At 46.3% G+C, this 216,655-nt stretch overlaps 3 protein-coding genes across 14 annotated transcripts; 1 reads left to right on the top strand and 2 right to left on the bottom strand.

Annotated features, from left to right (window-relative positions):
* Positions 1-22,961: 22,961 nt before the first annotated feature.
* On the bottom strand, positions 22,962-129,552 carry ppig (peptidylprolyl isomerase G (cyclophilin G)). Of its 5 annotated transcripts, XM_038789434.1 has the most exons (15): positions 129,332-129,552; positions 128,388-128,552; positions 108,424-108,505; positions 107,641-107,715; positions 93,229-93,349; positions 81,601-81,708; positions 80,650-80,694; positions 79,262-79,349; positions 77,223-77,252; positions 76,983-77,122; positions 75,298-75,499; positions 36,746-36,895; positions 33,529-33,616; positions 31,914-32,056; positions 22,962-26,618 (listed from the first exon to the last, which is right to left on the bottom strand). In XM_038789434.1, the coding sequence occupies exons 4-15, from the start codon at positions 107,683-107,685 to the stop codon at positions 24,695-24,697; spliced, it is 3,084 nt and encodes a 1,027-aa protein (XP_038645362.1). In that variant the 5' UTR covers positions 107,686-107,715; positions 108,424-108,505; positions 128,388-128,552; positions 129,332-129,552; the 3' UTR covers positions 22,962-24,694. The 5 variants fall into 5 exon arrangements, with proteins under 5 accessions (XP_038645362.1, XP_038645365.1, XP_038645363.1 ...); XM_038789437.1 differs by lacking the exon at positions 93,229-93,349; XM_038789435.1 differs by lacking the exon at positions 128,388-128,552 and having other exon boundaries at positions 129,332-129,452.
* Positions 128,684-195,378, top strand: fastkd1 (FAST kinase domains 1). Of its 8 annotated transcripts, none has more exons than XM_038789446.1 (16): positions 129,423-129,558; positions 145,063-145,519; positions 152,432-152,500; positions 159,924-160,061; positions 161,256-161,381; positions 162,010-162,408; positions 163,379-163,489; positions 163,620-163,751; positions 168,139-168,625; positions 176,910-177,024; positions 179,297-179,425; positions 180,973-181,104; positions 181,383-181,496; positions 181,904-182,048; positions 188,000-188,114; positions 194,963-195,369. In XM_038789446.1, exons 5-16 carry the CDS (start codon positions 161,263-161,265, stop codon positions 195,053-195,055), a joined length of 2,091 nt encoding a protein of 696 aa, XP_038645374.1. In that variant the 5' UTR covers positions 129,423-129,558; positions 145,063-145,519; positions 152,432-152,500; positions 159,924-160,061; positions 161,256-161,262; the 3' UTR covers positions 195,056-195,369. The 8 variants fall into 8 exon arrangements, with proteins under 8 accessions (XP_038645369.1, XP_038645370.1, XP_038645374.1 ...); XM_038789447.1 differs by having other exon boundaries at positions 145,063-145,529; XM_038789441.1 differs by lacking the exons at positions 129,423-129,558; positions 159,924-160,061 and adding an exon at positions 128,684-128,816 and having other exon boundaries at positions 194,963-195,378.
* Positions 195,379-195,890: 512 nt separating this feature from the next.
* On the bottom strand, positions 195,891-208,155 carry klhl41a (kelch-like family member 41a). Its single transcript, XM_038789448.1, has 6 exons — positions 206,502-208,155; positions 206,032-206,189; positions 204,711-204,818; positions 204,436-204,621; positions 197,597-197,743; positions 195,891-196,138 (listed from the first exon to the last, which is right to left on the bottom strand). The coding sequence occupies exons 1-6, from the start codon at positions 207,621-207,623 to the stop codon at positions 196,027-196,029; spliced, it is 1,833 nt and encodes a 610-aa protein (XP_038645376.1). The 5' UTR covers positions 207,624-208,155; the 3' UTR covers positions 195,891-196,026.
* Positions 208,156-216,655: the final 8,500 nt, after the last annotated feature.

Here is a 216,655-nt window from a genome sequence, read left to right as displayed (position 1 = left end):
TTGACATCTCTGTTCAAAGCTTGATGGGAATGTGAGTAATGAGGAGTGTTTTAAGAGACTTCAAGCTAATTTAATCAAATTGAGTGAGTGGGAAAATACATGCAGGGGCAGTATAATGTGGATCAATTAGAAGTTATCCACTTTGGATGGAGAAACAGAACGACAGAGTATTATTTAAATAGTGATAGACTGGGAAATATTGACATACAAAGGGATCTGGGTATACTAGTGCACCTGTCATTGAAAGCAAACATGCAGGTGCAGCAAACTGTTAGGAAGGGAAATGGTACTTAAAAAAATTAATTTACGGGATGTGGGCGTCGCTGGTTAGGCCAGAATTTATTGCTCATCCCGAGGTGCCCTTGAGAAGATGGCGGTGAGTTGCTTTCTTGAAACGCTGCAGTCCATGTGGTGTAGGTACACCCATTATGCTATAGGGAGGATGTTCCAGGATTTTGCCCCAGCAACAGTGAAGGAGCGCCGATATATTTCCAAGTCAGGGTGGTGAGTAACTTGGAGGGTGATGCGACCATCAATTCACGCGAAACAGAGAGTAGGTGTAAACTGTGGCTTTAGTCGGCTAGAACAGTGCCTGCCTGCGACTACTCTGCTACTGAGAGCCACCTACAGGGCAACTGCTCTTTATACCTCCCCTCAAGGGGCGGAGCCAGGGGCGGAGCCCACAAGGGCACCAACATGATACATTCCAGGTAATATCGTACAATGGTCCATAGGTGGAGCCCACATGGGCAACAGCGTGACACAGTGACATACGTGGTGAATGGTTAATGCAATACGTTCACCACAGAGGGGAACCTCCAGGTGGTGGGGTTGCCAGGTATCTGCTACTCTTGTCCTTCTTGATGGTAGTGGTCATTGGTTTGGAAGGTGTTGTCTGAGGAAACTTGGTGAGTTGCAGTGAATCTTGTAGATGGTGCACATGGCTGCCACTGTTTGCCATACGTGGAGGGTCTGTGGAAGGGGGAGCAATCAAGCGGGCTGCTTTGTCTTGGATGGTGTTGAGATTCTTTGGTGTTGTTGGAGCTGCACTCATCCAGGCAAGTGCAGAGTATTCCATTACACTCCTGACTTGTGCCTTGTAGATAGTGGACAGGAACTGCGGGGTCAAGAGGTAAGTTACTCGCTGCAGGATTCCTAGGGCGGAATTCTCCGCTCCCCACGCCAGGTGGGAGAATCACGGGAGGGCCGGGCGACTCACAACACGCCCCCATGGCACCCCCCGCAATTCTCCCACCCCCCGCTCGGAAGAATCGCCGCTTGCCGTTTTTCACGGCGACTGCCGATTCTCCGACCCGGATGGGTCGAGCTGCCTGCCGTTCCCAACCGGTTCACGACGGCGGCAACCATACCTGGTCGCTGCCGTCGTGAACATGGGCGCCAAATGCTGTTTTGAGGCTTGTGGGGGGCGGAGAGGGGAGTGAGCACCACGGCCATGCTCGGGAGGGGACTGCCCCGCGATCGGTGCCCACCGATCGTCGGGCCGGCGTCTCAAAGCGACGCACTGTTTCCCCTCCGCCGCCCCGCAAGATCAAGCCGCCAAGTCCTGCGGGGCAGTGGAGGGGAAGACGGCAACCGCGCATGCGCGGGTTTTGAGCCGTCAGCCGTCGTGACGTCAGCCACGCATGCGCGGGTTGGAGCCGGCAAACCTGCGCATGCGCGGCTGACGTCACTTAGGCGCCGCCGTCGCGTCACTCTCGGCGCGCCGCCTTGATGCAAGCGTCAAGGCCCGGCAGCCGAGAGTTACGGAGCGCCGCTCCTAGCCCCCCAGGTGGGGGTGAATAAGGTGAGAGGAGCAGCCTCCAAGGCCGTCGTGAAACTCGGCCGAGTTAACGACGGCCTTCCCGATTTATCGAGGGAGCGGAGAATTTTGCCCCGAGCCTTTTAACTGCCCTGGTAGCCACAGTATTAATGTGGTTAGTCCAGTTCAGTTTCTGATTAATGGTAACTTCCAGGATGTTGATTGTGGGGGATTCAGTGATGGTAATGACATTGAATGTCAAGGACGATGGTTAGATCCTCTCTTGCTGGAGATGGTCATTGTCTGGGACTTATGTGGCTCGAATGTAACTTGCCACTTGTCAGCCCAAGCCTGGATATTGTCCAGGTCTTGCTGCATTTGGACACGGACTGCTTCATTATCTGAGGAGTCGCAAATGGCGCTGAACATTGTGCAGTCATCCGCAAACATTCCCACTTCTGACCTTATGATGGAAGGGAGGTCATTGATGAAGCAGCTGAAGATGGTTGGGCCGAGGATACTACCCTGAGGAACTCCTGCAGTGATGTCCTGGAGCTGAGATATTGACCTCCAACCACCACAACCATCTTCCTTTGTGCCAGGTATGACTCCAACCAGCAGTTTTCCCCCTGATTCCCATTGACTCCAGATTAGCTAGGGCTCCTAGATGCCACACTCGGTCAAATGCTGCCTTGATGTCAGGGCAGTCACACTCACCTCACCTCTGGCATTCAGCTCTTTTGCCCATGTTTGAACCAAGGCTGTAATGAGGTCAGGAGTGGAGTGATCCTGGCGGAACCCAAACTGAGCGTCCGTGAGCAGGTTATTGCTGAGTAAGTGCCACTTGATAACAGCGTTGAGACTCCTTCCATCAGTTTGCTGATGATGGAGAGTAGACTGGTAGGGCGGTAATTGGCTGGGTTGCATTTGTCCTCTAGATGCCAGTGTTGACCTGTACTAGAACAGCTTGGCTCGGGTTGCAGCAAGTTCTGGAGCACAGGTCTTCAGTACTATTGCCGGAATATTATCAGGGCCCATAGCCTTTGCAGTACACAGTGACTGCAGCTGTTTCTTGATATCACGTAGAGTGAATTATATTGGCTGAATACTGACATCTGTGGTGCTGAGGACCTCCGGAGGAGACCGAGATAGATCATCCACTTGGCACTTCTGGCTGAAGATTGTTGCGAATGCCTCAGCCTTGTCTTTTGCACAGATGTGCTGGGCTCCTCTATCATTGAGGATGGGGATATTTGTGGAGCCACCTCCTCCAGTGAGTTGTTTAATTGTCCAACACCATTCATGTGACAGGACTGCAGAGCTTAGATCTGATGCGTTCATTGTGGAATCACTTAGCTCTATTGCTGCTTAAGCTGTTTAGCCCACAAGTAGTCCTGTGTTGTAGCTTCACCAGGTTGACACCTCGGTATGCCTGGTGCTGCTGCAGGCGTGCCCTCCTGTACTCTTCATTCAACCAGGGCTGATCCCCTGGCTGGGTGGTAATGGGAGAGTGGGGGATATGCCGGGCCACAAGATTGCAGATTGTGGATTGAATACAATTCTGCTGCTGCTGATGGCCCACAGCCCTTCATCGATCCCCAGTTTGGAGTTGCTAGATCTGTTCAAAGTCTACCATTTAGTACGGTGGTAGTGCCACACGACACAATGGAGGGTATCCTCAATGTGAAGATGGGAATTTGTCTCCAGAAGGACTGTGCGGTGGTCACTTTTACCGATTATGTCATGGACAGATGCATCTGCAGCAGGCAGATTGGTGAGGATGATATGTATGGTTTTCAGTCTAGCAACTGTGTCCTTTAGGATCCGGCCAGCTGGATCTGTGGTGGTACTACCGTGCCACACTTGGTGATGGACATTGTAATCCCCTTGCCACCCTCACTGATTCCTCCAAGTGGTGTTCAACATGGAGGAGTACTGACTCACCAGCTAACGGTGGCCAGTCCGTGGTAATCAGCAGGTGGTTTTCTTGCCCATGTTTAATTTGAAGCCATGAGACTTCATGGGGTCCAGAGATGATGTTGAGGAGTCGCAGGGCAACTCCCTCCCGACTGTACACCACTGTGCTGCCACCTCTGCTGGGGCTGTCCTGCCGGTGAGACAGGACATATCGAGGAATGGTGATAGTGGTGTATGGGATATTGTCTGAAAGGTATGATTTTGTTTTTAAAAAAATTATTTTTATTCAAATTTCTGCATAACCGTACGCAACAATTAACAGAACAAAATAAATGTTAACCATATATACAAAGAAAAGAACAATGCAACATCATAATTCCACTGCCCCCCTCACCTCCCCCCCCCCACCTCCCCCCCACCTCTCCCCCCCCCCCACCTCCCCCCCCCCACCTCCCCCCCCACACCTCTCCCCCACACCTCTCCCCCCCCCCACCTCCCCCCCACCTCCCCCCCACACCTCTCCCCCCCCACCTCCCCCCCCACACCTCTCCCCCCCCCCACCTCCCCCCCACACCTCTCCCCCCCCCCCCCCCACCCCACCCCCAGATGCTGCTGCTGCTGACCTTTACTGCTCTCCTAGAAAGTCAAGGAATGGCTGCCACCTCCGTGAGAACCCCGCCATGGACCCTCTCAAGGCAAACTTTATTTTCTTGAGACTGAGAAAGCCAGCCATGTCACTAATCCAGGTCTCTACACTCGGGGGCTTTCAGTCCCTCCACATTAACAAGATCCGTCTCCGGGCTACCAGGGAGGCAAAGGCCAATACGTCGGCCTCTTTCGCTTCCTGAACTCCCGGATCGTCTGACACACCAAAGATGGCTATCTCTGGACTCGGCACCACCCGCGTGTCTAAGATCTTGGACATTGCCAGAGCAAAACCCTGCCAGAATCCCTTAAGAGCTGGGAATACCCAAAACATATGGACATGGCCTGCAGGGCTTCCCGCACACCTGGCAGATTTATCCTCAACCCCAAAGAGCTTGCTCATCCTGGTTGCCGTCATGTGCGCCCGGTGGACTACCTTAAACTGGATTAAGCTAAGCCTGGCACACGTTGAAGAGGAATTGACCCTATTTAGGGCGTCCACCCACAGGCCCGCATTCAGCAACCCACCTAGCTCCTCCTCCCATTTGCCCTTAAGCTCCTCTACTGGAGCTTCCTCCACCTCCTGAAGTTCCCGGTAGATGTCCAACAATACAACTTACCCTCCCCTACCCAGGTGGCGGAGACCACCCTATCCTGTATCCTGAGTGGGGGTAGCAGCGGGAATGATACCACCTGCTTTTTCAGAAAGGCGCGTACCTGAAGGCATCTGAAAGCATTTCCAGGGAGCAAACTGAATTTCTCCTCTAGCGCTTTCAGGCTGGGAAAGGTCCCGTCTATGAACAGGTCCCCCATCCTTTTAATACCTGCCCTATGCCAGCTTTGAAACCCTCCGTCTGTCTTGCCCGGGACAAATCTGCGATTATTACGTATCAGGGGTCCAGACTGAGACTCCCCCCCCCCCTCCCCCCGCCGTGCCTTCTCCACTGACCCCAGATCTTTAATGCTGCCACCACCACCGGACTAGAGAAGTAGCAGGCTGGCGAGAACGACAGGGGTACCGTTACAAGTGCCCCTGGGCTGGTACCTTTACGTAAGGCCACCTCTAACCGCTCCCACGTCGACCCCTCCCCCAATACCCATTTCCTAATCATGGCTATGTTAGCCGCCCAATTGTAGCTGCAAAAGTTTGGCAGCGCCAGCCCCCCCCCCCCGACTGCGCTCCAGGTACAGTCTCTTTACTCGCGGGGTCTTATTTGCCCATACGAATCCCGAGATGATCTTGTTCACCTGCTTAAAGAAGGACTTAGGGATGAAGATGGGAAGGCACTGGAAGATGAACAGAGATCTGGAGAGGACAGTCATCTTAACGGTCTGCACCCTCCCCGCTAGAGATAGTGGGAGCATGTCCCACCTTTAGAAGTCCCCCTCCATCTGCTCTACCAGCCGAGATAGATTAAGATTGTGGAGGGCATTTCACTTTCGAGCCACCAGTATCCCTAGGTACTAAAAGCTTTTCTCGACCAATTTCAGCGGAAGCTCTCCCAGTCCCTTTTCCTGCCCCGTAGCTTGGATCACGAACATCTCACTTTTCTTCTCCTTTAGTTTGTACCCTGAGAAATTGCCAACGTCCCTTAGAATCTGCATGACCTCCCCCATCCCCTCTAGTGGGTCCGAAATATCCAGGAGCAGATCATCCGCATAAAGCGAGACCCGATGCTCCTCCCCCCCCCCCCGAACCAACCCCCGCCGGTTCTTTGAAGTCCGCAGTGCTATAGCCAGCGGCTCTATCGCAAGGGCGAATAATAATGGGGAGAGGGGACACCTCTGCCTCGTCCCCTGGTGGAGCCTAAAGTATTCCGACCTCACCTTGTTCGTGCACACACTTGCCATGGGTGCCTGGTCGAGTAGCTGGACCCAACCTATGAACACCTCACCGAATCCGAACCTTCTTAGTGCTTCCCACAGGTACTCCCATTCCACCCGGTCAAAGGCTTTCTCCGCATCCATTGCCGCCACCACTTCTGCCTCCTCTCCCTCTGAGGGCATCATGATGATGTTTAGGAGCCTCCGTGCATTGGAGTTCAATTGCCTGTCCTTGACGAAGACTGTCTGATCCTCCCCTATTACCCCAGGGACACAGTCCTCAATACTAGCAGCTAAGATCTTGGCCAGCAGTTTGGCGTCTACGTTCAGGAGCGATATCGGTCTATAAGATCCACACTGAAGCAGATCTTTCTCTCGTTTGAGGATTGTGACATTATTGGGGGGAGGGTCCCTCTCTTGTTGGCCTCATTAAAGGTCCTTAGTAGGAGTGGGCACAGCAGTTCCGAAAATTTCTTGTAGAATTCTACAGGGTAGCCGTCCGGCCCCGGGGCTTTGCCCGACTGCATGTTCCCTAAACCCTTTACCATCTCCTCCAGCTCTATTGGGGCCCCCAGTCCCTCCACCAAATCCTCTTCCACCTTTGGGAACCTCAGTTGGTCCATGAATTGCTTCATCCCCTTCCCCCCGACTGGGGCTCTGACTCATACAATTTACCGTAAAACGCCCAAAAGACTTTGTTCACCCCCTCTGGGTCTATGACTGTGTTGCCCTCCTTATCCCGTACTTCCCCAATTTCCCTGGCCGCCTCCTTCTTGCGAAGTTGGTGCGCCAGCATTCTACTCGCTTTCTCCCGTATTCGTAGACAGCCCCTTTGGCCTTCCTCAGCTGTGCTACCGTCTTCCCAGTGGTCAGCAGGTCGAATTCCGCCTGCAGCCTCCGGCGCTCTTTCAGTAGCCCCGTCTTGGGGATCTCCACGTAGCTCCTGTCTACTCTGAGTATCTCCCCGACTAGCCTTTCTCCCTCTGCCCCTCTGCTCTTTCTTTCTTCTCTCTATGGGACCTGATAGAGATCAACTCCTCTCTGATAACTGCCTTCAGGGCCTCCCACACCGTGGACGCCGCTACCTCCACAGTATCATTAGTTTCCAGGTAATTCTTGATGTGCCTCCTTGTCGTCTGCCAGCAGCCCCACATCTAGCCTCCAGAGAGGGGGCTGACCTCTCTCCTCCCCAAGGCGCAAATCCACCCAGTGTGGAGCATGATTGGAGCCTGTAATGGCCGAGTATTCTGTCCTCTCCACTCTAGGGGTCAACGCCCTGCTCATAACAAAGAAATCTATACGGGAGTAGACTTTGTGGACATGGGAAAAGAAAGAGAACTCTTTCGCCCTCGGTCGGGCGAATCTCCATGAGTCTGATGCACGATCAATTGCACAAAGACTCAGATTGGGTACAACTGTGGCTTTATTGCAGTCAGATGTGTGGCCTCCTGCTGCAGCTGGCGAAATGGCAGATCAATGGAGGACACGCATATTTATACAGCTCCTCCTGGGCGGAGCCAGCCGGCAGGTACAGGTCCTACCTTACATCCCCTAGTACAGGTGTACAGTGGTTCACCACATTCACCCCCTGTTAAAAATGAATCCGGCAGGGGTGGTGTGGAACTATATACAGCGTTGAGAATTATGTAGTGTCTTAGGAAAGAAGTGGGGGAGAAAAAAAAATGTCCATTTTGACGGTCCGGTGCCCGTTAGAGGTTCAGTCGATCCGGTGCCTTGACGATTCGCTGGGAGCGACGTAACGGTGGCGGCGATGTCGGTGCTGGTGTCACCGATGTCGGTGCTGGTGCTGGCCTGCTGTCAGATGACTCCGGGAGTGTGCCAAAATCTTCTTCGTCCTCTTGCGTGGACAGGGGAAGGAGGGATGGCCTGGTGGGGTTAATGTTGGGAGCGTCGGGGGAGTGGAGGATGCCGCCTGGGCGGGGAAGTGTGTTTGGTTGGAACCTGATGGTGCCAGGTCCCTGAGGGAGACAATATCTTGGCGGCCGTCGGGGAACTCCACGTAGGCATACTGGGGGTTGGTGTGGAGCAAGTGTACCCTGTCCACCAACGGGTCCGCCTTGTGGGGTCAGAAGTACCTACGGAGCAGGACCGGTCCTGGAGCTGTGAGCCAAGTCGGGAGCGACACGGATGTGGACTTCCTGGGGAAGGTAAAAAGACGTTCATGGGGTGTGTTATTCGTAGTGGTGCAGAGTAGTGACCGGATGGAGTGTAGTGCATCAGGGAGGACCTCCTGCCAGCGGGAGGCTGGAAGGTTTCTGAACCGTAGGGCCAGCTGGGCGGCCCTCCATACCGTCCCATTCTCCCTCTCTGCCTGCCCGTTTCCCCGGGGATTATAGCTGGTCGTCCTGCTGGAGGCGATACCCCTGCTGAGCAGAAACTGACGCAGCTCATCACTCATGAATGAGGATCCCTGTCACTGTGGATGTAGGTGGGGAAACCAAATAGAGCGAAGATTGTGTTGAGGGCCTCAATGACGGTGGCAGATGTCATATCGGGGCATGGGATGGCAAAGGGCAATCTGGAGTATTCATCAACCACACTGAGAATATACGTGTTTCGGTCGGTGGAGGGGAGGGGCCCTTTGAAATCCAGGCTGAGGCGTTAAAAGGGGCGGGAGGCTTTCACCAGGCGCGCGCGGTCTGGCCGGTAGAAGTGCGGCTTGCACTCCGCACAGACCTGGCAATCCCTGGTGACTGTCCGTACTTCCTAGATGGAGTAGGGCAGATTGCGAGCCTTGACGAGGTGGTACAGTCGTGTGACCCCCGGGTGACAAAGACTGTCGAAAATGGCCGGAGTTGGTCTACTTGTGCGCTGGCACACGTACCTCGGGAGAGGGCGTCTGGGGGCTCGTTGAGTTTGCCGGGGCGATACAAAATCTCGTAATTATAGGTGGAGAGCTCGATTCTCCACCGCAAGGTTTTATTGTTTTTGATCTTGCCCTGCTGTGTGTTATTGAACATGAAGGCTACCGACCATTGGTCAGTGAGGAGAGTGAGTCTCCTGCCGGCCAGGTAATGCCTCCAATGCCGCACAGCTTCAACGATGGCTTGGGCCTTTTTTTCGACGGATGAGTGCCGAATTTCTGAGGCATGAAGGGTGCGGGAAAAGAATGCCATGGGTCTGGCTGCCTGATTTAGAGTGACGGCAAGGGCGACATTTGAAGCGTCGCTTTCTACTTGGAAGGGCAGTGTCTCATCTACTGCGTGCATCCCGGCCTTGGCTATGTCTGCTCTGATATAGGCAAAGGCCTGTTGTACCTCGGCCGTGAGGGGAAATTGGGTGGACTGTATGAGTGGGCGGGACTTGTCGCATAGTTTGGGACCTACTGAGCGTAGTAGGAAAAGAACCCCAGGCAGCGTTTGAAGGCCTTGGGGCAGTGGGGGAGTGGAAGCTCCATGAGGGGGCGCATGCGGTCGGGATCGGGGCCCAGAAGTCTGTTCTGGACTACATAGCTGAGGATGCCTAAGCGGGTCGTGCTGAACACGCACTGCTCTTTATTATACGTTAGGTTGAGAAGAGTGGCGGTGCGGAGGAATTTAGCGAGATTGGCAACATGGTCCTGCTGATCGTGGCCGCAGATGGTGACATTATCTAAGTACAGAAATGTGGCCCGCAAACCATACTGGTCGACCATTCGGTCCATCTCCCTTTGGAAGACCGAGACCCCGTTAGTGACGCCAAAGGGAACCCTAAGAAAGTGATAGAGCCGACCATCCACCTCGTAGGCAGTGTATGGAGGGTCTGATTTCCGGATGGGGAGCTGGTGGTAGGCGGATTTGAGGTCAATTGTTGAGAAGACCCGGTACTGCGCAATCTGATTGACCATATCAGATATGCGTGGGAGGGGGTACGCGTCGAGCTGCGTGTACAGATTGGTGGTCTAGCTGTAGTCCATGACCATTCTGTGTTTCTCCCCAGTTTTTACTACCACTTGGGCTCTCCAGGGGCTGTTGCTGGCCTCGCTGATACCCTCCCGAAGCAGCCTCTGGACCTCGGACCTGATGAAGGCCTTGTCCTGGGCGCTGTACCGTCTGCTCCTGGTGGCAACGCGTTTGCAATCGGAAGTTAGATTGGCAAAGAGGGAGGGAGCGTGAACCTTGAGGGTCGCGAGGCCGCAAACGGTGAGTGGAAGTAGGGGCCCGTCGAATTTGAGGGTGAGGCTCTGGAGATTGCACTGAAAATCCAGGCCCTGCAATAGTGCAGCGCAGAGATTAGGAAGGGCGTAGAGATGGAAACCGCTGTATTCTATGCCCTGGACTGTGAGAGTGACCGTGCAGAATCCTCGGATTGGGACAAAATGGGATCCGGTGGCCAGGGAGATCCATTGATTGGCGGACCACGAGGGAGTAGCGCCTTACCGTATCCGGGTGTATGAAGCTTTCTGTGCTCCCGGAGTCGAGCAGGCAGGAGGTCGCGTGGCCGTTGATTTTCACCGTTGTCGAAGCGGTGACCAGGTTGTGTGGACGAGCCTGGTCCAGCATCATTGAGATGAGCTACGGGTGATCGTCAGAGGTTTTAGACAGAGAGCGTTGGCGGCCCAGGTCGTGGGATGTCGTTGCCGTTCCTGCCACGTGGGGAACACAAGATGGCGAGGTCCTGCAGGGAATAAAATGCCGGCGCCCATTGCGGGGGCGGGTCAAGATGGCGGCGCCCATGGGCCGCACGTTAGTGGAGCTGGACAAGATGGCGGCACCCATGGGCCGCACGTGGACTGAGGGGAAGAAAATGGCGGCGCTCACTGGCCACATGTGGCCCCGGGAAGAGAAGATGGCGGCACCCATTGTGCGTTTGGCAGGGGGGAGGGGGGCGATAGCAGTGACTGCACGGGCCTGGCACACTGCGGCGAAGTGGCCTTTTTTGTTACAAGATTTGCACGTGGCGGCGCGGGCCGGGCAGCGTTGGCGGGGGTGCTTCTCTTGGCCGCAGAAGTAGCAGCGGGGACCCCCAGGGTGCGCGGACTGGCATGTGGCGCAGACGTATTGGCTAGGCAGGGCCCCAGCTGGGGGGGTCATTTGCGGGTCCAGGAGGGATAGGAGGGGTGGGCTGCATGGCGAGAGTAGTAGGCCCGAACATTACGGGAGGCGACTGTCATGGAGAGCGCTAATGTTTTTGTCTCCGCTAGGTCGAGCGTGGTCCCTTCCAGAAGTCATTGTCGGATGAGGTCCGACTCAATCCCCGTTACGAACGCATCGCGCATGGTGGCCGTAACGGCCTGACAGTCACAGTCCTGGACGAGTGGGATTAGGGCCCACCAGAAGTCTTCGATGGACTCACCAGGGAGTTGAGAGCGAGTGGCGAGTACGTGCCTGGCGAAAAGCGTGTTCGCTTTCTGCGCGTTGTTCTCTTTTAGGAGTGCCATGGCTTCCGCGTAGTCGGGGCGTCCTGGATCAATGGGAACACGCTTGAGCTCGACCTGGAATACAGGACCTGTATCTTCTGAGCCTCCGTTGGCGTGGGGTTCGCTGCGTTGATGTAAGCCTCGAAGTAAGCTAGCCAGTGATTAAAGTCCTTTCTGGCTTCGGGCGAGTGCGGATCCAGCTGCAGGCGATCTGGTTTGATTCTGATATCCATCTTGTTGAAAATCTGACTGCAATAAATTGCTGCACGATCAGTTGCACAAAGACTAAGGTTGGGTACAACTGTGGCTTTATTGCAGTCAGATGCGTCGTCTCCTGCTGCAGCTCGCGAAATGGCAGATCAATGGAGGACACACATATTTATACAGCTCCTACTGGGCGGAGCCAGCTGGCAGGGGCTACCGGAGAACCTGTAGTTCAGGTCCTACCTTACATCCCCTACTACAGGTATACAGTGGTTCACCACAGGGTCTACGCCACCCATGTGTTCCATGAATCCCCTCAGTTCATTAGCTGCCGCTGGTCGCTTCCCCGACCTGGCGTTTGACCGGTCCAGTACAGGGTCTATAACTGTGTTAAAGTCACCCCCCATAATCAGATTGTGTGAGTCTAAGTCTGGAATTTTACCCAGCGTGCGTCTCATAAATTCCACATCGTCCCAGTTCGGGCATAAACGTTCACTAACACCACCTGAGACCCCTGCAGTTTCCCGCTGACCATTATGTATCTGCACCCCTGTCAGCTACAATATTCCCTGCCTCAAAAGCCACCCGTTTGCTGACCAGGATTGGTACTCCTCTGGTCTTTGAATCCAGCCCCGAATGGAACACCTGGCCCACCCACCCTTTTCTCAATCTTGTTTGGTCCGCAAATTTTAGGTGTCTCCTGTAGCATGGCTACGTCTGCCTTTCACCCCTTTAGGTGCGAAAACAAGCGAGCCCTCTTGACCGGCCCATTCAGGCCCCGCACATTCCACGTAATCAGCCTGGATGGGGGGGGGGGGGGGGGGGGGGCAAGATCCCCCCCCTGCTGATTAGCCATCTCCCTTTTTCGGCTGGCCACGAGCTTGCGTCCCCCGCTTACTTGAGCCCACCCATTGGAGGCCCCCCCCGACTCTCCCTCCGTTCCCCAAAGTTGGCACCTTTTCTGTCAGCCAAGCAGCATCCCATCCCCCCCCCCCCGACCCCCAGCAGCCCCGTAATCCCAAACCTCCAAGTCAAGCACCCGTTTGACACTGGTCTCCCCCATTACGCGTCCGTGAGTCAGCTGACCCATGCTGACCCAGCCGCTCCCGCCTCTGTCTCCGATTACTCAGGTGCCTCATTTTGCGGGCCACTCTCTCCCTATGGAAAGCCCAACTTATCTACTTCAGCAGCCTCCAAAGAACTTTTTCCGCCCCCTCCCCCCCCAGCAAAACAAACAGCAAACCCCGGATGCAAACCCGGCCCCATCAAAGACACGGCCCCAGCTGCCAGGAGAGCAGCCCTATGCGTAGGCTCCCATCCTCCCTCTGCGGCCGAGCTCTACAAAAGACGAAAACATGGCCGAAGAAACAGGGAACAAACAAAAATAAGAGGGAACCACATAATGTCGCTCCCTCTGGCTACTCGGCAATTACCATCCCCACCAGAGTAACGACCCAGCGTGGCTGTCCTTTAGGTCGAGTCCAACTTTTCTTACTTGATGAAATTCCACGCCTCGTCCGGTGTATCAAAGTAATGGTGGCGATCTTGGTACGTGACCCACAGCCTCGCTGGATGCAGCAGCCCGAACTTCACGCCTTTGGTGTGGAGGGCCGCCCTAACACAGTTGAATCCAGCACGCCTCTTGGCCAGTTTCGCTCCCAGGTCCTGGTAGATGTGGATTACGCTGTTCTCCCACCGGCTGCTCCGCTGCTTTTTAGCCCATCGCAGGACTCGTTCCTTATCTGAGAAGCAGTGGAACCGTACCACCATGGCCCTCGGCGGTTCATTCATTTTGGGCTTCCTTGCAAGGACTCCATGCGCCCCATCCAGTTCTAGAGGCCAAGGGAATGCTTCTGGCCCCATCAGGGACCCCAATAACGTGGTCACGAATGCGCCCGCGTCCGACCTCTCCGCGCCCTCAGGTAGGCCCAGAATGTGCAGGTTCTGCCTCCTGGACCTGTTTTCATGGTCTTCCAGTCTCTCCTGCCAACTCTTATGTAGGGCGTCGTGTACCTCCACCCTGACGGCCAGGCCCAGTATCTGGTCTTCGTTATCCGAGACCTTTTTCTCAATCTCCTTGATCGCCTTCTCCTGCATTTTCTGGGTCTCAACCATTTTTTCCATTGAGGCCTTCATTGGGGCCAGCATCTCCGTTTTCAGGTCAGCAAAGCAGCTTCTAAGGAACTCCTGCTGCTCCCGCGACCACTCGGCCCACGCTGCCTGATCCAAGCCGCCCGCCATATTCTGATTCCGCGCCCGTTCCTGCCGCTTCTCGCTGGTCGTTTGTTTGGCCGTCCTGCCCCTGGTCCCCTCCACAAACTGCTGTGGGGAGCCTTCTAGCGCCATTTGCCTGCTGGTTTGCATCGAAAAGGGGCCGCGCCAAAGCTCCTTGAAAGGGCCTGCTAGTCCATTAGCGGCAGGAGCTGCTGAAAACGCAACCTACCTGCGCATGGCCGCCACCGGAAGTCCGAAAGATATGGTTTTGTGAGTATGACTATGTCAGGCTGTTGCTTGACTTGTCTGTGAAACAGCTCTCCAACCTTTGGCACAAGTCCTCAGCTGTTAGTAAGGAGGACTTTGCAGGGTCGGCAGGGCTGTGTCTGCCGTTGTCGTTTCCGGTGCCTAATTCGATGCCGGGTGGTCCGTCCGGTTTCATTCCTTTTTTGTGTTTCCGTAGCGGCTGAATACAACTGAGTGGCTTGCTAGGGCATTTCAGGGGGCATTTAAGAGTCAACCACATTGCTGTGGGTCTGGAGTCACATGTAGGCCAGACTAGGTAAGGATGGCAGATTTCCTTCCCTAAAGGACATTAGTGACCAGCAGGGTTTGTATGACAATCGTCAATGGTTTCGTGGTCTTCATTAGACTTTTAATTCCAGATTTTTTTAATTGAGTTTAAATTCCACCACCTGCCAACAATACCACTTTGCCACCGCCTCCCCAAGGCAATGTTGGCCTTCACTGAAAGAGGACATGAGTACAGGAGCAAGGATGTCTGACTGCAATTTTGTACAGGGTCTTGGTGAGGCTACACCTTGAGTACTGTGTGCAGTTTTGGCCACTTTACCTAAGAAAGGATATACTTGCCATATAGGGAGTGCAGTGAAAGTTTACCAGACTGATTCCTGGGATGGCAGGATTGTCGCATGAGAAGAGATTGGGTTGACCAGGCCTGTATTCACTGAAATTTAGAAGAATAAGAGGCGATCTAATTGAAATGTATAAAATTCTGACAGGGCTGGACAGACATGAGTTTGGCTGGGATTATGGTGTTGAAGGCGGAGCTATAGTCAATAAATAGGAGTCTGATGTAGGAGTCCTTGTTGTCGAGATGCTCTCGGGATGAGTGTAGGGCCAGGGAGATGGCGTCTGCTGTGGACCGATTGCGGCGGTATGCGAATTGCAGTGGATCAAGGCATTCTGGGAGCATGGAGTTGATGTGCTTCATGGTCAACTTCTCGAAGCACTTCATTATGATTGATGTTAGGGCCACCAGACGGTAGTCATTGAGACACGTGAGGCTGTGATCCTGAAGAACAAGGATCCGACAGAGTATGGGTCGTTTTGACCCATCTCACCTTTGAATGCAAAAGCTAAATTACTCGCAAAGGTGCTGGCATGATGGTGGGAGACCTGCCTCCCAGAGGTGATCTCGGAAGACCAGGCAGGCTTCGTCAAGGGTGGGCAATTGTCAGCCACTGTACGTTGGCTATTAAGTATTGTCTTTTCACCCTCTCCAGTGTCCGAACCAGAGATGATTGTTTCCATGGTTGCTAAAAAAGCGTTTGATAGGGTGGAGTGTGAGATTCTTGGGACATTTTGGACAAAAGTTCATATCTTGGATTCACTTACTGTATAGGGCCCCCACTGCTAGTGTTCACACTATTGCCTTGGGCTTGCGTTATTTTCTGCTGATTAGGGGTACAAGGCAAGGATGTCCATTGGCTCCACTCCTGTTTGCTTTGGCAATTGAACCACTAGCCATAGAATTAAGATCTTCCAGGAAGTGGAAGGGGATAAATTGGGGAGGGAGGTAGCATAGTGTGTCCTTGCAAGCAGATGATCTGTTTCTTTACATTAGGGACCCAGTTTCCACTATGGATGAGATAATAATAATCTTTATTGTCACAAGTAGGCTTACATTAACACTGCAATGAAGTTATTGTGAAAAGCCCCTAGTTGCCACTTTCCGGCACCTATTCGGGTACACTGAGGAAGAATTCAGAATGTCCAATTCACCTAACAGCAATTTAGGAGTTTTAACTCCTCCTGTTATTAGTTGAATTTAGACAAGAGCAAATACTTTCCGGTTAACCCCCCTGGGGAGGTGAGCCGATCTAGCTTTGGTTATTTGGGAATCTGGGTGGTCAATCTCGCTCCATAAATTAAATACTAGTCTGGTCAATGGGTTCAAATCTGACTTGCAGAAGTGGGATAACCCCCTCTGTCCTTGGCGGGCAGGGTTTAGATAATTAAAGTGAATGCCCTCCTGAGGTTTTTATTTCTTTTTCAGCGTCTCCCCACTTTTCTCCCCAAAACCTTCTTTATCAGAGTTAATAAATTAGTGTCCTCTTTTATTTCGGCAGGCAAGATCTCAAGGATCTGTAGGGCATTCTTCGAGAGAGATAGACAGTTAGGTGGTTATAGACGGCACAGTAGCAGAGTGGTTAGCACTGCTGCCTCACAGCTCCAGGGTCCCAGGTTCAATTCCGGCCTCGGTTGACTGCCTGTGTGGAGTTTGCACTTTCACCCAGAGTCTGCGTGGGTTTCCTCCCACAGTCCAAAGATGTTAAGGTCAGGTAGATTGGCCATGCTAAATTGCCCCTTAATTTCTAAAAGGTTAGGTCGGGTTACGTGAATAGAGTGGAGGTGTAGGGATCTCTTTCCAAGGGCCGGTGCAGACTCGATGGGCTGAATTGCCTCCTTCTGCACTGTAGGGATTCTATGGTTTAGCTTTCCTCGATTTGCGTTTGTAGCCCAGGAAGGCCCCGAACTCTTCTTGGAGCTTTATGATTTCTTTCAGGCTGTTCTGCGTGTCTGAGATGCAGAGGAGCAGATCATCTGCACAGAATAAGACTCTGTGCTCTCTGGCTTTTCTTCGGAAAACTTCCCAGACTCTTGCACCTTGCAGGGTGATTGCCATGGGTTCGATTGCCAGGGCAAATTAGAGTGGGAACAATGGCCTTGTGCCTCTGTGCAGCTGGAAGTGCTCAGAGCTGCTGGCCCGAACGCTCGTCTTGGGGGTGCTGTACAGGAGTTTCACCTATGAGATGAACCCCGTCTGTAGCCCAACCAATCTAGTACCTCACTGAGGTACTTCCCTAGACTCTGCCGAAGGCCTTTTCTCCTCTGGTGTTCTCTCCCTGGATGGGGTCAGTATCGCATTCAGCAGTCGTCTGATGTTCGCGGTTAGTTGTCTACCCTTGACAAAGCCCGTCTGGTCCACTGTGCGCACCTCTGGTATGTAGTTCACCAGTCTCTTGGCTCGGACCTTTGAGCAGCGAAATGGGTCTGTATGGTCAGCATTCCGTTGGGTCTTTGTCTTTTGAGTATTAGCGATATAGTGGCCTGTGTTAGGTTTGGAGTGCTCCTCGCTAGCTAGTCTGCAAACATCTCCCCCAGGTGCGGGGCGAGAGCCGGAGCAAATTCTTTGTAACAGTCTCCCAGGAACCCGGTGCAGTCCCCGCCTGCATGGAGTTGATGCTCTCCATGATCTCTCCCAGTCCTATTGGTGCTTCCAGTTCCCCCCATCTGTCATCCCCTACAACTGGCATGTCTAGTCCGTAAAGGAACTGTTTCATCACCGAGTCCCCGTCGGGGGTTCACAGGTGTACAGATCCTGATAGAAGGCCTTGAACGTTTTGTTGACCTTTTTTGGTTCGGCTACTAGTCCACCTCTGCTGCCTTTCACTGGTGCTATTTCCCTTGTAGCTGCCTGCTTTCTCATCTGGTGAGCAACCGGTGCCTCCGTCATTCGAATCTCCATTTTGATCTCTTCCTTCATCGCGGTCAACTCCTTGGTTAGGAATGTCTTCCAGCCCTCTCCAGGTGCGGGGGGCCCTCTGGCCGGGTCGGTGGTCTCCCTCTCCCAGGGATCCCTCGCCTTGTGGCTCCGCTGACTTGCTCGCTGCTCCTGCCCTTTGTCACCGTTTCTGGCTTCTGTGCAGCATCTTGAGCTATTGCTTGCTGGCTCTTTTTCTGCTTGCTGCTCTTTCTCTCTGCCTTTTTTATTTTGGAGTTGAATAAGTCTAAATTTGGCCAAAAGTGTCCACAAGCTGAGTCCACAAAAGATCAGCCATGATCTCATTGAATGGCAGAACAGGCTCGAGGGGCCAGATGGCCTACTCCTGCTCCTAGTTTTTATGTTCTTATGTACTGTGGTCTGGAGGAGAGCCACTCGATGTGTGACTACTCAACACATCCCCGTCACCAGAAGTCCTCGTTTCCTTTTTGTTTTGAAAGAGTTACCCACCATCAGTTGTTAAGGGGGTTTTAATTTCATGTGGGGGGGGGGGGGGGGGGGGGATTACGACTGGATGTATTTTTGATCGTGCTCTTTTTACATTATATAATATAAAATAGATGCTTCAAGTTACAAGTTATTTAGTTACAATGAAAAATTTTCAATAAAAATATTTAAGAAACTGTATTGGCCTCCTGCACGTCATCTTCAATGGGTTCTGAAGCTGAACTGCTAGGTTTGGTGAGATTTGCAATTTTAACATCACCATTTGACTCACCAGTGGGTAATTCCACAGATGGTATTTCCCTTGTGGATTCCATGAGTGGTGTTCATTTTAGGGCGTTACCTTTGATTTTACTTGCACCGCAGGAAATCATTTTCCCCCAATCCTCTGGGACACATTTCCCTCAGGTGGCTGTCCAGCTCCTGCTGTACTCCTCTATGACACCTCATCTAAGCCTCCCTCACATTCGGTTTGTCTGCTTGGAAACTTCCTTGGGTCCCTATTTGAATGGGAGAAGATTGGTGATAACCACACCTCGGGTAAACTTCTTTCAACTTCTGCTGCTTAGGTTCCAGCATTTTGGCCTCCATCTGGCCCTGCCTAGTCTACTTTAAATTGTACAGGCTCTATTCTGGACTTTTTAATGCTGCAGACTCTAATACTGCCCCTTTTAATTCTGTTGGCTTTCCTTTAGCCTCCTGAATTCCTATGGACTATATCCCCTCGTATTACCGTTGACCCTTCCTCAGCCCTCTGCAACTGGGGAAAATGTTGTTGTTTTTCCTCATCCGAACTAGCCTCCAAAGACTGCCCTTAACTCTTTGGGGGTACTACATTCCAACCAGCTAAATCATTCCTAATAAAATGTCCACCCCATGCAAGGGCCAGTTTTGGATCACACCCATTATTAGATTGGATTGGATTTGTTTATTATATGTACCGAGGTGCAGTGAAAAGTATTGTTCTGCCTACAGTAAATACATAGACATCGGGTGAAGCATACAGGTGTGTAGTACTACTTAGTGAGAAGAGATCAGATCAGAGGGTCACTTAGGAGTCTGGTAACACTGGGGAAGAAGCTGTTTTTGAATCTGTTAGTGCGTGTTCTCAGACTTTTGTATCTCCTGCCCTACGGAAGGTGGGAGTAAGCCAGATTTGGGGGGGGGGGGTCTTTGATTATGCTGCCCACCTTCCGAAGGCAGCAGGAGGTATATACAGAGTCAATGGATGGGAGGTGGGTTCGTGTGATGGACTGGGCAGTGTTCACAACTCTAAACCCTTGCAGGTGAATTTTGCAGATATTACTAACCCTTGCAGGCAAATTTTCATTAAAGCAAGATCTACACACTCTCCGGTGAGTCCTTTAACTCACATACTTGTATTCACTCTGCTTTTGGGTGGAAACTTGACAATTCTTGCCACAAGCAGTTTGCAAACAACCAGTATCTCAGCAAATTCTGATCCTTTCTTCTGGTTCTTTAGAACTATGGGTTATTTTCCTTTAAATCCAAAATCCTGGTAGGTATCCTGGCCTTCAGTCACAATTGAACACAGGCTTATGACATTCAATGGCATTACCATCACTGAAACCCCCACAATCAACATTCTGGGTATTACCACTGATCATAAACTGAACTGGACTAGCCATATTAATACTGTGGCTACCAGGCAAGTCAAAAGGCTCGGAATCCTACGGCGAGTAACTCACCTCCTGATCCCCCAAAGCCTGTCCACCATCTACAAGGCACGGGTACAGCTCAAACAACACAAGAAACTTGACACCAACCAGAACAAAGGAGTATTGTCCTCCTTCCACAAACATTCAAACCCTCCACCACCGACAAACAGCGGCAGCCGTGTACCATCTAAGATGCAATGCATTAACTCACCAAGGTTCCATCGACAGCACCTTCCAAACCCATGACCACTACCATCTAGAAGGATTCCCACCCTAACAGCACAGTGGGTGTACCTACACCTTAAGGACTGCAGCAGTTCAAGAAGGCAGCTCACCACCACCTTCTGAAGGGCAACCAGGGATGGGCAATAAATGCTGGCCAACCAGCGACGCCTGTAAATGAATTAAAATGGACACTTTTGTGGTTGCAGCACTTGCTGTGGGTCTTTTGGCATGTCAACAGTTCTTTCTCAGGTGGCCAGGCTGACCGCATGGGGCAAGCTTCTATTGGTTTATCATCTTGGCTCCTTTTAAAAGTTGGGATTGATTTGTTTTGGCTTCATCTACTTATCATCTTACTTACCTTTATCTCTCCCTAGCCTGTAAGAATTTTAGATCCCAGTTTATTTTGAGTTAGGAAGTCTGTGTGTTAACTCAGTCATCTGTTATAAGGGCTGCATGTCTGGCTTTGGAAACTCTGTTTCTCTTCATGGATATTTACTGAAAGTGGAAGTGGGTTGTTAAACTCCTCGAGGAGAATCACATTTCTGAGGTTTTCACTAGTGGACTCTATTTTAAATGTCCATACCCACTAGTTGGATTTCAAACCCAATGTAAATTTGTTTGGGCCGTTTTCGGACAGTTCAGGATTTTAGATGGTATGTAGGATTGCACCTTTGGTCATCTAATAATTTGACAAACGTCATCAGCAATAGGGAATAGACCTCATGGACCTTTCCTGTTAATTTGCTTTGCGGTAGCAGCGAACAACCCTCCACTGGCCACTTCTGCTGTTTTGCAAGCTTTTCAATATGAAAAAAATTTCCACATCTCCTTCAAACATTGGAATCAATTAGGTGAATTTTAGGAGCTCAGCACTGGGCCTTTGCGAAGAATTTCCCCCACTAGCAGTACCTTGGATTGAGCTGCCTTAACTCCTCTTGTTTCTCCTTCTGGAAAGCTTTCTTTTATCCTTTCCTGGAATTCTCTCTCCTCACTTTGTTCTCGTCTTTCTGTCTCCTCTTTCCTTTTCTTTCTCTTTTCCTTTCTTCTCATTCTTCTTTTTTTCTTTCTCAAACTTCTGCTATTCCAGTTGTATCTTTGCTAATGCTAGTCTGTCTGTTTCAGATTCCATGCCTATCTCCAGTTCTTCAAATTCAATTTCAAAATGGTTGGCCACAAGTAATAATAATCACCTGTCACGAGTAGGTTTCAATGAAGTTACTGTGAAAAGCCCCTAGTCACCACATTCCGGCGCCTGTTCGTGGAGGCCGGTACGGAAATTGAACCCGGGCTGCTGGCATTGCTCTGCATTGTGCTGATCCAACTTAGGTTGTAGGATTTCAGATTTCCTAGCTTTTGTATGGATTTTAATTTCAAAATGCCTAACTATACTCGTTAAACTCTTCAAAACTGTCCCACATTGCTTAATTCCATTCTAGGAGGGCGGCATGTGGTGCTGCGCTGAGGACCCGGGTTCGAATCCCAGTCCTGGGTCATGGTCTGTATGGAGTTTGCACATTCTCCCTATGTCTGCGTGGGTTTCACCCTCACAACCCAAAGATGTGCGGGTTAGGTGGATTGGCCATGCTCAATTGCCCCTTAATTGGAAAAGAAAAATAATTGGCTACTCTAAATTTAAAAAACAAATTCCATTCTAGGAAGGGACTAGCTTCAAATGAGTAGCCTATCACCGCAAACCGCAAGAAAACCTGTATTGAAGTTTTTTAATTACTTCTCGGAATCCAGATGGTGCCGTACTTCCAATTTTCCATTTGTCTAGGAGTTTGATCATGGACGTGCAGCCCTCAAATTGCTGTTACAATTCTTAACATAATTCAGCCCTACCATCCACAGAAGAACCAAGTCAGCTGTCTGCATCTGTAAAACAGAAGGATCAGACGGGATCAAATGGCTCCCCTCCTTTCCTCTTGTTTGACCCCACTTGCTTGAAGTGGAGATACTTGTCAATTTAGTGTAAACTTAACAGTTTACTTACAAACATAAGCATCATATGCTGAATGACAGAATCTCTTACTTATTTTTTATTTATGTCTTAAAAATCACACCTGGATTCTCAATTAGCCACAGGTAGAAAGCTGCTAATAAATTGGTCAACATTATTGTGAATTAGTATTATTGAGTACAATTAAAATACTTATTTTCTCCAAAAACTGGGGCTTCTAACAATGTTGCTATATGGAACATTGCCTCTAGAAAGACCAGACTGATTACAATCTGTGCAAGTGTAATGTGGTTTTGAACTATGTAAACCTAAAAAGATCCCTGATCTAAGTTGGCACAACATTTAATCTCGCTGATTTCAGAATTGGCAATGGATAAGGAGAGTTGGGATCTCCCCTCCAACCAACATTTGTGGAAATCTACCACAGTATGAATTCCCAGCTTTGTTGCAAAATGGAACAAGAATATAATAAAGACAACACAAAAATGTAGCAAAATAGGGAAACAATTAGTACACAAAATTGAAATCTGCACTTAAACTGGATGCACAAAAGTAGAAAAGTGGCAGTATAACATGGAAGGTTGGAGGCTCGGCAACTTACTAAAAAGGAGCAGTAAGACACCATTTGCAGCAGGCTGTCTCACAACCTAGATTAGGCACTAACTGGAATGTAAACTCTAGTCCGTAATGACAGTACCTGTTATGCAATCGGTTTATTTTCTTCACCAGTTAAAACTTTGGCAATCCAGATCCTGAACTAACAATGAGCAATGCCATAGATGAACGAGTAACTGATAAATAGCATATATCAATAGTACTTGTGCTTCATAAATAATTCTTCAATTATAGGGTTAGGATGGAGTACAGCTGCTTTAAATAATCACTAAATATACTAATAAATGATTCTCATTTATAAAATACTGTTTGAAGATTTTAATAATTTTATTGAAAGGTAGAATTTGTTATACGTTTTACAAATAAAACGTTTGCAATATGATTTTATTGCATGATAGAACTTTGTAAAAAAAAACACAAGGGCCATACACTAATAACCATACATTGGTTGAAGAAACAGCTTCTTCCATAAATTTACTACAGAATTTAATTATGTAGAGAAACAAATCTGCTTCGAGTTCAGAAAAAAAAAGATTTTACTCTTATCTTTTCATACCAATTTAAATCAGAAATATTCAGGCCATCCTTCAAGACAGAATCTGAGAAAGACAATTTTCAACTATTGCAAGGAAAAAATATGAAATAAAATATTAAATGTCTGCCCCAAACATCAAGACTCCTGGAAAAAAATATGGAATCAAAGCCTGGTTGCACAATTGGTGTATACAACTAGAAACATTTGCTAAGTCTTAGACAAAATATTTAGTGAAGCTATGTTAAGAAATTCCATTTTGCCAAAAAATTCAGAATTACTAAGGGACGAAGATACTGCAGCATCTGTTTCTCCAGATTAAGAGCTTTACCAGGGTAAGAAACGTTTGCCCAAATATACAATTTTGGGATATGTCATAGTGCGACATTTCGTTTTATGAAGCATGTTTGTTCAGTGGTTGTAATGAACAGAGTATACAAACAATTATAGAGAGGAATAAGTTCCATAGGACTCTGGAATATGTTGTAGTATTTTGGTGGAGCCCCCCAGTTCTACTCTGACTATTCTGTATTAGGTCACGTAAACTCGTGTAATTATCAGTCTAGTCCAGTTTAAAGAATTGATAACAATTATAGTTCTTGAATTTATGCAAATTGAACCAAGTAAATGGAAAACATGAAACTAAACCTTCGAGTAAGACCCTAAATAAACTGAAAATTTCAAGGACTCTATTAGAATTCAAACTCGAAACCGTATCTGTCTTGTGCATCGTTATTTACGACATCATAGGTAAACTAAAATAAGCAACTTTAAAAGATCCTGCAACACCTTGACCTGATAAAGGAAAATCTAATTTATATGTACAATCAAGCAGAAAATAAAAAATATACAAATTAGTAAATTTCTGCGTTCATCCAGGTGAGGAAAAGTCTTTACTGTGTCATAAATCACTTCCAAGTTATGTGCAATGTAGACTGAATGAAGAATATCAGTTTCAACATTGTATTCCCCACCTCCCAACACCAACCACTCCAATGGTCTCTCTGAGGTACAATCCCAATTTAACACTATGTTGCATTGTGTCCTGTTCTATGCTGTGAATTCAACATACAGGGAGCTGGGTCAAATCTGCCTAATCTCATTTAACACAGGATCTCCCACTACTCACTTCTGTGTGGAAAAGTAGCAATTACCAAAGCTTTCAGTCCATTCGGATATACTATTCCCATCCAAACAGAAAAAATGTTAATTGAAAACACTAAATTAAAATTCCAATAAAAAGTTATTTATTGGTCTGTTTCAGAAATGTCAAAAATAAAGTTAAAAACCATAATGCTCCAAAAATTAAAACATTAAATGAAACCATCTTTTGCACCACTTTACAAATTTATTAAAAGTCCAGTCGTACAAATAATCCAGGCTGCAGATTGTCAAAAAAAAAACAAACTCAACTGAAATTCAGGTTTAAAAGACACGTCCCAAACATGTCTCTGAAAAAAAAAATCACAAACATTTATTGGCAATTGATTGCTTGTCCATAAAGCACATTTATTCACTTCTGTCTTCATCTGAACTAGGAGCTGAATCACAGTTTGAGTGCAGCTCTTTGTCATGGTTCTGATTTTTTATTTTGCTGTTTGACTTCTTAATTTTGTCATCACGTTCACACACTTTGCTTCTAGATGTAGACTTTTCTTCCGACATTTTGCTTTTACTACTCTCCCTTTTTCTCTTTAAACTAGGACTACTACTTTGTTCCTTCTTATTCCTGCCCTCATCCTCTTTCAGACTCTCAGAGCTGCTGCTATGATCCCTACCCTGGCTCCTAGAATGGCTTTTCAGTTTATCATTCTCCCTGTTGTGCACTGTTTTTCCATTTGAACTTTGATCTTCAGCAACTTTTAACTCTTTCTCCTTCTTTTGATTATCTCCAGAATTTTTAAATTTTTGTTCCTTCTTTGAATTATCATACCTATCTTTTTCAGGGGTTCTTTTGTCTCGACTCCTTGATCGTCCTCTTTTTTTCTGTTCTTTATCTCTGCTCCTATGACCTTCTTTGCTCCGACTTCTGTCCCTTTCCTTGCTTCTGGATTTTGCTCTTTTTTCTTGATCTTTGCTCTTGCCTTGTTCCTCATCAATACTACTGGATTTAACCCAGTTGTCTTTGCGTTTTTGATCCCTGCCTCCGCTTCTTGAATTTGCATGTTTTTCTCTTTCTTTACTTTTCTCTTTTACCCTATCTTTACTCCGAGATTTGTCTCGCCTTCCTCTTTCTTTGCTTCTACTCTGTTGCCGATCTTTGCTTCTAGATTTGGCCCTTTTCCTTCTATCTTTGTCCCTACTCTGTTCTCGATCTCGGCTTCTAGATTTTGATTTGGCCCTTTTTTCTCGCTCTCTGCTTTTACTTCGTTCTCGACTTTTAGATTTCGACTTAGCTCGTTTTGCTCTCTCCTTGCTTTTACTCGGTTTACGATCTTTACTTCTGGATTTCGATCTAGCTCGTTTTCTCCTCTCTCTATTTTTACTCCGTTCTCGATCCCTACTTCTTGATTTTGCCTCTTTACCCCTTCCTTTGCTGCTACTCTGATCCCGATCCCTACTTCTGGATTTGGCCTCTTTACCCCTCCCTTTGCTGTTACTCTCTTCTCGATCCCTACTTCTGGATTTTGACTTGGCTCGTTTCTCCCCCTCTTTACTGTTACTCTGCTCTGGTTCACGTGTGCTGGATTTAGACTTGACTTGTTTCTCCCATTCTTTTCCATTACTCTGCTCTCGATCTCTACTTCTGGATTTCGATGTGGCTTGTTTCTGCAACTCTTTACCATTAGTTTGCTCTCGATCCCTACTTTTAGATTTTGATTTGGCTCGTTTCTCCAACTCTTTACCATTACTCTGTTCTCGATCCCTACTTCTGGACTTGGACTTGGTCCGTTTTTCTGTCTCTTTACTATTGCTCTTTTCTCGATCACGAGTTCTAGATTTTGACTTTGTACGTTTTCCTCTCTCTTTGCTTCTACTCTGTTCTCGGCTTCTAGATTTTTCACGCTTTCCCTGCTCTTTGTTTGATTTTGCAGATTTATCCCTCTCTTTGTCTTTTGCATGCTCCCTATCCTTGCTTCTTGAGTTTGCCCTCTTTTCTTTGTTTGTTTTCTGCTCTCTGTCCTTGCTTCTGGTTTTGGTGTGTTTTTCCCTATCTTTGCTTCGGCTTCGATTTCTTTCTTTACTCCGTGATTTATTTCTCTTTTTAGATTTGTTTTTATCAGATTTGTCATCTTTGTTTGTTTTCTTCTGCTCTCTTTCTTTACTTCGAGATCGATGACCTCGTCCAGTCTCTCGTTCCATTTTCTTATCTCTCTCTCTGCTCCTTTTTGGACTATCCAATATGTCCGGCTTGTAGTCTGAAGTAATTCGCTCTCTTCCTCTGCCTGGACTTCTATTATTTTGGTTTTCTCGCTTTTCATTCACTTCACCCCTTTAAAAGTTGGGGAAAAAAAAAAAGAAGAAATTACAACCACCAAACTAAAATAATTAAAGCAAAATACGCTGGCAAATCGAACTAAAAATAGAGAATGCTAGAAATACTCATATCCAGACAGAAACAGAGTTAATGTTTCAGTAGAACTGCTGCGGTGAAGTGTTAAATGCTGCCAGACTTCAGTATTACCAACATTTTCCCTTATTATTTAAACAAAAAATACTTCTGAATCTGGAGTGGATACCTAATATTTACTGCATACGGAAGAACATTTGCTTAATTTTATTCAACAACAAAAACAGAAAATACTGGACAATCTTATTGGGTCTGACAGCATCTGTGAAGAGAAAAGGGAGTTAATGCTTCGGGTCTGGATGACTCTTGGTCAAAGTTTAATTTTATTACCTGAATTGGCAATTAAAAAATCTAAGAACGTGAAGATGGGTGAAACACTATCCAGAATAAAATAATGACTTTGGCAAAAAAGGCTAGTCTGCGTGGATGTTGCTATATACATATCACTACTAAATGCATTTTTGAAAGAAATAGAGAGCAGTAAATGTTCTGATTACTTACAGCTGGGTACTACCAACTGCGATTTGAAGATTTGACAAATACAAGCAATTCCTGAGAGATCAGGTGATGGAAAATAAATAAGACAGTACAGCTTGGACCAAGTTACATCATGTATTCAGTCAAGTTTTTTCTTTTTTTTTGTTATAAATTTAGAGTACCCAATTCATTTTTCCAGTTAAGGGGCAATTTAGCGTGGCCAATCCACCTATCCTGTACATCTTTTGGGTTGTGGGCAAAACCCACGCAAACACGGGGAGAATGTGCAAACTCCAAACAGACAGTGACCCAGAACCGGGATCGAACCTGGGACCTCAGCGCCGTGAGGCAGCAATGCTAACCACTGCGCCACCATGCTACCCTCTCTATTCAGTAAACTTGTATGAACAGTTATCAAAGGAAACCAATGCATGTCAAAAGGGGATAAAACAGAGTTGCAGATAAACTTCTATTCCCATCTTCTTGTCAAACGCTCCAGAACTCTTCGCCATACCACAAAATGGGATTTATTATTTATTTTAACAAATTCAGAAAATACTTCATCATTGTTCATCATGTTCAAAATGTTCATCATTAGGCACAGCAATTTACTAAGCAAGCTCATTTGGATCATTTCAAATAAAACATATAAAAATTAAGGGACTCAAAAATACAATGCAAGTTAAATCTAATAATTTGCAGTTCTGGTTTTGCTCAACAATTTCAAAATGCTTATAATTTGTATCCTTTTAAGTATTTCATAATGCAAGTACTGTAAAGCTACACTTGATTATCAAGAGTAGACTTGATTATGTTTACAGCAATAATGGAGTAAACTAAAGCCAATATCGTTTTAGAAGGGGAAGGTCGGAAGGGGCAGCACGGTAGCATGGTGGTTAGCATAAATGCTTCACAGCTCCAGGGTCCCAGGTTCGATTACCGGCTGGGTCACTGTCTGTGTGGAGTCTGCACGTCCTCCCCGTGTGTGCGTGGGTTTCCTCCGGTTTTCTCCCACAGTCCAAAGATGTGCGGGTTAGGTGGATTGGCCATGCTAAATTGCCCGTAGTGTCCTAAAAAAGTAAGGTTAAGGGGGGGTTGTTGGGTTACGGGTATAGGGTGGATACGTGGGTTTGAGTAGGGTGATCATTGCTCGGCACAACATCGAGGGCCGAAGGGCCTGTTCTGTGCTGTACTGTTCTATGTTCTATGTCACGCCTGACTGATTTCCTGGACTTTTGTGAAGAATTTTGTGACAATCTAAGCAGGCTGTGGGGAAACTCTGTAAAATTGTATATCTGGCAAAATTCCACAAATAACACTATTAATTATTATTTTACTTTTTAATAAATTTAGAATACCCAATTCTTTTTTTTTTCCAATTAAGGGGCAATTTAGAATGGCCAATCCACCTACCCTGCACATCTTTGGGATGTTGGTGTGAAACCACGCAGACATAGGGAGAATGTGCAAACTCCACACGGTGAGTGACCCAGGACTGGGATTCGAAACCGGGTCCTCAGCATCGTAGTCCCACTGCTAACCACGCGCCACCCTAACACTATTAATTATGACCAAATTTATAAGAACTAAGATTCAAAATAAATAAGAAACTATCTGAAAGGTAGAAAACAGTAGGGCTGGATTCTCCGATTCTGCGGCTATATCCGCAGGATCCGTCTGTCTTACGACCAAAAAGTCGGCGCCAGCCCCGCACCGATCCTCCACCCGGGGGGGGGGGGGGGGGGTCGAGCAGCCGCGCTGCATAAAGACCCCGGCTTTACCTGTGGATATGGCCACAGAATGGCCGGGGGCGCACATGCACACGGCAGTGTCGTACAACATGGCGCAGCCGCGCTCAGACCCGGCCTGCCATAAACTGCCCCCTGTAACCCACCTCGCCATCCCCGGACCTCTCCCCACCAGTACCTCCAGAAGACCCCCCTGCCAGCGGAAGAGCCCCCCCCCCCCCCCCCCCCGACTATGGCGGCGCTGGACACAATCTGCAGCCGTCACGCGAGGTCCCTGAAAGTTGTGAGGATGCGCGCCCCACGTCATCAGGGACACGGGCCATCGGGGCGGAGCTTCGGGGGAGGGCCTCCGGTGATGTCCTGAGGCACTCCTGACAGTGTATGACCTACTCCATGAGTATGCCGTTTTTGAGGGGGCGGAGCATCAGAAAAACAGTGCCACCCCAGATTCCAGTGTAAAAACACATTCTTAGGCCAATCGCCGAACGTGATTTCGCCGTCAATGATCGGAGATTCCAGCCCCAGGGGTCTTTGGGAAAATTGTAGAGTTCTTTTAATTTAAAAAACGTCTTATTTTTACTTCTGTCAATTTGCGTTGAATCAGCCTACTGTTCCATCCATGTGTTCTGTCAGATCTGCTCAATTTCACATTGCACTACCAGGGAGCCAGGTTGGCAGTGCCAGGGAGCCCTGTTGACACTGCCAGGGATTGGGTTCAGGTGTCCTTATAAATAGAGGGGGTGGGGGAGGGGGGTGGTTCCGAGGTCCTTCCCAAGGTTGGGGGGGGCGGGGGAGAAAGAAGATCAGGGCTGAAGCTTGTCAACAGGAAATTTCTCCAAGTGTGGCCTTGCTGGAGAAAAATTCCCCGCGGCCAGAAGAAATGGCAAAGTGCTGTTGGATAGCTGTTGGGATATTTTTCAACGCTGCAACCACTGAGAAACACGGTGGCACGGTGGTTAGCACTGCTGCCTCACAGCTCCAGGGTCCTGGGTTCATTTCCAGCGCCACCTGACTGTGTGGAGTTTGCACTTTCTCCCCGTGTCTGTGTGGGTTTCCTCCGGATGCTCTGGATTCCTATCTTAGTCCAAAGATCTGCAGGTTAGGGCCATGCTAAATTGCCCCACAAGTTTCCAAAAGGTTAGTAGAGGTTACTGGGTTACGGTGATAGTGTGGAGGCGCGAGTTTAAGTAGGGTGCTCTTTCCAAGGGCCGGTGTAGACCTGATGGGCCAAATGGTCTTCTTCTGCGCTGTAAATTCTATGATTCTAAATGCGCCCTACAGCGGACTTTAGCTTCAATGGCCCTTCAGGATCTCCTGAGTTCGTTCAGAGGCATCCTGGACCCTGGCATCAGGGAGGCAACACACCATCCTGGATTTTCTTTTACTTCCACAGAAGCGCCTATCTGTGCTCCTTACTATAGAGTCCCCTATAACTATCGCTCTGCTGCACTTTGCCCTCCCCTGCTGAACAACAGAGCCATTTGTGCTGCCATTGTTCTGGCTGCTGTGTTGTCCCCTGATTTAATTGCCCAAATTAAGGGGCAATTTGGAGTGGTCAATTCACCTACCCTGCACATCTTTGGGTTGTGGGGCGAGACCCATGCAGACACGGGACGAATATGCAAGTCCACAAGGATCGAACCCGGGTCCTCGGTGCGGTGAGGCAGCAGTGCTAACCACTCCGCCAAGCCAAATCGTTTTACGTTGATCTAAGTGTGTGGCATGAGTGTCCCCTCGCCCCATCAGTGAACAACACCGGAGCATCATTTGCGTTTATTAACATATTATCAGGCCCTCTCTAAACCTGAATCATCCTCCCCCACCCTTATCAGAAAATCCATCCACGTCAGCGTCAATCACGACTGGTCTCCCTAGGCATGCACCTGGTGAGTAATCATCCCAGGGGAGCGCAGGTGAGTCCAGTGCTCATGGATCATGCCCGGGAGCTGTCTTCTGGCACTGCCCAGGGCAGTGCAGGGTGGGTGTGAGGGGGGCGGGGGGGGGGGGGGGGGGGAGGGTGTTCTATGGTGAACTCCTTTGCACTGCCTACAAAAATGGCACCTTGATCTTCAAGTTACTAAGTTGATGTTGGATCGGGTGAATTCGAGGCTGTCAACAATACGTCGCGAGCAGAGAAACCTCCCACCACTTTTCTCACTTGCTCTCAGCCTATGCCGATTTCTGGGAAAATCTCACCCCAACAGTGTCATCACTCATTTATCAGATCTAGTTGTTTTTAAAAAAAAGAGGCTAAGCAGCGTTTATGTAACAGTTATTCCTGTGGCCAAAAATAATGGGGTTTTAGTACACAGAGCCATCAACTTTAAGTTGTTCAACAGTGACCCCACTGATTGGCCCTTGAATGCACAATGGAGTATACCACCTTCACTGAAATCCTCAGAATCACAACTGTATTTCAAGTAAATAAATTTTAAAGGGCAATGAATGTCTCAATTAATGTTAAATTTAAGTTTTGGTTTGCAGATAATTTGCGACAGTAAGAGTACTCCCACAAATCTCTTTAATTTGCATTGGCAATCGAGGCAGTTTCCATAAGCAGACCCACATCTTCTGTAATGTAAAACTTATAATGTTCCACATATCATAAATGGGACAGTGTGGCACCCACTTAGCACTGACCCATATGGGCTGCTTTCCATGTACATCTGTCAACACTGAATGCAGAAATACCATGAAACCAGACTGTGGTGTCCTGCTAAAACAATTAAGATAAACATATTTACAAGAAAAATAATTGCCCAAAAGCAAAGGAAGACAATATGTGCCCAACAGTTCAACAATAGTCCAAAACAAATGAATGAATCCAAAATCTCATCAGTTCAATGGGAAATGTTTTGTTAATAGGTGTCCATCAACTAGCTAATACATTACTATATTAACAATAATACTGTGAGCCTAAAAATCATGAGACATTTAAAATCCCCTATTCACAGACAGTACTGAACACTTTCAGTAGCTTTGCAACACTTACTTGTCTCCTTTGATCCACCGTTCTCCACTTGAAACCCTCATTCTTTGTGTTCGTTGCATCTCCTGTCTCCAGTGTGGTGGAGTTTCACTGCGTCTAAATCGATCTCTTGACCGAGACCTTGATCTCGAAGGTGTTCGATATCGCTACACAAAATAATACATGGCACCATTCACAATGTCAAAGTTCCAAAACATTTTACAACCAATGAATTAGCTTTTGAAATGTAGGGCGCCGTGAAACACCACGCTATCGAATGGCAATTCAGGTCGATCGGGGGCCTCATCAGGAAACTTGCGGTCGAGGCCGCACTTAAGTCCCATTTTCTGCATTGAGGAGCTCCAATCGCCAGAACCCCTCAGTAAAAGGTAGATCGGGACGCCATTTTTACCTTGGCAGTGCCAGGCTGGCACACAGGTGGCACAGCTAGTCTGGCTGTGCCAGGGTACCACCCTGCCCAGAAAGCAAACTACAAAAGATCGTGAATGTAGCCCAGTCCATCACGCAAACCAGCCTCCCATCCATTGACTCTACCTATAATTCCCGCTGCCTCAGAAAGGCAGCCAGCATAATTAGGGCACCACGCACCCCGGACATACTCTCTTCCACCTTCTTCCGTCAAGAAAAAGATATCAAAGTTTGAGGTCACGTACCAACCAACTCGAGAACAGCTTCTTCCCTACTGCCATCAGACTTTTGAATGGACACACCTCGTATTAAGTTGATCTTTTCTCTACACCTTGATATAACTGTAACATTATATTCTGCAGTCTCTCCTTCCTTCCCTATGTACAATATGCATTGTTTGTACAGCATGCAAGAAACAATACTTTTCACTGTATACTAATGCACGTGACAATAATAAATCAAATCAAATCAAAACACCTGGGAGATCCCCATGAGTGCCGTTCAGTCTGGTCCCTGTTTGTGGAGACCAGCACTGAAAGGTATTTACCCGAGGTCTCCAAGGCGAGGAAGGTAGATCCCATGAATTGGGTAATCTTGGGAATGCATAGGAGATTGAGAAAAGCTGCCTCACTCTAATATGCAGATTTGCCAGAAAGTGATGCCATCCAGTGGATGGTATTCACAGCTCGATGTCTCATGAGGTCGTGTTAGGTCTCGCGAGGTATGACGAGCTGGGTTGATCCCAGAAGAGCGATCAACGGGCAACTACCAGCTGCACCACTTTTCGTGTGCAATGTGGCAGATAGATCTCGCACGTAATCACTGTTGGAATGTGGGAAATCATGGCTGCCAATTTACACATAGCACGGTCGCACAATGAATTAAACAAATTTGTTCAGTAATGGTGACCGTTAAATATCAACCAAGACACTGAGGGAACTCCCCCTTTTATTCAAACATTACCATGGGAGCTTTCATATCCACTTCAACAGACAGACAAAGGCTCCGTCTAACAGTTGATTCCAAAGGTGTCCTCATTCTGTATTGGGATGAAGTTCCAGCCCAGTTCTGAAGTGTCTTCTGGAACTTGGCTAAGAGTTGAGAATGTTTTTACTCAGTCAAGCCTGATTCTTATAAGAAATTAAATTTCTAATTTCTTTCCATTAACAGCTTCAAGCGAAAAATTATTTTATGTAAAGCAGTTACTTACCCGAGGTCCTCTTCCTTTAATTTTTCGGCCCGACCTGGTTACTAAGAGTCGTCTTTGATATGTAGATATTTGAGAATTTGATACATTACTGTTCAAAATAAAGACAATTATTCCATAGCAATATTTACTCATGGCTGAAACTAAAAGCATGCATAATAGTTAATTCTCCAATTTAGTTTAACCTCACAGGTTCAAAATGGTCACTTTCAACATGATAGTTGGTGTAGAGCTCACAGAATTATTGAGATGGGGGTCAGTGATTTTGTGTAGTCTTTCAAACACAAAAATGAGAATTTTAAAATTGAGGGACTGGAAGTCAATGTACGTCACTGAGGATAATGATAATGAGCAAGTAGAACTTTGTGCCAGAGTGGATATTGCAGTAGTTTTGGATGAGTTCACAGAAGGTATAGATCTGAGGTCAGCAAGAAGAACACTGGAATTATTAACTGCTTGGAAATATAAAAATTCATACAGTGCTTTATCAGTGCAAATTTCAGGTGACATAATTTACGCCTTGGAGAGCAAATAATTAAATACTGTCACAGTATTGTCACTTTTTATCACAAGTAAACACAGAACTGAATAGTCCATGCCCTTCTATTCCGTCACGGTTGTTTCATTTCAGGGATCACTAACTAAGAAATGCTCTTTGAAATTCTGCTGAACGGACAAATAGGAGACTTCGGAATATTTCAGACTACACCGGGGGCGGGGGGGCGAGACAGGGATGTCCCCTCTCCCCACTGCTGTTTGCGTTGGCGATGGAGCCTCTGGCAATTACTCGGAGGGCCTGAAGGAGCTGGTTCAGGGGGGTTGGAGCACAGAGTCTCGTTGTATGCAGATGACTTGCTGCTGTATGTCTCAGACCCAATGGAAGGGATGGGGGAAATTATGGGAATCCTAGGGGAATTTGGTTGGTTTTCGGGGTACAAGCTTAAGATGGGGAAGAGCGAGTTGTGTGTGATTCAGGCGAGAGATCAGGAGAGGCGACTTGGGGAACTGCCGTATAGAGTGGTAGGGGACAGTTTTAGGTACTTTGGTATTCAGGTGGCAAAGGATTGGGACAGGCTACACAAATTGAACCTGGCCTGGTTGGTAGACCAGATGAAGGAGGATTTCCGGAGATGGGACGCGCTCCCGCTGTCTCTGACGGGTAGGGTGCAGTCGGTAAAAATGACGGTCCTCCCGAGGTTTCTTTTCATTTTCCAGTACCTCCCAATCTTCATCCCGTGGTCCGTTTTTAAGCGGATTAATAAGATTATTGTGGGCTGCGTGTGTGTGTGGGGGGGGAGCCTTGGGTGAAGAGGGCAATGCTCGAGCAGAATCGGGGAGATGGTGGGCACTGGTGCTGCCAAATTTCAGTAATTACTATTGGACAGGTAACATAGCCATGGTGAGGAGGTGGCTGGTGGGGTGGGGTGGGGCGGCGGCAGCTTGGGTGCGCATGGAGGTGGCTTCGTGTAAGGGCACAAGTTTTGGGGCACTGGTGATGGCACCCCTGCCGTTCCCGCCGGCGTAGTACTCCACCAGTCCAGTGGTGGTGGCGGCCCTGAGAGTCAGGGAGCAGTGGAAGAGGCATGTGGGAGCATTGGCGTGGTCCCAAATCTGCGACAATCATACGTTTGCCTCAGAGAGGATGGATGGGGGTATCTGTATTTGGCAGAGAGAGGGGTTAGAGAGGATGGGGGTCTTGTTCTTGGAAGGTAGCTTCGAGTTTGAGGGCACTGGAGGAGAAGTTTGCATTGGCTGGAGCAAATTAACTCTGATATTTACAGGTACGGGACTTTTTGCAGAGGCAGCTATCGACCTTCCCACTCCTGCCGCTAAGGGGGATTCAGGACAGGGTGGTCTCTAGAGGATGGATAGGGGAGGGGAGTGTCTCAGACATATATAGAGCCTATGGGTTTGGAGGAGATGCAAACCAAGGAGCTGAAGTGAAAGTGGGAGGAGCTGCTGGGGGAAAGAGATCGAGGAGGGCCTGTGGGCAGACACGTTAGGAAGGGTCAATGCTACCGCAAAATGTGCCAGGCTCAGCCTGATCCAATTTAAGGTTGTTCACCGGGCTCACATGACAGTGACCTGAATGAGTAGATTCTTTGGGGTGGGCCAAGCGAACCATGCCACATGTTCTGGGCATGTCCAAAGCTGAGGGGATTTTGGCAGGGGTTTGCCGACACCATATCCATGGTATTGAACATAAGGGTGGTAATGAGTCCGGAGGTGACGATTTTTGGGGTATCACAGGACCTGGGAATCCAGGAGGAGAGAGAGGCAGACGTTCTGGCCTTTGCTTCCCTGGTAGCCCGGGAGCGTATACTGCAGGCATGGAGGGACTCAAATCCCCCGAAATCGGAAACCTGGCTTTCAGACATGGCTGGCTTCCTCTGTCTGGAGCAAATTTAAGTTCGCCATGAGAGGGTCTCTGCTGGGGTTCGCCCGGGGGTGGCAACCATTCTTCGACTTCCTCGCAGAGAAGTAATCATCAGCAGAAAGAGGGGGGGGGGTTAGGCTAGCGTAGGTTAGGAGGGGTAAGTAATGGCAAGACCTGCGGGAGAGGGTGGTGGAATTTGCACTATGTATATACTTTTCTTGTTATTTATATTGTTGATTCTGTTGCTGTTAAAATGCCAAAGAAAATACCTCAATAAAACGTTCGTTAAAAAAAAAGAAATTCTGTTGAACAAAAAATTCTCCAGATATGAAACAAACACTTATTTGCTATATCTAGTTGCTCGAAAAACAATAAGAGTTAACCACAGAGTGTGGAACTGGAGTCACATGTCGGCCAGACCAGGTAAAGGTGGGAAGTCACTTCCCTGGAGGACATCCGAGATTCGGTTGGGTTTATATGAAGTTAAGCAGTTTTCACAGCCATTTTTATCTGGTGCCAGGTTGATTAAATTGAATTTCAGAACTTGCCAAGTGAAATTTCAATGTATGATTTCTGGTCCAGTGGTTTTTCCAATTGGTTACAGTACCAATTGTAAACTGTACTAAATCAGCCTTTTGTAGAATAAAAAGTACGGCATATATTTCACTTGCATTGCACTCTAGAAATTCTATGGTTCTATGGATTTGAAATCTGCTTGTTGAATGGGTGTCCATGACAGCAGATGTCAGGTAGTTTCTCACAGACCTAAATGTGGATGAGAATTAATTTTACGATCATAAAATCTACTGAAAATTGCTCCAAAGCCGATATAGTCATACTAACCTCTCTTTTTTCTTCTCCTTCTCTTTTTCATCTGTCTTGAGAGGGCTCTTTCGCATTAAAAATCTGTTCTCTGGTACAGGAGGAATTTCCTCAGCACGGACAGTGGCAACTGTCTGCAGTGTGGTACTTTCTGTACTTTCATCTGATGAACTTGCAAATCAAAGTTAAAAACACTAAGTACTAAAGACAATATATATGTATTACAAACATAAATAAACAGCGAATGTCCCACAGAGTTGGACACAGGGTAGAGAAGACTGAGGGTCAATCAGATTATGGTTTTAAATTGGGGAAATGATACGGGGGAGCTAAAAATGTTGGAGAGCAAGGAACATGATTGTGGAAGGGGGAGAAGAATGGGGAGACAAATTGGTGCGGAGGAAGGAAAATTTCAGATCAGTAGGGGTAGTGAGACTGAGACATGGAACAGCCTGCTATTCAGGATGAACTAATACATGTCAGTCAGTCAGTGGAGGCTGCAGTGTGTGCACATGCTCTGGGTGGAAAATGCACATGGTTTGGATGGAAAAGGTTGTGTGCGTGCGCACTCTGGATGGAAAAGGCAGTTGTGCATGTGTGCACTTTAATGCAAAACTGAAATTCAGGCACGGAATTACAGTGGGGCTGAAAACATGCTCGAGTGCGGGAAGGATGATGTCTTGAGCTGAAGACTTATTTCAGTGTGATTGGTGATGGGAGGGTGAAGATTTTCTCTTCATTCTGCATTTTCGATATCCAAGTTAAATACATGTATAAAAAGGTAAGTATTACAGAGTGGCAACTAATCACCATTATGTGTAAATGCCTAATACACACATTAATCCTCGACATGATTCCATAATCACCTGACCGTTATTTTAGCATTCAATATATTTTCATTTTTTTCAAATAACTGACTTAACTGGCACGATTTAAAAGAAACATTTTGGAGTGTCATTTTGGGCGCAATTGGTGAGTGTTTCCTAACGGCCGCATTGGCGAGATTTGGCCTGTATTTAACGCCACTCAGCTCAGGAAATGAGCCCCCACGTGCTTCTCGCCATTACTGGCTGTCTCACTGTCTGATTCACCAGATTCACGCCTCAGCATCTCACCACTGACAAGTGGGAGCTGCTTTTAAACGCTCCCTCATCACTAATCAACACGCAGGCATGGCAGTGCACAGGCCTGCTCCTCGCTTTGGGGATGCCGACCTGACCAGGCTTCGCATCACCGAAACAGGACATCCTTTCCTCCGAGGTGGGGTGGGAGACGAGCAGCAGGGTCAGCAATGCCATCTGGGAGGTAGTAGCCGTCAGTATGAGCAGCATGACCAGGAGGGCGGCCAGACAATGTCAGAAGACCAACGACCTCCACCGAGTTGCAAGGGTCAGTTACCACCTCTCGCCTGGCATCAGTTCTGCCTGCCACCCCTCAAATTCCCAACCACCCCCTGCCAAATCACTGGATGACAACTTGCACCATTTCCACATCCGAACCACTGGCACCAACCAGCACAACCCCCCCTTCATTTCCAGGTGAGCTGGCATATGCCATCTGCTATAGACTTCCCTAACCCATTAAGCGCGTGGCTCACAATGCCCTCTCTTTGTCCCTGCAGGAGAAGATAACAAGATAACCCATAATAAGTGGGGAAAGGGCTTTTTTTTGGGGGGGGGGGGGGGGAGAAAGAGAGAGAGAGAGAGAGAGAGAGAGAGAGAGAGAGAGAGAGAGAGAGAGAGAGAGAGAAAGTGAAGGAGGGAGTACCAGAAATTTGAGTCCTCACCCCGTATGACAAACGGGCCCCGGAATTCGCGGGTTATCCAAGTTGTCTCACTGACTACATGTCCGTTGTCTTGCAGGATCTCCATCTGATGATGCTGGGCCATCCGGAGTTGTTCTTCTCCCCGCCGGCACCCAAGAGACCAACTTGGAGGAGAGCTCCGAGAAGACTACCATCGACCTGTCACAGCTATCACCCCACCTTCCACCTGCGCAGAGCCACACAGCTCGGTGGGCAACATTAGTTGACATGCTTCTGGGGCATAATCTGGTCAGCACGACATGGTTGCTGTTGCACATCAGGTAGAGGCAGAAACATCCAAAGGAGTCAGCAATTGGAGGTCTGGTGGATCCCAGGACTCAGCTGAGTCCCAGTCAGATGCCTAGCCTCTGGACAAGGTTCTCCCAGAGCTAACGCAGATGCTAGATCACGGCCATGAGATTCAGAAGAGGATGTCAGCGACATTCCAGCAAGTGCATAGCTGATTGGAGGAATCCCAAAGGCTACAGGCACAAGAGATGATGCTGACAATGCAAAGCACCGAGGCCAATATTGCTAGGGTGGTGACTGGAGTGGAAAGCCTGGAGCACCATGTCAGCATCTTGAGTGGAGGTTCCCAAGGCATGGCTCAAGTCTATGACAACTATGGCCGAGGGCCTTGGCATCCTGCCCCAGTTGATGCGGGACATGTCTCAGATGCAGGTGATCATTGGCGAGGCACTCCACACATTGGCCTAGTCACCGAGGCCCATTGCTGAGGGTGTCGACACCAAAGTGCAGACAATGGGAGCCGCCAGGACTGGCAGAGCCAGATGACGTAGAGACCTCTGGAGCTCACTTCAGCTGCTCCTGTCCCATGGAGACACCCAGGGCCCTACAGGCACTGTCAAGGAGGAAGTGCTGGAGGCCAACCCAGGGCCTGCTACCAAGGAGACAACGGTGGTCTCCGCTTCTTCTGAATTTGCCCTGCCTGAGACTGGTGCATCTCAAGGGCAGAATAGGGTTGGCACAGTGATGCCAGTGACACCAGTAAGTTGGCCGAGGTCTTCTGGCTCCATGCCCATCAGAAGACATCCGCCAAGGGCATAAAATGCTACAGGGCACGAAAAGCAGCAGGCTGCCTTCACCTCTGATGTGCATCTCTGGGACACACCTAGACGTAGCAGAAGGCCATGAAAGATCAAAAAGAGAGGGGTTCGCTTGGGGGGGGGGGGGCAATATCTGTAGATAGGAGGAATGGAAATGTCAAATGTTCACGTTAAAACATGAAACACCCGATACATGTGAATCCATGTTAATCTTCACAGTGGGCCTGTCTGCACCCCCACCCATTTTGCTCTCCATTCCCTTGGTACAGTAGTCCAAGATCAAATGCTCCCATAGCAGACGCCGATGAGAGGAATGGTGTGAACACGCAGTCAGACTTTGGCATTACCTGAGCAGCACCAGAACTAACCTCACAACAAGTTATCATCACTCTCCTGCCTTACAGTCCTGCCGGGGAATGGAGGATGGCAGGGAGGGGGGATTGGGGACAAAGCCTCACACAATGAGAATGAGAATCAGGTATAGATGAGCATCCCCCTGGTCCTCTGGGCATGCCGGAGTCATGCCACCACTATCCTTCGGTTTCTCCTGTGAGTCCACTCTGGTTTCGTCCTCCATATCCTCCTGGTCCGTGTCCTCCTCCAACATGTCACTCCGCTGCTGTGCCAGGTTGTGGTGGGCACAGCAGACCACCACAAAGCAGGAGACAACCTGGAGTGTGTACAGCAGTGCATCACCAGAGCGGTCCAGGCATCGGAACTGCATTTTGCGCAGTTCGCTCCACCACTCAATGGCAACATTGACCTATTCATCAGTGTGTGCCCCAATCCCTCAAGAGCAAAATACATCATCCTGGCGTGGTCCTCGAAGACACTGGGGATCTCCGGGTGCTCCTCAATGTAGCAATCATGCACGTTGCGTGGGAAGCACACACACACACACACACACACACACACACACACACACACACACACACACACGTGCATAGTCCGGAGATGGTGATCGCACACGAGTTAAAGGTTCAGGGAGTGGAACCCTTCCGCTTAATGACGGGTACTCCCTGATGCCCTGGTGTGCGCAAGAGACGAGTGTGTCATCTATTGCCCCCTGGACCTGGGGCATCCTGGCAATGGCAGAGAATCCCACAGTCCATGCACCTTGGTGTGCCTTTTCCAGCTCAAAGTTGAAGTTGTCTGATGCCCAATCTGTGAAAGGCTGTACAAGTCCCTGTTCGCGCCCTGAAATGAACCGGCTGCATAGATATTCAGGCTGTGGTGACGCCCACAGAGCAGGTGTCCGCCTATCCACGGGGAGCCAAGTCTGTGAGAACATGGCACCGGTGCCGCACGGTCTCTATGTTGAAGTGGGGGTTTCCTGTGGCACATGCTGTCCGTAATCTTCTCGAAAGACTAAAGATGCCTGTACAACTTGGGCCATCGCTGGCGCCCCACTCTGGGTTCCTCTTCGGCCTGATGGGCGGCTGGGTCTTCAGGGTGTGCGGCGCCCCTTACACATGGGAGTGATACTTTCAGCCTGAGGCAACGCTGCTGCCACCTTCTCTGCCACCTGAGCTGCCACCAGCACCGTGAGACCAAGACAATCAGCCATATTGTTATATCTGTGAGGAATTGGTGAAGCAGAGAGACCAACAATCAGGTGGCTTCCACCCCAGGACCCTCAAATCCTCCCCTAAACTTATGTGTCCCGTCATCTCTCAGAGTGCCATCCATTGGGCCAGTTGTGCTGGAAAACCTCGCTCAGCACACTCTTCCTCCGTCCACATCATGAGCCTCTTGTCCTCTGCCAGGAACATTAAGGAGACCGTGTTCAGCTGTCCCCTGATCCACACACGTACCTTATGGTTGCGAGGATATCCCCAGTGCTGAAGCCCAGCTCTTTTAGTGCTCAATTGTTTGCTGCTGCCTCTATGGTCCTGATGCTTATAGAGTTCAAGCAAATTGCTCAGGCTTCAAAGTTTGATTGAAACGCGTTGCAATAATCATTGTCTGAGAGATGGCACATGTACCCACAAGAAACCACTTGAGAATATTTTGTTTATTAAATGGTCAACAGGAACAAAGATATGAAAATCAACAACATAACACTTCACATATCAGACTAAACATTAAACAACAAGGAAACGTCACTGTTCCAAATTGGTACCAGTAGAAATCTACATCAGCTCATTTTCACAAAGAAAATCAAACCCACAGTATCACCCCTCGCATGTTCCGCAACAGAAACGGAGGATAAGCCCGAGAATGTGTTATCATGTCCAGAACTTTGTCCTAGAACTGATCTGTCCAACAATGTGCTACTTGTTCCCTGTATCAGTGCCATATTAGAAATGATGTGGAGATGCCGGCGTTGGACTGGGGTGAGCACAGTAAGAAGTCTTACAACACCAGGTTAAAGTCCAACAGGTTTGTTTCAAACACGAGCTTTCGGAGCACGGCTCTGAAGAAGGAGCCGTGCTCCGAAAGCTCGTGTTTGAAACAAACCTGTTGGACTTTAACCTGGTGTTGTAAGACTTCTTACTATATTAGAAATGGACAGTCACCTGCTCATTTCCCCTCAGTAGCCAGTGCAGCAGCTTCACAATTTTAAAAAGGAGTACTAAATGATGCCCTCGTAGTTTCCCGTTGGGGATCCATTAATTCCCAGGAGGCCGCTGCATTTCGTTATCAGAATTATCATTGTGGGCAGCACAAGTGGATAGCACTGTACACACACGTACACACACACACCACCCACATCGACGCTACAACCAAGAAAGCACAACAGCCTTATACTTTCTCAGGAAATTCGACATGTCCACATTGACTCTTACCAACTTTTACAGATGCAACATAGAAAGCATCATACAGCCTGGTATGGCAACTGCTCGGCCCGACAATGTAAGAAACTACAGAGAGTTGTGAAAACAGCCCAGTCCATCATGCAAACCTGCCTCCCATCCGTTGACTCTGTCTACACCTCCCGCTGCCTAGGGAAAGCGGGCAGCATAATCAAAGACCCCTCCCACCGGCTCATTCACTTTTTCAACTTCTTCCATCGGGCAGGAGACACAAAAGTCTGAGAACACACACTAACAGATTCAAAAACAGCTTCCTCCCCGCTGTTACCAGACTCCTGAATGACCCTCTGATGGACTGATCTGATCTCTTCACACATCTTCTCTATTGAGTAATACTGCATTCCTGAATGCTTCACCTGATGCCTGTGTCTATGGATTTACATTGTGTATTTATGTAAGCCCTCTGTTTCTTTCTTGTGTATGGAATGATCTATGTCGACTGTATGCAGAACAATACTGTTCACTGTACTTTAGTACGTGACAATAAAACACCGTAGCACAGTGGTTGACACAGTTGAATCTCAGCTCCAGGGTCCCAGGTTTGAACACCTGGCTTGGGTCACTGTCTGTGCGGAGTTTGCATTTTCTTCCCGTGTCTGCGTGGGTTTCCTCCGGGTGCTCTGGTTTCCTCCCACAGTCCAAAGATGTGCAGGTTAGGTGGATTGCCCCTAGTGTCCCTTATTGCTCAATCTCGTTTGGCTGTATGCCACTTGTCCCTCTAAGAAGCTGAACGCGGACCGCGGGTGTGATTGCGGGGATAGGGTGTCGTGTGGGCTTAGGTAGGGTGCTCTTTCCAAGGATCGGTGCAGAATCGATGGGCCGAATGGCCTCCTTCTGCACGGTAAATTCTATGATTCTAAATCCAAATGATATGCCTGTCATATTTGGGTGCAATTCACCGAAAGAATTTCTGTGAGGGCAGCACAGTGGTGCAGTGGTTAGTATTGTAGCCTCACGGCGTCGAGGTCCCAGGTTCGATCCCGGTCCTGGCTTACTCCCCGTGTTTGCGTGGGTTTCGTCCCCACAACCCAAAAGGTTGCAGGTTAGGTGGATTGGCCACACTAAATTGCCACTTAATTGGAAAAAAATGAATTGGGTACTCTAAATTTATTTTAAAAACATAATTTTTTGTGGTCTCCGCCGGTAAACGGAGTGCAATTCCCACCGGATGGTTGGGCGCAATGCAGATTGCAATTCACTCACACTTAGAAAGTTCTTTGGAAGTTGGGGTCAACTGCACTGTAAATGAGGGGAGCGGGACCTGAAAACACCGCAGGTCCAGCTCCTCAGAGGTCAAGGCACCATTTTCAAAGGGTGCCCCGATCACATACCAATATTCTGGCACCACGCCTCCTTCTCGCTGGCAAAGACTGTCCTCTTCACCAGCATCAGGTTCCCAGCCCCCCATTAAGGTGAGCAACACCCTGCTATGGGTTTGACGAATGCCATTAGACTGCAGTAGTATTTTGTGGCAGTTTCCCATAGTGCCGATGGGTGGGAGAATAGCAGGAGCTGGGAGAATGCAGCTAAAACAGATCCTGCGTATTTAAATGATCAGTCAAATATGCTGGTGTGGTTCATGCCCAGCGAGAGCATGAACCAGATCATGCTAGCTGGGGCGGGCCGGGAGCATTGGAAACTGGTTGGTGCCCAGTGCTTATCCCATTTCGGGGCCCTCCTGGAATTCTCCTGACATTGCAGAATTTCGGCCAGGGGCAACAAAACTGGAGAATCGCCTCCATTATTAAATAAAAATTAGTTAAAGTTGAAGGTGAAACAGAATTCCACAATCATGATACATTCTAAAAGGGATTAGTAGATCCACAGGCTTCAAGACCATCAAACATAGGAGCAGAAGTAGGCCATTTGTCCATGGAGCCTGCTCCGCCATTCAATCGTGGCTGATATGTTTCTCATCACCATTCTCCCACCTTCTCCCCATAATCAGTGATTAGATCCTCCACAACCTGCGGCAAGAGTTTCACAGGTTCACCACCCTCTGGCTGAAGAAATTTGTCCTCATCTCAGTTTTAAAGGATCGTCCCTTCAGTCTGAGGCTGTGGCCTCAGGTTCTAGTTTTTCCTACTAGTGGAAACATCCTCTCCACGTGCAGTTTATTTAGGCCTGCAAGTTTCAATAAGATCCCTGCTCATCTTTCTAAACTCCAATGAGTACAGACAGAGTCCTCGACCTCTTCTCAAATGAAAAGCTCTTCATTCCAGGGATTATTCTCGTCAACCTCCTCTAGACCTTCTCCAAGGCCAGAACATCCTTCCTTCAAAATGGGGCCCACAACTGCTCACAATACTCCAAATGAGGTCTGACAGAGCCTCAAAACAGCCACGCAGGTACATCCGTGCTCTTGTATTCTAACCCTCTCGACATGAATGCTAACATTGCATTTGCCTTCCTAACAGCAGACTAATCCTGCACGTTAACCTTAAGAAAATCTTGAACTACGACTCCTATGTCTCTTTACGCTTCTCATTTCCTAAGCCTTTTAAAGTCTATGCCTCCTTTCTTAACCTCACTTTTCCACGTTGTATTCCATCTGCCACTTCATTGCCCACTCTCCTAGCATGTCCAAGTCCTTCTGCAGCCCTCTGCTTCGTCAATACTACCTGTCCCTCTGCATATGTTTGTATCATCTGAAAAATTACGAACTGTGCCCTCAGTGCTTTCTTCAACATTATTAATGTATATTGTGAAAAGTTGTGGTCCCAGCACCGACCCCTGGGGCACACTACTAGTCACCTGCTACCATCTTGAAGAGACCCCTTTATCCTCACTCACTGCCTGCTGCCAATCAGCCAATCCTCTATCCATGTCAGGAGTTTACCAGTAACACCATGGGCTTTGAACTTATTCAATAGTCTCCTGTGAGGTACCTTGTCAAAGGCCTTCTGGAAATCTAAATAAATCACGTCCGCTGGTTCTCCTTTGTCTAACTTCCTTGTTAACTTCTCAAAGAACTCTAACAGATTTGTCAGGCATGACCGCCCCTTGACAAAGCCGTGCTGACTCAGTCCTATTTTATCATGCACTTCCAAGTACTCTGCAATCTCATCTTTAATAATGGACTCTAAAATATTACCAATGACCAAAGTCAGGCTAACTGGCCTATAATTTCCAGTCTTTATCCTCCCTCCCTTCTTAAACAGTCCTTAAACATTTTCCAGTCCTCAGGGACCTTTCCTGTCCCAGTGATTCCTGAAAATTCACCACCAATGCCTCCACAATCTCTTCAGCTATCTCCTTTAGAACCTTGGGGTGTAGTCCATCTGGTTTCAGGTGACCTCTCCACCTTCAGACATTTCAATTTCCCCAGAACCTTCTCCTTAGTGATGGTCACTGCACTCACCTCTGCCCCTTGATTCTCATGAAGTTCTGGAATCCCACTGGTGTCATCCACCGTGAAGACTGATGCAAAGTAACTATTCAGTTCCTCTGCCATTTCTTTTTTCCCTATTACTACTTCGCCAGCCTCATTTTCTAGTGGACCAATGAATGTTCTTGCTTCTCTTACCTTGCTATCTTCTTTTATATTACTAGCGAGCTTACACTCATATTTCACCCCCCCTATTGCTTTTTCATTGTCCTCTGCTCCCTTTTAAAGGCTTTCCAATCCTCCGGCTTCCCACTAATCACTGTCACCTTGTATACTTTTGCTTTTTTGCTGTCCTTGTCCTCCCCTTAGCATGTTTCCTCCTCCTTGGGATGAATTTCTGCTGTGCCTCCTGAAAAAACCCCCAAAACTCCTGCCATTGCTGTTCCACGGTCTTCACTGCTAGATTCCTTTTCCAATCAACTCTGGCCAGCTCCTCCCTCATGTCTGTCGTTACCTTTATTCAATTGTAATACAGTTACATATGATTCTAGCTTCTCCCTCTCAAGCTGTGGGGTAAATTCTATCATATTGTGGTCACTGCCCCTAAGGGCTCCTTCACCGTAAGTTCCATAATCAGGTCAGTCTCTTTACACATCACCAAATCCAGAATTGCTTGTTCCCTAGTGAGCTCTACCACAAGCTGCTCCAAAAAAATCATCTCGTAGACATTTCATAAATTCTCTTTTTTGGGACACGCTACCAACCCAATGCAATCCCGACCCGCTTCCAATCTGCCTGCCCTTTCGATAGGACACATATCCTTGTATATTTAGATCCCAGCCCTGCTCCCCTTGCAGCCACATCTCTGTGATGCCCACGACATCATACTAGCCAATTTCAACGTGCTCAACAGCTCATTTACCTGGTTTTGTATACTGCGCACATTTACACAATACCCTCAGTCCTGCATTGACCACCTCCCTTTTCATACCTGTCCCTTTTTTTGCTCTGCCCGAAGTTAGAATCCTGCCACCTTCTATACTCTCTGTTCTATTATGTGTTCTGGAAACTTTACTAACACCTCCCGAGTCCTCGGTCCTTTTAACTAGTTTAAAGTCCTCGTCATTAACTTGCACTTCTACCTTCTTCTTTAACTTTGATGATCTAATTCTCCATACAACTAAACACCCATTAGGTGAATTGGACATTCTGAATTCTCCCTCAGTGTACCTGAACAGGTGCAGATGCGTGTTAATGTAAGCCTACTTATGACACTAATAAAGATTATGATTATGTAGGGATTCTATGGAGCTCCATTTCACACACACCTCATCGAACCCGGGTCCTTGGCGCCGTGGGGCAGCAGTGTTCATCACTGCGCCACCCTCTGAGCTGCCGATTCACAATCAGCAAATTAGATCTAAGCTCTGCAATCATGCCACATTCAGTCGCGAATAGTGGTAGACAATTAAACATCTAACAGGAGGAGGAGGAGGAAGAAGATCTACTAATATAGTCATCTTTGGTGATGGAGACACCCAGAACATCAGTACAAAGACTCCAGTGAGTCACGTTGCTTTGGGCTTCGAAATGGAAAGGATACAGAGGGCTTACCTAAAATATCACACGTTAGTTTGCCAGAGTTTGGGAGGGAAAGCAGCGAGAGGTTGAAAGTCTCATGGTTCACCACACAGGAATGCAGGTGGAGCACGTGTATGGATTGGAAAGACTAAATTACAAGGAATTAAAAGGGGGATGCAAGATTTGCCTAGCTTCAGCTAGAGGCGAGAAGTTTCCAGGAAAACGTGCACCATGAAAGATAATTCTGGAGTTAAATTTCCTGGCTGGGAAAAGAAACGGTCGCAAGTAAACCCTTGGGAGCCAAGCATCAGTTTGAATTGGTTCCAGGGGGACTGAATGCCCACTTAAAGGACAGTGGAAGGTGCATTTGATAGTAGTTTTTTTTCTCAGCCGTGTTAAAAGTTTTGTTCTGTAGTTTAAAGTACACGTTGCCTACAAAAATGGTGTTTAGTCCACTGTGCTTTTAATCCATTTGCTCCAGTAAACATCTTAAAATGTGAAATCCTGTTGTGTTGTCCATTCAGCCATGAACTAGAAGTTTGAATTTCTTTTTAAAAGTTATCGGTCTTGGACTTCTGGTGGCAGCATATAGATGGAGGTCACATGTTAAGTAGCTCCTGCTAGAGTCTCTTGTTTTTGGACTTTTATTCCTGGTGTCTGTAGTAGTTTTTGGATGAGTTGGTGTGTGAAGTCATAAGGAGGTCGAGGAATGTTTAAGCTCCAGAAGAAAAGTGGTGGAAAGAAGGGGGCGAGCAAACATGCAACGACAGATGAGTCTGAGTTCTGCAGGAAGAAAGATGGCGGGGGCTGGGTTGTCGGGTGTGGTCACTCCCCTCACGGTGGAAACTTTTACTGAGGTGATGTCAGTGGATTTTTAAAGGCTGTTTGCCAAGCATTTGGAGGTGCTTTGGAGGGAGATGACAGCTTTGCTTAAAGAGTGGGTAGAGGAGGCGATTGCCCCGGTAAAGGCGGAAGTGATGAAGACGTTGGTTGAGGTGCGGGAGCAAGGAGAGAAGTTGAAGGGGGTGGAGGAGGCACCGTTGCAACAGACTGACCAGTGCACCACAATGGGTGAGAAGCCGTGGAGGGTGGCGGAGGTCAAGAAAGGGTTCACAGCTGAGGTGGAGGACATGGAGAACAGGTCAAATAGCCAAAATCGTGCACCTGCCTGAGGGGGTTGTGAGCCCGAGACTGACCGAGTATTTTGCAAAGATGCTTGTGGAGTTGATTGGGGAGGGGTAAGAACCATCACGCTACGGGTTGGACAGGGCACATTGGTTGCTCAGGCCGAAGCCTAGAGTGAATGAGCCACCAAGGACAGTTATAATCTGCTTCCACAGCAAGGAGAAGGTTTTGAGCTGGAAGAAACAGAGACGAGATGTAAAGTGGGAAGGTGCTGGTATATGAATATACCAAGACCTGACGGCTGAGTTGGAAAAGGCGGGCGGCCTTTGGACGTGTGAAGATGGTACTGTATGGCAGTGGAGTGAGGTTTGGAGTGGTCTACCCAACGAAGCTGAGAGCAACTCACAACTCGAAGGACTTTTATTTTGAGACGATGGAGGCGGCGGAGGCATTTGTTACGGCTTAAAGACAGATGAGATGAGAGTTGAAATTTGGACTTGGTTTTGGGGTTGGGCATTGTGTTTTCTTATTAAGGGTTTTCTATTTGATTGGGGTTTTATGCCTCTTAAATGGGAGGGGTTATCTACATGTGTTCTGAGTTTTTTTTCCCTTATGGGTGCGGTTCTGTATCGTTTCTTGGTTTAAGGGGAGTCGATTTTGGGCACGTGGGGCTGGGTTACTGAGGAGGAGGAGGGGGAGATTGGGGTGGGGGGGGGGGGGGGGGGGGGGCTCTGGTAGGGATCACCGCACTAGCAAATGTAGATTGGGTAGCGAACTGAAGTGTGGGAGGAGAACGGTCAGTGGAGCTTGGTTGAGCTGGTTTCGATGGACCTGGGAGGTGTAAATGATGGGGGAGGGGATGAATACTGGGAGAGGGGTTTGCAAGAGGAAGTGAATGGGAGGGGGCTTCAGGGCTTGACAGTAATAATTTTTAAAAAATAATCTTTATTGTCACAAGGAAGCTTAGATTAACACTGTAACAAAGTTACTGTGAAAAGCCCCTAGTCGCCACATTCCGGCTTCTGTTCAGGTACACAGAGGGAGAATTCAGAATGTCCAAATTACCTAACAGCACGTTCTTCGGGACTTGTGGGAGGAAACCAGAGCACCAGGAGGAAACCCACGAAGACATGGGGAGAACGTGCAGACTCCACACAGACAGTGACCCAAGCTGGGATTCCAACCTGGGACCCTGGCTCTGTGAAGCAACAGTGCTAACCACTGTGCTACCAATTGGGATGATGCAGGTTGCGTGAAGAGAGCATTGCAGGCCATCCCGGATCTGGATGGATACCCATGAGCTGATAGTAAAATGGGGGTGGAAGGTTTAGAACATAGCGCTGGAGCCAGGGAGAGGGAGCGGGAGGTCACACGGTCGGTGGTCTGAGAGGATCTGAAGGCTGTGGGAAGGGGGGAGATGATCTCGTTCAAGGTCAAGGTAGATAGGGAGGAATGGCAATGGCTGATGGAAGAGATTTCGGAGGTGGTTGGGAGGTTCGTGGGGGACCTGGACCTCGTGGCAAAGAGGAAGGAGTTGCAGGCAAGGTTTGATCTATTGTCCACAGGGAAAGCGGTGCATCAGTTGAGACAGGCAAGAGGAGCTGTCAATGTGTATGGGGAGAAGGCTGGACGTATGGGGAGAAGGCTGGGCGTATGGGGAGAAGGCCAGCTCCGTGGGGAGGGAGATAGTTCAGGTGCAGAACAGGACAGGGGAGTTGGTGGTGGTTCCAGAACAAATTAATAAGGTGTTCGAGGAGTTCTGTAGGTACTTGTGTAAGGTCGGAGCCACCAGAGGATGAGCGGGAGATGAGGGAGTTTCTGGGTGGGTTAGAGTGCCCGAAGTTGGGGGATGTGAAGAGGGCAGGGATGGAGGAGCCGATGGGGGTGGAGGAGGTTACAGTGGTGATTGGGAAGATGAGGCGGGAAAGGCAGCAGGGCCTGATGGGTTCCTAGTCAAATCTTATAAAATATTTAAGGATAGGCTGGCGCCGTTGATGTTGGGAATGTTTGAGGACACAATGGACAGGGGTGTTTTCCCGCAAACGATGGGGCAGTCCTCCATCTCATTGGGGCAGGAGTGTGGGTTGTACAGGCCCATATCTCTGCTGAATGTAGAAGCCAAGATATTGGCAAAAGCGTCAAGGTTGGGTGGTGTCTTCCAAAGGTGATTGGGGAGGATCTGACGGGATTTGTAACGGCAAGACAGTTGCCCTCGAATGTGAGGGGACTGTTGAATGTAGTGCTTTCTCTGGCAAAGGGAAGGTAGGCGGAGGTTGTGGTGGCATTGGATGCGGAGAAGGCTTTTCCGGTATGTGGAGTCAGTTGATGGCGATATTGGAGAAATTTGAGATTGGCTGAAGTTTGTGACATAGGTGCAGCTGTTATTCAAGGAGCCGATGGCGAGTATGCGCACGAATAGTATGAATTCAGGGTGTTTTGCATTGCACTGGGGTACAAGGCAGGGATGACCCATGTCCCCCCTTCTGTTCTCATTGGTTAAAGAGCCCATGGCCATTGCGCTCAGGAGCTTGGGATTGTGGAAGGGAATAGTGAGGTGGTGGGGGGAGGGGATTGAAGCATAGGGTGTCCTTACATGGAGACGACTTGCTGTTGTAGATTTCGGAGTCAAGCTCTTTGATGAGGAGCATAATGGGGTTGTTTCAGAGATTTAGGACTTTTTCAGGGTACAAGTTGAATTTAGGAAAAAGGGCGGGATTCTCTGACACCCCCCCCCCCCCCCGCTGGGTGGGAGAATCGCCGGGGTCGGCGCGAATCCCGTCCCCGCCATCCTCCCGCCCCCCCAAAAACCGGCCCGGCGCGATTTGCGCCGCCCGCCGCGGAGAATGACGGGGTCCACTGCGACTCAATGGGCACCGGGGCTGCCCGAATTCTCCGGCCCGCGATGGGCTGAAGTCCCGCCCGTCTGTAGCCGGTACCGCTGGCGTAAATCAGAGTAGGTCCATTACTGGCGGGACCTGGCGGCGCAGGCGGGCTCCGGGGTTCCAGGGGGGGTTGCAGCGGGGATCTGCCCCGGGAGGTGCCCCCACGGTGGCCTGGCCTGCGGTCGGGGCCCACCGATCCGCAGGCAGGCCTGTGCCGTGGGACACTCTATTCCTCCTCATCGGCCGCTGTGGTCCTCCGTGATGGCCAATGCGGAGACAAACCCTCTTGCGCATGCGCGGGGATGACGGCAGCACATGCTGGCGCTCCCGCGCATGCGCTGACTCGTGCTGGCCGGTGGAGGCCCTTCGGCTCCGCACCTTTAGGGCAGCCCGATGCTGGAGTGGTTCAAGCCACTCCGTCCCGCCGGAACCCCCCGCCCCGCCGGGTACAGGAGAATCCCGCTCGAAGTGTTTTGTGGCCTCCCCTCTGGGAGTTGGAGCAGGGTTGGGAGTTGCCTTTCGCCTGGCAGTTTCTCACTTTAGGTAGGGGTCGACTTAGCTTTGACAAAGGGTCATCTGGCCTTGAAATGTTGAAATGTACAGATACTGCCAGACCTGCTGAGATTTTCCAGCATTTTCTCATTGGGTTGAGAGGGGGGGTCAACGTGGCAATTTATGGGAGGATTTTGGAGGATGGGGTATTCATGGAAGGGGTTAAGGCGAAGTGGGAGGCAGAGTTGAGCGTGGCACTGGAGAAGGAATTGCGGAGGGTAAATGCCACGACGTGTGCGTGAGGCTGGGGCTGAAACAGCTGAAGGTAGTGTACAGAGCGCACCATACAAAATCTAGGATGAGCCGGCTGTTCGAAGGGGTGGAGGATGTCTGGGAACGATGTGGAAGGGGCCCGGCAAACCATGTGCATATGTTTTGCCCCTGCCCGAAGCTGGAATGGTTGAGCACCATTTCGGGGGTGTTACATGTGGACATGGAGTCCGGTCCCCTAGAAGCCATATTCGAGGTGTCGGAACGCAGAGTTGCAGGTGGGTGCGGGGGCAGATGTTTTAGCCTTCGCCTCTCTGATTGCCCACAGGCGGGTCTTAGGGTGGCGGTCAGCTTCTCCACCCTGCGGACTGGCGTGGCAGGTGGACCTGTTGGGAGTTTTTGACCCTGGAAAAAGTTAAATTTGCTCTCAGGGGGTGGGTGATGGGTTCTATAATTGTTGGGGTTTGGTTATCTTGCATTTTGGGGAGTTGGTTACCATTGATTGCTGAGGGAGGGAGTTTGTGGAGTTGTAAATTGTAAAAATGTTGAAAATTTGTGGAATAAAAATATTTAAAAAAAAATGTTATTGGTCTCCATGAAGATTGTAACAATTTACAAGGCAATAATCTAATTGATGCTCTGAATTCCAGAGACGAGATGAGAGTGACTGCCCTCGACATCAAGGCAGGTGTGGTATCAAGGAGCCCTGGCAAAAATCAAGTCAATGGGAATCAGGAGGAAACTCTCTACTAGTTGGCTCTCATTCCCAGAACAAAAGATGGCTGTGGTTGTTGGAAGCCAATCATCCCAGTCCTGGGACATCACTGCAGAGTTCCTCAGGGTAGTGTCCTAGGCCCAACCATCTTCAGCTGTTTCATGAATGACCTTCCTTTCACCCCAAGTCAGAAGTGGGGTTTTTCGTTGATTACACAATATTCAGTGCCATTTGCAGCACCTCAAACACTAAAGCAGTCCAAGCCCATATTCTGCCAGTCCTGTTTAATGCTCAGGCTTAGGCTGTGAGACATTGGTGCCACACAAGTTCCAGGCAATGACCATCTCTAATGAGAGCGAATCCAACCATCTCCCCTTGAAATTTAATGGCATTCCCATCACTGAATCACCTCTTATCATCCTGGACCAGCCCAGTTCAATACTGTGGATACAAGAGAAGGCCAGAAGCTGAAAATTTTAAGATGAGTAACACATCTGACTTCCTAAAGCCTGCCCACAATCCACAAGGTACAAATCAGGACTATGGTGGACCATACTCCATTTGCCTGGATGAGTGCGCCACTACCAAGAAGCTCGACAGCATCTAGGACCAAACAGTATTGAACACCTCATCGGCCACCTTAAACATTCACTCCTTCTACTACCAATGCACAGTGGAAGCAGCTTGTATGATATGCAAGATGCACTGCATCAACTTACCAAAGTAGCTTCTGAAGCACCTTCCAAACCCACCATCTCTATCATTCAGATGAATGGGAACACCATAGTCTGCAAGTTCCCCTCCAAGTCACACACCATTCGGACTTAGAACGATCTTGCCATTCCTTCACTGTTAGATCCCTTCATAATAGCACTGCAAGTGTCCTCACACTTTTAGCGTTTTTGTACTTCAATATTTCAGTAAATAACTTTTCTGAACTGCAGTGAAAGAAGGTGGCGCACCACCACCTTCTCAAGGACCATTAAAGATGGACAACAAATACTAACCGAGCCAGCGATGCCCACATCCCAAGAAAAATAAAACAAATTAGTTCTTTGCCATTCAGATTGAGACCTTCTGACCAACTGCGTCTGGTACTTCCCTCCCTTTCCCTAGCCCAGCAGGCCAGGCTTCCTCTATAGATCCTCCTGCCCTAACATTGAATTTGCACCATTCTATAGTTTTTCCCCGATCATCCCTTTTGTTCTCTTCAGGCTCACCTTGTCCACAAGACATTCCTCCTACTCCCCTGAACAAATTGCTGACCTTCCTTCCTGGATTAGAGGTTAGCTGAAATTGTAAACTGTTCTCTCTCTTTAGGTGTTGCCCCTCTCTCCTTGAAATTGTCATCCCACAGACTCCTCAAAAAAAAACTCTTCAAGCCCACTGTCCCTCCAAACTACTATCCAATTTTCAAATCGGCGAATACGTTGTCGCCTCCCAAATGTTTCATGGAACTCAAGTCTGAATCCTTCCAATCGGTATTTCACCTGTCACTGTACAGAAAAGATTCTCCAAGTTAAAAATGGCACCTTCTGTGGGTGTAAACTATCCCTCCTTGTCCTGCTTTTTAAAAAAAATTTAGAGTACCCAATTATTTTTTTCCAATTAAGGGGCAATTTTAGCGTGGCCAATCCACATCTTTTGGGTTGTGGGGGTGAAACCCACGCAAACACGGGGAGAATGTGCAAACTCCACACAGACAGTGACCCAGAGCCGGGATCGAACCTGGGATCTCGGCGCCCGGTGGTAGCAATGCTAACCACTGCGCCACCGTGCTGCCCTCTCCTTGGCCTGCTTACATCTTTGACATGAGTGACCACATCATCCTGGTCTAACTCCTCTCCCATGTCGTCCATCTGGGTGAAACTGATTTGCCTGGTTCCATTCTTATCTACGTAATAGCAGCCAGAGAATCATCTGCAATTAACATAGAAATTCCTACTTCCTCACTATTCCCTCTGGTATCCCCCCCAAAGATGTATCCTTGGACCCCTTCTACTTCTCATCTACATTGGTGACATCATCCAAAAACATCAGCGTATGTGTGCTACCTGTCTCCACTCCTTCACTGCATATAAATGATCACACTGCTTATACAAAATCCAGTACTAGGTGCGTAGAAATTTACTCAAATTAAAGATCAAAACTACTGTCCTCTACAAACTCCATAGTCACAGACTCCATCCATCTCCCCGGCAACTGTCCAAGCCTGAACCAAATGTTTCAAAACCGTGGGATCATAATTTTTAAAAAAATCTTTTTATTCTCAGCATTTTCATCAAATAAACACACAATAACGATCCCCCAGAAACAATGACTCCCTCAATATACAATCCAACACATCCATTCGTGTATTCCAGGTAAAAGTTAACAAAATAGTGAAACCGTAAAACCTCCCCGCAATGTTCAATGGCAACAACTTCCAGAAAGTGCATAATAAACAATGCTATGAATTGTGGAACCCGTCCTTCATCCCCCTCAACTCAAATTTCACCTTCTCATGGGTCTGAAATTCAAGTAGATCTCCCCCGCCAAGCTGAGGCACAGGGTGGAGAAGCTGACGCCCACCCCAACAGGGCCCGCTTCCGGGCAATCAGCGTGGCGAAGGCTAAAACATCTGCCCCCGCACCCGCTTGCAGCTCGAGCTGATCAGACACCCCAAAAATGGCCTCAATGGGACCCGGTTCCAAGTCCGCATGTAGTATCCCTGAGATGATGCTAAAGACGTCCCTCCAATACCTCTCCAGTTTTGGATAGGACCAAAACATATGTACATGGTTTGTGGGGCTCCTCCCACCCCACTCTGAGACACCCTCCACTCCCTCAAAGTCCCATACTATATTCCATGTGAGTTCACTTCAGCCATTATCACAGTGGTCCACATCCCACCCCAGGCAGAAGTGAAGAAGGTGCTGGACAAGCCGTACACAGTTATAAACAACTACGAAACAGAACACCCGGAGGCCTTGTTCATCGTGGCCGAAGACTTCAACAAGTCCAACCTCAAGAGAGTACTGCCAAAATTCCACCAGCACAGCTCCTGTCCCACCAGGCGCAACAACACTCTTGACCACTGCTACTCAAAATCAAGGGCACCTACCGTTCCATCCCCCGACCGCACTTTGGGAAATCAGACCATAAGACGGTGCTCCTTTTCCCAGCATACAAGCAGAAACTCAAGCGGGAGAATCCAGCTAAGAAGGCTGTGCAGTGCTGGTCCGAGGAGACAGAAGAACTCTTACGTGACTGCTTAGAGACAGTGGACTGGTCCATATTTAAGAACTCAGCGACATACTTAAATGAGTATGCCATTACCGTCACAGACTTCATCAGCAAATGTGTGGACAACTGCGTGCAAAAGAAAGCAGTACGTACATTCCCCAACCGGAAACCATGGCTCAATCGCGAGATTGACTCCCTACTGTAGGACAGATCTGAGGCGTTCAAGGCAGACGACCCTGACCTATACAAGAAATCCAGGAACGACCTCCGCAAAGCCATCCGAGATGCCAAGAGAGAATATCAAACCAAGCTAGAGTCACAGACAGACTCTCGGCGGTTGTGGCAAGGACTAAACAACGTAACGGGCTACAAAGCAAAGCCGAGCAGTGTCTCTGGCAGCAGCGCACCCCTCCCCGATTAACTCAATGCATTCTATGCTCGGTTCGAGCAAGTAATCAACAATCCGCTGTCAAGTGCCCCAGCAGCCCATAATTCACCCATACCCACCATCACAGCTTCCAAAGTCAGATCAGCCTTCCTGAAAGTGAACCCGCGGAAGGCGACGGGCCCGGACGGGATCCCTGGTCGTGCACTCAGAGCCTGCGCAGACCTGCTGGCAGAGGTGTTCGCGGACATCTTTACCCTGTCCCTACTCCACTCCAAGGTCCCCACCTGCTTCAAGAAGACCACCACCATACCAGTACCAAAGAAGAAGCAGGCAACGTGCCTCAATGACTACCGTCCGGTGGTCCTGTCTTCAGTTGTAATGAAGTGCTTAGAGAGGTTGATCATGAAGCGCATCACCTCCATACTCCCAGAACGCCTTGATCCACTGCAATTCGCATACCATTGCAACCGGTCCACATCAGACGCCATTTCCCTGGCCCTACACTCATCCCTAGAGCATCTTGAAAACAAGGACTCCTACATCAGACTCCTATTTATTGACTACAGCTTCGCCTTCAACACCATAATCCCAGCCAAGCTCATATCAAAGCTCCAAAATCTAGGATTTAGCTCCCCATTCTGCAACTGGATCCTCAATTTTCTGACCAACAGACAACAATCAGTAAGAATGAACAACACCTCCTCCTCAATAGTCCTCAAAACCGGGGCCCCGCAAGGCTGCTTACTTAGCCCCCTACTCTACTCCCTGTACACACACGACTGCGTGGCAAAACTTGGTTCCAACTCTATCTACAAGTTTGCGAACGATACGACCATAGTGGGCCGGATCTCGAATAACGATGAGTCAGAATACAGGAGTGAGACAGAGAACCTAGTGGAGTGGTGTAGCGACAACAATCTCTCCCTCAATGCCAGCAATACTAAAGAGCTGGTCATTGACTTCAGGAAGCAAAGTACTGTACACACCCCTGTCAGCATCAATGGGGCCGAGGTGGAGATGGTTAGCAGTTTCAAATTCCTAGGGGTGTACATCTCCAAAAATCTGTCCTGGTCCAGATGTCTGAGAACACGCACGAACAGATTCAAAAACAGCTTCTTCCCCGCTGTTACCAGACTCCTAAATGACCCTCTTATGGACTAGCCTCATTAACACTACACTGTAAAATGTACTAGGTGCTGTGGTATGAAGAGGCAAGAGTTCAGCTCCTTTTCCACCAACACACCTTTACTCGTTCAACCTCACTCTGCACAGCACCCTACCGACCGTCACAAGCTCCAGAGGCCACCCGACGCCCCTTTACACATCAGTGGCGCCACCACACACACACACACACACACACACACACCTGGCTGGGACACCACAAAATACTCACTCTTCTCCACATTTAATTTATATCCTGCAAACGACCCAAATCTTTGGAGAATAATAATAATAATCACTTATTGTCACAAGTAGGCTTCAATTAAGTTACTGCGAAAAGCCCCTAGTCGCCACATTCCGGCGCCTGTTCAGGGAGGCTGGTACGGGAATTGAACCGTGCTGCTGACCTTGTTCTGCATTCTCCCCCCCACCCCCCCATATTATCACCTTCCACAGTCCTGAACTCCTTAAAGCGAAGGCCTAAGGCTCTATCGCTAATGCAAATAGCAGAGGGGACATGCCTGCCTGGTCCGCGGTGCAGAGCAATGTACCCCGACCTCATATTATTTGTGCGGACACTCGTCATTGGTTCCCTCTATAATAGCCGTACCCATTCCATAAATCTTGGCCCAATCCCAAATCTCTCCAGGACCGCCATCAAATAGCCTCACTCTACCCGATTGAACACCGTTTCCGCATCTAGCGCCACCAGCACCTCCGTCTCCTTTCACTCGGCTGGCGTCATGATCACATTTACTAATTTCCGGACATTTGAAAATAGCTGCCTTTCTTTCACAAACCCTGTTTGGTCTTCCCCGATCACCTTCTGGAGGCACCCCTCCAACTGAGCCGCCAGTACCTTCACCAGTATCTTGGCGCCTACATTCAGTAACAGCATGGGCCCATACGACCCACACTTTGCCGGGTCGTTTTCTTTCTTTAACAGCGGGGAGATCGAAGCCTGCCCCAGAGTTTGTGGTAGCATCCCCATCCCTATCACCGCCTCAAACATCCCCACCATCACCGACGCCAACTTGTCTTTGAATTTCTTATAATACTCTACTGGGAACCCGTCCGGCCCTGCCGCCTTTCCCGATTGCACCTTCCCAATTGCCTCCTTTACCTCTTGTTCCCCCACAAACCTCTCCAATCTGGCCCTAACTTCCTCCTCCAACCTGCCCAAGAACTCCCTCATCCCTTGTTCCACTCCTGGTGGCTTTTCAAAGAACTCCTCAAACACTTTATTAATCTGTTCCGGAGCCACCACCAATTTCCCCGTCCTATCCCGCACCTGGACTATCTCAGGCCGCCTCCCTTTGAAGTTGACCTGCCAGGGTATGTTCCGCCTTCTTCCCATATTCATAAACTGCTCCACTTTCCCGCCTCAGTTGGCGTATCGTGTTCCCCATAGATAACCGGTCAAAACTAGCTGGAGTTCCTTCCTCCTGTCCAAAAGTACCAGATCTGCATCTTCTGTGTACTTCGTGTCTACCTCCAACATCTCCTCTACCAGCCTCTGACGCTCCTCCCACTCTTCTTTATCCACCATGACCTTAAATTATATCACCTCTCCCCTCACTACCACCTTCAGGGCCTCCCATATCGCTGCCTGCGATACTTCCCCTGTACAGTTAAATCCTATGTACTCCTCAATCACTTTCCCGGTCTTCTCACAGAAGCTTCGGTCCCCCAAGAACCCCGCATCCATTCTCCACCCTGGCCTCTGAGCTACCCTTCTCTCCATGACCATGCCCACTGTGCGAAAGAAGGCCAATTATGTTCTCCACCGACATACAATAAATCACCCGCGTGATCTCATCTGAGATCGCTGTCGCTGAACACTAATCCCCTAATTCCAGTCAACAACACCTCTCAGCACGAAAAAGTCTATCCTTGAAAAGACTTTGTGGACTGGGAGAAGAACAAGTATTCCTGCTCCCTCGGTTGCAAGAACCTCCACTGGTCTACCCCTCCCATCTCCTTCATGAGCCCTGTCAGCGCCTTGCCTCCCCACCCCCGACTTGGCCTCCGTGCGCAGCTGCGACCTGTCCATCCTCGGTTCTTGCACCATATTCCAATCCACACCCACTACTTATTAGGTTGTGTGAGTTTCAAGTCTGGGATGGCCCCCAGCTCCTTCCTCACAAATCTTGCATCATCCCAGTTAGGGCCATACCTCCAACGTCTCTGTTACTATTACATATCTACCCGCCTGAACCGCGGTCACCTTCTCCATCTGGAACCTCACCCTCTTATCCACCAACACCATTACACCCCTGCGCCCTATTGTCGAACCTTGAATGAAATACTTGGCTCACCCAGCCATTCCTGAGCCTCACCTGGTCCTTCACCTTCAGGTGGGTCTCTTGTAACATAACAACATCGGTCTTTTAAGCTTGAAACACTCTTGGCCTCTTCACTGGCCCCCCCAAACCCATCATGTTCCGTGTTACTATTCTGACCGGGAGTCTCTCACATCCTCCAACCCTATCCACCACCATCATAACCCCAGACCCTGCCCACTGGACCGCCCCGTCCATTTATTGCCATCGAACCACTCCCTCCCTCCCAGAATCATCCATCCACTTCCTCTCGAAAACACCTCTCCCAGTACCGATCCCTCCCCCCACTTTTTACACCTCCCAGGCCCATCGGAACCTGTTCGACTATGTTCCAATGACCGCAGCCCGTCCCCCCAACACACTCATGTTCACTAGCAAACTTAAGTTTGCTAGTGTGGATGCCCCTGCCCAGGCCCCACTCCCCCCAATCCCCTACCCCATTCCCAGTCCCAAAAATCAAAGAAACTCCCTTCAAACATACTAACTTCAGAAAACCGCCACCGCACAAATCCCAAATCCTACATTACCCAAACAGCCAACTTCACATCCTTTAATCACAAATAACATGAAATAGAACAATATACAATCTTCCACCCCCAGCCTTGGTCTAAGACCAGAACCTCAGTCCCATTTCTGCCCCACTCCTTCTGCCTTCACAAAAACCTCCGCCGCCTCAAAGTAAAAGTCTTTTGAGTTGTAGGACATCCTCAACTTTGCTGGATACACCAGACAAAACCTCACGCCACTTCACTCGTCCGAAGGTCACCGGCCTCCTCGCCAGCTCCACGGTTAAGTCCTGGTGTAGGAGTATACTAGCTCCTGCTTCGTCCAACCCAGGACCTTCCCCTTCACATGGTACCTGTGAAAATAAACTAGGCTCCACCTAGTGACCCAGCCTCTGGCCTCTTTCTTGCTGCCGGGCTGACCCTTTCGCTCGCTAGCGAACCTTCACTTGCCTCCTTCTTCCTGGCAGCCTTCTTCTGAGTTTTAGACACCCCTCCTCATATCTTGCGGCAACTGTTTGTTTAAAAATTGCCCCAGAGACCGGCATTAAGTTCCCAAAAAAAAAAATGGGGGCAGTATGTGGCACAATGGTTAGCATTGCTGCCTACGGCGCTGAAGACTCAAGTTCGAATCCTGGCTCTGGGTCACTGTCCATGTGGAGTTTGTACATTCTCCCCGTGTCTGCGTGGGTTTCACCCCCACAACCCAAAGATGTGCAGGTTAGGTGGACTGGCCACGCTAAATTGCCCCTTAATTGGATAAAAATATAATTGGGTACTCTAAATTTATAAACAAAAATAAAAAACGAGCCTTGAGCAGGAGCTACCCAACATGTGACTTCCTCCTACATGCCGCCACTGGAAGTCTCCTCGGTATCATCTTTGATCCAAAGATGAACTTGCAATCAAAAATCTTAAATCTGTAGTTTCATGTCTTTGTATAATCAACTAATAGAATGATGACTTCCGGTTGCAGTGATGCGGAGCTAAGCCGCACGTTCGGCAGCTCCTGCTATCAAAGAACTTGCGGGCCTGTTTTCGGGCCCCAAACGTCACTGTTTTCGACGATTCCCGGTGGGGGAAGGTGTTTGGAGGAACATTCCCCAAAATTTATGGTGCCCGGAGTGGGGCAAAGAAAAAGGCTGCAGCAGCTCCCCAGAAAAAGCGGGGAAAGGAGGACAAAATGGCGGCCGGCGGAGCACCCGAGGATTGGTGGAAGTGGGCGCAAGAGCAGCAAGCTGCTCTTCTGCGCTGTTTTGCGGAGCTGAAGGCTGAGTTGCTGGACTCCCTGAATGCGACTACCAGCAAGCTGCTTGAGACCCAGACAGCCCAGGGGGTGGCCATTCAGGAGTTGCAGCAGCAGGTCGCTGATCGGGAGGAGGAGGCCGTGGTCCTCGTGGGGAAGGTGGAGATGCACGAGGCACTTCACAAAAAGTGGCAAGACCGCTTGGTGGACTTTCGTACGAGGCGGAAGAATTTGAGGATCCTGGGCCTGGCGGAGGGGCTGGAGGGGTCGGATCTTTCATCCTATGTGGCCACGATGCTGAATTCGTTGATGGGGGTGGGGTCCTTCCATCTGCCCCTGGAGCTTGAGGGAGCCCACAGAGTGCTGGCCAGGAGGCCCAAGGCGAATGAACCCCCGCGGGCGGTACTGTTCCATCGGTTCAGTGACCGGGAGTGTGTGCTGCGCTGGGCCAAGAAAGAGAGGAGCAGCAAGTGGGAGAACTCGGTAGTGCGAGGTGGCTAAGCGGCGGGCGGGGTTCAACCGGACGAAGGCGGTGCTGCATAACAAGCAGGTTAAATTTGGAATGCTGCAGCCTGCGCGTCTGTGGGTAACATATAAGGACCAGCATTACTACTTCGAGTCCCCGGAAGAGGCGTGGGCCTTTGTGCAGGCGGAGAAGCTGGACTCGAACTAGGGTTTGGGGGCTGCGGGGTCTTGTGTACTATGGTTGTTGCTATTTTTGCTGTTGCTGTTTTTGTAATTTAGATATGTGTTTTTTATGCTGGTTCTTGCTCTGTTTCCGGGTGGTTCTGTTGGGTATGGTTTTGTGTTATGTGGGGAATGTTGGGGGTTTGTTTTCTTTTTTTTCCTGTACAGGGCTGGGGGGAAGGGGTGGAGCTGGAATTTGGGAGCTGCGTCAGAAAGGTGGGGTGGGGCAGTATGAAAGCGCGGGCTTTCCTCTGGTTTCCCGCGCTGCGGGGCAGGAGGGGTGGAGCTGGCGGTGAGGGCTTGGCCTCTACTGGTTTTTTCCCGCGCTGAAGCGGTGCCAAGAAGGAGTGGCAGGAGGGGGGATGACCCCATGTCGGGAGGGGCCAGGTTTTGGCGGGAGTTGCCGGGGTCAGCAGAAGTCAGCTGACTTACGGAAGTACCATGGAGGGTGCGTCGCGGCTAGGAGGGGTCCTAGCCTCGGGGGGGGGGGGGGGGGGGGATACCGGGTTGCTGCTGGACTGGCCAGGAAGGAGCTGGTGTGGGCCGGGGGGGTATCGGGGGGTATGTGAGGCGCTATCGTCATGGGGAACGGGTCGGGCGGGGTGTGCTGGCCTGGGGCGAGCAGTCGATGAGCTATGGCTAGTCAGCGGGGGAGGGCGGGGGCGGGGTGCCCTCTGATCCGGCTGATCACCTGGAACGCGAAGGGGCTGAATGGGCCGGTTAAGCGGGCTAGGGTATTTTCTCATTTGAAGGGGCTGAAGGCGGACGTGTCTATGCTCCAGGAAACCCACTTGAAGGTGGCGGACCAGGTTCGTCTGAGGAAGGGGTGGGTGGGGCAGGTTTTCAACTCAGGATTAGATGCGAAGAACCGGGGAGGTGGCGATTCTGGTGGGGAAGAGGGTGGGTGTTCAAGGCGTCTGAGGTGGTGGCGGACAAGGAGGGCAGGATTGTTATGGTGAAGGGTAGGCTGTAGGGAGAGAAGGTGGTGCTGGTAAACGTGTATGCCCCGAATTGGGATGACGCTGGCTTTATGAGGCGTATGTTGGGCCGCATTCCGGACCTGGAGGCAGGGGGCCTGATCATGGGGGGAGACTTTAACATGGTGCTGGATCCCCCACTAGACCGGTCCAGTTCATGGACAGGTAAGAGACCGGCGGCGGCCAAGGTGCTGAGGGGGTTTATGGACCAGATGGGAGGGGTGGTTCCCTGGAGGTTCGGGAGGCCAAGAGCGCGGGAGTATTCCTTTTTCTCCCATGTGCATAGGGTTTACTCCCGAATAAGATTTTTTCGTCCTGAGCAGGGGATTGATACCGAGGGTGGAGGATGCCGAGTATTCGGCCATAGCAATTTCAGACCATGCTCCGCACTGGGTCGATCTGGAGATGGGGGAGGTGCGGGACCAGCGCCCGCTGTGGCGTCTGGACGTGGGGTTGCTGGCTGATGAGGTGTGTAGGAGGGTCCGGGGAAGTATTGTGGGGTACCTCGAGGCCAACGATACGGGGGAGGTCCGGGTGGGGATGGTTTGGGAGGCTCTGAAGGCAGTGATCCGGGGGGAGCTGATTTCCATCCGGGCCCATAGGGAAAGGAGGGAGAGGAGGGAGAGGGAGAGACTGGTGGGGGAGCTCCTAGATGTGGATAGGAGGTACGCGGAAGCCCTGGAGGAGGGATTGTTGGGGGAACGGCGTAGCTTGCAGGCCAAGTTCGACTTGCTGACCACCAGAAAGGCGGAGACACAATGGAGGAAGGCGCAAGGTGCGGTTTATGAGTATGGGGAGAAGGTGATCAGGATGCTGGCGCATCAGCTCCGCAGGCGGGATGTGGCTAGGGAAATTCGTGGAGTGATGGATAAGGGTGGGAATGTGGTGCAGAAGGGGGCAGAGGTGAACGGGGTCTTTAGGGACTTTTATGAGGAACTGTACCGGTCGGAGCCACCGGTGCAGGAGGAGCTGGTGGAGGGGCTGGGGGCGCCGATTGAGTTGGAGGAGCTAGTCAGGGGGATTGGTCAAATACAGTCAGGGAAGGCGCCAGATGGGTTCCCGGTGGAATTTTATAAAAAGTATGCGGACTTGGTGGGCTCCCTGTTGGTGCGGGCCTTCAATGAGGCATGGGAGGGGGGGGGGGGGCTTTGCCCCCGACGATGTCACGGGCGCTGATTTCTTTGATCCTGAAGCGGGATAAGGACCCCCTGCAGTGCGGATCATACAGCCCAATCTCGCTCCTCAATGTAGATGCTAAGTTGCTGGCGAAGATCCTGGCCACCAGGATAGAGGACTGTGTGCCAGGGGTGATACACGAGGATCAGACAGGATTTATCAAGGGAAGACAGCTTAACACGAATGTTGTTAAATGTTATTATGATGCCGGCGCTGGAGGAGGAGGTGGAGATAGTGGTGGCACTAGATGCAGAGAAAGCGTTTGATAGAGTTGAGTGGGGGTACCTGTGGGAGGTGCTGGAGAGGTTTGGATTTAGGGAGGGGTTCATCAAATGGGTGAGCTTGCTTTATGAGGCCCCGATGGCGAGTGTAGTTACTAATGGAAGGAGGTCGGAGTACTTCAGGCTCTACCGTGGGACCAGGCAGGGGTGCCCCCTGTCCCCCTTGCTTTTTGCACTGGCAATTGAACCTCTGGCTATGGCGTTGAGGGAGTCGGGGAGGTGGAGGGGTTTGGTGCGGGGTGGGGAGGAACATCGGGTATCGCTGTATGCGGACGACCTGCTGCTGTATGTGGCGGACCCAGTGGGGGGAATGCCGGGGGTGATGGAGCTGATGGCTGATTTTGGGGGCTTCTTGGGCTATAAGCTGAATCTGGGTAAGAGCGAGGTGTTTGTAGTGAACCCGGGTGATCAGGAGGAGGGAATTGGTAGGCTCCCGTTTAAGAGGGCAGTGAAGAGTTTTAGGTACCTGGGGGTGCAGGTAGCCAGAAGTTGGGGGACTCTCCACAAGCTTAATTTTACCAGGCTTGTGGAGCAGATGGAGGAGGAATTTAAAAGGTGGGACATGGTGCCGCTATCGCTGGCGGGTAGAGTGCAGTCTGTCAAAATGACGGTGCTCCCGAGGTTCTTGTTCCTTTTTCAGTGTTTGACCATCTTTCTCCCTAGGGCCTTTTTTAGGAGGGTGACTAGCAGCATCATGAGCTCTGTTTGGGCGCATGGGACCCCTAGGGTGAAGAGGGTCTTCTTGGAGCGGGGCAGAGATGAAATGAAATGAAATGAAGAGAAAATCGCTTATTGTCACGAGTAGGTGAAAAGCCCCTAGTCGCAACATTCCGGCGCCTGTCCGGGGAGGCTGGTACGGGAATCGAACCGTGCTGCTGGCCTGCTTGGTCTGCTTTAAAAGCCAGCAATTTAGCCCAGTGAGCTAAACCAGCCCCTATGGAGATTTAGGCGGTGGCAGCCTTTCCTCGACTTTCTGGCTCAACGATAGGGAACTAGGTCAGCAGCAGCAACCCGGGGGGGGGCGTTGACTATGTTTATTTATTTATTTAAATTTATTTTCCTGTTCTCTTGTTTACTGGGTTTGGGGGGGGGGTTCGATATATGCGTTGCTACGGTCTTGGGGGTGTTATGCTTATTATTATGTTGTTTTATTGTTGCTTGTTACTGTTTGTTGTTATATATTTTGTAAAAAATTTTCAATAAAAATTTTTTAAAAAACTAATAGAATGATTTTTCCTGTCTACCGTCAGCTGGTCATCATCATGTAAACCTCTTATCAAATCTTCTGCCAATCTCCTTTGCTTCAAGGCGAACACCCCAGCCGTTCCAAACTAAACTTGTAACTAATAACTCAAATTCCTGGAATCCTCTCAAGGAACTTCACATCTTTCCTAAAGTGCAGTAAACAGAACTGGACGCATTACTCTTCTTGGGACGTAATCAGAGCTATATTTAAGTTCAGCATAAATTCCTGCTTACGTACTCGTTGCCTCGAAGCCCAAGATCCCATACGCTTTCATATCCCATATCCCACTCTGTCATCACGTCCTGCCACCTTCAAAGATCAATGGGTGTGCACATCCAGGTGCCTTTGTTCTTGCACACGTTTTAGAATTGTATCATTAAGCCTTTCCTCATCCCTTCTGCCAAAATGGACCAACTCACACTTCTGTATTAAATTCCATCTGCCACTTGTATGCCTGCTCTGCTAATCTGTGGCCTGCCATTCCTCAGCAAATTTGAAAATTTACTCTGTATTCCAAGGTCCAAGTCATTTGCATTCAGCAAAAAAGAGTCATCCTTGTACTGACCCTTACGGAACATGACTGTCTACCATCTTTCAAACAACAACCATCTACCACAACTATGTGGCCTTATGTCCCACCCGGGACCAGGAGGATAATTAACTAACCACAACGTTGCTTTCTGTCCTTCAGACAACTTTTTTTTGGGAAATGATTTTCATTTAGTTTTTAAACATTTTATACAAAAGATACAAAAGACATAAACAAACACTTTTTACAAAATACCAACCTCAACCCCACTCTCCCCAATCCTTCCCAAAGCCAACAAAACTAACCCCACAAAATGCGAATAGCCCTCCCCAAACACCTATAGTGACCAATTCTCTAAAAGTACAATATAAACGGCTGCATCTTCGATAGAACCCCTCAATCGACCCTCTCACGGTGTATTTAACCTTTGAGGTGCAAAAGGTCCATCAAGTCCCCTACCAAGCCAAAGCAATTGGTGGTGTTGCCAACCTCCAATAGAATCCGCCTCCGTGCCACCAATAAAGTAACGGCCAGGACATCCACCCTTGCCACCGTCCGGAGTTCCAGCACATCAGGGACCCCACAAATTGGCATCACTGGGCAAGGTTAGAACCCCATATTCAGGATCGGCGACATGGTGTCACAAAAGGACCTCCAGAACACCACCAGCCTGGGACATGACCAGAACACGTGTGCGTGGACCCCCTCAAACAGTGCTCGCACCTGTAGTCCGCCCCTTTGAGAATACGGCTCATCCTTGCTTTAGTGAGGTGTGCACAAAATACCACCTTCAACTGAACAAGGCTCAGCCTTGCACAAGACAATGTTGCGTTCACCCTTCCCCAGCGCCTCACTCCAGATCTGTTCCTCCAGTAATCGGCCCCAACTCCTCCACCCATTTCGCCTTCACCTCCTCCACCAAACTCAACTCTTCCCGGCTATTCGCTGGTACATGTCGGATGTACAGCCCTCCTCTGATCCTGAGCCGTATAGAATCGCTCCAAAAAGGTAGATGGTTGTACCATCGGGAAAGCAAAAACAAAAACTCCTTAATCCAGCTCTGCACCTGAAGTTACCGAAATGTGTCCGCGTTCAATCGCCCAAATTTCTCTTCAACTCCTCAAAGATGGAAAACCAGTCCTCCAAAAATAGTTAGTGCCCTCTCCAACCCACTCTCCCTCCATGCACCAAATGTGGCACTAGCTTTGCCAGCTCGAATAGGTAGCACAAATGGGAACCAGCTGTGAAGCTGCCCCCAACTTGAAATGTTGGCGGAGTTGCCTCAAGATATTTAGCATGGTCGCCACCACTGGATTTGTTGAGTACTTCCCCAGCACCAACGAAGTGGCATGTTACTAATGCCCCCAGGCCTGTCTCCCTAACTGATTCCGAATCCAAAGCGCCCCCAGTTCCCTTACCACCCCAGCACCTTCTCCGCATTGGCCGCCCAATGATAGTACAACAAATTTGGCAATGCCTGGCCTGTCTCCCTCTGAAGCATCCCCCTTTGAATCTTCGGGATCTTGCCCGCCGAAATAAACCCAGTAATAAGTCGGTCCACCTCTCGAACAAACGACTTGGGCAGATACACCGGGAGGCACTGGAATAAAAATAGGAATCTCGGCACGGGCAGCATGGCGACACAGTGGTTAGCACTGCTGCCTCACAACTCCAGGGACCCAGGTTCAATTCCAGCCTTAGGTAACTGTCTGTGTGGAGTTTGCACTTTCTCCCCGTGTCTGAATGAGGTTCCTCCGGGTGCTCCGGTGTCCTCCCACAGTCCAAAGATGTGCAGGTTAGGTGGATTGGCCATGCTAAATTGCCCCTTAGTGTCCAAAAGGTTAGGTAGGGTTCTGGGGATAGGGTGGAGGCATAGGCTTAAGTAGGGTGCTCTTACCAAGGGCGGTGCAGACTCGATGGGCCAAATGGCCTCTTTCTGCACTGTAAATTGTATGATTCTAAGATATTCATCATAACTGACTTTACTCGGCCCACCAGCGATAACGGAAGACTATCCTACCTCTGCAGGTCCACCTTGACCTCCCCCACCAAGCTCGCGTAATTCAGCCTCTGAAGCCATCCCCAATCCCCGCCACCTGTATCCCCAAGTACCAAAAGCTAGTCCCTGACAATCAAAAGCTGCAATCCCCTCAATCCAGTTCCCCGCCCCAACGCCCCTATCACAAGGTATTCGCTCTTTTCTCTGCTCGGCTTGTAGCCCGAGAAAGTCGCAAAGTGCCGCAGAATTCCCATAATACTCCCAACAGACGCCTCCGGGTACCTAACTTAGCGTATTGTTATATGCCGACGATTTGTTACTATGTGTTCCACCTTGCCTCTAATGATCCCATTCCATTCCTTCGAGGCCTTCATTGCCATGGCCAACGGTTCAATTGCCATCGCAAGCAAAAAGGGAGATATTGGATACCTCTGCCTCGTATCTCGATGCAGTCAAAAAGCACCCCCCCCCCCCCCCCCCCCGTCACATTGTTAGTGCAGAGCCACGTACAGCAGCCGCACCCAGGACACAACCCAAATTTTTCCAATACCGTAAAGAGGTACCCCCACTCCAACCGGTTTAGTGCCTTCTCCGCATCCAGCGATACAATGACCTCCGGCATCGGACCAGCCACAGGAGTGAGCACCACATTAAGCAACCTCCGCCCTTTCATGATCTTTGTCTGATCTTCCCCTACTACCTCCAGGAGGCACGGCTCTACTCTTAATGCCAACACCTTGGCTAGCAATTTGGCATTTACGTTCAGCAGGGAAATTGGATGGCATGACCCACACTCCGTGAAGTCCTTGTCCTTCTTCAGGAGTAGCAAGATGGACGCTTGCCCCAATATCTCAGGTAGGGCGCCCCGCTCAAGGGAGTCTCTGAACGTGCCCAACAACAGAGGGCCGAACTGATCCACAAACGTTTTTTTATAAAACTTCACTGGGAACCCATCCGGCCCCTGTGCCTTTCCTGCCTGCATCTGTTTCAGCACAACCTGGTTCTCTTGCAAAGCTCGTGGGGCCTCCAACTCCTCTCACAGCTCCTCCCCCACCATGGGAAACTCCAGATCGCCCCAAAACTCTGCCATCCCCCATTCATCCCCCGACAGCTGACATATGCACCCTCGTAGAAGGCCCTGAACACCCCATTCACCTTCTCCAGGACGAACACCAGCCAACCCAGTCCCTAAGCTGAACAATCTCCCCGTCTGCCTCAGTTGACAAGCCAAGAGCCGACTCGCCTTCTCCCCATATTAGTATACTGCCCCTTTTGCACATCTCAATTGCTGCTGCGCACTGTCCGTGAACATCAAGTCAAATTGCATTTGCAGCCTTTTGCTGCACATCAAAGGTTCTGGGGTTGGGTCACTTGCATACCTGCGATCTACACTTAAGATCTCATTCGCCGGTTTTTGTTGCTCCTCCCTAGCCTCCGCATCCACATGTGCATTAAACGCTATGATCACTCCCCTGATCATCACTTTCAATGCCTCCCACAAAATTGAGGGTGAGGCCTCCCCATTATCATTGTTTGCAATGTATTCCTGCATGGCCCTCAAGAACCTCACCCAGGACCCCAAGTCCGATGACAACCCTATGTTCAGCCGCCACCCCCTGCGGTCCTCTTGGCCAACCTCCAGCGCAGGTCCATCCCAACGCGGGATGTGATCAGAGATCACCACTGCTGAAATTCAGCTTGCCTCACCCCCACCAGAAGAGTCCGACTCATAATAAAGTAATCGATCCGTGAGTGCACTTTGTGTACTGTGGAAAAAAACAAAATCTTTCTCTCCTTCGGGTGTATGAACCTCCACTGGTCCACCCCTCACACCTCCTCCATGAATGCAGACAACACTTTCGCAATTACAACCGGGGCCAGCATTCTCGCACCTAGATCAGTCCTTCTTCGGTCCAGCACACAGTTCATCTCTCATAATAAGTTGGGGCGTGCTCAGGTCCGGCACCATTGCCAACAGCCGGTTCATGAACGACACATCATCCCAATCGGGGCATACATGTTCACTGGAACTTCTCGTTTCCACTCCAACACCCCTACCACAATCACATATTGCCGTACCCGGTTCTGTCATCACCCTCTCCATGTGAAACCGAACCCACTTATCATTGAAGATTGCCACCACCGCACCTGGCTCACCCAGACTTTCCATAGCCTAACCTGGTCTCGTTCCCACATGAGTCTCCTGTAAAAACACGTCAACTCCCAGACTCTTTAGATGGGCAAGAACCCTTGCCCTTTTAACCTGGGTTCAATTCTGGCCTTGGGTGACTGTCTGTGTGGAGTTTGCACATTCTCCCAGTGTTTCCGTGGGTTTCCTCCGCGTGCTCCGGTTTCCTCCCACAGTCCAAATATGTGCTGGTTAGGTGCATTATCTATGTGAAATTGTCTCTTGGTGTCCAAAAAAAAGGTTAGGTGGGGTTACTGGGATGGGGTGGAGGTGTGGGCTTGAGTAGGGTGCTCTTTCCAAGGGCAGTGCAGACTTGATGGGCCAAATGGCCTCCGTCTGCACTGTAAATTCTATGATTAACCCCCTCCCATCCAATCACTTGACCCATCGAGCCTCGCCTAACTGACCCAACCAGTCGGAGCCCCTCCACCACATCACCCCTGTTAAGTAGCCTAACCCCTAGTGCTAGAAAGGTGTACCCTTCCATCTCAGGTCCAACCCCATAAACAACCAGAACAAAGACTTGGATCTCTGCCTTGGATCTGCCCTCGTTCTCTATTCCCATATCCAAGTCCCAAAATAACATTGTGTTGCTTCTTCCCTCCAATTACCAAATCAAAAATCCCCTCGTTCTACCATCGAACAAACGACAAGAACCACAAAGAGAACGACAAACATAACTCACGATATTAACAATTACCTCAGCTCAACTTGTCCCAAAGGAAAAAAGCCACCCACCAACACCCTCAAACCATTCCCAGTCCTTGTTCTGGTCGAAGGCCTCGGCATGCTCCGGCAAGTCGAAATAATGGTCCTTTGAACCCAACATGATTCTCAGTTTTGCTGTATACACCACTCGGAACCACACACCCTTGTCCTACAGCGCAGCCTTCACCCTAATAAAGGCTGCCCTCCGCTTCGCCAGTTTGGTATCAATGTCCTTGTATATGCGCACCACATTTCCCCCATTCGATATTCTAACACTTCTTGGCCCACCCAGGACCCGTTCCTTCCTCTGGTTGTTGTGAAACCGCGCAATCACCGTACGCGAAGACTAGTTAGGCCTTGGCTTCTATCACAAGGCCCGGTGCGCACCGTCCAACTCCAGAGGAGCGAACACCTCATCTCCGCCACCAGCTGCCAACATTTCCGAGAAATACTCGGTCTCGAGCCCTCCATTCCCTCCGGTGAGGTTCATCTGTCTTAACCTGTTCTGCACATTGTTCACTTTGGCCTTTCGGCCCTTGTTTCTGTCTGCCATAAGCAGTATTTCAGCTTCCAACGAGACCAGCCAATCCTCATGATTCGACATGGCCTCCTCCACGCCCTTCAATGCCTCTCCCTGTTCCCCCACGGTCGTGCCGGTTTTGCCAAGCGCCGATCCGCATAATTGGAAAAGACCTCCTCCACGCCCTTCAATGCCTCTCCCTGTTCCCTCACGGCCGTGCCGATTTTGCCAAGCGCCGATCCGCATGATTGGAAAAGACCTCCTCCACGCCCTTCAATGCCTCCTCCTGTTCCCTCACTAATTAGAATCAGCCAATGACTTGCCAGCCTTGTGCCTAATGAAGAAGCCCAGCCAGTGAAATATTTCCATTGTAATTGAATGCCATTTTTCTCTGTACAACTGCAGGTCAAATTTAGGATAGGGCCATCTGCACATTGATATATACACAACAATCAGCATGAAATCATGACTACTGAATCACAAAGGAGAAAATCTTGCACCAGGATTGCAAAGCTGAAACTTATCAACCATAAACATATCAACCGTGGGGCAGCACGGTAGCATGGTGGTTAGCATAAATGCTTCACAGCTCCAGGGTCCCAGGTTCGATTCCCGGCTGGGTCACTGTCTGTGCGGAGTCTGCACGTTCTCCCCGTGTGTGCGTGCGTTTCCTCCGGGTGCTCCGGTTTCCTCCCACAGTCCAAAGATGTGTGGGTTAGGTGGATTGGCCATGCTAAATTGCCCGTAGTGTCCTAAAAAGTAAGGTTAAGGGGGGGTTATTGGGTTACGGGTATAGGGTGGATACGTGGATTTGAGTAGGGTGATCATGGCTCGGCACAACATCGAGGGCCGAAGGGCCTGTTCTGTGCTGTACTGTTCTATGTTCTATATCAAGGAAGGCACTCTGCAAGCATCCATTTTGAAAAGAATGGTGATTGCTGCATCAGTGCTTCGTGGCAGCTTAATGCTGAGAAGCGTGTTGGTCAAGGTGGATTAAGGCGGTCAAGCAAGAAAGCCTGAAATTCTCACAAGACAACTCTTGACAAGCAGAGAGCTGAAGGTGTACCCTTAGCCAGTCCTGTTATTCAAGATCAGGCTACAAGGTGTATTCAGCGAATTCTTTTCTTCATTCTTTCATAGGATGTGGTCATCACTGGCATCGAAATTTGTTGCCTATCTCCAACTGCCCTTGAACTGAGTGTCTTGCTAGGCAATTTCAGAGGGCAGTTAAGAGTCAACAACATTTGTGTGGGCCTGTGCGTTACATATAGGCCAGATGGTAGACCTCCTTCCCTCAAGGACATTAGTGAATGAGATGGGTTTTTATGACAACGAGTCAGAATACAGGAGATAGAGAACCTGGTGGAGTGGTGTAACGACAACAATCCCTCCCTCAATGCCAGCAAAACTAAAGAGTTGGTCATTGACTTCAGGAAGTAAAGTACTGTACACACCCCTGTCAGCATCAACGGGGCCGAGGTGGAGATGGTTAGCAGTTTCAATTTCCTAGGGGTGCACATCACCAAAAATCTGTCCTGGTCCACTCACGTTGACGCTATCACCAAGACAGTACAACAGCGCCTATACTTCCTCAGGAAACTAAGGAAATTCGGCATGTCCACATTAACCCTTACCAACTTTTACAGATGCACCATAGAAAGTATCCTATCGGGCTGCATCACAGCCTGGTATGGCAACTGCTCGGCCCAGGACTGCAAGGAACTTCAGAGAGTCGTGAATACCGCCCAGTCCATCACACGAATCTGCCTCCCATCCATGGACTCCATCTACACCTCCCGCTGCCAGGGGAAAGCGGGCAGCATAATCAAGGATCCCTCCCACCCTGCTTACTCACTTTTCCAACTTCTTCCATCGGGCAGGAGATACAGAAGTCTGAGAACATGCACGAACAGACTCAAAAACAGCTTCTTCCCCACTGTTCCCAGACTCCTAAATGACCCTCTTATTGACTGACCTCATTAATACTACACCCTGTATGCTTCATCCGATGCCAATGCTTATGTAGTTACATTGTATGTCTTGTGTTGCCCTATTATGTATATTCTTGAATTTTGTTTAATTCCCTTTTCTTTCCATGTACTATATGATCTGTTGAGCTGCTGGCAGAAAAATATTTTTCACTATACCTCGGTACACGTGACAATAAACAAATCCAATCCAATCCAATCAATGATAACAATGGCGACCATGAAACTGAGATTAACTTTGTATTTTAGATTTTATTAATTAATTGAATTCAAATTCTACCACCTGCCATGGGATTTGAACTCATGTCTCCAGAGCATTAGCTGGGTCTCTGAATTACTAGTTCAGTGTCATTACTACTACACCACCATCATGAATGAAACTACCAGCTTTCCTGTACAGTTTGAACATAACAAAGAATGTTAATAAAGATTCAAGAACTGACACAGCATAATGCAGCCTCACCTAACTCGGCGTTGAGATACGATCCCCGGGGTCTATGTTATTGCAGGACCCCGGCATATTTATTTTCTGATTTATTCGGATTTAACACCGTTGCATTCTTGATATGTGAATCCTAAATCATGTTTTGCTTTTTGCAGCTTGAGCCAAATAATGTTAAGCTAAATTTAAACTCTGTGATCCCAAAGGCTCCTTGGTTTATAATTACACAGATCTTAAAGTCAAACAAACTCCACCTTCTCTGATATAGACATTTTACTCAGGCAAGCAGGAAATTACATCACATTCTATGTATCTTCACAGCACAATAGCCTGCTGAATTATGGAGTAACTATCAAGTACACTTCAGAGCAGTAATATATGTATTTCCAAGGAAGTATCAAGTGGCTTTGTAGTACGATCTGGGATTGTGTTTTCAACACGGATACAACAAGTTACAAATCTTAGGTAAACAGACACGAGGAAGCATTGAGCTGAGGATGCTCACTTGTCCAGGAATTTACTATGCGGTGAGACCGGGGATGAAGAATTAGTTGCTTTGGACAAATACCTCCGAGCAGCCAATTACAGAATATCAATGGGAACAGGCTGCCAATGTGTCTGCTAATTTGGGAAGTGTACAACATGAGACAACATCAGGTGGGAAAGGTGAGAAAATGACAACAGAAGTATCTGGTCAAGTAATAAATTAAAATTTTAGACTGGGGAAACCTTTTTGCTATCGCACTGGTTCCTAACAAAAAAATTAGCTTCAAATTACTAATTTAATTCATGAGCTTATACTCAAAATTTAGTGTTGGTGTAATGCTATGAGCCTCGGGCAATATAAAAGACAAATAACTCTCTTACATATAAAAGTTTTCACCAACCTTTTCTTTTCCAATTTCTTTCTTCGTTTCTTTTCTTTCTTTCGTTTTCTGGACTCTTTCTTACGCCGTTTCTTTTTTCTTTTCTTAGAATCTTCATCTGTTTTACTTTCTGATTCCGAGGAAGAGTTTGAGTCAGTAGAGCTGTCAGATTCGCTTGAAGAGGATGATAAAGACTTCTTTCTTTTCTTCTCTTCTTTTTTGGCTTGTCAAGTAAAACATATTGATTTGTTAAAATGTATGTCATTGTCGAAAAACCATCTGCACCTATGACTCATCTACAAATGAATAGAAAGTGAATTAAATGCACTTTCCAGTAAAATGTAATTTTTGAATTAAGAATGTAAATGAGCAATCCGAACAGAACTGTAAAATACAAACATACTGCAAGGCATGAGAAATAACAGTATTACAATAGCAGTTTAAATGCTTTCCTAAAGCTAAATGGCTGTTTAGGGGCTGTTTAGCACAGGGCTAAATCACTGGCTTTGAAAGCAGACCAACAGCACGGTTCGATTCCGTAACAGCCTCCCCGAACAGGCGCCGGAATATGGCGACTAGGGGCTTTTCACATTAACTTCATTTGAAGCCTACTCGTGACAATAAGCGATTTTCATTTCATTTCATTTTTTTTCCCCAAATGCTACGATCTCAATATAGTAAATGTATTAAAGAGGTTTTACTCAGTTTAGAGAGTATTCTTCCTTAATAGCAACAATAACAACATGAGGAAGATTGGGGAGTTTTGTATGAAAACATCATGTACGAAATGTTATGCGAGTTTACAGTAATTAACCTAAAACCATTATATGTTTTATGACAAGTATCTCATGCCTCCAGTGATCCTTTAATTCTATGTGCAAATACAATTTTACATTACTGCAACTTTTCGTTTTCTTTACACCCTATGACCGGAATTCTCCGGTCATTGCGATTCACTTTTCTTGCTGGCAGTGCATCTGCAGGTTTTCCGTCGTAGTGGGGCAGTTACAATGGCAAATCCCACTGACAAGCTACGGGAAGATAGAATCCCGCTGCCAGCAAGCAGCTCATGCCCGAGAAACATGCGGCTGGGGAACCTGAGAATCCACCTGTATGACTGTCACCGAGTACAAAAATGATATAGTGTTGGACAATTTCACACAATGACAATCAATTAACCAGATGCCTAATTGATTTCACAGCTCCCAAGTCTGTGATGATCACAAAAACTGTGCTATAATCACTTCCATTACTTTAGCCAGCAAAATCAACAGAGGCAATGGAAATAAAATAAGGCGGAAAAGATTTTGACAGAAGAGGAAGTCTTTAAATTTAACAAAATCAAACCTATGCCAACTTCTGATAGCACCCGATTTAATTCGGCCTTGTAAACTAACCAGAATTATGCTTGGTTAGTATTTGGACGGAGACCATCTGTGAAAATCACAGTAATTTTCCATCTGTTTGAAGGGAGCCACTTTTACTTTAAAAATTATTAAAAGTCTCCCTCTTATAATATTAATTCAAATAAAAAACCTATTACAAATATAGCCATTTAATGTATCAATAAGAACACAGAAGCCACATAGAATTTATAAATATGCTCTTCATCAAGGAGACAAGAGCTTCTTCCTTTTTCCACACACACACATGCATGTATGCGCACACACAAGCACGTGCACACGCTTACATACACACCCACCCACCTTTGGATTTTGGAATTAATTCTCCACAGTTCAAGATTCGCACTTCTGCATAAGGTTTACTATTTGCATCTGTTTTCTGATTTTCCACATCTCTTATTAATTCCTGTCCTGAAATAACTTGACCAAAGACCACGTGTACACTAAGTGAATGAAAAAAAAAAGATTTTAATTGTAATTTTTGTGGTGGTATAAGCAACATTTAGATAATGATATTATTACATATTTGGAAAGTATACTCACCTATCTAAATGAGGTGCAGGCTTCGTAGTTCTTTACGGTTAATATTCACAAAAATGAATATTCATGACATGAAATCAGAAAAACAAAATTAGACAACTTATACAATAAAGCTACAGTAAAAACATGTGGCTGGATTCTCTGATCCAGCAGTTATGTCCACAGTATCCGGCTGGTCTTACAACCAGAAAGTCGGCGCCTCCCCCGCACCGATCCTCCCTCTGCGGAACGGCCGGGTCTGTGGCTGGGCATGCAATCGCAGGCGGCCGCGCCGTGCAACATGGCGCCGGCTGTGCATGGACCTGGCTTTGCAAAAACTGCACCCCAGTAGCCAGCCTCGCCACCCCCAGAACACCCCTCACCAGCGCCCCCAGCTCCCGCCGAAGCCCCACTTGCCAGCAGAACGACCCCCCGACTGTGGCGGTGCTGGACTCAGTCTGCAGCCGCCACGCGAGGCCCTCAAACGGTGTGAGCACATGTGTCCCATGCCATCGGGGACTCGGCCTATCGGGGGGCAGGGGAAGAGGCCTCAAGTGACATCCTGAGGCCGTTCAGACGGCGTACTCCACGAGTACGCTGTTTTTGAGGGAGCGGAGCATCGCAAAAATGGCACTGCCCCCGATTCCGCCGTAAACGGGGATTCTCCGACCGATCGCCGAACGTGATTTTGGAGTCGCTGATCGGAGAATCCTGCACATGGGCTTCCAAACAAAGACAGCAGTAAAATATGTATTTGTAAACTACGATGAAAGCAAATATCAGAACTACAAGACAGTCAATTGCACAGATAGGTCTGAAGCAGCTAAAAAAAGTGCTTTGCTATGTAGACATTTTTGATGCCAATCTTTCATGTGTATGGAAAGTAGTGCAATAAGTGCAGTTAGATAACACTGCATGAAAGGTAATGGGTGGTGTTTTCCAATAATTTATCAAGCATAAAGCTCTGACTGAAAACTGGCATGAGTCCTTCCAGAGGCACTGCTGAGTTTTCAGATCGTTTCTTGAGCCAATCAGACAAAAAAAAATAAGGGGTGAAGTTTAAGCTGTCAGTCTGGCAGGGCCTGACAGAGATCTTTAAAGGGCACCCCAAACCCCCCAGGCACAATCACCGAGGGCTCTCCCCACCACTACATTCAACAACCACCTTGGCAGTATCGCTGGTCCCCCCCCCCCCCCCCCCCCCCCCCGGTCCACAGGTTCCGCCCCCTCACAGCCAGCTTTCCCCTCCCCCAATGGCCAGTTCCCTCAAAGGCCTTGGAGCTCCTCCACCCGAACTACACATAACAGGAACCCCAGCCCTCCAAACTTGGGTCTCCCAGCGTATTGCCCATGGCAGTGTGCAGGCGTGTCCCTCATACGTGCCTTGTAAACCTCGTAGATGTTTGAATATTAAGTGAGGGGGATCATGTGGCGGCAGGTGCTTGATAATTATATTAAAATTTAATTTGATATATTACGTTTGCACTTTCTCCCCATGTATGCGTGGGTTTCCTCCAGGTGCACCAGTTTCCTCACGCAGTCCAAATATTTGCAGGTCAGGTGCATTGACCATGATAAAATTACTCTTAGGTGTCCAGGGATGTGGTTAGGTGGGGTTACAGGGATAGGGCGGGGAGTAAGCTAACAGGGATAGGCCGCTCTTTCCAATGGTTGGTGCTGACTCAGTGGGCTCAATGGCCTCCTTCTGCACTGCAGAGATTTTATGATTACAATGTGGTTCTCACCCTATGTGGGCGGAAACCTCATTATGTCATTGGCAAGGGGGTGTGGAAAATCCACTCAGCAATCTCCCTCCAATGTGTTTATAAAACTGGGACTCATTTGTCTCAGAGGCAGAGAGCATATGAAGAGAGACAGACCAAGCAAGCACATGTGAAGGGGTAAAAGAGAAATCTCATTAATTAGGGATAGATTCTTGCCCTCCCACTAGTAGCAGAATGAGATCATGGCATAACATGCATACAAAACTAGCTGAAAGTGTAAACCTATTCTGTGGAGTCCAAATCAGATATTTTCTGCAGGATAACTTTTTTTAAACTTACATGAAGAACTGCGAGCCATTAGTATCTTTTCCTCTGTTAGCCATAGACAAGAGGAATTCCTTGTTGTGTTTGACTGCAAAACTTTCATCTATTTTAATGAGAAATGTGTGATCATTTTACAGAACTGGAATTAATAACAAAATAACATTTTTTCACAATTCCCATGACACGGTGTGGAGATAACATAAAGCACAATGTAATCATGAGAAAATCCTATAATATCACAGAAGTAATCACCTGTTTATCATATAGGAACATAGGAAATTACAAGAACATATAATGTCCGCTGTGACCATGCAGTCAATTCCAGTGAAAACGCGCACCCTACAAGACTTGGTGGTCAAGCATCAAATGGCATCCTACACAGAAAAACAAGATAGTTGTGCTATGGCAATTTGCTGGGATGACCACCATAGAAAAACACGTTCCTGCACCTTCAGACTGGAATTCAGAGAACCCTACAGCCCAGAAAGAGGCTTTGAAAAAACTATTTGATTATTCCCATTCTCCCTTTGAAGGTCAGTACTGAATCTGCCTCCACCACTGTTCAGGTAGTGCATTTCACATCTCAACTTCTACTGTGTAAAAAATTCTAATTTCCTTTTTGGTTCTTTTCAAAATTACCTCAAATCCACTCCTTTTGTTTACGAATGCACCTATCAATGGAAACAGTTTTGCCGTACTAACTCAAAGATCCTCATCAATTATACCACCTTTATTAAATCTCTTCTTAACCTTCCCTGCTCCAAGGAAAACAATCCTAGCTTGTCTGGTCTCTCTATGTAATTAGGTCACCTACCCCTGAACTAGTGACTTCAGAATGAATTTTTGTGCTCATTACAGTTCCCTGCCCTCAAAGCTAGGCCATTACATATGAATTCCTGTACAGAACTTAACATAAATCCATCCTTAGTCTTAATAAAACCACCAGTGAGCAGGAATTTGCAATGCTCCTCTCACAAACATGGTTTTCATTGTACTTATATTTATCAATTGGAAATGGTACCTAAATGTAGTGAAACAAGTATTTTTATATTTTGGGCATCATACAAAATTTACCAACATTAAAAATTAATCTGAAATGCAAATGAGAGCAGCCATAGGCTGGAATAAAACCTGTGCCATTGGCATCACTCCGCATCACGAACCAACTGTCCAGTCAACTGAGCTAACCGACCACCAAAAATAAATCTACTCAAGTTATTAGTTGCGTGAATACACAAGTTGAGAGATACAGCGAATTAGTACCATGCAGTGTCTAAATGGTGTTATTGTGTAGGGAAGTTGTGGCAAATCAGTCATAATCTTATTCAATGGCAGAGCAATCTAGAAAGGCAAAATGGCCAACCCCTGCTCCTATTTTTTATATTCTAACAGAAATAAATTACCTTCAAAAAACCCTCCATAGATAGATTCGCCTCCTCGACCATTTCCTAAAAGTACAGAAGTGTTCATGAAATTCAGCAACACCCTATCAGCATATAGTTATAAGAATGACCATTGCAGTATGAAAAAAACACTTTTGCTGAATAAACAATAAAGAATGACAGCAAATGTAAATATTGCTCAAGACTTTTCCACACTGGCATATTTCAGAAGCAATCCAAGCACATAATAAAACTCCTCGTTAAGAAAGATTTTGTTTTCTGATGTGGGAATGGAACAAAGCAGGAATGGATACTAGCATGGAAAGCAGCAATAGACTAAGATAGTGGCCATATTTTTGCATAGGTCCCAATTCTGACAATTGTTTGTGATTTTTTTAAATTACAGAGTTTCCACAGCTGTCATGCACAAAAGTGTCAGAGATGAAAGTGAAATAGTACTCGTCTTATTCCTAAAAAGGAGACAAGAGCACAAACAGATGATTTATTTCCATTTGATCACATTGATCTCCTCCATGCATTCAATGAAGAAACGACCTGCTCTATAATGAAGATATATACTATGCTAAACATTTATAAAACCACAAATCCTGTTGAGTCAAACAGTTAAGCTCATTTAAGTAGAAAATTCCAAATTTAGATCTCATGGCTCATTAATATCAATTTGCTCCCTCAGTTGCATCAGTTTTAGATTAGCAACTGAGAAGGAAAGAAAACTGTGGCGATTTAAAGGTTAATAGAATATCCAGAACAGAAACCATTTAGGCCTAAATGGCCTATGCAGAAGATTATGCTCCATACAAGCCTCCACCCACCCAAATATCATGATATAACCACATACAGCTATACTGAATCAGTTAGGTTGGAAAATCATACAAGCCACGTAGCACATAAGGGGAGGCTTGGGAAGGGAAGAACAGCAAATCTTAGGATGTACACTACAAATTTTCATACCTTCACTGAAGTCACCTCCTTGAATCATAAAATCCTTTACAACTCTGTGAAATAAGCAACCTTTATAATGCAAAGGTTTTTGAGTACTCTTTCCAACCCCCTTTTCACCTGTAATGAGATAAACATCGCCGATAACGTGTACAGATTACCAATAATAGCTACAATACACCAAACAGTGGTGCAAGACTGTATTTCTGTGAAAATTAAAACACATATCCTGTCAATATTGATCTATGGATGTTTTAAAAAATGTTGCATAAAAGCACAAAGTAAATTGACACTGACCCATCTGCTATAGCACAACAAGAGTTAAAAAAAATATAGAACATTATTTAAATAATTATTTTTGGAGTCTTGGGTTTATTTACACCCAATTAGGTACTTTGAAAATCTAGCCACGCATTGTTGTATTGCAGGAAATGGGAGTAATTTTCTCGCAACAAGGTCCTAGAAAAAGAAATGTGATAATGACTGGTTAATCCATGTTACCACCCATCTTCATCCTCCCTTTCCTCCCCAAAGTGCATGACTATTTCATCACCTCCCAAATTTATGATCACCTTTCTCGCAACTCGATATTTGAAGCCCTCCGATAAGGTTTCTACCCATGCCTCACTGGTGAAATATCCTTTATCATAAGGAACATTCGATATGACTATGACCATGGCAAACTATTGCTTCCAATTCTTGGTCAGCCAGTGTGTAGACTTTGACACAGTTCACCATAGGGCGGCACAGTAGCGCAGTGGTTAGCACTGCTGCCTAGGGTGCTGAGGATCCCGGTTCTATCCCGGCCCCGGGTCACTGTCTGTGTGGAGTTTGTACATTCTCCCCGTCTGTATGGGTTTTACACCCGCAACCCAAAGATGTACAGGTTAGGTGCATTGGCCATGCTAAATTGCACCTTAATGGGAAATAAATAATTGGGTACTCTAAATAAAAAAAAAAAGACAGTTCATCACAACATTCTCCTCCAAGTCAGAAGTGCCACAACACCAGGTGAAAGTCCAACAGGTTTATTTGAAATCACAAGCTTTTGGAGCGCTGCCCCTTCAAAGTTTCTCTTCCATGATCCAGTTGGATGTGGCATCCCTCACCTGGTTCCATTCTAATTTATCCAGTCATAGCCAACGAATCACTTGTATTCTCTTCCTGCTCCTGCATCACTACCTCTGGAGTTCCCCAAGGATCTACTCTTTGTTTATTCTTATTTCTCATCCATATGCTACCCCTCTCAGTGACATGCACTGACAAACTTTTAGGTTCCAGAAGTATGCCGATGGTACCCAGCTCTACTGCACCATCACCTCTCTCAACCTGTCAAGAGTGTCTGGTTTGCTAGGTTACCTATCTGAAATCTGGTATTGGATGATCAGAAACTCGAATTAGATATTGGAAAGGCTGAAGCTAATGTTTTCGATTCCCACCACAAACTCTATTCCTTAGCCACCAGGTCCATCCCTGACCACAAGTCGAAGGCTGAACAAAACCACTTAAACCATGACATTCTATTTGACCCCGAGCTCAGGAGATTTAGGAAGAACTCCCTGTACTTCTAAAAATAGTGCAACAGGTTATTCCGTATCCACCTGAAAGGTTGAATATCCCATCCAAAAGTCCAGAACTTATTCAATACCACACTGGAGTGTTAGACTAGCCTCTGTGCTTACTGCCTTCTGACTCAAGAGGCTTCAATGCTACCACTGAGCGATGGTCAAAAGAACTGTAGTTTTCAGGAGAAGTACAGTTTTTCTGCAATACATCTAAAGTGCAGGGAGAATAAAAACAGGGATGGATACCATACCACCACTGGTATGAGAGTGTAATTACAGTGTGACAAGTTTACAGAGGCCGTTTCCATTATAAATGTTGACCTAGGGCAGCACGGTGGCCTAGTGGTTAGCACAACCGCCTCACGGCGCTGAGGCCCCAGGTTCGATCCCGGCTCTGGGTCACTGTCCGTGTGGAGTTTGCACATTCTCCCCGTGTCTGCGTGGGTTTCGCCCCCACAACCCAAAAACGTGCAGAGTAGGTGGATTGGCCACGCTAAATTGCCCCTTAACTGGAAAAAATAATTGGGTAATCTAAATTTATAAAAATAAATAAATAAATGTTGACCTAGACTACAAATTGTTGGTAGAAATTTGAAAATCCGACTTCCGGTGGCGGCAATGCGGAGCTAAGCCGCACGTTCGGCAGCTCCCGCTGAAAACTGACTTTGGGGCTCTTTTCAGGGCCCTCAACGGAACTTTGTCGGCAAATCCCGACGTGGGAAGACGACAGGAGTCGACCCCTACGGTCCTATGGTCCGGACCAGGAATGGTGTAAGAAGAAAAATGGTGGAAGCACCCGTGGAAAAGCGGGGGAAGAAAAACAAAATGGCGGCCGGCGGAGGCCCGGAGGAGTGGAGGCAGTGGGCGCAGGAGCAGCAGGCGACTGGTGCGCTGCTTCCAGGAGCTGAAGGTGGAGCTGCTGGAGTCGTTGAAGGTTACCACCAGAGAATTGATGGAGGCTCAGACAGTCCAGGGGGCCGCAATCCGGGAGCTGCAAAGCAGGCCTCCGAAAGGGAGGATGATGCCGTGGCCGTCGCGGGGAAGGTGGAGATGCACGAGGCGCTCCATAAAAGGTGGCAGGAGCGATTAGAGGAGCTGGACAACCGGTCGAGGCGGAAGAATTTGCAGATCCTGGGCCTCACGGAGGGGCTGGAGGGGTCAGACCTGGCGGCCTATGTGGTTGTTATGTTGAACTCGCTGATGGGGGCTGGGTCCTTCCAGGGGCCCCTGGAGTTAGAGGGGGCCCACAGAATTCTGGCTAGGAGGCCCAAGCCGAACGAGCCGCCGCGGGCGGTGTTGGTGCGGTTTCATCGGTTCGTGGATCGTGAGTGTGTGCTCCGGTGGGCCAAGAAGGAGCGGAGCAGCAAGTGGGAGAACACGGAGGTGCGGACCTTCCAGGGCTGGAGCGCGGAGGTGGCGAAGCGGAGGGCCGGGTTTAACCGGACGAAGGCGGTGCTCCACAGACGGAGCGTGAAGTTTGGCATGTTGCAGCCGGAGCGTCTGTGGGTCACCTATAAGGATCGGCACCATTATTTTGAGTCCCCGGAGGAGGCATGGACCTTTTTGCAGGCCGAGAAACTGGACTCAAAATGGGTCTAAGATGGGGGATGTTGTATAATACTGTACTTGTATTTTCTCAGTTTAATGTAAGATGTGGGTTGGCCTTAGGGTGGGTGGGGTGATGTCGTTATTTTTTTTTGTATGGGTTTTTCTGTATGGGCCTGGTGGACGGGTTTGGGCAGCTGGTGGGGGGGACTGACAATGGGAGTTGCCCTAGAGGAGGCGGGGCTGGGAGATGATGGGGGCGGAGTCTGGGCTGAGAAGCGCGGGCCGTTGCTGGCTGTTTTCTTTTCCCGCGCAAGAGCGGGGGGGGGGGGGGGGGGGGGGGGGGGGGGGGGGAAGAGGACCCGCTGATGGGCACGATGGAGGAGGGGTAGTCCCACGTGGGGAGGCGTCGGAGGTAGGGCAGAAGTCGCCGGGGTCAGCAGAAGTTAGCTGGCTCACGGGAGTGCTATGGAGGGAGAGGCGCGGCTAGGAGGGGGTCCTAGCCGGGGGGGGGGGGGGGGGGGGGGGGGGGGGGGGTTGCCGCCGTGGGGAGCTGGCAGAGCGGGGGATGCTGGCCGGTGGTGGGCAAGGAATGGGTTATGGCTAGTCGGCAGGGGAGGGGGGCAGGGATCCCTCTGATAACCTGGAATGTGAGGGGGCTGAATGGGCCGGTCAAACGGGCCAGGGTGTTTGCGCACCTGAAGGGGCTGAAGGCGGATGTGGCCGTGCTCCAAGAGACACACCTGAAAGTGGCGGACCAGGTTCGGCTGAGGAAGGGATGGCTGGATGATAAGAGTCGGGGACAGTGGCGTGCAGAGGGGGGGGCCGACGGTGCATTGGCCCCGGGCATCCATTGGATGGGGGCATCCAATCAGAGAAGGAAATAATTTTTTTTTTAAATTTAGATTACCCAATTATTTTTTTCAATTAAGGGGCAATTTAGCGTGGCCAATCCACCTACTCTGCACATTTTTTGGGTTGTGGGGGCGAAACCCACGCAGACACGGGGAGAATGTGCAAACTCCACACAGGACAGTGACCCAGAGCCGGGATCGAACCTGGGACCTCAGTTCCGTGAGGCGGTTGTGCTAACCACTAGGCCACCGTGCTGCCCCAGAGAAGGAAATAAGATAGTAATTTTAAAATTTCAGTGGTGATAAATCAATTTTTGGAGGCTCACCACACTGCAGAGGCAGTTGTTAGCCCTTTATTCCTTTAACATGGTGTACCCTTTCTGTCTAGAGAAAATGGTGTTTCTCCCCATCCCCCCACACGCATGCGCATGATGTACATAGTGCAACCATCAAAAGCAACAAGCAGACGTGACTGTTCGTTCCTGCGTTTCCTCGAGTCATAACTCGTCTTTTCTTCAGCTTTTTGTGCATCTAGATTAGTTCTTTTACCTACTCAGGTCAGTGAATAGCTCTAGAACAGGTGCAACTATGTTTTTTATAGGTTTTTTGGTGATATTTAATGAAATATTTACGTGGGATGTAGTAAGAGTGAAGCCTGGATGATCAGAGGACTGCTATGGCATTTAATCTCAGAATAGGAGACATTTATTCCTTAACATGCTAATATTCGAATACAGATACCACTAATTTGCAAGGCTATGATATAAATTGCACAAAATTATCAGTGGAGAATCAGTGTGAAATCATTTGATACGAAGGAACAAAGAAATGAAATATGGTTTATCCGGCTGCAACTGACCGATTGTTTACCATTTTCTTCCCATTTTCTCATGCGTCTTACGGTTTTTGAGATAGAAAATGAAATGTTACGAGTATTTCGTGTACAACCGAGTGGAGCACAGAACAGGAAAAAAAAGAGGGCCAGAGTCGAAGAAGAGTCCCATCAAAGAGGGGCATTAGATGCATGGATAAAAAGAAGTAAAGAAGAAGTAGGAGAACCTGGAGAAGTAAAAGATGATGTGGGTGCAGAGAAGGATTTTTCTGATACGGATTCAGCTCGGTCAGAACATAATACTCTCTCTCCTCAGTCTCGTTGTCAGGATGATGATCCATGTGAAGAAAATAAAGAAGATTTTAGCATATTTTTGCAAAGAAGCGATTTTGGCTGTTTGAAGAAACCGATTCCAGATCATTTGAAGATGACAATATTACAACATGGCCCTGAAAGATATCAGAATAAAAGTGGTCCATTTGCTGAGAAGGATGGGAGATCATTTTCCAAACAGTGGTTTGATAAAGTTTCCACAAACGGAGAAATTGTGGAGAGAAAATGGTTGTTATACTCTCCATATCGGAAAGCATGCTACTGTTTTGTTTGTTTTTTGTTTTCAAAGGAGCATTTGTCGTCTGTGTCAAACTTTGGAAAGGAAGACGGTTTCTCCACTTGGAGAAAATTAAATCCAACAATACTTGACCATGAGAAAAGCCCTTCTCATAGAGCTCACATGAGGGAACACCTGAACCTCGTAGTTCGACTCCATCATTCAACTACGATAGATGCTGAACTTCAACAGCAAATGTCTGCTGAAAAGAAAAGATGGAAAGCTATAACTGAACGGATTGTCGAGGTTATATCCTTTCTGGCAAAACAGAATCTGGCTTATCGTGGACATCGAGGAGAAGGAATATCTGGGTTATCAGAGCCAGGGGAGACAGTCAGTGAAAATACAGGAAACTTTCTAGCAACAATCAGACTTTTGGCCAAATATTAGCAAAACACTTGCAGAGAGGGAAAGAGAAACCAAAAAGTGTCACCTACTTGTCCAACAGAATTCAAAACGAAATAATCAATCTTCTTGGTGAAACTGTCAAGAAAAATATAATTTCCGAAATTAAGGACGCAAAATATTTTAGCATAATGCTGGATTCAACTCCAGATATTGCCCATGAAGATCAGGTTTCTGAAATTCTGCGTTACGTTCATATTGATGAAAACAGAAAAGTAGAAATAAAGGAGACATTTCTGGGATTTTTTCAAGTCAACAAGAAAGATGCAGTCAGCCTGGTAAATAAAATTCAGGAAAAATTGGAAGACGACAAAATTTCCATGAATGACTGTCGTGGTCAAGCATATAACGCAGCAGTTATGGCTGGAGTGAGAGGAGGTGTTCAACAAAAAATTCTTGAAGTTAACCCAAAAGCTGTGTTTGTGAACTGCGAGAACCACAGCCTCAATTTGTCCTGTGTCCATGCAAGTGAGGTGCAACCTGTTGTTGTTACATTTTTTGGCATTCTAGAAAAACTCTTTACTTTATTTTCTTCATCTACTTCTCGTTGGGAAGTGTTAAAATCATTTGTCACTCGGACTGTGAAAAGACAGTGTGACACAAGATGGAGTTCCAGCCATGATGCTGTGCAAGTAATCCACGAAGAGTGTGACAACGTTATTGCAAGCCTTCAACACCTGCTGGAAGGAGAATTTTCAAGGGAAACTAAATCTGATGCAGGATCGCTACTGAACTCTATTCAACAGTTCCCGTTTATAGCTTTATTAAATTTTTGGTACTCAGTTTTATCATCAGTGGAGAAAGTCTCAAAATGTTTGCAGGATCCGAAAATGGGGTTCCATGAAGCTTCTTGTGATCTGAGAGGACTTATTCATATCTTGAATTTGAAGAATGCCGAAATTATCCACAATGCAATAGATTTAGCCAATGAATATTGTGAAAATTGGGGAATACCAATTGCACGAACAAGGAGAAGAAGAATAATGCCTGGAGAGTCAGCAAGAGATAGTGGACCGACGGCACAAGAAGAAATGAATAGAGTAATGGTAGAGATTGTGAACAGATTAAAAACTGAAATTGAAGACCGCAGTGTCCGTCTTCAAAGACTCAGTGACCGATTTTCTTTTCTTCTGAACTTGAATTCAGTAGTGATTGAAGATGGGGGGGCGAGAAATTAAAAAAGGAATGTTCAGACGTTGCAAATTATTATGACAATGATGTGGTTGCAATTCAGTTATATGACAAAATTATTGATATTGTGATGCTCCTTCGAGCTGGAGGGAATAGAGTTCCCCCTGATCCTTAAGATGCTCTGGAGTCTTTACTGCAGTATGGGAGGGATGTCTTTCCGACGCTGTGTGTTTCATACAGATTACTGCTTACAATCGCATTTTCAGTTGCAAGCTGTGAAAGGTCATTTTCAAAACTGAAATTAATAAAAACATATCTGAGGTCTTCTATGTCACAGGAGCGACTGACCAACCTGGCTTTAATAAGCATTGAAAAAGAATTTCTCACAGCTGATGTAAAAAGTGAAGTAGTTCAGGTGTTTGTGACAGGAGGTATCATTTGGGGAAAAGAACTTAATAAATTTGATTGATTTATATTAAAATCGAATAAAGCGTTTATTTCATGTTTCATCTGTGTTTATATATTCAAAATGTTTTCCTTTCTCATAATATTTCTCAGTATATTAGGCCTTATACTTGAGTCTTTGGGGCATACAATCAAGATTTGCCCCGGGCATCACCAGACCTCTGCACGCCACTGGTTGGGGAGTGGCGATCCTGGTGGGGAAGGTGACGTTTGAGGTGTTAAATGTGGTGGCTGACAGTGGCGGGAGGTATGCGATGGTGAGTGGTAAGCTGCAGGGGGAGCGGGTGGTGCTGGTGAATGTTTACGCCCCAAATTGGGACGATGCGGGGTTTATGCGGCGTATGTTGGGCCGCATTCCGGACCTGGAGGTGGGGGACCTGATCATTGGGGGGGGGGATTTCAACACGGTACTGGATCCCCCATTGGATCGATCCAAATCCCGGACGGGTAGGAAGCCGGCGGCGGCTAAGGTGCTGTGGGGATTTATGGACCAGATTGGGGGGGGGGGGGGGCAGGGAGTACTCGTTTTTCTCCCACGTGCATAAGGCCTATTCGAGGATTGATTTTTTTTGTCCTGAGCAGGGGGCTGGTTTAGAGGGTGGAGGATGTGGAATACTCCGCCATTGCCATTTCAGATCATGCCCCGCACTGGGTGGACCTCGGGCTGGGGGAAGAGAGGGACCAACGTCCGCTCTGGCGCTTGGAGGTGGGGCTGCTGGCAGACGAGGAGGTGGCCAAGAGGGTTCGGGGGTGTATCGAGAGGTATCTTGAGGCCAATGACAACGGGGAGGTCCGAGTGGGGACGGTCTGGGAGGCACTGAAGGCGGTGACTAGAGGGGAATTGATTTCCATCCGAACCCATAGGGAGAGGGGGGAGTAGAGGGAGAGGGAGAGACTGATAGGGGAAATGGTAAGGGTGGATAGGAGATATGCGGAGGCTCCGGAGGAGGGATTGCTGGGGGAGAGGCGTAGCCTTCAGGCCAGGTTCGACCTATTGACTACCAGAAAGGCGGAAGCTCAGTGGAGGAAAGCACAGGGGGCAGTGTATGAGTATGGGGAGAAGGCGAGCAGGATGCTGGCACACCAGCTCCGAAAGCGGGACGCGGCCAGGGAGATTGGGGGAGTGACAGATAGAGCTGGGAAGGTGGTGTGGAGGGGGGTAGATGTTAATGGGGTCTTCAGGGACTTCTATGGGGAACTGTATTGGTCGGAACCCCTGGTGGAGGGGGGGTGGAATGGGGCGCTTCTTGGACAAGCTGCGATTTCCGAGGGTGGAGGAGGAGCAGGTGGAAGGACTGGGGGCGCCGATCGAGCTAGAGGTGGTGGTTAAAGGGATAGGGAGCATGCAGTCGGGGAAGGCGCCGGGACCGGATGGGTTTCCGGCGGACTTTTATAAAAGGTATGTGGACCTGTTGGGCCCCCTGTTGGTCCGGACCTTTAAGGAGCCAGGGGGGGGGGGGGGGGGGCTTTGCCCCCAACTATGTCACGGGCGCTGATTTCCTTGATCCTGAAGCGGGACAAGGACCCTCTGCATTGCGGGTCATATAGGCCGATTTCGCTGCTAAATGTCGACGCCAAGCTGCTGGCAAAGATCCTAGCCACAGGAATAGAGGATTGCGTGCCGGGGGGTTATTCATGAGGACCAGACGGGGTTTGTGAAGGGAAGGCAGTTGAATATGAACGTACGAAGACTCCTCAACGTTATTATGATGCTGGCTGTGGAAGGGGAGGCGGAGATAGTGGTGGCATTAGATGCGGAGAAGCCCTTTGATAGGGTTGAGTGGGAGTATCTGTGGGAGGTGTTGGAGAGGTTTGGGTTTGGGGAGGGGTTTATCCATTGGGTGAGGCTGCTCTACGAGGCCCCGATGGCGAGTGTAGCCACAAATAGGAGGAGGTTGGAGTACTTTCGGCTGTACCGGGGGACGAGACAGGGGTGTCCCCTGTCCCCCTTGCTCTTCGCGTTGGCGATTGAGCCCCTGACCATGGCGTTGAGGGAGTCAGGGAACTGGAGGGGTCTGGTGCGGGGTGGGGAGGAGCATCGCGTGTCGTTTTTCTGCGGACGACCTGTTACTGTATGTGGCGGACCCGGTGGGGGTGATGCCGGAGGTGATGAGGATTCTCAGTGAATTCGGGGGTTTCTCTGGGTATAAGTTGAACCTGGGCAAGAGTGAGTTGTTCGTGGTGCATCCGGGGGATCAGGAGGAGGGGATTGGTAGGCTCCCACTGAAGCAGGCAGGGAAGAGCTTCAGGTACCTAGGTGTCTGGGAGTTGGGGGGCCCTGCACAAGCTCAACCTCACAAGGTTGGTGGAGCAGATGGAGGAGGAGTTCAAGAGGTGGGATAAGTTACCGCTGTCACTGGCGGGGAGGGTACAGTCCGTTAAGATGACGGTGCTCCCGAGGTTTTTGTTCCTGTTCCAGTACCTCCCCATCCTTATCCCGAAGGCCTTTTTTAGGAGGGTCAACAGGAGTATTACGGGATTTGTGTGGGCGCATGGGACTCCGAGGGTGAGAAGTGTGTTCCTGGAACGGGGCAGGGATAGGGGGGGGGCTGGCGTTGCCCAACCTCTGTGGGTACTATTGGGCTGCCAATGCAGCGATGGTGCGTAAGTGGGTAATGGAAGAGGAAGGGGCAGCATGGAAGAGGATGGAGGTGGCGTCATGTGTGGGCATGAGCCTGGAGGCGCTGGTAACGGTGCCGTTGCTGCTCCCTCCAACGAGGTATACCACGAGCTCGGTGGTGGCGGCTACCCTCAAAATTTGGGGGCAATGGAGACGACATAGGGGAGACGTGGGGGGCTGGATGGAGGCCCCGATACGGGGGAACCATTGGTTTGTCCCAGGGAGCATTGATGGCGGATTTCTGGGCTGGCACAGGGTAGGGGTTAGGAGGTTGAGGGTCCTGTTTATAAAGGGGAGGTTCGCGAGCTTGGGGGAGTTAGAGGGGAAGTTTGGGCTCCCCCGGGGAACATGTTTAGGTACATGCAGGTAAGGGCGTTTGCCCGGCGGCAGGTGGAGGGGTTCCCCTTGCTGCCCCCACGTGGGGTGCGGGACAGGGTGCTTTCGGGGGTGTGGGTTGGAGGAGGGAGGATTTCAGACATATACCGTGTGATGCAGGAGGTAGACGAGGCCTCGGTGGAGGAACTGAAGGGTAAATGGGAAGAGGAGCTGGGTGAGGAGATTGAGGAGGGGACGTGGGCGGATGCCCTGGAGAGAGTGAATTCCTCCTCTTCCTGTGCGAGGCTTAGCCTCATACAGTTCAAGGTGCTGCATAGGGCCCACATGACTGGAACGAGGATGAGTAGGTTTTTCGGGGGCGAAGACAGGTGTGCTAAGTGCTCGGGGGGCCCAGCGAACCACGCCCATATTTTCTGGGCGTGCCAAGCGCTGGGGCAGTTTTGGGAGGGGGTAGCAAGGACGGTGTCGAGGGTGGTGGGATCCAGGGTCAAGCCAGGCTGGGGACTCGCAATTTTTGGGGTTGTAGTGGAACTGGGAGTGCAGGAGGCGAAAGAGGCCGGTCTTCTGGCCTTTGCGTCCCTAGTAGCCCGGCGGAGGATCTTGCTCCAATGGAAGGATGCGAGGCCCCCAAGTATGGAGGCCTGGATCAATGATATGGCGGGGTTCATTAAATTGGAAAAGGTGAAATTTGCCCTGAGGGGATCAGTACAAGGGTTCTTTAGGCAGTGGCAGCCTTTCCTGGACTTCCTGGCGGAACGGTAGGGAAATAGGCCGGCAGCAGCAGCATCCCGGGGGGGGGGTGTTATCTCTTTCCCTTTTGTTGCTTGGGTGTTCTTTTGTTTTTTCTTTTATTTGTAGTTGCTTTTGAAGTTGGGTGGGTGTAGTTCTTGGGTTTTTACCACGGTTGTTTTGATGTTTTGATAATATTGTTGTGATGTTTATATTTTGTATAACTGTAAATAAAAATTATTAAAAAAAAAGAAATTTGAAAATCCTTCAAATTTAAAAAAGGCTCCATAGTGCAGTATTTTTTCAAACTTTTTGTTCCGGAGACCCATTTTTACCCATTTCATCCTTTGGGGCCCACAGCGGCCACCCTTTGCGACCCAAGCACCCTAACTTTACAACCCACTATTTTAGCTGACTTTAGTGCGACAGGTGAGCTTGCTTGAGCCTCATGATCTCACTTGCTTTGTCATTCAACACCCATTTCTGCATGGGTTGTTCAGAGGTCTTGGAGCTTACACCGGCACTCTTTTGTCCTGCCGTGGACTCACCTGAGAAGCTCTCTTGAGCAGATCCAGTTGTGAGATCTTGGCTTGTTTGTGTCTCTGGTTCTCTCTTCCTTATTCCAAAATGACCCATCTTCAGTTCTTCAACCAGTCCTGTTGCAGGCAGCTACAAAATGGAGGAATCTCTCCTCAGTAATTTCGCGCCCAGAGCGCGTGACATCAGTGTACCTGCTCTCTGCTGCCACTTCTGGTAGGAAGACTCCACCAATGTTTTTATAAAATCTGCTCCTGGGACAAGTGCTGACATCCGGCAGAACATCGTGGGCCAAAGGGCCTGTTCTGTGCTGTATTTTTCTATGTTCTATCCGGAGGCGGCGGTCTGCCCCATTGGGCTCCGGGCCTGCGTACTGCTACATTCAGCTGGGAGGGCAGGTGTGCGCAGGGCGGCCGTCATTCAGAAAGCCGGTTGCGCCGGCAATTTTAAAAGCTGGTCGCGACCATTGGGTACTTCTTCCCCCGATTGGGAACGCCAAGACTGATTGCTCTGCGACCCTCCCGACACCTGCCAGTGACCCACCTGCGAGGCGCAAACCTGAGTTTGAAAATGACTGGCATAGTGGGTTAGACAGGAGAGTAAATTAGGGCACTTATTAAACCATTTCAGGCTGGCTTCTTTAAGCAGGGGAAACTCATGTCGAGGATATAAAAACAGCGTGTTCATTAGTGCCTTGCACAGAGTGCCATTCTGCTCAGAGTGCTAGGAGATAAGGTAAGAATGGAAGTTTAGGGAGCAGAGCCTTAAAAAGAACTGGAGCTGAAAGGGATACCTCTGGGCAGTGGGCTGAGTTAGAAAACCAATCCAGGAGTGACATCAGAAAACGTTAATTCATTGGCTGGTTAAGTAACTGCAAATTTGCATAACCTATTCTAAATTGCTTTCAGATTAAAGGTAAAAAAAAAGACAAATATTTTACAGATTAGAAATATTAAAAAACACCTGGAAATTAACAAAACAAATGAAAAACGAATTAAATAAAATAGGGATGTAGGGCCAGGCGATGTGGTATACTGTGACACATTGGGGAGGGGGAGGGGAATTGTTACCTGGACAATGTGTTTCAGGAGACAGTCACACCCCTTAGATTATCTTGAATTCGGCCAGTGCGCAGGCTCAGGAGGGTGTGACTATGAGTGAGGTAGGTAGAGGAATCCAGGAGGTTGGGTTGCAAGAGCCTCAGTTCTTGCTCTTGCCCAACAGATTTGAGATTCTTGCTCTGCATGTGGATGAGAGCAGGGATTATGGGGATGAGCAAACTGACCACAGCACTATGGTACAGGGAGCCATGCAAGTGGGGAAAGAGAAAAGAAATGTAGTCGTAATGGGGATAGTATAGTTAGGGTCACAGACACTGTTCTCTGTGGCCAAGATTGAGGGTCCAGAGGTTGTGTTGCCTACCTGTTGTTCAGCTTTGGGATATGTCATCTGGGCTGCAGCAAAAGAATTTGGAGTGGGAGGGTAAAGATCCAGTTGTCGCAGTCCACGTAGGTACCAATGACACAGGTAGAACAAGGATAGAGGTTCTGCCAAAGGAATATGAGCAGCTAGGGGCTAAATTAAAAACCAGAACCAAAAAAGGTAATAATCTCCAGATTACTACCTGAGCCATGAGCTAATTGGCACGGGGTCAATAAGATTAAAGAGATAATAATAATATTTATTGTCACAAGTAGGTTTACATTAACACTGCAATTAACTTCCTGTGAAAAATGCATGGCTCTAAGATTGGTGTGGGAGAAATGGGTTTGAATTCATGGGACATTGGCACCAGTACTGGGGAAGGAAGGAGCTGTTTTGATGGGACGGTCTTCACCTGAATCATGCTGGGACCAGAGTCCTGGCAAATTGCATAACTAGGGTTGTAGATAGGGATTTAAACTAAATGGGGTGGGGTTTCAGTTGTACGGAGAAGTAGAAAATCAAAGTTAAAGGAGAAGGTAGGAGTGCAGGTTAATGATAAACTGGGGGGTGCTCAGGAGAGGTTAGTAAAGTTTCCAGAACAAGTAATAGATCAGAGAGTATGGAAAGCAGCAGGAATCCAATTTCAGGCACAGCAAAAGGGACAACTGCAAGACAGGGGGTGGAAACACAGGACCAAAGGTGTTGTAACTAAATGCGCACGGCATACAAAATAAGATAAATGAGCATGGAGCGCACACTGAAATTGGCGGGTATGATGTTGTGGGCAACACAGAGACGTGGCTGCAAGGGGATCAGGGATGGGACCTAAATATCCAAGGAGATATGTCCTATCAAAAAGGACAGGCAGAGGGGGGAGGGTTGCCTTATTAGTAAGAAATTAAACTAATATCAATAGCAAGAAGCGATATATGTGCAGAAGGCATATAATCTGTGTAGGTAGAGTTCAGGAATCACAAAGGACAAAAGACCCTGATGGGAGTTTTGTACAGGCCATCTACCAGAAGTCAGGAAATGGAGCAGAAAATAAATCAAGACATAAAAAATACATACAAAAAAGGCAACATTACAAGAATCCTGGGGGACTTCAATATGCAGATGCACTGGGAAAATAAGGTTGGTAGTGGATTCCAAGAAAAGGAATTAATGGAATGTCTCAGATGTTTTTTTGGAGAAGCTTGTGATGGAGCCCACTAAGGAACAGACAATTCTGGATTTGTTGATGTGTAATGACGCAGACCTGATTAGGGAACTTAAAGGTTAAGGAATCCTTAGGGAGCACTGACCATAATAAGATAGAATTTACCCTGCAGTTTGAGAGGGAGATGCTGGAATCAGATGTAATGGTATTACAATTGAGTAAAGGTAACTGCAGAGACATGAGGGAAGAGCTTGCCAGAGTTGGCTGGAAGGGGAGCCTAGCAGGAAAGAGGATGCAACAGCAATGGCAGGAGTTTTTTGCGAGAGGCACAATAGAAATTTATCCCAAGGAGGAGGAAACAGGCAAAAGGGACGATCCTTTAAAAACAGAGAAGAGGAGCAATTTCTTCAGCCAGAAGGTGGTGCATCTGTGGAACTCTGTGCTGTGGAAAGCTGTGGAAGCCAAATCACTGAGTGTCTTTAAGACAGAGACAGATAAGTTCTTGATTAATAAGGGGATCAGGAGTTACGGGGAAGAGGGCAGGAGAAACATATCAGCCATTATCGAATGGCGGAGCAGTCTTGATGGGCTGAATGGCCTAATTTTGCTCCTATTTCTTATGATCTCATAGTAATTTATAATGGACAAAATTTGACTGAAGAATGACATAAATGTGACAACTGGATGCAAGCTTTGAGACAGGAAATGGGTACAGACAATACATTCTGTAGAAGAATACTTCGGGCTGAATTCTCGACTTTGCAATGCCGACAACAAGAATCCCGATCTGGCAAGAATCATGCAAAATGGAAAAAACATGTTTTGTGCCCAACACTGATTCAGTTGCCATGCTCTGGTTCCTTGCTGGCAGTGTTATCGAAGTTTGCACCCGTACCAGCGGGCCCATGCAAAATGTTATTTGCATGGACTTAATATCATGAACAGCTTGGACACTTGATGCTCCATTCTTCTGCAATGCACCATCACTCTTCGAACACATGAAATAGAAGTAGGAGTAGGCCATCAGGCCCTTCAAGCCTGCCCCGCCATTTTCCCCATAGCCCTCTATTTATTCCTCAATCTTATCAAACATTTATCCACCTCTACTTTAAATACTTCTAATGATCCAGCCTCCACCAACCTCCGCGAGAAGAAATTTCAGTCATAAATGACCGGCTCTTTATCTCGTAGCTCTGTCCCCTTGTTCAAGACTCTCCCAAGGGTGAAAACGTCTCACCATCTACCCTGTCAAGCCCCCTCAGGATCTTATATGTTGGATAAGGTGACCCTTCACTCTTCCAAACTCCAAGGAATACAGACCCAGCCTATTTAGTCTCTCCTGGCAGCACGGTAGCATAGTGGTTAGCACTATGGTTTCACAGCTCCAGGGTCCCAGGTTCGATTCCCACTTGGGTCACTGTCTGTACGGAGTCTGCACGTTCTCCCCGTGTCTGCGTGGGTTTCCTCCGGGTGCTCCTGTTTCCCACAGTTCAAAGATGTGCAGGTTAGGTGGATTTGGCATGCTAAATTGCCCTTGGGTTAGATGGGGTTGCAGGAATAGGGTGGAGGTGTGGGTTTAGGTAGGGTGCTCTTTTCCAAGAGCCGGTGCAGACTCAATGGGCCGAATGGCCTCCTTCAGCACTGTAAATTCTATGATATCTATGATTGGGCAACCCTCTCATCCCAGGAAGTAACCTTGTGGGTCTCCTTTGGACTGCCTCCAATGTCTTTTCAGGTAAGGGGACCAAAACTGCGTAGTATTCCAGGTGAGGCCTCACCAATACCCTGTACAATTGCAACAAACCATCCCTATTTTTAAACTTCAACCTCTTTGCAGTAAAGGCCAAAATGTAGTTTGCTTTATTAACTACCTGTTGGAACTGCCTACTAGCTTTTTGTGATTCATGCACTAGAACACCTAGATCCCTCTGAACTTCATTCAACTGCACTTAAATAATAATCTGCTTTTTGATTCCTCCTACCGAAGTGCATGACCTCACACTTCCGTGCATTAAACTCCATTTGCCAGGCTTGCAACCAGTCACCCAATCTATCTATATCCCGTTGCAGAATCACAATATCCTCATCACAACATGCCCTTTCACCTATTTTCATATCATCGGCAAATTTGTAAACATATTACGTCCCTTCCTCCGGGTCAATACTGTAAATTGTGAACAAATGCGGTGCTCCACTAGTTACAACCCTCCAATCTGAAAAGGACACATTTATTCCAACTCTCTCATTTTCTATCTGACAGCCAGTTTTTAATCTATACTAACATACTTCCTCCAAATCCACAGGCTTTTACTTTATGTATCAGCTTCTTTTAGGGTACCTTGTCAAATGTCTTTTGGATATCTAAATACACTAATCCACAGGTTCCCCTCTATCTACTCTCCCTGTTATTCCCTCAAAGTTGAGCAAACTTGTCAAACATGATTTACCTTTCAAAACACCATGTTGACTACATTTGATTATATTCAGCTTTCCTAAATGATTAGCTATTTCCTCTTTGATTATCGACTCCAGCATTTTGCCAATAATAGATGTTAAACTGACTGGCCTATAATTCCCTGCCTTCTGCCTTTCTTCCTTTTTGAACAAGAGTCACATTGTTTGTTTTCCAATCTGCTGGTACCCAGACGGATTTAGCGAGTGACAAAAAATTTCAATCAATGGATTCACTATCTCTGCAGCCACTTCAATTAAAACCCTAGTGAGACGTTCAGTAGTTCATCCGGTCCTGGCGACATGTCTGTTTTTAGCCCTTGGGTTTCTCTTATACGCTATCCGTTGTGATTGGGATTTTTGTAAATTCAACCATGTTATTTGAAATCGACTCTTCTGATATCTTAGGGATATCTGCAATGTCTTCCACAGTGAAGACTGATGCTAAATATTTATTTTGCATATCTGCCATTTCTTTATTTGCTGTTATTATTTCACCAGCCTTGGTCAGTTGACGTCCCTCATTTACCATAGCTATCTGCCAGCTTCCTATTTATATATCCAAAGAAACTCTTTCTGCTTGTTTTTATACTGCATGCAAGTTCTCTCTCAAAACTCATTTTTTTCCCTTATGAGCTTTTTGGTTTTTGCTGCTAGATCCTAAAAACTTCCCAGTCCTGGTCACCCTGTAACCACATTTTTGTAATAGCTAATACATCATACTCATATGTTGAAATCTGTGCTATCAACTCATCTATCTTGTTGCAAATGCTTCGTGCATTCTGATAAAAACATTTAGCTTTGATTTTTTACAGTTGTTTACAACACTGGATTTGCTCGGTGTTGCATATTTTTGTTTACATTTCCTTCCCCGGCCTGTCACACTATGACAGCCAAGTTGCCTTTCACTATCTTGTGCCAGCCCTCTCTCATATACCCCTGATTTTTTTCAACTTCTGCTCTTGGAACCCTCTCATCCCTCCTAGTTGGGGCTCTTATACGAGTCCTTGGTGCAATGTAACGTTCATATGATCTATCCCTACCTGTTGTTTTCTGTTGACACTTACGACTGATGACTAACTTGCACTGCTACCATTAACTTTGACTTCCTAATTTTTCAAGCAACTGAACTGTCACCCCCACTCTTTAGTTCAGGCATCTTCAAAGTGGGGGTCATGACCCGCGGGGGGGTCGCGGTGCCAGCCATCGCAGTGTTCCTGATCGTGGGAATTCACGCGCAACAGCCGCAGCAGCTGGCTTTTAACAACGCTGGCTGCGAGTGGCTTAAAAAATGGCGGCCACGACCAAGTAAAAAAAAAATGCGGGCTCACTGCGCATGCATGTCTGCTCATCAGTGCACATGCGTCCCGGGGGTGTTGGGACCTAAACCCGGGGTCAAAGTGCGATCGGGGCATGGCAGCGGTTGATTGTGTGGTGATCACCGATAATGAACAAGGCTATGAGCTCTATCTGTTTTGCATCTCCAAACATTATTGTAATGATCTGGAGAGCGTATATATTTCTCATGGTTCAATCATGGACAGAATTGAACGTTTAGCGAGAGATATAATGAAAGCCATGAAAAATCATCACATCGTCGCCCTCTGTGTACTGAAGGATGACCTTTTAAACTACAGTAAAGTGACCAATCAATCTCAATGACAGTGAACTTATCCACTTGAAGAGTTACTCTAAATGATCAGTCAACAGGAGAGCTACCCGACTTCTGGTTGCGGCCATGCTTAGCTAGGTCGCACGTTCGGCAGCTCCCTCCAAGAACGGGCTTTTGGGCCCTTTTGAGGAGCCTCAGCGGCACTTGTACGACGGCTCCCAGTGCGGGCAGGTGATAGTAAGGTTCCCCCAGCACTGTCTGGAGTGGACCAGGAGTGGAGCGATCAAAAAAGCGGTTTTGGAGCAGCGAAGAGAACAGGGGAGGAAAAGCAAGATGGCGGCTGGTGGAGATCAAGCAGCGTGGGCGCATCGGTCACGGGAGCAGCAGGAGTTCCTCAAAAACTGCTTTGCGGAGCTGAGAGCAGAAATGCAGGCGCCAATGAAGGCGTCGATAGAAAAGCTGGTGGAGACCCAGAAGACCCAAGGGGCGGCGATTCGAGAGGTGCGGCAGAAGGCCTCAGAGAACGAGGATGAGATTTTGGGCCTGGCAGTGAAAGTGGAGGTGCAACACAAGAAGTGGCAGGAGAAGTTTGAGAACCTGGAAAACTGGTCGAGGAGGAAGAATCTTCGGATTCTGAGTCTCCCTGAAGGAGTGCCTCCACTTCTGACGCTGGGACATATGTAGTTACAATGCTCAACACGCTGATGGGCACGGGAGCTTACCCGAGGCCCCTGGAGCTGGATGGAGCTCATCGAGTCCTGGCAAGGAGACCCAAAGCCAATGGTGAGGTTCCACCGCTTTATGGACACGGAGTGTGTCCTGAGATGGGCGAAGAAAGAATTGAGCAGCAGGTGGGAGAATACGGAGATCCATATCTACCAGGACTGGAGTGTGGAGGTGGCCAAGAAGAGGGCTGGTTTTAATCGGGCCAAGGCGGTTCTCCATCGGAAGGGGGTGAAGTTTGGACTGCTGCAGCCAGCGCGATTGTGGGTTACGTTTCAGGACCGTCACCACTATTTTGAGACGCCAGATGAACCTTTATTCAGACTGAAAAGTTGGACTCGAACTGAGGGTTTGTTGTGTGTGTGTGTGTGTGTGTGTGTGTGTGTGTGTGTGGGGGGTTGTTTACTGTATTGTGGGGGTGTTCTTCTTCTGGTTTCGGGTTGGTAAGAGGGAACGTGGGAAGGGGTGAGTGGATATGATATGGGGGCTGTGCTAGTGTGTGGGCGCTGGTATTGTAGGGGCAGGTCCCCGCTGATGAAGGCCCGGGGTCGGGGTCGCAGAAAAAGCAGCTGCGCCATTGGGGGCGGGGCTGGCTCGGATGGAAAGCGCGGGCTTTTTCCCGCACTAAGGAAGGGAGGGGCGGTGCTGGAGGAGAGCGCATAGTGACCGGCAGGGGGAGGCGGGGGGATTCCCACACTGGGGGGTCGTTGGAATGGCGGGAGTGGCTGGGGTCAGCAAAAGTCAGTTGACTTACAGGAGTGTAATGGGGGAGCAGAATGGCTGGACGGTGGTCTGGCTGGGGGGGGGGGGGGGGGGGGGGGTGAACTGGGTTGCTGCTGTATTGGCCAAAGGGGAGCTGGAGGTAGAAGAGGGAGCCGGGGCGGGGGTCTGCCGCCTGGGGGACTGGAGGGTGCGGGAGGCGCGGACACGTGGCTGCCTAACATGGAACGTGAGGGGCCTGAATGGGCCAGTCAAGACGGCCTGGGTGTTCGCGCATTTAAAGGGACTGAAGGCAGACGTGGTCATGCTTCAGGAGACACACTTGAAGGTGGCAGATCAGGTCAGGCTGAGAAAGGGATGGGTAGGGCAGGTCTTTCACTCTGGGCTGGCTGCGAAGAATAGAGTGGTTGCGATACTAGTGGGGAAGCGGGTGTCGTTTGAGGCGATGAATATTGTGGTGGATAATGGAGGTCGATATGTGATGGTGAGTGGTAGGTTGCAGGGGACGCGGGTGATACTGGTTAACGTTTATGCCCCGAATTGGGATGATGCCGGATTTATGAAACGTATGTTGAGTCGGATCCCGGATCTGGAGGCAGGGTGCTTGATAATGGGGGGGGGACTTCAACACGGTGCTGGACCCAGCACTGGACCGTTCCAGGTCCATGACGGGTAAGAGGCTGGCTGCGGCCAAGGTGCTCAGGGGGTTTATGGACCAGATGGGGGGAGTGGATCCGTGGAGGTTTACCAGGCCGGTGGCCAAATAATTTTCTGTTTTCTCCCACATCCATAAAGCCTATTCCCGGATAGATTTCTTTATAATGAGTAGGGCACTAATCCTGAAAGTGGAGGGAACGGAATATTCGGCTATAGCTATCTTGGACCACGCCCCGCATTGGGTGGAGCTGGAGGAGGAGAGGGACCAGCGCCCGTTATGGCGCCTCGATGTGGGACTGTTGGCAGATGAGGTTGCGTGCAGGCGGATCCGGGGGTGTATTCAAAGATACATGGAGGCTAATGATAATGGGGAGGTGGAGGTGCAGGTGGGGGGAGGTGCAGGTGGGGGGAGGTGCAGGTGGGGGGAGGTGCAGGTGGGGGGAGGTGCAGGTGGGGGGAGGTGCAGGTGGGGGGAGGTGCAGGTGGGGGGAGGTGCAGGTGGGGGTAGTCTGGGAGGCTTTGAAGACGGTAGTTAGGGGAGAGCTAATTTCCATTAGGGCGCATAGGGAGGAGAGGAGGGAGAGGGAGATATTAAGGGTGGACAGGATCTATGCAGAGGCCCGCCCCCCCCCCCCCCGCCCCCCCCCCCCCCCCGCCCCCCCCGGCCCCCCCCCCCCCCCCCCCCCCCCCCCCCCGGCCCCCGGGGGGGGAGGGGACTTTTCCGGTTATAAGCTCAACGTGGGGAAGAGTGAGCTCTTTGTGGTGCATGCGGGGGACCAGGGAAGGGGGATAGACGAGCTACCGCTGAAGAGGGCGGAGAGGAGCTTTCGATACCTGGGGATCCAGGTAGCAAGGAACTGGGGGGCCCTGCATAAGCTCAATTTGGCATGGTTGGTGGAAAGATGGAGGAGGATTTCAAGAGATGGGATATGCTGCCGCTCTCCCTGGCGGGTAGGGTGCAGTCGGTCAAGATGATGGTCCTCCCGAAGTTCCTGTTTGTGTTCCGGTGCCTGCCAATCCTAATCCCAAAGACTTTTTAAAAAACGGGTAAGCAGGAGCATTATGGGATTCGTATGGGCGAATAAGACCCCGAGGGTGAAGAGGGTGTTGTTGGAGTGCCGAATCTATGTGGTTATTATTGGGGAGCTAATGTGGCAATGATCCGCAAGTGGGTAATGGAAGGAGAGGGGGCGGCGTAGAAGAGGCTAGAGGTGGCATCTTGTGTGGGTACGGGTCTGGGGGTGTGGGTGACGGCACCGTTGCCTCTCCCGCCGACAAGGTACACCACGAGTCCGGTGGTGGTGGCACCTCTGAAGATCTGGGGGCAGTGGAGGCGATATAGGGGCGAGGTGGGGGCCTTGGTCTGGTCCCCGATACGAGAGAACCACAGGTCCATTCCGGGTAGGATGTATGGGGGGTTTCTGAGCTGGCATCGGGCAAGGATTAAAAGAACGGGGGACCTATTCATTGATGGGACTTTTGCGAGCCATGAGGCGCTAGAGGAGAAATTTGGGTTACCTCCTGGGAATGATTTTAGGTACATGCAAGCGAGGGCGTTTGTGAGACGGCAGGTGAGGCAATTGCCGCTGCTCCCAGTACAAAGGATTCAGGGCAGGGTGATTTTGGGCGTATGGGTTGGAGAAGGCAAGGTCTCGGTGATCTATCAGGAACTGCAGGAAGTGGAGGAGGCCTTGGTGGAGGAGTTAAAGGGCAAGTGGGAGGAGGAGCTCGGGGAGGAGCTGGATGAGGATCTGTGGGCTGATGCCATGAGTAGGGTTAATTCCTCCTCCTCCTCTTGTGCCAGGCTCAGCCTAATACAGTTCAAAGTTGTTCATAGGGCGCATATGACGGGGGCGAGGATGAGTAGGTTTTTTGGGGTAGAGGACAGGTGTGTGAGGTGCTCGGGGAGCCCAGCAAATCACGCCCATATGTTCTGGACGTGCCCGGCGCTGGAGTGATTCTGGAGGGGCTTTATGAGGACTATGTCCAAAGTGGTGAACACCCGGGTCAAGCCGAGCTGGGGGATAGCGTTATTCGGGGTATCGGACGAGGCGAGAGCGCAGGAGCCGAAAGTGGCCGGTGTTCTGGCCTTTGCGTCCCTGGTAGCCCGGCGGAGGATCCTACTAATGTGGAGGGATGCGAAGCCCCCCAAGCGTGGAAGCTTGGATTAACGACATGGCCGGGTTCATCAAGCTGGAAAGGATAAAGTTTGCCTTACCAGGGTCTGTGCAGGGGTTCTCCAGGCAGTGGCAACCGTTCCTAGACTTTCTCGCGGAGCGTTAGGTGAAGGTCAACAGTAGCAGCAGCCCAGGGGGAGGGGAGTGGTTATTTTTTGTTTAGATTAGAATGGGGCGTTTTCCTTACTGGCGTATTTATTTGTTAAATGGGGGTTATTTTATTTTGTTGGAAATCCCATGTATAATTTTTGCTTGTTTTGTGCTTTATTCCTTTTTCTGTTTGGAGTGTTTGGTTGAAAATTTGAATAAATATATTAAAAAAAAATCAGTGGAGCTACCCAGAGATAACAAACTGAGGTACGAAACCCACGCTCCCCTCCCGTGAACCTGATTGGAGTGAGATTTGTAGCCATCTGGGATGGCCATTTACAACCAGGAACAGAGAAACTCGCAAAGCCTAAAATGGACAAGCCAAGACTCCGGTAGAGGCTCAGAGCCTGAAATGTATATTTGCAAGCAAGGAGTCCAGACGCTATCGAACCTCCGGCCAATTAGTATTTTGATTGGCCGATTAGCATTTGATGGCCCATTTTCAACAAAACAAAGTACTGGTACTCGAGCGACCGGTACATTCCCAAACATTTCGGCGCCACAATGGGGTCAGTGACAGCTTGGGATACGCCCAGCCATCCAGGCACCTGCCCATTTATTGGTTAGGAATCAAACAGAGTGATCAGGGATCACCCAATTAGTGGGGTCCAAACTGAAGGACCGCCCAAAAGAGCACGAAAACCCCCAAGCATAAGAAGAGAGTCAGCCATGTGTTCGTCCTCTCTTGGACCTGGCGCCCTGGCTATGACCATCTCCAAAGGCAGCACCACCAGAAGCAAGTCCAAGTTCAACGCCCGCTACCAGACAGATGAGCCCAGCTGAGCAGCAGTTACTTCTCCGGATGCGATAGATTCAGAATTGAACAGCGGCCACTGTTCCTCTGACCTAAGCCGGGTGCCTGAAGTTAAGTACAGGTTGTCTTAGTCGATAGCTGTAGTTAACTAGTAGTGTATGCTGCATGATCCATTGTGTGTGTAAATAAAGTACCCTTGACCTTTAACTAACAAACTGGTGTTTGGCTCTTTGATCGATAGTTGGTTGAACCTTGTGGTGGTATCATTTGATACTTGGTGACTCTGAGCATTCGAATATAGATATCAAAGAAAGAAAGGCAAACCCACTGATTGCCGTAGTTACAGCAGAGCCACAGAAAAGGCAACACATTGTGAGGACCAAGCAGGCTCACCACTCGCATTAAAGGCAAGAGAAAATGGTGGGTCGCGAAGGTCAACTGGCGTGGGTCGCCAAGTTCGGCCGGTTGGTTAAAAATGGGTCCCCGGAAAAAAAGTTTGAAAAACACTGCTTTAGTTTACTACTTCCCTAGTTATAGAGTCCGCAAGAACACTGGCCCAGCCTAGTTCAGATGTAGGTCGTCCCAATTGCATAGCTCCCACTTTCCCCAGTACTGAGGCCTACGAACAGATACCACTTCTCCCACACAGTCTTTGAGCCATGTATTCATCTCTCTAATTTTACATATCCTTTGCACGTGCTCAGGTATTATAACCGTGGGATGTTTTGATTAGTGCCCAACTCCTCAAACTGCCTACCCAGAACCTCCCTCCTTGTTCTATCTAGGTCATTGGTACCTACATGAACCATGTCCACTGGATCCTCCCCCTCCCAGTTCCTCTCCAGCCCAGAGCAGATGCCCCAAACCCTGGCATCAGGCAGGCAAAACAGCCTTTGAGACTCTTGAACCTGGCTAGAGAACACTGTCTACTCCCCTGATTATACTATCCTCACCTACAATTACATTTGTCTTTTCTCCCTCCAGGGTGCCATGGTCAGTGCGCTCATCCTCCCTACAATGACCTTCTTATGGACTGAACTGATCTCTCCACGCATCTTCTCTACTGTGTGGTACTACACTCCGTATGCTTCACCCGATGTCTATGACTATGTATTCACATTGTGTGTCCATTGTATGTTCTATGTTTTTCCATGTATGGCACGATCTGACTGGACTATACGCAGAGGTACTTTTCACTGTACCTTGATACACTTGACAATACATCTAAATTAACAGTCTCCTCTCTCATCCACACAAGGAGCAAGAATCTTGTACCTGTTGGACAGGGACAAGGCTGAGGCTCCTGCAGTGCTATCCCTTGGATCCCTCTACCTGCCTCACTTGCAGTAATATCCTCCTGTCTCTGACCAAGGCGGCACGATTACACATTAGTTAGCATTGTTGCTTCACAACTTCAAAGACCCGGGTGCAGTTGCCAGCATGGGTCACTGTCTGTGCGAATCTGCACATTCTCCCAGTGTCTGCGTGGGTTTCCTCCGAGGTGCTCCAGTTTCCTTCCACAAAGTCCCGAAAGACAGGCTTGTTAGGTGAATTGGACATTCTGAGTTCTCACTTAGTATACCCAAACAGGCGCCGGAGTGTGGCGACTAGGGGATTTTCACAGAAACTTCATTGCAATGTTAATGCAAGTCTACTTGTGACACTAATAAAGATTATTATTGTTGACAGAATTTAAGGCAGTTATTTAAGGAGTGTGACTGCCTCCTGAAATGCTACATTCAGGTAACTCTCCCCCTCCTGATGTGTCACAATGTCTAAAGCTCAGACGTCAGCTCACTAACTCTGAGCCAAAGTTCTTTGAGCAACCAACATTGCTACAGATGTGGTTGCTATAGGTGGAAGCCTCGCGGGCTCAAATTGGTGCAAATATTTACAAGTGGGGATTGGACGCCATGGCTGCTGAGGGGGAGTGGGATGCTCAAAAAAACTCTGAAAAAGCCTAAATAATTGTTGGGAATGCTGGGGGAGGGGGGTGGGTAGTAGCGGGGAATGGCTTTGTGCCAAGTCAATGGACTCGGGGAACTTGGGATCCGGGTGGGTTGGCACAGACTGCCATTGCTGCATTATGTGGATTTAAATCCAGGTCTCCTCTGAGCTATCTTTGTGGCTGCAATGAGTGTGTGGTGAATGGGGCGATTAAAAACAGTTCCAGCTATCAGGCTGTTTAGCGCTAATTACGGCCCAGCAGTGCCTGCTGGGAAATGCTTTCAATTCACTCCGGCAGAGTGCAGGCCCATTTGCTTGCCCTGAACGAATAGCGCACTCAACGGAAACGTGAATCGTACACTATTCAGTCCTGGCGGAAACACATCTCCCAAATGGAGAAATCAGCCCCTTGTTTGTAGATGTTCAAAAGAATTAGAATGACAGCAACTCCAATAAAATATAACAATTTTAAACTGTGGCTCTTCAAAAGCAAGAATAGGTCATTCAATGGTATTTAGGGACATTTTAATACACTCAAAACCAATCACAAAAAAATATTTTGAGAAAACACAGAAACGATATCTAACAAAACCAAAGGTCTTTCTTGGTTCTGCATCAAAGCACTATCAATACTATCCTATAACTAACCTGTACAGAGGCAGCGAAAGTTCTCACAAGTCTTTGGACACACATCTGAAAACAATTCAAAGACAACTCTGCCCACTGTGAAAAGAAATCAAGTATTAGGTCTTAAGATCTGAAAAGGATAAAACAAAAATTATATTGTTTCTCTCCAGCGTCATCTTACATTCATTTAGTTACTAATTTTATCAGCAACACGCAAAACTGCACCAAGTCATAAAGTGACAACTTTATTCAAGAACGGCCATGTGTCAGTAGTGGAAAATTAACAATGAGGCAGTAAGAAGTCTTCTGGAGCTGGAGTTAATGTAACTTGCTGAGAACAAAGAAAAAGGAGCTTTCCTCTGCATCAGACTTGTGCTACACATAACCTGAAATTGCTTGATGCTGTCACAAAACAGACCATTTGACTAAGCCAAGATGGAAGCACTGAACATTTTTATTGTCCTGTTTTAGGGAAAAGATATCGGAATTCACTTAAAAGCCAAGTATTTTAAGGAGGATGGTTTCTCCATCCTTGCACATTACAATTTTTAATCAATATTTATAACATTCTAAAAATGTCATTATATTTCTAGTAAATGTATGCATTCCTTTCAGCCACACAACCTGAACTAGCAACAAAGTTCAAATCTAACAGATTCTTAAAGAACAACGTCAGTAACGTGCTTGATTACAATACTGCAAAATAGAATCAAAAAGTTTAACCTGGACCCATGGTAATTTCAGTACATCAAAAGTCTGTGTGTTCACACAAGTAACATTATTACTGTAATATATTTCCCTTACCAAGCAGATTATTGACAGTTATGTCAAAAAAACATCTAGGACGCTGTGTTTTCACCCCCATGCTTTTCACAAGCTGTAGTTACTGCAGAAGAAACATATATCATAATTATTAAAATCTCCAGTAGAAAGGATTCGTTCACATAACAACCCTATCAACAAGGTCATTTTTTTAACCTTCATTCCTACATCTCACTTAATGAAGAGATCTGATTATTTTTATAAGTAAGGGAGTTGCAGGGAAGCAGAAAATAATTATCTCCTCGAGTTCTCTGCCCGAAGGCAGGTCCAACCCACAATGTCAGAACTTCCACCGTGGGTAGGGCAAGGAGGCGAATCCCAAATCCACTCCAGCCGGAATGGGGATTGAACCCAGTGCAGGCACTAATCTGACTCACATTGGCCATCTGGTCAACTAAGCCAACTGGCTCCCAAGCAGCCTGTGTTGCTGTGGCAACATACACTTCTGCATGTTGTAGCCTGGTGTTACAGATAGCGATGATTGCTCATAGAATCCCTACAGTGCTGATGGAGGCCATTCGGCCCATTGAGTCTGCACCGACCCTTCGAATGAGAATTCTTCCCATTTCCGAGTGTCCACCCACCCTATCCCTGTAATCCCATAACCTAACCTGCACGTCCCTGGGCATTAAGGGGCAATTTAGCATGGCCAACTCACCTAACCTGCACATACATAGATACATAGAAGATAGGAGCAGGAGGAGGCCTTTTGGCCCGTCGATCCTGCTCCGCCATTCATCACAATCATGGCTGCTCATCCAACTCAATAGCCTAATCCTGCTTTTTCACCATAGCCTTTGAATCCCATTCTTCCCAAGTGCTGTATCCAGCTGTCTCTTGAGTATATTCAACGTTTTAGCGTCAACTACTTCCTGTGGTAATGAATTCCACCACTCACCACTACATCTCACTTAATGAAGAGATCTGATTATTTTATAAGTAAGGGAGTTACATTTTCTTTTGCAGGGAAGCAGAAAATAATCTTCTCCTTGAGTTCTCTCCCTGAAGGCTCACCACTCTGTCCAAAATGGTTTACCCTGAATCCTCAAACTGTGAGCCCAGGTTCTGAACACACCCATCATTGGTAACATCTTCCCTGCATCTACCCTGTCTAGTCCTGTTAGAATTTTATAAGTCTCTATGAGATACCCCCTCATTCTTCTGAACGCCAGCGAGAACAATCCCAACCTAGTCAATCTCTCCTCATAAGACAGTCCTGCCATCCCTGGAATCAGTCTGGTAAACCTTTGCTGCACTCCCTCGACAGCAAGAACATCCTTCCTCAGAGAAGACCAAAACTGCACACAATACTCCAAGTGTGGGCTCACCAAGGCCCTGTACAATTACAGCAACACATCTCGCAATGAAGGCCAAAATACCATTAGCCTTCTTTACCACCGGCTGCACCTGCATGCTTACCTTCAGCAAATGGTGTAAAAGGACACCCAGGTCCCGCTGCACACTCCCCTCTCCCAATTTACACCCAACCATTCAGGTAGTAATCAGTCTTCCTGTTTTTGCTTCCAAAATGAATAACCTCACACTTATCTAAATTATACTACAACTGCCATTGATTTTCCCACTCGCCCAACCTGTCCAGATCATGCTGTAGGATCCCTGCATCCTCGTCAAAATTCACCCTCCCACCTAATTTGGTATCACCTGCTAACTTTGAGATGCTACATTTTGTTCCCTCATCCAAATCTTTAATATATATTGTGAATAGCTGGGGTCCCAGCACCGAGCCCTGTGGTATCCCACTAGTTACTGCCTGACAACTGACTAGTTACTGCCTGACAATTTGAAAAGGACCCAATAATTGCTACTCCTTGTTTCTTCTCTGCCAACCAATTTTCTATCTCCCTCAATACATTTCCCCCAATCCCATGCGCTTTAATTTTGCACACTAATCTCTTATGCGGGACTTTGTCAAACGCTTTCTGAAAGTCCAAATATACCACATCGACTGGCTCCCCCTTGTCGACTGTACTGGTTACCTCTTCAAAGAATTCCAAACAGATTTGTGAAGCATGATTTCCCCTTCATAAATCCATCCTGCCACTGCTTTCTTTTTTTTTAAATAAACAATTTTATTGAGGTAGTTTTTGGCTTTATAAACAGTTACAGACACCATCAGAAAGAAAGCAAAAAAGGCAAAACTGTGCAAACATCCACGTACTTTCAATACTTCCATCGTAACATATTGCACAAGCCCGCTCCCCTCCCACCGTTACTACCCGCCATATTTTCCCTCCTACTCTACTCTTGCCACTGCTTTCTAAATGTTCCGCTATAAAGTCCTTGATAATGGATTCAAGCATTTTCCCCACTACCGATGCAAGGCTTACTGGTCTATAATTCCCTGCTTTCTCTCTACCTCCCTTTTTGAATATCAGAGTGATGTGAACTACCCTCCAATCTGCAGGGACAGTAGAATCCCGGAAGATGACCACCAATGTATCCACTATTTCCAGAGCCACCTCCTTAAGCACTCTGGGATGCAGATTCTCAGGCCCTGGGGATTTATCCACCTTCAATCCCATCAATTTTCCCAGCATCATTTCTCTACTAATTTGATCTCCCTCAGTTCTTCCCTCTCACTAAACCTTTCATTCTCCAACATTTCTGGGATCGGATTTGAGTCCTCATTTGTGAAGACAGAACCAAAGTATGTATTCAATTGCTCAACCATTTTTTTGTCCCTTATTATGCATTCTCCTGTTTCCGTCTGTAGGGGGCCTACATTTCTCTTTACCAATCTCTTTCTCTTCACATATCTATAAAAACTCTAAGTGTCAGTCTTTATGCAAGCTTCCACTCGTACTGTACTTTCCCCTTCTTAATCAATCCCTTTGTCCTTCTTTGCTGAATTCTAAACTGCTGCCAATCCTCAGACCTATTATTTTTCTTGGCCAATCTGTACGCTTCTTCTGTGTGTCGGATACTATTTCTAATTTCTTTTGTAAGCCATGGATTGGTCCTTTTACCCCCTTTGCTTTTGTGCCAGACTTGAATGAACAAGAGTTCCCCCATCGTTCCTTGGGAGTTTGCCATTGTCTATCCACTTTAATCCCTTTAAGTAACTCTCCCCAATCTATCAAGGCCAACTCACGCCTCATATCTTTGTACCGTGCGAGGAAACCGGAGCACCTGGAGTAAACCCATGCAAACATGGGAAGAAAGTGCAAACTCCACACTTTGGGTGGAAACCGGAGCCCGGAGCACCTGGAGGAATCCCACGCAGACACGGGGAGAAAGTGCAAACTCCCCACAGACAGTGACCAATTTCTTTCCATCGCATCTGACCAAGAATCTCTCCTGCTCTTACTGTCTGCCATTGGCGTATGCTGGAATGATTTACCAGCTGATACACAACTAGTTTGGATGCATTATGGACACACCTTCCTTGCCATCCAGCCCTGGAGTGAGACTTGAACCCCAGCTTAGAGGCAGGAACACTATCCAGTATGTCACAAAACCTCATTCAGAAAATATTCCTGTAGCCAAAGACAAGTTTTACGAAACAGAGGAAATCCTATGTGCATTTCGAATAACAAACTCCCATGTAACAAATGCCCATTCTAGTTTCCGTGCATGATACAACATCATCTTGATATTAAAGGTGGCACAGTGGTTAGCACTGCTGCCTCACAGCTAAAGGGACCCAGGTTAAATTCCAGCCTTGGGTGACTGTGTGGAGTTTGCATTTTCTCCTCCAATTTGCGTGGGTTTCCTCCTGGTGTTCCACTTTCCTCCTACAGTCCAAAGATATGCAGGTTAGGTGGTTTGGCCATGCTGAATTGTCCCTTAAGTGTCCAAAAGGTTAGGTGGGGCACTAGGTTACGGGGCTAGGGTGGAGGTGCGGCCTAAGTAGGGTGTGCTTTCCAAGGGCCGGTGCAGACTCAATCGGCTGAATGGCCTCCTTCTGCACTCTAGCATTCTATGATAAAAACAGGAAATCAGCATGGTAACATCAAGGAGACAAATCATAATTTTTGGTCAATGAGCGAACAATTTTTTTCTCGCCTGCTTTTTCTGCTCACAGATGCTAATTAGCCTCCTGTTTCCAACTTTTGATTAAAACTTGTGGCATTTAGCATTAAATAAATTTAATCTTACATTTTAGTTACTGGCAGAGACGAGAGTATAATACTAATGAAAAAGCTGAAAACGGAACTAACTTTTAAAAAGTTCTTTTGTGCAAAAATGTTCAAAAGATAGATATGGTATAAACAAAGACTCAACTAAATTTTTTTGGATTGTGCTGCTCAGTTCATGGTTGCCAATGTCCCTTCAGGGCATGGTAATTGAAGAGAGGGAAAGAAAAAGAGAGGGGAGAGGGAGAGAACTGCTCAATGGTAAAGAGGTGTTAAAGAATGCCCTAGAGAGCCTCAAATATGGCTGGAGGTCATCCATGAAATTCACTTTTGCAATCCCAATATAGCTTCAAGGGGGTGACTAGTGAGCACAAGGCAACAGCAAAAAACATCCTTATATCTAGCAAAAGTTGGTAATCTTTTCAAAACAGATGGTGGCATATGAAATGCATCAAAACACCATGCTGTAAATATGTTGCATCATGTCATAAAATCATCGTATTCTTTACTGATACTGTTCATTTAAACACTCTTAAGAGCTCGTGCATTTTATTTGGACAGGAGTTTAACTATGTATCTCATGACCTGGTTCTGCTTTTTGCTTATTTACTCTCAGATTATTCGTTTGTGCGCCATATGGATTGGCTCTGTTCCTTGGACATCAGATAAAATGATCAAAATAAGTAATTGTATCATGTTAAACCGATTTATAAATTGTGTTGGCTTTTAACTCAACATGACAGAATTAAAGACGATAATATCTATGCTAAAATCGTAGACAAAAAAATTCCTTCTTAATTAACAAAATACATTGAAAAAATTAATTTTAACTCAGATGAAAACAGCACTGTGCATAAACGAGACAATATGAAGGTTATATCATCTTCATCTTGCAACAATGCTAAGTTTTAGTCAGAATATGAGCAAAAGCACTTCCAAGCATTGACACTAGCCTCGGAGTTAGGTTTGCAATATGTACAGAGCAAAGTGCACTTCGTATTTTTTTACTAAGCAAACTGCGCCCTTCATCTTTATAACCATTCAATAAGAACTGCTACAGCAGAACTTACATTTCTATACACAGTGCTCCTCCTAAACACCTGCCCCACACAACATAAATAGAACTTCTTAGAACATGGAATATGTGGAGAAATATGGTCACTAAATTATTCTAGCAAGTGAATTTGAACGAAACCTATGAAAACTGGAGTGTCGCCTGCATTAGGCATTAACTACATGTGGTTAATTGGGAATTCAGATGTGGAAATTTTTAACTCTGCTCAGTAAATAAAGAGTAACCATTGTTGGACATATCATTCCAATATGTACATTTTCTAAATTTGTTGGTAAAATGGTAAGATGAAAAGCAGAATGCACATGCATTTGTAATTATTGTGAGTTCTTATTAAATGACGGTAGATGTTTGTTCAGTAAACATATACATGAAGTATATTTACCCGTAATGCAAGGCATTGCCTAGAAAGAAACAGCTTTGATTTATGCAACACAACTTTCATCACCTCAGGACATCTCAAAAGTGCTTCACAGCTAATGAACTATTTCTGAAACCAGTCAGTCATTGTTGTAATGTAAAAAACTCAGCAGCCAATTTGCACACAGAACATTTCTACAAACATCATTGTGATAATGCCCAAATAATCTGTTTTTGTGATATTGATGAATGGATAAATAACGCTAAGGACATCAGGACAACTCCTGTTCTTTGAATTAGTGCTATGGGATCATTTATGTCCATTTTAGAGAGCAGACAGGGCCTCAAGTGAAAGATGCCATGTCTAACAGTACACCTTTGAAGTGTCAGCCTAAACGTTTGTGCTCCAGTCTATGGAATGGGACGTGAACTCACAACCTTTTGACTCAAGAGGTGAGTGCTACGAACTAAGCCACAATTGATACATCCTACTAAAATTAGTGCACAAAGCTAAAACCGTAGCTGCACTTCTATGGACAAAACAACTTTAGCCCACTCACCATGGGAAATTCCTATCTGACAACATAAATGTATACTTAGTTTTACACTAATATTTTCTTCAATAAGAATTTTTGTGAATGGGCACATGAAATTCAATAAAAATTGCAAAAGAAAAATACACTCATCAGGCAGACCTGTTAGCAAGGGCATCAGCCCTGCATAAAATCAGCTTGACATCATTATAGATCTGCAAATTAATTTCACATGATTCTCTGTTGTGGTCTTCCCAAATCAATTCAGGTGGTTAACAAATGCTTAAAATATCATGTGCATATAGCTGCTTTGAAACTATTCTATAATTAGTGAAAATATTATTGCACTCGTTGTTAACTATCAAATTGCAGTACAGTACATCATTCCAATGATTTGACAAATCATTTACTTCCACATTTACAAAAATACAAATGTAATGGACGGGAAAAGACCAAATATTCCACCCAACCGGTCCTATATAGTTGTGATGCTTTACGCACCTCAATACAGACATTGTGTAATCACCGAAAGTCATAGAGCAAAATACCAAATAGAAAAATCACGCCAATTTTGGGGGGGGGGGGGGGGGGGGGGGGGGGGGGGTATTTGTTAACCACAATCAAATCCTAGAGACTATGGACGCGATTTAACCACCCTGTTCGGCCTGGTGCAGATCTAATCGCAGTTGAGAGCGGGAAAGATCCAAACAGAGATTCACGTCAGGCACAAATCAATTTGCCCTGGAACTGGCCCACTCATGATCGCAAGTTGTAGATCTCGCCCAAATATGGCAAGCATATCATTGACCGAATTTGCACTAATTTCAATCTCATTAGTGGGATTGACGTTGAATGCAACAACTTCCTGGGAAGTAACTGGGGGAGCCGTCAGGGGGGTAGGGAATGAGGAGCTTTTCATTTGTGAGGCCTTCAAGCCATCTTTAAATATTGTGGATACCCTTGGGGCAACTAGAGCTGCTGCCTGTCTGTCCTACCAAACACTTCCAGGACAGAGCCTTGTTCTTGGTTCTTCGGTCACTTTAACTCCCTTTGACTGTGAGCAGCCTCTAGCTTCACAGCTGAAGATTACTGCTGATAAGGAATTGGCCTTGTTAGTTGTGAGAGCATTTCTCAGCTGCAGGTTATGTTTGCTGCTTGCACATGCTTAGCTGCAAATGCCTGGAGGCTGTTGCTCAGAGTTTGTTTGTTGCTGCCTTTTCTGCTTGCCTGTTGCCTCTTTCCATTGGACTTACTTGCTGCTTTCTGGATGGAGAGAAGGAAGACGGTAGTCCTTTTTACCTGGGGTGCGGCAAGGGGAGGATTTTGGCAGGCTTGCTGAGGATGCAGGAGGGCTTGCTCGAGCAGCCTGTGGATGGTTTTAAAGGTCCATTTTATGTGTATTTTTTATAAATTTAAAGTGCCCAATTCTTTTTTTTCCAATTAAGGGGCAATTTAGTGTAGCCAATCCACCTTCCCTGCACATCTTTGGGTTGTGGGGATGAGACCCACGCAGACGCGGGGAGAATGCAAACTCCACACGGGCCTGCCTGTTTGGTATGTTGACGGTGTATTCTGTTCTGGACCTGTGGGTCACCCGTTAATGCCCCGTGTGGCCTGGTCCTTGGACAGGGTGGTGATGGAAGATCAGATGCCGATACCACAGAAGGGGCGGTGCCCTGGCTCGACTGTGCAGCCCGGAGCTTGCACTGTGACAATTTCATGGACTACTGGTGACTTTTTATGTTCAGTACCCATCTGCTGGACCTGTGCAGATCGCTGGTGTTCCTTGGTTTCCTTTTGTACTGCATTTGGTCTATAACCTGTATCTGTCTTGGAAGGGAGGTGGGGACGGTTTTGATAGATACTATGTAACTGCGGTTTATCTTTTTGCCAGTTGAAGCTCCTCCTGCCTCTGTCACCAGGAAGTTGTTGGAATGAGGTGCTGGAGAGGGGGTGGCTATTTTCGCTTTCTCTCCTTCCTCCGCTATGTTCCATGTCAGTGCAACTTTCTGGTAGTTGGCTTACTAAGCGGCTTTCCACTGATCCAGGTCCACTGTGTGACCTTTTCCAATCATCTGAACTGCTCGTTCTCATGCACACATACTTGAACAGGCATGCACGCACAGTCATTCACGCAGATACTCATTATACATGCACACTCTTACCGATATCCACGCACTGATGTTCACACACCTTGCTGTACGCATTAGGTGCCTTTCCACCAATGTGGGTCTGCTGCTGGGGCCGGGTGGGGGGCGTGCAATGACTCGGCAACTGGTGGTACTGTATTCTTTTATTTTTTGTCTCGATTTAGTCTTTGGTGTGCAGCATGTATCCTCGTTATATTCCTGTCTGTTCTGTGGTTTTCTTCAGTGCCCGCTCCCGGTGCTGGAGAGGGGGTGAGGTGTTCTCTTTCCTTCTGCTGAACCTGTGTCGGTCTGACCTTATCTGGTGGCCTGTGCTGCTCGTTCTCATGTACGAGTACTTTAACAGGCAGATTATTCTAACTTGCATGCACGTGCGTCATTCACGCCTATACTCTTGCAGTCTCACCAATATGCACAAACTGATTTAATTTATTGTCACGTGTACAGAGGTACAGTGAAAAGTTTTGTTCCGCATACGATTCAGACAGACCGTTCTATACATGAAAAAACATAGGACATATATAAATGCACAAGATAAATACATAGACACAGGTATCAGATGAGCATACGCAGTGTAGTACTACTCAGTAGAAATTATGTGTGAAGGATTCAGTTCAGTCCATAAGAGGGTCATTCAGGAGTCTGGCAATAGCGGGGAAGAAGCTGCTATTGAAGCGTTCTCAGACTTTCCTGCAAAAGGCTGTGATGGCCAAATCACTGAGTGTCTTAAGACAGAGATGGATAGGTTCTTGATTAATAAGGGGATCATGGGAAGAAGGCATGAGAATGGGGATGAGAAAAATATCAGCCATGATTGAATGGTGGGGCAGACTCGATGGACTGAGTGGCCTAATTCTGTTCCTATGTCTTATGGTCTTTTGTATCTCCTACCCGATGGAAGAAGTTGGAAGAAAGAATAACCCAGGTGGGAGGCGTCTTTGATGGGCGGCATGGTAGTGCAGTGGTTAGCATTGTTGCTTCACAGTGCCGAGAATCCAGGTTCGATTCCCGGCTTGGTCATGGTCTGTGCAGTCGGCACATTCTCCCCTTGTCTGCATGGATTTCTTCCAAGTGCTCCGGTTTCCTCCCACAAGCCCCGAAAGTCGTGCTATTAGGTGATTTCGACATTCTGAATTTTCCCTCAGTGTACCCAAACATGCACCGTAGTGTGGAGATGAGGTGATTTTCATAGTAACTTCACTGCAGTGTAAATGTAAGCCTACTTGGGACACTAATAAATATTATTATGCTGCCTGCTTTCCCAACGGTAGGTGCAGACAGAGTCAATGGTTGGGAGGCGGGTTCGCATGATGAACTGGGCTGTGACATGATTCTCTGTAGTTTCTTACGGTCTTGGGCTGAGAAGTTGCCATACTAGACGGTGATGCAGCCAGATAGGATGCTTTCTATGGTGCATCTGGAAAAATTGGTAAGAGTCAATATGGACATGCCAAATTTCCTTAGTTTCCTGGAGGAAGTATGAGCGCTGTTGTGCTTTCTTGGTCATATTGTCAGCATCGATGTGGGTGGACTAGGACACATTTGTTGATGATGTGCACTATTATGGGCCAGGGTTTAGAAAACTCCAAAGTATATCATGGAGTTCACCTGACCCACAACTTTTAATAGATTGTGGTTATGGGAGCACAAAGGGCCCACTTTACTGGTGTGATGCAACAGAGATCAAAAGTATTTTTAAAACAAAACAATATTTATTCTATGAATTCAGTTAATACTTTATAAACACACAATAAACATCTTATCAACTACAATCACTGATACTTTCCCAAATACAATATTCTATAGGTAACCCTTAGCAACTTTCCTAACAACATCCAGAAGCCCAAAACATTTTTTAACAAAGACAGCAGGTTTAAATTTTCTACAGAAACAGGTATTACTTTGGAATCATCAATGAGCTGAAGACATTCTTTAGCTTGTAGAAAGATCAATACACACATCTCCTTGGTTCACATGCAGCTCTCCAACTGAAAGCAAAACTAAACAGAGCCAAAACCAGCTTTCAGCACAAAACAAAAGTACAAGCAGAGCAGAGCCCAGCTCCACCCACACATCATTGCAGCTAATTGATAAACACCCATTTCTTAAAAAGGCATATCCACCTGCCAGCACACCTGGAATTATCACCACCTCGGCACCATTGATGCAGACAGGTGCGTGTACAATACTTTGCTTCCTGAACCAGCTCTTTAGTTTTGTTAACGTTGAGGGAGATATTATTGTCACTACACCATGACACTAGGTTCTCCATCTCCCTCCTGTACTCTGACTCATCGTTGTTCGAGGTCCAATCCACTATGGTCATGTCATCAGCAAACTTGTAGATGGAGTTGGAGTCAAATTAATCAGGAGTATACTGTACTAGGGGGCTAAGTATGCAGCACTGCGGGGCCCCAGTACTGTGGACAATGGTGGAAGAGGTGTTATTTACCTGATTGTGGTCTATGGGTCAGGAAGTTGAGGATCCAGTTTCTGACAGAGGAGCCAAGTCCTAGGTTTTGGAGCCTTGATCTGAGCTTGGCTGGGATTATGGTGTTGATGGCAGAGCTGATGTTCACACACACGCTTTCCTGTAGCCGCATGGGCGCCTTACCACTGCTGTAAGTCTGCTGTTGGGGTTAGTGTTTTTGTTGTCTTCCTGCCTTGTTTTGTGTTGTCCTTCGGTGGTTGTTCTGTATTTGGTTTTGTTTATAATGTGCCGGATGTGTTCTGGACTGAACAGTGCCCCTCTTGGGAGGGGTAGAATGGTTTTCTCTCTCGCCTCTGCTGTGCTCAGTGTTGGAGCGGCCTTTTCTGGTGGGCTGGGCTGATGAGCCTTTCCGCTGATGGAGGTCGATGGGGGGTGGGGGTGAATGTGTTCAGGGTGCCAAGCGATTGGTGTCCTCATTGTATTGTCTTTTGTATTTTGACACAGTCGATAAACTAAAATATTTGCAGGTTGTGTTTGCTGCTTGTGGCAGCAGATGACTGGAGGCTGTTGTTGTTTCCTTCCTTTTCTGAAATTGGAAAGAAAGACAGTTTTTTCTAAGCTACCGCGGTCCTGGAACACCAGGCTCAGGGGGACATTCAAGTTCGGACGGCAATCCGATTTGAAGCAAGAAGACGCTGCAGGACCTGGTGCGCGACAATGATCCGAATGGGCCATCTGACGATGCCGTTGAAGAAATACTTTTGCAGATTGCTGATGCTTTTCTTGTTGGTGTGGCGAGTGCTGCATGTAACTGCCACCACATCACTGTGGGTTAAACACACGGGAGGTCAATTGCACCTCGAGCTCCAGTGGGATATGTGGATGCCAGGATAGGCCGTATGGGAGGGCTTGCACAGCTGTGACTCTTGGACGAAGAACAGCACTGATATGTGGAACAAGTAACACACTGATGGACAGATCATTTCTAGGACAGATTTCTGGGCATGATAACACATTCTGAGGCTTATCGTCTGCTTCTGTTGAGGAACACGCGAGGAGCAATACTGTGCATTTTTTTATTTTGTGTAAACGAGCTGATAATAATCTTTATTGTCACAAGTAGGCTGTTCGGGTACACTGGGGGAGAATTCAGAATGTCCAATTCACCTAACAAGCATGTCTTTCGGGACTTGTGGGATGAAACCCATGCAGGCACAGAGAGAACGTGCAGACTCCGAACAGACAGTGACCCAAGGGGGAATTGAACCCGGGTCCCTGGCGCTGTGAAGCAACAGTGCTAACCACTGTGCTACCGTGCTGCCCATATAGCTTTGTATTGGTACCGATATGGAACATCAAAATTTTCTTGTTTAATGGTTAGTGGGATATAGAACACAGAAAAATACAGCACAGAACAGGCCCTTCGGCCCACGATGTTTTGCCAAACTTTTGTCCTAGATTTAGAAGAAATTAATCTACACCCCATCGTTCTACCGTAATCCATGTACCTATCCAATAGCCGTTTGAAGGTCCCTAATGTTTCTGACTCAACTACTTCCACAGGCAGTGCATTCCATGCCCCCACTAGTCTCTGGGTAAAGAACCTATCTCTGACATCCCCTCTAAATCTTCCACCATTCACCTTAAATTTATGTTCCCTTGTAATGGTTTGTTCAACCCGGGGAAAAAAAGTCTCTGACTGTCTACTCTATCTATTCCCCTGATCATTTTATAAACCTCTATCAAGTTGCCCCTCATCCTTCTAATGAGAAAAGGCCTAGCACCCTCAACCTTTCCTCGTAAGACCCACTCTCCATTCCAGGCAACATCCTAGTAAATCTCCTTTGCACCTTTCCCAAAGCTTCCACATTCTTCCTAAAATGAGACGACCAGAACTGCATACAGTACTCCAAATGTGGCCTTACCAAAGGTTTTGTACAGCTGCATAATCACCTCACAGCTCTTAAATTCAATCCCTCTGCTAATGAATGCTAGCACACCATAGGCCTTCTGCACAGCTCTATCCACTTGAGTGGTAACTTTCAAAGACCTAAGAACACAGACCCCAAGATCTCTCTGCTCCTCCACATTACCAAGAACCCTACTGTTAACCCTGTATTCCACATTCATATTTGTCCTTCCAAAATGGACAACCTCACACTTTTCAGCATTAAACTCCATCTTAGCCACTTCTCAGCTCTGCATCCTATCTATGTCTCTTTGCAGCCGACAATAGCCCTCCTCACTATCCACAACTCCACCAATCTTCGTATAGTCTGCAAATTTACTGACCCACCCTTCAACTCCCTCATCCAAGTCATTACTGAAAATCACAAACAGCAGAGGACCCAGAACTGATCCCTGCGGTACGCCACTGGTAACTGGGCTCCAGGCTGAATATTTGCCATCCACCACCACTCTCTGACTTCTATCGGTTAGCCAGTTTGTTACCCAACTGGCCAAATTTCCCACTATCCCATGCCTCCTTACTTTCTGCAGAAGCCTACCATGGGGAACCTTATCAAATGCCTTACTAAAATCCACGTACACTACATACACTGCTTTACCTTCATCCACATGCTTGGTCGCCTTCTCAAAGAATTCAATAAGACTTGTGAGGCAAGACCTACCCCTCACAAATCCATGCTGACTATCCCTAATCAAGCAGTGTCTTTCCAGATGCTCAGAAATCCTATCCCTCAGTACCCTTTCCATAACTTTGTCTACCACCGAAGCAAGACTAACTGGCCTGTAATTCCCAGGGTTATCCCTATTCCCTTTTTTGAACAGGGGCACGACATTCGCCACTCTCCAATCCCCTGGTACCACCCCTGTTGACAGTGAGGACGAAAAGATCATTGCCAACGGCTCTGCAATTTCATCTCTTGCTTCCCATAGAATCCTTGGATATATCTCGTCAGGCCCAGGAGACTTGTCTATCCTCAAGTTTTTCAAAATGCCCAATACATCTTCCTTCCTAACAAGTATTTCCTCGAGCTTTCCATATGTGGAATGTTACATAGTTGATTTTCAAATCTTTGTTACTGTTGGCCGTTTAATAAACAAAATATTTTCAAGTGGGTTCTTGTGGGTAGTGCATCCTCAATTTTGGGGTGCAAGCCAACCTCTCGGTCGTTGACTGCTCACTCCTCTGACAACCCCGCGATTTCCAGGGCCTGTTCCTCATAGGGGGTAAGGACTCGGATCTTTGGTACTCTGCCCCCGTCTTGTCCCTTTCCCGCCAATTATGGGCTATTTTCTCCTGCGGTCGGATGTGGGAAGGGTGCAAGGTGATTGTGGGGGAGGTTTCGGAATTTGAGGGGTGGAAGGCAGAACTGATGCCAGGAGAGAGGTGATAAACTTACCCTTGCAGCTCGATGGAGGTGATTGGTCTTCTTCCTACATTGTACGGCAGTCTTCCTTCATGCTGCCCGCACTCACAGCTGCTGCCATTTGCCTCCCTGGCAGTATTAGTCACCCTGCTGTTGGCCCTCCTGCTGCCTCAGAGGAACAGGATGCCCCATTCACAGCATCGAGGAGTCTGTCCAGATCAGCAGCCCCAAAGTGAGGAGCAGTGCGCCATGATTGGCTGCTGACTGGGACTGAGTGATGAAGGAGCTTTTAAAAGCGGCTCCCCCTTGTAAGTGGTGAGCTGCTGCGGTGCAAACCGAACGAACCAGATGGCGAGATGCTCACGGGGGCTCATTTCCAGTGCTAAGTGCCATTAAATAGGGGCCACGATTTTGCCACCGAGAAACACCCTGCCAATTGCACCCAAAATATGTTTTTGTTAAATCACGCCCTATGTTTTTCTAAAAAATACACTCAATTCTTTGCAACAATCAAAGATTTTTTAAACTCAGAATTTAAACTTGTGGCCCTCTTATTCATCCTGCCTAGAGTTTCACTAGCCTTCACCAGGAGAAAATAAAAACCTGGATGCAGTAACCTAACCACATTTTTGGGCACAGAGAGAATCAGGGATTGGGCTGGAAAGTTCAGTTGAGATAGATCAGCCATGATCTTGTAGAACGGTGGGGCCGGCTTTGGGGCAGTACGATCTTCTGCTCCCATTACTTATGTTCTTAATCAAGGTGTAATTAAAGTTTTGTATGAGAACAAGTTGGTATTATTTGTTTTGTGGTGAATTGTCCTATGAATAAAATCTGGAGTGTTTTGTTTCAACAACAGCTTAAGAGAGCTAGTTATAAATGAAACTTTAGAAAATGGTGCATTCTAACAGCCAGATCCTTTTCTTTCACTACTTGATTCAATTCTGTTCCCTGTAGGGTAAATACGCAAATAAGGCATTAAACCCATGAGATATAAGGAAGTGTATTTTTAATGTACTTTACTGAGCACAAAGTATTTTCCTTACCCAATACATGCAGATAAATAATGTTGTGTAATTTGGGGAAAGACACACTTTGTTGAAACAAGGTTAGGTTATGATTTTTGTAGTGAAGACAAAGATATATAAATATTTAGCAATTTTCTTCTTTGCCAAATGTCTCTGCAACAGTACTTAAGGCAATGAAGCAAATTATTTTTATAAAACTTTTTTAATCGCAAGACTTCTACGGCGACCTCTACCTAATCAAGCTTTAACAGGTTATCTCTAATGTTTCCAGAAGTTGTTACTTATTTGTTACTGATAGGGCAGCACGGTAGCAGTGGGTAGCACTGTTGCTTCACAGTACCAGGGTCCCATTCTTCTTCGCACAAGTCCCGAAAGATGTGCTGTTAGATGAATTGGACATTCTGAATTCTCCCTCCGTGTACCTGAACAGGTGCCGGAATGTGGTGACTAGGGGAATTTCACAGTAACTTCATTGCAGTGTTAATGTAGGCCTACTTGTGACAATAAAGATTATTATTTAGTTTTGAGCTTAAAAATGATATAAAGCTTCTTATAATAGTAACATGGTGTAAACAATCTTTTGATCACAATAAACTAAAAAACGGCAACATTATTCCAAAGCAGCTGAGGATTTTGGTGACTCTTATACAAAAAAAAGTACTTAATTTCCAGACGTTTTATTTGATGGGGGGAAAACTGCAAACATCGGTTTTGCTGTTGACCATCAAAAATTACAGCAGTTATCAACCACAGGTTGTTGCAAGTTGCAACTTCCATCAAGACTAGCTACTTTGGTCGAAGGTGATGTTTAAAAACCAGCATGTACTCTCACTTCAGACTTCTTACACAGGTGCAGAATTCCATTAGAAACAAAATGCTACATACACTAATACAGAAAATTTTGTGTAGATAGGGATAATGATTTCTTTATGTTAATCTATTGTTATCTTTATCAACCTACTAGCAGGGTCTACAGCTTAGTGCAGGATCCAAGATAGTTGAAAGGATTTTTTAAAAAGTGGAACAATTTGATGGGTTAGCTTTTTTTTTTAAAAAAGCTCTTGACAAATTTTGCTAACTGTCCATCCTTGAAATTCAAGTTTAATGTTTCCATTTCTGTTTGTTCCTATCTGTTCAAGTTATGATTTGTTGCTGTTTTATGAGTATTGAAGTTGAGCCAATCATAAACTAATATGGCAGACATTACTTATATACAAGCAAAAGACAATACATAGACACATATGCAATGATGTCCAAAATGTCATCAAACATGTCAAATATAGATAAATTATAACACTGGTATGTTTTCTATGTAAGCATACAAAATATTATGAAATCACTAAGGAAAGGGGCATTTTATATCAATATTGTGACTGCAGCTCTGATTGGAACCTTCGAAAGTTACATGGGAAGAAATGTGCATGCGGGCTTGAAAGTGACAAATATTACATTTTTTAAAAAGGAGATGAAGTAAGAAATGGTAGGCTAGTTGTCGGTAAACTACTGAAGTCCATAATATTTGTTGGAATGGCTAAACACTTTGGAGAAAGAGTAATCAATTAGGGTTCCTAAAGGATAAATAGAGTTGACCAATTGGAACACTTTGAAGAAACAACTGAATATGCATGGCAACAGTAGCACCCAAGAGACTCATGACAAACAAAAATGGCCACTGGAATTAGGATAATGTAGCCATATGAATATAGAAGTGGTTGGAGGACAGAGAACAAAGTATGAGGAGGAAAGAAACCAAACGATAAGAGTAAAATGAAAGCGCTTGACTGGAAACAGTGAGTGGGATTCCAAAAGTTTGCGTTGGGTCTGCTCTTATGTTTACTATATATGTAAATTATCTGCATTTGGTAATATTAGGAGCAACACTTAAAACTTGCTGCTGACACCAAATTTGGGCATTTGGCAAATTATGACAAGAATTGTGAATGATTGTAGGAGGGCACGCCATGGACCACATTCACAAGATGGCCAGATGGAGGTCAATGTAGAAAGCACTTGAAAAAATAATAAGATTGAAAAATGAAATACACCAGAAAAGTGAAGATCTTAAATGGACTGACCAAGCCTTAATGTGGAAAAGTGCAGAAGACAGAGATACAATCATAATATATTTTTTAAACTGGTGGCTAATCCACCTACCCTGCACATCTTTGCGTTGTGGGGGTGAGACCCACTCGAACACAGGGAGAAAGTGCAAACTCCACATGGACAGTGACCCGGGGACGGGATCGAACCCGGGGCCTCAGAGCCGTGAGCCAGCAGTGCTAACCACTGTGCCACAGTACCGCCAGATAAAACCATAATAAAGGCAAATAGGAAACTATTTTTTGTATCAATGCTTTAAATACAAATACAAGGAGATAAAATAAACTGGCACAGGTTTTTAGAACATAGCTTGAACATTTTGTATGGTTTGGGCACCCTTTCTACGAATTATATAAAAGCAATGGAATGGTGCAATGCGGAAAATGTACTTAATGTTAGAAAATGAGGGGTTACAGTTAAGAAGAGAGGGTTGGGTTTGAATTATTTTCCAATAGAGCTGGAGACGGTTAAGGGGTCAACTGGTAGAGTTCTTCAAGATTATGGTGGTTTATGATAGCACAGATGGCAATAGACACAAACGGTTTCTGCTGGTCGGCAGTGAGGCCAAAAATTGAAGAACCATTTGAATTGAAGGTTAGAAAAAGCTTCTTTAAAAAGTGACTGGAATGTGGAATTTAATCCGTAAATACTTCAACGGTAATTAGATACCTACTCAAAAGAGGAATATGGCATTGCAGGTGAAGGAGAATGTTAAAAAAGTGAAATTGAACAAGATGGTTTGTCTGAAGAGTCATTGCAGGCTATTTCTGCGTTATAAAATTCTGCCTATTATTGGAGTAACGTCTCGGAAGTTTAGTCACTTTTGAAACCTATGCACTGGACAAGACCAGAATACATTAATCAATTCAAACCTTTACAGAGGTTTCTTTCCACTACAATTTTATATAGACAACCGTACATTGTTATAATTTGTACACCAGCAAGACCAAACTCCACCTCACCATCTCTCTCGACTCCTCCACTGTCTGATTTGTCACACTGCTAGTCTGACATTCAGTACTGAATGAGCAGAGGTTTGCTTCGTTCCCAAACCATCAAAGTCCATCCTTCTCCCTGGCCACTGAGGTTGAACCGGACTTCTTGCAACTGTGGCACTCTATTTGAACCAGAAATCAGCTTCCAATCACATATGCACTCCACCACCAAGAATGCCTACTTCCACATCTACAAAATTCTACCTGCTTCAGCAGGCCAGCACAGACATGATGGCCTCCTCCTCTGCAGTAACCAGCCTATGACCGACAGGATCTTCTGGTCCCACCAAAGTCAATAGCAGTCAAATGGAATGGCTCGCTGCAACTGCCATGGGGGAAATCCACTGTGGCAAAGCCGTAAAATTCTGGCCTATGATTCTATGACAGCTCCTGCTTAGTCTGGTCTTGAAACCCCATTTGTGCCTTTTTACCTCTCGACTTGACTATTCCAATGCTCTTCAGGCTGGCCTCCAATCTTCAACCTCTGTAAATACGAGGAAATTCAAAACTATGCTGCCTTGTGTACTTGCATCAATTCTGGTTCATCCATCACTTGTGTTCGTTGACGTAAATTGACTGCTTGTCCAGCACCAACTCAATTTTAAAATTCTCTTCCTTGCTTTCAAATTGCTTCATGGTTTCACTTTTCTCTATGTCTGCAACCTCCTCCAGCCTTACAGCTCTCGGAGATCTCTCTGCTCCCCAAATTTTGTCCTCTTGCATATGCTCAATTTTTATCATTCCACGACTGGCCTTGTAGTTCAGCTGCCTTGGTCCCTAGCTCCAAAATTCCTTCCTAAACCTTTCCTCCTAAATATGCACCTCTTTGACTAGTCACCTATCTGAATATCACCTTATATAAAAGCAAATTACTGCAGATGCTGGAATCTGAAACAAAACAGAAAATGCGGAATAATCTCAGCAGGTCTGACAGCATCTGTGGAGAGACATCAGAGCTAACGTTTTGAGTCTGGATGATGGATGCATGGTGGCTAGCACGGTTGCCTTCACACCAGGGACTGGGTTCAATTCCAACCTTGGGTGACTGTATGTGTGGAGTTTGCACGCTTTCCCAGTGTTTGTGTGGGTTTTGCCCCCACAACCCAAAGATGTGCAGGGTAGGTGGATTAGCCATGCTAAATTGCCCCTTAATTGGAAAAAATGAATTGGGTACAAAACATTGTATTTGAAGTTTCAATATCATTGGGGATTTTCACTAACTTCATTTCTGTCTAATGTAAGCCTACTTATGACAATAAATAATAAAGATTATTATTGAGGCCCCAACGAGGGCTTCGCCAACATGATAAAACTCAATATTTACTGACAGAAACTAATTCAATTTTCAACCTCATGCTTAAGTTTGAGCAATCTGATGATCAGATTCCTAAATGTAATTACAAGAGATGTTATGGATTTAGTGTCAAACCATGTATGCATATTAGGATGGCCGTCAACAAACTCTTCTCCACAATCAACCAGACCTAACCCAAACTCCATCAATTATCTAGAAGCATTTAGCTGTCGAGTCTGCGATGAACTCCTGGGGACCATCTATTGGGGCCAGCCTGCAACCAAATTGAAGTAGCTCTTGGATGGGACTGGAATATTTTGGTTAGGCTGCCAGATCAGTTCAAGTCGTTCATCATCCGAAGTTTGGAAATGGAAACGAAAGAAAACGCGCGCTGATGGAACAAGACATTCGAAACCTTGAGTTGTTTGCGCCACCCTCACCCAATAAATTAAAGACGTTTACCCATGAATTTTGAAACGTATTTAAGCAAATGCAGACGCTGTTAAGAAAATACCAGACAAGCCCTCGTATCTAAGCCAGTTTAAAAAAAAACTCACATTACGGAAACAACGTTCGCCCACAGCTCCCCAAGCCGAAGCAGGCCGCCGAAGGACGAGTGGGCCGTTGTCCGGGACACCGATTTGGTGGTTTACCCCACTCACAATCTCACTTTGGGCCTCGGTTGATATCAACGTTGTCCTCATTCAGAAGGCACCGAACTGCTACAACCACACATGATGCATTAGTCCCGCGCCCGCTGCTCGGATTGGCTTACACACATAGCCTCGCCCCCATTAACTGAGGTTTCATCTCGCTATTGGATGAAGGGGACGTCAATCATGCCCAGGTGCCCGCCCTCCTCTTTGCTATCAGGTTAGGTTGCGCGGCAGTTGCTCTCTGGTGCTGGCGCATGCGTCCTGTGGGGGTTCCAATATCTACTCGAGGCCCCGGATTGTGGCCTAGCCAATGGTGGCCCCAGTTTTCAGGTAAAGTCAGCACAGGGACGGAAGGGAGGACTGGATTGGATTTCAGGGTGGGAACCGAGATATTTGGGGTGGGTGGGTGACTGACCGATTGCCGTGTGGTGTTGGCCGCTGGAGTTATGGTTAAACTGGTCACCAACTCGCTGATCCTTCCCGGCCTCTAAAGATGGCGCTGTCGCTAACGTCAGTGTTTCTGGGGCGCTGGGAACTGGCGAGGTTGCGGTCGGGGCTCACAGAGTGGGATTCAGTGTCTGCCTGTTGGGGGCAGAACAGCTCCCTGCACCTCCAAGGACAGGCGCTTGGATCAACACGAGGGAGCCCGTGGCGAGGCCAGGCGCCAGTGAGTGTCTCCAGCGAAAACAAAACCTTCGGTGGTCCTGGTGCAGTTTATGCTCCGTGTCCGGACTGCCCCTGCCCTTTGCATCGTTTCCTCTCTGTACCCGAGCTCGGGGATGGGTGGAGTTTGTGTCCAGGCCCTGGATACCAGTGTTAGAGAACAGTGTGCTCGAGCCACTTACCCCTGCAGGAGAAGCGATGGAAGTTTGTTTCGAGCGGTCGAAGAGTCCTGGTGCCGCTTCACTTAAGGTGCGATGTTGTCGACAGAGAGGGTCGAAGTGAATGGGGAACAGAAGATTTATCAGGCGCGCCGAACACTCGACAGCCTGACCGTTGAAATACATTTTATATTTCTGTACCCCATCGAGGTCTCTAATTGTGAGAGATTCAGTAGAGCTTTTTTTAAAAGGTATATTCTTCAACAGAATTCACATAGTACAAATATATTGTCAGGAAGAAAGATCACTAGAGAATTATTTAATCATAGGACGGTTACAACACAAGGCGCATAGTGTAATGCTCTCTGCAAAAGCAATGTAGTTGGTCCCGCTCTCCTGACCTTTCCCCATAACCCTGTTATTTTTTTCTTCAGATAATTGTATACTTTACTATTGATAGCAGCAATCCAATCTCCCTCGGCCACAGTATATTCTAGATCTTAATCACTGATTGCATGAAAAATGTTTTTCCTTGTGTCATGTCTCATTCTTTCTCCAACGATTAAGTCAGTGCCCTCTGGTTCTCAACCCTTCTACCAATGGGAACAGATTCTCCCTATCTACACCTGGTCCCTCATGATTTTGAACACCTCTATCAAATCTCTCAGTATTCACTTCTTTAAGGGGAACAGCGCAGATTTTCCAAATTATCCTTGTTATTACTGAAGTTGCTCATTCCTGGAACCATAGATGGGTTTTTAAGAAGGGTACCTCATTGATCATGGTTGACTTTAATCTACATGTAGATTGAATGAATCAGTTTAGCAAAGATAGCTTGGAAAATGAGTTCATGGACTATGCAAGTTTTCTTACAACAGTATGTTCTAGAGTCAACCGGGGCTGGTAATGATCAAGGAGACGGATAGTCAATAACCTCATGGCAAAGGAATATTTAGGTGATAGCGATCATAACATAATTTAATTTCGTGTTCAGTTTGAAGGGAAGAAATGTGTGTCGAAGACAGAATTTTTAAACTTGAAACGCTATGAAAACTGAATTGGAAAACTAGGTTAAAGAGTTGGACAGTAGAGATATAGTGACAGACATTTGAGGAGCAGTTTATCCCAGAGATAAAGAAAGACTCTTTGAGAAGGATGCCTGTAGTTAAATAAAGAATTTAAGGATAGTATCAAATTGGTGAGGCAGTGGTATTGTCATTGGACTGGCAATCCAGAGACCCAGGATAATGATCTGGGAACCCGGGTTCTAATCCCACCATGGCACGTGGTGGAATTTAAAGTCTATAAAATACCTGGAATCAATCTTTTAATCTGGAATTAAAAGATGACCGTGAAACCTTTGTTGATTGTCGTAAAAACCCATCTGGTTCACTAATGTCCTTTCGGGAAGGAAATCTGCCATCCATACCTGGTCTGGCCTGCATGTGACTCCAGAACCACAGCAAGGTGGTTGACTCTTAAATGCCCTCTGAAATGGCCTAGCAAGCCACTCAGTTGATTTCAACCACTATGGAAACACAAAATAGGAACAAAATCAGACGGACCACTCGGCATTGAACCCGGCCCTGTCGAGGTCTGGGTGGGTTGGGGAATCTATCTCTCCTGAATAGGTTGCCCAGCATTTGGGCGATGTAGCCTATCGGGTCTCTACCCTTGATGCCTTCTGGCAGACCTACAATCCGCACATTCTGTTGTTGAGGCTTGTTCTCCTGGTCCTCGACCTTCCCCTTTAAGCTCCCTTGGGCCACCATCAACCTTTTGACTTCTGCTTCAAGAGCGACAATCCTGTCGTTCTGCTCCTTCGAGGCTGTGTCCAGGTCGTGGATTGTCCTCTCCTGCGCCTCCACTTTCTTCCCCAACCCGTCGATTGTTTTTTATAAGGCGACCATCACCTCCGTCACCACCACCTGGATTTTAATTCTGATTGCCTCTTGCATGGCGGCCAGCTCCTTCTTGAGGAACGTCTTCTGTACATCTCCAGGTGGCGAGGTGTTGCTATATTTATCTGGTTATAAATATGGCTGTCAATATGGTCGCCTTCCTTAATCCTAATTATGTTTGCTCTAGAGTCGCCAGGTATCTTTCGATATAGCCACAAGGTTCAAACCCGAATACTGATCAAAGAATCAATGCACCAGTTAGTTAGTTCAAAGTCAATACTATTTATTTACACACACAGTAATATCTACTCATGCACAAAATACCACAAACTAAACTATCTCTAACGCTAACGCCTATACTTAACTTCGGGTGCCCACTCAGTCAGAGGAACAATGGCTGTTGTTCGGATGAGACTGTTGGGTTCGAAGAGGTAACAGGAGAACAGCTAAGGTCGTCCGTCTGATGGCGAGCGTTGACCTTGGACTTGCTTGCTTCTGGTGCAGCTGGTGGACGGGCCTCCCCGCTTCAAGAGCCGAGTCCAAGAGAGCGATTCTCTCTCGGGGCCTTCTTCTTATACCCAAAGGGGCTTTGGGCGGGCCTTGAACTTGGCCCCAATTAATTGGGCCGTATCTTGATCACTTGTATTGATCTTGACCAATAAAGGGGTGGGTGCCCTGATGGCTGGGTGTATCCTAGGTGGCCGTTGGCCTTGCTTTGTTTGTGTCTTTCTGGCGCTGGGATGTCTGCAATAGTATCGGTTACTTGAGTGTCATTCCTTTGTTCCTGGAGATGGGCCATCAATATGTTAATTGACCTACAGTTTCAGTCTTGTCTGGGAGTTGCCTTCTCAATACGCATACAGGCTCTGTGCCTGCTTGCTTTCCTAATATTGTCCATATTTCCCTACAGTCATTGCGATCATCCATTTTGTATTCTGGAATTGGCCATCCCAGATGGCTACACTCCCTCCTTGTGATCCTCAACGTGAAGCGTGAAGGATCAAATTACTGCATCTTCTTTGTTCTCCTCCCAAGTCAGGCACCCATAAGTAAGGACAGGCTCTACACTACTCTGTCCTATGAATTGAAACTTTTACCTAAAGTACTTTGTGTACATACATCATTATAGAATTCTACGGGGCGCAATGGCATTCAGGCATGCATTACAAAATTAAAAAGCTGGAACCTCTAATTATCCTTAACAAAACTATTCTCAATCAATCAAAAGAATTTACAACATTTTAAACTGTACAATAGCAGCAACACGGGTCTCTCTGGCTTGGCAGTCAAGCACCGAGTTTTACATTTCTTTTATTAGAACGAAGAAACACACAAAAAAAAACCAGACACACTTTAATTCACTTAAAGTCACTTAAAGGGGTTTGTTGAAGTCCGAAAATAGGGGATCTGAATGTGTATACCGTTATGAACTTGTCACACCAGGTCGGTGTATCGGTTGCTATCTCTGGGTACAGTGTTTGGCAGGAGTGGGAAACATTCGCGGCCTGCGTGGTAGGGGCCCGGGGGGTAGCGTCCGCGCGCAACTGGAGGGATCCCGCTAAGCTCAACTGTAGGGTAGCACGGTAGCATTGTGGTTAGTACAATTGCTTCACAGCTCCAGGGTCCCAGGTTCGATTCCAGCTTGGGTCACTGTCTGTGCGGAGTCTGCAGATCCTCCCCGTGTCTGCGTGGGTTTCCTCCGGGTGCACTGGTTTCCTCCCACAGTCCAAAGATGTGCAGGTTAGGTGGATTGGTCATGATAAATTGCCCGTAGTGCCCAAAATTGTCCATAGTGTTGGGTGGGATTACTGGGTTATGGGGATAGGGTGGAGGTGTTGACCTTGGGTAGGGTCCTCTTTCCAAGAGCCAGTGCAGACTCGATGGGCCGAATGGCCTCCTTCTGCACTGTAAATTCTATGATGATGGTTGTCTTCATCTTCTTTCTTCTTCTTGAGGCTTCTGTGGTTCCGGAGTTCTATGGACACGAGCATAATTTCTGTTATTATCTTGTTTAAGATCTCGTATGTCTGACCTTTTATTGCCAATTACCCGTTATAATTGGTCACCATCTGTGACTCCCCCTTTTTTAAACCAAATATTTGGGACAATACATCCGAGAAGAACTGACACAGTGCGCGCCGTCTTGCAGCTTGTGCAATCTACCATCCCAATGTTCGAGGATGTAAATAGCATTTGGAAGCAAGCCATAAACAAACATAAAGAGTTTTGAACTAAAAGTGCCAAAATGGGGTACGTCGGGGCCGCAGTGGGTAAGAATGGGTGGAATACCCGGGTAGGACGGTGACCAGTGCCGTATGTGCTCTACCCGAGCGTAGCTAACCAGGGGGTCCTCGGGCAGGGCGGGGATCAATGCCGTTACTCCACTGCCTGAAGTGACCGGGCAAGAACGGGTAAGAGTGTGGTGGTGGTTGCAGTTATGCTATCTCCTGCCTTCGAAGCAGAAGAGCAGTTATGAACGGTTGTCTACGGACAAAATTGTTCCTTTAACTGCCAGTGGGCGTTAAAGGAGTGGTGGCGTGGGGCCATGAAAACATGAAGTGAACAAACAACATTCAACATTGACATTAACAAACAAGTAAAAACAACCAACTAACATAACAAAATCGTGCAGGTTCCATCAGAAAGGATACCGTATATCTCCATTGGTTCCTTTTTACCATCATCTGGACACCTCATTGCTCTAAAGCGATTCGTTTGGTGGGAGTCAGACTCTTAAGTCATCGTCTTCTCCCGGTTGCCATACTCTTGACTCGAGTAGTCGTGCTTAAGCTGCTTTGGGTGAATTGGGGTCGATCTCATCATTCCGGATGAGCCTGAACGAATTGTATCGAGGTTGGAGCTGCCTGGGGTTAATCCATAATCGTCGGGCGGTGGGTCAGGATCAGGGGCTTTAATATACGTTATTTCGAAGGGGTCGCTGGAATCATGTTCGGAGTCGCTGGGAGTGGGGCCTGGTGCAGGGGTGTAATCGTAGCGTGGTGTGCCAGGGCTGTCGCTATCGCTGCTGGTTGGAGGAAGGGAGAAACGGAGTTGTGCCTCGGGGTGGAGTCGAAATCGTGTCTGAGGATGGGCTGGACAGGTTGGGGGAGGGTAGGAAAAGACCGTTCGTGGGCGGGGCATGCTCATCTGCTGCGAGCGAGATGTGCTGTGAATGGTTGTTCTGCGAATAAATATTCTGTCCCTTTCATGAAGGTGTGGGGGGTGTATCCTGTGGACGTGGATACTGTGTTTCGTATGAACATTAATCCAAATGGGAGAACTGTGTCCCAGGTACTATTGTGCTGTTGCACCATTTTTCGGAGGGTCACTTTTAAAGTTCTGTTCATTCTTTCCACTATGCCGCTTGATTGGGGGTGGTATGCGATGTGGAATTTTTGTTTTATGACAAAAATTGTAAGGACGTTTTTCATCACTCGTCCTGTAAAATGGGAGCCTTGATTGGACTCTATACTGCGGGGAAGTCGCCATCTTGTAAAGATGTGCTGAGTGAGGATTTTAGCTGTCGTTTTGGCTGTGTTTGTTCTGGATGGAAAAGCTTCCACCCATTTTGTGATGGTGTCGATGACCACCAACACATACTTGAAACCATTCCTGCAGGGGGGCAGGGGTCCTATATAATCAGTTTTCAAATTCGTCCAGGGGCCATTAACGGGGTGGATGTGACTAAGCTGACCTTTTCTTGCATATCTGTCCGGATTGTTCTGGGGACAGATTAAGCAATTCTCAATGTAATGACTCACATCAGTTTTTAAATCAGGCCACCAACAGAGAGGTCTGAGGTGGGCTAGGGTGGCTTCTATGCCTTGATGTCCATGGTTGTCATGGAATTGGCAAATTATCTGATTCCTGTCCTGACTGGGGACTACATAAATTCCTTCTTTTAAAATAACACCGTCATGTGTTGTCAACGTGTTTTTATACTTATCATAAGGGGAAGGGAAGTTGCCGTTTAAAACTTCCCTGAGCTTCGCATCTTTTTGAGCCTTTGTTAGATTCTGAATGTTGGTCTGTGAGACCTGAACCGCGTGTACTGGGGCGCTCTCGGGGGGGGTCCAAAAGTGACCGTATGTGGAATATACCTTTGCTAGGGCGTCTGCCTTAACGTTACCGGGGGGGGGGGGGGGAAGAACGATGATGGCTATGGACTTTAATAATTCCACATTTTCTATCTTTGGCTGTCCTCAGAATATGCTGGAGTAATGGAGTTGAGGGTAGGGGTTTTCCATCTGCGGAAACGAATCCTCTATTTTCCTACAGGGGTAGGAATTCAGTTAAACTGTTACAGACATATAAACTATCAGAATATATGTCAGCTGCGGTCGGAAACGAGTCGGGGTGGTCTACAATGTACGTTATGGCTGCCAGTTCTGCTGCCTGCGAGCCTACATGTCCTGGCAATTTTAACGAAATCTCTTCTAACGCGCGTCCCTGCGCATCCTCTACATAAATAACGCAACCGGTAATCCTTTTGCTGTTTAAAACTGTGGAGGAGCCATCCACATAGATTCTAAGGGGTGCGCATGTGTCTGTGGGCTGGGGTCTCTGGGGTGTAGTCCCTGGTTTCGGGGGAGCTGACTTGGGTATAAAGGGTCCTGTATTGTGCCTAATGTATATTATTTCACACTCGTGTGGGGTGCCTGCATATTGTAAATTATCAGCGTGGAAAGTGTGGGTCTTTGTCCTCTTAACTGTTATGTCCCGTCCCTGTAAGAGAAGGTCCAGCGGGCTGCGCGGATTTGGCTGCCTGTGCTATCCTTAAGTCTATCATCAAGTAGGAGCTGTGTTGGGGTGTGTTCATTTAGAATGGTGATGGGGTTGAGTCCTGTAATGTATGCGAAGTATTGTACTACCCAAAAAAACTGCAAGCATGTGCCTTTCGCGGGCAGAAAATCCTTGCTCAACTGGATCTAGTACTCGTGAGGCATAAGCCACAGGGCCTAAACAATCATGGCGTTCTTGGAGGAGCACAGCTGAAAGGGTTCAGTCGCAACTTCAATTGCGTATGGGGAGAGTGGATCTGGGACCTGTAACGCGGGGCTGTGCTGAGGGCTCTTTTTAATGCATCCACGGCATCTGTGTGCTGTGGAAGCCATTCCCAAGGTGCCTGCTTCTTGAGAAGGCGGATAGGGGCGCTGCCTCTGTGGCGAAACCGTCGATGTGGTTTCTACAGTAGCCAACCAGTCCTAGAATTGACCGGAGGGCTGCGACGTTATGGGGCAGGGGTAATTTGACGATCGAGTCGATTCATTGCTGCTCGATCTCGCGTTTGCCGTGTGTGATTACTGTTCCTAAGTAAATCACCTTTTCCTGTAAAATCTGGGCCTTCTTGGGGCTCACTTTACAGCTAACGTGTTGTCGGAGTCCCAATAGTTTTTCGAGAAGCAAAATGTGCTCTTTCTTAGTGTCTGTCTGCAGAAGCAAGTCATTCACATATTGGACCAGACAATCGGGTCAGGAAAATTTCGCTAAACCATTTGCCAGCTGTCGGTGGAAAATAGAGGGGGAGCTGTGTAGAGCACGTCCACGTATATTGCTGTCCCTGGAATGTCAATGCAAATTTGTATTGGCACGCTTTATCCAATGGAATGGACCAAAAGCCGTTGCTAATGTCCAAAACCAAATTTTTTAAAAACTGTACTCCCTGTTTGAGCATTGTCTCGGGACTCATGGCTACGGTGGGGGCTGCTGCTGGGGTTACTTTGTTTAGTGCCCGATAATCGATGGTCAGTCGCCATGATCCATCGGTTTCCTGATGGGCCAGATTGGGGTATTGTTCGTGGAGGCTACTGATTGGAGTACGCCTTGATCAAGCAGACTCTGTATAACTTTTAAGATTTCTCCCTCTGCTTCTTGGGGAAAACCGTACTGTTTTTGGGGTCTGGGGTCGGGACCTGTAACAGTCACCAAGCCAGCGATCTTGCCACAGTCTTGCTTGTGATGTGCAAATGCTGCTTTGTGTTGCTGCAGGACTTCCCTAACTTGTTTGTCCTGACTAATGGCTCGAGGGTCGAACCAGAAGTCTCCTACTGCGCTGATCCTATTTTCATAGTCTCCAACTGTGAGCGTGGTGGGGGCCGGTGCTGCCTTTGCCATTTTCCATACACATTTATTTACCGGATCCAATGATAGATTGTGGGAGCTCATAAAGTCAATTCCTAAAATGTGTTCAGCTGTCTGGGGTAGGTCAACCAGAACTACGGGATGTTTAGTTTTAATGTTCCCTATCTGAATGGCTACAGGAGATGTGATGTGTCCCTGCTGTAAGTGCCCTGTAAAACCGCTGAGAGTAATGGTGTCCGTGGTGGGCCATGTGTCTCGCTGAAACAATGTGGAGGAATTTATCGTGGTACGGGACCCTCCTGTGTCCTAAAGAAATTCCACGGGGTGTCCCCGGACTGTGCCTGCCACTACCGGTCTACCGGATTTGTCCCAAAGGGTGTCGCAGACCCAAGTTGGGGAGTCCGAACACCGTCAATCGGTGCCGTTCATATCTGGGGTATCAGAAAGGGTGCTAACACTGTGAATTGGCTTTGCCCTGTTCCTATTTAGGGTGCCTGTCTGCTGGTTTCTCTGCTGCTTCTGGGGCGCAGTGCACTCTCGTGCGAAGTGTCCTAATTGGCCACAATTATAACACTCCTGGGATTTGGTCTGCTGTGGGCCGTTTCTTCCCTCATTTACCCATGCGAGAGAGGTTCTGATGCGTCCTAACTAGATGCATGTCTGCCTGCTCTTCCTCTGCTTTATACCATCCGCTGATTTACCTTGGATGGACTGCTCCCAAGCGCGGGACAATCTTTTCAAAACCCATTTCTCGTTGTGGGCCTCGTCTGAGGGGTCATAATTTGCGCAAGCTCTCTGTCCTGCCTCTGTCGCATGAGAGACAAGGATTCGAGTCCATTTGGCCATATTATCTGGGGACAAATGGGTGCGTATTAACTCTCCGAACACCGCAGTAAAATGTATCCACAAGCGTCTAGCAAACGCTGTGGGGTGCTCTGTCTTCTTTTGCCTACACTTGTTTAGGCATTCTACGGGGTCTCCTTTGTTATAGCCGATCGCGTCCTGGATCGCTGTGTGCATTTCTTGGAGTGTGCCTCCTACATTTTGTGGGTCGGGAAGGGCTGCCACGACTGAAGGGTTGAGGCTTAAAACTGTGAGCTTCACTTGCTCCTTTTCATCCAGGCCGTACATGGTCGCCTGCTGATTTACTCTTGCAAAGAACTGGTGGGGGTCTGATGTGGGTAGGAAGGGTGTAATCTTCTCACATGCATCCCTTAATTGAGTGACGGTTAATGGGGTCGTGTACAGGAAATCTGGGTCTCCGTCTGTTGTGGCCCTGCGCTGTGTGGTTACAGGGTTCATAGGGGTGTGCTCTGCCTGTGCAGTCGGGGGTTGGGGTGCTTTTGTTTCTGGGGTTTTTCCTGTGTCCATGTGCCATGTACATATCTGTGGGCAGTCTCATTTAACTCCTGCCAGTCGGGGCCATTTTCTTGTTCTAACTGGGGTCCAAACGTGCTCTGGAACCCATTTTTGACAGAAAGCAGAGATTGCAATTTGCTTCCGGCACTTGGCTTGATCTACTGAGCTCTGCCTTTGTTCCGTCATGGAAGTGTGGAGTGCTCATAAGGCTGCTTTTAAATTGTTACACTGTTTTTGTAATTGCTCAACTTGTTTTTCTGTTTCCTGTCTTACCAAAACCGCGTGTCTTGGTAGGCTTTGTCATTTTGGGACTGAAAACTGCTCAAATGGGCGAGCCAAGATTGGTGTGCCCGCTTGGCATCAGCCACCTCTTTGTCCCTCGCGGCTAACTGCTCTCTCAGTTCCCTGTTCTCTCTCTCTCATATTCGCTCACATCTCCTTCACTATTCCTGTCTCTCCAATCTCTCTACGCAGCTTCCTCCACTCCCTTCATCTAAGGGGTACCTAAAACTCCTCACTGCCCTTTTTAGCGGGAGCCTACCAATCCCCTCCTCCTGATCTCCCGGGTGTACAACAAACAGCTCACTCTTGCCCAGGTTCAATTTATATCCCGAGAAACTCCCAAACTCAGCAAGAATCTCCATCACCTCCGACATTCCCCCTACCGGGTCTGCTACATACAGCAACAAGTCATCTGCATAAAGTGACACTCGGTGCTCCTCCCCACCCCGCACCAGACCCCTCCACCTCCCCGACTCCCTTAGCGCCATGGCCAGAGGCTCAATTGCCAACGCAAAAAGCAAGGGGGACAGGGGGCACCCCTGCCTCGTCCCACGGTAGAGCCTGAAGTACTCGGACCTCCTCCCATTTGTCGCTACACTCGCCATCGGGGCCTCGTACAGCAACCTCACCCATTTAATAAACCCCTCCCCAAACCCGAACGTCTCTAACACCTCCCACAAGTACCCCCACTCAACCCTATCAAAGGCCTTCTCCGCATCTAATGCCACCACAATCTCCGCCTCTCCTTCTGCTGCCGGCATCATTATCATATTTAGCAGCCTTCGCACGTTAGTGTTCAGCTGCCTCCCCTTCACAAAACCCGTCTGATCTTCATGTATCACCCCCGGCACACAGTCCTCTATTCTAGTGGCCAAGATCTTCGCCAGCAACTTGGCGTCCACGTTCAACAGTGAAATTGGCCTATATCATCCACACTGCAAGGGGTCCTTATCTCGCTTCAGGATCAGGGAAATCAGCGCCCGTGACATCGTCGGGGGCAAAACTCCCCCCCTCCCATGCCTCGTTAAAGGTCCGAACCAGCAGGGGGCCCAACAGGTCCGCATATTTTTTATAAAATTCAACCGGGAACCCATCCGGTCCCGGCGCCTTCCCCGACAGCATGTGGCCAATCCCACTGACCAGCTCCTCCAACTCGATCGGCGCCCCCAGTCCCTCCACCTGCTCCTCCTGCACCCCTGGAAATCGCAGCCTGTTCAAAAAGCTCTCCATCCCCCCCCCTCCCACCACCACCACCACCGGCGGCTCCGACCGGTACAGTTCCCTGCATATGTCCCTAAAGACCCCATTGACCTCTACCCCCTTCCGCACCACATTCCCACCCCTATCCTTCACTCCACCAATCTCCCTAGCCGCGTCCTGCTTGCGCCAGCCTTCTCTCCATATTCGTAGACCGCTCCCTGCGCCTTCCTCTACTGTGTCTCCGCCTTTCTGGTGTTCAGTAAATCAAACTTAGCCTGCAGGCTACGCCGCTCACCCAACAGTCCCTCCTCCGGGGCATCCGCATACCTCCTATCTACACTCAGCAGCTCCCCCACCAGTCTCTCCCTCTCCCTCCTCTCCCTCTGGGCTCGGATGGAAATCAGCTCCCCTCTAATCACTGCCTTCAGAGCCTCCCACACCATCCCCACCCGGACCTCCCCAGTATCATTGGCCTCGAGGTACCTCTCAATACATCCTCGGACCCTCCTGCACACTACCTCATCAGCCAACAACCCCACATCCAGACGCCAAAGCGGGTGCTGGTTCCGCACCTCCCCGATCTCCAGACCCACCCAATGCGGAGCATGGTCCGAAATCACTATAGCCGAATATTCGGCATCCGCCACCCTCGGGACCAGCCCCCTACTCAGGACAAAAAAAATCAATACGGGAATAAACCCTGTGCACGTGGGAGAAAAAAGAGTACTCCCGAGCCCTCGGCCTCCTAAACCTCCAGGGATCCACCCCTCCCATCTGGTCCATAAACCCCTTCAAACCCTTGGCCGCCGCCGGCCCCCCCCCCATGATCAGGCCCCCTGCCTCCAGGCCAGGAATGTGGCCCAACATACGCCTCATGAAACCAGCATCATCCCAATTTGGGGCATATACATTTACCAACACCACCCTCTCCCCCTGCAGCTTACCGCTCACCATCACATATCTGCCGCCACTATCAGCCACCACCTCAGACGCCTCAAACGCCACCCTCTTCCCCACCTGGATAGCCACCCCCCAGTTCTTCGCGTCGAGCCCTGAATGGAAAACTTGCCCCACCCACCCCTTCCTCAGACGAACCTGGTCCGCCACCTTCAGGTGAGTCTCCTGAAGCATGGCCACGTCCGCCTTCAGCCCCTTCAGATGCGAAAACACCCGGGCCCGCTTAACCGGCCCATTCAACCCCTTCACGTTCCACGTGATCAGCCGGATCAGGGGGCACCCCGCCCCCCTCCCCCGCTGACTAGCCATAGCCCATCGACTGCTCGCCCCTGGCCAGCACCCCCCACTCGGCCCGTTTCCCATGGCGATAGAACCTCACCCCAACCCGCACCAGCTCCTCTCTGGCCAATTCAGCAGCAACCCGGTATCTCTCTCTTCCCCCCCCCCCCCCCCCCCCCCCCCCCCCGGGGCTAGGACCCCTCCTAGCTGCGACACTCCCTCCATAGTGCTCCCGTGAGCCAGCTGACTTCTGCTGACCCCGGCAGCTCCCGCCCTAACTCCGACCCCTCCCGATATGGGGTCACCCCCCCCCCCCCCCCCCCCCCCCCCCCCGGCAGCAGCTCCTTGGCACCGCTCCAGCACGGGAAAACGGAACTGATATCCACGCCCCTTGCCTCCAGCTCCACCCCCCCCTCCTCGTCCCGCAGCGCGGGAAACCAGAGGAAAGCCCGCGCTTTCACACTGCCCCACCCCACCCCCTCAACGCAGCTCCCAAATAGCAGTCCCAACCCCGTACAAAAGAAAAACAGACCCCACCACCCCCTTAAAACACAAAACAAAACCATAACCAACACCATCCGAAAGCAGAGAGAAAAAGAAAAAACAGAATAGCCAGCAATAGCATAAACAGTGATACCAAAAAAGCCTCCACAGTCCCCAATCCCTAGTTTGAGTCCAACTTTTCAGCCTGCATGAAGGCCCACGCTTCCTCCGGGGACTCAAAATGGTGATGTAGGTCCTTGTAGGTGACCCACAAGCGCGCAGGCGGCAGCATGCCAAATTTCACCTGCCTGCTGTGGAGCACCGCCTTTGTCTGGTTGAACCCGGCCCCCCGCTTAGCCACCTCCGCACTCCAGTCCTGGTAGATGCGCACTACCGAATTCTCCCACTTGTTGCTCCTCACCTTCTTGGCCCATCGCAGCACACACTCCCGGTCACTGAACCGATGGAACCGCACCAGCACCGCCCGCGGGGGTTCATTCGCCTTAGGCCTCCTGGCCAGTACTCTGTGGGCCCCCTCCAGCTCCAGGGGCAGATGGAAAGATCCTGCCCCCACCAGCGAGTTCAGCATCACGGCCACATAGGCCGGCAGGTCCGACCCCTCCAGCCCCTCCGCGAGGCCCAGGATCCGCAAGTTCTTCCTCCGTGACCGAAACTCCATCTCCTCAAACCGATCTTGCCACTTTTTGTGGAGCGCCTCGTGCATCTCCACCTTCCCCACGAGGGCCGAGACCTCATCCTCGCGCTCAGACGCCTTCTGCTGCAACTCAAGGGTCGCTGCACCCTGGGTTGTCTGGGTCTCCAGCAGCTTACTTATCGTAACCTTCAGAGAGTCCAGCAACTCCACTTTCAGCTTCGTAAAGTAGCGCAGAAGGGCCGCCTGCTGCTCCTCCGCCCACTGCCTCCACTCCTCGGGGGCTCCACCTGCCGCCATTTTGTCCACCTTCCCCCACTTTTCCAGGGGAGCTGCTGCCGTTTCTTTCCTCGCCCCACTCCGGGTCCGCATCATAAATCCCGGGGGGTATTACTCCAGACCCCTTTACACACCGGGAATCGTTGAATCAGCGCCGTTTGGGGCCCTTAAAAGAGCCCACAAGTCCTACGAAAGCGGGTACTGCCGAACGTGCGGCTTAGCTCCGCATTGCCGCCATCTGAAGTAATGGTGAAGCAGGCTTGAAGGGCTGGGTGGCTTGCTCCTCCAATTTGTTATGTTTCTAATCTTCTAAATAATTTCTGCACCCTTTCCAATGTCTTCACGCCTTTCCTTAAATGTGATGCCAAAAATTAGATGCAATTCTTTAATCAAAGGCTAGAGGTTTCCCATAACTTCCTTGCTCTTGTACTTTGTCTCCATTTATAAAGCTCAAGATTTTGCGTGCCTCAACAAGCATCTACCCAGCAATGTAGAACATTGCCCAGCAGGCATATCTGTACACAAAAAACAGGACAAATCCAACCTGGTCAATTGCCATTCATTCATTCAGTCTACTCTCGATCATCAGTAAAGTGATGGAAGGGGTAATCAATAGTGCTATCAAACAGCACTTGCTTAACAATAACTGCTCACTGATGTTCAGTGTGGGCTCCACCAGAGTAACTCAGCTTTTGACCTCCGTACAGCCTTGGTTCAATATGGGCAAAAGAGCTGAACTCCAGAGGTGAACGGGAAGTGACTGCCCTTCATATCATGGCAGCAATTGACCAAATGTGGCATCAAGGAGCCTGAGCAAAACTGGAGTTAATGGGAATCGGAGAAAACTCTCTGCTGGTTGTGTGTCCTACCTAGCACAAAGGAAGGTGGTTCTGGTTGTTGCCGGTGAATGATTTCCATTCCAGGATGTCAGTGCAGGGGTTCATCAGGGTAATGTCCTTTACTCAGCCATCTTCAGCTGCTACATCCAGTCTTGGGCTGAGTCGTCACCTGATGAAGGAGCAGCGCTCCAAAAGCTTAAGATTTCAAATGAACCTGTTGGACTTTAATCTGATGTTGTGAGATATCTTACTGTGCCCACCCCAGACCAGCACCAGCTTCTCCACACCAGTCTTGAACTGAAATTGAACTGGACCAGCCATAAAAACACTGTGGCATCAAGAGCAAGTCAGAGGCTAGGAATCCCATGGCGAGTAACTTGCCTCCTGACTCCCCATAGCCTGTCCACCATCTACAAGTCAGAGGTGTTATGCAATATTCTGCACTTGTCTGGATGTGTACAGCTCCAACAACACTTGAGGAACTTGACACAATCAGAACACCCCATCCACAAATAGTCACTCCTTCCAGCACTGACGCACTGTGGCAATAGTGTGTACCATCTAAAAGATGCACTGCAGGAGCTCACCAAGACTTCTGGGTAGCAGATGCTTGGGAACATCACTACCGTGAAATTTCCCTGAAAGTTTCACACCCCCTTACTTGGAACTATATCACTGTTCTTTCACTGTTGCTCAGTCAAAATGCTGCAATATCTCCCTAACAGTACTGTGGGTATACCTAAGTGCACATGGAATGCAGTGGTTCAAGAAGGCAGCTTGCCTCCATCTCCGGGGCGATTTGGGATGGGCAATAATGCTGACCCAGCCAACAATGCCCACATCCCATTAATGAATATTAAAAAAGAATTGTTGAAATAGAGGAATAAAATTTTAAAACAAAGGCAGCTGAACTGGGAGCAAACATAGTTCTGTGAGCACAGAGACAAATGAATTTCATGCTACTTAGATATGGATGATGTGGAGATGCCGGCATTGGGCTGGGGTGGGTACAGTAAGAAGTCTTATAACACCAGGTTAAAGTCCAACAGGTTTGTTTCGAATCACTAACTTTCGGAGTACTGCTCCTTTCTCAGGTGAATAGAGGTGGGTTCCAGAAACATATAGATATGAATGACAGAGCATTTATATAACTTCTTTCTCCCTTGGTGAATATTTGCAGACTGATTAGCAATCTGTTTTGAGCCATGCTCCTCCGTGGCCAACAAGTTCTGAGGTGAGACTTGAAGTCAGGGCCTGCTGGCTCAGAACGAGAATTGCTACCAACTCACTCGGGCGGCGTTACAGCTGGCTTTAAATTAAAAGGATTGTAACTTTTGAACAGCTTCAAATTTTGATATTGACTTTGGTGATACATTAAAAATAATTTATTCCAAATAAGTATTGATTTTATGTGACTTGACTCGATTTCTCTTATTTTTGCAGGGAATGAATCCGAAGTGCAATCCTCAGGAACTGTGACCTGCATTTTCAGTACACAAGAGAAACATTTTGGTTGTTACTTTCTTCACTTAAAGAAGTTCTGATAATATGCCTTAAGCTAGAAAAAAGACATGCTCCCTTTAAAAATTATTCGTTTGAAGCACTTGTGCCACCCACTGCCAATGGGTTGTGATTCCTTGCTCGATCAGTTGGGCAGCTGCTCAACTGAGGACAAAATATTTGATGTTGTGGGGAAGAACAAAGCCAAGCTTTCGGTGAAGCATGTGGGGCATGCAATAAATTTACTCTGGCAATTTCAAAAAGAGAGGCCACAGATGCTGAGGACCATAGATTTCATTAGAAAGCATCCACAATTCATGGTTCTTCGGGTGCTAGCTGAAAACAAGATTGACCTGATGGATGATGAAACGTTGGTGGATATGTTATACAATGCACTGAGGTAACTACAGGTACTGAAGCTCGTTAAGTTATTGAAGGAAGATGGTACAATCATTTACACATACTTCAGCCCCTTTTAGCAGATTAACCATCACCCACAAAGCTTGTTACATTGAATGTCAAAGAATATACCCCACAAGAGCAGGCCTTTTATCTCGGTGTTCATACTGATGGTTATTTTCCATTTGGGTCTCCTTTCCTTTATTCCTAGCTATCAGAATAATCCTTTGTTTTCTTCTCCCCATGCTTGCCTAGATTTCCCTTAAGTATGCTGTGTTTAATTGCTTGCTTGTTGATTCAATTTTACAAAATGCTGGCATTTTGCTGGGACGTGCTAGTTCCAAATAGCTGTGAACTTAGAACCCCTACCCCCTACAGTGCAGAAGAAGGCCATTGGGGACGGCACGGTGGCACAGTGGTTGTCACTGCTGCCTCACGGCTCCAGTGACCCGGGTTCAGTTCTGCCCTTAGGTGACTATGTGGAGTTTGCACTTTCTTCCCATATCTGTTTGGGTTTCCTCTGGGTGCTCCGGTTTCCTCCCACAGTCCAAAGATGTGCTGGTTAGGTGGATTGGCGATGCTAAATTGCACCTTAGTCCAAAAGTTAGGTCGGATTACTGGGTTACGGGGATAGTGTGGAGGCATGGGTTTAAGTAGGGTGCTCTCTCTAAGGTCTGTGGCAGACTTGATGGCCAAATGGTCTCCTTCTGCACTGTAAATTCTATGAATCTGCACTGAGCCTCTAAAAGAGCACCCCACCTCGGCCCAATCCCCCACCTTATCCCCATAACCCCACTTAACCTGCACATCTTTGGACTGGGAGGAAAATGGAGCACCCGGAGGAAACACACACAGGCACTGGGAGAACCTCCAGGCAGCCAGTAACCCAAGGTCAAAATCAAACCCGAGTCCCTGGCGCTGTGAGGCAACAGTGCTAATATCGTGAAATATAAATCCTCATTGGACTCTTACCACATTTAGTAGCTAGAAATTTAAGAAAGACTATTGGTTCTGTTGTCAAGGATTTTTCTTTTTTGGATAAGATCAACTATTAGATTGAAACTCTAATTATTTAAAGCAACTGAATGTCTTAATTTAGCATTCTACTCCTGACACTCGTTTGGGGGGAAAACAACATGATTTTTAGAAGCACAGCTTTCTACTGTCCCTCTGATCGTTTTGTAAAGCGGTGTGCTGAAGATGCACGCCTGCGTGGGAATGGTGGTGTTTTATGCCCAATAAAATGGTGTAAAACGGCCACCGATCCTCCTTTTGGCTGGGGGCTAGCATGTCGGCAGCATAAAGCACCTGGCTCCCGAAGAATTGCAAAATCCGTGGGTGTGCATGTGCTACATGGCGGCAGCTGCTCGCTGACCCGGCCTGCAAAATAGTGATCCCCCTACCCCTGCCCTGGTCGGCTTGCGCGCCCTGGACCAACCACCCACAGTGCCCACAGCCCGTGGATTGACCCACCCACGACAGTGGCGGTGCTGGACTGAGTCTGCAGCCGCGTGCCGAGTTCCCGACGGATGGGACCATGAGAGACCCACGCCGTCGGGAACTCGGCTGGTCGTCGACCAGAGAATCCAGCCCCACATGTTTGAGAACAATTAAATTGGGTTGTTTGATTTCATGGTTCACCTATAATAATTTTGAAGATAATCCATCACGAGCAATGTTGGACCACCGTCTCTGATCCACATAGAATTACATAGAACATACAGTGCAGAAGGAGGCCATTCGGCCCATCGAGTCTTGCACCGACCCACTTAAGCCCTCATTTCCATCCTATCCCAATAACCCCATCTAAACGTTTTAGATACTAAGGGCAATTTATCATGGCCAAACCACCTAACCTGAACGTCTTTGGACTGTGGGAGGAAACCGGAGCACCCGGAGGAAACCCACGCAGACACGGGGAGAACGTGCAGACTCCGCACAGACAGTGACCCAGCGGGGAATCGAACCTGGGACCCTGGCGCTGTGAAGCCACAATGCTATCCACTGTGCTACCGTGCTGCCCTAACATGATGAAGAGAATGCAGAGCTTCAAGGAACCGAACGTCCGGGAAAATGTTGGGAATGTTACTTTTTTAAGTAAAGTTGTAGCTTTCTCAGTCTTGTGTCCAATAGTCTTAAGTTTGCAATTCTAACTTGTACTTAACCCCCATTAGCATTAGTTCAGTACTCAGGAATAAATAGACTGAGGTTAATGGAACTGCCACATTGACTCAATAAAGACCATTATGAAGCTTTTGTAAGACTCCTTGGTGTTATTTTTAAGGGGCTGGTTTAGCACTGGGCTAAACAGCTGGCTTGTAATGCAGAACAAGGCTATCAGCGGGGTTCAATTCCCGTACCGGCTTCCCCGAGCAGGCGCCGGAATACATGGATACATAGAAGATAGGAGCAGGAGGAGGCCTTTTGGCCCTTCGAGCCTGCTCCGCCATTCATCATGATCAAGGCTGATCATCCAACTCAATAGCCTATCCTGCTTTCTCCCCATAGCCTTTGAATCCCATTCTCCCAAGTGCTATATCCAGCTGCCTCTTGAATATATTCAAAGTTTTAGCATCAACTACTTCCTGTGGTAATGAATTCTACAGGCACACCACCCTGTGTGAAGAAATGTCTCTTTATCTCTGGTAAATGGTTTACCCTGAATCCTCAAACTGTGAGCCCAGGTTCTGAACACACCCATCATTGGTAACATCTTCCCTGCATCTACCCTGTCTAGTCCTGTTAGAATTTTATACGTCTCTATGTGATACCCCCTCATTCTTCTGATCACCAGCGCGAACAATCCCAACCTTGTCAATCTCTCCTCATAATAAAGTCCCACCATCCCTGGAATCAGTCTGGTAAACCTTTGCTGCACTCCCTCGAGAGCAAGAACATCCTTCCTCAGAGAAGGAGACCAAAACTGCACACAAAACTCCAAGTGTGGACTCACCAAGGCCCTGTACAATTGCAGCAACATATCCCTGCTTCTATACTCAACCTCTTGCAATGAAGGCCAACATACCATGAGCCTTCTTTACCGCCGGCTGCACCTGCATGCTTACCTTCATCGCATGGTGCACAAGGACACCCAGGACCTGCTGCACACCACCTCTCCCAATTTACAGCCATTCAAGTAGTAATCCATCTTCCTGTTTTTGCTTCCAAAATGAATAAACTTACACTTATCCAAATTATGCAGCATCTGCCATTGATTTGCCCACTCGCCCAACCTGTCCAGACCTTGCTGTCAGAACCCTGCATCCTCGTCACAATTCAGCCTCCCACCTAATTTGGTAACCATCTGCAAACTTTGCGATGTTACATTTTGTTCCCTCACTAAATCATTAATATATGTTGTGAATAGCTGGGGTCCCAGCACCGATCCCTGTGGTATCCCACTAGTTACTGCCTCTGCCAACCAGTTTTCTATCCCCGTCAATACATTTCCCCAATCCCATGTGCTTTAATTTTGCACAATAATCTCTTATGCGGGACTTTGTCAAACGCCTTCTAAAAATCCAAATACACCACATCAACTGGCTCCCCCTTATCGACTGTACTAATTACCTCTTCAAAAAATTCCAGCAGATTTGTCCAGCATGATTTTCCCTTCATAAATCCATGCGAACTCGACCTGATCCTGCCACTGCTTTCTAAATGTTCCGCTGTCAAGTCCTTGATAATGGATTCAAGCATTTTCCCCACTACCCATGTTAGGCTTATTGGTCTATAATTCCCTGCTTTCTCTTTACCTCTCTTTTTGAATATCGGAGTGACATGAGCTACCCTCCAATCTGCAGGGACAGTTCCAGAGTCTATAGAATCCCGGAAGATGACCACCAATGCATCCACTATTTCCAGAGCCACCTCCTTAAGCACTCTAGGATGCAGATTCTCAGGCCTTGGGGATTTATCCGCCTTCAATCCCATCAGTTTTCCCAGCATTATTTCTCTACTATTGTTGATCACCCTCAGTTCTTCCCTCTCTAAACCTTTCATTCTCCAACATTTCTGAGATCTGATTTGAGTCCTCATTTGTGAAGATAGAACCAAAGTATGTATTCAATTGCTCAGCCATTTTTTTGTCCCTTATTATGCATTCCCCTGTTTCTGTCTAGGGGGCCTACATTTCTCTTTACCAATCTCTTACTCTTCACCTCTGTAGAAACTCTTAGTGTCAGTCTTCATGTTCCCTGCAAGCTTCCTTTCGTACTGTACTTTTCCCTTCTTAATGAATCCCTTTGTCCTTCTTTGATGAATTCTAAACTGCTCCCAATCCTCAGACCTATTATTTTTATTGGCCAATCTGTATGCTTATTCCTTGCGTCGGATACTATTTCTAATTTCCTTTTGTAAGCCATGGATTGGCCCTCTTACCCCCTTTACTTTTGTGCCAGACAGGAATAAACAAGTCACAATATCGCCACATTCGGATATCGGCTCTGAAAATGTGGAATCTGTATGGGTAGAGTTGAGAAATACCAAGGGACAAAAAAACATTAGTGGGTGTCATATATAGACCCTCCATGCGTTCCTTGAATGTTTGCCATTGTCTATCCATTGTCATCCCTTTAAGTAACTCTCCCCAATCCCCAATGTATCAAGGCTAACTCACACCTCATATCCTCATAGTTCCCTTTATTAAGATTCAGCACCCTAGTCTCCGAATCAACTACTTCACTCTCCATCTTAATAAAAAAAATTGTTCCCTTTATTAAGATTCAGCACTCTAGTCTCCAAATCAACTAATTCACTCTCCATCTTCATAAAAAATTCTATCATGTTATGGTCACTCATCCCCAAGGGGTCTCGTACAACCAGATTGGCAATGATTCCCTTCTCATTACACAGTACCCAGTGGCCTGCTCTCTAGTTGTTTCCTCCACATATTGGTCAAGAAAATCATCCTGTATTCACTCCACAAATTCCTCCTCTATGGCATTGTGGCTAATTTGATTTGCCCAATCTATGTGAAGATTAAAATCACCGATATTCCCTTGTTACAAGCATCTCTAATTTCTTGTTTAATGCCATTCCCAACCTCATCACTGCAGTTTGGGGTCTATATATGATACCCACTAATATTTTTTTGTCCCTTGGTATTTTCAACTCTACCCATACAGATTCCACATTTTCAGAGCCGATATCCGAATGTGGCGACTTGGGGCTTTTCACAGTAACTTCATTGAAACCTACTTGTGACAATAAGTGATGATTATTATTATATATTAAATTTTATTTTATTATTTTTGGTCCGTGGAACCATAATCGGAATCTGATAAGACTCGAGCTGAAGCAGTCTGCTTGTCAGGACATTATGTTCCCAGGTTTTATGTTTGGAGAGGAGAGGCCAGACTCTATGGTGTTGAGTGAATCTTAAGAACAGGTTTTGGTCAATGTTGGTCCAATTGGCTAACTGGCAACTGGTGGGTTGGCCAGGGACATTGTTCTGCTTAACAAAAGTCAGTGATTGGTGTCTGTGTCTGTCTGTCTCTCCGTCTCTCTCTGACTCTCTTGCCACCCCCCCCCCCCCCCCCCCCCCCCCGCTCCATTTCTCTCTCTCTCTTGCATGGTGAAGTGAACAAACTGCTTTATTGTTCCAAAACAACTTGAGATGATCCTGAATCTACAGAGAAACCAGACAACCTTGCCAGAGAAAACCATCTCAAGCCTCGAAGGAAGAAATACCAATGCCTGAACTTCACAAAGATATTAACCGGAAGTCATCCCAGTACATCAAATATCCTTTTATTGTATTAATATTATCTTTACCGTTCAACCATCCTTTCTCTGTCTATTGTCTGTGTGTGTTTATAGAGAGTGAGGGTAGTTACGAAGAGGGGATTTGGAAAGAGTTAGTAGATAGTCAACTATATCTTCTGTCCGTTTACATATAATACTGTGCATAATAAAAGGTTACTTGTCTTTTAAAGTTACAAACCTGGGACAGTATATTGGGTTCAACCAAGGACCTCGGGTATTTTATATAAAATTTAACTTCACCTGTGTTGCGACTCTGGGTCAAGTGGGACTGGAATTGACCACGCACTAGCCGAGGGTGTGATGGCACTTTTCTGCATATTCTGTTGTGTAAAAGGATGAAGGTTTTTCTGTCATTATTGATGGACATCCTTTTGAGCATTTTTGTGACAGATATATATCACTGCATCAGAATGTACATTACAACATTAAAGTAAATGTTGTAAGTCATATTACAGGCCGAATACCCCACATAGCTACCTGCAAACTTATGAAGAGTTACTTTTTGTTTTCTGATTGTAAAAACCAAAATAATAATAATCTTTACTAGTGTCACACGTAGGCTTACATTAACACTGCAATGAAGTTACTGTGAAAATCCCCTAGTCGCCACACTCCAGAGCCTGTTCGGGTACACAAAGGGAGAATTCACCTAACAGCACATCTTTCAGTGGTGGAAACCGGAGCGCCCAGAGGAAACCCACACAAACACGGGGAGAACGTGCAGACTCTGCACAGACAATGACTGAAGCGTCCATAACACAGCATTAGAAAAGTTTTGAGACTGAAGCAGTGACAATAGGACAGAATGTAGAATCCCAAAATTGACCTGTAGTGACAGGAAGTCGGTGAGCAGCACCATCAAGGAGTGTCGAACTAAAAACCTAAGTAAGATTCTGATTTAGAATCTAGCTCTCGATATCGTTGAGCCCTGTCGACCTTTTTTGAATTTATGAATGAAATTGGATGTTTAAGAACCATAAAAAATTTCCCATCTGCAGAATGTTAAATGGATAAGCATAGAAGTCCAATCATTGTAGACACTGTTTGCAATTTTAGATGCACACATTTGAACTTATTCATGTTAAATCAACATTGCTTCAAGCATAATGGTTCATATCGAAAAATATATTTCTGTTTTTACCAAAAGGTTGAATGTCGAATCTCATGATTCTATGGTGCAACAGCTTATGGTTGAAGCATGGGGACGGATTCAAAGGTAAATACAGCATATGTTCTTTTCTTTATATTTTTAGTAAAGTTATGTTCTTTCTAACATTTAGCTTCTTTAATGACTTAAAAAAAGATTTGATAACAGCATTTCACCTTGAAAATGCTACAGTATGAACAGACCAAAACTACTGGAAAATAGAATCATAGAATTTACAGTGCTGAAGGAGGCCATTCGACCCATTGAGTCTGCACCAGGCCTTGGCAAAAGCAAGCTACTTAAGCCCACACCTCCACCCTATCCCAGTAACCCCACCTAACCTTTTTTTGGGCACTAAGAAGGGCAATTTAACATGGCCAATCCACCTAACCTGCACATCTTTGAATAATTGCTCAAAAGAATGCAAGTATATAATAAAATGCTAACTTAGCAAAGGATTCATAATTGATGTTATATTTTCAATAGATGTGACTGGGAATAATGTGCAGCTTCCTTTTATGCTCAATACAATGTTTCCTCTAAGATATTAGTTACTATATCAGGTACACCATGTGTAGAATAATTTACGATGGATACAACCAATAAATCATCTGAATTATCTTGCCGAAAACGTATGCCTTTTGTACTATATTGCTGGATCTGAGTATTTTGATATAATGCCTTCTCTGATAGAGAGGTGTAAATAAAGTAAGTTCAATAAAAGCTGACTGCAGTTGAGCATGCTAATCTTGCTCCGTGCAGTACTCAAAATCCATTTCTTCGAGGCATTCCCAGACAATCTGAGGCATAAACCTTCAAAAGCCCAACCTGAATTTTTGTTCATGGGATGTGGCCATTGCAGGGAAGACTAACATGATGCCCAATGTAGGCTGATACTCTATGCTGCATTGATGGATGTGCACTTTTGAATGAGATATTAAACTAATGGCCCATCTTAAGTGGAGTTAAGAAGAGCATCACAGTCTATCTGGTACCCTGATGTGGAGATGCCGGCGTTGGACTGGGGTGAGAAACCTCACCTGAGGAAGGAGCAGTGCTCCGAAAGCTCGTGTTTGAAACAAACCTGTTGGACTTTAACCTGGTCTTGTAAGACTTCTTACTATCTGGTACCCTGGCCAATATTTACCCTTCAGCCAACATCACCGATTCAGATTTTCTGGTCGTCCCATTTATATTTGTGGAACCATGCTTTATACAAATAGTTACCACATTTCCCTTCATTACAACAGTGCCAAAGCTTTAGAAGTTCTTCATTGACTATAAAATGTTTTTCAACATCCTGAGACCACATAGTCTTTCTTTATACAACGTTAACCTGAAATGATGGGAAGAATTATGATAAAATGAATTAAAGGAATTTTAAAAACACAAGTATATGAATAACGCAGGAAGTGGGAGGAACGATTGTCGCCGAATCCAGCAGTCTTAGAAGAATCAAGGACGGACCAAGAGTAAAAAAACAGATCACAAAATCTAGGAATAGGCTTTTTGGTTCATCAAGCCTACTCCATGATTCGCAAGATCATAGTTGATCTGTTGTGGCTTTAACTCCACTTTTTGTTCTGGCTGTTCTCAGATGGTCCTTCTTTCTGTGCACTTTGGACTTGAGTCGGTTAGGAGATGGACTGTAGTCATACTCTGGTGTCTGTTCAACACTTGTTTATTTGTTCTACATCTAAACATCTAATCCCCCCCTTGAGTCTAACATCATAGAATTTACAGTGGAGAAGGAGGCCATTCGGCCCATCGAGTCTGCACCGGCTCTTGGAAAGAGCATCCTACCCAAGCCCACACCTCAACCCTATCCCCATAACCCAGTAACCCCACCTGACACTAAGGGCAGTTTTCCATGGCCAGTCCACCTAACCTGCACATCGGGAGGAAACCGGAGAACCCAGAGGAAGCCCACACACACACACGGGGAGAACGTGCAGACTCCGCACAGACAGTGACCCAAGCTGGGAATCGAACCTGGGATCCTGGAGCTGTGAAGCAATTGTGCTAACCACTATGCTACCATGCTGCCCATGCTATTGTACTGCACATGACTGACTGATGTCAGTGGTACATAATCATCTGTGTCATACATTAGCATCTCCCATCTGTTGACCCTTTACACTACATTGCCTGCCTCCGCCTGCCTCCACACCCCCCCCCCCCATAACTCACATGTCAATGAAAAATATGTCTAACTCAGTTTTGAATATATTCAATGACCCAACCTCCTGCTCTCTGGAACAGCATTCCAAAGATTTCCTCATACCTTTTCTCCAATGATTGTGATTACGATCCTCCTTCTTTTACTTTTTCATTTCCCACTATTTCTGAGGATACTTTCTGTCTTCTACTGTGAAGACATGCAAAATACTTGTTCATTTCCTTGTTTCCCATTATTAATTCCTCAGTCTCATCATCTAGGGGACCAATGTTTCCTTTAACTACTCTCTTCTGTATATTTGGGGAAGCTTTTCCTGCCTTTAAATATTTCTTGTAAGTTTATATTTCTTATGAGTGTTCTCTCATACTCCGGTTTCTCTTTTTTTAGTCATCCTATGCTTGGGTTATCACTAATCTTTGTACATCCTTTCTTTCAATTTCATTGCTTATTTTACCTTTTATCCTTCTCGCTGCATCTTTCTTTCTTAATGGAATATCAGTATTATGAAATATCTCTTAAATATATGCCACTGCTTTGCTCCGATCTTATTTTTAATCCATTTTCCCATTCTGTTTTCGTACTCTTGTAATTACCTTGGTTTAAGGCACTAGTTTCAAATGCAAATCTCTTCTCCTCAAAATGAATGTGAAACTGGCCCAAAACGGAAGTGAAGCCCCGACCTCGATTTGGAGCCTACTCGGAGCTCAAAACCCGGCCTAACTACCGACGCCAGCCCCCGGATCGCCCGGCCTAGTCACCGGAGCTCCCGACCCGACCCCCGACGGCAAGACCAGGCCCAACGCGACTCCGAGAGACCCGCCCAGCGACCCGACCGGCTAAGCCCGCCCAACAACCCGACCTACCTGGTGATGGAAGAAACAAAAATCCGCGTGGAGGCCTGACCGGGTCGACTTCAAGACCCGACCCCAGGAGCGCCCAGGGAGGAAACAGACCATGGGACCCAGCCCAACCTCCTTCAGGAAGCCCCTGCCCACGACTCAGGACCCCAGAAATGGCGGAGACCCCGCGCAAGGACCCAAATGCGCTGCAAGGTATTCTCGCGCCCGCAGAACGCCGGGACCCATCTGGATCGCAAACCCGTCACCCTAGCAACCCCTCTACCTCAACCAGCGCCCGGGACCATGCCAGATGTGACCCCGGATACGTAAACAGCGCCCTGGTCCCCACCAGCGCCCTGGACCCCACCAGACGCAACCACCTACCTTCCACAAGGGCTGACGTCTCCCATCGGATCCCAGGATCATCCAGCAGCAGCCGCCGACCGAGGAAGCGAGGGAAACGCATCGGTCTGCAGGTTAGACTGAAGCAACGCGGTTTCAAGACCCCTCTCCCCAGCATACTCCAGGCAAACGCCCAAGCGATTGAAAACAAGCTGGATGAACTTAACGCCAGACTTACCTCTCAGAGGGAAGTAAGAGACTGCTGTGTGCTCTGTTTCACAGAGACATGGCTCACCCCGACCTCACCGGACTGTGCCATACAACCTGAAGGCTTCTCTATTCACCGGGTGGACCGCACGGCATCTTCAGGCATAGCGACGGGTGGAGGGGTTTGCCTCCTCATCAACTCCGCCTGGTGCTTGGATGTGGCGACCCTGGCAACCTACTGCTCCCCAGACCTGGAACACCTGACCGTAAAGTCCGCCCATACTATCTTCCACGTGAGTTCACTTCAGCCATTATCACAGCGGTCTACATCCCACCCCAGGCAGAAGTGAGGAAGGCGCTGGATGAACTGTACACAGTTATAAACAACTACGAAACAGAATACCCGGAGGCCTTGTTCATCGTGGCCGGAGAGTTCAACAAGGCCAACCTCCAGAGTATACTGCCAAAATTCCACCAGCACATCTCCTGTCCCACCAGGGGCGACAACACTCTTGACCACTGCTACTCAAAAATCAAGGGCACCTACCGTACCATCCCCCGACCGTATTTTGGGAAACCAGACCATAAGACTGTGCTCCTTCTCCCGGCTTACAAGCAGAAACACAAGCGGGAGAATCCAGCTAAGAAGGTTGTGCAGTGCTGGTCCGAGGAGAGCTCTTGCGTGACTGCTTAGAGACAGTGGACTGGTCCATATTTAAGAACTCAGCGACTAACTTAAATGTGTATGCCACCACCGTCACAGACATCATCAGCAAATGTGTGGACGACCACGTGCCAAAGAAAGCAGTACATACGTTCCCCAACCGGAAGCCATGGCTCAACTGCGAGATTGACTCCCTACCGAAGGACAGATCTGAGGCGTTCAAGGCAGACGACCCTGTCCTATACAAGAAATCCAGGTACGACCTCCGCAAAGCCATCCGAGATATCAAGAGAGAATATCAAACTAAGCTAGAGTCACAGACAGACTCTCGGCGGTTGTGGCAAGGACTAAACAACATAACGGGCTACAAAGCAAAGCCGAGCAGTGTCTCTGGCAGCAGCGCACCTCTCCCCAATGAACTTAATGCATTCTATGCTCGGTTTGAGCAGGTAACCAACAATCCGCTGTTGAGTGCCCCTGCAGCCCATAATTCACCCATACCCACCATCACAGCTTCCGAAGTCAGATCGGCCTTCCTGAAAGTGAACCCGCGGAAGGCGACGGGCCCGGACGGGATCCCTGGTCGGCACTCGGAGCCTGCGCAGACCAGCTGGCAGAGGTATTCACAGACATCTTTAACCTGTCCCTACTCCACTCCGAGGTCCCCACCTGCTTCAAGAAGACCACCATCATACCGGTAACAAAGAAGAACCAGCCAACATGCCTCATTGACTACCGCCCGGTGGCCCAGACGTCAGTTGTAATGAAGTGCTTCGAGAGGCTGATCATGAAGCGCATCACCTCCATACTCCCGGAACGCCTTGACCCACTTCAATTCGCATACCGTCGCAACCGGTCCCTGGCCCTACACTCATCCCTAGAGCATCTCGAAAACAAGGACTCCTACATCAGACTCCTATTTATTGACTACAACTCCGCCTTCAACATCATAATCCCAGCCAAGCTCGTATCAAAGCTCCAAAACCTAGGACTTGGTTCTCCACTCTGCAACTGGATTCTCGATTTTCTGACCAACAGACCACAATCAGTAAGAATGAACACCAACACCTCCTCCTCAATACCGGTGCCCCGCAAGGCTGCGTACTCTACTCCCTGTACACACCCAACTGCGTGGCAAAACTTGGTTCAAGTTTGGTTCATTTACAAATTTGCTGACGATACGACCATAGTGGGCCGGATCTCGAATAACAACGAGTCAGAATACAGGAGGGAGATAGAGAACCTAGTGGAGTAGTGTAACAACAACAATCTCTCCCTCAATGCCAGCAAAACTAAAAAGCTGGTCATTGACTTCAGGAAGCAAAGTACTGTACACACCCTGTCAGCATCAACGGGGCCGAGGTGGAGATGGTTAGCAGTTTCAAATTCCTATGGGTGCACATCACCAAAAATCTGTCCTGGTCCACTCATGTCGACGTTATCACCAAGAAAGCACAACAGCGCCTATACTTCCTCAGGAAACTAAGGACATTCGGCATGTCCACATTAACCCTTACCAACTTTTACAGATGCACCATAGAAAGCATCCTATCGGGCTGCATCACAGCCTGGAATGGCAACTGCTCGGCCCAGGACCGCAAGGAACTTCAGAGAGTCGTGAATACCACCCAGTCCATCACACAAACCTGCCTCCCATCCATGGACTCCATCTACACCTCCCACTGCCTGGGGAAAGCGGGCAGCATAATCGAGGATCCCTCCCACCTGGCTTACTCACTTTTCCAACTTCTTCCATCGGGCAGGAGATACAGAAGTCTGAGAACACGCACGAAAAGGCTCAAAAACAGCTTCTTCCCTGCTGTCACCAGACTCCTAAATGACCCTCTTATTGACTGACCTCATTAATACTACACCCTGTATGCTTCATCCGATGCCAATGCTTATGTAGTTACATTGTATATCTTTTGTTACCCTATTATGTATTTTCTTGTATTTTCTTGAATTTTGTTTAATTCCGTTTTCTTCCCATGTACTGAAAGATCTGTTGAGCTGCTTGCAGGAAAATACTTTTCACTATACCTCGGTACACGTGACAAATAAACAAATCCAATCCAATCCAAAACTCTTATCATGTTATGATCACTCCTACCAAGAGGATCCTTTACTATAAGGTTGTATTAATCCTGCCTGATAACACTACCAGGTCTAACACAGCCTGTTCCCTGGTTGGTTCCAGAATGCATTGTTCTAAGGAACTACCCTGAATACACTGTTTACTTCCACCTCCAGGATACTTTTGTCAATTTGACTCATCTAACTTGTATGAAGATTAAATTCATACATGGTTATTGCAGTTCCTTTCTAAACTTGATTAACTTAAACATCTACTTTAATATTTTCCCCCCATTTCTATTAAAGATTATTAAAAACTATCGAAAAACCTATAGAGCAGAAATCCAGATCCCAGAGCCTGAAACCGTAAAAAACCTCAATAGTAACACGGATAATGTTAGAAATACTCAGCAGGATCAAGCAGCATCTTAGAGAGATAAATAAAGTTACTGTTTCAACTCTGTGACCTTTTATCAGAACTACAAATCCAGTTCTAGTGAAAGGTCACACACCTGAAATGTTAACTTTTGTTTTTCTCTTCACATATGGTACCTGGACTGCCGAGTTGTTGTGTTTATTTTTAGTTGCATTTTCTGTTTGTATTTACAATTTCCAACATCTGCAGTATTTTGCATTGGCAATACCAACAAAACTGTGGTGCAGCATAATTGTAATGAAGAACAATAATTTCAAATCTTCGTTCTGGGTTCATTAACTTCCTCAAGCCATTTTCCCAGTACTGTTATTAACATATGTCAGAAAATTATGGAAGGCACTGGGGAGAGTGGGGAAGGGAATTTAATGTTTAACGGTAAAAACAAATTCAGAATTTTCTTTCATTAGTAGGTGGTGATAGGTTTCCCTACCCTCATCAGGAATGCATAATTTTACATTTTTATTAATATTTCTCATGGTGATCTACCACCGATTTGCTGAAATATATTTGATTTAAAAAAAAAAGACAGACAGTTGCTAATGTACCAATACACCCCACTATAGAGCGATAGCTTAAGTTTGTGTTATTAAGAGAAGTGGATAAACCGTTGGAAAAGAAAGTTGTACAAAGGTTTGGAAACATTCAGGACATTAGAATTAAGTAAATCTCTTTCACAAAGTCAGCAAATGTGATAGGCTTAACTACTGTTTCTATACTGTGAAATCTGAGGATATTTTCTATCTTTCCTTCAGGATTCAGGAATCATTAGATGTGCTTGGGAGAATGGAAAATAACCAGTATTAAAGTCAGCAAATGTCATTTAAAAATCAGCAAAACCAAAATCTCACTTTTCAAGAAAAGAAAGCAGACTATAGTAATGCTGATTGAGGGTAGGTGGCAGAATGAGATGACATTGTTTCTTTAGAGAATTGGAGGGATAGGTTTGTCTGTCTCACCCGCTCAGTGCAGAGGAAAATGTGCTGAACCTGCCTGATTTGACTTCCCAAATGGAATAACTTCAACCCATCACAGACAAAAATCTATTCCATCCAATGCTCAATAATGCTACAGGGTCACAGGACAAGTGAAATGCCATGAATAAAATGTCATAGAATTAGAAATTATAGAAAATTTAAGACATGGGGAACCATCATGTCTATGTCAGTAAATAAATTTGTCCGGCATATTTGGTGCAGTGTTTATTTTCAGGCCAAATTGCATCTTAGAAAGCAATCCAAATCTGATGAAAAGATAAGTGTATCACATAGTGTCGGAACAGACGTGTGCCATTTAGCCCCTTGAGCTTGTTCGGCCATCATTCAATAAGATCATGGCTGATTTGTGACCTATCTCCATATACTTGCCTTTGTCCCATTCTCTAATATGTTTGATTAATGGCAATCTATCAATCTTGGATTTAAAATTGACCTAGCATCAACTGGTATTTGGAGACGACAGTTCCAAACTTCTATCAACTTAGCAGGTAGAAGTGTTTTCTAATTTCAATCCTGAAAGTTCTGGCTCTTTATTTTTAGGTGATGTCCCTTAGTTCTAGACTCTCCAATCAATAGAAATTGTTTCTTTATCTGATCCATTTATTCCCTTTAATACCGTGAAAACTTTGACCAAATCACCCTGTAATTTTTGAAATTTCAGGGAATTTAACACCAGTTTCTGTAAACTGCTCTTGTAATTTAGCCATTTGAAGCCCACGTAATTATTTCATAAATCTAATGTGCACTCATTCCAAGGCCAGTATATCCTTTCTAAGGTGTGGTGCCCAGCATTGAATCTAGTGCAGTAAGTATGGTCTAACTAGGGCTTTGTGGTAGCTATAGCACAACTTCTATTCCCTTGTATTGTAGTCCTCTAGATATAAAGGTCAGCATTCGATTAACATTATTGATTATTATGGAGACATTTATATTATTGGTGCTATTTTACATTGTTGCTTTGCCAATTCATATTGCTGTGACCATGGCAAAAAAAATAATTGAACACCTAACTCTGTGCTGAATAAAATATTTACGTTATTGTAGTATTGGTTTCTAGTCTGAGTGTTAAAGCTGTTTCTGTTCTGACAGGTTTAGCATGGCCACATTATCCAAGTTTGCTGTATGTCTGACTGATCAGCATATGTACCATAGTCCAATAATGGGAGAAATCGCTGATATTGTTAGCAGGAAATTGGGATTTATACAGGATGCAAGGTAATGTTAATAGACAAGTAGCACCATTGTTCTTTAATGGTTGCAGCGCTTGAGTCACTAATTGTGCATTGTTTTCAGGTTTGCTTACCTAACAGTAGGAACTGCGCTACAGAAGAATTTATTGTGTGTGAAGTGTGTTGGAATGATTCTGAGAAGCGCAAGATGCTACATAAATAGAAATTTTTCTTTTGGGATACATTGTAAAGAAATTGTGGAATTTTGTGGATTGAAGTATTCATTAGGTGTATTTTAATAAAGCATTTTTTATAAATATATTCCATGAATTTGATCAAAAGGATTGCTGAATGTTAATTGTAGATCAGTAGGTGCTTGTGTACACTATATTATAAGCGACAGTTACTTTTTATTCCAAGTAAATATTTTTCAGATGTTTTAAGTACAGTCTTATAAAATGATAAATTGTTCATGGCTAAACAGAAAAATCATTTCAATAGAATTTTTTTTCATATAAAGTGGCAGCATAGTGCTAGTCATATTAATATTAAATTAAGTATTGTGATATCTGGAACATAGGTATAACCTTTGTTGCAATGTTGAACATAAATGTGCAAAGCAATTAATGATTTTTGAAAAGATTTTAGTTACTGATTGTGTCTCTGTTGAATAGGATACTTTCATCATTAATGTTGAGCGTTTCTGCTATGATCTCCCCACGCCTTCGGAATTGTCTGATAGAAAAGGCAGAATTTCTGATGGATACCAATGATTTCTCTGAATTTAACACCTCACGCCGGATAGCACAATTTCTACGCAATACCAAGTTCAGTTATCGTCCTCTGTTGGAAAAATGCAACAAGATATTTCTTCAAAACATAAAATGTCTGGATGCTGATAATATAAGTATAATTCTTGGGGTATACCAGTCACTACATTTTAACAATTGTGACTTTCGGTTAGCTGCTAAATGGAGACTTACTGAACTTCTGAATACTTACGCTGACCCTGCCAGTTTTGTCAGGCTGTTTGCAGCATTAGGACCTTTATCTGGGCCGGAGGTTAGAGAAAGGTATGTTACTGTGGTGGCGATGGCATCGGAAGTAACTTCCGACCTCTTCTTTCCCTACTCATTGTTAAGAAAAATGTGAATTGTTTGGATTTCTATTGTTGCATGGTTTAAAAGAAATTCTTAAAAAAATCAGATAAATATAATTGTTTTGTGTTATTAATTTCATGATCTTTGTCCATTTAAGAAATAATGAATTAAATTCGAGTAAAATGATTGGAAGTCATTAATATAAACTTAATATGATTAAATCCAACAAATGTTTTTAAAACCATCTATATTTGAACTAATTGCAAATACTGTAAACTGAATTCCAATCAGAAATCAAGTTTATATATATCTTAGTGTCACAAGTAGGCCTTTATTAACGCTGCAATGAAATTACTGTGAAAATCCCCTAGTCGCCACACTCCTGTTTGGGTACTCTGAGGGAGAATTCAGAATGTCCAATTCACCTAACCTGCATATCTTTGGGGACATGTGGGTGGAAACCGGAGCGCCCAGAGGAAACCCATGCAGACTTCGCACAGATAGTGACCCAAGCTGGGAATTGAACCCGGGTCCCTGGCGCTGTGAAGCAACAGTGCTAACCACTATGCTACCGTGCCACCCAAACTATCACAGGTCCATTTGTTTAATATCAATACTGAATAAAGTAATTGAACCTATTCTGCGGGCCTACACAATAATAGCTTGTAAGCAGTCAATATGGATTTAAAATGGATAATTATGATTGACAAGGCACTTCAGCGTCCATGAGCTTATTACAGATAGGTGGTATTACTCACTAATGTAGTTACTTGGACTTTTAGAAAGCCTTTGACATGAAAAACACAATCTAGCTTTGAACATGGAGCTAGACAAGAAACTAATTTAAAAAGAAACTGGAATATATCAGAACTCATTAAAATATAATTAACTTGCAAAATAACTGATTTTCCTCCTCCCTCCTCACCCTTGCCCCATTGTATAGGCTTGAATCTGCTATCTTGTTAATGGTTGAAGAATTTAGCCCTTCACAGACATTAGCCATCATAGAGACTATGGAAGAAATGGAATGCAGGAATGTGCAACTAATTCAAAAGTAAGTATATATTCTGCTTACAAAAAAATGTTCCTTTTAATGGTTGTAAGAAATACTCCATACTCCTTCATCAAATTTTGTATTAGCCTTTGACCAGAAAATGCTTGTTTTCATCCCTGTCCTCGCTCAGAATTGCATTAACTTTGCACAAGCAATTGGATCTATACAAGCCAGTGGATATTGCAAGGGTAACACAGGCATTGTTGTCGCTTCGCTGTCAAAATCCAGAGTTATGTGCAGAACTGAGGCGACTGTTAGTAAGGTAAAATATTTAATGGAAAAACTGATCATAATTACTTGTCACAGAAATATTGTTATCATGTTACACTTTTAGCCAAAAATACGTCTTAGTAACTTCGAATTATTCTGTGTAGTTTTCTTTCGGAACACATACAAAACTAATTTTCTGTAAATTTTCTTAAATTGGTGAAATATAGAATTTAAGTTTATTGAAATACGGAGCACTGCATTTTCTGAATAAATTTAATGCTACTGGAAGTTTCAGCTGTTCAGTCTTTGACCTTTGTTATTAAACATTAATCAACAATAGCATTGAATAGTTTATGCTATATTTTACTGAAAACAATGTGCTGTTTTGGTAACGAAGAGTTTATACGCTTTGCAACTAGTACTCAGTATTTTTCCAGAAACTCAGTGCAAATCATGTAGCAGTCAGGAAAAATAAAATTTGGTACCTTCAAAAATTGCCCCAACAAATAAAGTAAGTTATTTGCTTTTGATAAGTCTGGCCCAAAGTACTATTTCATGTTAACCCATGTTTGCAGCATTCATAATCTTGTAAATTAAGCAAGTTCTGGGCTGATTTCAGAAAGTCTTTCTTCAAGTAAAGAGTTGGTTAATGGGAGAAATATATTGAGTAGAATAGTGAAGGCATTCACAACATAGTCAAAGGATGAATTGGTGAATTGAATGCCCCCCCCCCCCCCCCCCCCCCCCTCCTATTTACTATGTGGTCCTACTGTTTTACTAAAAAACAGCTATACTTCAAACTTTAATCATGTATCCAACTTAATATGTAAAATTTGCTACTAGCAAAACTTGCATTTACATACCACCTAAAGCAACTCGAGGCACTGAGCTACTAAAGGTGATTGGAATTCGTGAAGAGATGGTTTTTCTGGCGCATCTTAAAGGAGAATAGAAAGAATTATGGAGAATATTCCAGAGCTTGGGACTTAGACAGATGAAGGCATGTCATCAATGGTAGTGCAATGAAAAATGTGGATGCACAAGGAGCCAGAATTGAGGATTACAGATATCATTGGAGGATTGTAAAACTCGCAGAGATTATTGATAGATGAGAGCCAAATCTCAGCGTGAGGGCAAATTGGATGCCAAGATTATGAAAGGTCTGGTATAGCTTCCACCAATTGCCAGGGAGGAGAATGGAGTTGTTGGCTAAGGAACCCAATTTAAACCTGCAATATTTTGAAAGCGGTGACCAGCATGTGAACTGATTGTTTCACGTTGTATTTATAACACTTACACTGTTCTGCTGCCCCCATGTGGGTTTTCTTGGGATATACAATCACTTTGATCTTATAGTGACATCGATTAGATACCCTACATTCCCAGAGTTGGTGAACTGTAAACTGAGAATGGAGTTCTAGGAACATGTGCATCTCTCGGTCCTTCAGCTGCATCTAAAAAGAAAAAGACACTGCGACAACGAATAAACGGGCATCGTGCGACTATCAACAGGCAGGACTGTTCCCTTCCAGTTGGGGAACACTTCAGCAGTCAAGGACATTCAGCCTCTGATCTCCGGGTCAGCATTCTACAAGGAGGCCTTCAGGAGACGCGACAACGCAAAATTGCTGAGCAAAAACTTATAGCTAAGTTCCGCACGCATGAATGCGGACTCAACCGGGATCTGGGATTCATGTCGCATTACATTCGGCCCCCACCAACAAGCCTGGACTTGCAGAGGCCTACCGACTGAACTGGCTTGGGACAATTCACACCTCTTTAACCTGGAGTTACCTCTCTCTCTGCATCTTTGATGATTTGATTGCCTGCAGGTGCTCGCATTCCGGGGCATCTCTGACTGTGTCTATATAAACATTTCTGGAACAAGCCTTTCCATTCACCTGAAGAAGGAGCCGTGCTCCGAAAGCTCGTGTTTGAAACAAACCTGTTGGACTTTAACCTGGTGTTGTAAGACTTCTTACTAAAAAGAAAAAGAGCTCCACGTGATCCCTGGCCTATACAATGAACACCACTGTGCTAATAAGTGGCCACTGGCATCCATTGAAAAAGATGGTTATGTGTAAAGTATGCAAAGTGGTTTTCAGCAATTCGGGCAGTGTTGCTGCAATTATCGTCATTCCCAGATTTGCGGTAGAATAGTTTCCAAGTTATCTGTGTTTTAAAAAGGATATCATCTGACCCAAACAACTACAAGTCTATTAGTTATTTTTTTGTTTATCCATTTACGGATGTGGCCATCATTGGATAGGCCAACATTTATTGCTTATCCCTAATTGTCCTTGAACTGAGTGGCTTACCAGGCTATTTCAGAGAGCATTTAAGAGTCAATCACATTGCCGTGGGCCTGGATTCACGTGTAGGCCAGTCCAGGTAAGGATGACAGATTTCCTTCCCCAAAGGACATTAGAGAACCCAGTGGATTTTCATGACAATTGCCAATGGTTTCATGGTCATCATTAGACTTCTAAATCCAGATTTTTATTGAATTCAAATTTCACTACCGGCTGTGATTGGATTCAAATCCAGAGGTCTCCAGAGCATTACCCTGGGTTTCTGGACTACTAGTTCAGTAACAATATAACTACGTTACCACCTCTCCCTGCCCCAGTACAGAATAAAGTAATTTAATCTATTCTGAGTGCCGACACGATATCAATAACTTAATAAGCAATCAACATGGATTTAGAAGTGGATGGTTCTAATTAACAAGCCACTCCAGCTTCCTTGAAAATATTATAGATGGATAGTATTACTCATTAATAAAGTTAGTTTTGAACTTTGAGAACCTTTTGACATGAAAACCACAATCTACATAGAAAACCACAATCTAGCTAAAATGCTAATGTAAAAATAAATTGGGATATATCAAAACTGATGGGGTGTTAACTTGGTTCAGTGTTTTTAACTTCAGCTGTTCATCTAAATAAATGACTAGGAATAACTAAGTTGGTCAAACTTAGTTGTAACATTAAAGTAGAGACTAATAGAGACAAAGGATACAGCTAAATCGGGTCCGATTCCCTGCTTGGGTCACTGTCTGTGCGGAGTCTGCAGATTCTCCCCATGTCTGTGTGGGTTTCCTCCAGGAACTCCGGTCTCCTCCCACCAGTCCCAAAAGACTTGTTAGGTGAATTGGACATTCTGAATTCTCCCTCAGTGTACCCGAACGGGTGCTGAAGTGTGAAACTAGGGGATTTTCACAGTAACTTCATTGCTGTGTTATTGTAAGCAAACTGTGACACTAATAAAGATTATTATTATTGAACTACTAGATCCAAGAAGGATATGTTGATCAGGTTATAAGAATGGAAGACTTTTACATAGTGTATGTGATGTTGACCAGGTAATCTGTTTTTGTGATGTTGATTGAGGGATACATTATTAGCCAGGATATTGGGAGCTCCCCTGTCTTTCTTGATAGAGTAGGGCCATGGGATTGTTTACATTCATGGTTACATTCAGTAGGCTGGGTAGAGGCTTGTGTAGAGCATAAATACTGGTAGAGACCATTTGAACCAATGAAAAAATGCTGGAAAATCTCAGCAGATCTTGCAGCATCTATAGGGAGAGAAAAGAGTCTGATTGACTGGGTCAAACCTACTTCTGAGCTGTGAATTCTGTCACTGAAGATTAATTTTGAACACAAGTTTTTTACAAAATTACACGTTTTGGACTTCGTTGCAGTGGAAATTCACATGTAAGGCAGTGCATCTAATATTTTCTTCCTTTTGTAATTGCAATGTGGAAGTCACACTTTAAAAAAAAAAAAATTTGAGTACCCAATTATTTTCTTTCCAATTAAGGGGTAATTTAGCGTGGCCAATCCCCCTAACCAGCACATTTTTAGGTTGTGGGGGTGAAACCCACGTAGACACGGGGAGAATGTGCAAACTCCACCCGGACAGTGACCCAGGGCCGGGATTCGAACCTGGGTCCTCAGTGCGGTAGTCCTAGTGCTAACCACTGCGCCACATGTCTCCCCGTGGAAGTCACACCCGAAGTATAATAATTATAGGTTAGTCATCACTGCATATGCAACACTTGAGCTGTTTTGTACATTGCATGGACAACAAGGCCGATATTCCAATATTCCTGAATTGAAATGTTAGCTCTTTTCTCTCCCTACAGATGCTGCCAGATCTGCTGAGATTTTCCAGCATCTTCTCTTTGATTCCTGAATTGCTTCCATTCTTGTTAGTATAACTACATTGTTGAGCTCTTGTAAAACTTTTAGAGCTATTTTGTTTTGAACTTGCCAACCTGAGTTGCAGTTTATTCATATTTAACTAAAATGTGGTCTAAACTTGGCAATAAAGATATGTTGCATAGTGGAGAGTTACCAGTAGATTAAGCACTTCTAAATACTAATTTTGTCATGGTTCTCTTTGCTCCCATCCCTTAATTCCCATCCACTTCAGTTATCTTCATCGCAGTGTTGTTCCCTATGAGGTGTCCATGTTAACTCGGGTTCTCTCCCTCCTTCCCTCTCTACGAATTGACCACTTGATCCCTGCACGAATTGATGCTGTCTTGGCCCAGTGTAATTTAAGTGACTTGAATGCACTGGCCATTGCCATCACCAAGTGGGTCCGAATAGGCTCCTCGTACCAATCTGGCACATCAGCAGTGTATATGAAGCTACTACAACGGCTAAATGAATGTGGTTTGGAGAGACTGCAGAAGGCAGACCGTATGGATCTGCTGCTGGAAGAACTAAAATACATCTCTGGAGAATGGTTTGAAGAAGTACTTGCTGAAGAAACAATGGCAACATTTGAACGACTGATCTGTCAGATTACTGGGTCCAATGTCCCAGAATTTGCACTATTTTTAGCCAAAACAAATTGCTTGCATACTGGCCTGCTGGATCAAATTTCATCTGTCACGCTTGAACACATCAACAAGGTATGTAAAAGTTAGTACATTATATAGGAAAAAGCCTTATTGTTCTTCCCCTTTGACCACCTTTAATTATACCTGTAAACTATAATGCTGTCCAAAGGTGAAAGTTTCAGCCTTGTAGGGGTTTTAAACGGGCTGGAAAGAATCCGCTACCTGTTACACAACCTGTCTGATTTTTATTTTTATTTTTATTGTTTTAAATTGAAAAGAGTATTATTGTCAGGGCATATTAATGGGTGATCTGTTTTATGCTTCTGGCCAAGTTAAAGTTCTGTTTTGTAACATTGCCATGACTTCTTCACCCTCAAAAGGTTTATACACAGTGGGTGGGATTTTATGCGCAACCTCCCATGCATTTTGCGGAGGTGGCCTGCCATTGGCCAGTGGTGGGATTTATTGCTCCCGCCATTGCCAACAGGGTTCCCATTGAATGCATTCCTCATCACCGTGAGACTGGGGATGCGCTGTCCCGCCAGCATGAAGAACCACAAAGTTCCAACCAATGTCTTTATTTGCTAACCCTAACTCAATTGTAATCAAATTTCAGTACGACTGTTTGAATCAGTTATCCTAATTCCAAATTTTGTTTCACATACTGTATGCATTAATGATCACTCTTTCCTTGCTCAGCAGGTCCATATTTTATGTTGCTTTTACTATTTGTTCTGTTTAGCCTTAATAATATTTTTTAAATTTAGAGTACCCAATTCATTTGTTTTTCCAATTAAGGGGTAATTTAGCATGGCCAATCCACCTAGCTTGCACATCTTTTGGGTTGTGGGGACGAAACCGGCGCAAACACAGGGAGAATGTGCAAATTCCACACGGACAGTGACCCAGAGCTGGGATCGAACCTGGGAGCTCGGCACCGTGAGGCTGCAGTGCGAACCCACTGCGCCACCGTGCTGCCCTGGGCCTTAATAATAATAATCTTTATTGTCACAAGTAGGCTTACATTAACACTGCAATGAAGTTACTGTGAAAAGTCCCTAGTTACCACATTCCAATGCCTGTTCGGGGGCACAGAGGGAGAATTCAGAATTCTCAGCTGGTACGGGAATTGAATCCGTGCTGCTGGCCTTGTTACATAGAACATTACAGCGCAGTACGGGCCCTTCGGCCCTCGATGTTGCGCCGACCTGTGAAACCATCTGAAGCCTATCTGACCTACACTATTCCATTTTCATCCATATGTCTATCCAGTGACCGCTTAAATGCCCTTAAAGTTGGCGAGTCTACTACTGTTGCAGGCAGGGCGTTCCACACCCCTACTACTCTCTGAGTAAAGAAACTGCCTCTGACGTCTGTCCTATATCTACCACCCCTCAATTTAAAGCTATGTCCCCTCGTGTTGGTCATCACCATCCGAGGAAAGAGACTCTCACTGTCCACCCTATCTAACCCTCTGACTATCTTATATGTCTCTATTAAGTCACCTCTCAGCCTTCTCCTCTCTAACGAAAACAACCTCAAGTCCCTGAGCCTTTCTTCGTAAGACCTTCCCTCCATACCAGGCAACATCCTAGTAAATCTCCTCTGAACCCTTTCCAAAGCTTCCACATCCTTCCTATAATGTGGTGACCAGAACTGCACGCAGTACTCCAGGAGCGGCCGCACCAGAGTTATGTACAGCTGCAGCATGACCTTTGTGGCTCCGAAACTCAATCCCCCTACTGATAAAGGCTAGCACACCACCGCTAAATCACCTTCAATCCCATACTGCCTTATTTTCTGCAATAGCCTACCGTGGGGAACCTTATCAAACGCCTTACTGAAATCCATATACACCACATCAACCGCTTTACCCTCATCCACCTGTTGGTCACCTTCTCAAAAAACTCAATAAGGTTTGTGAGGCATGACCTACCCTTTATAAAGCCGTGTTGACTATCGCTAATCAACTTGTTCTTTTCAAGATGATTATAAACCCTATCTCTTATAACCTTTTCCAACATTTTACCCACAACCGAAGTAAGGCTCACAGGTCTATAATTACCAGGGTTGTCTCTACTCCCCTTCTTGAACAAGGGGACAACATTTGCTATCCTCCAGTCTTCCGGCACTATTCCTGTCGACAAAGACGACATAAAGATCAAGGACAAAGGCTCTGCAATCTCCTCCCTGGCTTCCCAGACCACAAACCAGCTGTCTAGCCCACTGAGCTAAACCAGCCCGTGGTTCTTAACCTTTTTACTTTTCTTGTCTAGGTGCATGTGATTTACTGCCCTGCCAAGTTGCCAATTCTACACTCTCCTGTTCTCATTCTTTTTGCCATATCCATTTAAGTTTGCAACTCCCATCCCCGAATATGCACACTAATACACCTACCGTAATTAAATTCTCTGGTCCCTGCTTTGTTGTGATGTAAACTGACCTGGCAATACAGTTCACTCTGTTCTTGAACTGACGAATGCCTCAGAAGTCTGATTTCCCTTCCACATCTCAAGCCATATACTTGGCTCCCTAATCTATCTGTTGTACTGGCTAATGTGTAGCACTGGTAGTAATCATGAGGCTGCCAGCTTTGAGATTCTACTTGTGTGTTGAAGGGGATTTCTTCATTTTCCTGGGATCAGACAGGGGGAGGGGATTGGAGGGGAGTGAGGCCTGGGCAGGGGCCTCCACACTGGCTAGTTCAAACTAGACAGTGAACAGGAGTGGGGGGGGGGGGGGGCATCAGAGCCTGGTAGAACAGGTTTCGATGTGCCTAGGGGATGTGAAAAGCTGGGTGAGGGGACCGTTACTGGGTGAGGTGATTTCAAGAGGAAGTGGATGTTAGGATTATGGGAGGGGCTCGATGGTAACAAAGGGACGGGGCGGGCCAAGCCCAGTGGGCAGGGCTTACATGAACACTGCAATGAAGTTACTGTGAATAGTCACCATATTTTAATGTACTTCCTAACTAATGGAACTTTATTGTTCATGGGTCTGCAACCCATTTTTCTCCATGTTGGTTGCAATGGTCTCCAACTGGTCTTCTTGCAAGGACTTCTGTATGTGCTTTGATATGGCCCTAACCCTGACCTTATGATACAAAAGCTATTTGGTACTTGGTTGAAAAAGTTACAGTTTAATCTTCTATACATCAATTTTCCCACTATCATTGATTCTGCACTCTATTTTTGATCACTTTTCTCCAACATGAAACCATTATGTCCATTGTACCATGGCCCTTGTCTGAATTTATTGTTTAATATAACAGTTTAATTGGTAAAACTGTGACCACGGGACCCCTGCACTGCTTCCTACTTTTCCAATCTTGTTTTCTGTCACAAACCATCATCAATCTCGGCCTGTGAGGTGACCATCTCTTGAAACATGTGTTTCAAAAACCCTTTCCTCTACTTCATATAGATGACCAAGTATTCCCTGCTGTTCCTTGTTGTTCGTTGAGCCATGTAACCGTTGGCCTTGAGTAAGTGAGGCTGGTGACACGTTTTGCAAAGGTGTTTGTCCGAGACGCTCAAATCATCCAGAAACACTTGTATCTAGCCAGGTTCACGCTTCAAATTCGCTGACCTCCAATTATAGCTTTTTTGAATTTTAATGTTACACAAAATTATTTAAATAATTTAATATATATTCAGTATATGTATTCAGTGAGTTGCTGTGATCTGGAATCCACTATTTGAAAGTATGCTGAAGGAAGGTTCAGCAACTTTCAACGCAAAATTGGATATAGGCTCATGCAGGTCTAAAGTGCAATGGGCCAAATGTCCTCCTGTGCTATATGATTCTATAATAAGCAGTCTTACAACACCAGGTTAAAGTCCAACAGGTTTGTTTCTAATCACTAGCTTTCGGAGCGCAGCTCCTCATCAGGTGAATGAAGAGGTGGGTTCCACATCTTCTATGGAATACTGGATATGCACACTGGATATGCGCAGTTCACATAATGAAGATTAATATACACCAGCTATTATCCTACACATGATGCTAATTATAATAAAAGAAAGCCACTTGCCAGTCCCTAGCCCTGTAGCTTCACACCAAATGATCTTTTGTTTTAAATCTTTTTATTCTCCTCATTTTCAACAATAAACAATCAAAGAAAAAAAACCAAATACAATAACAATCCCCACACACAAACCGCCCCACCCCCCGCCCCAATATACAGACCAAAACATCCATCCATACATTCCAGGTTTAAAAAAAACCCAGCAATTAACAATCCGTAAATAGTGTAACAAAAGACAACAATACCACCAGCCACCCCCCTTAATGTTCAACGACAACCAATTCTTGGTTGTGAATTGTGAAAGCCTTCCTTTATCCCCTTCAGCTGAGACTTCACCTTCCATAGAGTCAAGGGAATTCAACTAGGTCTCCGCCCCCCAATGACCCTAAAAACCTCCCTCCAACAAACCCCTCACATTCCACGTAACTATCCTAACCGGGGAGATCTTGCCCCCGCCTCCCTTCCTATCCACCATCCTCATAACTCCAGGTCCTGCCCACTGGGCTTGGCCCGCCCCATCCCATTGTTACCATCGAGCCCCTCCCAGAATCCTCCCATCCACGTCCTCTTGAAATCACCTCAGCCAGTATTGGTCCCCCTCCCCTAACTTTTCACACCCCCAAGGCGCATCAAAACCTGTTCTACCGGGCTCTGATGGCCACAGCCCCCCCCCCCCCCCCCCCCCCCCCCCCACGCACACTCCCGTTCGCTGTCCAGCTTGAACTAGCCAGTGTGGAGGCCCCTGCCCAGGCCTAGTTCCCCCCTCCAATTCCCTCTCCCCAGCCTGGTCCCAGGAAAATAAAGAAACCCCCTTCAACAAAACAACTCCAGTGTAAACACACAAACCCCAAAGAACCAACATTTCAAACTCCAACTCTTACCTTGTCCAAATAGGCAACTTCAACTCATTTAGCACATATAACAACATACAGTGAAAAATAGAGCTACATACACTCCTCCATCCCCCCCCCCCCCCCCCCCCCACCCTCAGTCCAAGACAAATCTTCAGTCCCATTTCTCACTTTTGCCCCAATCCTTCTGCCTTCACAAACACTTCCACCGTCTCAAAATAAAAGTCTTTGGAGTTGTAAGTCACCCTCAACTTAGCTGGGTACACAATGCTGAACCGCACCCTGCTGTTAGTGCAGCCTTTACCCGCCTGAAGGCTGCCTGCCTCCTCGCCAACTCCACAGTAAAGTCCTGCTATATACGTATACCAGCTCCAGCACATTGCACCTTCTGCTTTGCCCAACACAAGACGGTTTCAATTCCCGTATGGGCCTCCCAAACAGCCGCCGGAATGTGGTGAATAGGGGCTTTTCACAGTAACTTCATTGAAGCCTACTTGTGACAAGTTATTATTGTTATTATTATTGTTATTATTATTCTCCTTCACGCGGTACCTACGGAAACAAATAATCACTGCTCCTGGCGGATCATTTGCCTTTGGTTTAGGCCTCCACGCCCTATGAGCCCAATCAGTTCGTACCGAGAGGGATCTTCCCCCTCCTCCCAACAGCTCCACCAACATCTTGGCAAAATACTCCGTCTGCCTCGGGCCCTCCACCCCTTCAGGCAGGCCCACTATCCTCAGATTTTGCCACCCTAGATCTGTTTTCCAGATCCTCCACTTTAGCTCGTAGACCCTTGTTGGCCTTCACCACCCTCTGCAGCTCCTCACTCATCGAGGTGAGCTGATCACTGTGTTGCGACAAGGCCTCTTCCACCACCTTCAGTTTCTCACCCTGCTCCTGCACCTCGGCTGATATCTCCGACATCGCCATCTTCACCGGGGCAGTCGCCTCCTCCACCAGCACCTTCAATGCTGCCATCATCTCCTTCCTCATCATCTCCATGTGCTTTGTGAACTGTTTTTCAAGTTCCACAACCATCACCTTGGTCATCTTTTCTGCCGTGAATAGTGCGGCTCCACCCAGCGACTCAACCTCTGCCATCCTTCCACTTGCTGAGCCGATCCGTCACTCAACGGTGAGCCCCCTTCTTCTTGGCAGCTTTCCTTTGGGTTTTGGACATCTTTCTTCCTTATGTCTTCCTGCACTTATTTAACCAAAAATTGCTCCTGGGACTGAGTATTAAATTGTAAAAAATAAAGCCTCGAGCAGGAGCCATTCAATGTGCGACCTCTTCCTACATACCGCCACCGGAAGTCACCAATTGATCTTTTCAGTGCTAAATCCTGAATTGAGACAAAACTTTACCAGAAGTAAAAAGCAGACTTTATATTCATGAGTGGATGAGGGAACATGAGGTTTGTGTACGTATTTTTTGGGGGAAAAGAATGGGTTACGTATTTGCTTTCGCCTTCTGCAAATTATACAAATAAATAATTGAGTGCTAGAATGAACTGTCAGCATTTACCTGCTCTCAACTTGCAGGCGAGGGAGGTTAGCTGTTTTTCACACTTGAAGATTGTTAGATCAATAAATGCTTGACCACAAGCAACCATTGTGGAAGAGTCTATATAACATTATTTAAGATAATTGGATAATTATTTGAAAAGCAAGACTATTAAAAATAATTGAAAAAATTATGAGGGACCTAGGGTAGATAGGAAGAAACTTTTCCTCCTAGTAGAGGGGTCAATAACATCGAGTGACGATCAAGGGGCAGGAGATTTAGAGGGACTGAGGAAAAACTTTTTCACCCAGAGGGCGGTGGGAACCTGGAACTCACTGTCTGAAAGGAGGGTCGAGGCGGGAGCCCTCACACCATAGAATACAAGGCCACATGCTGGAAAATATGATGAAACTAGATGGGTGCTTGATGGCAGTACAGACACGATGGGCACAAAGGCTCTGTGCTCTCAAGCTTTATGACTCTGGGAATGGGCATGGAGGTGGGACTAGAATAAAGTTAACAAGTCAGGACTGAGGACAGTGAGCCAAAATGGCCTGTTCCTATGCTATAGTTCCTCTGATTCTGTAATTCCAAACTTTAATTAATGTGAAGAATTATTCCTGAATCTGTACTAATTCTACAGAAAACTGTGACCAAATAGTTTCTAGGTTTTCATATGAAAAATAGGGTGATGATGTGAATCGGGTAACTAGGGCTGTAAATAGAGCTTTAAACTAAATTGGGGTGGGTGGGGGGGGGGGTGGCAGTTCAGATGTAGGGAAAACTAGAAAACCCAATTTAAAGGAGGAGGTAAGAGTGCAGGTTAGCAATGTGGTGGATTGTTACCAGAAAATAAAACTGAGTGACCGAACCGGTGACTGTCTTTAGGTACTAAGGAATTATAGAACAAAACAAATTTTAAAGCTTTGCATCTAAATTCAAGAAGCATTTATAACAACATTAATGGGCTAACGACGCAAGTAGAAACAAACGGTTATGACTCGGTGAGGATTACTGAAAAGTGGTTACAGCGAGACCAGGTCTGGGAATTGAATATCCAAGGATGTGCAGTATTTCGGAAAGATAGGGTTAAAGAAAAGGAGGTGGTGTAGCCCTGCTGGTGGGGAAAAGGATCAGTGCTGTAATGAGAAATAACCTAAGCACTGGAGATCAAGATGTCACATCAGTCTGGGTAGAAATAACAAAGGAAAGAAGTCCTTGGTGGGAGTGATCTATAGTTCTACAGTGGGGCACAGTATAAACCGTGGAATTTGCTACCCCAGAGTGCGTGGATGCAGGGACAGTGAGTAAATTTAAGGAGGAGTTAGATACATTTTTAATTGGTAATGGGTTGAAGGGTTATGGGGAACGGGCAGGACAGTGGAGTTGAAGCCACGATGGGATCAGCCATGATCACATTGAGGGTGTTAGGCTGGTGAGGCTAAATTGCCTACTCCCGTTCTCAGGTCATGTGTTCTAGGGAAGAGATGCTCTGGCTGATTTCACAATCCAGCTCTTGGCCTGTAACATTGTAGGAAGCAGTTGAGGAATATATCAGCTATCAGCCATGATAAAATGGCAGAGCAGACTCAATGGGCTGAATGGCCTAATTCTGCTCCTATATTTTATGAACTTATGATCTATAACTTGCAACCACTTTCCATAAAATGTCAACTCAAGACAAAATCAGGACAGAAAAGGGGGTAAAATTTACTTCAAAAACTTGATTATCATTTAATCTATACTTTTTTGTTGGATATTTCCTGGACCATGGAATGACATAGCATGTTTGTATTGAGTTATTTAAGAAGGAACTGGATTATTCTTTGAAAAATAATATAAGGAAATGGAGAGGGAAATGGGAAGACAAGGTAATCTTGCTTTGCTGAATTGTTGTAGATTTATGGAACTGTCTATGGAAAATATTTTTGACAAGAACAATATGATGGTGACTTTTTCTAAATAATTTAGATCCATTATACAGCCATTTATGCAGTTCTGCTTCCATTCACTATCCTGAATTATGATCCTCCACAAGCTGAAGAGTTTTTTGAATCATGCATACAGCGTATCAGGCCTTATTTGAGTGAGTATTGTATGGCATTCGCCTTGTCTCTCGCTCATCGATAAGTCAGTCGGATTGAATGAGTTTCAGTAATGTTTATTTCTTCAAGAACACAGTTTGGTACATTCACACGGAATTAATACTTTTTTTCTGTGTCTCTCAATGTCCTTGAGACTCCAACGCGTGGAAGCAAAAAAACTTCAAGATAAAAGTGACTTCAGATTTACAAAAGTAAAAGTCATTTCAACAAAGCCTTTTAAAAGTAATTTTTACCAATGCTTCAAAGATGCTCCGACGGCTATAATTTCTCTGCTAATCAGTTAAGCGGATCACATTCTTGAGGGAATCCTTATCTTAATGACCTGTTGGGCTGCTCACAGATAAATACTTTTCACTGTACCTTGGTACACGGGACAGTAAACAAAATCCAATCTGGGTTTAGCCCCATACTTAGTTTCATTGGTTCTAATTCTCAGCTGAGACCCCCTTGATTTGTTCAGGAAAGTGTCAGTCACTTAACAGGCGATTAGTTAATTAGATATTAATCAATTACTCCAAATTAATTAATTGACTGTCCCACGTTCAAACTCTCTACGTCACGTCTGGTCTCAATTATGAGATTGTTTTATGCTTATCGAATGTACCTTCATATCAGTACTTGTAGTACATTATACACATTTGAGACAGTCCTGGACAGTATTCAAATGATTGTAACTTACTCATATCTCTACAAACCTTCAGTAATTTTCAAGAATAATTTTAGCTAATATTTTAAAGGACCCCCCTCTATAATTGTTTAATCCAACAGTACATCTGGGAATGCAACAAATAATGTCCATAGATACTAAAGTCAATGAGTTTTTTGACTTCTTGTATGCAAACAAAGAATTATTCTTGATACTCAAGTGATTTGAGTACATGATAACATTATATAATTGTGTAAACTTTTGAACTCTCCTTTAATCATGTAAAACTGAACTACAGTGGTAATGTCATAATATTGGATTTTTTAATTACAATAGTTGGTTGACTGCCAAATGTCTGTCTTCTGCTCATTCCTTTCTCAGTCTATTGTTTTAAACACCACCTGTGGAATTGGAGGACTTGTGGTGTCTTGAGCACTCTGCTATATTGCAAATTGGTAGAAAAAATTGTCTGGACTAATTTCTGACAACTATTAGCTTAACCCACTCAGCTAGTTGTCTACTGCATTTGATGGTAGACCTAACTTTGCAGAGGATTGGGAATGCTGGAATAAAGATTTATGAGGACGACAAATCAGTAAACCAAGATAAATTTTTGAATTGCTGTCCTTTTTGAAACATTAAGACTTATTTGTTATATTTTGTATTGGATCTACTTATTAATGTGGTAATGGATCGATCTACTTGTTAATGTGGGAGTATAAGCTGTTTAATAATTTTGTATTCGCAATTAAATTTCCGAATTTACATAATTAACATTTCTAGCTATCTGTTCTAAGATAACAATTACCATAAGCAACTATATTTTCATGTGTAGCTTGAAGTTAATAATTAGAGTAGGGATCCAGATTGGATCTCACTTTCCTGAGTTTGTACGTAATTACTCAATGTGAGGAAGCAATAATGTCTGTCACACCTTCAAGGATGAAGCATTTTGTAGAATTATTCTTGGATAGTGTATGTCTAAGTAGTATTGATAGAAATTTGGAAAATCCACCCTATGCCCAGGAAGGTGAGGAAAACTGAGTTGAAATTTGAATTTTGATGATCTTTAGCTCAGTTGGCTAAACAGCTGGTTCATGATACAGAGCGAGGCCATCAGAGTGGTTCAATTCCCGTACAACTGAAGTCATTTGTGAAGGCCTGCCTTCTCGACCTTGCCCCTTGCTTGAGGTGTGGTGATCCATAGGTTAAATCACCACCGTAATCCCAGTACTAACTCAAAATGTGAATGCAGCCTAGGGTCATCTGGGACAATGACGATTTTTTAACATTATTCTTAACATACAGATAAGTACTGTAGTGCAAAAATACCAATTAGGTTCAAGATTTATAACATTAGTCTTGTTTAAGATTGATGATACTCACAGGAATGCAAAATAATTTATCTATAATATTTTTAAAAGTTTAACATATTTCATATCTTCATTGTACTGATTTAGATTACTCAATGATATAATGGATTTCTTGTTGCCTACATTATGACATTTGATTACATTTCGTTAGTACTTAATTAGGTGTAAAGTGCTTTGGGACACCCAAAGATCTTGAAATGTGCTATATAAATGTAACTTTTTTTCTTTATCTAGATTTATGTGACCCTCATCTTCTGGTGCTATTTGCTTACTCACTAGCTCTTGCAGGCTACTTTCCTGAAGATATAATAAAGACAATCTTTCATGTGGATTTCCTAGCAAAGTTGGACTCGCAACTGGATAGTAAGTTTCTTTTATCATTTAAGTTTTGGGACATATAGATTTTAAAGGTATCTGTATTCATCTATCCTTACACTCTAAATGATATTGGTGTGCAATTTTCTACCCCCCCCCCCCCCCCCCCCCCGACACACACACACACACACACACACACACACACACTCGCTCTACAATATAATTTTAGAAACACCTGCCTTTGAACAAACAGATATTTTGATTAGTTTTATTTTTCAGATGAGATTTAAAGCGTTAATTACCAACTTTCAGTTTCCTGCATTTTGGATGTCTCTCCAGAGTTTTTTCCACGTGTGGTGGGACAAGCCTGAGATTGGATCTGTCATAATTGGGTTGAGGGTAAATTTCTAATGTATCAAACTTTTTTTAAAATTAAAATTTAGAGTACCCAAATTAATTTTAATATATCAATCTTAATTAAATATTTTGAAAAACAAAAGGAATGACCTCTGGGCATAAATTATCACTGCATAATGCAACATTGACCTATAATGAGGCAAATTTAATTCTCACTGTTGGGAATGAAACCTATCTTCTTTAACCAGTCTGGCCTATATGTGACTATGGTCACGCACCAACATAAGTTGACCCTTGGGTTGCACGTAGCGCATTGGTTAGCACTGGGACTACGGCACTGAGGACCCGGGTTCGAATCCCAGCCCTGGGTCACTGTCCGTGTGGTGTTTGCACATTCTCCCCGTGTCTGCATGGATCTCACCCCCACAACCCAAAGATGTGTTGCTTAGGTAGATTGGCCATGCTAAATTGCCCTTTAATTGGAAAAGAAAATTGGCTACTCTAAATTTTTTTTTTAATTAGTTGACTCTTAACTACCCTCTGAATTGGCCAAGCAAACCACCAAGTTGTATCCGAAAGATTACCAGCACCATCACGAGGCAACAATGACCGGGGTAATTAATTTTGGCCTTTTCTGAAAAACATATACCTTGGGAATAGGGAAAGGAATGTCATTCATAACCTGAATTATTCTAGTGTTGTCTTATTATTTTATCCAGCAGCCAAAATCTCTTCTGCTTATCATTTTTTGAACCAGTTGAATTGCTCATTTTGTAAACATCCAGCACTGGGGTACTATTGGGTTTGGCACTCTCAAATGCATTCATCTGCTGCAGTTTGCTTTATTTTAATCTTCAGGCATTGTGTCTTAAAGGTGATTTTAGGATTCATGTAGCTCATGATGTATCTACGGTCAGATCAACTGATTAAGCAATAAACAGCTGATGGTCTCCTTTGGATATTATTGGATAATCTCCATTGTAATGGTACAACAATTTTCCTTGTTGCTCCTGGGTATTGGAGAGAACAGTCCTACAGCTGATGTTATCTGTTAACTTCATCTGAGTCTGCATGTGGCCATTGTGTGAGGATTTTATCGGTCTTGTAGTCAAATAACTTCCCATTCCCAGTGAAGAATGTTCTTTGGCATAAGATGCCAAATGATCATCTTCTGAAGAAGGAAAAATTGGTGGAAAAAGAAAGTGCTCTAATCTATTATAACTTGTTTCTAATGCTAGCATTGCCCAAAGCTCTGAACATGCGGATCCGGTTACGTTTAATGGAGCTGAACAGAGCTGCCTGTTTGGAGTGTCCGGAATTCCAGACCCCTTGGTTTCATGACCGTTATTGCCAGCAGTTGCTAAATAAAGGTTGGTAATTGCTGTAATGAGTGGAACTATATTTTTGAACCTTTTCTTCTTGCTCAGTTTTTATTCCCCTCTTCCTTTAATGCTTGTTCATCTCGATCTGTGCAGTCATGGCAAGAAAAGCTAATAATTATGACCTTTTGGTTAGATTATGTTTTATCTTGTATTTTTAACCTCATCTGGTGTATTGAATTTATACATTATTTATAGATGCATTCAAATATGCCAATTTATAAGTACAACGCATTGTTACTTTGTAATGTAAATAATTTATTTTAAAGGCAATATCTCTGTCAGTCCGCTCCAGCAGCAAATCCAAGAAATACTGGGGCAGTTATTGGGAGGAAGTATCTATGCCAAAGCCTCTGTATTCACCCCATATTATTACTTCATAGGTATGTTTTTTAACCTTTTGCAAAATCCTTTAGTTATGATCATTGTATTCTGCCTTTTGAAGGAAAGGTAATTTAAATGGCTTGTATCAATTAATTTCTGTTCTTGCGAATTCCAGTGATCTCTATTCTCACTGATTTCTGGATTATGTGTGTTCTTGAATTTTGATACGTGAGTTTGTTGGTCAAGTACATTTTATTTTTTATGAGATATTTTAAGTCTAATTATTCTTTCAATGCAGTAACTAAGCAGAGACTTCCTTTTGAGTGTAACATTAATGTCTAAGATTGTAATACTTAATATGACAGCTGAGGCTGACAAGTATTTTCATATTGCAATGCTCCAAGTTGGTGGTGATTTGCCCGCATTAAATATTTTTAGATTGAAATTGCTAAATTATCTCTTGCAGACTTTGAATGTGTCCTTGACAAACACCAAAAACCTCTTCCTTTTGTGGATCAGAGTACAATGCTACTTTCTAAAAAAGAGAAAATGCCTTGGGAACCAGACAACAAATTTATTGGAGAGAAACAGCTACCACCAGGAGCACAAAGGTTTGTGCGCAGTCAGTTTGTGTATTCTCTTAAAAGATATTCCTGAAATATTTATGAAATCTGCTGCCTTGACCTGCACTTTTAATGAGATTGTACTTGCTTAATATTTAAAACTTTTGAATTCTGCATGCTCCTATCTTAACTAATCAAACTAGTACATAGCCAGAATTGTGTGACTTTATGTATGGTTATTTCTGTACAGCCTCTTTCAGCACTATGCTCCAATCTATCTGTTCTCCATGGAATGGCAGTGCTGAATTGTTTTTCTCTTTACTTTAAAATAGAGTTCTTTGTCACAAATATCTTACCAAAATGCTGAGCAAGCTCTTGAGATCGAATGACCTACTCCTCCTAATTCATAAGTTTGTAAGAGGCTTTGTAATGTAAATGATTTGGTTTAATTCAGTCCGCTCCAGCAGCAAATCCAAGAAATACTGGTGCAGTTATTGGAAGTATCTATGCCAAAGCATCTGTATTCACCCCATATTATTATTTCATAGTTATGTTATTTAACCTTTTGCAAAAGTAAAACCTACACCTACCATGTTGACCAACCTTTTGGTCAGCTGTCCTAATGTAACCTTTATTTCGATGGATGTAAATTATTTTATCTGCATACGCTTCTGTGGATTGCCTTGGAATGTTTTACCATGATAATGATGTTATATAGATGCAGGTACAATCCTCTGGCCACCTTAACTTTTCTTCCTTTATCTCATGTAAAACTTTCACATAAAACCTGAATAACAATTTGTCACAATTACATTTTTTTAAATCGAGACAGTCTCATAACAATGCAAGAGAATAGATTATACCACCAGATCTTTGGTGACATCTTGGTGCAGCCTGTGAAGCAGTTGTAGCTTTAGTTAGTATTAAATTTTACTCTATTCTAGAAACTGTTCCATGTTTACACATGTATTTTTTAATCTTTATTTTTTAATTCAAACAAGACCGGTAAATGGCCCATATTATTTGTTTGGTGTGGACATTTGTATCACATCTTACGATCCCAGCTGATGTTACAACTGGATAGACTGATCCCAGAGCGGAACCCCGGCTCGACAGAAAATATCTTTTAGATTTTTGTCTAGCGATGTGGATGAACAGAGTAGCAGGATTGCTGATTGACCTCCAACAAAAAAAACTTTATTAAGCAAGGAAAGATCGACTATAAAATACATCACGTCACCTATATCTTCACAGATGTACACTGATTTGAATGGATAACACAAGTTACAAAATAAATCTTGTACTCCAATGTTCTCAGTAAGTACACAGTCCATGTAAACCAACAGGCCAACTGTGGTCAGACACACCACATACTGAAACTAAGTAGCAGATGCCACCCAATACAACTTTCTCATCAACTCCTGTCTCTTCCCCCCCCCCCCCCCCCCCCCCCCCAAACAATCAGATGCTTATCACACTGTGAACCAGTTGGACTCACTGGAACTCTGACTTCCACAAAACACATATTCTTTTGGATACCTTCACCAAGGATTTCAATCTCTCCTTTCAGTATTCCTCTGCCTTGGTTTGCCACATGCATTCCATTTTCCACACAATTTCTCCAGTACCTAGCCATGCCATCAGAACACTACTGCTTCACACGCTGTACTAGATGTCACCAAACGTCTGGTGGGTATCTGGCTTCTTACCTAGCTGACGTTAAATCAGGTTCTTGCAGCGGTCTCTTTAAATTGGGGCATTTTCTCTACTTTTTAGTTGGATTCTCCTGAATAGGACCTTGCTCTTCTTTGTTCCTTTAATTTAACTTCCTGAGACAGGTTTTTTGGACTTTCCTTTGTTCTTCTGGGAAGTCTGCTTTCTGTGCATCCCTTGAGCTGTGCAGATTCTCCTGGATCTAGTTTACAGCTAACTCAAAAGTTCTTTCTATCCTAGGTCACTAGGCAACCAACTTCTTTTCCTTTTATGCCTTGTTTGCTTTCATGTCGCAAACCCTCATTATCATTCATGCGTTAGAACAACTCAAGTCATTACCCCTTTCAAATACAGAAACAAAAAATTAAACCTGCTATAGCACGCAAATCCTCCATCTGCGATACCCACACCTTCGCCAACAACTTTGCGTCTGTATTCAACTACGAGATTAGACAGTATGCTCGACACTGCTCCAGGTCTTTGTCCTTTAAAAAGGGCGATATAGAGGCCTGCGACAGCATGGGGGGGAGCTCCGCCTCACCATCGACTCATTTACATCCCAACTAGCAGGGGACCCACTAAAACCCGGCTGGGAACCCATCCACCCCCGCTGCATCACTCCTATGCAACCCATCACCTCCCTCGGCTCAATCGGGGCCTCCAATCCCTAAACCTTCACCTCCTTAACCCCTCGGAAACTCCAATCCAACCAAATATTGTCTCATCCCTTCATCCCCACCAGAGGCTCCGAGTTATAAACCTCCAATAGAAGATCTCAAAAACCCCATTCACCCCCTCTGGCTCTGATACCACTGTGCCCCTCTCATCTCACCCTTACGGTCTCTCTCGCCGCCGCCTGGTTCCTCAACTGATGCGCAAGCATCTGCTCTTTCTCTCGATACACATAAACCACCCCTCTGGCTCTACATAGTTGACCCATCACCTTTCCCGTGGACACCAGCCCAAGCTGCATCTGGAGCCTCTGCCTCTTTAATAACTCTTGCTCAGGCCACCGAATATCTCCAGTCCATCCTCAGCCTCTCAGATGGCTCCGCTCTCTCCCTGTGCGCCCAAATCCATATAAATTCCTCCCTTACCCCCACTTCCAGCATCTCCCACAACATGGAGGCAGCAATCTTCCCCATATTATTCAGCTCCACATAATTTTGGATGGCCACCCTCACCCTCTCACAGACTCCCTTGTCTGACAGTAATCCAACATCCGCTGCAGCTGCTGCGCCTCCCCCTGCGCCACCTGCAAATCCACCCAATAGGTGGCAGAAACAACAACCGACGAATACTCCGATCCAACCACACCCGTCAACAATGCCTTGTATAAAACAAATAAATCAATCCGGGAGTACACTCTGTGCACGTGCGAGAAGTACGAAAAGCCTTTTGTCCTCTCTCTCTCTCTCTCTTTCCCCCCCTCCCCCCTCCATAGGGAGGTGGGTGGCTTAGTAGTACTGTAGCTGGACTAGCAATTCTGAGACCAAGGATAGTGCTCTGGGAAATCGGGTTTGAATCCCTCCATGGCAGGTTCTGAAATTTGAATTTGATAAAAAACTGGAATTAAAAGTCTCATGATGACCAGAAAACAATTGTCGGTTGTTGTAAAAATCCATCTGATTCAATAATGTCCTTTGGAGAAGGAAATTTGCCATCCTTACCTGGTCTGTCCCACATGTGACTCCAGAATGGCAGCCACGTGGTTGACTCTTAAATTCCCTCTGAAATGGCCCAGCAAGCCACTTGGTCAAGGGCCATTAGGGATGGACAATAAATGCTGGCCCAGCCGGCGAAGTCGAGATCCCCTGAACAAATTTTTTAAAAATACACTCCGTAAATCCCAACAACTCTCTCGTTATAGCTGAAAACTTCAGGGACTTAGAACAGAACAGTCCAACCTAGAGTCCAAAATCGTATTAAAATCTGCCCCATAATCAGCCAACGTGCATTCAGGTCTGGAGGCTTCCCTCGCACCCACTTAAGAAATTTGTGTCATCCCAATTTGGGACATATATATTTACTAGCACCACAGGCACCCCCCCTAGCCTCCCACTAACCATCACAAACCTAGCCGCCGGATCAGCTACAATACTGACGACCTCGAAGGCTGCTCTCTTGACCCCCCCCCCCCCCCCAATCTTCATATCCAACCCAGAGTGGAACACCTGACCCCACTCAGCCTTTCCTCAACCTCACCTGATCCCCCAGCTTCAGATGCACTTCTTGAAGAAACACCACGTTTGCCTTCAAACTCCTTAAATGTGAGAAAATGCACGACTGTTTTACTGGACCGTTTGAACCCCATACGCTCCACGGAATCGGCTCCCTCCTCACCTCCCACGATCAGCTAGACCTCCTCTTTAGCCAGTTCGCCCAGGTCCACGCCTCACTCGCCCTCGGGCGCACCCCAAGATGTCCACCGCCATGCCCTCTTAGCCAACTGTGCCACATCAACACCACCCACATCAGCACCCCCCCTCACTCCACCCCATAAACAAAAACAAAATCCAACCACCCCATCGCCACCCCCACTTCACTCCTATTGATTAGCCAACCAGCTAGCCTGATGGCCCCCACTCGTGGCCTCCGCCTACCCTCCTTCCCCACACCACCCTTCACCTGCAAATTTCCAAAAACTAGTAAAAACCAAAATAACGCACTCACCAATTCTGCACCCATATTCATTAAATACAACAATCCGCCCGCCATGTAAACACACATTCCCCACTCACCTCCTCCGGTGTGTCATAATAAAACTCTTGATTCTGGTGTGTGATTCACAGATGAGCATCTTTTTTCACCCCTTCTTTGTAGAGGTTTGCCTTGATCAGATTATAACCGTCCACCGCTGGCCAACTCCGCACCCAGGTCCTAGTAGATCCTTCACATGTTTCCGTCCCAGGTGCCCTTTTTCGTTTGCTTCACCCACTTTAATATTTTCTCCTTGTCAAGTAAACAATGCAGCCTCACCACCCTCGGCGGTTTCCCCGCATTTGGCCTCTTCCTCAGTGCCCTGTGAGCTCGATCCACAAACACTCCCTCCCCCACCAACGTCTCCAACGTACTCACCACATACTTTGCAGCCTGCGTTCCATCTAAGCCCTCAGGCTGTCCCACAATCTGGAGATTCTGTCTCCTGGAGTGGTTCTCAAAGTCCTCCACCTTCTCTTTCAACCTCTTATGGCTATCCGCCACGAGCTCCACCTCCAACGAGGCTAGCTGTCCTGATTCCCCATCGACGACTCTGCCTTCTGGAGTCCCACACCATGCACCTCCAGCCTCTGCTCCACTCTCATGATAGCCTCCCTTGATAGCGGTTCCACCACCTTTGCCAGGGCATCTGAGGCCACCTGCCTCTGCTGCTGGAACTTTTCATTCAAAAAGCCCACAAACTGTTCGGTTCACCACTGGGCAGGCAATGACGCCCCAGCACCCTCCTTCATCTTTTCCTGTGTCGCACCTCAAGCAAACGTTTTCCTGTGTCGCACCTCAAGCTGCTGCCTCTTACTTGTTATACTCCTCGTCTGGTAAACCATAAACCGGCCCCACCAATGGAGTACTGCTATTCCTCAGTGCTCATGCACCTCACACCAGCAAACATCCCCTAAATTGGGTAGGAAAGGACCAAATATTTCCACCTCGAGCGGTAGCCACCAAATGTGCGACCACTCACTCCATGGCCGCCACCGTAAGTCCCGTCAGTGTAATTCATAGACCACGCAGGATTATTTAGCAGAATCACATCTAATGTTGGACACTGTTTTTGAGTTTTGCAAGCACTGAGTGTTTGGCTATGGTCTGTACCTTGCTTGTTGTAAACAGGGGCTGGAACATGTTGTTCGATATGATCCAACAGTATTTGGGATGTATGGCTTACATACCTTGATTAACACTGGCACTGAAATTCATATACCACATTATTCATTTTTTGTATGGGCTCAACCTCTATTTGGTTTGATAGCTGCATCCTGTTAGTGATGTATTTTTCTATTTTTACTGCATGGTGGAAGCATGAAACAGCTAGCTTCACATGTTGCTCAAGAGTTAATTTAGTTTGCTTCAGAATACGAATATCAGTAAAACTTTATGGTTTCTGCCAACCATTTTGAATAATATTTCTCGTCAGTTCACAGCAGAATCTCTATCTAGGGTAAATGTATACTAACATGTTGCTTTTTTAAAATCACAGTACAGAAGGCTCATTCTCAAATGACAAAGGTAGCATCTGGCATTACATTATGACTTAAAAATGAACCAAGTTGTTGTCATTCCTACAGGGTTGTTGTCGAATTTCTTGACTCTAAAGCTTTCTGCAAGAATTCTCATCACATTAAGGGAGAAACTGTTATGAAAAAGAGGCACCTGGAGATTTTGGGGTACCATGTAGTACAGGTACATTGCTATTTCTATGAGATAATGTCTTATTATGCGTGCTATCAAAATATGGCAAATATCTTGAGAAAAGCATTTAATATTAGAATTGGCCTTGATTTGTCACCATTTTGCAGCAGTCTGTACATTAATATGACCATGAAATGCAGAAGCCTCCCCCACCCTTTTCAGAATTTTCCACTGGAATGACTGGATTCAAAATATGCATTCTATGTTTTTGGTGAGCTTAGTAAGATTAAATAAAAATATATTATCCAGTGTGTCTTCTATCTGTAACACTAAGAGCTGTCAGCAATGTGATGCATGCTATTGTTAAGGTAATGAAGTAGTCCTTAAATTTTCAAAGACTACATTGCATGGTACACCAATAGCCCCTCTCCCCTTCCCAATGTTCGATGGCATCCAATTCTTGAAAGTGCATGATAAACAATGCCCATGAATTGTAGAATCCTTCCATCCTCCCCCTCAGCCCCCTTCACCTTCTTGAGCATCAAAAATTCTTGCAGGTTCCCCCGCCACGCTGATGCACGAAGGCAGAGAAGCTGATCTCCACTCCATCAGGACCCGCCTTTGGGCAATCAGCAAGGCAAAGACTAAAACATCTGCTCCGTACCCGCTTGCAGCCCTGATGACCGGTCCTATACTCTGAAAATGGCTTCTAGGGGCCCTGGCTCCAAACTCACATGTACTACCCCAAGATGACCTTAAAAACCTTCCTCCAAAACCTCCAGCTTCGGGCAGGACCAAAACATGTGGACATGGTTTACGGGTCTCCTCCCACAGCTCTCACAGACACCCTCCACCCTAGAGTCGGCTTATTCTCGCCCTCGTGAGGTGCGCCCTACGATCTTCAGCTGTATCAGCCCCAACCTCGTGCATGAGGTTGAGGCGTTTGCCCTCACACCACATACCATTCTCCATAACCTCCCCCAACTCTTCCTCTCACTTGGCTTTAATCCTTTCCATGGATACCTTATCCTCCCCAAAGTTCTCCCCTAGATCACCGACATCACCCCCCTTCTCCATTCCTCTGCCGTCAATACCTCTTTTTCAACAATGAGGGATCGTGAAGCTCTGAACCTCCTTCCTGGCAAAGTTCTGGAGTTGCAGGTACCTAAATACTTCTCCCTGCCCTAGTCCATACTTCTCCCTCAACTCCTCAAGCCTCACAAAATGACCTCTCAGGAACAGGTCTTATAATACCCTGATTCTGAAATCTCCCATCCAACTTCCCTGGTTCAAACCTATGGTTCCCCCTAATTGGCATCTCTTTTGACCCCGCCCACAGCTTAAAATGCTGTGTCACTGCCTCCAAATCTTCAGCTTGCCACCACTACCGGACTCCCAGAATATTTACCCGGGGCAATCGGGAGCGACGCTGTTGCCAATGCCCTCAGCCCCGACCCGCTATACAGATCCTCCTCCATTATAACCCCCGCCACCTGCACCTCCAAATACTTAAAGTGGGTTCCCGCCCTGCGGAATGGACCCCCCCCCCCCCCCCCCCCAGCACCGGTCGGGACACCACAAAATATTCACTTTTTCCCAGGTTTAATTTATACCCTGAAAAGAACCCAAACATTCGGAGAAGCTCCAACATACCCCCCATCGACGCACCCGGCTCTGACACATGCAAGAATAAATCATCCCCTTACAGAGACGCCCTGGGCTGGATTCTCCATTATTGGGACTATGTCCCCACACCGGCATCAGTACAGTGGTGTTTCATGCCAGAAAAACTTGCACTAATTCCTAGCCCCACAGCCGACTTCCAGGTCAGCGGCCGCGCCATGCTCCATGGCAGACTCGGACCACTGATCCGGACTCAAAAAAGATACCCCCTGATCGGCCACACACCTGACCCTCAACCCCCGCACAAGCATTCACCGGCCGCCTATTAGGCCCCGCCCTCTGATCGGCCCGCCCCGACCAGGGCGGCCGCGGACTCGCGTGAGAATCCTGACTGGCAGGAGCACATTAGTTCCATGCCCCGGGACTTTGGCCGGTCGGGGGCGGAGGCTGACGGAGTGGGCCTCTGGCATTGGCCCCAGGTAGGTCCCAGGTGGCATGGTTTTCGCCACTTTACAGGGCCCGCAGAATCGGGGAACCGGTGCCGGTCCCGATTCCTTGCGGGAAATGGATTCTCCATCCTTAGCCAGCCTCGATTTCGGCGTCGTGGTGCGGAAAATCATAGATCATAGAACTTGGTGTAGAAGGAGGCCATTTGGCCCATTGAGTCTGCACCGGCCCTTGTAAAGAGTACTCTACCTAAGTCCACACCTCCAGCCTATCGCCACACCTGCACCCTATATCCCTGTAACCCCACTTCACATTTTTTGGACACTTAAGGGCAATTTAGCATGGCCAATCCACCTAACCTGCACATCTTTGGACTGTGGGAGGAAACAGGAGCACCCGGAGGAAACCCATGCACACAGGGAGAACGTGCAGACTCCGCACAGTGACCCAAGCCGGGAATCGAACCTGGGACCCTGGAGTTGCGAACCAACAGTGCTAACCACCGCTACCGTGCTCCCCCAGCCCCCTATTTTTCTCTTCCCTGCACGATTCTCTTCCACACCCCCAAACTCCTGAACGTGATGGCCAAAGGCTCAATCGCTAGCGCAAGTAAGCGAGGGGACATAGGACACTCCTGACTGGTCCCCCAGTGCAGTCCAAAGTACCCCGAACTCCTATTGTTTGTGCGGACGCTCGCCCTCGGTTCCTTATATAACCGTACCCACTCCACAAATCTCGGCCTGATTCCAGACCTCTCCAGCACCGCTCTACCCAATCATATGCCTTTTCTGCGTCCAACGCAAACACCACCTCCTGTCTCGTTTCCCTCAGCCGGCGTCATAACTACATTTAGCACCCTCAAGAATAGCTTCCTCTCTTTCATGAACCCAGTCTGCTCCTCCTCTACCACCTTTGGGAGGCACCCCTCCAACCTATCCACCAGAATCTTTACCAATGACTTTGCATCCACATTCGGTAGCGATATAAGCCTGTACACCCACACTCTGTTGGGTCCTTATCTTTCTTCAACAAGGAAATTGAGGCCTGCCCCAAAGTCTGTGGCAGTACCCTCTTCACTATAGCCTCCTCAAACATCCCCACCATCAGCGGTGCCAACTGGTCCTTAAATTTCTTATAACACTCAACTGGGATCCTATCTGGTCCTGCCACCTCCCCTGACTGCATCCTCCCAATTGCCTCCTTTTATCTCCTGTTCCCCCAACCTTGGGTAGTCCAGACCATCCAGGAATTCTCGCAACCTCCCTGTCCTCCCCCGGTGGCTCCGACCTATACGAATTTTCATAGAACTCCTCAAACACCCTGTTAATCTGGTCCGGGGCCACCACCAATTTCCCTGTCCTATACCCACACCTGGACAATTTCCCTTGCCGTCACCTCCTTCCGAAGTTGGCCTGCCAGCATGCGCCCTACCTTCTCTGGTCTGTGTGGAGTCTGCACGTCCTCCCCGTGTGTGCGTGGGTTTCCTCCGGGTGCTCCGGTTTCCTCCCACAGTCCAAAGATGTGCGGGTTAGGTGGATTGGCCATGCTAAATTGCCCGTAGTGTAAGGTTAATGGGGGGATTGTTGGGTTATGGGTATACGGGTTACGTGGGTTTAAGTAGGGTGATCATTGTTCGGCACAACATCGAGGGCCGAAGGGCCTGTTCTGTGCTGTACTGTTCTATGTTCTCCCCTTACTCATCCACTGCCCCCCCCCTCACGCACTTCAATTGGTGCATTGCCTTCCCCATCGACAACCGATTAAAACTAGCCTGTAGCTCCCTCCTTCCATCTAAAAGTGCTGAATCTGCATCCCCATGTACCTCCTGTCCACTTCCAACATCTTATCTATCAATCTGCCGCTCCACCCTTTCATCTTTATCCACCTTAGCCTTAAACAATATCACCTCTCCCCTCACCTCCGCCTTCAGAGCCTCCCATACCTTCCCGATGCAGTTAAAACTCATGTACTCCACAACTACACTCCCGATTATTTCATAGAAACTTTAGTCCCCCAGGAACCCCACGTCCAATCTCCACCCCGGCCTCTGTACTGTCCCCTTCTCCAAGACCATGTCCACCAAATGTGGCGCATGATCCAAAATTGCTATCGCTGAGTACTCTGAAACCCTAACCCCAGCCAACAGCGTCGTCCCTATTACAATAAAAAAATCTATCCTTGAATAAACCTTGTGGACCAAGGAAAAAAACAAATACTCCCGCTCCCTCAGTTGCAAGAACCTCCACGGGTGCACTCCTCCTATTTCCTCCATAATCCCAGTCAGCCCCTCCTCCCGACTGGGCAAGCGAGCACGGCTGCAACCTGTCCAGCCTTGGCTCCTGCACAAAGTTCCAATCCCCACCCACTGTCGACTTGTGCGAATCCAATTCCGGAATGGCCCCTCGTACCTTCCTCATGAACCCTACATCATCCCAGTTAGGGCCATAGACGTGCCAACACTGCCAACCTCCCCTCCAATGCCCCTGTACGTATCTACCCCCTTGGTGCACCACCACCTCCTCCATCTGGAACCTCACTCTCTTACTGACCAACACCGCTACCCCTCATGCCCTGCAGTCAAACTCTGAATGAAACACTTGGCTTACCCAGTCCTTCCTGAGCCTCACCTGATCTTTCACCCTCAAATGAGTCTCCTGGAACATAGCGACATAGGCCTTTAAGAGGTTTGTCAGAGGATACAGCAGGATATAAACTTGTTGGAGTCTTGGAAGGAGAAATGGCAGATGGAGTTTAATCCGGACAAGTGTGAGGTAATGCACTTTGGAAGGTCCAATGCATGTAGGAATTACACAATAAATGGTAGAACTCTTGCGAGTACTGACAGGCAGAGAGATCTGGGCGTGCATGTCCACCGATCCCTGAAAGTGGCAACGCATGTGGATAAGGTGGTCAAGAAAGCATACGGCATTCATAGATACATAGAAGATAGGAGGAGGCCTTTTGGCCTTTAGAGCCTGCTCTGCCATTTATCACGATCATGGCTGATCATCCAACGGAATAGCCTAATCCTGCTTTTACTCCATAGCCTTTGATCCTATTCTCCCCAAGTGCTATATATGGCTGCCTCTTGAATATATTCAATGTTTTAGGTAACTTTTTAGGTGTGCTAACACCCTCAACCTCTTTACTGGCCCTTCCAAGCCCCGCTACGTTCCACGTAACTACCCTAACTGGGGTTCCTCCCCCCTCCTATCCACCATCATCATTGCTCTGGGCCCTGCCCACTGGACCTGCCCTGCCCCTTCCCATTTAAACCCTCCGCCTCCCAAAATTCCCCCCCCCCCCATCCACTTCCTCTCAAACCCCTCCCTCTGTATCGATTTCCCCCCCCCCCCCCCCCCCCTTCACACCTAGGCCCATCGAAACCTGCTCACCAGGTTCCAATGTCCGCCGCCCCACACCTCCGTTCACTAGCTGACTTGAGCTTGCTAGGATCGTCTCCCTCTCCACCAAATAGGATTGTCCCCCTCCCCACTAACTCCGGCAATATCTTGGCAAAGTATTCACCCCCTCTTGCAGGCCCATGATCATCATATTTTGCCACCTCAATTTATGGTCCAGATCCTCCAATTCGGCTCTCAGCCCTTTGTTGGCCTCGACCACCTTCTGCAACTCCTCCACTCCCTTCATTTTCTCACCCTGCTCCCACAACTCGGCCGATGCCTTTGACACAGCTTCCTTCACCAGGGCAATTGCGTCTTCCACCAACATCTTCAGCGCCATCATCATCTCCTTCCTCATCATCTGTGCTATGCGAACTATTTCTACAGTTCCAAACATATCACCTAGGGCGTCTTTTCTGCTGTAAACAGTGCGCCCCCCCCCCCCCCCCACCCCCCTTGCGACTCAGCATCCGCCATCTTGCCAGCTACCAGGCCCTTTCAGTCGACGGTGCACCCTCACTCCCTAGGGCAGCATGATAGCACCGTGGTTAGCACAGTTGCTTCACAGCTCCAGGGTCCCAGGTTCGATTCCTGTCTTGCGTCACTGTCTGTGCTGAATCTGCACATTCTTCAGTGTCTGCGTGGGTTTCCTCCGGGTGCTCCAGTGTCTTCCCACAGTCCAAAGATGTGCAGGTTAGGTGGATTGACTATGCTAAATTGGTGTCCAAAAACGGTTAAGTAGGGTTATGGGGATAGGGTGGAGATGTGGGCTTGGGTAGGGTGCTGTTTCCAAGGCCTGATGCAGACTCAATGGGCTGAATGGCCTCCTTCTGCACTGTAAATGTATGATTCTTCCTTCTTCACCACGGTTGTTTTTTTGACATCTCCCTCCTTCCTTGTGTCTTCCTGCACTCAATTGTCAAAAGATTGCCCCTGGGACTGGGCATTAAACTCCATAAAAACAAGACTCGAGCAGAAGCCACCCAATGTGCGACTTCCTCCTGCATGGCCAGAAGTCCAGCCACTTATGTTCTATGAAATTTGAAATTTTCTTTTGCCACGATAGAGCTGTAACACTTCTCATCGAGAGCTTTAATTTAATTTCCATTTACTAAATTGCTGAATTAAATAAATGCTTCTGATAGAGGATTCAAGTAATATTATTGCTTCCCCAATTATCACTGTAGAATGCTTTGTCCGTACGTTCATTGTTTTGTTCTTTAAAAAAAATCTGAAACATGGCTTCGCTAATAAATGATAAAAATAAAATTAGCCTCAATACTTTGCAATGCAAAAGTATATTTTCATTTCATTTTTTAATAGTATAATTCCAGTTTTGTAGCATTATTTCTTGCAATGCAATTTGGCAATAAAATATATATTGTAGTTGTAAAAATGTTGCCTTCTTTAAAATTATCTTTACAGATCCCTCATTTTGAATGGAATTCCATGGAATTGTCAACGAAGGATGCATGGGTAGAATATCTTAAACAAAAGATATTTGCAGAAGAATCTTGAAATCGTGAACCACATTTTAACAGAACTGATTATGAAATGATGCATTGTGGAAATGTATTGACTATTTTAATAAAGCCGTTTTATTCTTGTACTATTAATTTTTACAAATTCCTAAATCCCAAATCTTAATTCAGTTGTTGAAAACATGAAAATTCTATATCAGTATTTCAAAGTCAGAGAAGGAGAGATGATATTTAAGGAATGTATCCTATATTAGTAAGAAGCTCCAGGATTGGAGGTTGGCCATATTGAATATGCAATATCTTGGATGAAACTTTTCTGTACAGTGTTGGAAAATAAAGTATATGGACATATGTACTGTAGGATAATTTATTTGATTTTCTAAAAGAGGTATTGACCTTAATCAAGGGAATTCTCGCATGCAATTTAAGAAAACCCTGTAAATTAAGTGTTTGTAAGAGTAAAATACTAAAGGGTAGTTAGAACATTTTAGAATCATTAAAATTGTGCTGCAAGTATTTTAGAATTCATTGAGACGGAAATTCATTTTGTAAATGAAAACTAGAGAGGGAATATAATTTTAAAGAAGGCTTGTGAAATTCACAAATCTTATTTTAAACAAAGTTCAGGCCGAAATTGAATGTTAAATGTAGAGAGAATGGATTGAATCTAATTTTAAATTAACTTTCATAATTGCCTAAATATATGCATTTGTTGTATTACATTGCAACTAATCTTTGTTGTGGTACTTTGCAAATAATCTTGCACTCTAGTATGTGTTTTCAACCTCTACAGCCATGCACATGTTCTGCACTCCTTCAGTGTATCACTACCTGACATCTTCCTGAGATCATTGATCGCATATGGCATGGTGCAACATTAACTCATTTAATTATCGTAATGGTTTTATACAGAGTTTAATTATATGAAGTAGTAATTCCAGTTGGTACCATACACCAATTATGTTTGTCTTTAATATAGCAGCAATATTAATAACTCTGTGGAGCTATTTATAACTTGGTAAGCCTAAACATGTTGAGGCGCACAGCAAGACATGTGGCTCCTGCAGCATAGTTAATTTCCTTCACCATGCCACACCATTCCTTCGTGTCATCTTCATATCTAAATAAAAAGTACAACTTGCATTTTAGAGCATTCAAAGGCTTAGGTTTTGCATAACAATTCATGTCAAATTTAGAAAAGTATTCAAAGTGTGTACAGCATCTATAGATATGCTTCATTTTTGCTGTCTTTTTAAACCTTTGTTTTTTATAGTACAGGATTACATGTCATACATAACCTGAACACTTAATTGGGATCTAAGGAATTTTGATATAACTGACAAAAATAGATTTTAAATTTCAAAAGCATTGAAAAGCAACTTTTTAATCAAATTTGACATTAGAGTTTTGGTAGGAAGATTTTTTTAAACTTGGGCAAGATTCACAAATAAAAACAAAATGCTAAAAAGAGTCAGGTCAGGATGGCTTCAACTATTCAAGAGAGGGGAAAAACGTGTGAAAGTTACTCTGGGCCTCTAAAATTGAAATCTATAAATAGAAAAAATAATATAAATTTGGATTTAGAGTACAAATACAAAAATGAAATGAAGTTGCATTAAGCATTGGGTAAACCATTGTTCAACAATGATGTATCGTTTTGGATACATCATTACCAGGGCTGGTTTAGCATAGTGGACTAAACAGCTGGCTTGTAATACAGAACAAGGCTAGCAGTGCGGGTTCAATTCCGGACTCCCTGAACAGGCACCGGAATGTGGCAACTAGGGGCTTTTCACAGTAACTGCATTGAAGCCTACTTGTGGCAATAAGCGATTATTATTATTGGGCTACCAGGCAGCACGGTAGTACAGTGGTTAGCACAGTTGCTTCACAGCTCCAGGGTCCTAGGTTCAATTCCCAGCTTAGGTCACAGTCGTGCGGAGTCTGCACGTTCTCCCCCTGTCTGCATGGGTTTCCTACGGGTGCTCCGGTTTCCTCCCACAGTCCAAAGATGTGTAGGCTAGGTGGATTGGCTATGCTAAATTGCCTTTAGTCTCCAAGAAGATTAGGTGAGGTTACTAATGGGGATTGGTTGGAAGTGTGGGTTTAAGTGGGGTGCTCTTTCCGAGGGCCAGTGCAGACTCGATGGGCCAAATGGCCTCCCGCACTGTAAATTCTATGATACCCTATTACAGAGAGAGTATCAAAATCATTGAGAATGTCCAGTACATTCACCAAGATATGATGCTAGAGATAGGAATCTAAGAGGAATTATTGGTTAGTTCTACTGGAGAAGGCCAAAGAAATCTCAAAATTTAAAAAGATACAATGTGATCGCTTTATCAGCTAGAAATCAGAGAAATAATGTTTTTTTCTGCGGGGAAAAGTTGGAGATTTTCAAACTTATTCCTGGACAATCTTTCCCAATTATTTTCCATTAATCTTAAAACAATTCTATTTAGAGCACTTGGCTACAGTTGAACACATCTGCTCCTTCGCAGCTAAACAATGCAAGTATGTTCCAAACTACCTATGCTTAAAGAAATGTAAGGCCAGTAGGCCTTTAATAAAGACTTACTTCCACACGTCAGTGAATTCTGACGGAGTAAATTCTTTATTTTCCAACTGAATCATGGCAAAACCTCCAATAGCATAAAGTGATCCATCTATACTGATGATGTTTATAGAACTTCTCTCTTGTGGGAATTCAGGCATAATTTCCCATCTGTGATAGTCAAACAATAGAATAATATAACAATAGTAAATGTACAAATGGATATGCTCACTTTCTACAATCTCTTGTGTGACTTTTTAGCTTGTCTGTTCCGAAGACATCTTTCATTTAGAGACATAATTTGTGAAGAGTTTTATTTGTTGTATTTATGATTTCCCTCAAACTGATGTAGCTTGGGTGGCAAGGTTAATTAGTAGTCAGATGTCACTAGAGGGCTTTTTAAATGCAACAATTTTTTTTAACTTCATTAGAAATTTTGGTACATGTGCAAAGTATTTTTACCCATGTAGGTTTCTGAAATCATTCATACACTTGTATGTTTCTCTTGAGCTTTTGCCTGAGGTGGAAGCAAATTAACAATACGAACTACAATTTTAATTTGTATAGTACTGTCAAACAAAATTTGACATAAGGCCACATGAGTAGCTATTACAATAGGTGACCAAAAGCTTGGTCAAAGAGGTAGATTTTAAGAAGAGTGAAAGGCAGACCGATTTAGGGAGGAATTTCGTAACTTAGTGCTTGGGAGCTCGTGGCAAAGCAGTCAATGGGGCAGGGAGAGAATTAAAAGTGGGAATGTGTAAGAACTCAGAATTGAAGGATCATGGGGGATTGTGGAGGATAATAGAATTGGAGGAGGTTCAGGAGTGGGAGGAATGAGCTGAGGGAGGAATCATGTATGAGAATTGGGTGCCAATATAGATCTGTGAGGATGGGTGATTGATCTGGCTTTGGTGCAGGTTAGGGTAAGGACAGCAGAGTTTTGGATGAATTCAAGCATGAAGGATGGATGGTGGAAGCCCCTGGGGAAGTTGAATTATGATCAAGTCGAGAGATAACAAAAGCATTGGTGAGGTTTTTAGTAGCAGAAGAGCTGAGGCAAGGGTAAAGACTAGCAATGTTAGAGTGAAACTAGGTGGCCTTTGTGATTGGTGGATGTGATTGGAACTTCATCTCCAGGTCAAATGGGACGGTATGGCACTGCCCAGTTTAGCCACAAACAGTGATAAAAGAGAGGGATGAAGTTGGTGGCTAGGGAACAGAGTTTGTAACAAGATTCAAATACAATGGCTTCAGTCTTTGCACTAATTGGAGGAAATGTCATGGTGGATAAGCAGCTTGGCAAAGCACAGTGGAGGGATGGAAAGAAATGGTGGGGTGACTGTGTAGTTTGCACTTTCTCCCCATGTCTGTATGGGAATCCTCCCACAGTCCAAATATGTGCAGATTAGGTGGTGTTGAGGGGGTGAGCTTAGGTAGGGCGCTCTTTCAGAGCGCTGACGCAGATTAATGGGTCGAATGACGACCTCCTGCACTGTAGGGATTCTATGTTGCTGCTGATGGTCCACAATGCCTCATGGTTGCCTAGTTTTGAACTACTAGATCTGTTCTGATCCATTTGGCATGATTGTAATGTCACAGGACAAATTGGAGTATGGTCTCTGAAGGAAGATAGGACTTTGTTGTGGCAAGGACAATGCAGTGATCACTCTTACCAATCCTGGGACAGGTAGATTGGTGGGGATGAGTTCAAATAGGTTTTTCCTCTATCGCAGCACCTGCAATAAGCTTGGCTTCCCAGATTTGATCTTCAGGACTCTATCAACTTACATCTCACATTCATCATAAATTCTGTCCAAATGGAGGATATAATTGGTGACTTTGACAAGGGCTGGCAGGGAGGAATCTTGATTGAAGATTGAATTGTGGAGCTGTGAGAAAGATGGGCATGAATTTGGGGGCTGACAACACATTCGGGCTTTGCAGTAAAAGAGAAGTGGTGGTAGTGTTCAAGATCACCAGGATGAAGGGTATTTTTTCAGGTGATTATGACAGATTGGGGGGAGGGCCACTACTCAAGGTAAAGGAACTAATAATATCAGCTGACATGGGTGGAGGAGGCAGGGGCAAAGATTGAAAGAATATGGTCTGTAGTGGTAAAAAGAAGCCAGGGATCATTTGGCCCTGAAATAGTTTGCAGTTTTGATGAAGGAAACCAGGACTAGCGCTTTATATAATCCAGCCAAATATGGCAATGAATATCTAAACCAGTTCTCTGCTGTAAATGTTCCAGTTTGTATCCCTTGAGTTTAAGGGAACCAAGATAAGGGCTGCACCTGAGGCAACAATCAGGGTACGATCTGTGTATGTACTGGTGTTAGTGCAGACAAGGACATCAAAGTGGAGGTGAGTGTGTGAATGAGCAGATCAGCAGATGCAGAAATGCCTTGGTGAATGAAGGGCAAAGTACCTACCCTGCTGAGAGTACAATGGGGTAAATCAGACATTTATTTAAATTACCAGAAAATCATGGGCATGTTGTGATTTTCTTGTCTCTGCCTGTTGTGGGACAGGTACCACAGGTAAGGACTTGGAAAATCTACTCTTTCGTAACCTTAAGACTATTAGGCAGGGCAAGGAAAGGAAGTGTTCAACTCCTGCTTGACATTGAATTAAATACTAATATCACTGTAATAAAGCTGCTCAATATCTGGAATAGCTTTTATTATTAATTTTAAATTGAGCATTTCTCCTTTCTGCCTTTTTATCTCTTTTTAAAGCACACAATGCTATTAGCAAGGGTGTCCCAAAATGCTGACCCAATTCGAGGAGCAGCAGCAACATAGTTGTAGGTGTATGGCTTGGAGGGGTACTTGAGGAGCTTCATGCATCTGCTGACTTTGTCCTTCAAGATGGTTGGGGTCACAGTTTTGGAAGGTACTGTCATAGAAGTTGTTGTAGTGCATCTTGTAAATGATAGATACTTCCTCCATTACCAATGCCCAGTGGTAGAAACTGATATTTAAGGTGGTGTATGGGGTGCTGATCAAGAAAGCTGCTTTGGCTTTGATGTGGTTGTGTTTCTCCAGTTATTGGAGCTGCTCTCATCCAGGTGTGTAAAGAATATTCCATTACACTCCTGATTTGAGCCTTGGTGGACAGTCACAGTGGTTAACATTGTTGCTTCACAGTGCCACGGACCCAGGTTCAATTGTAGGTCACTGCCTGTGCAGAGTCTGAATATTCTCCCTGTGTTTGCGTGGGTTTTCTCCATGTGCTCCGGTTTCCTCACACAGTCCAAAGATGTGCGGGTTAGGTGGATTGGTCATGCTAAATTGCCCCGTAGTGTCGATAGATTAGGTGGGGTTCCTGGATTACGGGGATAGGGTGGAGGTGTGGGGGATAGGGTGGAGGTGTGGGCATGCAAGATGGCGCCAGAGCGAGGCGACTCTCTGCAAGCTCTCCCCAACAGATCCACTTTTAACTTAACTTATACTCATTCTACATTGTATATCTTGTGTTGCCCTATTGCTCACCAGGCTAAATCGCTGGCTTTTAAAGCAGACCAAGCAGGCCAGCAGCACGGTTCGATTCCCGTACCAGCCTCCCCGGACAGGCGCCGAATGTGGCGACTAGGGGCTTTTCACAGTAACTTCACTGAAGCCTACTCGTGACAATAAGCGATTTTCATTTTCATAAGACCATAAGACCATAAGACATAGGAGTGGAAGTAAGGCCATTCGGCCCATCGAGTCCACTCCACCATTCAATCATGGTTGATTTCAACTCCATTTACCCGCGCTCTCCCCATAGCCCTTAATTCCTCGAGAAATCAAGAATTTATCAATTTCTGTCTTAAAGACACTCAATGTCCCGGCCTCCACCGCCCTCTGTGGCAATGAATTCCACAGACCTACCACTCTCTGGCTGAAGAAATTTCTCCTCATCTCTGTTCTAAAGTGACTCCCTTTTATTCTAAGGCTGTGCCCCCGCGTCCTAGTCTCCCCTGCTAATGGAAACAACTTCCCTACGTCCATCCTATCCAAGCCATTCATTATCTTGTACGTTTCTATTAGATCTCCCCTCAACCTCCTAAACTCCAATGAATATAATCCCACGATCCTCAGACGTTCATCGTATGTTAGGCCTACCATTCCTGGGATCATCCGTGTGAATCTCCGCTGGACCCGCTCCAGTGCCAGTATGTCCTTCCTGAGGTATGGGGCCCAAAATTGCTCACAGTATTCTAAATGGGGCCTAACTAGTGCTTTATAAAGCCTCAGAAGTACATCCCTGCTTTTATATTCCAAGCCTCTTGAGATAAATGACAACATTACATTTGCTTTCTTAATTACGGACTCAACCTGCAAGTTTACCTTTCGAGAATCCTGGACTAGGACTCCCAAGTCCCTTTGCACTTTAGCATTATGAATTTTGTCACCGTTTAGAAAATAGTCCATGCCTCTATTTTTTTTTCCAAAGTGCAAGACCTCGCACTTGCCCACGTTGAATTTCATCAGCCACTTCTTGGACCATTCTCCTAAACTGTCTAAATCTTTCTGCAGCCTCCCCACCTCCTCAATACTACCTGCCCCTCCACCTATCTTTGTATCATCGGCAAACTTGGCCAGAATGCCCCCAGTCCCGTCATCTAGATCGTTAATATATAAAGAGAACAGCTGTGGCCCCAACACTGAACCCTGCGGGACACCACTTGTCACCGGTTGCCATTCCGAAAAAGAACCTTTTATCCCAACTCTCTGCCTTCTGTCTGACAGCCAATCGTCAATCCATGTTAGTACCTTGCCTCGAATACCATGGGCCCTTATTTTACTCAGCAGTCTCCCGTGAGGCACCTTGTCAAAGGCCTTTTGGAAGTCAAGATAGATAACATCCATTGGCTCTCCTTGGTCTAACCTATTTGTTATCTCTTCAAAGAACTCTAACAGGTTTGTCAGGCACGACCTCCCCTTACTAAATCCATGCTGACTTGTCCTAATCCGACCCTGCACTTCCAAGAATTTAGAAATCTCATCCTTAACGATGGATTCTAGAATTTTGCCAACAACCGAGGTTAGGCTAATTGGCCTATAATTTTCCATCTTTTTTCTTGTTCCCTTCTTGAACAGGGGGGTTACAAAAGCGATTTTCCAATCCTCTGGGACTTTCCCTGATTCCAGTGACTTTTGAAAGATCATAACTAACGCCTCCACTATTTCTTCAGCTATCTCCTTTAGAACTCTAGGATGTAGCCCATCTGGGCCCGGAGATTTATCCATTTTCAGACCTTTTAGTTTCTCTAGCACCTTCTCCTTTGTGATGGCAACCATATTCAACTCTGCCCCCTGACTTTCCTGAATTGTTGGGATATTACTCATGTCTTCTACTGTGAAGACTGACGCAAAGTACTTATTAAGTTCCTCAGCTATTTCCTTGTCTCCCATCACTAGATTACCAGCGTCATTTTGGAGCGGCCCAATGTCTACTTTTGCCTCCCGTTTGTTTTTAATGTATTTAAAGAAACTTTTACTATCATTCCTAATGTTACTGGCTAGCCTACCTTCATATTTGATCCTCTCCTTCCTTATTTCTCTCTTTGTTATCCTCTGTTTGTTTTTGTAGCCTTCCCAATCTTCTGACTTCCCACTACTCTTTGCCACATTATAGGCTCTCTCTTTTGCCTTGATGCATTCCCTGACTTCCTTTGTCAGCCATGGCTGCCTAATCCTCCCTCTGATAACCTTTCTTTTCTTTGGGATGAACCTCTGCACTGTGTCCTCAATTACTCCCAGAAACTCCTGCCATTGCTGTTCTACTGTCTTTCCCACTAGGCTCTGCTTCCAGTCGATTTTCGTCAGTTCCTCCCATGTATTTTCTTGTCTTTTCTTGAATTTTGTTTAATTTCCTTTTCTTCCATGTACTGAATGATCTGTTGAGCTGCTTGCAGAAAAATACTTTTCACTGTACCTCGGTACACGTGACAATAAACCAATCCAATCTAGGTAGGGTGCTCTTTCAGGGGCTGGTGTAGACTCGATGGCCAAATGGCCTCCTTCAGCACTGTAAATTCTATGAGGCAGGAGAGGTTTTACTTGCTTGGAAATTCATGTATTTGATGTGCTCTTGACATCAACAATATTAATATGTCTGGTCCAGTCAATGGACCTAGTCAATGGTAACCCCTGGATGTTAATGGTAGATGATTCGGTGATGGCAATGAAGTTAAAAGTCAAGGAAGGACTATTAGATTTTCTCTTGTTGAAAATAGTCGTTACCTGGCTGCACTGATGTGGCATAAATGTTACTTGCCACTTATCAGCCCAAGCATATTTTTAACATGAATTCTCATCCAAGATTATACTGTACAGTTCTGATGGTTTCTTGTGATATTACATGGCAGGATTAAGAATTCCTCTGTTCCTCTGTTTATTAGCCCTAGTATTTCACCCCCATTCTCCTTGACCCCAAAATATGGAATCACTTCCTTAGTACTATTTCAGAACCCTGGTCTTTAACCCCAGAGCTTGCCTGCTTCATTGATATTGTTGATATCTTACTACCATTGAATAAAAAAGGTATTTTGAAATAAAGTTTACAGTATAATTAACTATCTTCAGAAAGATCCTAAATCCCTCTATTGCAACATCCAATCGTTTGTTGAAAGATTATAGAATTTTTCCCCTTCATTACTCTTGTGGAAATAAATGAATGTATCGATCACCCTCTGTGTGAAGAAACATTTTGGACATCTATCTTTTATCAGTTTAAATCTTTACTTCCCCACCCTTCTCTCAATTTAAATTAGGATTCCAGATTCCAATCCCTGAACAATTTTACATGCCACAAGATCCCATCTCAGGTTGAAAAGGCCAAGTTCTATAACTCTTTTTGGTTTCACTCACTTATTATTCATGATGTCATATGCTTCAGATGCAGCTGTCAGACCTTCATCAATGACTCCTCCAACAACCCAGATTTTGCTTTGATGCACAGCAACTCCAAACATAGCACGTGCTGTCTTCATAGCTGCCAGCTCCCTCCACTCAGATTTTTTAGGATTGTAGACAAACAATTTGTTGACACACTTACTGTGGATAAATTAAAAATAAGCTTGAAATGATCAATTATGCCAGTTTGGAATTAATCCTTAAAATGTGGGAAATTTACATAATATTACCTGTCATCAGTTTTCCCACCAATAACATAGATTAATCCATTATGCGAAACCACAGAGTGGCCGTAAATCTTAAGTGGGAACGCTTTGGATTCATTCCATTTTAAGTTGCTGCCAAAAAAAGTTACATTTGCATCACCATTAAATTCTTCTTATACCCTACAGCAATCAAGGTAATATTTATCAGATTTTAAAATTGCAATATTAGTTCTTGAATGTTGCTTAAAAGAGACACGTCACCGAAGTTTTTCATATTGCATTCAGCAGTAAGAATGCAAATTTGAAACCATCCAACAATTTCTACTGCAAGAGAAAAAAGTGCTGAATGGTTGCTAAGTTTTGTTTTCTTTTATAAATTTAGAGTACCCAATTCTTTTTAAGGGACAGTTTAGTGTGGCCAATTCATCTACCTGGCACATCTTTTTGGGTTGTAGGGGTGAGACCCACGCAGACATGGGGAGAATGTGCAAACTTCACTCGGACAGTGACCCGGGGTCAGGATCGAACTCTGAGGCAGCAGTGGTAACCACTGCACCACCGTGCTGCCTGTGATTGGTTGCTAAGTTGACTGATTGGCTGAGGCATTACCATAAAGAAAGTAAAGAGGAACCATAAGCTCCCCAACTGCAAGGCTTGAACATATTCCTTTTATTTAATGTGAACCACATTAGGAGCTTGGCTTAAATTGGCTTTATGCATAGCTATCAGAGCAGGCAGTTGTTCCTCTCCGGCACATATATCCTTCCTTAGGTAAGGAGATTGAAACTGAATGCACAGTAGTAGTGTGCAACAGCTTGTTTAACCTGTTCAATATTTTGAGATGCTCTGTCAGGCCAGGTTGATAGGAGGTAGACGGGAGAGGTCAAAGCTCTTGGCCCCAACAGCATAGATGGTATTGGGTAGAAAGAGTTGTATCTGAAGAAGTAACTTTCCCTTGCGGAGCTGCACCTTGTGAATACCACATAATATAAAGTTACTAAATTTAAATAATGCAGGCAATTCCCCAAACTGACCCAACCCATCCGATTGTGGGCCCAACTATTGAAATATGCTAATCAAGGCTAGAATAATCCTATTCTGGGTGGACTCACATTCTTAATGACAGTATTATTTTATATAGGTACATCTTACTCAATGTGATTTATTCTGGTAATATAAAATTATAACAAAGATATGACAACCAACAGTACACAACTTTTCAAGATTAAAAAAGGCCACGATTGGCTACAACGGGGTTGTAGCAGCATTTTGTTATATTGAATTAATGTTCTGCATTTATTCAAATATAATATTTCGTTTAAAAGAAAACCAATTCTGACTTTACTTTATGTCATAGCAAAATACTGAATCCAACGATTGCTCATTTGGAAGATCCATGCCACCAATCACGTAAAGGAATTTATCGGTTTCTCCCATCCCGAAGAGGCATCTGGCAGAAGGCAGCGGTGGCAAGCCGTCCCATTCACCAGCGACGCTGTTAAACTAAAGCGTCAGACAAGTTAGTTTAATTTGTTACCTATTTCTGTACAGATTTAATTTATTTACACGTATCCAGAAACCCGATTCAGAAATTTGTGAGACAGAACATTCATTTCAGTAAGTTACCACATTTTGCTCCAGGTCTTTCAGACACCAATTTCCACAGAGCAAAATAAAGGGGGGGGGGGGGGGGGGGGAGAGCCCATTAAAACAGTTTATCCCTTTTTAATGAAAACGCTTATTTTTGTGGTAGCATTAGATGGAATGCTTGAAATGAATTAACATTTACAAAAAACCTTGTAGATTTATGCATACCTGGTAGAAATAGCAGTGAGAAGGATGTTCTTTAACTTCTTCATCCACATATAATCCACCAACCACATAAATTGCGTTTCCCTTAGTAACGAAGCTAACATGGTTTCTGGGAATCTGATCAGCCATTGCAGCCAGAAAGCACTGATTTAGGTTTGGATCATAAGCCACCGCCGCGGTATTATTAATGAGCATGATCATCTCCTTGACGAACATGCCATGCCTGGGAATGTCATTCAGGAAGCCTGGGAGCAAATCTTCATCACCTACGTCCCCGTTGACCACATCTTTACCGCCTTCTCCCTGCTTTGCGTCTCCTCCTTTGGCGGGCTTGGGGAGTTTCCCGGCAAAAGCATCCTTCACGGTTTGAACCTTCTTCATCAGATCTGGGCTCGCCTTAACAATGTCATTTTTTTCGACGTGGTCTTTGACATATTTCTCAGCCATCAGACGAAAACGGATGCAGTCGAAGATTTCTCCAAAACTTGCGAGCCTATTCTCTTTATCTTTCCGGACCCATCCCACGACCGCTTCGAACACAGCCTCTTCCTTCTCCACGTCTAAAGAGTCACTGGCAATGATACCGATCAGCTCGTGCGCGGCAAGTTGCAGGAAGTCTTCACCTTTACAGATGTGTTCAAAGCGAGCGGACGCGTACTCGCGGGCAGCAAACACAAGCCGGGGGCAATCGAGCAGCAGGCCGAGCCTGAATATGGCCAGGCAGTTGGTGGTAGATAACTTCTCCTGAAGGTAGGTGACACACAATGTGAAAACGGAGGGGATCTGGAAGCGGCTGGACGCAGCAAAAATATCCTGCACGTTCTCATCGCTCAGCTCAATCTCCGAGGAGTACAGGTAATTGAGCACGAGCTCCACCACGTTTTCATCAACATCTTCCAGAACCACCTCACCTTTCTTCTCCTCACTTTCCTCGGAAAAGAAATACTCTCGAAAGTAAGGGCTGCAGGCAGCCAGGACCAGGCGGTGACAAGCGAAGGACCTATTGCCCACCTTCAGGGAACAATCAACGAATTTGTTCTCGTCCAGTAATTTTTTCAGCCCATCCTGAAGTAGGGTGGTTTGGTAAAGCCGAGGTTCTTCCACTCTACCTTCAGCCGGGTCCATGGTCAGGGAACTTTGGAAGCGAGCAGGTGGCGTCTGCCTCACTCGGGTCTGGCTGGAAAAAGGCAGATCGCAGTGGCTTGCTGCACTTGATGAGCTTGTAATTTAACTCTCCAATCTAAATATAGAGAGAGACCCTGCACGCTGGAATTCACATTAACCTATGTGGAAAATCGAGCTCACTTTGGCAGCTGTTGGCAGACGGAAAGGGACAACTGTGATTGGCATAAGAGTAAAACAAGACAGGCGGGCAATCACTATGGGGAACGATGACTGGGGGAATTAAATTTAGTTATTTTTATCATATTGAGACAGCGTCATAGCCAGTGTATTACACAGCGATGGAGATCACACGTTGCTGAATAAACCCTTCCACTAACTTCTAGTAGGAACTGACACCCATACAGCTGCCACTAGTTAATCACAAATGCTCTTTGGGCGCTGATTTATGGCTTTTGGAATTCTGAGAATGGGTTTTTAACATTTGCAAATATTAAGATATGACAACATTAATAGTTAGTACAATGGAATGTAAACTGCTCAGATTTCTCATACGGTGTTCACTGTAAATTTAGTCTTCAGGTAACTGGAGTTAACAAACATGCTTTTCAAATGTTAATCTTTCAGTATTTATAAATCTGACTAAAGCAAGATGTTTATGGATTGATATCATCAACGCTAAGCGAAATAAAAATATCAAATATTTCAATGTACAAATAAAACTAAGCTACCGAACACTTGTTGAAAAGCGAATCGAGCAACAGACGATGTGAACACATTTGCAATTTATTATTTGCCTACATCAGGAATAGGGCACCGTTTTTGTCCAGGATAGAATTAGTTGACATTTCTCAAATATAAATGCGAAAGTCGAATGACAAATCTACATGAAACGCGAAACAAAATCGTTTGCCAACAACCTACTGTGGGACTGAGAATTCAGCCAGGGGATATTCTAAACTTTTATAACTCCCCCCTAAAATACATATTGCTTTATATTTCTGTTCTGAAATTGTGCTTGTGATTACCCTGTTTTCATCCTCAAGTAACTTGCTGGAGTCTTCTAGAAGCAAGGTCAACTGCTTGAACAGCTGAAAGTGGTGATCATCTCGGCTCATGTCCATTTTTAGGTTTAAAATTTGATCAACTTTACTCATTCGTAAACTTAACATTTATCTCACCACTTTGATAAAATCGACTCATTTCCCAGAACACCACATATTTTAGCACCTTTAAAATTTGGAAAGTGTACAATGCAACGTTTTTGAATGTAAATATTTTATTAAAATAGTATAGTTAGAAGACCATGCTGTTAATTTCACGAAATCAAAATGAGCCATCTTTTTTAGTGCTATCAGCGAAGTAATTTTAAAGTGAAGAACGTCTTGTTTGGACCTTTATTGGTCTGCATACTGCACTAGACTTCAAAGATTCAACTATTCCCAAATCTTCCTGGGCTGAGAGCAGACTGAACAGCCTATATTCAGACTATTCGGTTGAGAAACTACCTCGTTCCTTTCCCATCAGTGCTTCAGTCTAGTTGTGTCTTTTCACTTTACTCCTTTCCCAGCTCAGCCTGATGTATCAGTTCTGCTTACAGAAAAAACAAAGTAAAATAAAACTGGATCGTTGGCTGTTGCTTCCCCCTCTGACCTTCCAGATTCCTTAATTGCCGATATGCTTTTCAGTCAAGTTGTTTGCAGCCCATCCAAAGTCTTTGTCAGCCTAGAATTATAGAATCCCTACAGTGCAGAAGGAGGCTATTCGGCCCTTCAGGTCTGTACCAGCCCTCCAAAGGAGCACCCCACCCAGGCCCACGGCTCCTCCCTATCCCCATAACCCCATCAAAGCTTTCTTTTTTGGACACTAAGGGGCAATTTAGCATGGTCAATCTACCTAACCTGCATATCTTTGGACTGTGGGAGGAAACCAGAGCACCTGGAGGAAACCCATGCAGACAAAGTGCAAACTCCACACAGTCACTCAGGGCTGGAATTGAATCCAGGTCTCTGGCGCTGTGAGGCAGCAGTGCTAAAAAGGGGTTGGTTTAGCACAGGGCTAAAGAGCTGGCTTTTAAAGCAGACCAAGGCAGGCCAGCAGCATGGTTTAATTCCCGTACCAGCCTCCCTGAGCAGGCGCCGGAATGTGATGACTAGGGGCTTTTCACGGTAACTTCATTTGAAGCCTACTTGTGACAATAAGCGATTTTCATTTCATTTTCATTTCATTACTACTGTGCCACGTGCCTGCTTGCTGATCCACACAGGAACATAGAACATCACAGCGCAGTACAGACCCCTCGGCCCACGATGTTGCACCGTCCTGTGATACCCTTCTAAAGTCCCTCTACACTATTCCCTTATCGTCCATATGCCTATCCAATGACCATTTGAATGCGTTTAGTGTTGGCGAGTCCACTACTGTTGCAGGCAGGGCATTCCACGCCCTTACTCCTCTCTGAGTAAAGAACCTACCTCTGACATCTGTCCTATATCTATCTCCCCTCAATTTAAAGCTATGTCCCCTCGTGCTGGACATCACCATCCGAGGAAAAGGATCTCAATGTCCACCCTATCTAATCCTCTGATCATCTTGTATGCCTCAATTAAGTCCCCTCTTAACCTTCTTCTCTCTAACGAAAACAGCCTCAAGTCCTTCAGCCTTTCCTCATATGATCTTCCCTCCATACCAGGCAACATTCTTGTAAACCTCCTCTGTACCCTTTCCAATGCTTCCACATCCTTCCTATAATGTGGCGACCAGAACTGCACACAATACTCCAAATGCGGCCGCACCAGAGTTTTGTACAACTGCAACATGACCTCATGGCTCCGAAACTCAATTCCTCTACCAATAAAAACTAACACACCGTACGCCTTCTTAACAACCCTCTCAACCTGGGTGGCAACTTTCAGGGATCTATGGACATGGACACCGAGATCTCTCTGCTCGTCAACACTACCAAGAATCTTACCATTAGCCCAGTACTCTGCCTTCCTGTTATTCCTTCCAAAATGAATCACCTCACACTTTTCTGCATTAAACTCCATTTGCCACCTGTCAGCCCAGCTCTGCAGCTTATCTATGTCCCTCTGTAACTTGTAACATCCTTCTGCACTGTCCACAACTCCACCGACTTTAGTGTCATCTGCAAATTTACTTACCCATCCTTCTATGCCCTCCTCCAGGTCATTTATAAAAATGACAAACAGCAACGGCCCCAAAACAGATCCTTGTGGCACACCACTAGTAACTGGACACCAGTCAGAGCATTTCCCATCAACCACCACTCTTTGTCTTCTATCAGCTAGCCAATTTCTGATCCAAACTGCTAAATCACCCTGAATCCCATGCCTCTGTATTTTCTGCAATAGCCTACCGTGGGGAACCTTATCAAACGCTTTACTGAAATCCATATACTCCACATCAACTGCTTTACCCTCATCCACCTGTTTGGTCACCTTCTCGAAGAACTCAATGAGGTTTGTGAGGCACAACCTACCCTTCACAAAACCATGTTGACCATCTCTAATCAAATTATTCCTTTCCAGATGATTATACATCCTATCTCTTATAAACCTTTCCAAGACTTTTCCCACAACAGAAGTAAGGCTCACTGGTCTATAGTTACCGGGGTTATCTCTACCCTCCTTCTTGTACAAGGGGACATTTGCTATCCTCCAGTCCTCTGGCACTATTTCTGTAGACAAAGATGACTTAAAGATCAAAGCCAAAGGCTCAGCAATCTCCTCCCTAGCTTCCCAGAGAATCCTAGGATAAATCCCATCCGGCCAAGGGGACTTATCTATTTTCACACTTTCCAGAATCGCTAACACCTCCTCCTTATGAACCTCAAGCCTTTCTAGTCTAGTAGCCTGTATCTCAGTATTCTCCTCGACAACTTTGTCTTTTTCCTGTGTGAATACTGACGAAAAATACTCATTTAGCACCTCTCCTATCTCCTCGGACTCTACGCACAACTTCCCACTACTGTCCTTGACTGGCCCTACTCTTACCTTAGTCATTCTTTTATTCCTGACATACCTATAGAAAGCTTTAGGGTTATCCTTGATCCTACCTGCCAAAGACTTCTCATGTCCTCGCTTGGCTCTTCTTAGCTCTCTCTTTAGAGCCTTCCTAGCTAACTTGTAACTCTCAAGCGACCCAACTGAACCATCACGTCTCATCTTCACATAAGCCTCCTTCTTCCTCTTGACAAGTGTTTCAACTGCTTTAGTAACACATGGTTCCCTCACTCGACCACTTCCTCCCTGTCTAACAGGTACATACTTATCAAGGACACGCAGTAGCTGTTCCTTGAACATGCTCCACATTTCCATTGTGTCCATCCCCTGCAGTTTTCCTCTCCAGGCGATGCATCCTAAGTCTTGCCTCACAGGGCTAATCGCTGGCTTTGAAAGCAGACCAAGGCAAGCCAGCAGCACGGTTCGATTCCCGTAACAGCCTCCCCGAACAGGCGCCGGAATGTGGCGACTAGGGGCTTTTCACAGTAACTTCATTTGAAGCCTACTCGTGACAATAAGTGATTTTCATTTCATTTCATTTCATCGCATCATAATTGCCTTTCCCCCAGCAATAACTCTTGCCCTGCGGTTTATACCTATCCCTTTCCATCGCTAAAGTAAACGTAATCGAATTGTGGTCACTATCACCAAAATGCTCACCTACTTCCAAATCTAACACCTGTCCTGGTTCATTACCCAGTACCAAATCCAATACGGCCTCGCCTCTTGTTGGCCTGTCTACATACTGCATCAGGAAACCCTCCTGCACACATTGGACAAAAACGGATCCATCTAAAGTACTCGAACTATGGTGTTTCCAGCCAATATTTGGAAAGTTAAAGTCCCCCATAACAACTTCCCTGTTATTTTTGCTCCTATCCAGAATCATCTTTGCAATCCTTTCCTTTACATCTCTGGAACTTTTCGGAGGCCTATAGAAAAGCCCTAACAGGATGACCTCTACTTTCCTGTTTCTTAACTCAGCCCATACTACCTCAGTATTCGAGTCCTCATCAAATGTCCTCTCAGCCACCGTAATACTGTCCTTGACTAACAATGCCACCCCTCCCCCTCTCTTACCACCTTCCCTGAACTTACAGAAATATCTAAACCCCGGCACCTGCAACAACCATTCCTCGCCCTGCTCTATCCATGTCTCCGAAATGGCCACAACATCGAAGTCCCAGGTACTAACCCATGCCGCAAGCTCACCCACCTTATTCCGGATGCTCCTGGCATTGAAGTAGACGCACTTTAGACCACCTTCCTTCCTGCCGGTACACTCCTGCAACTTTGAAACCTTACTCATGACCTCACTACTCTCAGCTTCTTGTGTACTGGAGCTACAATTCAGGTTCCCAATCCACTGCTGAACTAGTTTAAACCCTCCCGAAGAGCATTAGCAAACCTCCCCCCAAGGATATTAGTACCCCTCTGGTCCAGGTGTAGACCATCCCGTTTGTAGAGGTCCCACCTACCCCAGAATGAGCCCCAATTGTCCAGGAATCTGAAACCCTCCCTCCTGCACCATCCCTGCAGCCACGTGTTCAACTGCTCGCTCCCTATTCCTTCACTCGCTAGCACGTGGTATGGGTAACAACCCAGAGATAATAACTCTGTTTGTTCTAGCTCTAAGTTTCCACCCTAGCTCCCTGAATTCCTGCCTTACATCCCTATCCCTTTTCCTACCTATGTCATTGGTACCTATGTGGACCATGACTTGGGGCTGCTCCCCCTCCCCCTTAAGGATCCCGAAAACACGATCTGAGACATCGCGGACCCTGGCACCTGGGAGGCAACACACCAACCACGTGTCTCTCTCATTCCCACAGAATCTCCTATCTATCCCCCTAACTATGGAGTCTCCAATGACTAATGTTCTACTCCTTTCCCCCCTTCCCTTCTGAGCAACAGGGACAGGCTCTGTGCCAGAGACCTGTACCCCATGGCTGACCCCTGGTAAGTCCCCCCCCCCAACAGTATCCAAAGCGGTATACCTGTTACTAAGGGGAACGACCACAGGGGATCCCTGTACTGACTGCTTACCCCCAGCCCCTCTCACTGTCACCCATCTATCTTTATTCTTTGGCGTAACTACCTCCCTGAAGCTTCTATCTATGACTCCCTCTGCCTCCCGAATGATCCGAAGTTCATCCAGCTCCAGCTCCAGTTCCCTAACACGGTTTTTGAAGAGCTGGAGTTGGGTGCACTACCCACAGATGAAATCAGCTGGGACACTGACGGCGTCCCACACCTCAAACATTCTGCAGGAGGAGCATTGTACTGCCTTCCCTGACATCACCTGTAGATTAAAAAAAACAAGAAAAAGAAAGGAAGAGCTTACCTGATATTCCCCTATATTCCCTAACTCCTTCAGTCATCCAATTCTCAACCCTCTTGTTCAAATTCACACCGAGAGCCTATATTTATATGTTCTCAAATTAAAGACACTAAAGCTCACCCCCAGGTACAGAAAACCCAGTTTAGCAAATTTCAAAAAGACTCAGGACGCAATTCAATGGAACAATTTCTAAGTGTGGCCGCGAGCTTCCTGGTACTCGGCCCAGCGAGGATGGCAACGCAATTCAATGTTAATAAGTCCGCTTAACAAGGCCTCGCAGGCGTCTTGGTGCAAAGGAAGGCTCACCAGCTGATTCACAGGGACATGTTTACCAGACTCCCCCCTACTTTGCTTTTTCTAACTTTTTTTCACTCTATAGTAATTAGTTCCTACTGTACTACAGGGGAAGAAATGAGCTGTTTGGTGAGTATTAGGTAAGTAGGGTTAAGATCCATTCTATTCCTAAGGCTTAAAATAACTGGTACTAAGTATAATAAAATATATAAAAAAGGAAAATAATTAATTGAATAAAATAATTAAGTCCTTCATTAAAACACATTAAGGATGTCAGGACAGGTGATGTGTCACAGCTGTAACATGTGGGCATTCCTGGATGCCATTGCGGTCCAAGGCCAGCTTGAAGTGTTTGTGGTTTGAGGAGCTTTGGATCAGAGTTGGATTGAGCTGGAGACCAAGCTACCGATACTGTGATGCATCAGGGACAGGGTAAGTTATTTTTTTGAAAAACATTTTATTGGAGGCATTTTCAAATATATACATAACAAAAAAGAAAAACACAATAAACAACAATCCAAACACTCCCCCCAACAATCTCTCCCCCCCCCCCCACTCTACCTGCTGCCTCCCCAGCACTTGCCCCCTTTTTTGACTTTTAAACCAATCCAAACAGAAAAAAAGAAACCTCCCTCCCCCCCACTGACAACTCAGTACTCCTTAAAGAAGTCAATGAACAGCTTCCACTTCAAATGCGGACCCCTATTGTACATTTCTGATGGCAAACTTGATTTACAGGAAAGGGACAGGGTAAGTTACCTGGACATTTGTACTCGGAAACAGTCACACCCCTTAGGATAGGGTCCTCTGATTTGGTGTGAGTAAGGCAAATAAGGGAACCCAGATGATAGGAGTGTAGCCTTTGCAATTGTCTGAGAGGTTTGAGGTTCTTTCAGCAGTTTGGATGAGTGGGAGCTGCAGGATGTATGAGCTGACTAGCCATGGCATTGTGGTACTGGAAGCCATTCAAATGGGGGGAACAGAAAGGAATGTAATGGTAGTAGGGGACAGTATACTGAGGTGGATTGACACTGTTCTCTGCAGCAAAGAGCAGGAGTCCAGAAGGCTGTGTTGCCTGCTGGGTATCAGGGTTCTAAACATCTGCTGAGGACTGGAATGGAACTTGGGAGTGGATCTAATTGTTGTGCTCAATGTAGGTACAAACAACCTCTTTCTGTTCCCTGTCTTTATCCCTGCCTGGGACTTTCTCCTGGGACCTCTCCTGCCAGTATCCTACTCCCTGGGACATCTTCTCTGGAATGGTGCTCTGGTTCAGGTCACCTGACTACATGCCACTTCCCTTCATCCTTTCCATTTGCGCAGATGCACAGTGCCGCTTCCCAGTCTCAAGAACATGAACACCATTACCTGTATATTGTAAAAGTAAAAATGGGAAAATACGTCATTTGAAACATGGAAGTCTGGCAAAACCTGACCTAAGGGTACATGAGAAAATGTAGGAAAAATGTAGGGTTAACAGCAGCTGCAAAAGTAGGTTTTGAAATGTAGATAGCCTTTATCAAACAGGCATTAAGAAACCAGCTTGTGACTATTCAAGCTGCAAAACTGATGCATGTCTTTTAAGTCACAGCAGATTGAACGTTTAGTTATATGGAAAAAAGCAATATTTTGCACCTTCTTTGAAGTTAATTATTTTAGTAAGCAGCTAAAAAAGAATTGCTAGGATCTTCAGTTGAATTGGGTGACAAATGTTTAGGTGTGAAATCCTGCTTACACCAGGTGAATATGGAAAGCTGGAGACGTGTCCACGAGAACACACATTCACCCCAAATCGGAGTCAGAGTTCTGACAAGCTAAGGGGACTATCTGGTAATACAGTAACTTTAGAAGTGACAGAAACCAGATGTAACACCCCTCTAGGATCAAAGCACTTTTGAACATCACAAGGGAAACAATGTAATCAGAGTTCGATGAGCTGAAGTCATGCTCAATATGAAAACATAGTTGTGTTAGAAATAATTCAGATTAAAGGTACCTTGAACAATCAAGAGTAAAATAAAGTTACTTTACGGTAAAGTCATATAAACTTAATAACTGCGAGAAGGAGAATATAAACCCTAAAAAAAGGGGACAACCAGCAGAGTCAGCTCTCATAGCTCGGTCACGGGAAGGATAGAACACAGAAACCGAGCAGAACAGTGAATCCATCTGAGGAAGACCAAAAGCTAAAGAAAGGATTGTCAAGGTAGACATGAAGGTCTTTTCAACCAACCAGGAGAACCCAGAAGCAAGATCTTTTTACTTTTCTGTAAAGACAGTGATTGCATCTTTTAAAAGAAAAAATATAATAACAAAATAACTTAAAGTTTTAACCTGAAACAGTAGTTATTACAAAGAAAACTTTACTTACTTAG

Source organism: Scyliorhinus canicula, chromosome 2 (assembly GCF_902713615.1).
Source record: "Scyliorhinus canicula chromosome 2, sScyCan1.1, whole genome shotgun sequence".
Lineage (NCBI taxonomy): Eukaryota > Metazoa > Chordata > Chondrichthyes > Carcharhiniformes > Scyliorhinidae > Scyliorhinus > Scyliorhinus canicula.
The sequence above is the reverse complement of the archived record's forward strand: the minus strand, read 5'-3'. Positions and strand labels throughout refer to the sequence as shown.

Excerpts from the sequence above, each read along its gene's own strand:
- klhl41a (XM_038789448.1), bottom strand. The coding sequence starts at position 207,623 with ATGGACCCGGCTGAAGGTAGAGTGGAAGAACCTCGGCTTTACCAAACC. Across the intron at positions 206,190-206,501 it reads CTCACTGCTATTTCTACCAG|TTTAACAGCGTCGCTGGTGA; the intron begins GTATGCATAAAT and ends CTGACGCTTTAG. Across the intron at positions 197,744-204,435 it reads TATGACATCATGAATAATAA|ATGGGAAATTATGCCTGAAT; the intron begins GTGAGTGAAACC and ends TGACTATCACAG.
- ppig (XM_038789434.1), bottom strand. The coding sequence starts at position 107,685 with ATGTGTGTCCAAAGACTTGTGAGAACTTTCGCTGCCTCTGTACAG. Across the intron at positions 79,350-80,649 it reads CTATGGAGGGTTTTTTGAAG|ATGAAAGTTTTGCAGTCAAA; the intron begins GTAATTTATTTC and ends TCATTAAAATAG. Across the intron at positions 32,057-33,528 it reads TTAAAGGAAGAGGACCTCGG|CGATATCGAACACCTTCGAG; the intron begins GTAAGTAACTGC and ends TATTTTGTGTAG.
- fastkd1 (XM_038789441.1), top strand. The coding sequence starts at position 145,191 with ATGCTCCCTTTAAAAATTATTCGTTTGAAGCACTTGTGCCACCCACTG. Across the intron at positions 177,025-179,296 it reads GCGTATCAGGCCTTATTTGA|ATTTATGTGACCCTCATCTT; the intron begins GTGAGTATTGTA and ends TTCTTTATCTAG. Across the intron at positions 179,426-180,972 it reads GTTGGACTCGCAACTGGATA|CATTGCCCAAAGCTCTGAAC; the intron begins GTAAGTTTCTTT and ends TTCTAATGCTAG.